General features: G+C 42.2%; 8 protein-coding genes across 14 annotated transcripts in view; 4 read left to right on the top strand and 4 right to left on the bottom strand.

Annotated features, from left to right (window-relative positions):
• Positions 1-42,087: 42,087 nt before the first annotated feature.
• LOC310957300 (phosducin-like) lies at positions 42,088-64,913 on the bottom strand (the record flags this gene model as incomplete). The annotated part of the gene is made up of 5 exons (XM_083927797.1): positions 42,088-42,276; positions 49,008-49,120; positions 49,317-49,536; positions 63,769-63,905; positions 64,865-64,913. 5 exons carry the CDS (start codon positions 64,911-64,913, stop codon positions 42,088-42,090), a joined length of 708 nt encoding a protein of 235 aa, XP_083783923.1.
• Positions 64,914-87,249: 22,336 nt separating this feature from the next.
• rab36 (RAB36, member RAS oncogene family) lies at positions 87,250-96,809 on the top strand (the record flags this gene model as incomplete). The annotated part of the gene is made up of 10 exons (XM_083928702.1): positions 87,250-87,327; positions 89,059-89,150; positions 89,255-89,329; positions 89,973-90,074; positions 90,171-90,235; positions 90,328-90,379; positions 96,187-96,268; positions 96,353-96,443; positions 96,538-96,648; positions 96,737-96,809. The coding sequence occupies 10 exons, from the start codon at positions 87,250-87,252 to the stop codon at positions 96,796-96,798; spliced, it is 810 nt and encodes a 269-aa protein (XP_083784828.1). The 3' UTR covers positions 96,799-96,809.
• Positions 96,810-98,998: 2,189 nt separating this feature from the next.
• On the top strand, positions 98,999-145,543 carry depdc5 (DEP domain containing 5, GATOR1 subcomplex subunit). Of its 5 annotated transcripts, none has more exons than XM_083929182.1 (43): positions 98,999-99,207; positions 101,133-101,200; positions 101,303-101,390; positions 101,486-101,532; positions 101,883-101,968; positions 102,226-102,309; positions 102,399-102,448; positions 102,809-102,878; positions 104,706-104,784; positions 104,896-104,957; positions 105,040-105,109; positions 105,193-105,265; positions 105,699-105,802; positions 106,021-106,095; positions 107,180-107,314; positions 107,418-107,479; positions 107,560-107,633; positions 107,739-107,808; positions 107,896-107,932; positions 111,029-111,149; positions 111,257-111,480; positions 111,574-111,774; positions 115,659-115,794; positions 116,010-116,101; positions 117,959-118,018; positions 119,199-119,355; positions 123,184-123,344; positions 124,397-124,517; positions 126,489-126,656; positions 126,828-127,050; positions 129,096-129,232; positions 129,324-129,423; positions 129,679-129,741; positions 131,147-131,262; positions 131,509-131,589; positions 132,702-132,834; positions 134,331-134,430; positions 134,543-134,782; positions 136,873-137,042; positions 139,924-140,095; positions 140,373-140,433; positions 143,853-143,935; positions 144,020-145,543. In XM_083929182.1, the coding sequence occupies exons 2-43, from the start codon at positions 101,143-101,145 to the stop codon at positions 144,316-144,318; spliced, it is 4,743 nt and encodes a 1,580-aa protein (XP_083785308.1). In that variant the 5' UTR covers positions 98,999-99,207; positions 101,133-101,142; the 3' UTR covers positions 144,319-145,543. The 5 variants fall into 5 exon arrangements, with proteins under 5 accessions (XP_083785308.1, XP_083785307.1, XP_083785309.1 ...); XM_083929181.1 differs by having other exon boundaries at positions 119,172-119,355; positions 129,099-129,232; XM_083929183.1 differs by having other exon boundaries at positions 119,172-119,355; positions 134,543-134,722.
• A 332-nt stretch (positions 145,544-145,875) lies between these two features.
• LOC310957534 (major facilitator superfamily domain-containing protein 12-like) lies at positions 145,876-162,762 on the bottom strand. The gene is made up of 11 exons (XM_083928136.1): positions 162,047-162,762; positions 161,195-161,314; positions 157,549-157,759; positions 157,125-157,254; positions 155,108-155,308; positions 154,778-154,870; positions 154,217-154,309; positions 151,603-151,773; positions 151,252-151,346; positions 149,071-149,201; positions 145,876-148,790 (listed from the first exon to the last, which is right to left on the bottom strand). Exons 1-11 carry the CDS (start codon positions 162,192-162,194, stop codon positions 148,747-148,749), a joined length of 1,437 nt encoding a protein of 478 aa, XP_083784262.1. The 5' UTR covers positions 162,195-162,762; the 3' UTR covers positions 145,876-148,746.
• A 3,015-nt stretch (positions 162,763-165,777) lies between these two features.
• Positions 165,778-183,209, bottom strand: LOC310958037 (casein kinase I-like; the record flags this gene model as incomplete). 2 transcript variants are annotated; one of them, XM_083928831.1, is made up of 10 exons in its annotated part: positions 165,778-166,905; positions 169,666-169,772; positions 178,122-178,202; positions 179,634-179,782; positions 180,098-180,182; positions 180,307-180,392; positions 180,619-180,853; positions 180,952-181,100; positions 182,548-182,617; positions 182,901-183,209. In XM_083928831.1, the coding sequence occupies 10 exons, from the start codon at positions 183,207-183,209 to the stop codon at positions 166,851-166,853; spliced, it is 1,326 nt and encodes a 441-aa protein (XP_083784957.1). In that variant the 3' UTR covers positions 165,778-166,850. The 2 variants fall into 2 exon arrangements, with proteins under 2 accessions (XP_083784957.1, XP_083784958.1); XM_083928832.1 differs by having other exon boundaries at positions 179,634-179,779; positions 182,901-183,057.
• Positions 183,210-206,600: 23,391 nt separating this feature from the next.
• On the top strand, positions 206,601-219,712 carry mrpl37 (mitochondrial ribosomal protein L37). The gene is made up of 8 exons (XM_083927935.1): positions 206,601-207,070; positions 207,443-207,626; positions 209,526-209,641; positions 211,409-211,597; positions 212,720-212,874; positions 213,017-213,148; positions 218,312-218,386; positions 219,476-219,712. The coding sequence occupies exons 1-8, from the start codon at positions 206,686-206,688 to the stop codon at positions 219,551-219,553; spliced, it is 1,314 nt and encodes a 437-aa protein (XP_083784061.1). The 5' UTR covers positions 206,601-206,685; the 3' UTR covers positions 219,554-219,712.
• A 4,176-nt stretch (positions 219,713-223,888) lies between these two features.
• On the top strand, positions 223,889-248,072 carry LOC310957389 (acyl-coenzyme A thioesterase 11-like). 2 transcript variants are annotated; one of them, XM_083927933.1, is made up of 17 exons: positions 223,889-223,916; positions 232,740-232,943; positions 233,246-233,315; positions 233,399-233,459; positions 235,717-235,821; positions 236,084-236,219; positions 237,120-237,211; positions 237,517-237,578; positions 237,687-237,806; positions 237,957-238,095; positions 239,644-239,699; positions 239,994-240,060; positions 241,486-241,569; positions 241,656-241,789; positions 246,607-246,774; positions 246,860-246,986; positions 247,073-248,072. In XM_083927933.1, exons 2-17 carry the CDS (start codon positions 232,748-232,750, stop codon positions 247,310-247,312), a joined length of 1,857 nt encoding a protein of 618 aa, XP_083784059.1. In that variant the 5' UTR covers positions 223,889-223,916; positions 232,740-232,747; the 3' UTR covers positions 247,313-248,072. The 2 variants fall into 2 exon arrangements, with proteins under 2 accessions (XP_083784059.1, XP_083784060.1); XM_083927934.1 differs by lacking the exon at positions 223,889-223,916 and adding an exon at positions 232,396-232,607.
• Positions 248,073-251,857: 3,785 nt separating this feature from the next.
• fam151a (family with sequence similarity 151 member A) overlaps positions 251,858-263,308 on the bottom strand; it is a 21,969-nt gene continuing 10,518 nt past the window's right edge. The window contains exons 9-11 of the mRNA XM_083929082.1: positions 256,508-256,611; positions 256,217-256,396; positions 251,858-253,160 (exon numbers count right to left, since the gene is read on the bottom strand). Coding sequence (XP_083785208.1) covers positions 252,858-253,160; positions 256,217-256,396; positions 256,508-256,611 — 587 coding nt within the window. The 3' untranslated portion in view covers positions 251,858-252,857. The remainder of the gene's footprint in view (positions 253,161-256,216; positions 256,397-256,507; positions 256,612-263,308) is intronic.

Here is a 263,308-nt window from a genome sequence, read left to right as displayed (position 1 = left end):
ATGGATTCTTGTTCACAGTGACTCTGACTATCATTATGGAAAATATCAAGACATTTTACTGCATGGTTTCATAATAAATTAGATTCAAAATCCCTCCCAGTGTCAAAGTGCATACTGGCAAATGGATTATTTCTGGATTTTCTAAGTTAATTAAAATTATTCCATAGGAGGTTTAAAAATATTTTCAGTGGATTCTTGTTCACAGTGACTCTGACTATCATTATGGAAAATATCAAGACATTTTACTGCATGGTTTCATAATAAATTAGATTCAAAATCCCTCCCAGTGTCAAAGTGCATACTGGCAAATGGATTATTTCTGGATTTTCTAAGTTAATTAAAATTATTCCATAGGAGGTTTAAAAATATTTTCAGTGGATTCTTGTTCACAGTGACTCTGACTATCATTACGGAAAATATCAAGACATTTTACTGCATGGTTTCATCATAAACCTAATTCAAAATCCCTCCCAGTGTCAAAGTGCATATGGTTAATTTCCTGATTTTCAAGACTTAATTAAAATGATTCCTTAAGAGGTTGTTGTCGGCTATCATTGTCTTTGAGCTTCACTGCAGCATTTTTAATTCCCTAAAGACACTCCATAGTAAACTGAAAGATTACTGGGGAGGAACTCACAGTCACTCTGTTTATAATTATTGTATTATTATAATAATAATAATAATAATAATAATAATAATAATAGGCCTTTTAATATGGTTTCAGGACTGGAACAGTGGGTGCAGCCCTTTCTGAGAATTACATTTGTTCTATAACAGCTTCTATCTCTACTTTCACAAATCTGTCTAAATGTCTGATAGTGAGAACTTCTGCGTTGCTGAGATAATCCATCCCACCTCACAGGTGTGTCACATCCAGATGCTGATCTGACGTCATGATTAGTGCACAGGTATGCCTTAGACTGTCCACAATAAAAGGCCACCCTGAAATGTACAGTACATTTTTTTGCTTTATTGGGGGTCTGGGGACTCAGAACCAGTCAGTATCTGGTGTGACCACCATTTGCCTCATGCAGTGCAACACATCTCCTTCGCATAGAGTTTATCAGATTGTCAATTGTGGCCTGTGGTATATTGGTCCACTTCTCTTCAATGGCGGTGCAAAGTTGCTGGATATTAGTGGGAACTGGTACACGCTGTCGTATACGCCGGTCAAGAGCATCCCAAACATGCTCAATGGGTGACATGTCCGGTGAGTATGCTGGCCATGCAATAACTGGGACATTTTCAGCTTCCAAGAATTGTGTACAGATCCTTGCAACATGGGGCCGTGCATTATCTTGCTGAAACATGAGGTGATGTTCATGGATGTATGGCACAACAATGGGCCTCAGGATCTCATCACGGTATCTCTGTGCATTCAGAATGCCATCAATAAAATGCACCTGTGTTCTTCGTCCATAACAGATGCCTGCCCATACCATAACCCCACCACCACCATGGGCCACTCGATCCACAACATTGACATCAGCAAAGCGCTCACCCACACAACGCCACACACGCTGTCTGCCATCTGCCCTGAACAATGTAAACCGAGATTCATCCGTGAAGAGAACACCTCTCCAACGTGCCAGACGCCATCGAATGTGAGCATTTGCCCACTCAAGTCTATTACAGCGACGAGTTGGAGTCAGGTCAAGACCCCGATGAGGACGACGAGCATGCAGTTGAGCTTCCCTGAGACGGTTTCTGACAGTTTGTGCAGAAATTGTTTGGTTATGCAAGCCAATTGTTTCAGCAGCTGTCTCAGTGGCTGGTCTCAGACGATCATGGAGGTGAACCTGCTGGATGTGGAGGTCCTGGGCTGGTGTGGTTACACCGGCCTCTGCAGTTGTGAGGCCGGTTGGATGTACTGCCATATTCTCTGAAACGCCTTTGGAGACGGCTTATGGTGGAGAAATGAACATTCAATGCACGAGCAACAGATCTGGTTGACATTCCTGCTGTCAGCATGCCAATTGCACGCTCCCTCAATGCTTGTGGCATCTGTGGCATTTTGCTGTGAGACAAAACTGCACATTTCAGGGTGGCCTTTTATTGTGGACAGTCTAAAGCACACCTGTGCACTAATCATGATGTCAGATCAGCATCTGGATGTGGCACACCTGTGAGGTGGGATGGATTATCTCAGCAAAGCAGAAGTGCTCACTATCAGACATTTAGACAGATTTGTGAACAATGTTTGAGAGAAATGGTAATATTGTGTATCCGGAATGAATTTTAGATCTTTAAGTCCATCTCATGAAAAATGGGAGCAAAAACAAAAGTGTTGCGTTTATATTTTTGTTGAGTGTATATATATAGACAGACAGATGATTGATTGATAATTTGATTTTAAGGTTCCTCTGTTATTTTCATATCAAAAGAAACATGAAGACATAAAAAATCTTCAGAGTGGTTGTTTTACATCAAAACATTATTATGACTATTCTAGATTTTCTCTTTGTGAAAGAGCAACCATAACTGCAGCATCTCCAACCACATCCAGCGTTTCAGAACATGCATTGTAATATATTCTCTATAATGTTTCTTTTTTATCATTTTATAACTTCACAAATAAGCACAGTGAAAATTGGGGTATTTTCCAGGAGCAAAATATCTGCTTCTGAAACAGGGCCATGTTGCCCTGAGGAGAAATCGTAGATTTGGTGTTGACTCACTTCTTTATTTATTATCGCTGGTTTTGTGTCTCCAAACTAATTTAAATATGTATGAGTTCAAAGGGTCAAATTGGCATCTTTCCAGGGCAGTGATTGGCTTTTTACATTATGTCAATCACTCTATTCCTACAACGGTCTGGTGGTAATTGCAGCGTCGGACTTCAGCAAATATTTATACTGTAAAGTTCATAATTTACTGAAGACAAATAAATATGTGCCCAACTTCAACGAAGGGATGAGTAATCCAAGTGATAGCTAAGATGCTAATTACCTTAAAGTTGTGTGTGTGTGTGTGTGTGTGTGTGTGTGTGTGTGTGTGTGTGTGTGTGTGTGTGTGTGTGTGTGTGTGTGTGTGTGTGTGTAGACCAGCCTTTCTATTACTGTGCTGTAACACCGGTATGAGTGTATACAGTGTCAGTGTATCAAATAAGGCTACGTTATCCATTACATCTATTTCTATCATGAAACATACATTGGGGTATTGGTTTTATAACTTTACAATTACATTTCTGCTCTAAAATACACAGCAATATATTCTGAATAACAGTAAGTGAGCGCACCAGTATAGAAAAAAATAAAATAAAATAAATAAAGCTATTCAATATAATGTAATTGAGTTAGTCCAACTAATTATTATAAAATAAATAGAGCTATTCAATATAATGATTAAAAAAACAAAACGTTTTTTAATCCAATTATTAGTATTATATATATATATTATTATATATTTGATGGAAATGTTTTACTTTAAATGTCTAACCACTCTAAGAAGGGTTTGAATCATACCTAACTATATATGTGTTTTTTTCCCAGATTCTGCACCTTCACCACATTTGTAAAGTATTTCACTTAACTCACAACTTTGAAAAATAAGGGTCTTCACTCTTGTAATGACTATTCAATTACACAATAATGTGTTTGATATAATACAATTTGTTATTGTGATCCTATTGAAATGTATATATATTATACGGTGGCCCTGAGGGGCAAATCACTACAGCAAATAGAAAACACAACGCCAAATCCCAAACCACAACGACAAATCCCAAACCACGACGACAAATCCCAAAACCACAACGACAAATCCCAAACCACAACGACAAATCGGAAAACAAAACAACATTAACTTCTACCGGAAAGGGTAGGTCTCTCTGATCAGAGGATGGACCCTCCTGATTGGACAGACGGACTGTCTGAAGGAAGGAGCGATGGAAACCTGCTGCAGCTCTACATGGCCGTGTAACGTTAGGGCGCTCTGATTTTCCCGGTGATATGACAGGTTCAGAGTGAGATATTGAAGCCGACACCGACACACATGTGAGGCAGACAGCTGCTGCACCTCCTTCAGTGCAGCAGCTTCGTCACCCTCCGATGCTGTCGACGCCCCGGTGGGAGGGATGGCAATGGCCGTGAAGATTCAGCTGGGCTTAAACATGAACTGTGCATCGTAAGCTTAATTTCTTTATGTTTGTCAGCGTCCACATAAACCAGCACAAGTTTTTCAGTCATAAGAACTGATGTGTGGTTAGTACTCTCACTGTAAAGCAGCCTAAACACACCAGCTAACAAGCTAACGCTATTGTTAGCCCGCATTAGCAGTTAGCATCCGATTTTATCAAACCTAACGTTACAGGTTAACCTGGCGAGTTCAGTTCGCTAATGTTAAAACCCCCAAGTGTAGTTACAGAGCGTTAGTTTGAGAGTATGTTTGCACAGCTAATATATTTATAATTTACGGTTGTAAGGACTGTTATTGCCTGGGCCCAGACAGCCCACGGACAGTTAAACGGAGCTATCAGGCACGTAACGTTAACAGCGATGTTGGTGTGTTAGCGTCAGTTTCTAAGTTTAGTGGAGAGACTGTCGGTAACGTTAATGTAGGGACAGATGCACCTACAGTTACAGAGCTGTTAGTGTTGTAGATTCAGAAAAAAAACATGTGCATTTACTCTGCTATCAAGCATGAACTGTTGACTGTACATGTTGTATAGTAAACAGATGTATCCACTCCAATGACATGATGCTGTGTAAAATAACACCACTGAGTATAACGCAGTCAGACACAACTCTACTAGTCCCTCTGACCTCAATGATAATATTATATGATAATCTTAATGACATAATGTGATGACCTCATCTCAGTAAAGCTGGACTTATAAACACCTCAAATACGATTCAACTGCAGACTCATAAAAAACAATAAAGTTAAATCATCTCTATAACAGTTTGAACAAACACATTATAAACGTCATGCATATTGAATTCATTGCAGGGCCCTTGTGTTTGACTACATTATTTATTTATTGTCAGTGTTTAATACAACAGTTTTATCAGAGTGGTAGTGATCCATTAATCAGAATCAGAAAACCTTTAATGTCCCGCAGACGGGGAAATGCGTTTGTCACAGCAGCAACAGAATATTACAAGAAGAAACATAATACAAAATAAGATAAAAGATAAAAAATAGCAAAAATAACCAATAAAGTTAAATTTAAAAAGGGAAGAAATATAAATAGACATATATACATATTCACATGATATAGTGCAGTTGTTCTTGTTTTGTTTGTTTTGTAATAATATAGTATTGAATAAATAAATATGAGTAAATATGACCAAATAGTGCAAAACAGAAGTGACCTTAAAAAAATGTGTTTTGTTCTACATACTAGATTTTATTTGTATACTATATTTTCTCTACTTGTGTATTTCTTCACAAATGATCACATTGTGAACTGCATTATGTGCTTTTTCTCCAGGCTTCTCTTTGCAGTCCTGCTTTTAAACCATGATGGCAGCTGAGAGGTTGATGGACCAGTGATGGTGACGTCTGATCACCCTATCAAGGAGACGCTGAATCACTGAATGTGATCTAAAAGCATGTGTTTGCTTCCTCAGCCTTCACGTCGGCCCTAACAGAGTCACAGAAAGGTCTACATCACATCATCACCTCATCAAAGACCGCTGTACCAGAGAGCCGTGCTGCCTGCCCTTTCCACATCCTGCCAGAACATCACCGGGGACAGCTGGACAGCCTGTCTCTCACACAACATTTGTGGTTTAACACAGGACATCAGTGTGAAAGTTTTAAGCTTAAGATTATTATTCATCAAGAAAAAGTCAGACCAGTCTAAAATTCATATGAATAAAAAAAATAAATTTACTAAAACATTGCAAGATGTTTGTTTTTACCTTTGTCACTATTCACGTTTGCATATTTTACTACGTTGAGAAAAAAATGTTCCATATAACTCATGATTGTCTATGTATTTTGATCAATTAAAACATTTTTATAATAACAAAATAGTTAATTTAGGATCGTACAAATCTAATGAGTGCTTTCTAGTTTTAAATGGATACGTCTTTTTTCTTTTTTTTCTTTTTTTTTTCTTTTGACCATTTGGCACATCCACATTCATATTTCAAAAATATCCAGTCTTGTGTTTTAAGTTTTGCTGGTGCAGTTATACTTATTTTACCTTTGTATTGCAGAATGTTTCTTATTGTTTTAACTGTAGTTCCTGAATATAAAAGTACATGAATAGTTTGGGGATGTTGGTAAATAGTTTCACTTCTGTGTGCAGACCTAACATTACTGCTGTAACTGATCTTAACTGCATAAAATATTTTTATACAGTATGAAACACTTTTAGTATTTTTGTAGACTGTCACCTTAACGGGACATTTCATAATCTAAAGTCCTTCTCCTTCTGGAAACTGTCTCCTGATGATGGACCTAGTGAAGGTAAGGGCTTTCTGTGCCGGCCACAGGACGAGAAGACGACCTGCATCTTAGCTGTGTTATAATACTGCCTGGTTATATGGACGCAATATCTACAGTTAATGAGAGAAACATTCCAAAGGTAGATATAGGTAATGATGATCTCATACTTAACAAAATATACAGAAACTAACCCAGATTCAGTTTTAAAATGGTCTGAAATTTACTGGTTTATTTATAGGATACCCTTTTTAGTTGTATTTGCAAGTTCAGAGATAAGTCAACATTTCATATAAAACACGAGGTTTGTTACAAAACCTCGGTTTAAAAGCTGCTGGACACTCAGCATCAGTGTTTGTTAGATTCACTTGGTCTAGAAAATGTGATAAAGTAAAAATAATAAATGAGTTCTCTCTCTGTCCTCGCTCTCCTGCGGTTCGTTACAGCCCCATACACGTAGTGTAGCAGTAAATAATGAAAGTCACGTTTGAGAGAAGCAGGGTTGTACAGAAGAAAACTGTTCACATCCAGATGAGGTGAGACGTGCCGTCCTCACGGAGCTGCGTGGACCAGGGCAGCTACTCGGCTATCTGCCGTTAGCAAAGGTTGCGTTTAACACGCAGCTAGTGTTTTTGCTGAAGCATTTCCCACATAGTCCGATATACTCATCCTGATGTTGGTTGACAACATATCATCTGTCATGCCGTATGGATGCCCTGCATCAAAAATAATCCTTAATAATAGCGAAAGTATCTTCGGAAATACTCTTGCTTTGAAAATAGGCTCTTTTCCGGGTTTTCAGACAGTCCGTCTGTCCAATCAGGAGGGTCCATCCTCTGATCAGAGAAACCTACCCTTTCAGGTAGAAGTTAATGTTGTTGTGTTTTCCGATTTGTCGCTGTGGTTTTGGATTTGTCGTTGTGGTTTGGGATTTGTCGTTGTGGTTTGGGATTTGTCGTTGTGGTTTGGGATTTGTCGTTGTGGTTTGGGATTTGTCGTTGTGGTTTGGGATTTGTCGTTGTGTTTTTCTATTTGCTGTAGTGATTTGCCCCTCAGGGCCACTGTAATATCATTTTCAAGAGACGGAGAACTACCAAAAGCCTGGAACAAATACTGAAAAGTATTGAAGAATTGTCACAACCTGGTACCAATATAAAGGTTTGCAGTTATTACTGTCACGCGTGAGATCTGTCCTGTCTTTGGGTTTCTGTCTTGTGAATTTCCGGTTTTATTTTTAAAGATAACTCTCCTCTCGTTCCAGGTCACTTGCCCTTCCTCTTGTGTCACCGGTTTGACGTCATCCCCTGATCCTTCATCGTTTCCACCTGTGGTTCCCCTCCCTTCATGTGTATAAAGTCTGTGTCATTTCCCCTGTCCCGTTGCCAGATTATTTCGTACTTTACGTTGAATGTTTCCAGCACTACTTCACAGCCTTCTTCATGTCTTAGAGATCTTAGTATCCTCGCTCAGGTGTTTGTATTCCCTGTTTCTTATAGTAAGTTTAACCTTTTTTTGAATTCTCTTTTTCCCATTGTTTTTTTCCTCCTGGTCGGAGCGACTTTGTTTTTGTTTCTTATTTTGTTCACTTTAAATATTGTTATTCCTTCTGGACGGTGCGACTTAGTTTAGCATTTAATTTGTTAACTTTGCATTTTGTTTTTTCCTTCTGGAAGGAGTGATTTTGTTTTGTACTTTGTTCTTTAACATCGCTTATTGTTTGTTCCTCCAGTACGGAGTGATTTTTTGTTTGTGGCTTTTTGGCTCTGTGCCACGTTCTTGACTCAAAGAATAAATTTCAGTTTTGATCTGCGAACCTCCGCATCTGAGTCCTCATTCTTGCCCCGGCCTGACAATTACAATGCTGATGGCCTTTGGGGAGATGTCTGCAAAGCCTGGAAGTGCCCAATACATCAGTGATCCGGCAAAAACTTTATAAGGCTGCTGCACATCTTTGGAAGGTATTTAGTTTAAATTATCAGTGTGTTAATGTTATTTTGAAAATGTTAATATAGGCTACAATTGATAATAGGATAGAGAAATGAATATGAAAACATTGTGAGATTTTTATAGGACACCTCAGGGATAGAGAGCCACTTAAAAGTGACAGATTCTGAGGAGAGGGAACACATCGCCTCCTTGGTAAATTCTCCAATGTTACAGTCAAAACATTCTATGATTGTTACCCATGCCATTACTTTTGTCGTATACAATTTGAAGGAATACAAATTATTGTTCGAGTGGCCACTGTACAGTGAGTCAGGCACTATTTGATTATTGATATTTATCTTTGGTGTTACACCAATGTGATACTGAAATGTTTAGTTACAGATGTCAGATCCAGTGCTGTCATTGTAAGATATTAGCAGAACAATAAGTGGATATATTGCTGTTCATAACGTGAAATTATGTTTTCAGTTCCTACTACTTCAGAAAATGTAACTATTAATGTAGTAATTGACACTTTGCCGTGTCAATTTAATGTTAATTTACGGTGACCTGAATAATCTTGTGTCTGATTGCATTATATATACGTTGTTGGGCTATAAATTAAAATTATTTTCTGTGCCTTTTTAACTACAAAGGATGACAGTGATGTTAGAGACATTCATCTGTCTCCACCTTTAGAACAATAGGATTCAATTCAAATTCAATTCAAAAAACTTTATTTGTCCCCGGGGGGCAATTCAGGGCACACAGAGCAGCAAATAACGACAGTGCAACTATACAAAAACATTTTAACCTAACACAAGAATACAGTGTAAGAGAAGAGTAAGTGTCAGGATGTTAGTGTGTTAGTACAGGTTAGATACATAGAACATCGTCGGCGTGAGATGTAGAAAGACATGTGTGTATCAGATGTAAGCAGAAATGTGAACAGGTGTATAAGGTGTAAACACGCAGTAGACTGTTGAAAACAGGTATAAACAGAACTGTAGTGCAGAAAAGATATAAGTGGACAGTGATCGGATTCAGATGGGGTCAGACATGATACATGTGTGTAATGAGCACACGTAAACAGAACTATAGTGCAGTAATAGAGTATAAATATAATATATAACTATAAGCTAAATAATAAAGTGATAGTGGTGCATGGCAGGAAAACAGCAGTCTAAGTATATGCTAGCTCTGTGTAACAGATGAATACTGAAAAATAAAGTGACCATAGTGCTGTGATTGATACAATATAAGACCTGATAGACAGAATAAAGTGGAGTAGTGCATTAATACCATAATTTAAAATAACTAACAGAATCAAGGAGACCAGTAAGAACATAATAACAGAATAAATAAGTAAGCGGAGTAGTGCAACAGACCGAAGTAACATTATAAACAGAATAAATAAGTGGCGTAGTGCAACAGACCAGTAACATTATAAACAGAGTGAACAGAATAAGTGGAATTGTGCATCAAACCTGTAGTTCACAGCTTTGAGGACAGGAGTGGAGGTAGATAGCCAGTTCACGTGTCCAGGGGGGAGTGGTGGTGTCCAGGGGGTGAGGGTGTCCAGGGAAGGTGTCAGGGGTGGGAAGGGGGGGTGATGGTGTCCAGGGAGGGTGTCTGGAGAGGGGGGGAGGAGGAGGGGTGAAGGGGGGGGGGGGGTGTCCGGGGGGGTGAGGTGTTCAGGGAGGGTGTCTGGAGTGGGGGGGGGGGGGGTGAAGTGTCCAGGGGAGGGTGTCAAGAGTGGGGAGGGGGATGGTCAGAGGGGTCAGGAGTTGAGGAGCTGGACAGCCCTGGGGATGAAGGTTGCTCTTCTCCTCTGTGCCCTGCAGCAGGGACAGCGAAGACGGCGTCCTGAGGGGAGCCACTTAAACGCTGAGAAGAGAGCATGAGAGGGGTCCTGCACGATCCGACCAGCTAACCTGAGTGTCTGCTGCTCGTGGATGGTCGACAGAGTTCTAACAGGAAGTCCAATGATCTTAAAGCAGACCATGGCTATGCTCTGCAGGCGGTTTCTGTTCTGGAGGCTGGTGGAGTAGAACCAGCATGTGATGGAGAATGTGATGATGCTCTCGATGAAGGAGTAGTAAAAGGTCAGGAGGATGTTCTTGCTGACTCCAAAGGAATTGAGCTTCCTAAGGAGGTATTTCCGCTGCTGACATTTCCTGAGAATCCCTCTGTGTTGGAGGAGAATTTCAGCAGGCTGTCGAAGATGGTGCCCAGGTACCTGTACTCCTCAACTGCTTCAACAGGCTTCCCGTGGATCACGGTGTTTGCTGATGCAGCCAGTTCCCTCTGCTTGTTGGAAAAGGTCACCACCATGTCTTTGGTTTTGTTGACATTCAGCTCCAGGCAGGAGCTGTCACACCACTCCACAAACTCCTGAAGAGCTGGTCCGTGGTGCAGAGATGGGCCTGACAGCAGAGACAGGAGGACGGTGTCGTCAGCGTACTTCACCAGATGACAGTTAGGCTGTGTGGTTCTGCAGTCATTGGTGTAGAGCAGGGGTGTCAAACTCATTTCACATCGCGGGCCACATATGACCCCTAGGTAGACCTTGTGGGCCGGACCATTAAAATTATAGCATACTTAGCTATAAATAACCAAAATATCATGTCTTCCCTTTGTTTTGGTGTAAAGAACCACAAGGACATTGTGAAATTTGAAATTTAACTTAAAATTTATTGAACAACACCTTTAAAAAACATTTCACAAAATTGCACAAACTTTAAATAACTGGTGTTGAAAATTATTGTAATGAACTTTAAGATTACATGAGACTTATAAAGAAAGACTAACATTACATTGCACATTGTTTAAATCACCACAGTAAGTATTCATTTTCACAGAGCTGTATTCTTTTAATGGAAACAGTATCTGCAAATTCAAAATGCAAGGCAGCATTTTAAAGACGTTAGTCTAGTCTGGACTTGTTTTTGTTCCTGAAACTTGGCATCTTTTGGCCTGCACAAGTGCATCAACATCAGGTGTCATGTCCTGACTAGCTGTCACTTTCAGAATGTCATTTAAGTGCTTGTGTGTGAGCCTTGAACGCATTTTTGTTTTATTGATAATCATTATTGAGAAAATTTGTTCACAAAGGTAGGTTGTCCCAAACATGCACAAAATTTTAGCAGCCAGGGCTGTTAATTTGGGGTACCCTGGTAGTAGATACTGATAAAATGTGTCCAGACCTACGGAGGCAAATTTGCCCTTCAAATCTGCGTCACATTGCAAATCAATTATCTCTAGCTGGATGTCGACCGGCAGATCAGAAGCTTTAACTGTGAAAGGTGAGCGAAAAACTGAAAATTCTGTCTCAAGTTCACCAAATACCTGAAATCGTTTCTTAAACTCCCACAGTAATCCTGCAATCTTGTCTTTGTACCGTTTCACGTCCGCATCAGGTGTGGTCACACGCACATCTCTCAGACAGGGGAAATGAGCAGGGTCGCCACTTGCCAGTTGCGTCTCCCACAAAGCCAGCTTCAACTTGAATGCATGTATTTTGTCAGAAAACTGTGTGACAACTTTTTTGCGGCCTTGCAACATTTTGTTCAGACTGTTCAAGTGTCAGTAATATCAACCAAAACCGCAAGGTCCTGCAGCCATTCCTGGGATTGTAATTCTGACTCCGGTTTTCCTTTTTTCTCCATGAACTGTCTGATTTCCTCTCGTAGTTCAAAGAAATGCATCAGCACAGCGCCTCGGCTTAACCATCTCACTTCACTGTGGTATGGCAGGCTGTGTGTAATGTTGCTGTCGCTTAGAAGGGTTTGAAACTGACGATGGTTTAGCCCTCTGGCTCGGATGAAATTTACAGTGCGAACAACCACCCCCATGACGTGGTCCATTTTCAAGGACTTACAACACAATGCCTCCTGGTGCAAAATACAGTGAAATGTCCAGAAACGATCTCCTCCATTAAGGGCTTGCACTTTCTCTCTGAACTTTGTCACGACACCTGCTTTCTTTCCGATCATGGATGGTGCGCCGTCTGTAGCCATGCTGACAGCGTGGGACCAGTCCACTCCAACTCTGTCCAGTGCAGCAACGACAGACCCGAAAATGTCCTCGGCTGTTGTTGTGTCCATCATAGGCACCAACTCAACAAACTCTTCAGTAACAGTCAATGTCTCATCAACTCCACGAATAAATATCGCCAGTTGAGCCACGTCCGTGATGTCAGTGCTCTCGTCAATTGCAACGGAAAATGCAATAAATGACCTGACTCTCTGTTTCAATTGGCTGTCTAAATCTGCCGATAGTTCCGAAATCCTCTCTGCTATAATGTTCCTGGTCAGGCTAATATTAGCAAAAGCTTGTCGCTTCTCGGGACATACGAGTTCAGTCGCCTTCATCATGCATCTTTTAACAAAGTCACCGTCGGAATACGGCTTTGATGCTAATGCTATTTCATTCGCAATTAGGTAGCTGGCTTTTACCGCAGCTTCACTGACTTCTCGGCTCCGGGTGAAAGTTGACTGCTGTTTCCTCAGACCCGCCAGAAATTCGTTGACCTTATCTGTTCTCAATTGTCCTTGTACGCTGTCATATTTTGCGCTGTGGTGAGTCTCGTAGTGGCGCCGAATATTATATTCCTTAAGTACTGAAACTTGTTGCAAACACACCAAGCACAGAGGTTTACCCTGCGTTTCCGTAAATAAATACGACGTGGTCCATTTTTCTTGGAAAATTCTACACTCTTTATCCACTTTTCTCTTTTTTGATAACGCCATTTTTGCTAATGAGGGTTTCGCGGGCAGGTAGAGAACAGCATAGACATATAAAGAGTAGACGCCGCATCGAACGTTCGATGCGGTGTCTACTCTCTTTATATGTCTATGGAGAACAGGGTATAAACAAGTCATAACAAGCAGCAGATGTTGCAAAACAGTGCGCCCCTAGCGGATAATTCATGAATTGCATTTAATTAAAAAAATTAAATCCGTGTCTTTTATGCATTTTTTCCACTTTCAAATTATCCTGCGGGCCTGATCGAACCTCCTTGCGGGCCGGTTCCGGCCCACGGGCCGTATGTTTGACACCCCTGGTGTAGAGGATGAAGAGCAGAGGTGAGAGCACACAGCCCTGAGGGGAGCCGGTTGAGGTGTGTTGGAGGTCGGAGAAGGTGCTGTTGACCAGGACTCTCTGTGAACGGTTGGTCAGGAAGTCCAGTATCCACAGGATTAGCTGTTAGTCCAGATGAAAGAGGGCTGAGAGTTTGTCAGCCAGGATGTGGGTCTGCATGGTGTTAAATGCAGAAGAGAAGTCTGCAAACAGAAGTCTGCAAAAAGGAGTCTGCCTGCGGTGTTGGGGCGCTCCAGGTGTTTGTGAACAGTGTCTATTATGAATGTTTTTGCATCATCGACGCCCCTGCCAGCTCGATAAGCGAATTGGAGCGGGTCCATCTGGGAGTGGGTTTCCCTGATGATGTGTTGTTTTATGATCCTCTCCATGGCCTTCATCACAAGAGAGGTGAGGGCCACCAGCCGGAGGTCATTCAGACATTTGATGGCGCTCTTCTTGGGGATGGGGATAACTGTAGAGTGTTTCCATTGCTGGGGGACTATGCTGCTGTCCATGGATCTTCGGAACAGGGTCTGAAACACGCCCCCTAGCTGCTCAGCACAGTGCTTCAGGACGCGGCCGCTGATGTTGTCTGGGCCAGGGGAGCTGTTCTCCCTTGTCTTCCTGAGGGCTTTCACCACGTCTTCTTCACTGAAGGTGAAGGCTGCTGAGTCACTGGGCTTGAGCTTGGACATCGCTTCTTCCAGCTGGGTGGTGTTGTCCTGCTCGAACCTTGTGTAGAAAGAGTTAAGGTCGTTGGGGAGAGATGAAGAGCTGCTGCCTGAAACCTGGATGGTTTTTGTGTTGCTGGCAGCAGTGTTCACAGCAGCCATGTTCTTGAGTCCCTGCCAGGCTTAGCGGAGGTTACCCTGCGTGTGTGTGTGTGTGTGTGTGTGTGTGTGTGTGTGTGTGTGTGTGTGTGTGTGTGTGTGTGTGTGTGTGTGTGTGTGTGTGTGTGTGTGTCAGACATCCCTCCATATTATCTTAAGTCAATACCAAAAATCCAGTCCGGTTTATATTGAAACACTCATCCACTCCCCCATCACAATGACCGGTCACCACACACACAATTTCACCCTTTTTCTGGCCAGTATTCTTTTTTGTATTATAGCTGTTCAGCTTCGAATGAACCTCAAAAACGCTACCCTGAGTCGAGGCTGAGCCTCAACAGGCATACAACCTCGAGATAGGATAAAAGTTCCTACCTTTTTGGCACCTTCTGCAAACCCCCTGCAATGGTGAGCTCAGCCATCGTCCTAGCGAGCAGGTCCAAACCGATCGAACGTCCGGGGTCACCAATTTATGGTAGAACAATGTATTATAAAAATAGAAAGGTCTACAAGAAGGAGTCAGAAGAGAGGTCTCACAGCCATCGAGGGGAATTTATTGAATCAAATTTTAAAACACATCAGAGTTCCAAGATACAAAATTCCTAAATTCCAACTGTCTCTTAACAGAACTTCCCGTCTTATACTGATGTTCGTGTGCTGACAACCTTTACATGCCCCATCAAGTCTTTCCAATACACACTACATACATTTACAATCAGTAGAGTCTACTTTGTGTCCAGACGTCCAAATACAGTTCTATTATTTTCTAAACAGAATGTGTGCTTATCAAGCCTATGTCCCAAGTACACGGTGACCTCGTCCTGTTTTTCACTTTCTCAATCATGTTTTCTTCCACAAGAGGAGGAGACTTCTTTGGACCACATCCTACCTCCCTCCTGCGTGGTGGCCACCCTCACCTGGGAGTTAGAAACAACAGTGAGACAAGCACTACGCACTGACCCTGACCCTGACCCTGGTGGTGTTCACTCCCAGGTGCTCCAGTGGGGACACTCCACTCGTCTTGCCTGCCATCCTGGAGACACCAGGACGCTCCCCCTTCTTTACCGTCACTTCTGGTGGAAGTCTATGACTAAGGACACCTGGGAGTTTGTCCAGGCCTGTACCGTCTGCGCTAGAGGCAAGGCCTCTCATCGTCCACCAGCGGGTCTTCTCCGTCCTCTTCCCGTGCCTGGTCGTCCTTGGTCGCACATCACTTTGGACTTTGTTACCAGTCTGCCAGCCTCCCAAGGTAAAGACACCAATATGACTATCGTTGACCGCTTTTCTAAGATGGTCCACTTTGTCTCCCATCCTAAACTGCCGTCTGCTATGGAGACGACAACCCTCCTGGTGGACCATGTCTTTCGTCTCCATGGTATTACTCTGGACATCGTCTTGGACCGGGTTCCTCAGTTCACGTCCCGGGTCTAGAGGGTCTTCTGCCAGGCTTTGGGGGCCAGTGTCAGCCTGTCCTCGGGTTACTACCCGAAGACGGAGAGGGCCAACCAGGATTTATAGACTTGTAGGTACTTTAGGTCAATTGGATCAAAAGTGTGACTATCAAATGAAATATTTGATAAAGAAAACTAATAAAGAAAAATTACTAAAAATTAATCACTTTAATTTATTAAAACTTCACACGGAGAACCAATTAAATGTAAGTACCTACATTGGTGCCCATGTGAGGGTTAGTTATGTTGGCTGTTGGCAATAATTCATAATTGTGTGATATTTATATATGCATATTTTTGGACATTTGGATTTTTCATCCAAAATTTCCAAAGTCGTTCCATTGAACCCCACTTGTCTTCCACAGGAGGAGACATCCAGCTGTACTTACAAACAAGTATAAAGTGGTGTTATTTGATTATTTCTCCAAATTTAGCTAAGCGATTTGAGAATATTGATAACCTCTGTAAGCCTGATAGTTACCCTTAAGATTTTGCTATTGCGGCTAGCTATTCAAGTTTGGTTTAGCATTTGAATATCACATATTCAATGCAATCTAATGAGTCTTGTCATAAGTTGTTGTTAAATTAAGTGCTCCTTCCCCTTAACTCATAGCCTGACTCCGGCCCTATGAACCAGAGAGCTTGAACTGTTGGAACTGCCTTGCATTTCAACCTGAGTGGAGATAGAGCCACAGTGTGCTACCAGCCCTGTGAAATAGTTACATGCCCAGCTGTTTCTTCCATTTGTCTCAGCTTGCGTAGTACTTTACAGATATAATTCCATGACTGACTGCCCTGCATCTCAGTTAGTGTAAATTCTAGTCCCAGAATCACATGGTGCTGTAGTTGCCCCTCCCCGTGCAGCAAGCAAGCTACCCACATAGTGTAGACCAGAGGAACTGTTTTCGGCTAGTGTACTGCCCAAGTCACATCACAAGGTGTCTGCCAAGCAACACCAGAGCCAAAACAATTGCATTGTTGTACTAGACAACAAGTTTTAATCTTACTTTCCATTTTAAAACAATGGAGAACCCACGTATAGAGAATTTAGTTTCTTCCCTAGCACAGAGCCTTAAACCTGGCTACCCTGAGTTCATTAACAGATTGAACTTAAGTGAGTGCAGTAAAGAAATAGAATCACTTCTCAGCGACACATCTAAAGGGTCAGTGTTGAGATGTTTGCTCCTGAACTTTCACCGGCAAACTAACATTGTCTGTCAGAGCAAAACAGCATTAGAAAAGGAGATAGAATCCCTTAAGGCTAAAATGCTAGTCTCATTAGTGGAGTTCAGATAGCAAATCAAAGCCCTGCGTTATTTAGAAGATTTGCACTCAGCAGTGTCACAGCTCTTCTCCCACAAAAAGGAATTGTTAGGGCTTAGATCGGAAGCTCTTGCCCCCCAAAGTCATTCAGCTTTGCTAATTCTGGCTTTTCTAAATTCAAATTTCTCCCTCAATGAGAGATTAACGCCCTCTCCAGAGGAGACCAGGGAAGTTCAGTCCTGCTCTACCTCCTCACTGAATCACTTTGAGAGTGATGACAGAGCTAGCATAGTCTTGCCTTCATAAACGGTGACCTCACAATGGCCCTCATTTATCAAACGAACGTACGGCAGAAAAACGTGCGTACGACCATTTCCTGGCAAACTTCTGCATTTACCAATTTGGACGTGAGCGGGATCAAATCTCATGTCTGGTCTGAGGTCGTGTACGCAAATTTCAGCCTGTGTATTTGCGGTGCAGCACAGCAAAATCTGGCTGAAAATAATTAACAAACCTCAGCTGTCATTAAGCATAAGCAGTCACATATTAAGAACAGATCAAAACGGATTCTTAAAACGAATAAAAAAAATAAAAATTGTGGTTGGAGCGATTGATTGTACTCGTGCGTCTGAAGGCACCATCCATGAATGATTACGCATTCATCAATCGCCAAAACTACCACTCGATAAATGTACAGGTAATTTGTGATGCCAAGCTATCGCTTTTAAACGTGGTGGCCGGGGGGACACACGCACGCACGATTCTTTTATATTTCACAACAGCTCGGCTCAAGCCCCCCGCGACCCAGACAGGGAGCCCCCCCCGCTTGTCTGCAGCCATATTTACAAAATTAAATAAATGGATCTTTTCAGCAAGTTGAATGTATTTGACTTAGCGTTTCCTACATATAATACCAGTTTTTCTTGCAATTAATAGGTTCAAAAGTGTGTGCTTTTAATGTGGTTACCTGTATATAAGCTACTCCTATAGGTGCAAACTTCTGATCCAGAATATAAGCTATAATGCGAGGGGGTGCATTTCACGGCAGGGATGCTGAATACGGCACAACACCTGTCCAACAGTGCGCACACGTGCACACAGGTCTCAGTGGAGCGCTGCTTCGGGTTGACTGCCTCCGTTATTCTTTTCCATACAGCGTTTTTATGGGCCCCTTTTATTCCACTCTTAAGACTGCCAAAAAGCACATCTTTATTTTGCTCCATCTAGGTGTCGGAAAAGTTTCTTTTCTTACAAGTGTTTCGTCTCTCAGTGGGCGAGGCCTCCGAACCAGGATTAATTAAGGGCGTAACATGTTAATGACAATCGAATTGATCCGCCGCATTTATCAAGGCCCGCTCATCCGTACGCTGAGATTGGTCGGATACAAATGTTTCATAAATCACACGTGGGTCCTGTCATACGAACAATTCTGCGCTCAGATCTGCGCCCGTTTTCAGGCAAGATTGATAAATGAGGCCCATTGTCCCCGCCTTGAAGAGCTTGAGCTTCTAGCTAAAGATATGGACATGTTTGATCCAGACAACTGCGATCATAACATTGAGGACCATTTTAGGGAATTAGATGAAAATCTAATTGACCTGCCCAATGCAACACAGAGAGAAAAAGTTAAACTTGTGTGGAAAACCAGCTCAAAAGCTGTCCACAAAGTTATACAGTCTCAACCTGCCAGAGTCAGAAATGACTACAATGAGCTCCGTCATGCACTGACAGGAGAATTCGCTTCTACTGCAGACGAAATCACTTCTTTGGTTGCAGCTAGTCAAATTAAACATTCCCATCAAGAGAGTCCCAGAGACTACTATAGACGTTTGAGACACGTATACTTTCAAGGAAAGAATGCACCAGGCTTAGAAGTGAACCCAACTTTTAAGTCCCTGTACTTGCATAATCTTCATCCTTGTATACGTATGCACGTTATTCTTGAGACAAGAAAAGTTAACCTCTCTTAACGAGGTTAGGAAAATAGCAAAGGGGGCTTGGGAAACTGTTGTCAATTGCAAAGCAAGTGGAACAACATCTGCTTCCAGCAGCTCAAACACCATGAGGTCGCACAGACCTTCTGTCTCAGAACCCCACCCTCAGAACAGATCGAAAGGGGGGGGACAAAAGACAGCATAGGGACGCAGAGCGTAAACGCGATGTCCGCCAGCTGCCACAGGATAGTCATGCCCACAGCAGGAGCTGTAGAAGGCCATATTCTGAGATTCTGGCACAGCATAATGACCTGCCAAACCACTGCTCAGATGATGCCCACAGCATCTCTGATCGCAGCTCAGAATCCGACAGTGACAGCGCCTCTGAGTGTCTTTCTGTACACAGCTACAGGCAGTGTTACTGCCCTGAGCCACAAGTGAAGAAGAACTTCAAACAACAGAGCTCCAGAGTCCGCTCCTCTCGGTTCTGTAGGTAACAGTCCGTCTGTACTGATAGTAAGATTAATGCAAGCTCAGAGGCCTTATCTTTCTAACAGTTAAATTGGTAAACTTTGATTTGTTAGCATCCGCAGCAAACTCAATAAGACCCAAATTGTAATTGGACTTAACACCTTGTACAAACTTTGCAAATACTCTTGGATCAGGTCCTTGTATTTTGTAATAAGCTCACTGGTAAACACTAGTTTAGGACACATCTCATGATTGACAGACCAGTCATACGCCTGTCCTCATGCAACTGACAGCTGCATCAGATCTGTATCTCACCCTAAGACATTTACATAACTTACACTTCTGTTCTCACTTACCTGAAGAGTAGCTGAGAAACAATGTTTATTATGTATTTCGTATAGTGCCATTGTCATGTTTAGACTCTTGATCTTGCCTAGCCGAGATATTAGTAGTCTTTAGTCGATTCCCAGTTGGTGAAATAACTGCCCAAAATGTTGCAGACACTAAATGAACTGACAAATGAACTATGTACATCTATGGACTGTGGAAGATGACCTTAAAACCGCACATCGGGTGCAGTCTCAAAGAGATCGAGGGGATATGTAGGTGCAACCGGCACCCCAAAGATGATTGTTCATTTCTGGATTAACTCGAACTTTCAGTTTGATTTTGAGAACTAGGCCCAAAGCCTGTCGCTGAGGCATGGTCACAAACAAAGGCCTCAGCGACCTTCCCCCACAACAGGTCACACCCAGGTGTGAATTATTCAAGGGACCCCCAAACTGTTCATTGGCTGACCTGACCTCTGGTGATGACATCACCAGTGTCTATGAAACTGTAGGACACTCCCTGCACTTTCTCTCTCTCCCGGATCTCTCTCTTTGAATCTCCACTCAATTCCACGCGCACCTGCTGGATCCAGGGACTAGCTGCTCGCCGTCCCTCGGCTATGAAAATGGCCTGTATTGAGTAGGATCACTGGAAAAGGTTAAACAACCGGTTATCCACTCAACTGAGCAGAACAAAGAGCGATCTGAGTCCTCTTTTGCCTAAGAGCAACAACTAAGACAAGATACTTTCTTCAACCAGCTTCCTTTCTTCAACCAGCAACTGGCATCAAGCAACGCAAAACATCTCTCATCTCATGGACTGGTAACTAATCAGTAACTGGGCATTACTACATGTTATAAGACTGTATGAACGGCTAGATAGAACTGTAAGTTTGTCATAACCTGAATAAGAACTGAGATTTCAGCCCGCTGGCCTGTGTGTAACGTAAATGTTCACACCTTCTCCCTCTCCTCTTTGTTTCACACACACACACACACACACACACACACACACACACACACACACACACACACACACACACACACACACACACACACACACACACATTTGCTGTTAGCTTTAGTTAGTTTATTGTGTGTTTTGTTTGTTGCATTTATATTAATGTGTTAAGTGTTTGTTTACCATATGTCTGTTTATTTAATATTACACAAAGATGAATGAGCCAGCCTCTACTAAAAAATAGGGTGGCCCAAGTAATCGGCACCCTCCACCTCCTGCCTTCTCCCAGGCAGTGCTCCACCAGGGAAAACGGAGCGGCAGCCCCGGGTCTGGTGAGCTCAACTCCACTCAAGCCGAGAGAACCCTGGTCAAGGGTGAACAGGGGAACTGGGGCTCGCCCATCTCTCCCTCCTCCGCCTCCGGATCTACCACTGGATAACAGGTTTGACGTCCTTAACCTGCAGGATTTTCCCCCGCTCGGTGCACGCTCCAGCTCGTCTCCGGGATCCGCCCACAGAGTCGGTCGTGGCTCTCGCCGACCCAGGAGCCGGGGTCCGCTCGCCCAAACCAACCCCCTGCTCCGCCCCGGTTAGGAGCAGCCACGAGGCAGCGCATTCCCCCGTGCTGGTTGTCGGAACCTCGATGGTCAGGCACGTGAGGGTGCGCTGCGGGCCAGACTTTCTGCTACCCTGGAGCCCGCGTCAGGGATGTTGAGTGCTCCGCCCTCCAGCTGTGTTCACAACACAGGTCGGCCTCCACGCTGGTGCTGCAAGCCGGCACCACCGACTTAAAGAAACGCCAGTCCGAGGTCCTCAAGCAGGACTTCAGGTCCATGGTGGACCACCTGCTAAACATAGGGAAGCGTGTGATCATCTCCGGCCCGCTTCCCCTGCCCCGTTTTGGTGACGTCATGTACAGCCAGCTGCACCTGTGGCTTAAAGGATAATGCCTGGGGAAGAGCATTCCATTTGTGGACAACTTCACGACTTTTTTTAGAAGACCCAAGCTTTTTAGACACGACGGCCTGCACCCTAACCAGGAAGGTTCAAGACTTTTATCCGCAAACATTGACCTGACTATCGAGTCCTGCACCTCCACCACCTCCTGACAAAAACCCAGTGTTGGGATCAGGATTCAGAGTCAAAGTTTAATACACCTCTCTGTGCTGCCCTTACCACAAGCACACAGCAAGCATAGCTGCAGTCTTACACAACTCTCCGCGCGCTCTGTGGATCACTTTACAGCTCAGTATCCCATACAAACGCTGTGTGCCCCACGATCATCTACATTAATTAAATAAAAAATGAACAGAAAAGGAGCTATACAGAAAAACTTGATACAAATCAACACCAAATCTGCGATAATGCAACAAAATCAGAAAATAAAATGTGGACTTTTAAACTGCTGTATTAATAAATGATTTGTTATCAGATAACCATATTGATGTTCTCTGTCTGACTGAAACCTGGCTGTGTCCTGAAGAATATGTTAGCCTAAATGAATCCACTCCTCCCAGTCATATTAATACTCATATTCCTCGAGGCAGTGGTCGAGGAGGAGGCGTTGCAGCTATTTATGACTCAGGCCTATTAATAAACCCTAAAACTAAACTAGTTATAATTCATTTGAAAGTCCTGTTCTTTCACATTCAACCTGGAAAACTGTGCAGCCAATTATACTTGTTATAGTGTATTGGGCTCCTGGTCCTTACTCTGAATTTCTAACTGAATTCTCAGAGTTTCTGTCAAATTTAGTCCTTAAAACTGATAAAGTAATTATTGTTGGAGATTTTAATATTCATGTGGACGTTTAATAATAGCCTTAGTATTGCGTTTATCTCTCTATTAGATTCGATTGGTTTTAGTCAGAGTGTACATAAACCTTGTGCCTGTTTTAATCACACCCTCAACCTTGTTTTGGCTTATGGTGTGGAAATCAATGACTTAATAGTCTTTTCACAGAATCCTATTTTATCAGACCATTATTTAATAACTTTTGAATTCATATTACAGGACTACTCACCTCTGGGCAAAAGTTTCTACACTAGATGTTTATCTGATAGTGCTGTAACTAAATTTAAGGAAGCGATTCCATCTGCATTTACTTTAATGCCTTATCCTAATATTCCAGATTCCTACACCAATGTTTGTCTCTCTGAAAATGATCATTTTGTTGACAGTGTTGCAGGCTCACTATGAATAACACTCTGTTGCTCCGTTAAAAAAGAAGATAATGAAACAGAGGAAGTTAGCTCCGTGGTATAACTCACAAACCCGTGAACTAAAACAAATATCTGCTTTTCTACAGTCAACCTTAACAAATTAACCTCTACTATTTCAGCATCAAAGCCTTCAACTTGTCTCCTAGACTCTATTCCAACTAGGTAACTTAAAGAAGTGTTACCTTTAATTAGCACTCCTGTACTAGATATGATTAACATGTCTTTATCAGCAGGTTATGTACCACAGTCTTTTAAAGTAGCTGTAATTAAACCTGTTCTTAAAAAGCCCCCATCTTGATCCTGAGGTACTAGCCAATTATAGACCTATATCTAACCTTCCTTTTCTCTCTAAGATCCTTGAGAAATTAGTCGCCAATCAGTTGTGCGACTTTTTACATAATGAGTTACTTGAGGACTTCCAGTCAGGATTTTGAGTGAATCATAGCACTGAGACAGCACTGGTAAAAATGACTAACGACCTTCTAATAGCTTCAGACAAAAGACTTGTCTCTGTGCTTGTTTTACTAGATCTTAGTGCTGCCTTCGACACTATTGACCATCACATCCTGCTACAGAGACTGGACCATCTGATCTGCATTAAAGGAACCGCACTGAGCTGGTTTAAGTCTTATTTATCAGATAGATCTCAGTTTGTACATGTTAACGACAAATCCTCCATGCACACTAAAGTTAGTCACGGAGTCCCACAGGGTTCTGTCCTTGGACCGATTCTATTCTCCTTATATATGCTTCCCTTAGGAAGTATTATAGGGAAGCACTCCATAAATTTTCATTGTTATGCTGATGATACACAATTATATTTATCGATCAAACCAGAAGACACTGATCAGTTAGATAAACTTCAAATGTGCATTAAGGAAATAAAAAGCTGGATGACCTGCAATTTTCTGATGTTAAACTCAGATAAAACTGTCATCGTACTTGGCCCCGAAGGCCTCCGAAACTCAATAACTAAAGATATTGTTACTCTGGATGATGTTATGTTGTCCTCCAGCACCACAGTAAGGAATCTGGGTGTTATTTTTGATCAGGATATGTCCTTCGGAACATTAGGAACATTTTGTATAACTAGTCCATGCATTTGTTACTTCTAGGCTGGACTACTGCAACTCCTTATTATCAGGCTGCTCCAATAAGTCTGTTAAGAGTCTCCAGTTGGTCCAAAATGCTGCAGCTTGTGTACTAACAAAAACAAATCGAAGATAACATATTTTTCCAGTATTAGCCTCTTTGCACTGGCTACCTGTAAAATCTAGAATAGAATTTTAAATCCTTCTCCTTACCTATAAAGCTCTTATTGGTCAGGCTCCGTCGTATCTTAAAGAGCTCATAGTACCGTATCACCCGACTAGATCTCTGCGCTCTAAGAATGCAGGGCTACTTGTTGTTCCTAGAGTCTCCAAAAATAGAAGGGGAGGCAGAGCCTTCAGCTACCAAGCTCCTCTCTTGTGGAACAAACTCCCAAGTGTTATTCGGGAGGCAGACACTGTCCCCATATTTAAGAGTAAACTTAAAACTTTCCTTTTTGATAAAGCTTACAGCTAGGGCTTACGCGCCCTCAGCTATGTTGCTATTGTTATTCTTAAAGCTGCGTTTGTTCAGCTTAATGATGCTCCTATAAGCCTAGTCTGCCGGGGGATATTACTTTTCCTAACACTCTGAGCTTCTCTCCTCTCTGTCTATGTCATTCATGTCTCATCAATGCATGATATTAATTCAACTTCTTCCCCGGAGTTGTTTGTGCTTTTGTCATCTCGCAGGTCTCTGCTGATCGTGGTGGTGCCTGCTGCCGTGGTCCTGCATGACGCTTCCTTCTACTTCAATAACTATTAGTCATTTATTCTGTCACTAGTCTTATAAATTATAAAATTTGTAGCCATAAAAACACCATCAGTGGTATGTCTCGCTGTATCGTAGCTGCTATTGCCCCTACTCATCATTGATCATGTTTGACATAATTATTATCATTTTCATGTTCTGTCACCCTGGTTGTGCGTGTTCCTGCTGTTCTGCTGTGCAGACTGCCATAACATGTGGGTCATGTTCACATTACTATAGATATTGTTATAGTTACTGTTACTCGCTCGCTGCTTGCAAATCTGGAAGTGTGTCAGTCTCTCTGTCTTTTGTCTATCTTGTTTTGTGTATCTGTTTCTCTCTTTCTCTCTCCTTTTCTTTCTCCCCAACCGGTCAAGACAGATGGCCGTCCTCCACAGAGCTGGGTCTGTCCGACATTCCTGCCTGTTATAGGGAAGGTTTTCGTTGCCACCGTACTCTATGGGGGAATTGTTGGGTCTATGCCTACTCTGTAAAGTGTCCTGAGATAACTTTTGTTATGATTTGGCAATATAAATAAAATTGAATTGAATTGAATTGAGACAATGTCTCAAAGCACTACAGCAACCTCCAAGTCCTTATGCAGCAAATGTGAACATTTGAAGTTCGAGAAGAAAGAATTGTTGCTGAGTAGTACATGGTAATTTACAAAATTCTACTTCTAGTCATAGTGCACACTGTTGACAGCATGGATTTCATGGACAATAATGACCTTGGTGTTTACATGAATATATTTAATTAATTGTATGAAATTGCAATAATTTACTTTTTTTCAGTGTGATGTCATTGCCAAACCTATCCAGAATTACTTCCAACAAATAATTGACAGGGCAACTCTTGACCATGATGGTGAAGAAAACAACTGTCATGCACCAACTTGTATTGCCTGGTTGGCTAAATACTTCCTGCCGCATGCCACTCTGTGGTCTGGTCTGATGCTAGGTAGTTCTTACGAGTTCTGTTTTAAAAGTGTTGTAATTTATAAAAACAACATATTAATAATATATTAAATGTCATTGTCGTCTTCTTTTACGCTCTCATTATATTTACAGGGGGTCTTGGCCGTCATGATACAGGCCCAGCATACCAGCATTTTAGCAAGATCCACAAAGAAGTCAGTCAGTCCATAAACAGGTAAATAAAGTTTAACATTTTGTTTATCAATAGCTGCAATTAAAAAAAAAAAGTTTCCTTAAAATGACAATGAAAAATGAAAAATATAAAATAATTTTCAGAACTTTACAAGACAATTATGGAGAAAAGTCAGTGGGACCTCAAGAGAAGAAGATTCCAGAGAAGGCGACTCACACGACTTGATGATTTTGTGCAGACATACCAAAAAATGCATGATGCACTGATCATTGAATTCCAAGACAGAGAAAGAACCAGAAAGAAAGTAAGGAGTATTTTGTGTTTTTGAACATTCTAAGATGTGAGAAGCAAGGTATCCTTTAAGGTTTTAATAATACCCATTATCTTATTAAAATGTCAAAGAATTTGCTAAATGTATGAGTATAAGTTTTTAAATTATTATCATTTATATATTTTTTTGGTCAGAAGTCTCCAAAGGCTGCCACCAATGAACCCAAAGAAAAACCAGAAGCTGTGATCTCAACACAGGTTGTTTTTTTATATCATTCATTAATAACATTCTATTCTCAGTTTATAAATGGAACATTGATATTACAATATACTGTGTGAATACAATTAGTAGTTTTAAGCTATATTCATAAAATCAAATTATTAGGCTAGGGGTTAGATACCAAATTAACTGTGAAACCTGGCTATTAATTGGCAGGAATCTGAGACAAGAGACTATACTTGTTAAGTTGGTTGGCAGGCAATAAATCAAATTAAATTATAAATGAAAGCATACTACATAAAACAAAACAAAAGTTTGTACTGGTACAATCTTGTGAGGTTGTGAGAATACTAGGAATAATGACAGCTACAGAACAATACATGAGTGGAGGGCTGATCTATTGATGGTGAAGGCAAGAAAGCTCAGCAGTGAGAGCAGCTGGCTGGGCGGAGAACTGCAATCTATCTGGAAAGACAAATAGTGCAAAAATATTGTGGTAACAGAGGAAGAAGTCAGAATAGACAAAGTAGAGTCAAAGGACACCTGACATACTGTACAGTGCATAATTATATGCATACTGACCTCTTGTGATCATATCAGCAGTGTATCCTATCAAGACAGTCATCCAGTGGCACAAAGATTAAAATGTCTGTTAAATAAATTCATCCTTGTTGCAATTACACTTTGTTGAGTTTAGATCCGGTGACTTTGAGTTGAATAATTCTGTATCTTTGTGTCGAGAAGCTCTCGTGTTGCTTTTGCAGTAGGTTTTGGGTCATTATCTTACCCCTTACCTGTAATGTGAAGCACCATCCTATCAGTTCCACAGCATTTGGCTGAATCTGAGCAGATAGCATCGAACTATATACTTTAGAACTCATCCTGCTGCTTCTATCAGCAGTCATGTCATACACAAGGCAAATTTGTAGAATGAGGACTTATAGCAATTCTTTTCTTCCAGGATGATTTGGAAGCTGCAGACAATGCCACCAAATCAGAAAGATTGTTTTTGAAGTTTTCCAAAGGTCTCACAGTTTCAGTTATCAAAGCTGATCTGACTACTTTCAAGTCCGACGCAGTGGTAAATGCGTCAAATATGCAGCTTCAGCATCATGGTGGACTTGCAAAAGCATTATGTGATGCGGGTGGTCCACAGGTACAGGCAGCAAGTGACCATCATTCTGCAAAACATGGCCGATTACAAACGGGAGAAGCTGTTGTTACCGACTCAGGAAACCTGCCATGCTCCAAAATCATTCATACAGTGGGGCCATGCCTAAGGAGTCACCCAACACCACAAATGATTTATGTTGCAAAGCCAATGCTGGAAAAGGTAATCTGGAGTGTACTGGAGAAGGCAGAAGAACAAAATCTATTTTCTGTCACCATTCCAGCTATTAGCACTGGAATTTTCAATTTTCCTCTGCCACTATGTGTAGATATAATAGCCACCACCATCAAACAGTACATTTTCAAAAAGGAAACATGTTCACCCTTCAAAATTAATCTTGTAAATAATGATGAAAAAACAACAAAAGCAATGGAAAGGGCCTGCAAGCTAATACCGAGTAGTCCACCAGTAGACAAGGAGAAAAACTAGAAGAAAGCAGAAAAGGCAACGACAGCCATGGTCAACCCTCAGGTGACATTTATTTCTCTCTCTCATATCCCATGAAACCGACACTTAATACACTAAAATATCACACAAAATTAAAGAACAGTAACATTTTGTGGTTATGTCGTAATAGCCTGCAGTATAAGTAATACATTGTGTTGTCTATATTCACAGAAAGCAGCAGTGCAGCATCTAAAAAGGAGAAAATCCAATGTTGAAGGGCCTATTTGGAAAAACTCCAGGGCTACGGGAAAAATAATTCCAAGAAGGCTCTCATGACCAGTAAAGATAAATACACTGCAATAAATCCTTCACCATGATGACTGGTTGACCAATGATGCCATGGATCAAGCCAGCTACCTCATGGCCAAGGATCATGACCACCTTGACGGATTTCAATCTGTTGTACCGTTTAGCGCAATTGGACAAGGAGGGATTGTGGGGACTCCTGAAAAGAAATTTGTTCAGATGTTAAACATCAGACAGAGCCACTGGATAACAGTCAGCAATGTGTTTTGCAGTGACACTCAACTATGACAGCCAACGTAGCCCTCTGGACCCAAGTTCACTGCAGGCACTGTCCTGGCTGCTAAGGCCACAGGCTGACACTTTTATAGTTTTGCAACCAGCAGTGCAGCAGCAAACACATTTCAGTAACTGTGGGGTGTTTGCAATAGCCTGGGCATATGCATTATGCATTATGCATCAACCAGAACAGTGCATATTCAATGAAAGCAGGATGAGGGCACAGCTGAACAAGTCATTTACAAGAAACATCATCACATTTGGAATGAATGTCGAAGACAGAGAAGCTCAGTCAAAGATCACAAAAACTACAGTACCAGTACCCTGTGTTTGCAGAAAAGCTCATTACAAAGAGCTGATGGTTCAGTGTTCACTGTGCAAAAGAGTGGTATCATCCCACATGAGCTGTGATCGGGAATGATGAGATCTGGCAGTGTTCTAAATGTGAACAAACCAATAGCACTTGAGGTGAAACATTTTATTCATGGAGACCACGTTGTTGAAGCACAAAGTGCTCAAAAGTGAATTACACGCCAACACTTTTACTCTTGTCAGATCTTACAACTTACCTATTTTCAAACATTATTTATCACATTTTTGTCTTTCTTGAGAGTTTTTACTATTGGAAATGTATCTATGTCCAAACCAAAAGAAAAAAAAAACATTTAAAGTTGACACTTTGCCAGTTACTGTAAAAAATTGCAATTCTTGTTTTGATTTGATACTATTTTATTTGGCCTTTGACATTGTTTAGAAATATATATATGTAAATTTGATTTGAAAGTTGGATTTTATTTTTTGACTACTAAAGACTTTCTTGGGGGTTTCAATAAAGAAACCAAATGAGCAAACCTCTGTCTTAAATCATGAGGAAAGCATCCAGCCAGTATTCACTTTGACACTGGGAGATTAGTTTTGAATCTAATTTATTATGAAACCATGCAGTAAAATGTCTTGATATTTTCCATTATGATAGTCAGAGTCACTGTGAACAAGAATCCATTGAAAATATTTTCAAACCTCCTATGGAATAATTTTAATTAACTTAGAAAATCCGGAAAGTATCCATTCGCGTGGGAGGGATTTTGAATTAAGTTGATTATGAAACCATACAGTAAAATGTCTTGATATTTTCCACAATGATAGTCAGGATCACTGTGAACAAGAATCAATTTAAAATATTAGCAAACCTATAATTTCCCTCATGTTTTACCATTGTACAGGGGAAAAATCCTTTCCCATCCACTTTGGCCAAGTCGGGCACCCGCGCCGTAAGTGCAGTAATAGATGCACAACAGACACTAAGCGGCGGCTGGCTTGACGGGGCTTTTTCAATCGGCGTGACGTGACTGCAGGTTGCAGCAGCAGACAGGCACACGCTGCTTGAAAGCCTAAACTCGGGGAGAATTTTTAGTTCAGTCATTTTATGAAAAAAGGTTGAACAAATTGTAACAGAAGCAAACTCAGCTAATTTTGTATGCTTAATATGTGCTGAGTAAGGGAAAGAAAAGCCTGAAGAATCACATTAGGAGAAAGTTTCTAAAAAGACCCAAATATTCACTATGATTCAACTATTCTTTATTTTTCTCACGTGAATAGTGAAAAAATAACCTTCAGATATCACCATGAAAATGACTGAGTTGATTACTTACATCAATTGTTTGTTCACATGGGGCATAATATAATTACATTTGTGCTAATTTTCATAAATACCAACAGATGTAAACATTGGGTATATACAGGTGAAATGTCTGGTTGAATCTTGTTGACATTAAACAGTAAAAGACTTAATGTTCAGGTGTGAATGAACCCATTTAGTCGACCCATGAACAACAATACATGGAGCAGGAAGAAGGAGTTTAAAGCAGGGACTTGGGTCACTGCTGAATGGATTTCACTCCTGTACATGACTGAGAACTAGAAATGGATCCTGCACCAGATACAGAATTACACAATAAACATAGAAATGATTTTAGCTCCTTTTGTTTCCTGTTCTTTCCTCTCTGCAATAATCATTCAGAAAGGCTGCTTTAAACTCCTTCTCACTGGGAGACTGGACCCAAATGCAGACACGGACAAAGGGTAAAAGTACAAACAAAACGTGAAACAACTACAGGGTAACAGAAATACTAAGACTAGACGGTCGAAGGTAAACAGGAACAGGGAAACGACGGACAATGAGGGAACAGGACAAGGAAACAGGAACACGGGATACTACGGAAAGAAACAAAGAAAACAACGATTAATATAACAAACAACGAGAAGCGTAAAACCAACAAATGAGTAACAGGAGCCAATTCGACAAAGAGTTTACCAGGGGAAGGATAACAACGGTCCGGCGCTGCATGCCTGTCAGCTCAGGGTCTGTATAGTTGTACATGAGATTAGCGTAACAGGCTGCAGCTGAGGTCTACACGCCTACACATGCAGGGAGAAACAGACAGAGGGACACAAACTCATACAAAAGGGAGAGAGGAGGGCACTGACAGAACCAACTCTTGACAGTATCCCCACCTCAACGAGCACCTCCAGGCGCTCCACCGGGCCTCCCTGGGTGAGCCCGGTAGAAGTCCCGGATAAGGGACGGGTCCAGGATAAGGGATCTAGACACCCAGCTCCGTTCCTCAGGACCATATCCCTCCCAGTCCACCAGGTACTGGAAACCACGCCCTCTGTGTTGCACGTCCAAAATGGAACTCACGGTGAACGCCGGATGGCCGTCAACGGTACAGGGGCTGGTGGGGCGATGGCAGGCGGGCACAACGTGCTGGTGGATACTGGCTTCAACTGGGAGATGTGAAAGGTTGGATGGATCCTGAGGGACACTGGGAGCTTCAGGCAGACAGCATTGGGGTTGATAATGGCCTTCACCTCGAAGGGGCCAATAAAGCGAGGAGTGAGTTTCCTGGATGCGACATTCAGGGGGATGTCATGCAAGTTCAACCAGACCTTCTGACCTGGTCTGTACTTGGGCGCAGGGATGTGATGGCGATCCGCCATCCTGCGGTTCTGCTCCATCGTCCGTAACAAGGCCCCTCGGATCTCTCTCTATATAGATGGTGTTGGACGGACGGAACAGCAATCTCTGATTCCTGGGCCAGAAAGAGAGGATTTAAGTAGCCCAATGAAGCCTCGAAGGGAGACATACCTGTAGCGGTGCAGGTAAGGGAGTTGTGGTTGTATTCCACCCAGGAAAGCTGAGAAGACCACAACGAGGGGTTGCGGGCACAGATACAATGAAGAGCGGTCTCCAGGTCCTGTTTAGCTCTCTCCGTCTGCCCATTGGACTGAGGATGGAAGCCTGAGGATAAGCTGACCTTGGCTCCCAAGGCCTGGCAGAAGGCTCTCCAGACCCGGGAGTTGAACTGGGGAACCCGGTCTGACACGATGTCAGCAGGTATCCCGTGGAGGCAAAAGACATGGTCCACCAGGCTTGATGCCGTCTCCATGGCAGAAGGCAGCTTAGGCAGGGGAACAAAGTGAACCATCTTCGAGAAACGGTCAACAACTGTAACAATAGTGTCGTTACTTTGGGAGACGGGAAGTCCAGTAACAAAATCCAAGGCGATGCGGGACCAAGGCCGCCCGGGTACTGGGAGAGGGCGGAGAAGACCTGCTGGAGGGCGATTGGACGCCTTTCCCTGGGCGCAGACGGTGCAGGCCAGAACAAACCCCCGGGTATCCGTACCCATGGTCTTCCGCCAGAAGTGACGACGAAGAAGTGATAGGGTCCTGGTGATTCCGGGATGACAGGAGAGACGAGAAGAGTGCCCCCACTGGAGCACCTGGGAGCAAACACTGGCAGGAACAAACAGACACCCCGGTGGACCACCACCAGGGTCGGGCTCGGTTTATTGAGCCTGTCTGACAGTCGACTCGAACTCCCAGGTTAATGCCGCCATCACACAAGATGCGGGAACGATGTGATCCGAACCAGTCTCTTCCTCCTCGGCAGGTCCAAACTGACGAGAGAGAGCATCTGGCTTAATGTTCTTGTTGCCAGGAATGTAGGTTAATGTGAAGTTAAAGCGGCCAAAAAACAAGGCCCACTGACGGGAATTAAGTCTCTTTGCAGTCTGGATATAAGCCAAGTTCTTGTGGTCAGTCCAGACCATGAACGGAATTTCTGCCCCCTCTAACTAGTGTCGCTAGCAGTTCACGGTTCCCAACGTCGTAGTTCCTCTCAGCGGGGGACAGCTTCTTGGAAAAGAACGCGCATGGGTGAACCTTGTTATCCGAAACTGCCCGCTGGGAAAGAACCGCCCCCACACCCAGATCCGAGGCATCCACCTCCACAATGAACTGGAGAGTGGAATCTGGCTGAACCAACACAGGAGCTGACGAGAACCGTTTCTTTAGAGCCAGAAAAGAGTCGTTGGCGGCTGAAGACCAGACAAAGGGAGTTGTGGGGGACGTCAACCTGGTCATAGGCGACACTACCTGACTGTAGTTTCGGATGAAGCGATGGTAAAAGTTGGCGAAACCCCAAAAAACGCTGTAGTTGCTTCCTGGAGGTAGGCGTTGGCCACTCATGGAGACGCTGGAGAATCTGACGGACGTGCACCACATGTTCCGTCTTGAGAAAAAATCAGGATTTCATCCAGGTACACAAAGGCCGAAACGATTCAGCATATCACAGAGCATGTCGTTAACTAACGCCTGGAAAACCTCTGCAACGTGTATCATCTTGTGAGGGTGAGGGAGAGGGGCCAATGGAAGACAGCTTTCAACACTCCACTCGGACACTTCGAGTACGTCATGCCGTTTGGGTTAACTAATGCCACAGCGGTGACCGAATGGCCGACGCCCACCTCCAGGAAGCAACTACAGCGATTTTCGGGTTTCACCAACTTTTACCTCCGTTTCATCCGAAACAACAGTCAGGTAGTCTCACCAATGTCCAGGTTGACGCCCCTCTCTACTCCCTTTGCCTGATCTCCTGCCGCCAACGGCGCTTCTCTGACCCTGAAAAAGCGTTTCTCGTCTGCACCCGTGTCCAGCCAGATAATGCCCTTCAGTTTATTGTTGAGGTGGATGCCTCGGATCTGGGAGTGGGGACAGTTCTGTCCCAGCGGGCAGTGTCTGACAACAAGGTTCACCCATGCGCATTCTTCTCCAAGAAACTGTCTCCCGCTGAGAGGAACTACGACGTTGGGAACCGTGAACTGCTAGCAGTTAAATTAGCGTTAGAGGAGTGGCGACACTGGTTAGAGTGGGCAGAGGTTCCGTTCGTGGTCTGGACTGACCACAAGAACTTAGCGTATATCCGGAATGAAAAGAGACTTAATTCCCTTCAAACCCGGTGGGCCTTGTTTTTTGGTCGCTTTAACTTCACCTTAACCTACATTCCTGGCAGCAAGAACATTAAGCCAGATGCCCTTTCTCGTCAGTTTGGACCTGCCGAGGAGGAAGAGACCGGTGTGGATCAAATCGTTCCCGCATCTTGTGTGATGGCATTATTAACCTGGGAGATCAAGTCGACTGTCAGACAGGCTCAACGCGCTAACCCCGACCCTGGTGGTGGTCCACCAGGACGTCTGTTTGTTCCTGCCTGTGTTCGCTCCCAGGTGCTCCAGTGGGGGCACTCTTCTCGTCTCTCCTGTCATCCCGGAATCACCAGGACCCTATCACTCCTTCGTCGTCACTTCTGGTGGAAGACCATGGGTACGGATACCCGGGAGTTTGTGTTTGTTGTGTAAACACATTGACTCATGTTTAATTACTTAATTTTTAAATTATTATTTCTCAAGCGACGATGAACCAGGAGAGGGCTCCTCTCTCTGCACCTCGCACCCTGGCGTCTCCACTGGCTCCTCCAGCACCACGCGCCCCCGGCGACTCCACGCCAGCTGCTGACGTCCGCCCGACTGGCCGCGTCCTTTCACAAGCTGTGCTGGAATCACAGGAGGAAATAGTGAGAGCAATCCGTGGCGTCAGTGATCGTCTAGATCAAATTGTCAATGCACTGGGAGATATTTGTCACGCAATAAATGCACTTAAAAAGTAAATTGTGTCCTTGCCTCTTTACATCGTTGAAATCAGATGCTGCCGGGCCCGTATCGCTTCGAGGGGTGGGTCGAGGTTGACGGGTCCAGCATCCGGTTCCTCTGGTGGGGGGATGTGCTCTGGCAGTGGTATGCCATGGCGGTGTGCCAAGTTGTGCAGGACACCACAGGCCAGCACGATGCGGCACACCTTCTCAGGTGTGTACAGCAGCACCCCGCCCAACCTGTCTAGACAGCGCCAACGCCCCTTCAATAGGCCAATTGCCCTCTCCACCACTGCCCGACTTCGGGAATGGCGGTCATTGTACCTCCCCTCTTGGTCGATGCCAGGGTTAGTGAGAGGGGTCAAAAGCCACGTTCTCAGGGGGTAACCACTGTCCCCTGGACTCAAATAAAGGAAGAATACAACATGTGAAATAGATTTAATTTCCTTTGTTCATGCACCACTTGTTTAAATCACTTACTTTTCTAAAGATATATATATATATATATATATATATATATATATATATATATATATATATATATATATATATAATCACACTACTGGTCGTGGGGAAACAAACAGGACAAAACAACTTCATTACAAGGATTGACAAGACTGATCACACTTATATTAATGACTGCAGAGGTGCGCCGTGGCTACTGCAGTGTGACATTTCCAACTTTACGCATGTGTTTATTGAGAAAAATACTGAACACAAGGTGACAAAAAAAGGCTTACTAGATAGCTCTGCCACTCTATTTTCACCAGGGAAAAAACAAATACACATATTTGAATGCACATGCCCGAACGCGCATTGTGCTGGTTTAAATTCGGGGCGCAATTAAATGGATAAATTATTTACTCACCGAGAAGCCACCCACCGCACACCGTGCCAGCCTCCAACCTTCTACCAACCATGCTATTGGTTAGAATGAACGAGTCATGCGTTGAACCAGGCCACCTTGCCAAGATGTTGGTGAGCTGCATTTGCGCATCACATATTATTTGAACATTTATTGAATGAAAACAAAAACACAAAAACAAATTCATCCTGTGATGGTGCTTTTATAGTAACATGTGTGCAGTCAATAGCTCCGATTACATTAGGGAAACCGGCTCTAGCTGCAAATTGCGCTTTCATGTTGGCCTGCTCAACAGCATTGTATGGGAATTTGATGTACCTGGATGACATTCTTATGATCCCGTCCCACACAGCTGGCATGACTCGGCTCAGAGTGGACTGGCACACTCCTGACCGGTCGGCCAGTTCCCTCTGGAAGGCTCCTGTTGCCAGAAACCCCATAGTGGTCAACACATGTGTGGGAACAGACAACCCCTGGCTCCTGGCTGTGTCGTTCTAGGGCTGGCCGCAGCTCTGCGCACACCTCCAGTAATACTGGCCTCGGCAACCTGAAACGACTCATGAGCCAGTTGTCGTCATTTGCCAACAGATCTTCCGGGTCTCTTAACACCCTCTCACGTCTGATATAACAATTTGCGATGTCTTCTAACAAGGCCAAGGTTGCCAATGTTAATGCCATTTTTTCATGACTTTGCGCATGCTTTTATATCCATCCATATGATTGCAAACATGTGTGTGTTAATTGATGTGCACATTATACTGAGGATGAATTGTTTTCACATAATTAACAGTTTCCCAGCATCACCTCTAAGTGTCGCCAAAGAAACAATAGCTGTAGAAACGTGCGTACGCCAGCCATGAAGCTTGCGTGGCGCACCGCACATTTCCACGGTCATTTCACTTTTGATACATCTGAACGTTGGCGAGGAAAATGGCGTATGCCACGTTCTTGTGCATACGCAGCATTGATACATGAGGCCCCAGGGCAAAAAGTCTGGTTGAACTCTCACGACATCCCCCTGAATGTCGCATCCAAGAAACTCGCTCCCCGCTTTATTGGCCCTTCGAGTTGGAGGCCATTATCAACCCCAGTGCTGTCCACCTGAAGCTCCCTGCGTCCCTCAGGATCCATCCAACCTTTCATGTTTCCCAGTTGAAGCCAGTATCCACCAGCACGTTGTGCCCGCCTGCCGTCGCCCCACCACCCCCTGTACCGTTGACGGCCATCCGGCGTTCACAGTCAGCTCGATTTTGGATGTGCGACGCAGAGGGCGTGGTTTCCAGTACCTGGTGGACTGGGAGGGATACAGTCCAGAGGAACGGAGCTGGGTCTCTAGATCCCTTATCCTGGACCCGTCCCTGATCCGGGATTTCTACCGGGCTCACCCAGGGAGACCCAGTGGAGCGCCAGGAGGTGCTCGTTGAGGGGGGGGGGGGGGGTACTGTCAAGAGTCGGTTCTGTCAGTATCCTCCACTCTCCCTTTTGTCTCCCTCTGTCTGTCTTTCCCTGCATGTGTCTCCCTCTTTTTTTTTGTCGTCTAGATCCGGTAGGCGTGTTACACTAATCACCTGAAGGAGTACTTAAACCCTGAGCTGACAGGCATGCAGCACCGGACCGTTGTTATCCTTCCCTTGGTAAACTGTTTCCCCCGGATTGGCTCCCGTTACTCGTTTGTGGTTTTGCGCTCCTCGTTGGTAATGGTATTAATCGTTGTTGTCTTTTGTTTCACCGTAGTATCCAGTGATCCTGTTTCCTCGATCATCTCGTTCCTAGTATTCCTGTTACCCTGTAGTGTTTAACGTTTTTGTTTGTCATTTATATTAAACGTTTGTTTGTACTTTTATCCTGTGTCCGTGTCTGCATTTGGGTTCAGTCTCTTTGTGTTATATCCCCGTACCGTTCCTGACATACTCACTATTTTAACATAGTCCTTCAGCAGATCAATACTGGCAGTAGTTATATGTGGCAATATGTGTACTTACTATAATAGTTCATGGTGTATGTGAAGCTTTATTTAATCATGGAGAAGAGCGTATCCACCAGGCCGACTTTTCTATTAAGCTTTAATCACCATCCAGTGCTGTGCTGGTTTTGCTGATTCTGTCTTATATGTGAAGCACTTCTGTGTTTTAAAAAACATTGAAAAAAACAAGTGATATATACAGTAAATATTATTACTATCATCATCATTATTATTATTGTAATAATATATGACTTAAATCTGTAAACGTTAATGAAGACAACGGGGTCATCATTCAGTTGGCTCATATTTCTACTAAGCAAAACAGAGTCATGTTCCTCAGGTTCTATGTTGCCCGCTTAAGGAACATTGGACCCTTTTTCCCCAAAAGGGTCCAAGGTTCCTTCACTGATTTAATTCAGCATTTTGTTAGGGTTAGGGGTTAAGGTCAGGGTTAGGGTGTAGTGAAAGGGTCTACATAAGCCTATTTGCAGGGAACTGATTGTTGAAAAAATAACAGACCGGAGAAAAGAGGACCCTTTCTGTGACAAGCAGGTAAAACGTGTTCATAAAAGAGGGTCCTAAGTTTTAATTACATATCAATGATGGTACCTGTGACAAGTCCTGCTGGGAACTTTAAGCAGTTTAATCAGATAATTAAGGACTATCTATGGAATGGAAAGAAACCTAGAATCACCATGCAAAAGCTTTATGACTCAAGGAGAAAAGGAGGCCTAGCGTTACACAATGTGGAACTTTATAATATAGCATTTGAGATGGTGAAGTTGGCCTAACATTAGGCCAGCTATGGCTCACACCTTGGGTGGACACAAATAGAGAAGGAAATCACAGCCCCATTCAAACCAATTGAAACCCTATCACAAAATGTTGTGGGTAATCTGACTGGTAGTGAGGGCAACCCAATCCTGCACCATTCCAGAGTAGTGTGGGCAAAGCTACACAAGATGCTTAGGATATCCCAATACAGACAAGAGTATGCCTCTATCTGGAATAATCCATCTATAAAAATAGACAGGAAACCTTTTCTGTGGATGTCCTGACTGGAGGGGAACCTGAACAAGATTGGAGACCTATACAAAGATGGGGTGTTTCTCTCATTTCAGGAAACCAGTACACATTTCCCCCGGAAAGAGAAAGGTGACTTTGGGCGATACATCCAGTTAAGAAGCAGTAATAGAACCTCAGGTATTAAACATGGCAAAGGGGAAATCTGATCAGACACTATTTTGAGCTGCCCAGTTCTGCTCACTCGGCCTCAGTTCTCTATAATATGGTTGTGGACGCCCAATGTGGGAAATATAATAATCTAAGACTAATTTGGCAAAGAGATCTAAATTGTGACATTGAGGAAGATGCATGGGAAAACATAATAGTAAACACAGGCTGGTCTATCAGGGACGTCCGAGGCAAATTAACTCATTATAAAATCATTCACAGGTATTATTACACGGCAGTAAGGCTCCATAAAATGTGCTTAATACAGAATAATGTTTGTTGGAAGTGTAATGCACAGGCAGGGACCTTCTTACACTCACTGTGGGAGGGCTCTTCTGTTTTTCCGTTCTGGAAAGAGGTTATAGGAAAACGGGGTGAATGGCTTGGAAAACCCCTACCAGAAGTTGGTGTCAAGAGTTGGTTCTGTCAGTACCCTCCTCTCTCCCTTTTGTGTGAGTTTGTCCCCCTCTGTCTGTTTTTCCCTGCATGTGTCTCCCCCTTGTGTTTTGTTGTCCAGGTCCGGTAGGCGCGTTCCCCCCAGCTGCAGCCTGTTACGCTAATCACCTGTACAACTATAAAGACCCTGAGCTGACAGGCATGCAGCGCTGGACCGTTGTTATCCTTCCCCTGATAAACTCTTTGTCGAATTGGCTCCCGTTACTCGTTCATTGGTTTTGCGCTTCTCGTTGTTTGTTATATTAATCGTTGTTTTCTTTATTTCTTTCCGTAATATCCCACGTTCCTGTTTCCTCATCCTGATCCCTGATCGCCCGTCGTTTCCCCGTTCCTGTTAACCCTTGACCGTCTAGTCTTAGTATTTCTGTTACCCTGTAGTTGTTTCACGTTTTGTTTGTCGTTTTATTAAACGTTTTGTTTGTACTTTTACCCTGTGTCCGTGACTGCATTTGGGTCCAGTCTCCCAGTGTTATTTCCAATTGCTGCTCCAACTCACAACCCTGCCAGATAACCAGTCAAAAAATCGGGTTGTGAGTGATAATAACTTAACAAAGCCACTTTAAACCTAAAAAAGCCACTTTAAAACTCTTGTGCAATAATAACATGTTCCACCCTAAATATACATATTTTATTTTAGTATAGTTTCTGTTCTCCACCCATCTGTTTATACTGTTCCCCATCTGTCTATACCGTTCACATTATTATATTGTTTATACTATATTGTGTATTTATTGCCTATATTATACTTTACTTTATTGTTTTATTATATATTATTTTTCTAAAAATGTACCAAGGGGGAGTAGCACTCGAATTTCGTTGTATGCAAATGCAATGACAATAAAGGCTATTCTATTCTATAAGCCAGGGAAGACCAAGAACCACGGGAGCATTAGTGGATGGCATGATGTGAAAGGCAATTGACTTGGAGTGGTTACCAGCAAGAGACATAGTCAGTGGTAAAGTCTCCGCGGAGATCTGTGCAAGTTCACACCCACTGAGACTATTCACCATCAACGGAGTCTCAAGTTGATTAATAGGGATCAAACTGGTCTCCACAAACTCCGAGTCAATTATGTTGGTGTCAGCCCCTGAGTCAATTAGAGCTTGGAGGGAGAAATCACAGCTCAACACAATATCTAAGTTAACACGTTTACGGGGAATTGCAGGAACAACAGAACGACTCACCAGAACCCCGTCTGCGACTGGAGAGTCTGATCGTTTAACCGGAGCAGACAGTTGGCTAACTGGTGATTGGGAGCTCCACAGTAAATACTTAACCTACCCCTTAAGCGCCACTGACGTTCAGCTGGAGTGAAACGGCTACGACCTAACTGAATGGGTTCCTCCTGGTCTGGGGTGTGAGACAGGGGAACCCGGTTGCTGGAGTGGACTCAGTGAGAGGACATGGCGTAACTAGGGTGAATGACTGCCTCTCACGGCGCCTCTCACGTAGACGGTTGTCTATCTTAATGGCAAGGCTAATAAGCTCCTGAAGGTTAGCAGTCTCAGATCTACCCACTAAACTGTCCTTAACCTCATCGTTAAGCCCCTTAAAAAATATACTCTGGAGAGCCCGGTCATCCCAACTTAATTCAGCCGCTAAAGTGCGAAACTCTACGGAGTAATCTGCAGGACAGGCGGAACCCTGGCGTAGATCCAGCAACCAATTGCTGGAATCGCAATTAGATACAGGATGATCAAACACTGACAAAATCTCACTGGAGAACTGTTGGAAAGTGGCCTGCCGAGTCAGGGGATTATTCCAAAACGCAGCTCCCCAGACTCGAGCCCTACCGGACAACAAGCCTAGCACATAGGCTATCTTGGTGCTATCATTATCGTATGTGAGAGGCTGCTGACCGAACACCAGAGAGCATTGGAACAGGAAAATCCTGCATTCACCCAGTTTACCACAATCACGCTCGGGTGCCGGAACATAGGGCTCACAAGGGAGGAGAGTACTCACGGTAGTAGCGGGTGACTCGGCATTCACAGGTGCAGCAAGGAGAGGTCCTACCTGTCTTCCCTCCAAACGAGATACGCAGGTAGTCAGTTGACTCAGACTCTCCAGGATTCCTTGCAGCATCTGCGAATGCTTACCGAGTAGTACTCCCTGGGAGGTAACCGCGTGACGAACGGAAAAACCCGGGGGATCGATTTCCATGTCCGCGGGGTCCATGTTATGGCCGGACCGTTCTGTCATGAACGGTACGGGGATATAACACAAAGAGACTGAACCCAAATGCAGACACGGACACGGGATAAAAGTAGAAACAAACATTTAATATAAACGACAAACAAAAACGTTAAACAGTACAGGGTAACAGGACTACTAGGGACGAGACGATCGAGGAAACAGGAACGAGGAAACGACGGACGATCAGAGAACAGGACGAGGAAACAGGAACACAGGAAACTACGTAGAAAACAAAGACAACAACGATTAATACAATTACCAACGAGGAGTGCAAAAACCACAAATGAGTAACGGGAGCCAATCCGGGGGAAACAGTTTACCAAGGGAAGGATATCAACGGTCCAGCGCTGCATGCCTGTCAGCTCAAGGTTTAAGTACTCCTTCAGGTGATTAGTGTAACAGGCTGCAGCTGGGGGGGGACACGCCTACCGGACCTAGACGCAAAGAACAAGAGGGAGACACAAGCAGGGAAAGACAGACAGAGGGAGACAAACTCACACAAAGGGGAGAGAGGGGGATACTGACAGAACCGACTCTTGACAGAGTATGATCATAGAATCAGATATGTACCATGCTGTTTTTGCAGCATAATGTTACACAGACAGACACAGACAGAGGACATTTTGGTAAAGACATATTTTATTGGAGAACTATGACATGACTGCAAAACAGTATTTCGGCGCAGACGCTCTCACACCATGTGATTTACAACTGCTTCTAAACATAATCAGCATTCAGTATGTGCTGGATGTCTACTATTGTGTTTATGGAAACATGCAATGTACATACTTGTTTTCTAGACTCATGACTGCAACACTGTCCCCATTTCTTCCTTGTAAAACCCCTCTTGTCTCCTCTTTCTCTGCCTTTATCCACTCCACTGCAATTCATCCTTTTCCCTCCTTCTGTCACTGATCATCCTTTTCTCTTTCCATCTCTTACTATTCCACTTCCCCTTCCTCATCCTCATCCTCAACACATGCTGTGAACTCCTTCTCAGGTAACAGGCCATATCCATTGAGAAACCCCTCCACATCTGTTGCGAAGAAGTCTTCATTGAAGTGTTTGTTAACAGCCAGGAAATTACCCAGTAACTCACCAGCTTTGTACACCAGCAGGGCAGGAAGAACCTGGAGGGATATTAATAGGAATCAGAATGTATCTGTAGGCTCTCTTAGTTTGACCATTTAATAGTGACAGTGACTTTATTATAGCCAGTACTAAACATCTTGTAAAAATTAGAGAGGGGTGTTTTTAGTCATTTCAATATTCGAATACTTGCAATACCTGACAAACAAGTAATCAATTACTCTTAGTAAAAAAAAACAAAGACAACTGGAGGTCAGCTTTCCCTCTCTGTAACTTACACTAGGATAAATTAAACAAGCACTTTTCTATAGCATCTGCTGAAAAATAAATGTATGGTTACAGGCCAATTAATTTGGATAAGTTGGACTCACATTTAACCCGTTCTTTTACAGCACTGTGATCTATTTTTCGAATTGATCAGAAGTCCTCTTTTCCTAATTCTCTTCCGTTGAGCGATTATTATTACTCTCATCTACCCGCTGGACAATTGGAGGGGCTTGGTGTTTCGAGTCATGCATTGGTTCCATGCCTTTAAAGTTGCAGTCCGTAAGATTTCCATCTATTTAATTGCCTATAAAGTTCATTACTATCACAGAGTGAGTTAAAACAATGTTGACTGATCATGTGACCCACTAATGAAAGACCTTGCTGCCTTTTTGCTGAGTATTCCAATATCTGTGTCTGTGGAGACGTTCCCTCCCTAGATGTAAATAAGTCTTCATATTAGTGACTCTGCTGACAGAGGTTGGTCTGTGGGCCCAGATCGAACGGTAATGCTACGTTCACTTGTAATAGGAAATTCCAATATCTGAGTCAGGCTTGTAGTAAGGGCAGATGTGTAATAGGAACATGTGTTTGTGTGTGTGTGTGTGCATGTGTGTGTGTGTGTGTGTATGTGTGGATTTAAGAGGGGAACATATAGGGTACAGACTGGAAGTAGAGAGGTGAATGTGTTTCAATAAAGTTTACAAAAGAACAAAAAATAAAAATAAATAGTCAACACACATAGTGACTGTGAACGTGACAAGATGGAGGCTCTGAAAGAACAGGCTCACCTGCAGTTACCTCTTACTGCCACAGAGGAGGCTAGAAACGAGGGATCTCAAATCTGATGAGTACAACTTTGAAGCACTTTCAAGTGTGTTGCGGGGAGCGAGCGGGGAGGAGCAACACATGGTCTCTCACAGCGCATCAGTTATGTGCGAAGATGAGAGAGGACACTGTCTGCCTCTACAGCCAGGAATTAACCTTCTTTTTTTTCTTTTTACATACAAAGGGTCAGTATGTTGCTGTTACCCTTTGGTCGCTACTTGAATAGGGATGCCTTAAATAAAGAGAAGAAAAATTTAGACTATCATGATCCTCATGCAACTATAATAATTTAACTTGCCTGGTGCAAAAAAAAAAAGCGTGTATATGCGACCAGAGCACTGAAGAGGCTATTACTATTATATTTTAACATTCATATTGAAAATATAGCTGGAAATGGAAACAAAGTGCACATTCAAATTCCTTTATTGAGAGAGAATGTCACTGTTGCTGAGCAACAGCAGTGCCTCACCACTGTGTGGCGAATGTATTCAAAAAAATTGAATGGTGTTTTTCACGTGTCTCATGTATAGGGAGCTTCACTCTATTATAGCCTACGCAGCGCGAATAGTGAACCGCTACTTGAAGAGTGGCACCAACAACGATCACTCTGAATATTCCTGAAATCTTGCCCATCCCTAATAACACTCATAATAAACTATTTGTAAAAACAAGTTTAAGTCAATGCTACTACAATTACTATTACAATTGCTTACCAACAATTTCTTATTTTTGTTTTTGCAGCCTCTGATATGATATAATGATAACAGTGTCAGATGTACTATTTGATATTTATATAAATCTAACTATAAAGCTAGGAATCTGTGTTTGTGTGTGTATGTGTGTGTGTGTGTGTGTGTGTGTGTGTCTGACTGTCTGCCCTTCGCATATCTCAAGCAATGTTCATCCAATCTACCTTACACTTGGTGAGCTGTGTCAAATTTGGTGCAATTTGGCCAGGTGGTGGCGCTATACTTTCAAACCGTAATTGTCAGAAATTCTTATGCATATATGGCAGTCCTTTGCTTATCACAAAAAAAAACTTTTTCCAATGGACTTGACACTTCTCAAGGGAGTAGCCTCATGAGACCATCCTGATCTCTGAGCTCCATGTATTTTACTCTCAGATCAGTCTGGTAACTGAAAATTTGGAGAAATTTGCCAAGTGTCCAAACCAATCATCGTTGGTTTTGAGGCGGATTTAAGTGTGACGAAACAAGAAGCAACTGTTCAGTGTAAACAACATGGAGGCTTCCACGGATGAGATGAGCAGCTATGGAGCAAGCCGCTCACTAACCTTTTTTTTCTCTGGATCCTTCTGTTGAATATGGACCAGACACCTGAAATTAGGCCTTTGATCCTTAAATTCACGTTCACACAACGGAAAATATCCTTTAACCACATATTTTTTACTTTCTGAGCTTTGCCTCAACGCTGTTAGTATGTCATATGCTTTGTTGATCTGATTGGTTGATTTGGCCCGTATGTTGGTGATTGGTTTATCCAATCAGCGACCAGTATTTTCGCCCCTTCCCGAAAGATCTCCAAACCAGAATTCCCAGATGGATATGCTGAGACAATGAGAATCAATCTATCTGGAAGAGCCAGGTTACCAAGGGAGTGCACTGTTGAGTGTGAAATCGATTGGATGAGTGGCTCTTAAGATCGCTGCATGCGTTTCTGGGGGCCATTCTGCATGTGCTCCAAAGAGGCTCGCTCCAAACGGGAATGCACTAGTCTTTTGAAGAAAAAAAAAGGGGTCTTGATTTTACACAGAAGTAGACAAGAGCAGGCATTTCAGTTTTAACCAGCAACCTTCAGAGTTGCCAAATGAAATGACTGTTGCTGTTGCTGTCAGCCGATGTTGATTCATCGGCTGACAGGTGGTGCAGAACTTATGTTATAGTTGGCCATAATGTAGTTTTTGCAGTGTTCAGGTGCCACTTTTTGGGAGAGGCATAGGCAACGCAAGAGTCAGACTTCGCCATCAGTTATTTGAAGTCGGATTGGTGTGTTTCTGCCTTTACACTTCTACTCTTTGCTTCTGGTTTTGAAAAGGCAAAAAACTTTTTTCAAACTCTCATAACCTCACAGTTCTTCATAGCAGAGTGACAACTATAGTGTATACGATTTCTCTTCAGTGTTTTCATGTGTGACTTAATGTAACAATATAATTGGCTATGCTTCAACACTGCAAACTTGATTATCATAACTGGAATTATACTGTCTGCTAATAATTCAATTCAATTCAATTTTATTTATAGTGCCAAATCATAAAAGTTCTCTCAGGACACTTTACAGAGTAGGTATAGACCACACTCTATGACTTATTTATGATTTACATAAATCTTACACAGCAATCTTGTCGGGTAATACGGTACTATGAGCTCTTTAAGATACGTCAGAGCCTGACCAATAAGTAATTAGGAGAAGGATTTTAAATTCTATTCTAGATTTTACAGGTAGCCAGAGCAAAGAAGCTAATACAGGAGAAATATGTTCTCTTCGATTTGTTTTAGTTAGTACTCAAGCTGCAGCATTTTGGACCAACTGGAGACACTTAACAGACTTATTGGAGCAGCCTGATAATAAGGAGCTGCAGTAGTCCAGCCTAGAAGTAACAAATGCATGGACTAGTTTTTCTGCATCTTTGTGAGATACAACGTTCCTAATTTTCACAATATTACACAGGTGAAAATATGCAGTCTTTGTCATTAGTTTTATGTGAGAATCGAAGGACATATCCTGATCAAAAATAACACCCAGATTCCTTACTGTGGTGCTGGAGGACAACACATCACCTAGAGTAACAATATCTTTAGCTATTGAGTTTCGGAGGCCTTTGGGGCAAAGTACAATGACTTCAGTTTTTCCTGAGTTTAACATCAGATTGTGGTCAGGGACGGAAGGCTAAGGTGATTTCCAGGAGATCGGTCAGGCAGGATAGTCGGAGGCAGGCTGGGTCGAAACCGGGAGATCAGGCAGAGTAACGCTGGAGAGTCTGGTGCAAGCATCGAGAACAATCTGGCAATGAGTGAGTGTGGAGTTGGGGTTTAAATGCAGCCAGAGCAGAGAGCACAGGTGAGTGGAGTTGGCTTGATGAGAGGGGTGTGTCTGATTGAAGCAGGTGCAGAGTGTGAGGCAGAGATGAGCTGTGACACATTTGAAGTTTATCTAACTGATCGGTTTCTTCTGGTTCGATCGAAAAATATAATTGTGTATCATGAGCATAACAATGAAAATCTATGGAGTCCCTCCTTATAATATTTCCTAAGGGAAGCATATATAAGGTGAAAAGAATCGGTCCAAAGGCAGAACCCTGTGGGACTATGTGACTGACTTGTCATTAACATTTAGAAACTGAGGTCTATCTGATAAATAAGACTTAAACCAGCTCAGTGCGGTTCCTTTAATGCCAATAAGATGCTCCAGTCTCTGTAGCAGGATGCGATGGTCAATAGTGTCGAAGGCAGCACTAAGATCTAGTAAAACAAGTACAGAGACAAGTCCTTTGTCTGAAGCTATTAGAAGGTCGTTAGTAATTTTTACCAGTGCTGTCTCAGAGCTATGATTAATTCTAAATCCTGACTGGATGTTTAACATACATACATACATTATTTACATAATGACTCATTATTATGTAAAAAGTCACACAGCTGATTGGCGACTAATTTCTCTCTAGGCTAGAACCTCTGGATCAAGACTGGGCTTTTTAAGAAGAGGTTTAATTACAGCTACTTTAACAGACTGTGGTACATAACCTGCTGATAAAGACATGTTAATCATATCTAATACAGGAGTGCTAACTAAAGGTAACACTTCTTTAAGTAACCTAGTTGGAATAGAGTCTAGGAGACAAGTAGAAGGCTTTGATGCGTAAATAGTAGAGGTTAATTTGTAAGGTCAACTGTAGAAAAGCAGTCCAAGAATATATCAGGTCGTACAGTTGTTTCTAAGGTTCCTGGTTTTGAAGAAAAATTGGTGGCAAGCGAGTTGATTTTGTCTCTAATAGTTATAATGTTGTCATTAAAGAAGGTCATGAAGTCGTTACTACTGAGGGTTATAGGAATACATGGCTTAATAGAGCTGTGGCTCTCTTCAGCCTGGCTACAGTGCTGAAAAGACATCTAGGATTGTTCTTATTCTGCTCTATTAAAGATGAGTAATAGGCTGCTCTGGCATTACCGAGGGCCTTCCTATATGTTTTTAGACTTTCTTTCTAAACTAAGTGAGATCCCTTCAATTTAGTAGAGCGCCATTTACTTTCTAATTTTTGCGATACTTGTTTTAATTCACGGGTTTGTGAGTTATACCAAGGAGCTAACTTCCTCTGTTTCATTATCTTCTTTTTTAAAGGAGCAACAGAGTCGAGTGTTGTTCGTAGTGAGCCTGCAGCACTGTCAACAAGGTGATTCATTTCCGAGAAACTAACGTTAGTACAGGAATCTTGAATATTAGGATAAGGCATTAAAGTGAATGCAGATGGAATTGATTCCTTAAATTTAGTTACAGCACTATCAGATAAACATCTAGTGTAGAAACTTTTGCCCTGAGGTGAGTAGTCCTGTAATATGAATTCAAAAGTTATTAAATAGTGGTCTGATAAAGTAGTATTCTGTGGAAAGACTATTAAGTCATTGATTTCCACACCATAAGCCAAAACAAGGTCGAGGGTGTGATTAAAACAGTGAGCATGTACATTGACTAAAACCAATAGAATCTAATAGAGAGATAAACGCAATACTAAGACTATTATTGTCAACGTCCACATGAAAATCTCCTACAATGATTACTTTATCAGTTTTAAGGACTAAATTTGACAGAAACTCTGAGAATTCAGATAGAAATTCAGAGTACGGACCAGGAGCACGGTACACTATAACAAGTTTAATTGGCTGTACAGTTTTCCAGGTTGAATGTGAAAGACAAAGAACAAGACTTTCAAATGAATTATAATTTAGTTTAGGTTTAGGGTTTATTAATAGGCCTGAGTCATAAATAGCTGCGACGTCTCCTCCCCGACCACTGCCTCGAGGAATATGAGTATTGATATAACTGGGAGGAGTGGATTCATTTAGGCTAACATATTCTTCAGGACACAGCCAGGTTTCAGTCAGACAGAGTAATATATGATTATCTGATATCAGATCGTTAACTAATACAGCTTTAGATGACAGAGATCTGATGTTTAAAAGTCCACATTTTATTTTACAATTTTGTTGCATTATCGCAGATTTGGTGTTGATTTGTATCAAGTTTTTCTGTATAGCTTCTCTTGAGTTTGATTTAATTAATTTAGATGATCGCGGGGCATACAGCGTTTGTAAAGGATACTGAGCTGGGAAGTGCTTCACAGGGAGCACGGAGAGGTGTGTAAGACTGCAACTCTGCTTCCTGTGCGTCTGTGGTAACGGCAGCGCAGAGAGGTGTATTAAACTGTGACTCTGCATTCTGATCCCAACACTGGGTTCCCAACCCAACACTGGGTTAAGCCACAGCTGGCGAAGGCGGCTGTACATGACGTCACCAAAACGCGGCAGGGGAAGCGGGCCGGAAATAATACTACAGTCCAATGTCCCAATGGGGAATATTGTTATTTGATCAATTATTAGTCTAGTCTATTATACATAAATAAAATTACCATTATCATTTTCTTTGCCTATTTTCCAAACAGTTTACTAACCTCAGAGGAGAAGCGTTCAGCAGCACCTGTTGCCACGGCATCAATGCGACAAAATTTCACGCTTGAGTACTCTGAAGCCAGACAGTCCATGCATGAGTTCAACTGTTCACAGCCTGACAAAGGACAAATAATACATTTATAACTATTACTGAACAGCACTGTAGTGAACCACCCCATGAGAATAGACATTTTTGGAGTATATGCTTTAGCAATCTAGTTGATTAATGAGACTGTACCGTACAGTAGCTGTAACACAAGTCAATGAGCTAAAACTTTAATAGAAGTTTTAATTTGATACAAAAAACCAACCTTTAACGCCATGCTGGTAGATGTGGACTACCACTAGGGTCAACCGATGTTCCTTCTCTATGACTTCCAGGAAGGCTTCACCACTCTCAAGTTCATAGACTTCTTCAAATGTAGGACCAAAGCTAAGACGCTCATGCATTTCCTGCATACACTGTTTTCTGTAGCGTTTCAGGCAATGTTCATCTTCTTCTTGGATCATTTCGTACTCCTGAACACTCATCTACAGGTGAGAAAATATTTGTCACTGCTTTGCTTTTTTTATTACATTTTAATGTACTCTTTTGGCAGACATTTTTTTCCAAGGCAATAAACAAGTGAGGTACAATCCAAGTCAGACTGGATTGTTATTGTGTGTACCATATGTTTTTGTCTGTAAGTGAGTGTATGGATGCCCCAGTCTGTGATTTTAATTTTCTTCCTCTGTTTTTGTTGGCACATAAAGTGATGTGAGAAAGTATTTGCCCCCTTACAGATTTCTTCTGTTCTTGCTTATTTGTCACACTTACATGCTTCAGATCCTCGAACACATTTTAATATCGGACAAACATAACCTGAGTAAATACAACATGCAATTTTTAAATTGATGACTTCATTTAATAAGGGAAAAAGCTATCAAACCAACCCTAAATGAAAACAATTCTGACACAAGTTTGAACCAAAATTCCTCCACAGTGATGTGAAAAACTCATTGCCAGTTATCACAAACGCTTGACTGCAGTTGTTGCAATTATTAGGTTTAGGGGGCAATTATTATAAACATATGTTTATGTGTTTTAAGCATATGAACTGTATCTTCACTGACTGATCAGATCAGTCTGTTTATGTGTTTTAAATATAATGAAACATATCTACACTGACTGATAAGATCAGTCTGTTTATGTGTTTTTAAACATATTATGAACCGTATCTACATTGACGGGCGGGGGACTGCACTTGATAACTGTAGACGATGACTGTAGACTGTAGACTGTAGACGCTGTTGACATGATTGAAGGAAAATACACCCTCCGACCACAAAGTGGGTTGCAATGACAGATTGGCGCTGTCCGTATTTCTACATGTTGACTCCTCAGGAACCAAGCAGCTGAAGAAGTAACGTGACACTGACAGCTACAGCAAAGAGGCTACAGTTAGCTCTAAACAATATCTGAAATTTGAGATAACCGTGTCTTGCCATGTTTCTGGTGAATAAAAATCACAGGACTTGATGTTAACTGGTGGACTGATATTCATTTTATTTATTCAGTCAGTTCTCCGCTGTAGGAAACATTGCCCTTATATCCTCAAAGCAATTTCAGTCAAAAACAACTGGACTGGTTGTTTGTCTAGGAAGACGTTTCACCTCTCATCCAAGAGGCTTCATCAGTTCATGTACGCATCTGACCAGGCTGGGACTGGTCCAACTAACTGGTGTGGAGATCCAGGTATTTAACCTCTCACAAGGCCGATGATGTCACTGACACCCTTTGTGCTCCAAATGCCCACGCCCGTCGTTAGAGTGACAGTCGTTGGTGGGCAGTTTGTTTCGACTTCGTTAGTGCTCTATTGAGTCTGAACGACAGTCGTTGGGGTCAACCGGGCCATGTGTGAACAGTTGTCCTTTGAGGTTAGATTGTTGAATCTCCTGGGAAGGGATGAAAAGGCAGCATTGTAAATTGGAGATAAGTGGTGTCTCAGACCTCCTCCTCTGTTTAGCGATGGTTGCTCCACTTTAACATAGATGGCTTCTTTTACTCCTCTTTCAAACCATCTGTCCTCTCTGTCCAAGATTTGGACATTGCTGTCATCAAAGGAGTGGGCTTTCTCCTTGAGGTGTAAGTGGACAGCTGAGTCCAGGCCTGAGGAGTTAGCTCTCCTGTGTTGGGCCATGCGTTTATGCAGTGGTTGTTTTGTTTCTCCAATGTAAAGATCTTTGCATTCCTCGTTGCATTGGACAGCATAAACCAGGTTGCTTTTGTGGTGGTGTGGTGTTCTGTCCTTCGGATGTACTAGTCTCTGTCTGAGTGTGTTACCGGGTTTGAAATACACAGGAAAGCAGTGTTTGTTGAAAATCCTCCTGAGTTTCTCCAATACCCCAGCCACATATGGGATGACAATGTTGTTTCTCCTGTTATCTTTTTCTTTCTCAACCACTTTGGTTTTCTTTCTGGAGGCAGCTGCCATTTTAACAAAGTGCCAGCTGGGGTAGCCACAAGTTGTGAGGGCGCCTCTCAGGTGCTTGCGTTCTTCCCCTTGAGCCTGTGAGCTAGTGGGTACGTTATCAGCTCTATGCTGCAGTGTTCTGATAACGCCAAGCTTGTGTTCCAAAGGGTGGTGAGAGTCAAAAAGTAGATATTGATCTGTGTGAGTGGGTTTTCTGTATACCCCTATGTGGAGGCTCCTGTCATTCTCCATATGGACGTCACAGTCCAAGAAGGGCAAGCTGTTGTCCTTAACTTCCTCTCTGGTGAATTTGATGTTTCTGTCCACTGAATTGATATGTTCAGTAAAAGTTTGCACCTCTTCAGATTTGATCTTAACCCATGTGTCGTCCACATATCTGAACCAATGGCTTGGGGTTACTCCTTTGAAGGAGTTCAAAGCCTTGCCCTCTACCTCCTCCATGTACAGATTTGCCACAATAGGGGATACTGGTGAACCCATGGCACAGCCGTGTTTCTGTCTGTAAAAATGCCATTAAACTGGAAATATGTGGTATTCAGGCACAAATCCAGAAGTTGGCAAATGTGGTCTGGTTTGAGATTTGTTCGGTTTTGTAAGGAATTGTCCTGTGTGAGCCGCTCTCTTACCATGGCCAAGGCCTCCATGGTTGGAATACAGGTGAACAAGGAAGTCACATCGTAGGACACCATGGTTTCATCTGGATCCATTATTAGGTCTCAGACTTTGTTCACAAAGTCCATGGAGTTTTGGATGTGGCGTGGGGTGTTTCCCACCAGTGGTGCCAGAATATCTCCCCCAGCTGGACCTTTGTTAAAACGGCAGCTGCCTCCAGAAAGAAAACCAAAGTGGTTGAGAAAGAAAAAGATAACAGGAGAAACAACATAGTCATCCCATATGTGGCTGGGGTATCGGAGAAACTCAGGAGGATTTTCAACAAACACTGCATCCCTGTGTATTTCAAACCCGGTAACACACTCAGACAGAGACTAGTACATCCGAAGGACAGAACACCACACACCCACAAAAGCAACCTGGTTTATGCTGTCCAATGCAACGAGGAATGCAAAGATCTTTACATTGGAGAAGCAAAACAACCACTGCATAAACGCATGGCCCAACACAGGAGAGCTAACTCCTCAGGCCTGGACTCGGCTGTCCACTTACACCTCAAGGAGAAAGCCCACTCCTTTGATGACAGCAATGTCCAAATCTTGGACAGAGAGGACAGATGGTTTGAAAGAGGAGTAAAAGAAGCCATCTATGTTAAAGTGGAGCAACCATCGCTAAACAGAGGAGGAGGTCTGAGACACCACTTATCTCCAATTTACAATGCTGCCCTTTCATCCCTTCCCAGGAGATTCAACAATCTAACCTCAAAGGACAACTGTTCACACATGGCCCGGGTGACCCCAACGACTGTCGTTCAGACTCAATAGAGCACTAACGAAGTCGAAACCAACTGCCCACCAACGACTGTCACTCTAACGACGGGCGTGGGCATTTGGAGCACAAAGGGTGTCAGTGACATCATCGGCCTTGTGAGAGGTTAAATACCTGGATGTCCACACCAGTTAGTTGGACCAGTCCCAGCCTGGTCAGATGCGTACATGAACTGATGAAGCCTCTTGGATGAGAGGTGAAACGTCTTCCTAGACAAACAACCAGTCCAGTTGTTTTTGACTGAAATTGCTTTGAGGATAACGATGACCTGGACGAATGAGAACATTCACAGGCTTATCAGAATCAGAATCAGAATCAGAATCAGGTTTATTGCTAAGTATGTTGGACATACAGAGAATTTGACTCCGGCTTATGCTTTGCTCACAGTTTCCAAACATTTAACAGGACAAACCTAAATATAACAATAACAATAACATTTACAGAACAATAACAGACCAATAACAGAACAACACAGAACAATAATTTAAGATAAAAAATAGAGGTAATATTAAAAATAGGTTAACAGAAGCCCTTATTGCCCTTATATGTCATCATCAAAGAATGGGGACACAATTTGTGATGACGCCCCTAGATGACAGTCTGATCGGAAATCCCTGATGCCTTATCAGAACTGGACATGTGTTTTGAACTCGACTCCCCTTCCCTGCTCTACTCTCAGGATCCTTTGATCTTTTAGATGAACCTGGAACGCATTAAAGAGTTAAGAAAATTACGTCAAGGTCATTAAATGAAGAACCATGTAAGACTAATTTATGTTAGACCAACAGACACTGTCAAAAAGTGAAATTTGTCTGTTAACTAATGGAGAAAACTTTCCCAAGAGAACTTTTATTGCACCTCGACTCTTCAACTCAACTCCCCCAAAACATTCCACAGAAAACCTGTGACACTTTTTATGACTCTAAGCAACCCACAGACCTCCTTATCAGATAAGAAGGAGAAGAGACTCACATTTTTAATATGTTCTTAAAGAAAACTATTATAGGAAGTATAAACTGTTATAATGTGTATTTTATTCATTTGTAAAGAAATTAGTGTTGTTTGGAACAACTCTGGTCGTTCTATGGTCAAGATTGCCTAAGTTACAGAAATGTGGTGATATTAAACAGGATCATGTAAGTATTGACATTAAGAAATCAACTAAGGATTATATTTTAAGTTTGTCCCAGTCTGTATGCATGTATCATTCAATCATACCGTATATTATTATTGAGGATTTTATTTTAACACATTATCAAAATATATTTAGACTACTATCACAGAATAATTATTTTAACATATGAATATGTTATTATTTGATATTATTGCATCACTGACAACATTCCCACAGGATTATTAGGTAAGAGAAAGCAAACATTATGTGTTACTGTGTTCATTCACTGTTCAAATTCATACATTTGGTCTTTTGGTATGTTTATGAAAACCGATCCTTGTCTTCTTTTGAAACAAAGGAGAGGGTGTTACCCCAGAAAGACTTTTGGCGTTAAGCTGAAGATTTAGGGTTCAAAACGAAAGTGACCCTCTGACGCTAAATATCTGTTGCCAAGGTGAAGCATCCCCTATGGACAGACTGTTGTGTGCTGCCCTGTTGGACAGCCCGTCCACTCCTCTGCCTCTGACGACCTGGTTCTGCCAGCCCTGCACCTCAGGATAGACTGTAAATACACGTCCTTCCTCTTTGATCCCCCCTCTACAAAGCTGAGTTGTTGAGATGACGTTGTACGTACTTTAATGAGCAAATCTGGTGACCACTGGCTATTTGATATTAAACTTTACTTTCCAAAGTACATACATTTCCATATCATAGCTTTTACAATGCCCATCTATTTTCTGTTATTCTCATGTGTGTCATTTCATGTTATAATCTATCATGCATATTATGTATATAAATATATTCATATTTTTGTAGTAAGACCCCCAAAACCCCAGATGTTGTCTGTGAGCTTTCATTCTGTTTTGCAAAGTTTTGAGGTCACTGTTTTACGAGAACAAACGTTTCCAGATTGAGATTGATAGGAATGAATTGATAAATTTAATTGATAAGAGAAACTGATAGAAAAGTATTCATTTAATTCTTGCAGGTGACTAGGTTTTCTTCGGGCTTAGTCTGGTGCCCCCTTTTAAAATAAGGAATAATTAATTAGCCTAATTAATACTTAATAAGGTGATTAATTAATTTATTAAAATACATGTAGACACCACTGTGCAGCCGAGTCAATGGTAAGACTGGACCTGACTGTCCGTTATTTGTTAGTTTCTTCATTGTTTACATTTACATGTGTTTTTAAATCAATCAGTTTGTCCACCAAAATGGGCACTTTGGCTAACGTTTATGTGGCAGAGTATATTTTTATGCATTGCTCAGCTCTTTTTCTTTATACAATATAGTATATGTCCAGATACAAAAATATATCTTCATGTATTTGCTGAGTAGTCTTTTAATAGTACACGTTTAATTTTCATAAGTATAGGTAACCCCAATTGAATTTATTTCTAATTTAAGGATACATGCGCAATAACATCTATATAAGCCGTTGGTTTGTGCTGCGTTCTTCAGTTGGCCGTTGGTATTGAACAGCCTGATTAAAACCGGATATCGTTTATAAAGACGCCATTTTCCATGTGCTGAGAGTCATTGTTCAGTCATGCACGTTACACAGAATTACATCTGCCCTTTTTTAAGCTTAAAACACATGTAATCTCAGTTTAAATAGTGAAAATTGTGAAAAAACAAATATCTTTTATATCTTTTGTATCTTTTGTCTATTTTGTCTTTTCTTTTTCTTTCTTTTCCCATTTAATACTGTAGGTCTGTGGTTTAACCTGTCTATCTGCCCTGACGACGTGAAGCCACAGAATCAGAGGAACTCAGCCGTTGATTTTTTCCTTTAATGATGACACAGTCATCGTTGGATGTAACAGTGGTGACAGAGAGGAGGAGTCTGGTGGGGGACTCTCTGGTGCCACACTCACCACCTACAGCTCAACACCTCCAAGACGAAGGAGCTGGTCATTGATTTTGGGAAGTCCAGACCAAGACCTGTGGACTCGACTGGACATGGAATATACTGGACTGGACAACACACACCAGCCACCTGTACACGAAGACCCAAAGCAGGTTGTACTTCCTGAGGAGACTGCAGTCCTTCAACCTCTGCAGCAAACTAGCCCCACTTGGGAGTTGATGGCGCTGTCATCTACCTGCTGCAACAAGCCCATTCGCACCTGGATGGTGGAGGAGGTACTGTGAGAATCACATTCTTTGATTTCTCTACTGCTTTTAACACCATTCAGCCACTGCTACTGGGGGAGAAGCTGCAGGTGATGGGAGTAGACGACACAATGATCTCCTGGACTACCGACTACCTGACAGGCAGGCCACAGTTTGTCCGTATAGGCAGTGTACTGTCTGATGTGGTGGTTAGTGATACAGGAGCTCCACAGGGGACTGTACTGTCTCCTTTCCTGTTCACCTTATACACCACTGACTTTCAGTACAACACCGGGTCGTGTCACCTGCAAAAGTTTTCTGACGACTCGGCTGTTGTTGGGTGTATAAGTGAGGGACAGGAGAATGAGTACAGGGCACTGGTAGACAACTTTGTGAAGTGGACTGGACAGAATCACCTGCGGCTGAACATCAGCAAGACCAGAGAGATGGTGATAGATTTCAGGAAGAAGAGGAAGACGGCTTTCCAACCTCTGTGCATACTGGGAAAGGATGTGGAGGCGGTGGAGGATTACAAATACCTGGGTGTTACCATCAACCACAGACTGGACTGGAGATCTAACACTGAAGCTGTTTACAAGAAGGGGATGAGCAGACTTTACTTCCTGAGGAAGCTGAGATCCTTCAACCTGTGCAGCAAGATGTTGGAGATCTTTTATCAGTCTGTGGTGGCCAGTGTACTTTTCTTTACTGTGGTTTGTTGGGGAAACAGCATTGGAGACAGCGACACCAAAACCTCATCAAACTGATCAGGAAGGCTGTCTCTGTGATTGGCTGCAAACAGGACACTCTGGAGGCTGTGGTGGAGAGGAGGACACTGAAAAACTGTTATCCATCATGGATAATCCTCTCCACCCTCTCCAACTCTATTCTCCTCTCTAATTCTATTCTATTCTATTCTAAACCGCTGTGGATGTTTAACCAGTATGTGGTCACCAGTGTCCTCTTCTACACTGTGGTGTGCTGGGGGGGCAGCATATCCAAGAAGGACACCTCCAGACTTGATCAAGGGATCAGGTGGGCCGGCTCTGTGGTCGGCATGAAACTGGACTCGCTGGTGACGGTGGAAGAGGAGGAGGACACTGGACAAACTGCTGGACATTATGGACAATGCCAGCCACCCCCTGCACACCGTCATCAGCACCCAGAGGAGTCTGTTCAGTGGAAGGCTGCTCCTGCCCAAGTGTAGGACCAACAGGCTCAAGAACTCCTTTGTCCCTCAGGTCATCATCCTCTACAACTCCTCACTCGGGGGGAGGAGGAAATAAAGAGGACAGAAGGGAAGGAGTGGGAGCCACTCACTGTGCAATTAATAATCTACTCTTACATACCTGGAAACTTTTTCTTTGTTTGTGCAATAACTTTATCCACCACTTAGTGCAATAATTTAATCTAGCTGCTCATTTCTGTCATATACAGTCACACATATTTTTATCTTATAGATTTTCTCTACATTTAACTTATCTGATTTCATATTCCGTGAATTTTATTTTACGTGTATTCTTACATCTACCTCATATATATTTGACGTTTATTAAGAGTTTATTGTTTACTGTATATATACTTTCTTTATTTATCTAGCTAAGAGTTTATTGGTTATCCTATACTGTAAGCTGCTGGAAATTCAATTTCCTTGCAGGAGTCATCCCAAAGGGATCAATAAAGAGAAGTCTAAGTCTAAGTCTAATGAGTTCCGGAGAACTGTTACAGTGCTACTGTTGATAGCCTACTGTAGGTGTGTGGGGGTTGTTGACACAAACCTTATGGTAAAAGCCCATCAGTCCGAACAAAAGGATCAAGAAACTCTGGAGCAGTGTTGGGCAAACTACTTTTTCTACATGAAATTAAGTTCTCATGGATATCATAGCTTAAAACTGGCATTTTTATGTTTCTCTTGTAAAGCACGCTGTTGCTTAGAAAATGAAATATAATGAAAATGGCAACATAAATAAAGATTATTGTTCTCTATTATTGTTATTCTTGTTCATATTATTTTATTGCAACCACATGTATTTGTATTTGTAATACAGCCCACTGGAGCCCACCTTTATTATAGCAGCATTAGAGGTAAAGTGTTTATTTTCAAAAGAAAATAAAGCATTTGACAAAAACATTCACAGTGTTCCTGTAATGACCTGATGCAGACAGCCGGTGCTACAGTAACTGACGGTGGCTCAGTGGTTAAACCAAGCGCCCATGTACAGAGGCTTAAACTCCTCTCCTCAGCAGCCGAAGTTTGATTCTGACTGCTTCTCTGTGTTGCATTTTGTTCTCGCTCCACTTGAAATGTCCAACTGTGAAGAATTTACGAGTTCCCGATTGAAATGAAACGCATCTTAAGCCAGTTTTAGGGATGAGCGAGTAGAGCATTATCTGTATCTGTTTACCATATGAATTATCCGTATCCATATCCATACTCAGAGTGGGAGGGGCCTAACCCAGAAGTGGGTCGAGTTGTCTTGAAATGGCCAGGGCTTTAACCAGTATGTTATTTTAAGCATGCAATTGATATGGTTGATCAGAAATAATTCTATTTTTTGCTGATTAGAAAACTATTTCCAGGACAGCATCAGCATTGAGCTTCAGTTCAATGGTTTCGATCACGACAGCAAACAAACTATTTACACAAGTTTACAACAATGAATACAACATATGAATGTAATGAACAAGAGTTGACATGCTCAACATAAATAAATTTTTTTAACTTAATTTTTTTTATGATCAGTGCGATTTTTAAATGTGTGTGAGAGAGAGAGAGAGAGAACAGCTGGCGGTTTAAAAATAAAATAAAATAAAACAAATCTCCAACAGGCAGAAATGCAACGCAAGTTCCATTCTACCAAGCAGCACATCTGAACAGACCCAAGCAGGCCCGGAGTGGCTAATCGGGAGGACCGGGACAATTCCCGGTGGGCCGGTCTGACTTTTGGGCCGCGAGGGCCGGTGTTCAATTATTATTTTTATTTATTTTGTGCCGGTGTTCAGTCATGGCACTGAGTGGAGTGGGTATCACGTGTATGCTGTTACCGCTGTCGCTAGTCATATCAGGGAGCTGGCGGTCTGTTAGATCATGCCAATGAAACTGGGACGCGGACGCAGGTTAAGGGCACGCCTACCAACAAGACGCAGACGCAGCCTGATGTAACGTACGTGTAGTGCACTAGTCCGCACACTTCAGTGGTGTTTGCCTAGCTCCAACCACAGATGTACAAGGAAAATAAAAACCCAAAATGGAAAATAAAAAGAGCAAGGGTGGCGCAGAAAAAGCGAGGATTAAAAAGAGAAAAGCCCTGGAGACAGATGCAGCCAAATGTGCAAAAATCGGCAACTCTCCTCTCACACTCGGTCACAGCGTCTGGCAGCGCGCAAATTCACGGTGACAGCGTCTTCTAACGATCATATAATAGTATAATATAATTTTATATATAATATCACGGCCAAAAGCTCTGTGCGCCTCCGGATGGCCGTAGCACGAGGAGCTCTCGTAGGGATTGGGCTTCGCGGGGTTTGTTTACCGGCGCTGATGTGTGGAACTGGTCTTCCGCGTTCCACACAAGACCGGATTTTTTTTTTTATTACTGGAAAAATAAATAAATAAATAACTCGGTGTTGGCCTCAACCACTGGTAATACCGCATACCACGGCAACCCTGAATGTTACTAATAATTGGCATTATAATTTCTTTCGGTGTTTCGGTTTTCGTACTTGGTTTCCTCATTTTCGGTTTCGGCCAAGAATTTTCATTTCGGTGTATCCCTTGTTGTAACATATAGCCTGTCTAACCTAACGATACGTAATTTAAATAATATTATGATGCAACGCCACATAACTGGCCACAAACTTTGATTTGTAGCCCCTCAGATACAAGATGCATCACCAAGCACCAGCCATCAGCCCACAGGTCCAGAGTGTGCAGGTAGGATTGCTCATTAAGTGAATATTATTAGAATTAATATAATGAAGAGTATGGTGTAGACCTAGCCTGGTCCTACCAGACTCGTACTTCATTTCATTTGCACAGAGAGTCTGGACCTACTCAATTGATAAACGTTAACTCACTTGGAAGGCAGGTGTCTGTTGAAATTTAAAACTATTGGATCTGCCCAGTGCCACTCTGGATCTGCCATAACCAATCGCTAACGTTTGGCCGGGAATCACGTTGCACGCAGGCTGTAAACAAACCAAACACTGCATGAAGATGTAAACGAGAGCTGATTGGACCCAGATTGCAATTGATGATGATAGAGGATTCAGCACTACAATAATGAAACTGACTTGAATTTTTGACTTGAAAAAGGGGAGATTTGTGACGAGATTTATGAACATTTTTATGATTTAGAGTCAGAGGCAGAGCCAGGAGCCAGTGGTGAGGAAGAAACAGATGAGCTAGTGTGTGAACAAGCAAGCATCAGTTCCAATAAAACCACTTTCTATGCCCTAATGATAGTAGTGGCCCGTTATACTTTTGATCATTAGTAATAGTAAGAATTACAGTAGGAATTACAAGGCTTTAGAGAACAGTGCGCTATTGTATGCTTAACATGTAAAGTTATAATTACATTATTTTAATATAATAGGTCGTGATCTAAAGTGGGCCGGTCTGAGGTATGAAACTCCAGGGCTGAAAATGAGTCCCACTTCGGCCCTGGACCCAAGTTTACAGAACTCTGCTGTTAATAAGTGAGTACAAACCGAAGTAAAAACAAACCTGAAGCTGAAGAAACTTCAAAGTTAAAGGAAAAGACCCACGAGTCTGAGTCAGGGAGAGACAGAGCGTGTGTGTGTGTGTGTGTGTGTGTAGTGGAGGGGGACACAGCAGCTGAGTGGCGCTGTGACAAACACATCACGGAACGCAGACACAGTCAGCTAATGAGGATTTTCATTCAATCCAAGCACGGATATTGAAGCGTATTACTCGTATATTACTCAAAAAGTGCATTATCCGTACCAGACACTTGTTCCAGCAAATCTTGGACAGAGAGGACAGATGGTTTGAAAGAGGAGTAAAAGAAGCCATCTATGTAAAAGTGGAGAAACCATCGCTAAACAGAGGAGGGGGTCTGAGACACCACTTATCTCCAATTTACAATGCTGCCCTTTCATCCCTTCCCAGGAGATTCAACAATCTAACCTCAAAGGACAACTGTTCACACATGGCCCGGGTGACCCCAACGACTGTCGTTCAGACTCAATAGAGCACTAACGAAGTCGAAACCAACTGCCCACCAACGACTGTCACTCTAACAACGGGCGTGGGCACTTGGAGCACAAAGGGTGTCAGTGACATCATCGGCCTTGTGAGAGGTTAAATACCTGGATCTCCACACCAGTTAGTTGGACCAGTCCCAGCCTGGTCAGATGCGTACATGAACTGATGAAGCCTCTTGGATGAGAGGTGAAACGTCTTCCTAGACAAACAACCAGTCCAGTTGTTTTTGACTGAAATTGCTTTGAGGATAACGATGACCTGGACGAATGAGAACATTCACAGGCTTGTTCCAGCAGAGTATCCGGAACATCTCTAGCCAGGGTCAAGGAGCAGTGCTGCTGTATGTTGAACGCAATGCCAATGCAATTCGGCTTCAGAGCCAATTATTCAACTGAAACAGCCAACTGTTTTGTAACAGAAAAAATCAAATCTCTACTGGATAAAGGTGGTGTTGTTGGAGCTGTGCTCCTTGACCTCAAGAAGGCATTTGATACTGTTAATCATAGAATTCTTATGTCAAAGTTAGCTAGTTTTATTTTTTGTTCAGATACACTAAAGTGGATTGAATCATATTTGTCAAATCGATCTCAGTCAGTTCAGGTAAAGAATCATCAATCAGCTGCTCTTCATCTATCCACAGGAGTCCAACAAGGATCCATACTGGGCCCTTTGCTAATTACATTATATATCAATGACTTACCATATGTATATCCAGATGCCAACATCCAAATGTATGCTGACGACACAGTAATTTATGTACATGGTAGCAGCATGACACAGGTTGCTGATAAACTTACAAACTCCATGACTCATGTAACAGCATGGTTAAAGCAATGCTGTTTGCAGCTGAATGTGTCTAAAACAGTATGTATGTTTTTCACCAAGAAGAACAGTTGTATCTGAATACAAGTACCTTGGTGTTTTGGTTGACTCTAAACTTTCTTTCAAGGCTCAGTTGAAAAAAGTCTGTAACCGGGTCAAATTCAATCTCTCAAATTTCAGGTTCATTCGAGATTATATGTCAACAGATGCGAAGATGTATATGCATTCTATTTTTTTTTCCCACATCATCTACTGTTTAACTATATGGTCACAGGCTAGTAACACTTCTCTAAAACTGGCGCATTTACAGTAATGTTATTAATGTGCACAGTGCCCTGTTTTCAAATAAACTAAACTTCAAACGCTAATTCACTACAGAGGGTAACTTTGATGTTTTTTAACCAGCTGACTCGAGTCAGCCGACATGCTTTTGTCGGCGGGTGAGAGGCGCGTTCTGGTTGTTCACCTGCAGTGACACACAAACCCTGTAACTCGTGCTAACTACTGTAGCTTGGTTAGCAAAGTGCAACCAAACGCTGTATTTCCAGTGGTCAAAATGTTTCAGTGAAGTGTGATGGTGAGAGGGTTAAAGTCCTGAGACTTTAACACAGACAACACCCGAAGACAAGTCATTTTAACATCCACAGTGACGTGACTACAAATACAACTGTTTACACATATCCTGATTGACAGGTGGCTGTGCAGCCCCGCCTTAAAGCATCCGATGCTTTATGATCTATTTTTACCCTAAATGGGATCATAAGTTACTAAATGAATGGCATACTTATTGAAGAAGACTTGAAACTAGAGATTAAGACCATAAACTGTATGAATGAAGGTTGACAGCACACTTTTTTTTATACATCTATGGTCATAACACATAACATAACATGTCCACTTTGACATTGAGACTCTGTAATGTAATGTGTAAGTTTACTGTAACAGTCCAGCAGATAATTTTTACCCAAAATGTTTTAATCTGGTTTCTTCCACCAGGTGTGCACTGCAGCGACTGCAGCCAGAGAAATAACATAGGAATAAATCATATTAGACCCGCCTTAATGATGCTACTGCATTTATGCAGAGCTCAGGTCAAATAAAAGAGGAAACATCTGTATCTGCACTATTGCACCCTCTGCACAGTCCCATTATGTTTAACAGACATTCGTAGCTCACTAATAACGTAAAACATATTGTTTATTCTATTTTATATTTTGATGAACTTTCACTTCCCTTTGTATCTAGCTTCAGGTACGGCTTTTAATACAGACTAATTAAGCCTCAAAGTTTAAAACTTAGGTTTTTGCCAACAATGCCCGAAAAAAAAAAAGAAATTGCCTTTCAGGACTTCCATACTAGATATTTTTTTCCTTGATATGTAATCATCATTGTCTGATTAAAATTTGTTTGATAATCTGCAGCATGTAAGTGTGACAAAAAAGCATAAATCTTTAAGGGGGCAAATACTTTTTCTGTATCTTCTGTGCAATGGTCAAGGGTGTAATCAATGGTAAAATCTGTCAAAGATATGTTTTCCTGTGTGAGGTTCAGTAAGTGTTTCCAGTCACCTTTCTGTTGAGTCTGTCCTTGTCATCGTCTCGTGGACTGGACATTTGTCTGAGCAGCTCTCTCTTGCCTTGAGGGACTGTCTCGCCAACACTGTCCAACTTAAACCTTCGCCAGTCATTAATTACACCTTTTGGACCTGCGGATATGGTACATCTGTTGTGATTATTTACAAAAACAACACTATACTGAGTGAGTAGAGACTGCAATTTTGTCAATGCATGTGTACTAAACAGACTGTATGTGAGAGATAGACGTAGCTACCGTGACGGCACCCATTGGTTTGTAGACTCCCATTCCAAAGCCAGGAGATTTTGGCTGTTGCCATTTTGTTTTTTTGAAACCAGATGTGACCAAATTTGGATATGATGCGGAGCTGGAGAGGAGCGCTAAACAGCTCCAGGCTGTTTATATCATATTTTATATATTTCGTTATATGGCACTGCTAAGCTAAACGCTAAAGAGGGAAACAGCCGGTGGCTGAACTGAGAGCTCATGTTTGAAAATTGCCAGTTTCCCTTAAGTTACCAGCTAATGCTAGTGCTAGCTAGCTAACATAAGCTTTATTAGAAATGTGAAAACTTCATTTTCAGGTGACCACAATATTACAATTAAATAAAATTAGGTAAAAACACTATGAAAGTATCAAAGTCCTCCGAATGTAACAGACAACACCCAAAAACAAGTTCATGGCTATTTTAATCTACACAGTGCCATTATTAGCACAGTCAATCGCAAGGTAGACGCACCTTAAAGCATACTCTGCTTTATTGTTTGACTCTAAATGGAACCATAATTTACTAAACGAACATCATGCTGTATTGGAGAAAATTTGAAACTAGTGATTGAGAGCATAAACTCCTATAGGAAAATGTTTACTGAGGTAATACATCAAGGGAGGAGAAGGCTCATTTTCTCATTGACTTCTATAGAAACAGACTTCTTTTCGCAAACCAGTGGAGTAGCCCACTAATGGACATTAGAAAGAATACAGGCTTAAGGCCCTTCACCATTGGTTTCATTTTTCAAACCTGGAAGCTATGTCCATCTTTACTATACAGTCTATGGTACAACATCTGTCTGCCTTATGTCTCTGACCTGTATGATTGGAAGGCAACTCTTCTTCTTCCTGGGTAGAGCCAGACATACTGCTAGCAGTCTGCAATACAGAGAACACACAAAGTAGATAACCTTACCAGTGCTGTACAGAGAACAGATGAGGTGATGTGTCCTCTGAAATCCATGTTAAGTCTATCTCATATGGATGGTTGGTTAATGGCCAGAGTTTGTTCTTTGGTAGATTGTGTGCTCAGAGTGTGTGGAGTTCATCACTTTTTTACTTGATCTCATTCCCCTAAGCTATCCTACAGGTCTTTTATGTTCCCCCTGGTATAACTGTGCAAAATAAAAGGTGACTAAAATCAAATCCTGTTGTTTCCCTTTGATGTGTTTGATGTTAATTTTTTCCTTCTCTGGACAAGTCATAGAGTGTGGTCTTTACCTACTCTGTAAATTGTCCTGAGATAACTTTTGTTATGATTTGACACTCATACACAAATACAAAATAAAATTGAATTGATTTGAATTGAATTGAAGTCTACATACTGAATTGCCAAAGTAAAAATAAACCACCAGACAACAAAATCCAGGAACGCACCTGGGTGAGAAAACACTAAAGGCAAAAAATAGTGATGAAATATTTATATTATTTTTATGAACATGGTCGTAACAGCAATAGTCAATACTGTGACACATCCAAAACTTACTATTTGCAACATTTCCTATGCAATGCAACATATTGTTATCACAACCACTTACTCTGAACAAGGTTGACGTTTACTAATCAGATTATACTGAGATTACCAAGAGTCTGACATGTGCAAATCCCTAGGACATCTTATTATGTACAGTATGTGCGTGTGTGATATGACACCGTGTGCTAGCTTGAAAGCTAGATACAGCTGAGGTGTCAATGACAACAGGGCCCTAATCAACACTACGTCAGTCGTGAAACTGATAATGCACTTAAGTCTGAGGTAGTTAATTCCTTCATGTTGTCAGAGGAATGTATTTCTAGCATGGCTGGTTTGAATTAACTCAAATGTAGTTCAGCAATACTTTTAAATATGGCATAACATGACTTGAAAAGTAAAAGCACTTCATAATACTGCATTAACAAATAATTTGACTAAAGCAATGGTTATGTAAGCATACACAAATGGATGTAAGCATATATCATGATGTGCTGCTTAGAAAAAACATTCCTGAACAAAGTAACAACTGCTTGACAGTGACCTGTAGCACAAAGTATTTTAGTATGGAGAAACTTACCTTTGCCTCTTGAGTGAGAACCGATGTCTGTCAGGTCTTTTTTACAGCTTATTCTGTCGGAAGAGATGGGAACACAAGAGACAAGACAGGAGAGAGGGGAACCTACGTTTAGAAAAGGGTGGGGACAGAGATGAGGGAATAAGCTTTATCACTCACTGTAATATGATGTTGTCTCATATGATTAGGTGTGATACCAGGCTTAGTGTTATGGATTAATGATGGAAAAGTAGACCCAAGTATTTTCTTTCTTCAAATTTACAATCATAAATATTGGTTAAATAATTATCTTATCTGACATTTCTTCAGTCACCTTCCTTACATTTGTATGCTTGAGGAATATGTGGACACTTGCACACCCAACAATGGAAGATGAGGTCAATTGATGCCATCCATACATTAATTTCCATACATTACTTTTTAAGGTCTGAGTGATGGTAAGGGAGAAGCTAATAAATATGGTCTTGTCTTGGCAACCACATCATCCCCCATATACTCTCTGTTTCCTGCCCATTCCAACTGTCTCATTTGGTGATTAGTCCTGTCTTGATATATACCCTTTTCCCATTTTGTTCATTGTTAATTTCTCCTGTAGTGATGTTTTTGTTTCATTTTAGTTCTTTTCCTATGTTTTTTTTTACTGTGCTTGGTGGGATTCCGTGTTTTTGGACATTAACCATCATGACATTTTTGCAAATTCTTCCTCTTCATCTGGCCATCATTTTGGCTGTGTATGGCATATGGCAATTTTTTTTGTAACAGTCTCTCTCTTGACAAATTTTGAGATTTAAATTTTTCTAATAGATCGATAGAACACAATGAAACTAATTTACCACCATCTTCAGTCACTAAGGACAAAAATGTCCACTTTCCGAAGTATGCTATAAAATCTATGTTTTTCTGCATACATCTCTTTTGAAAAACTTCAGCCCTGTTTAAAACTACCAAACATCCAATCATTTTGGGGATTTAACCCTTTAAATGCCAGTTTAATTACTAGATAACTGTTCTTGCTTATGGAAAACACAAAATTTGAGTTAAATTCCATAACACAAATGTTGGGTGGCTGGGAGATTTTCTTTTTAAATCAGTCTTGGTTGATGCCAGTCTTTTTCTCTACTGCTTTACTGGCAGGTATGGAGAGCCTTGATTGACTAACCACACTTTCTTTATGTGGGACCTCTAGAAGGCATAAGAAGCCTGCCAGCTGGGAGCTCACTCCCTGACTCAGGCCTGCTGCAGGAGCAGCACCACCAGTTTCGCCTTTGCTTGGTTTGATGTATGTGTGTGGCCTCCTTTTTGGTTTCCATCTTTGAGCCAAAATATTGACTTTGATGCATCATTAGTTTTTGTTTAGCATCAGATTTGAAAACGTACTACCCTCTTGAGTCATTAAGGACAAAAATGTCCACTTCCAAAAACTACTATAAAAATTGTATAGTTACATTTTTTTTTTGATTCTTTGGGTTAAATCTTTTGATCCATCAAAACTATCAAATATTGAATAATTATCAGGATTTAAACCCTTTAAATGCCAGTTTGATTTCACAATGCCAGTATTTTTTTTAATGGAAAAACACACAAAAACCTAGTTATTTTCAATATAACAAATGTTGGGTGGCTAGGGGATTTATTTTCAGTCTTTGATATGTCAAAGATTATTCAAAATATTGACTTTGATGCATTATAAGTTTTTGTGTAGCATCAGATTTAAAATGTACTACTCTCTTAAGTCACTTGAGGTCAAAAATGTCAACAGACAAGCAGGTGGACACAGAAAGACACAAAGACTGTCTCAGGGATGCAAGAAACCACAGAATTGCAATTGGCTGTAAAAATATCTATAAGAATGTGAATATGACTAATAAGTTACGGCAGTTAATATACTAGAATGATATCAATAGTGGTAAAAATGGCAGTTAAGGTGATAGAAATATGAATAAGAATAATTATGGGGGTGAATATGATAGAATGATATGAATATTAGCAATAATAGCTGTAATATTACTAAAAATAGGAGTAACAATATTATTATGGAAGTGAATATAATGCTATTTAATAGGTAATTCAAAAATATTTATTAATAATAACAGTAATAGTAGCAGGAAGTGTCAAGCAGGACCATGGCATCAGGCACCACCACGATCAGCAGACCTGTGAGACGAGAAAGCAAAAAACAAATCCGGCGAATAAGTGAAGTTAGTATCATGCCTGTTAAGTTACTAACAATCAAAAAGTGAGTTAAAACAATGGCTATTGATCATATGTGGCATCATTCCATCCCTGAATGCAAATATGCCGCCATGTTAGTTGTTTTTTTTATATCTCAATTTACTATATGATTTCCAACACATAGAGAAACAGCAGACTGGCAGAAGGATGTAACTAACACATTAATGAAAAGACAGAAAAAATAGATGTGGGTGTGGGAGGGTATGGGGGTTACAGTGATTCACAATTTCATGCCTGTGTTTCTGTCTGACAATGTGTGTGAGCCCAGGAACATACGCATGACAGTGATCTTACATGAAAGTGTAATTCTGGCAAAAAATCCTCCCATGGTCTTTATCTGCACTATTTTACATAAAAAAACATCAAGACAATTTTTTTGTTGATCAACTATTAATGGAGAAATGCTAACAGCCAGACGTGGCTAACACTGATTAGCCCAGGATGTTAAATGGTAAATGGACTGACTGCTCAAGGCGCTTTCACAGTGTTTGTCACATTCACCCATTCACACTGATTGCAGTGGACATCTACATACCATCTAATCTAACCATTCACACCACATTTACACAAGCAATTTTGGGTTCTTGCCCAAGGACACTTTGACAAGTTGACCGGGGGAGGTGTGGATCAAACCGCCAATCTCTCGAGTGGAGGACGATACACTCTTCCACTGAGCCACAGTCACCCTCCCCCAAGGACACTGCGGTGAATGCATAAACATAAACAGGTTTTTTAGCCAATAATATTGCTCAGAATAACACCAAACCTCTGCAGTAGCAATAAGTCCCTTCACAGTAAAAGAAAGAAAGAACCAACAACATACTTAGCGAACCCGGAGTTTATAAAAGAGTATTTTAAAGACTTACCTACTGACCTCTGTACCAGCTCCTCTCATTGTAAAGTCCATTCAAGCGGATTACCAAAGTCAATCTAAAAGGAAGAATCTTGAGGGGGTGAAGTATACTCTGTAGTCTACTATACTTTTTTCAGTTGTATTCCTCTATAAGAGAAGAGAGAACTACACGTATTCTAATAAATTAATTAATCACCTTATTAGGTATTAATTAGGCTACTTAATTATTCCTTGTTAAAAAGGGGCACCACCACCGTACAGACGGGTAATGTGGACTAAGCCCGAAGAAAACCTAGTCACCTGTAAGAATTAAAAGAATACTTTCTATCATTTTCTCTTATAAATTAAATGTATCAGTTGATTTTATCAATTCATTTCCTTCAATCTTAATCCGAAAACTTTTGTTCTCGTAAAACAGTGACCTCAAAACTTTTCAAAACAGAATGAAAGCTCACAGACAACAGCTCGGGGTTTTGGGGGTTTTACTACAAAATACATTATAGATTATAACATGAAATGGCACACATGCGAATAACAGAAAATGAATGGGCATGGTAAAAGCGGGAAAGTAAAGTTTAATATTAAATAGCCGCTCATTAAAGTACCAACAACGTCATCTCAAGAGGAAGAGGAAGGAGGTGTATTCACAGCTCCAGAGTAGTTTCCAGACGGGAAGAACACCGGGTCTCTCCCGAGGTGCAGGGCTGGCAGAACCAGGTCGTCAGAGGATTCATCAGAGGCCAAGGAGTTGATGGGCTGTCCAACAGGGCGGCATGTGATAGGGAACACACCGTGGCAAGAGATATTCCGCGTCAAGGGTCACTTTCTTTGGGAACCCTAAATCTTTAGCTTTACGCCAAAAAGAGTCTTTCTAGATTCTTCAGCTTCGCCAGCTTTGAATTAGGTTAATGAGAGAGTCAGTTGGTCACTTTCAAGCTCCTGGTGAATACTGGATTTTGATATAACCTTAAAGGGTAACTAGACTAAAGACTGGATTTAACTAAAGCTTAATTCCTCTGGCCGGAATAAAAATAAGCATGTTCTCAAAGACATGAGCATTAACTTAAAACGATGTTTGACTGATTAATAAAATGTTATTAATCAAAGAAAGTTACTTACTTACTTAGTTACAATTAAGACAAAAATAAACTAGATCGATGTTACAAAATAAAAGAAAGTACAATAGAAAAGACTAAGAGTCTAAAGACGAAGAAACTCCCTCTTCCTTTGTTCCAAAAGAAGAGGATCGATTTGCATAGACATACCAAAAGACTAATTTGAACAGTGAATGAAAACATGTAAGCATCTTAGCTTTCTCTTAGTTAATAATCCAGTGGGAATGTTGTCAGTGATGCAAAAAAGTTCAAATAATAACATATTCATGTGTTTAAAAAAATCCTTAATGATAATGTACGGTATGATTGAATGATACAGATGGATCCTTAGTGGAGTTCTTTAGTTTATATACAGTACTTACATGGTCAGGTTTAATATCCCAACAACTCAAAGATCATCCAAGATGGCGGCATGTTAGGTTGCGTGTGTGTTTGTCTCTCTGTCTTTTTGCATCTTTGTTCCTCTTTGGAGTCAGTTCCTGCATTATCTACTGAGCGCACTGGATTCATTTGGATGAATTATTTTTATTTTTAGCTGATTTTGGAAAACTTGGACATTATTTGGGCATTGAAAAGCTGAAACCAAGACAGGTTTTATTAATTAGTATTATTATTATTTTGAGCCAGAATAGAGTGATGCAAAGCACATGACATGCCTGAGGGTTGTAGAGGGTTGTAGAGCGTGCCAGTGCGCCGAGATGTTAATGCACAAAAAGAGTGGAGCGGAGCTTTGTTGCAAGTCTCCAAGCACGCCATTATTTGACAGACTGTGTTGCACGGAGATGCGAGAGAGTACAGTAGTAAACATCAGCCACTACGGCCAGGAATTACTTTTTTACATAGGCTGCTCTTCAACGAGCCAGTAAAATATTCCCTTCGCAGGGCGGATGCTTGTTTTCTGTGTAGGGACTCTTCTCATGCTAATGCAGAGGTTTGGTGTTATTTTGAGCAGTATTAGTGGTTAAAAAAGATGTTTTGATGCCTTCACCGCAATGCCCCGAGCTAATCAGTCTACCAGTTTTCTCTGTAAATACTTCATACACGAAAAAAAACTGTCTTGGCTTATTTGATGTATGTAAATGCTAAAGAAGACTATGGGATGATTTTGCGCTGGAATTACACTTTAAAGAGGGTCAGTCATGATTTATTCAGGTGTTAGTTTCAGTGGCTGCAGTAGCTGCAGTGCACACCAGGTGGCAAATGTGAGCAGTCCAGATTCAGTCCAGAGTACAGAGATATGGTACAAACGAGTAATGGGAGAAACAAGATGAAAACATTCCAGGAATGAATCACAGCACTTCATTAAATTTCCTGCCACACTTTTACAGTATAGTTACACATTACAGAGTCTTAATTTCATAGTGGACATTATTTTACAGGGTTTTTCCTTTATTATATATTTTGAGGTGGCCGCCTCGCTGAAATTGTCTGCAGCTGCGCTGGAATCTTGATTGAAAATCAATATAGTCCTCCCTCTCACCAACAGTTCTCCCGAATTAAAAATTCATTAAAAATATTCCCACAATTTATAAATTTCCTATCAATATTTTGGTAAAACGATTTCGACACATGTAGGCTATTAGGTGTATTTTGGATTTGAATTGAATTATTTTGAGGCCTAATCAACACAGGTTCACAGAAGTTCCGTTGTCAACGTCAGGCAGGCTACTGGACGCTGAGTAAAGAGGTTCCCTGCTCGTTCCATCAGCAAACATCCATAGCAGCAGCAGACTAGTAAATGCACATTGTCTAATGACAGAAGAGGAAGAAATGTGGCACTGAAACGCATTTTGGATTGTGTGTCTTTTGAAGACACGGGTATGCAGCACCATGACCCAGAAAAGACTCACACACCTTTCGCTGATGCATGCCCACACAGACATTCTCAACTCTGGACATTCGTCCAGAGTGACCTGCCTGTAGCTTAAAATAAGTGCATGGTGCCGCTGCTCTCACTTTTGTACAGTATCTATTCATGCAGTTTAACATCACACCGTAGTATTTTTGCAAGGCGGGGGATGGAAAGTGTTCTTTTGATCGTGTGTTTATTGCGTAATGGATGTGGAGAACTGTTCAATAACGGGCTTAAATAGTTGGAGATTATTTCTTTGTGGTTTGCGTAAAAAGGCTGGAGATGAGACAGAAAGAGTTTTTTGTGTGCCCATTTAGCTAGACAAACAGACTGATTTAAAAAAAAAAAATGAAATTGACAGACAACAGGACAGTCATGTGCCGTCTTACCATTGATGAAGTCCTGTGAGTTTCATTCACCAGAAACATGACAAGACACGGTTATCTCCGCTTTCGGGTATTGTTTTCAGCTGACTGTAGCTGTCTGTCATGTTACTTCTTCAGCTGCTTGGTTCCTGTGGAGTCAACATGCAGAAATAAGGACAGCGCCACTCTGTCATTGCACCCCACTTTGTGGTCGGAGGGTGTATTTTCCTTCAATCCTGTCAGTAGATTTCAAGCATACTGCTGCCCACTGGTGTCTACAGTTAACAAGAGCAGTCCCCCGACTTACTGCCGTGATGCACTGCCGTAGAGCGGCAGGGGGGCGGTCGGCAGTATAGTATGTATATATTAAAGTATAATTTTATATATACAGTAATAATACAGTAAGTCTAGTGTAGAATGTAGTATGGTATGAAACAAAAAGTAAATCAAGCATAATGTATAAATAATAGCAAATATATAATGTAAGTCACTGAGGGGGAGAGATGAGAGTCACACCGGTGTGACCACCTGATGGCACACGTTTTCTGCCAGTTGGCATCATCTGGTTCCTCTCCACAGCTACTGTAAGTACAATATATGGTTAAACTTGTCAATGAGTTACTGACTTCACTATATGCACCCGTTAATGACCATTTCTATTTCTAACTATTCGAACGGTACTCAGGAGAAATATGAAAGCAGAGCATTTAGTAACTCACCATTCAGTGACCGGCTGAGATGAATGATTTACATCCGCTAGGGTTTCTGCTTCATCCTCGGATTCCTAATCAGATCGCTCAAACATGTAACGTTAGGGCTCGATTACGCTGCTGTTAACTAACGTAACTGTATCACCAGTCGGATGCCGTCCACTGGTTTAATCCCTGTCCGGACGGATCCGGTCTGCCGCAGTTTCTAGTCTTTTTGTGGTGCTTTTACTGTGTGAGCTCCACTGAAGTGAGGCGCCAGGTGTAACGGCCCTCGTCGAGGCTGGTACTGTATCCCACCAAGATGTGCCGCAGTGTTGCCGGACTTGGACATAGGGGGAACGTGAGGTCTTCGCCATACCATTGGCTTAGGTTTGCAGGAGGGGGCAATACATCATAGGCAGCCCTGATGGTAGAGGTTGCCCTGAATGTCTCCGTCTCACACAGATCTTTCCAGGAGATCTTCCTCTTTTCTACTCCTTCCCATGCCATCCACTGCCCTTGCTTTGCCTGCATCACAGCTTGTGCGCGCCTTCCTGCTTCCTCTTCCCGCCGTACCTCCTGGACAACCAGCATGCGTCTCTCAGCCGGATTGGCCTTACTCTAGGCCGGTGTGCTGGCCACGAGACCAAGACTACTCCTCCCTTCCTGAACTCGGCCCACGATGTCCCTGTGCCTGAGTGCTGCCTCTGCCTGCTCAGTTGCAGCGAACGGGGTCCACTTCCTTACGGTGGCCACCTGGGATGGCCAAGCCATTTCCTTGCATATGAGTTAACCAGTCTCTCCAGGTTTTCCACCTTTGAGATTGGAACTTCATAGAGGGTTAGTGGCCACAGCAGACGTGGGAGTAGTCCAAACTGCATGCACCCGAGCTTCAGCTTGCCCAGAAGCAGGGTTCTGTCGATGTTCTCCAGACCACTGGCTAACTCCTTCCTGAGCTGCTCCACCTGCTCGTTGTCTCTGAGGGACGCATCATACCAGCGACCTAGGCTCTTCACAGGTTTCTCGGAGACAGTTGGAATGGGTTTCTCGCCAATGTGGAAGCGGTGGTCTGACAGTTTCCTCTTGACAATGGAGATGCTCCTGGACTTGCTCCGCTTGATCTTCATGCGAGCCAACTCGATGTTGTCCTGGAGTTTTCCTAGCAGCCGTACTGTGCAAGCCTTGGTCGTGGTCAATGCCGTGAGTTCATCCATATAGGCTATGACTGGCGGCAGCCTCAGCCCAGATCCATTTTGCTGTCCGTCAACCACCCATCGAGAGGCCCGTATGATGACCTCCATGGCTAAGGTGAAGGCCAGCGGGGAGATGGTGCAGCCGGCCATGATTCCCAATTGCAGATGTTGCCACGCTGTGGTGTACTCTGATGTTGTCACGCAGAGCTGGATATCCTGGAAGTAGGCCTTGACCAGGATTGTAAGAGCTGAGGGGACTCTGAAGTGGTCAAAGGCTGTCCACAGGAGGTTGTGAGGGACTGAGCCAAAGGCATTCGAAAGATCCAGGAACACCATCTGGAGATCTTTCCCCTCCTTCTTGGCAACCAGAATCTGATGCCAGATGACACTACATCCTGAGAAGCCGGAAATGCCTGCTTTCTGAGATGTAAGAGGACAGCAGATTCCAGGCCTGAGGAGTTAGCTCTCCTGTGTTGGTTGTTTTGTTTCTCCAATGTAAAGATCTTTGCATTCCTCAGTGCATTGGAAAGCATAAACCAGATTGCTTTTGTGGGTGTGTGGTGTTTTGTCCTTGGATACTCCTCTCTGTCTGAGTGTCTTACTGGGTTTGAAATACACAGGGATGCATTGTTTGTTGAAGATCCTCCTGAGTTTCTCTGATACCCCAGCCACATACAGGATGACTATGTTGTTTGACCATTACAAGTACCCATCCTTGAGTGGTCTCGAACCATATATACTCCTATATGTTCCTCTCCTCTTCACCCATCAGACATTAGGGAATTAAAACAAAGTATATCTCAAATGGGAAAAACAGATACTCGTCCCTGGGTGGGCTTGAACCACCAACCTTTCAGTTAACAGCCGAACGCGCTAACCAATTGCGCCACAGAGACTGGGACGCAACACACACACGTATAGAAATACCGTCGCGGGTCCGAGCCCCTTGTTGACAGACACATTTTTCTCTTGTGTTTGAAGTAGAAAGCAGAATTCCTACCTGATTCTGGAATTTTCTATCAATATTTTAAAGTTAACAGACAGGCACTAGATAAGATTAAACTCTTAAGTTGCAATGATACAAAAAGTTTTGATTTAGAAGCACGCTCATTCATGTGGTAACAACAAGGATACCATCCCCCCCACACTGCTGGCATCGACCTGAATGTTAGACAGGTACACAGTCACACCCCTCCCCCGCTATGACTCAGACTTTACACAGCCAAGTGCAAGCCCCCCTTCATAACATGCACCTGCACAAAAGGGACCTGATGGCCGTGGAGGCTTTTGATTTCACTACGGACAAGTCACTGTCATGTTATCTGGATAACCGTGAGTTGATGTGGTGCTAATTGTATAGCTGTGCTCTAACAGCCCCGGACTGGCCGGAGTTTATGTTTAGACCGCAGCCTTAACAGTTAAAGTCCTGAATGGCGGCTGATATTCTGTCTGTTAAAAGAGTTTTGCATAGAAATCGCTAAATGGACATTTTAACACAGTGTGTGACTCGAGATCCAGTGTTTTCTGACTTCACTATATGCACCTGTTAATGACCATTTCCACATATGACAAAGCATCTGCTTTGTTCCGAGCAAGCTAGCGGACCTCGAGGACCCTCTGCCCCACCACTATGACAAAGTTACTTTGCGATAAACTCAAAAATGATTAATGGTAAAATATTATTATGGAACTAGCTAACACTGTGCAGCCATTCATTTAACATTGCATTCATAGTTCTGAGAGCTTTGAGATCAAATGGGGGTATCTGACCTTAATAAGCTTACGTTGCATGTGTATGCTAACTATTCTAACGGTACTCAGGAGAAATATGAAAGCAGAGCATTTAGTAACTCACCATTCAGTGACCGGCTGAGATGAATGATTTTCATCCGATAGCGCTTCTGCTTCATCCTCTGATTCCTATTCAGATGGCTCGCACATGTAACTTTAGGGCTTGATTATACTCTTGTTTACTGACGTAAATGTGTCACCAGTCGGACGCCGTCCACTGGTTTAATCCCTGTTTGGACGGATCCGGTCTGCCGCAGTTTCCAGGCTTTTTGTGGTGCTTTTACTGTGTGAGCTCCACAGAAGTGAGAGTAGAATTAATTAACACACTTCTACAAGTGAAATTTCATATTTGTACATGGGCATTTGCATGTCAGATTAGTAAACGAAAGTGACTTTAATGAGAGAAAGCTGTCAAAACATTGTTGCAACGCCCAGAGGGTGGCTTACAGAGGGTGGCTTACATTAAAAATGGAAATCAAGACTTTACGGTATATTTTTGAGCTGTTAAAGCATGTAATTTTATTGTGAAGGACTGAAATATGGTCCCAGATGTTTTGACAGCATTGATTTTAATTTGGACGACCAGTGTTTGCGGCTAGGAGATCGGGTAGGCAGAGAAGAACACATGGCAAATTTACCTGTGTTAGGGTCCCTTTGACAACTTCCGTAAACACAAAGCTAAATTAGGCCGTTAAAACGATATATGGTTACAAAGATCTTAGAAGTTAGACTTTAGTTTAACTCCATAAAATTAATTTAAAACATTACACCATCATTTATACTTGTATCATCCCTATTAAACATGTTTCAGGATAGTTTTGGGAAGATGCTTAAAATGTTTTGAGCCTTGTACTATTACTACTATTATACCTTATATAAAATACTATTATGAGAGTTTAGATTGGGCCCAGCATGAGCCCCAGACCCCCAGACGCCGAATTTAAAGCATTTCTGTCTGAGACATGCTGTCTACATGTTTAGACAGGGAGTTAGACATGGTAAGGCTTATAAAGTCAGTGACAATCACTCTGTGTAAACAAAAAAAACTTAAAACTAAAGTGCATTCTCTCTTCCTTTGACTGCCCACAACTATATAAAAACCACCAGCTGTAAGGGACCTGAAGGTCCAACGAGCACGCCGCAAAATGCAGACCTCTACTTTGATCTCCATATTCGCTGGTCAGAAACCTCATAAATCCATTTGAGTTTGATTGTGCTTAAATATTAATAATAACGATATCTACGAATATATCCCCATATATAAAGACACAATACTAACTTCGATGACACACATTTAATTTTTTAAAATATAGGTTTTTTTTATTGCTGAAAAAATTACCATTTTGGACATACGAGGTTTCTGCCGACAGCAACATTATATAACATTTCTGATTATCACAAAGCTTTCTCCCCACCCAATTATAAGTATGCTAATAAAATAAGAATTAACATTTGAAAAAAACTAAAAAAATTAACAGACATTATTAAGAGCCCGGTCCGAGGGTAGTGGTGGGAAATATCGTCCCGACCTAGTCTGATTCTCATACAGAGAATCTAAACTCTACCTTAGGCTACTATAAGCAATTCCCCAAAATCCCTCAATCATCTGTGTTTTTTTATTCATAATATATTAGACTATAATGGATTTATAGAATAACTTAAAAAAACCAATCAGCTTCCTATATTAGCCACTGACTGCCCTAATTTCTAAAGATCTGCATCGCCCATAGAAAAACCCATGTCGATCGACCTCTAGTAAAATGTAACAGAAATTAACATAAAACTTTACTTCCGAGGGATCACTCACACTGTAGATGCTTGCATTTGGCTGGAGTACTCTTGGAACTTTCACCCCTCACTGGGTTCAGCAAACACATGCTAGCTTGGAAAATACACATTCATGTTAGTGTCCAGTTACAGACAGTGATACCCAACATTCACAATCAATAACAAATACAATACTTTTCATAAGTAATTTTCATAAATAGACTGAAAATTGAATTAGGGCTGCAACAACTTGAAATAATAGATTAAAATCAATTACACAAAGTCAACGAATTTCATCATCGATAAGTTTGGTCTCTGTTATGTTGCACGGCATGTCATGCAGTGTCTATGAAAAGCAGTCGCAAGGGCGGCCAGATAATACCCACCACAGCCAATCAGTAACGGAGTCCTGTGACTCTTGTGATAAGTTAACCTATGTTTCAACATACAAACCTGATTGATCATGAAGCAACGTATGCAATTATCAGTATTAGTAATGTTCAGTGTTTCCCATACATAGACTGTGTGCCACTGCACCACAGAATCAACAGAGCGCCACAAATTGATTTAGTTTTTCTTTTATATAAACACGATTTTAAAACATAAATATCGTTTATCCATCTCCGCCTAGCACTCAATCTCCCTGTCATTCACACACACACACACACAAACACACACACACAGAGAGAAGCTTAACCCACCACCTCCGCTTGTGTGCGTGCAGTTTTCTCAAACTTCTAGGGATGTAAAGCAAGGGATGTAAAGATGCATCTTGAGACAGTTAAAATCGATTATGTGTGAGACGATTCAAGTAGGTTGGAATGAAAAATGAATAGGATGGAGCTATCTACTTTTGACTTTGTTTGTTGACGTCTCATTAGACAGGGATGCAAAGATGGCGGGGGTCGCTCCAGTCTGTTTCATCGGAGGTTCTAACTCAGTTTTGTCTTTTGGAAGTGAAAGAAGTTGTGTATCTTCATCCACTGATTTCCTGTCCTATGCACTGTTAATAACACAGGCTGGTGGTGGTGCAGGGGAAGTTATTACGTTGGTCATTTCAGGAATGCCTCAGTATTCTACGGAGGCTAGTCTGTGTGTGTGCAGGAGAAGAGAGACGGATGAACTCAGAGCAGACAGAAGCAGAGAAGACATTAGCAGTTAAATTGTTAAGTTTTAGTAAATGTTTCATTTTTCCTGCCCCTGGTTTGTTTCTGTAAACAGTGCCTCTGCAAACAGAATGGTATTCATCATGTGTACGAGAAATATGAATAACCTGAGTTCTCTGTGCTCATGTAAACAACATATCCTTTTTGTGTGTACTGCAATGTCCCAGCTCGGACTGTAACCTGCTACGCCAACAACAACCCCTCTGGAGGATCACCAAGGACATTAAGGCCATCCTGAATGAAAAGAAGAAAGTGTTGAGAGATGAAGAGTGAAGAGGTGAGGAGAGTGCAAGGGGTACTAAAACTGAAAATCAGGGGGGCTAAAGACAATTATAGGAGAAAGCTGAAGAACAAACTCCAGTGTAACGACATGCGGAATGTGTGGAGTGGCATGAGAACCATCACCAGGTTTCAGAAAACTGGTAGCACAGGGTTGGAGGACCGTGTGGACCAGGCCAACGAACTGAACCTATTTTTCAATAGGTGTGATACTGCGGGCCATCCCCCACATGACACTGCTGCTGGCTCCTCTTCAACTAATGCCACTTTACCTCCCCCTATTCCTCCTCCTTAGAGACCGCTTGTCTGCCCCTCACCACCTCACTTTACATCTACCTATTCCACTCCTCCCCCCTGCTCTACATCATGTACTCCACAACCTGATGACCTCAGCCCTCCCCCAGCGGACACCTCTACAGTGTCAGAGAAAATACTTTCAGGACTCCACCCTGGCAGAGCGGCAGGCCCCGACGGCGTATTTCCCTGGGTGCTTAAAGCCTGTGCCCCCCAGCTGTACTGAGTCAAGTCTTCAGTCTGAGCCTGCACCTCCAGAGGGTCCCTGTGCTTTTGAAGACGTCCTACCTCGTGCCTGTGCCAAAGACGCCGGTCCCAGTGGCCCTGACGTCCCACATCATGAAGACCTTGGAGAGACTTGTCCGGGAGCTGCTAAGGCCTATGGTCAGGCCCTTCACTGATCCACTACAGTTCGCCTACCAGCCCCAATTGGAAGTTGAGGACTGCATCCCCTACCTCCTGGACAGAGTCTACAGTCATCAGGACAAGCCTGCGAGCACTGTGAGAGTCATGTTCTTTGACTTCTCCAGTGCATTCAACACCACCCGTCCGGCTCTACTGGGTGAGAAGCTGTCTGCGATGCAGGTGGAGGCCCCCAATCGTGTCCAGGGTTGTGGATTACCTGATGGGCAGACCACAGTATGTACACCTACAGAACTGTGTGTCTGCCTGTGGTCATTAAACTATACAATGCATCCCTAGGAGAGTCTGTCACCCCTTCTCTGTAATATGAACTCAATCATAAACAATCTGTTCTTTGCACATTATTACAGTACTTATGATCTGTATATATTATCATTGTAAATTTGATATATGTATATATATATATATATATATATGTAGCTATATACAGTATAAATACTGTTTTATATTTCTGTTTTTACAAATACGTTATCTGTATAATGTTGTTGTTGTTAAATATGTTGTTTGTATAGCTGGAGTTTGAAACAAAAAATATTTCCCCCTGGGTTTATTAATATATGTCTGATTCTGATATCCTGAATATGATCATACACCTCATAAACTGGATATTCACGTCCATGTAAAGCCACTCATCTATGAATGTGCAGAAATGTCTGCTTCTCAAAATATAAATATGCTGATGTAACTTGAAAAAAAATGTCAATTTCAAACTACAAAAAAATGCAAATTACGCTGCAAAGTATGCAGTACATGTTGGTTTGGTCAAGATGTGAGCGATATGAAATATATATTGAAATATTTCCCTTACATTACAATTAGCTAACGGTATAGCATCCTGTGGTTTCAAGGCCGCCGGTGGACTGCGTCCGAACTGGTAAAAAAAAAAAAAAAAAAAAGACAGAATTCGAATTTGGAGGACGGCTTTTCGTGATGAGTTTGCCAATTTTAGATAAGTTCACTTAATTAGTAAAGCTTCTTAACATTATGGCAGGCAAAGCTATTAAAACACGTCGTCTGTTAGCTAGCGTTAGCACGACATAGTTTGCTAGTGATCATTAACGTCAGCTAGCTAGCTTTGAGTCAGATAACATTACCTGTGTTCTCTTCGTCCCAAACTCGACAGACGTCCCAAACCCAAATACATTGGTGAAAGGTGTTCTTATTAACACCGCTTATTGGGATATAATACTAGCACACGGTCTAAAACCAGTTCATACAAATAAAGTTTCGATTGATTCGATTCCCGAAAGGCGACCTCATCGCGCTGCTTGACCGCCCGTGTGCTTGAGCCGCTCTAAACTCCCAGCATCCGCCCATCCGACACATGCCGTGAGGTGCGTTCAGGTACTATCGTCACACCAAACTAAATGCCACTGTCCTCGTTAGTTATATGCTATCCACCAACTTTGTCACTAGTCAGAGGTGTTAATCCCACACCTATTTCGTTGTCAACGGGATTTAAAGGATGTTTGGAAACTATAAAAGCACAAATAACTACATAATGGTGATGGCAATATGTTTTAATGTGAGAAATTATACAACTTAGTTTAGTTTAGTTTTTAGTTTAGATAGTTTATTTCGAATATGTGAAAAAAATGTATCATACATTAATGGGCAATCATAAAGAAAAGGAAAATAAACAGAGAGAAAAATAAATGTACAGTAAACTGAAGTATAAACTTATTTAATTCCACCCCTTTTTAATAAATATTACTGAAATAACACGTACTGAAATATTTGCCTTCTAACTATATAGTAATAATAACAATATTAATAACTTCCATTTGTCATTCTTCAATTATCCTTGTTCTATATCTAATAAAGCATCATTATATTACAAAGATATTTATCTTAATAAAATATTATATTATTCTTTATATTATTATAATATATAACATACACACGGACGTACACACACACACACATATATATATACACATATACATACATACATATTACATACACACACACATACTGAAGATAACACATAAATAACAAAGTAAATAAACAATATACACACAGTAATAATCATACACCCTCCTCATTTCTGTACCTTGTAAAAATCATCTCCTTATATATATTTTTTAACTGCTTTATGTTTGGACATTCCCTAAGCGTCCCCTCCAGACTGTTCCATAATTTAACCCCACATATTGAAATACAAAAAGTTTTTCTTGTTGTGCGTGCCTTCAGTGTTTTGAATTTAAATGTTCCCCTTAGATTATAACCCCCGGTAGTAGATTATTTTTTGCTTTAAATAGTATTTGTGCTGTATAAAAATCCACCATAACTTTGAATTTTATTAGTTTTGAATGTAAGAATAGTAGAATAATAGTTTGTGTGATCCTTGTATCCAACCCCATGAATGATCCGTATTGCTTTCTTTTGTAAAATTAAAAGTGGATGTATTGTAGTCATATAGTTGTTAACTTAAGGTTAAAGATAGATTGTTAACTTACAAATAATAACTAAAAATGTAATGAATGTATTGTAACTAGATGATTTAACTAGGACTTATCCCGACTGCAATGCCACAATATGGTGTAAATAACTTGTGTGTTAAGTAAGGACGCCACAAATGATGCTGTCAGTGTAAAACTGGAGGGACACTGGACAGGAGAGATGAGTGTAGATTCATGCGACTTAACAGTTTGTTTCAACAGTAGGGTCCGTGTAATTATATTGTTCATTACAGGTTATCATGTAGTTATAGAATAATAATTATAGAATAAAAATAATGGAACCCCCCACCCCCGTCACGTGACATAGGCGCGACAGTATGGTTGTCTTGGGAACGAGCTCCTCATCAAACAGCGTCTGGCTTTGCAAACTGCAGAAAGTGGCGCGGTCACAGTAGCGTTAATAGAGGAGATATTTGCCGATATTTCATCTGTGGTGAGTACAAACCAACCGTGATTAGAACCACAATGTAACAAAGCGCCATTTTGAGAGTAAAAAAGTCGACACCTCTAAAAACATAGCTCGTAGAGTTGGTTGTGGTATCTGTCTGTTGCCGTCACAGTAAGCTCACTAAACAAAATGTGATTTCCGTGCTGGACCTTCAAACTAAAAGCGTTAATCCTTGTTTACATTGTTTAGTTTGTGCCGTTTTGGGGACAGAAAACCAGTACAAAACACAACATAACTAGGAAAAAAGAATGCACTTATAGAGGAAGAATGCTTTCATCATTTTGATTCAGAGTGCTTTTATTTTAAAGGCAAAGTCATTTTACTTCCGGCCTTGTATAGGATAACTTCACTATGCAGCATCATCAGTTTCATATTCTATTCGGCTAATAATTATGAGAACCTCTTTAATTACAATATAACAGCCTTCTGAGACAACTAGCTGCTAGAGTAGGGCCATACGGCCTTATACCTAATGTAGTGATAACAAGCGACGATGCCCATTCAATCGTTTGACAATGGGCGAATTGGCTGTCCTAAGTGTATGCATATTAAGCTGAATTTGCTGTCAGCAGGTGAGTAGCTCAATTCAACAGTGTCAGTAACATCAAACAGATATCTGCATCATTAGACACGACTGGCACAACAGACCAAATAGATGACTTCAAATCAATAATTACAGACACAACAATACAGATGAACTAAATTAAAGGAAAGGCAGAGGGTTCTTCAGATATGAGAAACATTGCCATTATATTATATTATAATATATATAATATTATAATAATAAATTACTATTAAATATGATAAACAGCATCATGACTGATAGTTGTACAAGTATCAATCTTTCTATCTCTCTCTCTCTCTATATATATATATATATATATATATATATATATATATCATCTATATATCTGTCTATCTATCCGTCTGTCCATCTATCTATCTATCCATCCATCCATCTATCTATCTTTAAATTTGTGTTGACATTGCACTGTCTGATGGCAAAGTGATAGTACCTTTATTTTGAAGAGTACAGCACAAATATAGCCAATCAGAAGCAAGCGGGCACAAAAGACCCACCCACCAATCAAAAAGAAAGATTGGGTGTTAGATTTGTTTGTCAGTAAGAACTGTGAAACAAGAAATCAAGCCTGTGAATGTTCTCATTTTTCCAGGTCATCTTTATCCCCAAAGTAATTTCAGTCAAAAGCAACTGGACTCTATTATTTCTCTAGGTAGACGCTTCACCTCTCATCCAAGAGGCTTCATCAGTTCATGTACGCATCTGACCAGGCTGTTACTGGTCCAACTAACTGGTGTGGAGATCCTGGTAGTTAACCTTTCACAAGGCCGATGATGTCACTGGAACCCTTTGTGCTCCAAGTGCCAATGACCGTTGTTAGAGTGGCAGTCGTTGGTGGGAAGTTGGTTTGGACTTTGTTAGTGCTCTGTTGAGTCTTAACCACCGTCATTGGAGTCACAGGAGGCCATTTGTGAACAGTTGTTCTTTGAGGTTAGATTGTTGAATCTCCTGGCAAGGGATGAAAGGGCAGTATTGTAAATTGGAGATGAGTGGTGTCTCAGACCTCCTCCTCTGTTTAGCGATGGTTTCTCTACTTCTGCATTGATGGCTTTTTTTACTCCTCTTTCAAACCATCTGTCCTCTCTGTCCAGGATGTGGACATTGTTGTCATCAAAGCAGTGGGCTTTCTCCTTGAGATGTAAGTGGACAGCGGAGTCCAGGCCTGAGGAGTTAGCTCTCCTGTGTTGGGCCATTCGTTTATGCAGTGGTGGTTTTGTTTCTCCAATGTAGAGATCCTTGCATTCCTCGTTGCATTGGACAGCATAAACCAGATTGCTTTTGTGGGTGTGTGGTGTTCTGTCCTTGGGATGTACTAGTCTCTGTCTGAGTGTGTTACTGGGTTTGAAATACACAGGGATGCAGTGTTTGTTGAAGATCCTCCTGAGTTTCTCTGATACCCCAGCCACATACGGAATGACTATGTTGTTTCTCTTGTTTTCTTTTTCTGTCTCAACCACTTTGGTTTTCTTTCTGGAAGCAGCTGCCATTTTTTTACAAAAGTCCAGCTGGGGTAGCCACAAGTTGTGAGGGCGCCTCTTAGGTGTTTGTGTTCTTCCCCTTGGGCCTGTGAGCTGGAGTGTATGTTATCAGCTCTGTGTTGCAGTGTTCTGATAACGCCAAGCTTGTGTTCCAAAGGGTGGTGAGAGTCAAACAGTAGATATTGATCTGTGTGAGTGGGTTTTCTGTATACCCCAATGTGGAGGCTCCTGTCATTCTCCATATGGACGTCACAGTCTAAGAAAGGCAAACTATTGTCCTTGACTTCTTCTCTGGTGAACTTGATGTTTCTGTCCACAGAGTTTATATGTTCGGTAAAAGTTTGGACCTCTTTGGATTTTAACCCATGTGTCGTCCACATATCTGAACCAATGGCTCTGTGTTATTCCTTTGAAGGAGTTCAAAGCCTTCTCCCTTACCTCCTCTATCTATAGATTTGTCACAATAGGCGTACTGGTGAACCCATGGCACAGCCGTTTCTGTCTGTAAAAAGTGCCATTAACCTGGAAATATGTGGTGTTCAGGCACAAATCTAGAAGTTGGCAAATATGGTCTGGTTTGAGATTTGTTCGGTTGTGTAAGGAATTGTCCAGTATGAGCCGCTCTTACTGTGGCCAAAGCCTCCATGGTTGGAATACAGGTGAACAAGTCACGTCGTAGGATACCATGGTTTTATCTGTGTCCATTTTTAAGTCTTGCACTTTGTTCACATAGTCTATGGAGTTTTTGTTTGGTGTGGGGTGTTGCCCACCAGTGGTGCCAGGATATTGGCCATGTGCTTGGCAATGCTGTATGTGACCGAGTTTATGCTGCTGACAATGGGCCAACACCACACACCCACAAAAGCAATCTGGTTTATGCTGTCCAATGCAACAAGGAATGCAAAGATCTCTACATTGGAGAACACAGGAGAACTCCTCAGGCCTGGACTCTGCTGTCAACTTACATCTCAAGGAGAAAGCCCACTCCTTTGATGACAACAATGTCCACATCCTGGACAGAGAGGACAGATGGTTTGAAAGAGGAGTAAAAGAAGCCATCTATGTAAAAGTAGAGAAACCATCACTAAACAGAGGAGGAGGTCTGAGACACCACTTATCTCCAATTTACAATGCGGCCCTTTCATCCCTTCCCAGGAGATTCAACAATCTAACCTCAAAGAACAACTGTTCAGTAAGGGCCTCCTGTGACTCCAACGACTGTCGTTAAGACTCAATAGAGCACTAACGAAGTCCAAACCAACTTCCCACCAACAACTGTCACTCTAACGACGGTCGTTGGCACTTGGAGCACAAAGGGTTCCACTGACATCATCAGCCTTGTGAGAAGTTAAATACCAGGATCTCCACACCAGTTAGTTGGACCAGTCCCAGCCTGGTCAGATGCGTACATGAACTGATGAAGCCTCTTGAACGTCTTCCTAGACAAATAACCAAGTCCAGTTGCTTTTGACTGAAATTGCTTTGGTGATAAGAAATCAAGCTGAATTTTTGTTTTTGTTTTTCTTTCTTTGTTTTTTAAAAATTTAAGAAAAAATCAAGCTGAATTTATCTTTTTTGATTGTTTGGCCAAAATTGAAAAAACAAAAAACCAAAAAAGGACCCATTTCTGTTTTCTGCCTTTGTCAGTTGTATCAGAAAAACAAACGATTAAAACATACCTTGGTCTGACTCAACACCGGTAAATGTAAATATCCAAATATCACACAACAAAAACAAACAAACACTATTTTTCCTTGGTTTTCTGTTCTGATTTTAAAACAGAAAAAACATGCATGTTGATTGTTTTTCCAATTTGGTTTTGAAATGGAATAACCAAAGAACGAACCACACAAAGATTCTGAATAATAGTGTTTTTAATCTTCTTACCAGTCTATAACACACACACATATGTTATATATGGATAATGTCAGTAATGAACATTTGCCGCCTTTGTTTGTCTGCCACACACATTGTACTGGTAATAGATGAATCTGGGTCCAAATGCTCTAATCTAAATACTGTATTTGGTTCATAGAACATATCCTATGACCTTTGTAAGAATGCACACACATACACACACACACACACACACACACACTGCAGGAGTGCTTGGTATTAGAATCAATTAGATAAAACTCCTGATACACATTTCTTCACAGGTTGTCATGCAGGATAACAGGAACGGTATGATCCCATTCCCACCACCCATCAGCAGAGACAGGGTCATCTTGGAATTTCCAAAGGTACACCCTTTTTTGACGTAGTGTTTTTACCAATATGCTCTGCTCCAAGTGTAATCTAGGTAGAAGAAAACCTGTCCTTTACTGTGAGATCACTGTGGTGAAAATGGTAGGGGCAACAGTCTAGAAGATGCTAATGTTCTCAGGGTAATTGTCCTGTTGCAGTCAGCTACCCAATCACAGACTCAACATATCCTTCAGCCCTCTGAATCTTCTCGAAATAATACATTAAGGCACTTTATTAAGAATATCAGATGTTTGATCATTTCCTCTCAGGGGGTCAGCTCACATATTCTCTCTGCAACTGTTATTTGCTTGAGAACACTGCTAGAGGTTCTATCCTATAGAATACATGGCAGTACAAGAACTTTTAAAGAACAGTGATGCGTACACTACGTTGCTTCTGAGGGGAACTATTTTCTGCAGCAGTGACGTCTGGGGAGCTACTTCAGTGTGACACACAACAAATCACTGATTTAGCGCTTAAGTTTGCTACCATCATCATTTATCATTTTATAGCTACTACAATGTTTTTCTATATCAAGCATAATGTATTGCACGAGCACGACCGTCGGGCATTTAGCCGCCCCAGGGGAATATTTTAGTCGCATTTGGCGAGTGGCAACTTTTAGTTTACAGCCTTGAACGCAAGTCCTTAAAAACATTGTAGCTTCTTGATTTTTGCTGTTCTTTTGTAGTGTTCTGGTAGTGTCAGATTGCTGTTTTTTCCTTTTGTTGGAACTTAATTGTATCTTCATCCAAACTGGCGTCTTCAAGTCTTAAATCAAAGATCAGAATCTTGAAAGCACAAGGTTTTAATCATATAACATTGAAGTGCTGACATAGCACAAACGCAAAATAATAGCTGTACCCTAACCCTACACACCTGTAATATTTCATGACTGAATCTTACTTCGCAATTGTATTCCAGTGACAGAATCTGTCTACAGATAGACAGATAGTAATATAAACACCTGGCAAAATACCTAAAACCACTTCTGTAGTTCCTGCTACAGTAGGTTTCTCCAGGACTACACACACACACGCACACAGACTCACAAGGTGAAAACAATACCAGCATTGCTATCGCGGTTGGTAAGTATATGTTCATTGTCCCCAGAAGACAGAAGTCCGACTGAATTTGGCGATGACTCACCAAACTTTTGTGTAGCGTCACCATGAGGCTGACAACTCTTACTTTTAGTGGAATGTCAACTATCACATGAATTGCGAAATTTGGTACAATTGGCACAAAATATGGTAAACATTTATGGATTCCAGAAGATCATAAAGACTTTGGTGTTCCTCTAGTGCCACCAGTAGGTTGACATTCGTTGTTTTGAGTGTCTCAACAACAAATGGGTGGATTGCAATGAAATTTGGTAAAAGCATTCATGTCCCCCTCAAAATGAAATTAATTTTTAATGACTTTGGTGACCCCTTATTTTTCAGCTAGCACTATCATTAGGTCCAATGTTTAGTGCAAAACGAACATCCCATGAGCCTCAGCTATACTTTTTGTACATTGTTAATAAGTAAATGTTAGCGTTCTGACCACTAAACATGGTAAACATAGCTGCTTAACATCTGCATCTTAGCATTGGCATTGTGAGCATGTTAGCATTGATCTCAAAGCTCTGCTATGTTTAAATCCTCACAGAACCTCTAGCATGGCTGTATTAACTTACTTTGTGCAGAATAAATGTCAGTAATATATGGTCCTGTTCTTTCCAGTGCTACACACCTAATGCCTCTCTGCAGCTGAAGAAAGACTGGGACATTCAGGCTAAAGCTGCCTGTAAAGACGGAGTCAACAGACATCAGCCGTGAGTCTCCAGCTTAAGGGTTGATGCACCAATCTTAGCTTCACTTGAACATCTCAGAAAGAGCATTTGCATCTCATGTTAAAAATCTGTTGTTTTCTTTAAAGGTGGGACCGACAGAAAATGTCAAAAGTGGTGGTTGTTGGCGACCTTAATGTGGGGAAGACCTGCCTCATAAATAGGTACTTTATCAACTATTACCCAGTTAAGACATAACCCATATAACTGAGGCTGTGAATGTTCTCATTTGTTTCCCATATAACTGAGGTCACAATGTCAAAATCAGATCTGTTTTACTTCAAAGAAGTTGTACAGGAAAGTGGATTTGTGGACCAACCTTTCATATCTTCTTGTGATCCTTAATCACAATATGTCTATGGGTAGTGTCCAGTAAAAAGTATTTTTTTCTTCTCAGATTGTTTATTTGAATACTAACCTGTTAATATGAACAAGTTATATAAAGAGTAAAGGGCAAAGACCAGAAACAAGTCTCACTAATGTACAAGTTGTTTTTGTTTTTTTGCTTCACTGTCCTTTTAATCATCTTATAAACAATTAGATCTATCGTATGACTTGTTTGGAGAGTCTCAATAAAATTGGAAGGGCTGAAAACTCCTGTTACAGCCTTTATGAGGACATTTCAGAAAATGTCTCTGGCCTATATGAACACAGTTCTCTGTTGGAACTGACTGATTGTGCCTATCCTAAGCCAGCACTTAACATTATTACTGTAACAGAATTACAGAACATCTGGGACTGTTTTATTGAGTTCTGAACACCATAGACAAAAATATAAATTACGTGATTTGTTAATGCTGTTTTCAGGTTTTGTAAAGATGTATTTGAGAGAGACTACAAGGCCACAATAGGTGTAGACTTTGAGATTGAGAGGTTTGAGATATCTGGAGTACCTTTCTCCCTTCAGATGTGAGTAGTTTGATTTTTAAATACATAATTCTGCATACATAAAACTTCTGAGGGCTTTCTGTTTTTGCCATTTATGCCTCCTTTTTTTCTGTATAGCTGGGATACTGCTGGGCAGGAAAAGTTCAAATGCATCGCCTCTGCGTACTACAGAGGTGCTCAGGGTAAGAAGTAATTGTAAAAAATTCTAGGTGACACCAGTATACATATCTGTAGTGTAACTGATAATTCTCAAACTTTTGTTCATCTTTTCCAGTTATTATCACAGTCTTTGACATGGCAGACATTAAGTCCCTAGACCATACACGGTAGGTCTGATTATAACATTATCGGGCTAATTGGGCTTATTCTACACTTGTGAAGTCTACAATAGAAACATTAATGCATTGTGTTTGGGAATATTTTACTGTTCCAGCAGTGTGGGATCCCCCTGTTTAGACTGATATTACACATCCAGACTACAGACTGCAACATCACATGTACAGGTTGAGTTCACTCTTATCAGTATTTATTTAGCACCCATATCTGAGCTGTGACATCACATCTTTTTCCAGGACTGATGTAAGACAATTTCACTGAATGAAAGCTAATGTAACAGGATAAGTCACGGAAAGTCAGCAGATAGATGGATGGAATTAGTGTCTTGCAAAATCTTAAAGCAGATATAATAGATATTTTTATATAAACAATAAACTACAATCTACTTTGGGTGGTTGAAGGGATGAACCAACAGATCATTATCATTCAAGATTCAAGATTCAAGATTCAAGAAGCTTTATTTATCCCGAGGGAAATTATTGTGCAACAGTTTCGATACAAAGGCGGAAAAGGATCAGAGTAACAATAAGCATAAACATAAATCAAATCAAAATAAAGCTAACGTCAGATAAATCAAGCAATGAACCAAGTGTGACAGAGTGCAACAGACGTCGTGGTTAAGCGTAGGTATATACAATATACAACAATATGCAGCGTGCAGTTTAGCAGCAGATTGAAATAAAATAAGTACAAACTAGATAAGTGAGAAGGAGCGATAAGTTATAAGTGTTAAAAATGTTAAAAATGTAGCAGCATGTCCTACAGAACTAAGTGACAGTATGGCACAGTGGAGTGTAGCAGCATTTCGTACTTCAGTCAGTTACAGTAAACCACAGTGAAATGTAGAAGCATGTCCTAAAGCACAGTAAGTGTATCAGCAGATAGTTACAGTAAACCATTAATAAATAAATAAAGTGATGTAGTGGTGATATAAAGTGACAGTGTAGTATAGCAGCATTACTTACTGAAGTAAGTGACAGTACAACTGAATAAAGTACAACTGAATAAAGTGGTGCAGTGATGGTATAAAGTGACAAAGTGACATTTGCAGGATACAGTGTCTCCACTGTTCCTTACCTGACCGGGGGGAGATGAATTATAAAGTTTGATGGCCGCCGGAAGAAAAGACTTCCTCCGGCGTTCAGTGTTACACCGTGGGAGAATGAGTCTATGGCTGAATGTGCTTCTGCTGGAGGTCAGCAGCTGGTGGAGAGGGTGAGAGTTATTGTCAAGGATCCTGTGCAGTTTAGACAGCATCCGCCTCTCAGACACCGCCACCAAAGAGTCCAGTTTGACCCCCAGGACGGAGCCAGCCTTCCTGATGATCTTACTGATCCTCTTTGCGTCTGCTGCCCTCAGTCTGCTGCCCCAGCACACAACAGCAAAGAAGATGGGGCAGCAGACTGGGGGCAGCAGACTGAGGGCAGCAGACGCAAAGAGGATCAGTAAGATCATTAAGCTTTACAGAGCTTTATAGCAGCTTTTACACATTCTTTTTTGCCTTGCAACTGAACTGTTTTGGTTCACTCTCACTGCTCTCATCAGCCGTAATAGGCAGCTTATTAACCCACTGTACACTACCTGCCCAGGACTAAACAACAGACACATTTGGAGACTAGCTGGTGAACATAAAGCATTTAGGAGCTTAAGAGACAGACCTTATAGGACAGTGAATATTGGACTTCAGGACTCCAAATAAATGCTGATTGTTGCTCCGTATCTGCTTTATGTGTAAATAGGCAAATGCTTGCTGACAAGACAACAGGTGATAATAATAATAATAATAATAATAATAATAATAATAATAATAGATTAAAAAAAAGTCCCTTTGTTTTCCTCCTTTTCGGAGTGACTTTCTTTTGTGTTTTTACTAGCTCAGTGCAGCTCAAGTTTGGTTTCAGAATGAAAGCCAGCATAACCTATTCACCTCCGCATCTGAGTCCTCATTCCGGCCCAGGCCAGACAGTGACAAGTAGTGTGAAAGCGCCTTGAGTAGTAGTAGTCCATTTACCATTCAACAATCTCAAAGTGCAGCAGAATAGAAACAACATAAAAATGAAAAATAAGTTAAAAGGAGAACATTTAAAAGACATTTAGCAAAATGTTTTTGTGAACAGGAAGCTTTTAAGGTCTTTTTTAAAAGCATCTGTAGTCTGTGGTGTAGTCAGGTGGTCTATCTGATAGATAATAGGTCAGTGGCCAAAATCAGTTTTTGGAGGATTAAAGCTATACTCCTTATGATTTACATCGATTTAATTGTCTTTTAAGTTCCTATCTATCACAGAGTGAGTTAAAACAATGGTGATTTATCATGTGACCCACTTATGAAAGCACGTGTTGCCTTTTTGCTGAGTATTTCAATATCTGTGTCTGTGGAGACATTCCCTCTCTAGATGTAAATAAGTCTCCATGTTAGTGACTCTGCTGACAGAGGTTGGTCTAAGGGCCCAGATTGTCACCAACGGTTATGCTCATACGGAGAGTTTGAGCAGGTTTTTCGCCGAAAGAGTAACACCGCTGCAGCAGCTAAAGAGAGGGAGACGGTCAGTGGGTAAGTTTAAATGTAGTCCTTTGCAATCACAGTAATATCACAGGGGGAACTGCTTGAGTGGAAGCCTATTATAATTTATTTAGTTTAGGTGCTTCACACGGGGGAGAAGCGCACTTGGCAGCAGCTTAAGATGAAACATAAAAACATTGTTCAAACAGGTAAAACATCGGCACAATCTCATGGTGACGCCTCATTTTGAGCAGGTTTTACATGGTAAAGTAAATATTACCGTAAGTGGCTGTTTTATATGTTGTATAAAAAACTCCCATTTGTAAAAAACGCAGCGCAACACACAATATCTGCTGTGATAAGAAACGGTTCCGCTCAAAAAGAGAGTTGCCTGGAAATGCAAGAACATCTATAATCAATAGTTTGATAATCATCTCCCGACGAATATTTAATTCTCTGTGCAGTAATGCTGCACCTTCATCCACGGGATCATTATCAAAAAGACATGCCATGGTAGTGAAATAGTTGCCACCTAATATAACTTCTAATGTAGGCCTACTTGCTGATATTTGCAATGAAAATAAAAAACTGACGACAGAACTACGCTACGCCAAAACTCGCGTGCTGACTGAATGAATGAGGAAATCAAACACCGTGTGTGGCTGAAAGAGGGCGGAGACAGAGAGAAACTCAAGGTTTTCTGAGAAAAACCTGGTCCCGACCAGGTTAGTTTCAGAGAGCAGGTTACCATGGTAACTGACCGAGAGGTTAAGTTACCTCTCTTTGTGAAACAGGCTAGAGTTACCCCTTTGTCTCTGGTTTGAGTTACCTCCCTTTGTGAAACGGAAAACTCAGAGTTTCCCTCATTTCAGGGTTAACAGACTCAGAGTTTTCACTAAACCTGCTTTGTGAAACGGACCCCTGCAGTTACATCTTACTGATAAAGAGGACGCTAGAAACAATGATCTTAAATATTATGGAGTACAACTTTAAATAAGCATGAAAAAAATGAATAGTGTTATCCAATTCATTACTCCCAAAATGAAGTGAATGAAATGGGAAAATACTTTGAGCAGTTTCTTCATTATATTTTTAAACATTAAATAATAAATGGCATTCTTGCTATTCAGAACGCACACAGTACTAATTCATTGTAAAGATGTCTGTCTCATCTGAACTCAAAGGTCCACTTATTATCTTTCAACTTCATGACTTGACATGGTGACAATCAAGCCAGCGAATGGTGCCGCCAAACACAGTGATGTAGTAATGTTGCTACTTAGAGTAAGGGTGTAACAGAAAAAGATGCAGTGAAGATGTATCATCACGCTACAGTAAATCCTATAATAATGATACCAATCTGTCATTCACCTATTTTATTTTCCTGAATAAAGCATCTGGGTATAATATCTTGTATAAGTCAGAAGTATTTAGCCTGATAATGAGAGTGAACTGGTGTTCTTCTTGATTCATATTCCAATCGCTGAACAAACTGGAGGTGTGGGTGGTGATTCAGAGGTTGTGAAAACAGGCTAAAAGTCTGAGCAGATAGCCAAGACATCTTTGAGCAGTTGGTCTTGATCACCCTCTGCAACCGTTGATATCAGGGTATCAGTGATTTTAACTGAATAGCAGATCATCTTCTGTAGAGAAGGTATATATATATATATATATATATATATATATATATATATATATATATATACTGTATAAACTAGAGGTCAGGCACGTCGCTAGCTCGTGAAAACATCCAGGGCTGTAGACCAGAAATCTGAGTCCTTTTCATCCGGGGGTTTGTCCCCCGAGAATTGTGACGTAGTTTGAGAAGGACATGGTCATGTGTGACTCCCGTCAGGGCTGTTTAACGTTATGTTAAGGATAGGAAAGGTCAGCACACACCCCAGCAGTAGAATGAGACATTAGAACAGCCTACAGACATGCACCGACCTGATGTCAAGTGGACCGGGCTGAATCCACTGCAGGTCTCCTGAAACTAAAGTTATCAAGTCAGTCTGCTTTAAGTTTGATTCTGAAGTTATCAAGTCAGTCTGCTTTAAGTTTGATTCTGAAGTTATCAAGTCAGTCTGCTTTAAGTGTGATTCTGAAGTTATCAAGTCAGTCTCTTTTAAGTTTGATTCTGAAGTTATCAAGTCAGTCTGCTTTAAGTTTGATTCTGAAGTTATCAAGTCAGTCTGCTTTAAGTTTGATTCTGAAGTTATCAAGTCAGTCTGCTTTAAGTTTGATTCTGAAGTTATCAAGTCAGTCTGCTTTAAGTGTGATTCTGAAGTTATCAAGTCAGTCTCTTTTAAGTTTGATTCTGAAGTTATCAAGTCAGTCTGCTTTAAGTTTGATTCTTAAGTTATCACTTGTCAGTCTGCTTTAAGTTTGATTCTTAAGTTATCACTTGTCAGTCTGCTTTAAGTTGGATTGTTGTCGGTGTGGACACGTCAGACTTCTTTGTGGTTTTCTCTGCTACAATGTTGCATCTGTGGCTGCTGGTAATTCAGCCACATAAAAGTCTTTTGTACTGGGCTATTTTCATCATCATTATGTTTTTTTATTTTATTTATTAGACGGCACAGAGCCCCGAATGCCCAGGTCTAACAACGCGCCTGCTAGAGGTCGATCGATTAATCGGCGCCGATAGGACGTTTTACAAACTATCGGAATTGGCGGAAGTCCCATGCAGGAGCTCTCAGGGTCTTTGGGGGACGCAGCCTCAGAGTACCCCTAAGGAAGAGAGACACCAATCTGTGGCAACCCACTGTGGCACCATTGACCATTTCATGTTGGAAAGAAATAGCAGCCACATAGACTCTCAAAGTTGAATGAGAGCGACCACCATCCAGCAGGGACTGCAGAAACTCAAGAACAGTTGCCACAGAGCAACACACTGGGTCTACTGCCTTATCCCTACACCAGTCATAGAACAGCTTCCACCTGTTTTCATACTGAAACCCAGTAGATGGCGCCCTGGCATTCAGAACCGTACTCCTAACTCCCGTTGTGCATACCCTCAGTAGAGGGTCGGGGCCCTGAAGCGGCCAAACCCAGCTGGAGGCAATGAGGATCTTCCCAAATTGCTACGTTTCTCCTTGATTGCTAAGATCACTTTCATCTTTACTTAGCTGGGATGGCGGTAACTGTCAGTCAAACTCCTCTAATACTTGTTTTTATGGTGAGATTTTCCGGAGTGAATGGGTTCAAACAGGCTCAAACAGTCTCCTATTCTAAAGTATCTATCTACTCCTATGTAGCACTGTAAGATAATGTGAGAACTTTGTTTTGTTTTCCTAGCCAATGGTTGGAGGAGGCCATGAGAGAAAATGAGCCTGACTCCTGTTTCATCTTCTTGGTTGGCACTAAGAGTGACCTGCTGGTGAATATATTTTATATTATGTGTGTTTTGCAGATTTTTACAAAACACATTTTTCTCCAAATACCCAACTGTCTTGTTCTTTAGTCATCTGAAGAAAGACAGAGGACAGAAAAAGATGCCATCAAGATAGCAACAGAAATGGATGCAGAGTTTTGGGTTGTTTCAGCTAAAACAGGTAAAACAGTGCTGTATGGTACATTAGGCAACATAAATACAATGATTCTGGGCAATGCAGACTGTAAGAAATGTTTAATATGATTGATTTTCAGGGGAGAATGTGCAGGGGTTTTTCTTCAGGGTGGCAGCTTTGGCCTTTGAGAAGTGCGTACTGAAGGACTTGGAGAATGGGGTCCCTGCTAGCATCGGAGGTGGAGTTATCAGTAAGTAATAACTCAACTCCCAACAAGATATGTTGATAATAGTAGCATTGAGTGCATACAAATCTACCCTCAATCTTTGTCTTGACAGAATCAGATCGTGCCAACCTGGAGGAGGCCGTGCCCCAAGACATGAAGAGAAGCTGCTGCTGATGAAAAGAGGAACTCTCAAAGTGAGCTGCAGCTCAAGCGACAGCGTTGTGTCCGAATGCAGAAATGACAGTGACTGACTATCTTCCACTGGTCTGAAATGAGCCTTTGGACATGTTCCATTTGGTTCCTTCATTTATCAAAACTGCCATGTATTCTGACATTCGTAAAGGGTTGAACCAGAATGCGATTGAAGTTCACAATAATGGACTAGTTTTGCTGGTACTAAATCTCATGAATTTGACATTTTTTATGGGATGGTTGTCAGTATTTTATTCAGTATATTATTTAGACCATGGTAAACCCAGAATAAAATACTTAACTATGGCAATAACAAATCTGACAAATCAGCGTGTCTCATTCACATCAGTTCAGTTTATGTTCCTCTTATGTAGTATTGGTCAATTCTGCAATATCCAGAAAATACAGGCTCTATTATATCCATCATTTCAGGTGGACTGTAGTGTCTGGACCAGACTCATTTGGGACAGGCCACTATTGCCCCTGGTGAAAGCCTTGTATGGATGCTTTAGATTTTCTTCGCTACGTCATAGTGTTTGTTTTTTTTCATACAGTATTGTTGTGGATGATAACGGTTTATTGAAAAGTTTATAGGCTGGGATTCGGGCAAAGGGAAACCAAATGTTGATGTTTACTTTCAAGTAATGAAAGTGTACATGACTCTACTCTTAAATCAACGTATATAATGTTCAAGAAATATATTTCTTAAAATGAATATCTTGATTCATTGGATCAATAGCTGACAATAGCAGCTGTGCATTTATGAAACCAGTATTGTTGTCAACGGCTATCATTAATTAATAAAGTGGTTTATAAGCTGTTTGAACTGTTTTGTCGTGTTAATATTTAAGATTATGAGGTATGGCTATGCTAGATTCACAAGCAATATACCTAGATATCCAGATATCTAAAGAAAGATGAATGAAATATGCATTTACATTGCATCATGGTTGTAGTTGTAGTAGTAGTTGTGGTTGGAATTTGGAGGAAGGTTCTGGGTTATACAGAAGAAACGTGCTAGTCCAGTCATTTATGAAAAAAGGTTGAACAAATTGTAACAAGAAAAATTACTGATTTTGTATCCTTAATATGTGCTGAGTAAGGGAAAGAAACGACTGAGGTTCCACAATAGGGGAACGTTCCTAAAAAGACCCAAATATTCACTATGATTCAACTATTCTTTATTTTTCTAAAGTGAATAGTGAAAAAATAATCTTCAGATATCACCATGAAAATGGTTGATTATTTACATCAGGAAAAAAAAAAAACATGTGGGTTTTTTTTAATTGTTTGTTCACGTGGGGCATAATGTAATTACATTTGTGCTAATTTAATAAATACCAACAGATGTAAACATTGGGTATATACAGGTAAAATGTCTGGTTGAATCTTGTTGACATTTAACAGTAAATGAATGGATTTCACTCCTGTACATGACTGAGAACTAGAAATGGATCCTGCACCAGATACAGAATTACAAAATAAACATAGAAATGATTTTAGCTCCTTTTGTTTCCTGTTCTTCCTTCTCTGCAATAATCATTCAGAAAGGCTGCTTTAAACTCCTTCTTCCTGCTCCATGTATTGATGCTCATGGGTCGACTAAATGGGTTCATTCACACCTAAACATTAAGTCTTTCACTGTTAAATGTCAACAAGATTCAACCAGACATATATACCCAATGTTTACATCTGTTGGTATTTATTAAATTAGCACAAATGTAATTACATTATGCCCCACGTGAACAGACAATTTAAAAAAACGTGTTTGTCTTGATGTAAGTAATCAACTCAGTCATTTTCATGGTGACATCTGAAGGTTATTTTTTCACTATTCGCGTGAGAAAAATAATGAATAGTTGAATCATAGTGAATATTTGGATCAGATTGTGGAACCTCAGGCTTTTCTTTCCCTTACTCAGCACATATTGAGGATACAAAATCAGTTGAGTTTGCTTCTGTTACAATTTGTTCAACGGTGATCCGTTTGGCTTTAAATGACTGGACTATGCGTATTCCAAAAAAAGCGAAGATGGAAATGAGCGGAGTGAGTCCTCTCGCTTCGCTGAGATACTCTCTGACGCGCCGCGGACGAATCACATCACACATCTCCATGTTTTGGAGGAAGTACTTCCAGTCTGAGCTAGTTAGCTAGCAAACCTACTTCTGTTTCCATCTTAAAACAGTAGCTCTAACTTAGCCACATGCATGTATTCCCATACAATGCCAGTAGTTATTGTGACGTTGGGGCTAGTGTTTGTTTAATTTAGTACAGTAAGTTAGCCGCCAATGATCTCAAATTAGACACATGCTAGGCTAGCATATGTTAACCAACATCCCAGGGCAGTTTCAGCTGCAAGGAGTTTGAGTTGTTGAGGAGAGACTGCTCAGGTACCGCTATTATTCTGTGTGTTCACTTGTTCTAACCGACCTGCCTTAATGTTGTATTGAATACTACAATAAGTTAGCATAATAAACACGTACTTCTTGAATTTACTGTAGGTCTGTCTGTTAAATAGAACGTCCATTAATGTTACTTTAAGGCAACGTTAACGTTACTCCTTTCATTATGGGTCATCAGGAAACTATAGTATACAGTCAAAACGCAATCTTTGGGAGTATTTGCCTAGCTAACCACTCTCTACACAGACTTCTAACGTTCCCTACATCACTGTGTAGATTGCGTGATCGATTGATTTAATTGTGTCATTCATAATAAATATGCCCAGCCCACAGGGGCTTACAACACACCATTATTAAACAAAGACAGACCAGAATCCAAAATGATGCTTAACACTACTAATACTGACAAAATAAACCATCCTGACGTTTCTTCTAGGCTTTTGCGACAAACGAGGAAAATGTATCAACATTGCGAGGGAACAACCATTCCATAATGTCATCATCAGTGCTCCAGATCATTCCATAATTTTGGACAAACATTTCATTGACTTAATGTTCAGGTGTGAATGAACCAATTTAGTCGACCCATGAGCATCAATACATTGAGCAGGAAGAAGGAGTTTAAAGCAGCCTTTCTGAATGTTGTGAATGTCTCTATGTTTATTCTGTAATTCTGTATCTGGTGCAGGATCCATTTCCAGTTCTCAGTCATGTACAGGAGTGAAATCCATTCAGCAGTGACCCAAGTCCCTGCTTTAAACTCCTTCTTCCTGCTCCATGTATCGTTGTTCATGGGTCGACTAAATGGGTTCATTCACACCTGAACATTAAGTCTTTTACTGTTAAATATCAACAAGATTCAACCAGATATTTCACCTGTATATACCCAATGTTTACATCTGTTGGTATTTATGAACATTAGCACATATGTTAATAGATTATGCCCTGTTTGCCCACGTCAACAAACAACCAAAAAAAAATTGTTTGTCTTGATGTAAGTTATCAACCATTTTCATGGTGATATCTGAAGGTTATTTTTTTCCCTTATTAATGTGAGAAAAATAAAGAATAGCTGAATCATAGTGAATATTTGGGTCTTTTTAGAAACTTCCCCCTGTTGGGATTCTTCAGGCTTTTCTTTCCCTTACTCAGCACATATTATGGATACAAAATCAGTTGAGTTTGCTTCTGTTACAATTTGTTCAACCTTTTTTCATAAAATGACTTGACTAATTCGCAGCTCATCATAAAAGGGACAGTATAAAATAAAATGAGATTCATTTTCTACCTGTCTGAAGTCACAAAGTTCACAAAGTATGTGTTCCTCTGGGATGTTTTTAAATCTGGAACCTTCAAGGGCCAGAGGAAGGATTCCTGTTCTTAGCTGAGCAACCAAAGATCTCTGATTTCTCCCTAACCATAATAATGCTTAATTTGAACACATGTCAGCAATATTGGTTTTAACGAGATGTTATTTAGCCACTGTTCTTCAAATCCAAAAATATATTATTTTAATCGTGTTCACATTGCATGATAAATTATTCTATAGATAGACTGTAGCTCTGCTTCTCCGAAGACAGCATGAAGCTCTGTAGCCTATGGTCCATTTTGAACTGAAGAAAAACCTTCTTGAAATGAACCTTTCTTTAAATCCCCATATCCCAGCAGCAGAATTCAAAATAGGAGAAACACATGCATCATACAGTTGAGAGTAAGTAGAATATCCAAGGTATTTACATATTTCAGAAGACTACTACTACTATTAAATGAATCAAGTGCATCGCAGTTTTATAATTGTATACGTAGTAATTGAGTTTAGGAATGGTACACATAGGCCTACGTACCAAAGCTCATTTGTTAGTTTGCTTGCAGCTTTGAGAATTCACAAATTAACTAAAGATTTTGATCCCCAGCTGTTTCATTATGAAGACCAATAAATCCTACAAGCTTGTGCTGCACAAGAAAGGCTTTGGTGGAAGTGGTAAGCAGGAACTTGCAATCTGTGCAGTCTAAATTAATGTTTCTTTTAAGAAAGATTGTATTTCTATGATATCGTTTTACAAATGAACTTTTCTTTGAGCAGATGATGAGTTGGTTGTAAACCCAAAAGTTTTCCCTCAAGTCAGTCTAAGGGATATAATCGAGATCGCACACCCCACGGATGAATACAGGTGAGTTTGCATAATGACAGGATCACTATTGTACATTTACACATTGTTACACTACTGAGCCAATAATCTGATACTGTCTCTTTAAAAATTCCCAGTCCTCTCCTGCTGCAAGTAAAGAGCCTAAAAGAGGACCTTCAGAAAGGTAAAGTAATTATGATAAAACACTGTATGAACTGCATGTTTGCTATATTTCAAAAATTCCGTTAGGCAAGCTCAAATTCATTCAATGGTATCAATGAATTATGAATAGTAATAAAAATAGTGGAGAATAGGGGTGAGGCAATAAGCTGATTAATCAAATTGATTTGCAGAAAATGTAGCGTACATTTTTTGATTAGCAATAGAGTCATTTTAAAGTGGAAATACCAATCTAGCTTGCTTTTTGGTTAATGTTCTGTTATTATATACGGTCCATACACTATATAATACGAAAGCTTGTGATGGTTGCCTTTCCTTTTCACTACCCATGATGGATATTTTGTTCTTATCTAGAGACGATCAGTGTGGACCAGACTGTAGCACAGGCCTTTAAGCTACGTGCTTACCAGGATGTCATTGTTAACATTGTCGACCCAAAGGTATGTTCGCTGTGACCCGTCTTCATAGTTTTGTATGCCTCCACTCTGGCAATTGTATAGATCCTCTCTTCTCCCGGCTTGAAGATGTGTGTGAATCATCCCTATTTCACCAAAAACACCTTACCTTACCATACCTTATTATTAAATTCCTTCAAAGTCTTCACTACATATATTACATACGACTGGACCATTTGGATGTAAACTGTAAACCTAATTGGTTGGCGGAGGAATATGTACAACCATTTTTTTCCTCGCAGGATGTCACACTGGACCTTGTGGAGCTGACGTTCAAGGACCAGTACATCGGGAGAGGAGACATGTGGAGACTAAAGAAGAGTCTGGTGGGACATGTTAAAGTTTATGTGTCTGGGTATAATGTTTAATAGCACAGGTATGTGAGGATTTAACTGTTCAACAATCATCCTTCCAGGTGAGCACATGTGCGTATGTGACGCAGAAAGTGGAGTTTGCAGGAATCAGGTATTAAGCATACCTTTTCATTCTCTTCTCTCCATTAGCAGTTACAAAATAATTTCCCAGTCTGGGATCATTAAAGTAATTCTATTCTATTCTTTTCTATTCTATTCTATTCTATTCTATAGAGAGTAGACTTGAATGTGGGATAAATCATCATGTATGTACACTTGATGATTGAGCAGAGCCACAAGCAACAAGCATACAGTATGTGTAAAGGTTAAGAGAAAAGGCAAAAGGACCACTTATGTTGCTGGAACTTTCTTACAGTTAGAAGAAAGTGGACATTTTTAATATTATTATGATATCTTTATTTAACCTTTATAACAGGTAATCTCATTGATGCTCATGTTTTTCATTCTCCAGAGCCCAGGCCAGTGAACTATGGGTCAAGGGGGAGAAAGTGACCTGTGGGTACATCAGTGAAGACACCAGGGTAAGAGCAGATGCACCGAACGTACAACAATACATGTAATAAAAGTTTTCCAGTTCACCACAGAATTGTATTGTTAGTTAGTGTACTCTGAAGTTGTGTCACTCTGACAAAGATGTCACATTTAAACCCCAAATTCTTTTTTAGTTTAGCAAGTTTGAAACCACCATACCTATGTCATGACAAAGAAACAAAACTTACAAATGTAACTACGGTTCTATGAATCCTGGAGGACTGCCAGGATGGCCATCTGCCCTGTATGCATAGGGCTATGACGTCCACAATCCAGTGGAACAGGCGCTGTTTTGACATAGCACGGCCCCTCCTAGGTTCACCATAACCCACAAAGAGCTGGTCGGACTGCCTTATGTCTGCAGTAGTACCTAAAGAGGCTTTAAGGGTCTGCACCGGGCATAACAGCCCCGAGTTCCGGCCCCCTCTTCTTATGGACGGTCAAACCGTGCCAGTTGGATAGGCTGATTGAGGTGTGAGCATGCCAGCACCTTAGTTAGAAAAAACATATTTGGCCATAGAGTAATATCTGAGCCAAGCATGAATTGCTCACAGACAAGACGTGCAGTTCACCTACACACTTTACTAAGGTGATGGCAAGGAGAAATGTAATTTCAACAGACAACCACCTCAGCTCTGCCTGCCCAAGGATGTTAGGCACAGAGCAATGTACTAGATCAGCATTTTCAACTGTACACCAGTCAGAAGCAGTTTCTACCTGTTCCCATTATGCAGATGGGTAAAGGGTGCTCTGGCACTGAAAGTAGTTTGATCAAATCTATGCAATAGCTCAGCAGTGGGTTGAGCATTGAGATTGGAGGCATTTTATTCAAAAATTCCACAGTGGGCCTGGTTGAAAGTATTATGAGGCTGCTTTCGGTCATGTGGTGGAAACACTTTGAACATCCAAAAGTCATGTCACATGGACAACTTATTCAATGATTCTTGATTTCAGGTGGTTATGCACGAATGAAAACATAGTTATGATCCCAGAAAATCCTACACTGCTGCTAACTGTTGTAGTTTTTTAATAGGTTTACAGATTAATGTTGCTTTCTTCCCAGCTTGTTTTAAACAGTTTATTGGTTAGCATGTTTGGTTCAGTTGTTAAAGTTGATCTGCTTATTGGCTTGTTTTGCCTGCAAAGGTTTAAGATTTGTGATTTAACTCTGGCCAGGAGCAGTGGTTTCAAATGTGTGTTGGGCATTGTTGAAAGAGTCGGATAAAACATGGGAAGCCAGGGTCAAAACAATGTATGTAAGCCCAGCTGTATGGGAGTCAAACAAAGGCTAAATTATGTCTAATGTTACTTTTTTACTGTTGAAGTTTGCAGTTCAGAGATATAGTCCCAAAGATCTACATAAATATAATGCATATATAGATATATCAGTGTGTTCTGTGATTCCTGTCTACCATACCAGCAAGATCATCACTGAAAATGTCCTGGAAATTGATCTTAAGAAAAGACTGGGAACACTGAAGAAATAAAACAAGAGATGTTAAACATATGTATGAATGGTACTAATCTAGACAAGGAGTATTAATCTTTTTTGTCTATATAGTGTAGTGCACCACAACTTATGTTGCATTCAACACATCATGTGTGTCTGGGCACTAGTGGTGGGGTGGTGTTTGTTTGAACTGCATATTTCCTTTTTACCACCAGTACATCCAAAAAGTTTTCATTGCTCACCGATATTACTGGATCATATAACAGTCATGTGGTCCTGACTCCCTTTAAATCTTGCAATAAAATAGTATTTATTCATGTTATTCATTCTTCATTTCTCTTAAATGTCTTGTGACCTTGTGACACAGGTGGTGTTCAGATCTACATCTGCAATGGTGTACATTTTTATCCAGATGAGTTGTGAGATGTGGGACTTTGACATCTACGGTGAGTTGGACATCTCTGATTTGTTACTCACACTGAGCAGGTTTTATGTGTTTTCAGTTACATAAAGGTTCTTGTGGAGGGGAATGTCTTATTTGAATGTTTTGCTCTCAGGGGATCTCTACTTTGAAAAGGCTGTAAATGGCTTCCTGTCCGACCTTTTTGCCAAGTGGAAGGTTTGTGTTTTTTTTGGTCTACCTTTGTTGTAACATTTTTGTTTCCTAACTTTAAAATCTGATGTTGTTGATGTTGAAACAGGAGAAAAATTGCAGCCATGAGGTGACAGTTGTGCTTTTCTCACGTACATTCTACAGTGCCAAAACTATTGGTGAGTCTATTTCCTATGTTGTCACAGTGAGTTATGATGCATGTTGACACATTTATTATGAATACAAATATAATTTTCCTTAGATGAATTTCCTGAGATCTTGAGAGGATCCATCAGACAAGATCATGAGGGACGTTTTTATGAAGACTTTTACAGGTAACTATAGTTACTGTGCAGAGTTTCAATACCTTACTTAAAGTGAAATTCTGGCGTAAAATCATCCTATGGTCTTTTTTTGATACTTGCACACATCAAATGAGCCATCAAGACAGTTTTTTAAGGACTCTTCTCATGCTTCTGCAGAGGTTTGCTGTTATTTTGAGCCGTATTAGGGGTTAAAAAAGACGTTTGAATGCCTTCACCATACTGCCCCGAGGAAATCACTGTTAGCCACGTCAGACTGTTAGCGACTCTACTGGATTTCTCCGTTAATAGTTGTTACATGAAAAAAAACTGTCTTGATGGCTTATTTGATGTACGTAGGTTCCAAAAAAGACCAGTGGATGATTTTACGCCGGAATTACACTTTAAAATTCATCTAAATTACCTACGTGAGGGCTTAACTGGTGCTTAACTGTTTTGTGATCAGGGTCGTGGCTCAGAATGAGAGACGGGATGAATGGACATCATTACTGGTCACCATCAAGAAGCTCTTCATTCAGTATCCTGTCCTAGTGCGGCTGAAAGAAGCAGGTAGTAAATGAGTCGAGGCCAGCCAAAAGTTGAGTCCTTCGCTGTCTCAAATTTTTCTGCACCCTTCTGCAGCTTCCAAAGACGAGCCCCATTCAAAATGGATGGGAGGACTTGTGCTTTTGCCTGACTTCCCAAAAGTGGTCTGAATGAGGCCTAATGGATTTTTAGAATAGGTGCCTTTGTGACTAACATCTTGTGTTGTGTGTCTTTAATGCCAGATGGTTTTCCTGTTGGTTACAACTCAACTGCTGCTCAAGGAAACTACCTGGAGGCCATTAACCTATCCTTCAATGGTAAGAAGTCTAAAACCAGAATAGAATTGCGCTCAGAAATAGAAGAATTTATTTTAGAGCGAGAAAGAGAAAGCAGCGGTGGTTGAGCGAGCTAGTGGGTGAATAAAGAGAGGGAGCAGCGCCAGCGAGAAAACAACCCAGTGAATCAGATATGACATAGGTATATAAAAAAACGGTATTTTTTAATTTCCTGATTCTTGCATTGTTGCCCTGTGAAAAGGAATCTCGCGAATCACTTTGTTTGCTTGTGTGTGTGCTGTGAAATTTCCTCTTTCAAGTCCCGTAACACGTGTGTGTGTGAGAGTCGTGCCACTCACCTGCAGCTCTGGCATTCCAGCCTTATATCCACCAAAAAAGCACCTTAAATCTGCAGTGTGGGAGTATTTTGTATATCTCCTAAAAGAGCAGGGAATTGTTGTAAAAGATGGATATTCAATTTACAAAGTGTGGCATTAGAAAGTGACTGCAAAGGGTCTAGCACTTTGAATATGTTCCAACATTTTTGAGATAATTATCCACCCATTTTTTTAAGTCAAGGTAAAAAAAAAAACATTACTAAGTTACATTAAAAAAAGTTTAAACTGGACTGGAGGAGTTCACAACGTTTTCCTGTTTACTTTCTGAATCTTACACGGATGTGTACTAGTTACATGGATGTAACTCCAGTTCTGCGAGGACCTGCTGAACCCTCTGTTTTTAATAGAAACAGGCTGACATGTGTTATGTGCAGGACCAGAAGAATGCTTGTGTCTTTTATCTTCCATAATGTCCAATAATAAATTCACTCATTAATGATTGTGAAAACTGTGATATTTCCTTTGACAATAATTGTGATGTCAGAATCTCATATCAGCGCGGCCATCAATAATAATAATGATAAATAATAAGTAAACAGAAAAGGCAGAGAGCAGGGTCTCTTCAGATACAGACACCACCACACACTTCTAGTGGATCAGAAGTGATGATCAAGAGAGATTATATATATTTCTTTAGGATAATCCTACATGAGTGGACTACTGTCTTTTACAGGTTACTAACTATAAAAGACAAGAAGAAAATCTGACAATCACTATGTCGCCCACAGTGTTTGACAAGCACTACATCAACCGGAACTTTGACCGCACGGGCCAGATGTCGGTGGTCATCACCCCTGGGGTGGGAGTGTTTGAAGTCGACCGTCTGCTTATGATTCTGACCAAACAGCGTATGATTGACAACGGTGAATGTGACAACACAAACACACTTCAAACACATGGAACTTCAAACTAATTCATTCATTCATTGCATATGATGTTAGTGACTGTATGCTTTTCCCTCTTTAGGTATTGGGGTAGACTTGGTGTGTATGGGGGAGCAGCCATTGCACGCAGTGCCATTATTCAAGGTAACAAATTGAGAGAGTAAGTCTCTGTAGGTGCATTAGACCATATTCATGTTGGTTTCTGATAGTCATTCTCTCTGCAGCTGCACAACAGGACAACACCTGGAGACTCTCGTGTGGGAGATGACTATAACCTTCCTCACTGGATCAACCACAGGTAAAACAACATGACAATAATAAATTAAGATGCATTCAAATTCTGTGCAAAAGTGGAACTGATTTATTTATATTTTGCTTGCATCTTTTTCTTCCACGCCTGCAGCTTCTACACCTCCCAAAGTCAGAACTCTTGTAGCTCCTTCACCCCTCGAATCAAACTGGCTGGACGCAAGGTGCATTCAAATTTTTTGCAGCACTGTTGTTTGACTCAAGGATATTTTATATGTTTTAAAATCTCTTTAAATTTAACTGTCTTCTAGCTTCATGCTGAGAAATTCAGGAGCAGCAAGGACCATAGTAAGTTGTGACCCTTTTTGTGTACTCACTTCCGCCTTTTTGTTGCGTTCAGTTTACTACTAAAATACAACAAATTGCTTGTTGAATTAAAAAAAAAAAAAGAAAGGAAATTATTTCCAACATTATTTTATTGAATATATTGAACATTGAACTAAAATCTAAAGGCTCCATGAAAAAAGGATTGTAACAATCTAAAATGCAGTTTTCTACTGATTGCCTAAGCTGATGCAAAGATTTATTGTCCATATTAAACTGTCTGTCGGTCTGTCTGTCGGTCATTTCACTACTTTGGTCCAAACAGAAACATCAAAGCAAATACTAGATTTAGTTAAATAATTTAAAATTTTGGAAAAGTCATGGATTTTTGTTATTTTTATGAAATCCATTGTTACAGTAATATTCTGAGTATAGCCTTCCACCTATTGTAACATAACACTGAAGTTATATTGTGTAGCTGGAAAGTAGCTCTATTACAAGTGACATTGTTTTGTTCACATTTCACATTTCTTTATTTTCTCCATGTATCCATTAAATACACAGACAGAATAATTGTTCTGTTTCCCCTCATACATAACCAACTGTTAGGGCGCACTCACACTGTCTTTCTGTCCCGGGACAAAACCGTTTTTTTTCAGCTAAAGCCTAGTACGTTTAAGCAGTGTGAGTGCACCCGTTCCGCGCATAACAGCTGACAGCGGGCCGCCCATAGCCCGCTTGAAAGAGGTGGGCTTTAGCGGAGCCGCTTGCACATGTACGAGCACGAGCGTGCGCACGTGTACGAGCACGAGCCCTACGGCGGTAGCGTTATGTGCGCCTGTTCGGACTTCGAAAATAGAAGGACGGACCATGCGCGGATATTAACAACAACAACAATGGCGGTGAAAGGTTCACGTTGATGTGATGCGGAGGTGGAGTGTTTACTGCAGATTTGGTCGGATGAAAATATTCAAAAACAGTCGACAAGATGCACAAAAACTCAGAGGTCTACGGAAAGATTTGTAAACAAAGCCACACACACGCGATCAATGCGTGTGACATATTACCGCGTGATGGCGTATGGACAGCAAGAAGTATTGGCCGAGGCCCAGGCAGTGTGAGTACAAACGGGGCTGGGGGGAGAGGGAGGGGGGACAAGTACCCTAAAGCCAGGGTCGCGGTGCGGAAGGACAGTGTGAGTGCGCCCTTAGTGTCTGAAAAAAGTTATAAGTAACTGATAACTAACATGTTTGTGTTATAAATTGTGAATGGTCTTGGAAATTGTATTGTGGGTCCTTGGAAAGTCATGGAAAAGTTTTGAGATTGTGTCCATGAAAATGTGTGGGGATGTTCTATGAATCCCATTGACTTGGATGAGCCCACGGCGGGTAGTTTCAGATCTTGGCAGCAAAGGTGGAAGTAGGAGGTCTTCACAATGACGCTGACGTGGGGATCAAAGGAGAGGGTGGGGTCCAGGATAACGCCAAAGTTGCATTCCAGGGCGGAGAGAGTGATAGTCGAGGTGTGAGTGAGATGGGTCCAGGTTTGTTGAGGCTGGATTTTGTGCCAATGAGAAGGAGCTCTGTTTTGTCGCTGTTGAGTTTGAGGAAGTTGTGGGTCAGCCGTGTTTTTATTGTAGAGATGCAGGTTTCGACGTGGGTGAGGGCAGGGTTTTGGGTGGGTTTGGTGCTGATGTAGATCTGGGTGTCGTCGGCGTAGCAGTGGAATTCCAGGTTGAGTTGCCGAGGACTGAGCCCTGAGGGGACCCCTGGGTAACAGGAGAGAGCGTGAATGTTTGAGGGATATTAACTGTTGCCTGTCGGTGAGATAGGAGGTGATCCAGTCCAGTGCAGTGCCCTTAACACCCTGTTGGCACAGGCCAGAGGAAAGAGCCTTGAGTAGCAGGAGTGATAGTCCGAGGTTGAGATGAGACAGGACAGCAGATGAAAGAAGGCTGGGCAGTAAATTTGAAGTGGCTAGTAGCTGATTAGCTAGAAGCTGGCAGGCAGTGAGTTGTGCTGAAACAGCAGTGGACCGGGTGTCGTAGTTGGTGAAGTGAGTGGTGTTGGTTGCCCCAGACGGTACCCGCGGGGCAGGCAAGCCCCACCATGCCATGGCGGCACTCAGCTGGGCTTTAGGCAACGAGCTGGTGGGGAGTGCAGTGGAGGTATTGCATGTTGCTGAAGGAGGTTCACATAAACATTTGCATTCACCCTGCCGTGTACAGTAGCTGTACAAGAAGCCCAACTCTTGCTGCAGAAAAAATCCCCCAAACCATGACACTTCCTCCTCCAAATTTATCTGACTTCTTTACAAACTTAGGGTTCAGTCTTTCCCCAGTACTACACCCAACTTAATGTGTCCCATCAGACCCAAATTAATAGAACGTCCTCTCATTACTTAAGTCACTCTGGACCAGTTCTCCTCTGTCCACACAACATGCACCTCAGTGCAAATTGTCTTAAATGAGACAGATCCTTGCCCTGTTCAGCCCTGAACTGGAGACCAACTCCAGCTGCATTGTGGAACTGATTCCCCATTGAGTCTTCTCATAATCCTGTCTTCTCTTGCACTTGTTTTACTTGGACAACCGGCCTTTTTGAGGGACTTAAATGATTCTGTGTCTCTGTAAAGTTTCAATATTCTTGAAATGACAGACTGTGAACACCCAACCTCTCTCTGATGGCTGAGAGGGTCAACCCTTTGGCCTTCATCTGGACAACCTGCTGTAGCAGGGTTTCAGTCACCTTAGAGCAGCTTGCCATCTTGCAAAGTAACCAGGAGAGCTGCCAAATGAAAAGGCTGTGTCAACAATGAAGTCAATTGTCACCAGGTGCCAGATTAACACCAATAACTGGGAGGGATCTGAAAGTGTTCTCTAATTTTGATCACTTTTTCACAGAATAGAGGTTTCTGTTAAAGTGCCTTGGTTATTTTAAAAAAACATGCTAGTACAGCAGTGGTATAGACACAGCTGATATGCTATTCAATTCTGAACAATACAAATTAACAGTATTTCAGAATAAATCAAGTATTTATACTTTGTTCTCTAATTTTCATCTCCACTGTATATTCACGGAGCTCAAATGACAAGTCTTAAAGATCCATATCCTCTTCCAGCTCTTTGTGCTCAAAAGGACTCAGAAAACAGCCTGCCTATCCAGGTGGACTACGACGCCTATGATGCTCAAGTGTTCAGACTTCCTGGTCCTTCACGAATTCAGAGGAGCAGCAACTTCAGGTATCTTATTGCTTGCATAACATTTAACTATGCTCCATTAAACACAGAAAGAGTAATCCTTTCTAGTAAACCTTGGTTTAGAACAGTAGTGATTGTGTGTCTTTCAGGATCGGTCGAGACAAAGAGACAAGTGGGAGGAAGAGCTGGGGTTCTGTAGACGTCAATGCAGGCATTGGCACATCCCCTCCTGTCCGCTCTGGAGGTCCGGAGGAACAGCGTAGCCTGGCGTCTGATGATAGTCTGGGCCCTGTGTCCAACATGCTGCTCATACCCTGTGTGCCTCCCGCCCAGTATGAAGTCAGCAGCTCTCTGGGATACACCAGCACCAGAGGTACCTCCTCACGATCTGAAGGGAATACATTTAACAAAGAATGTGATATGTGTGCTCCTTCTTTTTTCTCATTCTTGTTTTTCTGTTGTTCAGAGCTGTTGGAGAAGATGATGGACTCTCAGCGGGACTCCAGCGCTCCTGGCAGGTTCACAGTGGGAAGCGCTGAGTCCACCCTGCACATCCGTCCAGGAGGTTACACCCCTCAGAGAGCACTCATTAACCCCTTCACCCCATCCAGGATGCCCATGAAGCTCACCTCCAACCGGCGGCGGTGGATGCACACCTTCCCTGTTGGTGAGGGAACACACAGCCTTGTGAAAACACACACACAGTCAGCAATTTATCAGACCTAGTTAAGATGTGAGTTGGTAATCCTGTATGTATAATCATTTTGGACAATGTAGTACAACCCTAATTCACTTGAAGTTGCGGAGTTGTGTAAAATGTAAATAAAAACAGAATACAATGATTTTCAAATCTCTTTCAACCTATATTCAATTGAATACACTACAAAGAAAACATACTTAAGTCATAATCCGTAAGATTTTGAGGTACCTTGTGTTGTACTTTGAGAGCCAGGAATTGGTCCATCTCAGCTTCTGGGGGGGCGGTTCGGAAAATGTGGGAATTGCTTTTGGACAAATTAGGCAGGCTGTGTTTGTCTGACATAAGTGCAAAGGACAAAAAAAACCCATCGTCATACAGGTCATTAAGTGTTTTGAGGCCCTTCCCGGGTCAGTGCAGGAAGGGAGAAATGCACAGTTATTCAAAACTGGGGCAAGGATCGCAGCCCTTTGCAAGCCATACTGCTTCCTTAACTGGATCCAAATTTTAATGGTATTGATGACAACCGGATTAGGTGAGACCTTATGGGCAGTGTAGGGGAGTGAGCCTACATTTATTATGGCTAGAATATATTAGTCGGCGAATTAAATATAAACTCGTTAAAATTTAGGATTTAATTTACCTCGAAGTAGGGCACCAAACCAAAGACAGGGTGTTTATTAAACTTTGGTGAAGGTTTAATACCTGTTAGCAATTAAAGTAATTGATTGTTTAAATTTCATCAGTCTCGTCTCGAACGCGTTAGTCCGTACCACAGCCTTATCAGGGGCCGTCACTTTCTGTACAGAACGGAAGACTCTCACAACGACGTAAAGTTATAAACATTTATTTGACTACCTAGCAAGGAGAATACACGATAGTGCAACACTGAATAGAGGAGTGAAAAAGGGTTAAATGTGGATATGAAAAAGTTTAAGACCAGAGTGATTCAGACCTACGGGGCTGGTTTATAATATTACTGGCGGACTTAAACTGGCTCTAATTAGCCGGTCAACAGAACTCAGATCAGACTTTAATTAACACCAACGTTTTCAACCAGGAGTTGTATTAAAAGGCCAACCTTACTTTTCCGTTGATATTACAGTCGCCCTGGCGTCTTACAGTACCGATGCAGGTTCCGTAGGTCCGAGTCCCAGGGTTTGGCGGACCTGAGTTCTGGTCTGTAGACTGGATCAGCTGCACAGTTGGATCGGCGGGGCTTGTCTGCTCCAGTCCCGGCTTGGATTCAGCTCTTCAGGTGGCTGTGGCTCTGCACGTGGCTTGCCTCTGGAGGTTGTTACTGGGTTGACAAAAATTCTGACCGGTTCTGAACTAGAGTTTGATGCAATTTGTCGGCCGGACAAAAAGGCAAAGACAGCACGAGGGGTTTACTATACTTATAAAAGATGAAAACTTGGCGTATAAAACTTATAAAGTTGCTCGATAAAAATAGATTCAAACAAAAATATTTTAACAAGAAAACAATTAAAAATTAACGTCTCTTGCGAGCTTTTGGATAACAAAAGTTGAACAAAAGAAACAAAAGAAAACAAAACACAGGAAGCGCAGGAGAGGAGAGAAGAGAGAAGAGTTGAAGTAAAAGAAAAGTGAAGCAGAGAGTGAAGAGAGAGAGAGACAGCTCTGTCTCTTCCTTATCTACCGGAGGAGTGAGAAGGGGGGCTCTTGGCCTAACCCAACCCTCTGGTTCTGAGCGAATTAACTGCTTTATATTCCAGAATTATAACAGGGAAGATTAAACTATCTAACTAAACGTTTTTCCATTATTAACCTTTCTGATATCCAATTTAACCAAAATCTTTAGGCAGGCAGTTTTAACAGATACCCCTACTGAGTGAAGGGAAGTATTATTAAAACGCAGAATATTTCAGGAATTAGACAAAGACTTTGCACTTCTGAAACTACATAAACATAATCACAACAAGATACAAATAATGCATACACAGTTACACATTTGCAAGAATGTCTTTTAACAGCCAGTCGCGATGAAACATCGAACTTTAACTGTTATTCAAACTTTCAAACAAAGTCCTGTTGTTTCGTCCTTATCACTGAAAGTCCCTCTGTCTCAAAAACAGAGACCGACCCTCCAGTTCGAATTGCGGTGAGATTTGACGTTGATTTAGGATAAATTTGAATTACCCTAGGAGGGTTTGAGGTTGTAAAACACACCTTATCTCATATTGAAAGAAGTTTAAAAACGTCTTATCTCCCACTTCCTTCCTGTGAAGCTGAGCAGAAAAGCAGACACAGAGGACTCACAAAAGAGCACTTCCTATCGGGTCCTACAGCAGTTATGGGGAGCTATGAGCAAATCCTAGAGTGCAAAGAGCAGGAAGAAGATGTTATCTCGGTATGAGACCAGGGCGGGCAGGCGTCTGCAACTTCACCACGGAGCCAATATAAAAGTTTATTTCTGTTGCAAGCCCAGAAGTAGTGGCGGAAATTAGGGAGTGCTAGTCCCCCTTCAGGTTTAGGGAGTTGAAGAATATGTTTTTGATGCGGACTGGTTTATTCTGCCAAATAAAAGCGTCAAGTTGTTGGTCTAGATTAGTAAAAAATGATTTGTTAAGACTAATTGGGAGGTGTTGAAAAAGATACAGAAACTTTGGTAAAATAATCCTCTTAATAAGATTAAACCAGCCTGCAAGGGAAAGAGGGAGGCCCGCCCATCTAGACAAGTCCGACTTGCATTTATCTAATAGTGGCTGGAAGTTCTTTTGAAAAAGGTCCCCGAAGGAGCTGGTGATAAACACCCCCAAATATTTGAACCCCTTACCAGCTGTTTTTAAGGGGAATATGGATTGTGAGAGTTATCTCGCCAAGTTGTTAAAAATAACTTACTTTTCTGAATATTCAACTTATACCTCGATAGGTGCCCAAACTGATCAAGAATTTGTAAAACTGGGGGGAGGGAGGATGTGGGGTTTTAAATAAATAAGAAAGTCATCAGCATATAAGGAAAGTTTGTGGACTAGACCAAAACGAGTAATGCCTTCAAACTCATTCTGGTTGCTAAGCCAGATGGCTAATGGCTCGATGGCTATCTTGAACAACAAGGGTGAAAGCAGAAAGCCCTGCCGAGTCCCACGTTTGAGAGGGAAATATGCTGAGCAGACACTGTTAGTGTTTACAGATGGAGAGGGGGTTACATACAGAAGCTTAACCCAAGAACTCAAATTAGAATCAAAGCCAAATTTTCCAAAATGAAAAATACAAAGCCCCACTCTACCCGATCAAAGGCTTTTTCCGCATCTAGCGCCACTACGACCTCAGGAGTGTCCGACCCAGGTGAGAATATGATGTTGAGCAGCCTTCTGGTGTTGAAGAATGGATGTCTCCCTAATGTGAAACCTGTCTGGTCTAGTGAAATTATTGATGAGATGACACTTTTGAGGCGGAGAGTGAGGACCTTAGCAAGGATCTTACAATCCATGTTTAAAAGTGAGACAGGTCTGTAGCTTCCACATGAAGTAGGATCCATGTCTTTCTTTAGGAGCAATCAAAACTGATGCCTCGTACAAGGCTGGCAGTGTGCCTTCAGTAAAGGAGTCATTGAACATTCTCACAAGGATGGGGGCTAATAGCATTGAGTACGCCTTAACTCATCTGTAAAACCATCGGGACCAGGAGATTTCCTGTTTTGCATAGACCCCATCACTTCATGCACCTCCAACAGAGAGATGGGTCTACCGAGTTCCCTAGAGATATTTAATTAATTCCTCTGCAATTTCCAACTTTTTAAGAACAGCGGAGAAAAAAAGTTATTTTTGATCGCGTGGACGTACCCTAAGAGTTGAATGAAAAGTGACTCTTTGTGCACTGTTGTTCTTCAGGTCCTTCTGGAGAGGCTATCCAGATCCATCACCAGACCAGACAGAACATGGCTGAACTGCAGGGCAGCCAGCAGAGAGATCCGGCCCACACCTCCGCTGAGCTGCTTGAGCTAGCCTATCACGAGGCCACTGGAAGGTTAGACACGCCTACCACAAGGAAAAAACATTTCCTTTGTAGAGAAGGGCAACAGAAGAAAAAAGTAACAAATGTTATGCTTGGCAATTGTAGGGGAAGTCTACCTGAAATGAGCTGCGTTTTGATAATATAAGATGTAGTGTGTAAAATAAATAGAAATTTAGCTTGAAGCTCAGACAGTGAGATGAATGCTTGTTATTTATCTTTTCTTTAAGGCGAACTGTCTCGAGGCATGCAGGAGAGAACAGCCTTTACGTTGGTGGAGGGATGGAAGAGTTGACTGGAAGTCCAGGGAGCAGCAACAGTGGTGATAAACCTACTCAAAAACATTGTTCTCCTGAACCATACCCAAGCTGCTTTAAAAAACGGGACTCACAAAAGACTCAGTCACTAGGGCAATTTAAAAACCCTGACATATCAATTAAACTGCCTCCAAATCTTTTATTTTGGATTTAAAAGCATTTAGCGGGATTAAGTCTTTGAACTTCAAGCCATTCTGCAACATATACCATGCAGAGGGCACAGAATACACAAATGCCTCCTTTCCAATTTTAGCAGGTTCCAGCTTCTCTAATGTGAGGATTTGCTGTTTTTCTTTCTTCTAAATTAAATGTCTTTGGGTTGACTTGTCTAGATGGGCGGGTTTGGCATTTGGGTATAATGGACGTTTTTGCCTAATACTACCAAAAATAAGCTGCCTATTGAGCCTTTAAGTGATAATTGAGAAAATAAACCCCTGATCAAACGACAACGAAAAGGCTTGTTAATTGCACCTGTAGGTACTTTGGGTTTAATTGGATCAATAGTGACTATCAAATGAAATATTTGATAAGGAAAATTAATAAAGAAAAATTACTAAAAATTAATAACTTCAATTTATTAAAAACGTCACACGGAGAACCAATCAAATATAGTGCCTTGACTCACGTTCAGATTATGAGATTGAGTATTCTCAATAAACTTACCGTTAATCAAGGAAATATTAGTTATCACCAATAATTATCAAAGATAATAATAAAAATGACTCTAGTCAAACCAGAGTTCCTCGGGGCACCACCGTCATAGACGGAGTGATAACTAATATTAAAGTCTCATGTAATATATTAAACTACTTATTAAGGGTTGAACACCGATAAATATAATAGTTTAATTAGTTGAAGGATTTAAGAAGTTCTTTTCTTAGTAGAAGCTGGCTCATTCATCTTTGTGTAATATTAAATAATCAGACATATGGTAAACACAAACATTTATTAACAAATTAATAAATGCAACAAACAAAACACAATAAACTAACTAAAGCTAACAACAAACGTATGTTTGTGTGTAAGTGTGTGTGTATGTGCGTGTGTGTGTGTGTGTGTGTGAGAGAGAGAGAGAGACAAAGAGAAGAGGTGGGGGCTCGGAGAAGGTGTGAACATTCTCTTTGTTACACAAAGGCCGGAAGCCTGATCTCTCAGTTCTTATGACAAAGTTACAATGGTATCTAGCCGTTCATACAGTCCTATAACATGTAGTAATGCCCAGTTGGTGATTAGTTACCAGTCCATGAGATAGGAGATGTTGCGCATTGCTTGATGCCAGTGGTTGGGTGAAGAAAGGAAGCTCCGTGGTAGTTCTTGTCTGATTGTGGCTCTTAGGCAAAAGAGGAAACAGATCGCTCTATGCTGTGCTCAGTTGAGGATAACCGGTTGGTTAACCTTCGTGGTGATCCCACGCCATAGGCCAGGTCCAGGGCCGAGGGGACAGCTGGAAGCTGGTCTCCTGGAGTTGAGTGATCAGGGAGAGATGGAGAAGAGTAGGAGGATCATCCGGTAGAAAAGATCCAGTAGAAAGATTCAGTAGAAAGAGAGCGAGAGATGGGGGGCTCCACTTTATATGGGCTCAGGTGATGTCATAGTCCGGGGGTCAATTCAGCCAATGAACAGTTTGGGTGCCTTGGAGGATTCACACCTGGGTGTGAGCTGCTGTGGGGGGAGACGGCATGGAAGCCAAGGCTTTCGAGGTCTTTGTTCCAGCATGCTGTGGGTTCTACGTTTAATCAAACTGACAGTTCGAGTTAATCCAGAAAATGAACAATCATCTTTTGGCGCCGGTTGCACCTACACACCCCTTTAAAACCTAACTGTGCTGCTCTTGCTTTGCCTTAATTGTGATCTCTGTACAGGAACTGTAACCAACCGCGGCTCCACGTTTGAAGACCTTTCCCTCAGCGGTGCCGATCCAAGTGAGTCCGTCGTGGCCCTACGAAAACAAAATCATTTCAATTCATAAGTCTCAATCATTGTCATGTAGCCATACTTCAGGATCAGGCTGATATTCTTAATCACCAAACTGATGATGACAATAAATCTTCAGTGGTGTCTATAACTTGTGAGGGCTTATTCAGCTTTGGCAGACAGGTTTCTCTTGGCGTGTGTCTCCAGGGGTCACAGGTATAAACGACTCTTACAGGTCATGTGGTTCGGGGTTACCCCTCCTCCTCCCTCTATATTCTCACTTTCTCTGTCCGTCTCTTTTCTTTTTCTTTCTCTGGGCCTTTTGTTGATCTTAATTCTCACTATTCAAATATGACCAGGTCTTAAAATCCTAATTAATTAGCCCTCACATAATTTTCCTTCATCATGACCTGTTTGCATTCAACATGCCTTTTGTTTTCAATTAATTTCTGCATGGCGGTGTACTCATAGTATATTTTTCTTGGTTGAGTATATTTTTGTGCTTTGTCAAACAAATCTCTTTTGCACACAATATTTAAATGTTTGCTCACGCTCTGTTTGCATGATGTGATTTCTCTGCTCAAATCCACTCAGTCACTTTACAGTTCACACCTGTGCTCAGCTCAGACTGTCACAGTGGTACAATCTGCATGCTTGATCACTGCACAGCAACTACAGGCCCCTCAGGAATCACCAGCAGGGGCGACAAGGCCAGTAAAAGTAACACATTCTGTTTTTTCTTCCCCTCTCTTCTGTTTTCCTTTTTGTTTGTATCCTCATCTTCAACTCTTTCTTTTCCATCTTCGTGTCTTCATCCTCTCTCCTCCTTTCCTTACTTATCACCCCACTGTGCTTCCCCCTTCCTCTCTGTATCCATCCCCAACCCCCACACACATGTACCTCTCCAATCTGGGTACATGCATTTGTCTTTGCTGTGTGTGTGTGTGTGTGTGTGTGTGTGTGTGTGTGTGTGTGTGTGTGTGTGTGTGTGTGTGTGTGTGTGTGTGTGTGTGTGTGTGTGTGTGTGTGTGTGTGTGTGTGTGTGTGTGTGTGTGTGTGTGTGTGTGTGTGTGTGTGTGTGTGTGTGTGTGTGTGTGTTTGTATGTGTATGTGTGTGTGTGTGTGTTGTTGTTGTTGTTGATGGTGTGGGTGCTCCTGAAGCCCTGCTGCTGTCTGCGCCCCCGACAGTGCCCAGCTTCTGCTGCACAGTGGGGGTGGACTGGAAGTCTTTGACCACACCGGCCTGTCTGCCCCTCACCACCGATTACTTCCCCGACCGCCAGGCGCTACAGAACGACTACACTGAAGGCTGCTATGACCTGCTGCCCCACAGTGACCTGGAGAGGTAGGTAACATTCTGTCTTTACAGTAGAACTGTCTATAACTAATCACTTTGCAGCTGGCTAAGACATCAACAACTGTCTCTAAATTAGGGCGTAATTTCCACTAGGGATCTTGAAGACATGTCAAAAACTTTTATAAGTTATGATTGATTTTCCTTCTAAAATTCTAAACAAAGCATAATAATCTTGTTTAAAGAGAAACTTTGATCAAAGAGAGACACTCAACAATAGAAGACAGCAGGCCTGAAATAAACACCCTTACTCAAAACTGGCTATGATATACCATTGTCACAGTGATGCTTGTAACCCTTGTAAGCAGTCCCCAGCCAACTCTGCTCTTTTTGGGCTCCCTCTGTCCAAAAATCTGCCCATTATTACACTATGTGTCGTGGCCTTTACCACCCTGCTCACGAGACGTAACATTCTCCTTAAATGGAAACAGGTTTCTCTACCGTCTCATAATAGTTACGTGAAATTTTATAATGTCTAAGTTTAGAGAAGTTAAGGTTTTCACAGAGGGGATCTTTGACAGCATTTCACAAAACTTGGGACCCACTGCTGGCTCTTATTAGTAATAGTCTTACTGTTACTCTTGATGATGCTGAGGATGCTTCCTAGTGCTTTGCAGAAGAGCCCTTAAGTACTCTTACTTACTTTAATTAATTTATTTTTGCTATTAGCTATAGTTTTTACTCTATTTGGTTTCATTGTACCTTACTTATCTACTTACGTTATATTTTATTCAGTTACTTAGTTGGTTACCGTGACCACGTCTGACATGGGCTGTTGGGTGGGATAGTAGGATTTATGTTGAGTTTTTTTTTTCTGTCTCTGTTTTTCACTTTAAAGCAGACGGGTTGACACGTTGTAAACTCTTGTTTACTTGTCTGCAAAACTCAATATAAGAATATGGAACAAAAAAAAAAAGGTGCCGTACTGACTAAACATAGGACATGTTTTATAAGACAGTGCGCACACAATTCCTATGCTGATTTCCCTTTATAAATCTCAATCAACTCTAAATGTGGAGCAGCTTTTGCGGATTCATGTAACCCCCATAGTTGCCTATAAATATTCAATGAAAAACGCAGAGAGGAAAACAAAAAAATGACATAACAATAAATGTGAAGGTGATGTTCTTGTTTGAGAGTTGGGAAAAAAGAAAAACATGTTTGGCGGGCACAGTGTGGCCATTAGTGATTAGAAAACAGCTGTAGAGTGGCAGAATGTTGTGGTTAATGCAGCCACAGAAGGTTAAACTGTGGGCGACATGAAATAGAGATGAATGAAAGCATTTTTATTCTCACTCGGTGGTCTTATTTACTTATTCGAATACAGTCAACAGCACCGATTACATTCGAGAAACCGGACATTGCTGCAACTTCTACCTTTTTATTTCCCTGTTCCCAGAGATCCAAACAAACCATGAGAACAGTACACGGCAGTTGGAGCAGTCTCATAAGCTGCTCATCCTCATCTGTCAGTAAATCGGCAAGTGTGCATCATTACACATTGTGATGTCACGCCTTTTTAGACCTATCTATTTGATTTGATTGATCTAAAACACTACAGGTGTTTGGATTACTCTAATCTAATTTCTGATATAAACAAACAGATTGAAAACAAAAATAAAAGGAATTAAATCCATAAAATAGCAAAAGATTGTATTAATCAGAATCAGAAATACTTTAATAATCCCAGGGGGAAATTGTTAACTAATGTGATAAATGATAACCATATTAAAACTGCTCTCCTATCTGCCAGACAGAGCCATCGATAACAGCATCAGTGTGTAAACATTATTTGTCCTGTTCACCGTATTATTTATTACTATAAACTCCATAACATATATATAATACATAACAAATATTTTTTAATAACTACAGAACATATTTATGAGTAATGAGGTTTTTTTTTAAAGATATCTTTATTTGAATTCACAATCCTCCATCTTGTTGCTGTTTTTTGGAGAGAATCAATCAAACAGCTGTTTGTATTAATTGTAAGAATGGCTTTTGTGAATTCTTCATATGATAAATGAGAGGGAATATTTGATTTATTTTACGGTCTCAGTTTCACAGTTTCTCTCATCCTTCTGCCGTCGATGTCGCCGTTTCTCATTTCTCCCGTTTCTTTGCTTACACCTGGGTCAGAGTGTGCGTGGAGGACCGCACATTCTCCCATCAAGTTTGCTTTTTATAAATCCAAAAGTTTGCTTAGAAAGGGCTGTGCGCCCTCTTCTGTGCGTACCCCACCTTTATACACTCAACAAAAATATAAACGCAACACTTTTGTTTTTGCTCCCATTTTTCATGAGATGGACTTAAAGATCTAAAATTCATACCAGATACACAATATGACCATTTCTCTCAAACATTGTTCACAAATCTGTCTAAATGTGTGATAGTGAGCACTTCTGCTTTGCTGAGATAATCCATCCCACCTCACAGGTGTGTCACATCCAGATGCTGATCTGACGTCATGATTAGTGCACAGGTGTGCCTTAGACTGTCCACAATAAAAGGCCACCCTGAAATGTACAGTACATTTTTTTGCTTTATTGGGGGTCTGGGGACTCAGAAACGCCTTTGGAGACGGCTTATGGTGGAGAAATGAACATTCAATGCACGAGCAACAGATCTGGTTGACATTCCTGCTGTCAGCATGCCAATTGCACGCTCCCTCAATGCTTGTGGCATCTGTGGCATTTTGCTGTGAGACAAAACTGCACATTTCAGGGTGGCCTTTTATTGTGGACAGTCGAAGGCACACCTGTGCACTAATCATGATGTCAGATCAGCATCTGGATGTGGCACACCTGTGAGGTGGGATGGTCTCTATTAAGGTAGCTCAACATAGTGTAGAGATAACAGGTAGATGGAATCACCTGCTAGGCATTGCTGCTCCCTTAATCCTGGAACATCTCCTGGGACGTCTCCCTGCCACCCCCTGCAGCTGATAGGTGTCCTTAACAAGAGTCAAATGCTTCCTTTCTCAGCCTCCTCTGCCAGCTCTTTGGTCGCCTTCTTCAGGCTGCCTCTTGTCACTCCCGCGTCCCTCAGAAGGCGTGTGGTTGACTGCCCCACATAGCCTCGGCATCTAACTTCCACTGGATAGATGGTGGTCTTCCAGCCCGCCATCCGGCACTCAGCAGCCAACTCTGAGTACTCAGCCTTTTTCCGTTCGTAGGCGGCCTTGATCCCCTCCTCAGCTGGTATCATGAGCTCAGTGAGGAGCAGGGATTTGGCCTTAGAGGACCATGCCACTACCTGGGAGTTTGCCAGGCCTTCTGAGAGCTGTTTGAACACGGTTCTCCCTATCTATTTGTCCGAAAAGTTCTGCCGTGTACTGTCTCCCGAGGCTTTTTATAGGTTGCTCAGAAAGGAGTGGGATTTTTTCTCCCCCTACGATGAAGGTGGTGCTGTCGGTTCTGACTCCTCTTCTGAGAGACAGGCTCCATTATTTTGAGGGCTTGATCCTCATTCGACCCTACGACATCAGCTCGTCCATCCTTTTCAGCAGTATTCATCAGTGTATTATTAATACAGCATTTCTAATTGTGTTTATATCCTGTTTGTTATAGGACCATTGCTACAGAAAGCACAATAACTAACATATAACACCTACATTTAAGAAGACTAACTTTATTAACCCGCAGGGGAAATTCTACTTGTTTCTCTCCACAGGGCACATAGACATGCAGTTGGAGATGTGAAACCAAGCAAACACATCACATTACAAACTCCTTTGAATATTAGTTTTCCTGACCAGCATTAGTCAAGTGAAAGGATCAGACTATATGCTTCTGTTTTCATGTGTCTCTTTCTCAGGCGAGAAGATGAAGCTCCAGTGATGAGTGCGTCTCAGGTATTTGAGGAGTTTATCTGTCAGAGATTGATGCAGGGCTACCAGATCATCGTCCAACCCAATAACAGGAAACCAAAGCCATCTGTGGCCACACCGCTTGGTAGCAGTCCCCTTTACTCTAGAGGTAAATTAAGGTTTTATGGAATTTCTTTTGTTTGTGTTCCTTGACATCCTGGACATTTTCAGATTTGTCTGTATTCTTGCTCCAAAATGTAACTATAATTATTTCTAGGAGTTAGTTTGTGATTATTAAAGGTTGAATATGGAGAACGAGCAGAACACCTCCATCTAGTGTCTCAAGATCGATTGACGCAACAACAAAATATAATTCTAGCAGTCAGGTGTCTACGTTTGTGTTGCAGGGCTGAGTTGGGTCTTTGAGAACTCTGACACTAATGAGGCGGCTTAGAAACTATTTAAAAGGGGGGATTGTGTGCTTGTAAATGTACGAAACCTCTCAAGCTTCTAACGTTAATTGAGACCGGCTTCAATCCTGGAGAGAGACCCGGCCAAGTAGCCTACAGGAGACTGGAGTCTGTTTGAGCCTGTTTGAACCCATCCCCTCCAGCAAATCGCACCATAAAAACGAAGCTCCGAAGCAGCTGCAGGATTTATTAGCAAACTCCATTTCACCCAGTGCCAGCCTACAGTAGCTACACCCAACAACAGACAACTCTGAGCAACCAGCGACGCCCAACGCTATTGGCTGCTCGAATGAAGACAGAACGGGACAGAAAGTCATTGTCAAACCCGTCAAACCATTTTGAAAATATTAATTCAGACTAAATATTTTTTTTTTATGAAAAAGCAATACTGTCATTATGTACCCCTCAAAACGCCCTGTGGGTGTGTTATTTTTCTTAAAATATATAGCTTTTAATAAAGATTCTACATATTCAACCTTTAAGTATGACTCCTTGTCTCAGTTCGAACTTCTTAGGTTTTTTGGTTTCCCATAATGCTTTTCAGCATTACCATAAAGCATTTCAGCTGTATGTGTTTGAAGTAAGCTTGATATGAGTTATTCACTGTATAACTTTTCCCACCTTTACTAACAAACTAAATTACAAAAATGACTTGAATATGTTTTGAGATGCCGCAATACTTGAGAAATGTGTCTCAGAGTCTTTTAAAATACATAGTGACTTTATGTGTACTCTTTGTTCTCTCTTTCAGGTCTGGTCTCTCTGCGCAGAGCAGAGGAGGAGGAAACAGTCTACTGGCTCAGTATGGGCCGGACCTTCCATAAAGTTTGCCTCAAAGACAAGATCATCACTGTCACTCGCTACCTGCCCAAGTGAGTACGCCTGGCTACCCCTTACACAGAAAGAACAAATTCTGTATTTTTTTTACCACTCAAAGTGATACAGATATCTCAAGAGAAGTTACAGGTGTAAACTGCGAGTGTCCCATAAAGTATGAAAATGCACAAAAATCTGTTCACTTTAAAGTGAAAACAAGAAGTTTACTTAATTATGCTGTTTGGAGGCCGATGAAGAGGAACATTGGGATTCCGTCCTGCATGTGGAACAACTGACCAGCTCTTCACTCTCGCAAGGATAACTCTCGTATGCCCATCTGATCTATATGTGCTTTGTTGATCTGGAGAAGGCATATGACCGGGTCCCCTGGGAGATACCGTGAGAGGTGCTGCGGGAGTATGGGGTGAGGGGGTCGCTTCTGTGGGCCATCCAATCTCTGTACACTCAAAGTGAAAGCTGTGACCGGATCCTGGGCAGTAAGTTGGATTAGTTCCTGGTAGGGGGTTGGTCTCCTCCAGAGGTGCGCTTTGTCACCAATCCTGTTCATGGACAGGGTATCGAGGCGTAGTCGTGGTGGGGAGAGGTTGCAGTTCGGTGGGCTAAGGATATCGTCTCTGCTTTCTGCAGATGACGTGGTCCTAAAAGTATCGTCAGTCAGTGACCTTCAGCACTCACTGGATCGGTTCGCAGCCGAGTGTGAAACTGCTGGGATGAGGATCAGCACCTCTAAATCTGAGGCCATGGCTCTCAGCAGGAAACCAGTGGATTGCTTACTTACGGATAGGGACAGAGTTCAAGTACCTCTGGATCTCGTTCATGAGTGAGGGGACTATGGAGCGTGAGTTTGGCCGGAGAATCGGAGCAGCAGGGGCGGTATTGCAGTCGCTTTAGAAAAGAGAGCTGAGCCAGAAGGCAAAGCTCTCGATCTACCGGTCACTCTTCGTTCCTACCCTCACCCATGGTCATGAAAGCTGGGTCAAGACCGAAAGAACGAGGTTGCGGGTGCATGCGGCCGAAATGGGTTTTCTCAGGAGGGTGGCTGGAGTCTCCCTTAGAGATAGGGTGAGAAGTTCAGCCATCCGTGAGGAACTCGGAGTAGAGCCGCTGCTCCTTTGCGTTGAAAGGAGCCAGTTGAGGTGGTTCGGGCATCTCAGGATGCTCCCTGGGCACCTCCCAGCTGTGAGGAGGCCTCAGGGAAGACCCAGGAACAGGTGGAGAGATTATATCTCCACACTGGCCTGGGAATGCCTTGGGATCCCCCAGTTAGAGCTGGTTAATGTGGCCCTGTAAATTGAAGTTTGGGGTCCTCAGCTGGAGCTGCTGCCCTCACAACCCGACCCCGGATAAGAGGTTGAAGATGAGAGAGAGAGTGGAGGCTGACTTTTAAAGGAGCTCTACTAGAAATATTAAAAAAAAATTCCGTTGGGAGTGCCTCCACACAGCTCTCAACCTAATACGTGAAATACAGACGTTTTTTCACGGCCACACACACTTACATGCACTCACAGCCGGACTCTTTCACAACAAACAACAGAGAAACTCAGACTACACCACAGAGGGAGAGTGATTTTATTCTCTGCTCTGGGTGCCATTTCCCCTTTACATAGCAAATCGTTGATGGCTGCTTTATTAATGTTCTGATTATCAAGTACAGTGCTTTTAGGTCTCAGGTGTTTCATTTTCTAATCAGAAAACATCACAGACTCAAACATGAAAGCTGCTGCTGCTGTTACTCAGTTGGAGCTGCTTAAACCTCAGTCTGCTGTACTGTCATTACCGAGATGAGAAAATGCCAAAAAGGCAGGCTTAAAGCTGGCTGTGTGTGTGTGTGTGTGTGTGTGTGTGTGTGTGTGTGTGTGTGTGTGTGTGTGTGTGTGTGTGTGTGTGTGTGTGTGTGTGTGTGTGTGTGTGTGTGTGTGTGTGTGTGTGTGTGTCTGTGTCTGTGTGTCTGTGTCTGTGTCTGTGTCTGTCTGTCTGTCTGTCTGTGGGTCCGTGTGTTTTTTTAGATACCCGTACGAATCAGCACAGATCCAGTATAGCTACAGCCTGTGTCCTCCACATTCTGATGCTCAGTTTGTGTCCTGCTGGGTTGAGTTTGGCCATGAGAGACTGGAGGAATACAAGTGGAATTACCTGGACCAGTACATCTGCTCTGCCGGCTCTGAGGACTTCAGGTACACACAAATCCTCAAACACACAGTCACATTATGTTTATTTTGATTTCTTTCTGATTTCAGAGCATAACATATGTATAAATGTTTTGTTTATGGTCAAATCAAAGCCAAATCTGTTGGAACCAGTGTCATTATCAGACACCAAGCTCTGCCTTTCTTCTGACCCCGTAGTTTGATCGACTCTCTGAAGTTTTGGAGAACTCGCTTCCTCCTGCTGCCAGCTGGAGGAGCTAGGCGGGTGGCAGACGGGGAGGGGCACTGGGACGTTTATGGAGAGGGAGCAGGTGCCGGGATGGGTGGCAGCGGCGACTGGGTCCTGCTAGATGGCTTCATCCGCTTCCTGGAGGGTCTCAATCGTATTCGGCGCCGCCATCGCTCCGACAGGATCATCAGAGTGAGACTCTCCTACTTTATATCACGCTTGTACATTGAACTTTGTTGCTGTTCTCCCTCTAACTGATTGCTGTTGGAATTTACATGTCAACGCTTTCAGGCTGCATATACCTGGGCGGTAGTTAACTATTTTTCAAATTTAATACATTTTCGTTTTAAAGCTGAAGTCAGCAACTTTCTGTAAAAAATACTTTGTTTTATTTTTGCTTAGACTGTCACTATATCCCGACAGCACATTGAGACAGATGATCTGTCAAAATAGTCACTCTACCGTTCTGTCAACTCCTAATGTCATCTGCTAGATCCACTGCAACCGACCGACAACCAATCAGAGCAGAGGAGTCTCTGACACAGTGTCACTGACAGCTCATGAACTATGATCGAACTGTGAAACTAGGCAGAGCTGATCAAATGTGAATTAAGAACTGTACTGCATATTTCTCACAAAGTATTTTCAGAAGCATATGTTAGTGTACTGTTTAGCTGTAAAAGGAGAATGTTTGTCCAGTTGGGGGAGCTTGGCTTGGCTTGGTTTTGGCTCAACTTGGCGATAAACATTCTCATTTTACAGCTAAACGGTACTCTAACATAAGTTTCTGAAAGATATACTTTCAGTTTCAGCAAATATTAAGAAAACATATTTTTCATAGAAAATTACCAACTTCAGCTTAAATGGTGTCGATTTGGCATTTACTTTGCACATTATGATTTTAGAAACCTATAAAGTGCATATAAAGTATTGTATTATTGCAAAGTTAGTTTTACTACCTAACAGAATATGTCTCCACCTTGGAAACCTATACATTAATATTAAAATGTAATAGTAATAACAACCCTATAATATAACATAGTAATATACACTAAGCCATCTTGCAAAATGAGTACCTTTTCAATACTGTAAGTACATTTTGTTGTATTTAAATGAAATCGGATTTACATTTTTACATCACGGCATTGATACTTTTTCTTAAGTGAAATTCCGCCGTAAAATCTTCCCAGGGTCTTTTTTCGGAAAATACGCTAATCAAATAAGCCATTGAGACAATTTAAGACTATTAACGGAGAATATCCCAGGGAATCACTAACAGCCGAATGCAGCTAACACTGATTAGCTCGGGGTGAATGCATTTAAACGGCTTTTTTAACCACTAATACTGCTGAAAATAACAGCAAACCTCTGCAGCAGCATGAGAAGAGTCCCTACACAGAAAACAAAGTACCAACAACGTAGTTAGAGAACCCAGAGTTTATTAAAAGAGTGTTTTAAAGACTTACCTACTGGCCCCTGTACCAGCTCCTCTCATAGTAAAGTCCAAGTGGATTACCAAAGTCAATCCAAAAAGATGGAGCCCATTGCTGCTTTGTTTTCTGTGTAGGGACTCATCATGCTAGTGAACAATTGGCTTAGGGCGCACTCACGCGCAAATGCTTCTTGCCTGTCCATACGTCATCACACCGTAACACGTCACACGCATTGACTGACTGTCGCTTTGTTTACAAATCTTGCCATAGACCTCAGAGTTTTTGTGCATCTTGTCCAACTGTTTCTGAATATTTTCATCGACCAAATCTGCAGTAAACACTCCACCTCTGCATCACACCAACGTGAACCTTTCGCCGCCATTGTGGTTGTTGTTAAATGTCCGCGCGTGGTCCGTCTTTTTTTTTTGGTTTGTTTGTTTCTATGTCCAAACAGGCGCACATAAAATGCTGCAGAGCCGGCGTAGACCTTGTGCTCGCGCACGTGCGCACGCTCGTGCTCGTACATGTGCGCGGTACGGTTGCACTCACACTGGTCAAACGAACTAGGCTTTACCTGTAAAACCTGTTTGGGCACAGTACGGATGGACAGTGTGAGTGCGACCTTACAGTCATTAAATTCAGCATTTTTCTAGGACATTAATAACTTAATTTGTGAGGTGTTGTAGCTGCCATTGAACAAAGGGAAATCATTTGTTAACATTTGCTCTGTCAACATTTGTATTTGCTGTATCATCAGGTGCTGAAATGAACACTTCTGTTTCTTTCACTCTGTTCTTCACATAGCAGAAGGGCACACCAATGAAAGGACTGCAGGTTAACAGTCCTGTGCCCTCGTATCCTCCAGAGCCAGTGGTGCCCCCACAAGGCAAGAAAGGCACATCTGCTTTATCAGCCTTACTGGAGATGGAGCAAAACCAGAAGTGAGTATCTCCTGGTACTGCAGGCCGACATGTTGTTTCCATTGGAGCCATGAATCTCAGTTTTAATTGCATTCTTTCTACTTCCTCTCAGGAGCCTGGAGGAGCAGCAGCAGCAGGCAAAGCCCTCAGCAGTCAGTGGTGACCCCTCAAGCGTTGCCACAGCTTCCACATATGTAGACAGTCCCCGTAAGGTGAGCTTCTCTCACGTCATGTGTGTGGGTCAGAATCAAATGTTTGGCTTTAGGCAGATAGCTTTTGCTGACACATTTGAATGTATTTTAATCAGCAACAAATACTTTTGAGATCTTCTTTTCTGGGGCTTTGGTGTGGGTCTTTTCTTCTCGTTTCTCTCCTTCCATCTACATTTCCCCCCATGCTCTGTTCTGTTCCTGTTGCTGGGCTTTGGGTGTTTGATCCTGGGTTATGTTCTTCCTGTGTGCTGACAGGACACTGCCTTTATTTTGGATTTTATACGTAGCCCTCGCTCCTCCTACATCTATCACTCTCAGGTCAGTAACGAGGTGTGTGTGTGTGTGTGTGTGTGTGTGTGTGTGTGTGTGTGTGTGTGTGTGTGTGTGTGTGTGTGTGTGTGTGTGTGTGTGTGTGTGTGTGTGTGTGTGTGTGTGTGTGTGTGTGTGTGTGTGTGTGTGTGTGTGTGTGTGTGTGTGTGTGTGTGTGTGTGTGTGTGTGTGTGTGCGCGTGCGTGTGCATGTGAAAGCGCACGCTAGCTAGCTCCTTTCACTCACTCTGAATTACTACACGCGCATGCTATGCAGGAGTCACCTAATGTTTGACCTGCAGTGCCTCATCAGCTTCCAGTCTTCACTTTTATGGTGTTTGTACTTTGTACCCTGTATTGTCAACTCTCACACCAGGATCACATTTAATCTGTATTTGTGATGATACAAGTTGTTCAGGCAGTTCCACATTGCTGGAATTTTAAACACTCGTGGAGATTGTTTTCGTAGTAGATGTAGCCTAGATCCTAAAACTAGTGCTCTCCACCTCCTGAGAGTAATGCATGTAGTGTGATCCTGGTGTAACTAACATGGACTGTATCACAACTGGACCAAGATAAACTTCTCAGGCCTACTCCTGCTTCCACGCATGACATCAGGACTGGGCTGGTAAAAGGTCTGTTCACTCCGATAAAACAAAACAAAAACAGACAGATTTTCTTCGCTTCCCTCTACTGTTATTCAATTCAATTTTTAATTCAATTCAATTCTATCCACCCAGGTAGTTTTGTTTTTATTTATCCTGGTTGTGAGATATCAGTTTCTGAGGTTTCTGCTTCCACAAGACAGAGGAAGTGAATGGGATTTTGTTTGTAGTGCTCACATTATTTAAAAATTTAATTTTAAGATTTCGTCAGCAATATGTGCCAATGTAACACAAACAAATGTTTCAATGCCAGCTGTGATCGGAGGCATTATGTTTTCCAGTTGTCCGTACATACATCCCGATCTTGTGAACGTGCCCCAGGAACTCCTGGAGGGATTTGGCACAAATATCCACAAACTAATTCTATTTTTGAGGTCAAATGTCAAAGTCACTGTGACCTCTGTGTTGTGGTCCATAACTGAAGAAGTCCTACGCTAATTATGACATTTCACACAAATGTCTAATACGATAAAATGATCAAGTGATGACATATCCAAATAATTCAGTTCACCTCCACAGTACTGGTGCCGCGGTAAAAATCTCAAAGTCTGATCTCTCAACCCTGGACAAATACAACCATCTGCATGGCTAGACAACACATTACACAAGTTAGAAAATGTGCTTTTTGGTGATCTTTGGCAAAGTAAGCTCTTGTTTTCCATGCCGATAAAACCCCCTTGAATTGAATTGAAACCTTCACAACATATATAATAAAACAATCAATTTAGCAAAGTACTTTGAACTGTGTAGTTACCTGCTGAAGCCAGCGAGGCTGCAGATAAAGGAGTCCAGCCAGCAGTGACAACTGGAGCAGCAGCACAGCCGGCAGGAGAGACTGCAGCCAATAGCAGCACCACAGACACCAGGTAACCTGTTACTTTGTGTACTGCAGAGATACTCAGACAGCTGTAGAAAACACATACCTTAAACATCAAATGATAATAAAGGGAATATAAAAAGTATCTATTAAATGTTTTCCTCAGTAAAAATGTACCAGTAAATATGCTGAAATTGAGAAACAGTAATGATAACTGATAACTTGCTGATACATTTAGGATAGTCTGCCTTAGCAGTAACCTGTGGTTTAGCACTGATTAGTGATCTGTTCACAGTGGGCAGTCTGCAGCTGCAGCCCTTTCTCTGTCCTCTTCCTCAACACTCATGGAGATCCTGGAGGCCATCAAACATCCCACGTGAGATTTGTTGTTGTATGTTTTTGGGTCTCAATGTGTTGGCAGTAAGTTGTGTCGAGCAGAGTTGCAGTTGGTCAGGAGAAATCTAAACATCTTCTGAAATAGTCCCCCTTGTGATTTAACACCTGTAAAGAAAACTACTTACCACTATGACTCAGGGCCTGTGCACAAGGAGACGCATTTTCCTGTAACTGCACAACTTTAGCATCGTTTTGGCCGACCATCAACACGCAGCCGGCGTTATCGGAGCCTGAAACTGTCCCGGAGTGGGAAGATTTGAAAATGCCCCCCATGGTGTTGTCGTCTGGACGGTGAAACCACATACTTTGTTAAACGATGGTGTCATGGCCCCACCTCCGACCTCGAACCCTGCAGCGTCACATTACAACAACAGTGCTGCTGCGTGAGAAGACAGAGACGGACCCATAGACTGTTTACTGAACTAGACTCTGAGCCACATGCATGGGAATGAATGAGGCCCAGCACAGATTTCTCCCTTTTCCCTGATGCTCTGAATAAGGAGCTAAACTGCTCTCTAGTCTCTGTTTCTAAATCCAGTTCTAAGAAGGTGTGAAAAGTCTCTAAATGTGGTGAGAAAGTGGCGCCTGTGAGTGCTTTGGGACGGGGAAGGGGCTCCCAGCAGCACCCTCTGCTTGCTTAGGGAAACTAACTGCAGAGTGATTGGTGCATCAGAGTCCAAAACAGCACAAAAGTCTCTACTAACACCAGAAACAGGGACACATTTCTCTCTAGGATGAAGGAGGATTTGGGAAGTCTCCAGATTTGGAGAGAAACTCTCCGGTGTTTGTATTCGCCACAGCGTCTCCCCGTCTCTTCTTCTCTGTTGTTTGGTGTATTTCTGTGGCAGTTACAGCGCCACATCCAGGTCTGGCATGTGTACTACAGCGTTTTTAGCCTGTTTCACTGGTTTGTGGAAGCAGAGATTTCTTGAGGTGTGGACGTAGAACGGAGGGGAAAAAAGGTTGTTTCCGATCGTGTGGACGTACCCTAATATCTCCAACACTGGGCAACTCACACCAGACAGATAGCACAACAGGTAAGAGGAAAAAATATACTCTCAATTATATATTCTGTATTTCCTGGTATCACAGGACAGGTGTACAGCTGCTGCCAGAGCAGAAAGGCCTGCCACTCAACTGCTTTATTAGTGCAGAGGTCGTTCATTGGCTGGTCAACAATGTGGAGGGCGTGGCCACGCAGGGGATGGCTGTGGATGTCATGCAGGTATGTCCCAACTTTCCTCTAAGTTAGTGAAAGATGTCTTGTGAGTGTCAAGAAAAGATGTGAGGACGCTTCTAAAGTAGATAAAGGGTTTGTTAAAACCTGTGCTAATATACAATAACATTGTCAGGGTTTTTTCTGGGCAAAATTTGGGCTAAGGCTGTCAGGGGGGCGAAAATTTTGCGGTACATGCGCATGCACAAGAGCTGAAACATGCACGCTCGTCAAGTAACATGTGCATGAAGTGCCCAGCCACTGAATACTGAACTAACGTTATGTGCACAAAACCAGGTCCACCTGACCTTTCTCATTCATACAACTGTGTCACCCACAGCCAAAGAACCAAAACAGCTCCCTACAAAATATCACTCACTCTTTACATTATTGTTATTATTTACACCCTTATTATTTGTGAGCAGTAAGTGTGCTAGGGCTGACGGCAAAACCTGTAGGTTTAGCATCGCACTGGTTCACAAAATTCATAAGGGATTATGTCAGAAAATAAGATCTGTGACTCACGTTTATGCTACTTACACGTTCTGTTCATTCAATCTAAATACACCAATCAAAATTACACCTCATAGCCTACGTGTGTCAAAATAATTTTCCAAAATATTCAAAGGAAATTTATAAATTGTGCAAAATGTATTTAGTACATTTTTTTAAAATCTCCCAATTCAATCAAGATTCCAGCGAGGTGGCCACCTCAAAATTTATAATGCAGAAAAAACCCTGACGTTATTGTTAACGTCACTGAGGAAGAAGTGCAACAGGGCCAGAAACATGAGTGTTCAGATTCTAACATGTGGCTTAGTGAGCTTTAGAGGTGCTGGTAAGCAGACCTTTGAACAGAGTAGCTGTTTCCTCTTGTTTCTGGTCTTCATATAAGACTAAGCTAACCAGCTCATTGCTGTACTCCATATTGAATGGACAGATATCATTAAGAATAACCTAAAGAATAATGTGTGTGGTTTGGTTAAAACCACAGGTTAGAGATACAGTCGTCTTGGTAAATTTTACTGTTTAACTTTCCAAGAGTCAGAAATGAATGAATGCCTGAGGACAGACCTTTTCTTGTCTGAAACAGCAATATTAGGCTATCTTGGCTCAACTGGTGAGTGTCTATGGGATCAAATAACATATTCATGATCCCATAGGCATCCAGAAATTGAGAGGAAGAAAGCAAGTTAACTAAAAGGGGGTGAGGGGTTACCTTTTTTCCAGGCTATTGTCTGAGGGAAGGCCCACGGTCAGACTTTGAAAACCCTTACTGTAAACGATGCTTGATTTAAAATACTTTTAAAAAATGGGTTTTGCAAATATTTTATGAGGAAGGAATTGCATTTGTTAGAGCTCAAGGACACAATGTGTTTGAGGTGAGTAACACTGAATGTAGAATAACTAATGTTTGTTCACAAGAAAACTCCACAGGGCACTTTTTGTCACGCTAAATGTGTCGGCTCACCTGTGCACTCTTTCTGTCTGTTTGGTTTGTGTAGAAAATGCTGGATGAAGGTGTGGTGGCCCACGCTTCTGGAGACGCCATGCGCACCTTTGTCTACGGATTCTACTTCTACAGGATAGTAGGAGACAAGGATGGTGAATAGATTTAAAATGCGCTCAAAGACCAGAGGGGTCACAGCTTTTATCTCAATATAAAGTTCTGCTCGACTCGTACTTGTATACATCTTGACGGTCCTGTCCCCTGCAGGCTCAGCCTCCCAGCTTCCCTCCACGGCAGCTGGAGGCTGGTCTGCTGCAGCCCTGGAGGACTTTGGTCTGTTCCAGAGGAAGTGGTTTGAAGTAGCCTTTGTGCTGGAGGAGCAGCGACCCTGCGACCTCCCGGCCTTCCTCCTGCCCTGGCTGCCCAGCCGGCCCGCCTCCTACGCAAGTAGGCACAGCTCCTTCAGTCGCAGCTTTGGAGGACGCAGCCAGGCCGCCGCACTGCTAGGTACTCCCAGCCCAATCCTCTTGGCCCAGCCCACACCGCAGAGGAGCCACAGTCTCCTCCATCATCAATGCAGGTCTCCTTCAGAGAGTTGGGTCCAGTATTTAAGTCACACAGGGCACACAGGGTGCATTTATTAAGGGCTCTTGGTCGGGTGGTGTCATAAAACCCAAAATTACAAACTTTCCAATCCTATTTGGCTTTTTTTTTCTGCTGCTGATTGTTTATGCATATATTATGACACAACAGTTGGCCCTGCCCAATATCCAGCCTTCACATGACACAGGAAAGTACTGAGCACCCTCAAACAGCCTTCATCCACATCTACCTGAGGCTCTTGTTTTTGGTTATAAAGGCTTAGTAGTAAAAAGGCTAAATTACTGGAATCATTTGTTATATTTAAAATGGGCTGAACGCTGCCTTAAATCGCCACTGGTTTCCTGAATTGATTCGATTTCAGTTCGATTTCATTCAATATCAATTTGATAAAATATATTTCATTTATAATAACAATTTTACTTGGACATGAAATATATTCTCAGAGAAGTAATGCATCCTCCCCAACCGGTGCAGACAGATGTCCGTCCTCCACAGAGCTGGGTCTGTCTGACGTTCCTGTCTGTTAAAGGGAAGGTTTTCTTTGCCACCGTACTCTACAGAGGAATTGTTTGGGTCTATGTAAATCATAAATAAGTCATTGAGTGTGGTCTTTACCTACTCTGTAAAGTGTCCTGAGATAACTTTTGTTATGATTTGGCGCTATAAATAAAATTGAATTGAATTGAAATTGTAAATTGTACTAGGAATCCTCTACCCTGGTGCATTATTGAAAATATGAATGTTTACATCAAGAATCAACCCTTCATGGCAGTTGTAACCCTCACCAAAATGTAGCATATGAGGGTTTTAATGATAATTGAGGCTGAAAGTGGCACTTTCATGCCCCTGGTTCACAGTAAACAGGATTTTGTTATGACAAGCGCAGCTTAGACAATGCTTTCAACTAATATAAATTATAAGTAAAAAAATATATACGTTTACATTCCAAAGAAATGGAAAATGATGTTTTTTAAAACCTTGTTTATTTAAATGTTCAAAATGAACACCAATAAATTCCCAGATTTAAAAAAAAGGCAAAAAAAACATAAAAAAATGAGCACTACCTGACTAACCACCACATACATACCTACATACAAACATACAGTACATACGTACCACTCACCATTCCAACTTTAATTACAATAAATGCATCATCTTTCCATCACCACAGAACTGCTTTCATGACATCATATCTGTCAGCGTCCATCATCATCATCATCATCATTATCATTATCATCTCTTTGTTGTGTGACAGAGATACTGGACTGGCTCTCCTGACGGTGGACTGTAGAGCTGTACTGTGTTGAACGTTAGTGCTACACTAACGTTAGGTGATCAAATTGTGTGATGTGATCAAATTCTCCACCTTCACCATCCAATCAGTGCATGATGTGTGGTTAGTGTGTAGCAGATCCAGGAGCAGTAATAGGTGGTGTGGTGTTTCAGTGCATGCTGTGGTGTTAGTGGCTGTGGTTCAGTGGTGCAGTAGTGCTGCGGTGTGCGATGTCCTCGCCTGTCGCTCTCCTGGCTTTTCAACATGAAGAACAATCACAATGCCCTACGTCGTGACACTGTTTCTGCTGCGGCTCCATTCTTGCTTCATGCGACCGCTCAAAGTTTCATTTGTCACCTTTAACCTCAGCGCAAACGCTTGCATCTTTAAACCAACAACTTTACAGAATGAATACTTTTCCAGTTTGCTTTCTGACACCTTGGACTTGTTTCCTGGAATATTATTATTTTGAAGCTGAAATCATTCATTAGACACTGACTGCATTCAAAGCTTATTTGTTGTTTTGACAGGAAATGTCTCTTTGAAATAAATAATGCTGTTTTAACTTCATGTAGGATTGAAGATAATTTAGTCTCAATCTATGCACACCACCTGCTCTCACTCCTCCTCCTGCCTGCCCATCATGCATCTATCCACCCTTTTTCTGCTTCCTTTGCCTCCTGTCTTCCTGTCTCTCCACCTCCCTCTGTCTGTCTGCCAGCTGCTACAGTCCCAGAGCAGAAGACGGTAACTCTGGATGTGGACGTTAACAACCGCAGCGACCGAACCGAATGGTGCAGCTGTTTTTACCACGGAAACTTTTCTCTCAACGCTGCCTTTGAGATCAAGCTGCACTGGATGGCTGTAACTGCTGCAGTGCTCTTTGAGATGGTAACTAGGCTTTCTGCTTAATTTTGGTCATACCCAAAGACTGTTTAAAATGTGGACATAGTTTCTGGTTTCTGAAAATGAAGCTCCCAGTGGCTCTGGCCGTCGCCATCATGGGTCAAAAAGATTTCACCTCCCCTATAGTTGTCGCGAATAGTGAAATTATCGATAGGGACAAAGAGTATTTTTTGTAACAGGCTGTAAACATGTTTATTTATGCTGTAAAGTCGGCCATTTTAACATGGGGAGTCTATGGGGATTTGCTCTGTTTTGGAGCCAGCCTCAAGTGGTCACAAGATGAACTACACACGGTGTCCAAAGGGTCTGAAAAAGTATTACAAATCTTTTTAAAGTTTATAAATTAATTGAGGAACAATTAAGGCCTTTAAAAAGTAAAAAGCCTTAAACACCATTTTAAGGTATTGTGTTTTGTAGCATTAATAGGTATATTTGTCCAAAGAGGTTAAAGCTAATGTTGGCATGAAATGAATCACTACATGGGCGTGTTGTGCTATTCTGTGTAGGTTTTTTTCATGAAATCCTGCCAGATTGGACACCATCTGAAAAGACAACAGACACGGACCCACTGACTGACTGTTGCATGATAACGCCTAGGTGTTAAGCTCAAGCCCCCACCACAGCGACTTCCTGGTTGATCCAATCATGAAGCTCCAGAAACTGCAGTTCTCTGAGTGTCCGCTAGGGGTTTCTCATTGACCCCCATGTTAAACAGGCCGTCTTCACAGCATCATTAAACCTGTTTACGGCCTCGGACAAAAAAACATTCTAGTCTGTATGTTTAGGTCATATCGCCATGACAACACTGAGGGGGGTGAATGTTTTTGTACCAGGCTAGTTTTTATTTTATTGGAGGTTCAAGTTTATGAATAATAAAGGGCGTTGCCTCTTGAGTGACAGCTAGCCTCTGGCCCTCACTTCCTCGGAGGTAAACGTCAGCCAGATGGATGTATGTATGTGGTGCAGCACAGCAAAATCTGGCTGAAAATAATGAACAAACCTCAGCTGTCATTAAGCATAAGCAGTCACATATTAGGAACAGATCAAAACGGATTCTTAAAACTAATAAAAAAAATAAAAATTGTGGTTGGAGCAATTTATTGTACTCATGTGCGTCTGAAGGCACCATCCATGAATGATTACGCATTCATCAATCGCAAAAACTACCACTCGATAAATGTACAGGGGGTTTGTGATGCCAAGCTGTCGCTTTTAAACGTGGTGGCCAGGGGGGGACACACGATTCTTTTATATTTCAAAACAGCTTGGCTCCAGCCCCCCGCGACCCCAACAGGGACAAGCGGTTGAAGATGAATTAATGAATGAATGAATGTGTTGGCACGCGGCTGTAGGAATGCGCACTGCAAAGCCAAAGTCATCTCCTCGGTAAGGGGCTATCCTCGATAAATTGCATTAAATCAAACAAGGTATCAGATGGTGACAAAGGTTATCCCCTAACGGAATACCTAATAACCCCGCTGGCAAACCCTGCTACAGAGCAGGAGCGCAGGTTCAGCAGTGCGCACACACGCACACGGGTCACAGTGGAGCGCTGCTTCGGGTTGACTGCCTCTGTTTTTCTTTTCCATACAGCGTTTTTATGGGCCCCTTTTATTCCACTCTTAAGACTGCCAAAAAGCACATCTTTGTTTTGCTCCATCTCGGATGTCAGGATGCCAATCTCTGTGTCAGAAAAGTGTCTTTTCTTCCCAGCGTTTCTCCTCTGCATGTTTGACCTCAGTGGGCGAGGCCTCCAAACCAGGAATTTTTAAGGGCGTAACATGTTAATGACGATCCAATTCAGCCGCTGCATTTATCAAGGCCTGCTCATTCGTACGCAGAGATTGGTCATGTACAAATGTTTCATAAATCACACGTGGGTCCTTTCCTACAACCAATTCTGCATTCAGAGCTGCGCCCGTTTTCACGCAAGATTGATAAATAAGGGCCAATGTGTGCAGAGACAGATCCTTGCCCTGTTCAGCACTGAACTGGAGACCAACTCCAGCTGCAGTTTTAAACTGATTCCCCATTGAGAGTCTTCTCATAATCCTGTCCTCCCGTGCACTTGTTTTACGGGGACGACTGCCCTTTTTGAAATGAATCTGTGTCCTTGTAAAGTTTCAGTATTCTTGAAATCTTGACTGTGAATGCCCAACCTCTCTCTGATGGCTGAGAGGGTCATCCCTTTGGCCTTCATCTGGACAACCTGCTGTCTCAGGGTTTCAGTCACCTTAGAGCAGCTCGCCATCTTGCAAAGTAACCAGGAGAGCTGCAGATAAATAGGGTGATGTCAACTGTCACCAGGTGCAGATTAACATCAATAACTGGGAGGGATCTGAAAGTGTTCTCTAATTTAGATCCCTGCTTTTTTTATTAATAGCCTTGGTTATTTACAAAAACATGCTAGTACAGCAGTGGAATAGACACAGCTGATATTCTATCAAATTATGAACAGTAAAAAATAATGTTAATTCAGAATAAATCAAGTGTTCTCTAATTTTAATCTCCAGTCCAAATCGCCCAGCTCTAGCAGCAGTGATTATTACCTCAGCTTGCACAAGCAAAAAGTTACATCTTGGAGCAGAAAATAAGTTTTCAAAGGAGATAACTCTTTTGAGTGAAAGAGCAAAAAAAATACAATTACTTAATTAATTAGAATGTTATACGCTATTTCTGGGTGTAGATGTAACAGAGAAGCACAACTTATCCCAGAGTGTAAACATGACGGAGGAGTTTGACGTTTGGTGAACAGAATAAGGAGGACCACTGTGTGACCTTTGTCACCTTGTGGCATTAAAAGTATAAGGAAGAGATCGATCAACAGGGATGTCAGCTTTAACACTGAGCTGTTATTATCCGTCAGGTTCAAGGGTGGCACAGGAAAGCAGCCTCCTGTGGCTTCCTGTTGGTGCCGGTGCTGGAGGTTCCTTTTGCACTGACGTCTTATCTCTACGGAGATCCACTGAGAGCCCAACTCTTCATCCCTCTGAACATCCACTGTCTGCTGAAGAACGGCAGTGACAACCTGTTCGAAGGTATGAAGTCTGTCTGCCTGTCTGACGGACTGACTGACGGACTGCTGTGTGTGTGTGTGTGTGTGTGTGTGTGTGTGTGTGTGTGTGTGTGTGTGTGTGTGTGTGTGTGTGTGTGTGTGTGTGTGTGTGTGTGTGTGTGTGTGTGTGTGTGTGTGTGTGTGTGTGTGTGTGTGTGTGTGTGTGTGTGTGTGTGTGTGTGTGTGTGTGTGTGTGTGTGTGTGTGAGATGTGTACAGTCGCCCAGTCACAACATCTGTCCATTTAAATTTGTTAAACAGGGTTTGAACCAGAGACTTACTGGGACAGGATGCAGCTCTTTCAGGAGGCCATACTGTACAGGTTGTTGTTTTTTAATATTTGAATTTGTTATATTTGTGCCTCAATCCCAATCTGAATTATGGGACAGTTTCAGCACAGGAATTTATTTTAGCATGTTATTATATTTGGAGAGAAAATATCGCTCAAAAAATGATTAAACAGAGCAAACAAAAGTCTCTTTTCTTATGTTTAAATTAATTTGTGTGTTTGCTCCAAGCCTCACCCACAGCGACTTCCTGGTTGATCCAATCAGAAAGCTCAAAAAACGTCAGTTCTCTGAGTGTCCACTAGGGGCAGGTTTCATAACAGAGCAGTTTCTCATTGACCCCCATGTTAAAGAGGCCGTTTTCACAGCATCATTAAACCTGTTTAAGGCCTGGTACAAAAAAACATTCTAGTCTGTATGTTTAGGTCATATCTCCATGACAACACTGAGGGGGGTGAATTTCTTTTATACCAGGCTAGTTTTGATTTTATTGGAGGTTAAAGTGTATGAATAATCAGGGGCGTGGCCTCTTGAGTGACAGCTAGCCTCTGGCCCTCACTTCTACTCGGAGGTAAACGTCAGCCAGATGGACGTATCTCCCACCCCCCAGCATCACATACATGTCCTTTTTTGGTAAGAGGAAATGAGGCGGAGTCAAAGTCTGACAAGATGGAGACTCCCGTAGATGAGGACGATTGGATCAGGTTGAGGGAATGGACCTCTACGGAGACGCTACATCCATTTTTTATACAGTCTATGGTTAAACTACCTAGCTATGTGCTATCCTGCCATTAATGTATAGTAAATGTAAGTTAGTAAGCAAGTGTCTTGCTGCAGTAACCGGTTAGAGCTTGAAGTGATGATGAGGTCTTAAAGACCAGCATGTTTTTGTAAATAACCAAGGCACTTCAACAAAAACCTTTCTTTTGTGAAAAAACAGTGAGCAAAATTAGAGAACAGTAACCACTGTGAGCGTCAGTTAGCCTCTGGCCGTCACTTCACCTCAGAGACTAGTTGTCAGGATTAGCATCATTAGCATGCTAACTCCGTCATCTGGACCGTGACTGTGGTCATTCGTGTGGGGGTGTTTCCATAAGTAACAAGATGGTTTGCTCTTCGATCAACCGTACAAACAGATGGTTTAGGAACACACTGTGTTAGCGTTAGCTCTGTTATGCTACTTAAGTAGCCGCACTTCCACAATGATTTGCAATACAGCCTACGATTGATGGCACATGTGCCATCTGTGTATACATACACAGATGCTAATCTGGAGCAGTGGGAGGATTCGGTCCGTGAGGGACGATGTTTTACAGTCTATGAGCATGGTGATGAAAATCAGTTGAAATCAGAGATCAGAAATGTTGCCTGCACTTCACTCCCGGGGCCGGTGTGTTTTCCACTAGAGACACTGGAAATAAAAAAAGGACTCACTCCGCTACACAGTCAAGGCATTTTAATAAAATTATTGTTACTAATTCCATTTAATTTTACACAGGCCATGTGACTAGCTCGGCCTAGCTCGCTGGCTTGTAAAAAAACCCAACAACAACAACTCTCTAGCTTGTTGTGCAAACCTCAGTATATGTTGCTAACAATGTACTGTACAGCTTAAAGTTTCCAACGGAGTCCTAACTAAAAGTTAGCTCAAAATAAAGCAAATTCTGCTATCAAATCAAGATGTAATTGTGAATGTAGCTCTCGAATGCATATTGTAGTCCTTTTGGTCTACCTACCACTGATATTTAGAGCCAAAGCACGAAAGTGCCAGGGGCCGAAATGGCCCTGGGGGCTTAGGATGCATGAAGGCTTACAGTAATTGGCACACAGGTCAGAAGTGGCAAAAATTGCAAAGTTCTGCACGCCATTGTTGGGATATAGTTCCTTTGATTTTCATGAAATTTGGTGGGATCATTCCTGTCATCTTAAAGAGCACATGTACATTTTTTTTTTAAAAATTTCGCCAGACAGGAAGTCGTCCATATTGGATTTTGTGCATCAATTTTAATTTTACGAACACGTTTGAGGACTGTAGGATGCACATTTCACCCATGTTCAAACTAGTAATTATTACGATTTGATGCCACAGTTGGGCGTGGCACGTCGGCTCTATAGCACCCCCTAATTACTTTTAGCATTTTTGAGGTGCTAATCGTGCTCTTAAGCGCACAAAAAGTGGCACATGCATCATTAGTGTCTAAACGTAATACCTGATATGGGTCTTGGGGTTGTGTGTGTTGAATTGGCTCAAGGGCGCCCCCTAGAATATTTCAAAGTCACTGCCCCCACCTTTAAATTTGATGTAGACGAATGAAATTTGGTAGCCACATGTAAAGTATGGAGACTTTAAAAAAAAGCCTCTTGGAGCGCTACCCTAAGTCCAACAGGAAGTCGGCCATTTTGGATTTACTGTGGCATTTTTTCAAGTGAAGCCAGTCGGATGTCGGATGTGTTGTACTTTAACAAACTCCTCCTAGAGAATTAACCCGAGTGACTTAAAATCTGGTAGGTTGCATCTAAAGACCTTGATGATGCTAAATTGCGAAGCTTTTGAGGATTCATGGAATGTCCTTGATGTGGCGTGGCGGTAAATTTTGCCCAAAACAAGAAAAAGTAGGTTGTCGTAACTCGACTTTACATTTTCCACTCTGCCCCAAATTTCACCTGCTGGATAACAGTCCAGGCCTGAAGAAAGCTACATGCTGAAATTGAGTTATAGTCACAGCGTCACCTACTGACAACAGGAAGTCAGCTTTATGTGTCAAATATCATCACATTTTGAGGGTCTTGGAATTCTCAAAAACTCATTTAAACTGGCTTTGGACAAAAATTGCAAAGTTCTGCAGGAATTAGGCACGGGTGTGGCCAGCGGGTTGCATTAAATGTTTTTGCCTGACTGAAAATGGTTTGAGGCCTTTAGGATGCACAAAAACGCACATAACTGTGGACGCATGTTCAAACAAGTTATGTTTTTGATTTGATGTTATAATTTGACTTGGGTGTGAAACCAATAATTTGCGGTTCCCAGCAGCTGATGCAGAAAATAATGTCTCGGCTCATACATACAGTGTGTGATGGTTGCAGGAATGTATAATTCCAGAACTGTGCTGTTCTTTCCTTTGGAATATTATTCACAATGCCAGGTAGGAAAGCATGACAGGCCTAGCAACAGTATTGCCTTAGCTGTGTAGCTGGAATCATCAAGTTAGCCAACTAATTAAATTAACTTGTCTATAAACCTTAAAGAAACAATGCATTATCTATAAAATACTTATGATTTATGTCCATGCAAAAAAACAATTTCTCTTCTTAAAATTGTGTGACCAGAAATGAGGCACCAATAAAACATTTACATTTAGAATTACAGGGAGCTATACTGTAAAGTTCTGTGTCCTGACCAAATATTTCTTTACATTAAGAAATTTTTTTATAAATGTTGTTCTCTTTCTACCAGATTTGGCTTTGTGCACGACAAGATTTCTGCGTCTGCTTTTAATTTCCCCTCTGAGAACAAGCCCCAGTACATCCACGTAACAGGTTTGTCACATCAGAACATTAAAACACACCCAAACGTGTGTTTCCTGGAACCTGACAAGCTTCCATCTGCTTCTTTTCTGTCAGGCACCGTGTTCCTGCAGCTTCCATACTCCAAGAGGAAGTACTCGAGCGGGCAGCAGCGCAGGCGCAGAAACTCTACCACCTCCAACAGCCAGGGGCTGTTTGGCGGCGAGGAGCGGGTGGGTTACTACTGGGCTTACAACACCATGCTGACCAAGGCCTGGAGAACGGGCGTGCTGGGTGATGAGAGGCTCGCCGACCGCCTCCTCAGAGATTTCACAGACTTCTGTGCCAACAAAGACAACAGACTGCTCTACCTGTGGGACAGCTGCCAGGAGAAAATGAACGCCAGCGCCCCCTGACAGGAGAGACGACTGCAGGAAAACAACTTGAAAACTTTATTTATCAAATAAAGCGTTGGCCTCAGAGATACGCTCTGTCCTGTGTTCAGGTGTGCTGCTCCGACTGACCCCTGATGAGAATAATAAACCACTGATCCCTGTGGATGTTTACAGTATTAAATACTCAACCATTTAAATACCCAATTCATGCCTTAAGAGCAGATATGCTGCTAAAATAAAGAACTCAACTTGCCTATTAAGCACTAGACGATTTTAGACTCGCACTGTTTTTTTATGTCACATCCTGCTTTTTGTGTTGCATCCAATAAACAATCACTTCCTGTCATTTTCAGCCGGCAGAGTTATTTTGGGATGTGACACATCTGCAGCTGAACCATTTGGTTGGACAAAGCAGATCTGACTAGATTGTTGAAAGTGCCATGGCGAAACGACGTTCAGTCTAAACACTGACTTTAGACTGTTGGTTGTTGGCTGTCAGTTGGTGTGCGTTTTACCAACACACGCACACACAGGTTGAAGCTCTGAATTCACTCATAATCTGACAGTGCAGCAGCTTCCAGCAGGGCTGTATGGAGTTGTGTGTTGATTTGTGCTTTGAATGTAACGATCAGAAAATACTGTTTTATTCCTCTGATTCACTTTGTCCTTAATGAACGGAGGTTGCTCTCTTCATTCACTCTCCAGCTCGCACCATTATTATTGTTTCTCTCTCTCTCTGTGATGCTCTTTAGTTGCAGTAAGCGACACTTCCTACATTCTACCTTTCAGGACTTCTCGTCCATGTTTATTTAACTCGTGTCTCTAGGTACATTCTTGGCTTTTTTGAAGTTCTCGATCATTTTAGCTGTGCCAATGCATATGGCATACATGTAATAAGTTCAATTCAATTCAATTTCATTTTATTTTATTTATTTAATCATGACCAACGTTATCTCAGGAAATTATACAGAGTAGGTAAAGACCACACCCTTCAGTTAATAATAAACTGTTGGCCACAATACAGACACTCTGACCTTTAAGTACAAAAATGTCCGATTGAAAGTCATTAAAACCACAATTTTTAATTATGTATTTTATTATATCAGAGCCCTGGTTTCACAATTATAGTTTGAACTATTTACCATCAGAATGATCCACTTTCTGATGTTTGCCCTGTGCGACAATTACATGCTATTTAACTGGTTTCCACTCAGGTTACCGAGTGTTGTTGCTAATTATGGACTTATACCACTGTAAAAGAAAAAACATATATACCATATATATATATACCTTATATACATATACATGGTATATGTATATATGGTATATATATACACATCATATCTGATGTATATATATGATGTATATATACATCATATATATACATACCATATATATGGTATATACAGTATATATGATGTATATATATACCATATATATGGTATATGTATCTGATGTATATATATATATATATGATGTATATATATATATATGATGTGTATATATATACACCGTATATACAGATACTTAGGCAGTCAGAGCACCTTTTTTAAGTAGAGGTTAAATTCATTTCACCCCCTAAATTTGAGTTCCCTTTATTTCTCATATGACCACCTGGTTACGTGCTACACTTTTCTATAAAGCAGAGTGACTAACTTGAATTCAGAATTGAAGTCAAACACAGACTACTTCCACCTTATAAAACTTGTTTAATGAGCATCGCCACTGACACACAGAAGTCCCTGGGGCAACAAAGACATAGAAAGAAAGTTGTAAAAATGGAGCTGAGATGTTCCCACAGGTCTCAGAGAGCTTTGGCACATTACTGGTGGAACATGACAAAGTCCTTTTCTATTGTATTCCACAATTTTTCCCTCAGCTCCGAGTCAAACGTCACTGCCTGTTCTTATCATTTACCAGCATGGTTCCCTTATATTGGTATGAACACATATGAATACATGTATTACACAATTGATCCCTTTAAAGTCATTTTATATCAAATAGAATTCTGCTATTCAAGTTTCTTTTGATTGTAAAACAATTATACTACTCCATATTCCATTTGGTCTGTGATAATAAAGAGGTAACACAATGTACAAAGACAAATGATTGAAATAGAAATATGATTATATAATAATGGGTTGTTCCATGAGAGAAACAAATCAAAAATGGAGTGCTTTATCTAAATCATTAAAAGGTGTCATCCCAGTGTCTCGTATGCCCACTGTATTCCAGTACAGGTGTTAAAAGAACACCACTGAACACTGGAGCTCATCGCAGTGAAAACTCACTGGGATTTAAGCTGTGCCTGATGTCACATGACTCAACAAAAGGTCAACTTGCTGATTTTACAGGGTTTTTTTCTGCTGCAGTAACATTCGAGTGAAGTTATAACTTTTTAAGTGCCGCTCATGCGTTGCAGCAGGGCCTTGATTCTCTTCCCCATGACAATCTGGATTATAGAGTCACTTCCATGTGTCCAGCAACAGTCTGTGTGAACGTAGTGGCTAATCAATACAGGAAAAGATATTGTAATGACCCTTTAATGAAGCGTTCCTCTTGGAATGTAGCTGTTAGCAGCACTAGCTAACATTGCCCAGTGCTGACGGGACACCAGCTGTTAGGATGCTGCACTGATAGTGGTCCCTTCTTTAGGTTTTCTGAGCTCGATGATTTGTTTCCCTTCAGCATCCTTTTTTCCTTTCTATCTGATGGCAGTTCCCTTTTAAAGTGCTCCATTTCAGCCAAAGCCTACGGTCAGGTGAGGTGCCATGAACATGTCAGCGTGTTCCCACTCTTTCCAACCATGCCCTGTATCGTCTAGTACAGCAGACATGCAATGAAATAAAATTCAAGTAAAACAAGCGTGACCTGAACCCTGTTTGCTCATCATTTCCCAGAGTTCTCTATCATGTTTACAGGCTGGAGCTGATGTCACAGCCATGGAAAAGAGCCTCCACAGCAGCTCTGAGCACGTTGGGTCACAGCCCTGCAGGATATGAGCACTCTACTGCATATTGATCATCTGAGTTTGTCTCAGTCCTTTTTGACGCTTATGAATGTACCCAGAGCAGACAGAACTGTCAAATTAGAATTCTACTATTGAATATGCAAGAACAAAATGTGTAAAATACTGAATGTCTATCAACATACTGTAAGTCACATTTACATTAGCTGCTATCAGCTGCTTCATTCATATTTCATAATCACCAGTAGTTTTGCAACTAACTATTATCTTCATTATCAATATGTTGATTATTTTCTTGATAAATGGATTCATTTTTTGGGCTATAAAATGGTGATCAATGTTTCCCAAAGTCCAAGACGACGTCCTCAAACCTCTTTTACAGGAGAGAAAACAGATCATATTAACATTTAAGAAGCTGACTTCAGACTGAAAATGATTGATTTTCAATAGAGTAGGCGATTCATTATTAATTAATAGTTGACAACTAATTGATTAATCGACTAATGGTTGCAGCTCTAATGAGCAGTTACTGGGCCCATCTCTGATAAATAATCAGATTCTTGCAGGTGTACAGCATGGTCATTCAAATGTGGCCTTTGGCACCATCGTTGCTGATAAGCTCATGTCACTGCTCATGTGTGTTTGTTACTTAGAGTTCAACAGAGCCACAGTAATGTTTCTAGCAAGCCCCGTCCACAGCGACTTCCTGGTTGATCCAATCAGGAAGTGCCAAAAACTGCACTTCTCTGGGTGTCCACTAGGGGCAGGTTTCACAATAGAGCAGTTTCTCATTGACCCCCATGTTAAACAGGCTGTTTACACAGCATCATTAAACCTGTTTAAGGCCTGGGACAAAAGAACATTCTAGTCTAGATGTTTAGGTCATATCTCCATGACAACACTGAGGGGGGTGAATTTTTTTGTACCAGGCTAGTTTTTATTTTATTCGAGGTTAAAGTTTATGAATAATTAGGGGCGTGGTCTCTTGAGTGACAGCTAGCCTCTAGCCCTCACCTCTCCTCTGACGTAAACGTCAGCCAGGGGGACGTATGTCCCTCCCCCCAACGTCACATACATGACCTTTTTTGGTAAGAGGAAATCTCGACGGAGACACTACGTCCATTTTTATACAGTCTATGGTTTCTACAGCCATCTTAACAAACACAAACACAGTGCATTAAACTGTGGAAGATATTTGCCTTCAATAAGTGTTGATGACCCTTTAATAAAGTGCTACTACTACTACTGCCTGTTGAATTACTCATCCCATCACTGCGATGGAATTAACCTGTGTTGATTGTTTGGGGAAATGATGGGAAAACAAGATTGCGGTTGAGAATGGCTTGAACTGTCAGTTTAGCATAAAATGTCTCTTCCCAGTTCCTCTAGTGTCCCGGCTCACTCCTTTATGAGAAGTTCTAAGAGGCCAGAGTTTGCTTCTCTTCTTGTACGGCTGGAGGGGCAGAGTGTAGGGGTGGCTGTTAGTTGACACTGGCGGCATTATCAGAAATGACTGGCAGACCACCTACACACACACACACACACACACACACACACACACACACACACACACACACACACACACACACACACACACACACACACACACACACACACACACACACACACACACACACACACACACACACACACACACACACACACACACACACACACACACACACACACACACACACACACACACACAGTAAGTAAAGACATGAAGGAATAGCTATGAGTGAGGCAAACATCTCTGCAGATGTACTGTACATACTACACAATACATCAGTGGCTGTGTGACTCACGTGGTCTGATCCTGATTGGCCAGATGAGGATGGAGCATAGAGCCAAGGCTGCGACAGCTGCCACGCCTCCCGTCACTATGACCATGATGTAATGATAGAACCACACGCAGGCCGGACAGCACACCACTGTACTGAGAGAGGACAGAAGACAACAACACCTGAGAGCACGTCACAGTTTGAGGAAGAACTGAGCTCCTTTCAAAATCACTTGTTTTCAGTGTCGTCTGTGTCCTGATATGTGCCCATATGAAAAGCTTTTCTTACAGAGTTCTTTATTTAAACGATCGGGGAATAGACTGTTTTCAGTTCATTTTTGTTGATTCTTGAATCAAAAATCAATCAGTGATGCCCGGATTAGTTATGTCTGCAGGCACTGTGGATAATCCATCGATCGGGAGGGCGGCTTCATAAAAAATAACATTCTGATAAAGAGTGGATGGGTTGTGGGTGGGTGAAATAATCAGCTGATGCTTTCTCATCAGGTGTGTGTGTGAGTGTGTGTGTGTGTGTGTGTGTGTTTGTGTCCCCATTAAGAGAGACGGTGTGTGCATTTACACACCAGAAACACCATCTTTCATGGATGAGTTTAGAAACTTAATGTTTAGTTCTGCTGCCTCTGTCCGTCACTCTGTCAAGTTTATAACTACACATTTGAGTTGACCTCTGCTGTCGGAGATGAACGGTGAGTTTTCACATGAACAGATAAACCATGTCTGGCTTCCTTCCTGCTAGTCACAGACTGTATAAAAATGGATGTAGCATACCCATCAAGGTCCGTTCTCTAAACTTGATCCAATCGTCCTCGCCTACGGGAATCTCCATCTTGTCAGACTTTGACTCCGCCTCATTTCCTCTTACCAAAAAAGGGCAGGTATGTGGGGGGAGGGGCGTACGTCAGTCTGGCTGATGTTTACCTCTGAGGAGAAGTGAGGGCCAGAGGCTAGCTGTCACTCAAGAGGCCACGCCCCCAATTATTCATAAACTTTAACCTCCGATAAAATAAAAACTAGCCTGTTACAAAAAAATTCAGTCCCCTCAGTGTTGTCATGGAGATATGACCTAAACATACAGACTAGAATGTTTTTTTGGCCCAGGCCTTAAACAGGTTTAATTATGCTGTGAAAACGGCTTGTTTAACATGGGGGTCAATGAGAAACTGCTCTGTTGTGAAACCTGCTCCTACTGGACTCTCAGAGAACTGCAGTTTTTGGCACTTCCTGATTGGATCAACCAGGAAGTAGCTGTGGTGGGGGTTTGGTGCAGGCTTGAAGCAGGAAAAACTCATACATTACAACAGAGTGCTGCAGGGATGACCAATGGTATTTTTCCATTGGATTACTGTAGAAAATTAACTCTCTGGTGAAAAATGGTTTATGATTATTGAAGCTAAATGCAATCACCAGAAGTAAAAAGCTAAATTTGGCTGTGAACTACAGCCGCCAATAGCTTTCCACTGAATTCCCTTGTACGCTGTTATAACGTCTGTCTTCTCATTTAGCCACTTGCTAGTAACCGTCGTTTGACCGAAAGTTCTTAGTCATAATTATTGTCAATGAAACAGACATTAGGGTTGCAAAGGGGCGGACAATTTCCGGCAAATTTCCGGAAACTTCCCAGAAACTTTCCGTGGTAGGTTAAGCTGGGGAAATTTGGAAATATTCCAAATCGTCAGCGTGCCGTCAGCACCATAACACAAACACACAGGCCCCACAGCTTCTTTAACATCAGGCTACAAGTTAAAGCCACAGCGTTGGCACCTGACGAACCCGAAGCCTCCGTATTTGATGAGTCGAGAGAAGGCGTCGGTCTCTGCCATCTGTCAGCAGCTCCTGAGTGACAGCTGCTGGTTAAGCAGTCTTCCCCAGCTGACTGACAGACATTTACTAAACCAAAATAGTTTTTATGTCAGCTCCATGGGAAGAAATTAACAGTGTTTAACTGATTCATTGACTTTATTTCTCCCCCCAGCGCAGCGAGTGAAACAGGTGACAGAGACACACAGACTGAGCTGATCAGTCAGTGTAGATACGGTTCGTATGTTCAAATCACAAATAGGCCTATGGCTGGAGAAAACGCGAGTGTGGGTCCATAATAACATGGAAATGTGAGATGTGACGGCCGTCACAACACTTCTGTATTTAACAATAAACTGAGTTATTGTGTGTGTGTGTGTGTACTAACTGGCAAGGATGCAGGATCTGAATGATCATCACAGCCACTCCATTGGCCACCTTATCAGTGAAACTCATGGCTCCATACACAAAGGCTCCACTTTGCTGCAGAGAGATGAAGATGTTGGATGTAAAGACACATCACACACAAACACACACACACACACACACACACACACACACACACACACACACACACACACACACACACACACACACACACACACACACACACACACACACACACACACACACACACACACACACACACACACACACACACACACACACACACACACACACACACACACACACACACACACACACACACACACACACACACACACACACACACACTTACAGTCTGATCACTGATGAGCTCAGCGGTCATAGAGAGCGATATGACCAGGATGGTGGCTGACCCTGCCCCCAGAAGCACAGCGGCCCCGTACACCTGCTGACCCATCCTGTCCTCCAACAGCACCCAGTAGGAGAAGGCCATAATGAGCAGCAGGCCCACGAAGTAGGTGAGCTGGAACAATCAGAGGACACACACAGTGTATGAGTCAACACTTAGATCTGGCTTAAACACTTGCTCTTCGATCCTCTCGTATTGTTTCCTGTAGATTCTGATGAGGAAATGCTGAACTGATGAAGTGAAACAACAGAGAACCAGTCCATCAACTCTTTGGCTCTGCTCAGAGCTCTCAACTCAGGTATTAACCCGTGATCACAGAGGGAGTGAGTGTGTGAGTGTACAGGACTGCGTCACACTGAAAACGGTTTCTAATCTTTGAATCATGATGAACGGACAAGACCTGAGTTAGGACTGAGCTTTTAACAACTTCTCTTGTTTACCTCTTTTTACCCCTTTTATCCACTGACACGTCATTTCAAAATGTAGGTATTTCTTTGTAAGATTACACGTTCTTCACTAAATAATGAAAAACATCCTTAGGTATTTTTCATGAAGAGTTTAAAGTTCTACTCTGGAAGATTTCCATCTATTCAATTGCCTTTAAGTTCCTCTCTATCACAGAGTAAATTAAAACAATGGTGACTGATCAAATGACTCACTAATGACAGCATTTGTGTGTGTGTGTGTGTGTGTGTGTGTGTGTGTGTGTGTGTGTGTGTGTGTGTGTGTGTGTGTGTGTGTGTGTGTGTGTGTGTGTGTGTGTGTGTGTGTGTGTGTGTGTGTGTGTGTGTGTGTGTGTGTGTGCTCGTCACAGCTGGTTATGCTGCGTTCATCTATAATTGGAAATCGTGAACTTCCAACTTCTGACAAGTAAAGTGCAATGAAAGGGAACGTTCAAGTCTGAATTCTGAGTCAGGCTCAAGTGTCTCGCCTGCAGTTACATCTTTCTGCCAAAAAGGCCCTGGAAACAATTATCTCACTTCTAAGGGATTACGACTTTAACACTCAAAAACTCTGCTTCATCAGGACTGTGTGGGTGTGGTTTGATCAGATTTGACTGACAGCAGCAGACATGATTTGTCTGTCCAACACATAGCAAGAAGAGTCCGACCGATACCTTCAACTTTACTTTAATCAATTTTGAATACATACTTGTGCATACTTTGTGTTTATTATCCACACCAAGTTACTGTAGTAACCAGTTGGAGACTCCTTAAACAGAAAGACAGCAAATGCTTTTTGCTATGTGATTTTGCCCATAAAATGTTGTTGTTGTTTTAAAAAAATTGGGAATAAATGCAACCATGAGAGGTCCTTAAGCATACAGTCATGAATGTGCAGTAAAAAATCAGACTGAGGGGTCCAGGAGTAGGGCTGGGCGATATATAGAGTTTTTCAAATATATCGATATGTTTCCAAACACGATATAGGATAAGACAATATCAAAGTTGTGTTGTGTTTAAAATAACGTTGTACGTTTCTTATGTGGAGCCAGCAGTTCGCCTGTCTCTCCTAATTCTCCTCACCTTGCCCTGCCTATCTTCCCTTCTGAGCGAAACCAATACCAGCCCCTTCCCTACCGCTCACTCACACACAAGTCCTGAATGCAGCACCAATGAGAGCAGCTGAAGACCAGTTGGTTAGTAAATTAATTTCAAATAATGGCTTGATCATTTGGATTCAAAGTTTGAAATGAGCAGCAGAATACTGTATTCTGCAGAGATTGTCGCAAACAATTGCAATTAAAAAATGGAGCACAATGAATCTCTACCACCATTTACAACAGCGCCATAAAGTGCAATAAGGGGTTAAACTTGGTGCTGCAACCCAGAACCCTTTTTTATTATATACAGTATGTGTGTGTGTGTGTGTAACTAAGAAATGGCTTATAAATGTATAACTTGTTATATTATATATTAAATATATTATAAGTTATAAATATTTATAAGCAATTTTGTATTTGTTCTATTTAAGGAACATTTTTATTTTATGTATTGTTATCCAACAAGCCAGTAGTTTATTTTTGTGTCAATTTCATGTACATGTTGATATTGTGCAGATGGTTATTTAAAGTGTCTGTGTGACATTTAGCACATGTTGCTTTGACAAGAACTGACTTTGTTTTTGTTATTTCTTTATGGGAAAAAATATTGAGCTTTATATCGAGTATCGCCATTCAGTTAAAAAATATGCAGATCTGAGTTTTGGTCCATATCGCCCAGCCCTATCCAGGACTATGTGAGTTTAGCTGCAGACAGATAGAAACGCACACAGGCACACGACTGAACCGTGATCCCGTCGAGGCTTACACCTGGCGGACATATTCAATACATCCCAGTGGAGCAGACTTAGGAATCTTCTGCAACTACATTTGTACACCAAGCAGCCGAACATGGGTGCCCGACCAAATGATGACAAAGTGACCACCAAGTACCTTAACCATGACCGGATTATTATAGTGACTGACAGCCATTCTGAATTGGATGTCAGTGTATCCTGATAATCAGACACATTTTTAGGAACCCCCCCCCCGCCAAGGGGTTGAGGTTTAACTTACACTTTTTCCAATGAGTTTACTGACAGGTTTCATGATGAAGGAGGACAGGAAGCCACTCAGGTACATCACTAATGGGATTGTTGCAATGAACTTCTGTTGGAGGGAGAAAGAGAATAAAGAAAGACTGGTGCATGTAGCTATGACACAGGATAGCATTAGTGAGATGTATACACTGGAGATCAATATTAGAGAACAATCTCTGGAAAATCCTTGGTGACAAAGTAATGTTTAAGAAACCCACTCCAGTTACTGGACTGTGGAAGAGAGTGAGTCAGAATGGACCCAGATCAAAGCAGAGCAGTGTGAGAAACTAGTGATGTCCTGTGGGCGCAGATGTGCTGAAGTTTGTTGAAGTGCCTTGGTTATTTACAAAAACATGTTAGTACAGCAGTGGTATAGACACAGAGGATATTCTATCAGATTATTGGCATTACAAAATAACAGTATTTCAGAATAAATCAAGTGTTAATAACTTGTTCTCTAATTTTGATCTCCACTGTATATATACAGTATATATGTATATATATATGAAAAAGAATGATGCAGGTCATTTTGTGTTACCTTGGGCAGCCCCAGAGTGTTGATGAGATACATTGAGATGTAAGTCTGAGACAGATTGACTATTAACCTGGTAGACATGTAGAGTAAGGCCACCTACAGTGATACACAGTAACACAGACTGTCAGTCAGGCAGTGAAAGACTTATAACAACAGAAAACATGTGGCAACTGTCAAGCTGCTGAAATAACACCTGCTAATTGCAAAAAAGCTTTTTCTGTCTCAATCTGTCAGTGGAAACACAGAACATCAACTAGCTGAGGAGCTTCAGGGGGGGTGAGCTCAGGCTTTAGTGTGTTTGTTCTGATGAGTTTACTTGTAGAATCTTCCTACCTGGTAAAAAGAAGGCTGCTGCAGCCAACATTTCCACTGCAGAAGAGACAAAGTGGTCTGAGGGCGAGGAAGCAGCGGCCTGCGCTCCCCCTCCTCCTCTCCCCCAGCCTCCCCTCCAGCTCCAGGACTTTTCTCTGTGATTCCCAGGTGGAAGAAGAGAGAGAAGAGAGCGCCGATGCCCAGCACAATCAAGGCCAGATTCTGTAATCAATCAACAACATAGCACAAGTCAAGGTTTCTAACACGCTGGTTTCACTTCCCCCAAACTGTGTGAACACAGGCTGTTTGATATGAGCTTTTACCAAATACAGTGACAAAAAAATAAGAAAAACAAACATGACAACAAAAGCATCTTTGAGGGAGTTTGATGGAAGGTGCCATTATCTTGGATAAATAACTTCACAACCTGTGTCTCATAACCGAAAACCTGTGTCTGGGACAGGCGGAGCCCAAAAGTGTCAATGATATAGCAGCTCAATTTTAGCGTGGCTTTGGCTTCAGACACCTCCTCGTCCAGTCTGGGTGCCTTATCTAATAACGGTAAAAATGAATGTGTACTTTTTACTCAGCGTTGTCTTTTAATGTAAAGTGGTGCCGTCCTGCTTTGTCCAACTGAGACCATTAACAAGATCAGTCCATTCCATTCTCACATCTACAGAAGGCTCAGCTGTGCAGACTCACAAGCCTCTTTGAAATCTCTTCTGAACACTCATTTCCAACTTTGCATTTTCTTTACTGAGTTGTTGTGTTTTTCCTTAAAGTTGTAATCTGGAAGATTTCCATCTATTTAAATGTCTTTTGAGTTCCTCTCTATCACAGAGTGAGTTAAAACAATGGTGACTGATCATGTGACCCACTAATGAAAGACCTTGTTGCCTTTTTGCTGAGTATTTCAATATCCGTGTCTGTGGAGACATTCCCTCTCTAGATGTAAATAAGTCTCCATGTTAGTGACTCTGCTGACAGAGGTTGGTGATGATCTGGGCCAGCAGACCAACGGTTATGCTGCGTTCACTTGTCATCGGATATCTGGAACTTCCATCTTCTGAGCTAAGCATATAGTAAGGACAGAAGTGTAATGAGTGTGTGAGTGTGTGTGTGTGTGAGTGAGTGAGTGAGTGAGTGAGTGAGTGAGTGAGTGAGTGAGTGAGTGAGTGAGTGAGTGAGTGAGTGAGTGAGTGAGTGAGTGAGTGAGTGAGTGAGTGAGTGAGTGAGTGAGTGAGTGAGTGAGTGAGTGAGTGAGTGAGTGTGTGTGTGTGTGTGTGTGTGTGTGTGTGTGTGTGTGTGGATTTAAGAGGGTAATATATAGGGGACAGACTGGAAGTAGAGAGGTGAATGTGTTTCAATAAAGTTTACAAAAGAACAAAAAATGAAAAATAAATAGTCAACACACACAGTGACCATGAAAGTGACAAGATGGAGGCTCTGAAAGAACAGGCTCACCTGGAGTTACACCTTTGTTTTTGAAAGGTACTATATAAATAAAGTTAGAATCATCACCATTATTACTATCATTAATTTATATTATCATTATCATAATTATTATTATTATTATAATTAGTATTATTATTTAATGAACTAACAGAAATTCTTATTTCTTTTAAAAAGAATATTTAGTGTACACAAACAATCAACTGTATGTTGGTATGTTTCAGTGATTTTCTACTACTATTATATCAAAGTTTATAATGGTATCGTCGTGACCAACTAAAGTAAACGAAATTGCCTTGCATTTGCGATAGGAAGTGGTCTGAGCAGGCAAAAACACATGCACAATTTCATGTCATTATGAGAACCAAAGTGTTGCTGCATGATCTCAGCCTCAGCTGTGCCTCTTCTCCCACCTCAGAACAAGCTGCTTGTTTTAGAGCCAGGGAACTACAAAAGACGCACAAATTAGGGCCCTTAGTGTTCCGATCACAGGGCCCTGGTAATGTAGATTGGAAGTGTCTCGTGGTCATCTTCAGTAGCCCCACCCACTCTTGAACACTGTAAAGTGTCATGAACTCTTCCTCACCCTGAAGACGGGGATATCTTCTGGTCCAAGCACATCACTGAGCGGGTCGTCGTCCTCTCCCGCCTGGAAGTGGAACAGCAGGTAAGCCGCTGCATACACTGTGATGTTGGCTATCACTGTGAACGCATACCTACACACACACACACACACACACACACACACACACACACACACACACACACACACACACACACACACACACACACACACACACACACACACACACACACACACACACACACACACACACACACACACACACACACACACACACACACACACACACACACACACACACACACACACACACACACACACACACACACACACACACACACACACACACACACAGTGTATTGAGGATCTATAGATGTAGCATGTTGTGTATACTGCTGGTTGCACTATGGCTGTGAATAAAATGTACCTGTATGCAGTGAGTTCTACTTTAGCGTGCTCACAGGTGACCAGCTCTGGAATGAGGGAAAGGTGGGAGATCTGGGTGGCGGCCCAGCCGAACTGAAAGACGATTATGAACGGGATGAAGTAGGTCAAACTGGCCCACTGAGGGGTGAGGGAGTCACAGCCCAGACACTGGTTGAAGATGAAGGCAAAGGACAGCACCACGCTCAGTGTACCTGACACACACACACACACACACACACACACACACACACACACACACACACACACACACACACACACACACACACACACACACACACACACACACACACACACACACACACACACACACACACACACACACACACACACACACACACACACACACACACACACACACACACACACACACACACACACACATTGTTTCTCCTATCAGATGATCTCAATTATATCCAAACACTTGAAAGTGATTAATGAAAATTTTTTGCTCCTAAACAAATGTGGAACACACTACCTCTTCACCACATAAAGTGATACTTTACTGATTTTAAATCAGCTCTGTATCATGGCAAACTGTGCAGCGTGTGTAGATGAATGGTATACAATGATACAAAACAAATGTGCACACACTTCCAAAATGGCCATATCGCAGAGCTGGGTTTAGATCAGTAAATATCTTGAGCAGGTTCTCCAGCCGGATGTAGCAGCCCCAAAAGGCCACTGGGAAGACTTTTGCACCTCATGTCAGTCTGGCAGATCGAGTAGAATCAGTAGTCAAATTTTGAATGTTTACCACTCTCACGCCCCTCCCCCTCTACCATGGAGTTCCTCTGCTCCCTCCCATCGAGTTCTCGTCAGTGCGTGTGCACCAGATTCCTGTGAATGCGCCCGTGTCTTCTCTTATCGATAAATCATGGAGTACACGCTACTAGGGGTGGAACGGTTTATGAAAAAAATCCGTCCCGTTCGGTAGGCATGTCACGGTCCGCTGTCCTCTCTTGTATCTCACTGCTACGTCTCAGCGCGTCAAATCCCAGCATGCTGGGAGAATTGCTCCACATGCTACCTGTAGGCACACGGCCACAACGCCACGCACGCTACCGCTACGCACGTCCCCGCAACGCGCGCCTCGCTACGCTCTCAGTCCAGTTTTTGATGATTAAACTAATGTTTCATATGAACTTGTAAGCCTGGTAAAGTAACTAGTAACTGAAGTAATAGTAAAAAAGTAGAGTATTTCCACTGATTTGTAGAGGAGTAGAAGTATGAAGTAGCATGTAAATAAAATACTCAAGTAAAGGACAAGAGCCTCAAACTTTACTTTAGTCCAATAATTGAGTGAAAACCTCTGGTTCACAGGTTTGTTCATTTAAGGATTGTTTTTGAGAAGCTTGTTGCACTTTGAGGCCTATGACTAATATTTACATTGATAAAATAAAGACAATATATGTACTATATTGGATTATGTACAATATCCATTAATGTGATGCTCATATTTTTACGGCCCCTCATTTTGGATCATTTTCGTCAACCGGCCTCAATTCCAAATTAATTGAATAACCCTGATGTAGCCTTTATTCAGTCATTTCAGTGATTGCTGTTTGTGCGTATTTTAGTGAAAGAAAACCTATTTTCTTCATTTTTTCTAAGATTTGATAATGTAAAAGTGTTTATATTCTTACCTAGAAGGCAAACAATTGTTTACCTTTTTGCCAACGAAATATATAAATCCGTAAATGCAACAATGTGTCTCCTACTGTTTCAAAATCTCTATCTGATTAATAAAATAATCTAATTATTAGGCTACAGATCTGATACATCGTATTTTAAGAATCTAAAAGAAATAGAAAAAAAACAACCGAACCGCACAGAAAAACCGTGACCCCAAAACCGTGATATGAACCGAACACTGAATTTTGTGAACCGTTCCACCCCTACAGGCTAAATGGAGGTAGGCTGGCTAACTTACTCATAGATAGCAACTGCTAACGTCATTCAGCGTATGCTAGCTTGAGGCGTGTGCCTGTGATATTTTGAGGGGGCAGGGGGGATCTGTGGCGTGTGCACGAACTGTGAACTGTGCTGAGTGGACAGAATAATACGGGTGCCGTTGATTTTTGCTAAACAAACAACAGGCTCTAGGTGCACGTTTTTTTTTCTAAAACCGGATGATTTATGTTGTTCGATCAGAGCAGAGTGTCGGTTTCAGTGAATATGATCAAACAAATGTTGCCGACTGGGACTTTAATTAGGTAAATATTAAAGTTTTCCTTTTGTTACTTAACAAGTATGTGCAAGTATTGTTTGGACAGTCATTTGCTGATGAGGGAAAATTTCTCCGTGCTCTATATGTCTCATATATCACAACTAGTTTGGAGCCAAGCACGGTCCAGTATGCACCTTACACAAGTGTGATGTGGAAACTTGAAACCTCCAGGTCACATGGACTGAGATTGGACTTCACACTGAAGTAGGAGTCAACCTGTGTCCAGCAGCTCAACGAAAAAAAAAGATGTTTGCCATATTAACAGCAGACTGGTCTTTCCAATGAGGGAGAACATGTGCTTTTCAGTGTTTTTAACTACGTTATTTCACTTTTTAGTGTAAAAAACATTTTAGCCAATAGAATGTATGGCCTCAGTAGAATACAAGAACAAATTTGCAATAGCTCCAACAACATACATGCCACACACCCTTTTTACCCATTGGCATGAACAGTTTATTATCTCTCCTTTGGCTCATGGTCAATCTTTCCACAAAATCTTGCAAGTTTGCAAATCCATTTGGAAGTTATGTGCCTTTTTACAATAGGCAAATCAAATTGACTCAGCCTCTTTTAGCCAACTGTGTGATCGCAAACACACACACTTGACCTCCATGACGAATTTCAGTCGCCTAGGGTACCAAAGGGTGGGACTATTTTTGTGGACCGATCAACCAACAGAGCAAGCTACAGAGCTGCTGGTGGCAACTAAAAAATAGATTTCTGTATTTTACGACGATAGATGGTAGATCTAAAGTCTACTTTTATGCTCCTCTGTCTGTATTTTTTCAGCTCAGCAATGTTTGGCTGCTTTGCTACCCTTTTCACAAAGCACTGTTAGACCAGATAGACGTTATTGTGTCACCAGGATTCTTGAACCAAGTGGACAGATAAACTCATGGTCACATTGTATCCCCCTGTGACGGCTGTCATTACAGAGTCTTGTAAAACACGATCTGAACTGAACTGGATCAATAAAATTTATGCTTAGTGTTCCATATGGGAGCATAGTCCAAACAGGAGTTTTCATAAAAGTTATGCATCCTATATGGGAGCATGTACATAACAGCTGAGCTGACAGACAGAGGACTGGACATCAGGGCTGCTTTCTTCCATCTGCAGGATACTAGCACTATGTAGAACATTCAGCTCCTTTTAAAAGTAGCTGAATGTTCTACATAGTGCTAGTACACAAACACAAACAAAATCGTGGCAATATGACGAAATCAAAAGTGTGTTTTCTCCCTACAGAAAGTTGATGAAAAACAGCTCTATGTTTATTACAAATTCTGTGAGGATGATTTTTTACTGTTAACTGTTTAAGGGTAAATCATTTCTGAGTCTTGTGGGGCAGTAAAGAGAAGCCACAGTGTGGGTCTGTGTCTACGTTTATCTGACTTACCAACTAAATGCCATGTCTTCCTCTTGCCATAGTTGCCACAGCCAGGGGTTCGGTCAGACTCGTAGCCAATGAGAGGTGTGCAGATACCATCAGCTATCTGGCCGACCAGCAGCAACACACCTACACCGTGGGGAAACAGTTCCAATTCATGTGTAACAACAGACACAGGAGATGCATGACAACAGTAGAGAGTCCTTGTATAAATTCAGGATAAATATATAAAGAAACAAACATACTCCTGGGTTTAAAAGACTGAAATACATAAATAAATACTCTTATTTTAAAAAACAAAAAGCTATAGTTTAATCAACATCCCCATGTTGCAGTATATAAAAAGAATAGATCATTAAAAAAAGACCTCATCAGAGTCACAAATAGTTAATACAGGGTTCTTGTGTGTTCTTGTGCATACACTGTGCATATGTCAGTGTGTGGACCATGAATGGAGCGTGGACTGGTGGCTGGAGAGGTGCCGGTTCATCTCCTGGGTACTGCATGTATATAGGTCCTGTCTGTGCATGTGTGTGTATTTCGGACCTGTGTGTGTGTAAAATGAAAAAAAAATAGAGTGAAAATTGAATTTCCCCATCGCGGGACAAATAAAGAAATTCTTCTTCTTCTTCTTCTTCTATCACTTAGAACCTGTGTGTGACTGTAGAGAACCCATGTATTCATTCAACATAGATACAGATACAGAGGTAGACACAGGCAGACAGACAGACAGACAGACAGGCAGACAGACAGAGAGAGAGACAAACAATTCAAATCCTATTTTATTGTTCCAAATCATAACAAAAGTTATCTCAGGACAATTTACAGACAAACAGACAGAAAGACAGGCAGACAGGTTACCTGCATTTGTGTTATTGAAGCCCAGTACTGAGTGGTAGAACACCAGTAGATATGTGAACCACATAGAAGCACACAGGTCGTTGAGAAAGTGTCCCACAGCATAGCTGATCCTCCTGAGGCCCGACAGAGACCTCTCTGTGTCCGACATGATGGCTCCAGGGATTTGAACACTCCAGAGGGAATTGTCACCACGCGCCTTCAGCGGCTACATGGACAGGACTCAGTCTAATAAGACAGCTACAGCCAGAGGAACCCTCCCACGGCAGACTGACGGCAGTCCAACTCTCGGTTCCCTTTTCCACGGTACTTTTCTTTAAGTTACTCGCATATACCTATCCGCTCAGAAAGTTGTCCGACAGCTCTTCCTTCTCTCTGTGTGTCAATCCTCAGGTGACAGTGGAGCGCTGTGTCAGAGCCAGGAGGAGCATCCGAGGAGGAGTGAAAACCGAAACAACTGGGGCTTTCGTCGCCGCATTCCTCCCGACATCACATTACGAAACCTAACTAGCTAAAAACATGAAACGTTGCGTCTCAGCTTCCTGTCAGGTCTAACTCGACTAACGTTACGTTTAAAATGATAACTTCTCATTGATAGTAACCGCAAAATAGACCGACCCCCCTCGAGCTCTGATCTTCGTACATTTGGACGTTACAGACACGAAAGTGCTTCGCCATTAACGAGCCTTCAGTTTACCAACTACAAAAGTACCGCACATCTGGCGATACCAACACAAGCAGATGTAAACAACAGTGCCGCGCGGTATTGATGATGTAAGCATAAAAAGCCAGAGGAATGGACCAATAGGAAACCACTCTTGCTCCTCCCAGCCAATAGCGAAAGCCTCAAGGGTCAACATCCTCACGTGACGGCAGACAGACAAAGATCGTGTATGTGACAGGATGGGAGCGATATCCCCACGTCACTTTCGCCGTTGTACATTAAACTAAAGATGTAACATATCAAACGTTTCAAAGCTATAAATCAGTGTCAGTGTGGTCACTATAAGGGAATGTTAGAAGAGATAGTGCTGTACTAGTATTCCTCACACCAGTCATTACTCAATAATCCTCAAAATTCGGGTTTCAAATACAACTGAGCCCCAAATATACACAATGGCATGGTCACTGTATAGAAATATAGCATGTTTTCTGTATTTAAAAAATAAATACACAGTCTATATAAAATAACAACATGGTCAAGCATATATTTGTATACTCCCATGTGAATCAAATACCTGACAAAAACATACTGAGTATTTTCTAATTATTATTATTATAGCCTTGGAGAAATATTCAATAATGTTTGTGACGTCCTTAAATATAATAAAGCTCTGTGCAGTCATACCACAGACAAAGGAAATTATCATTATGTGTAACAAAAATACCATGCCGTCCCTACATTAGAGATACAACATGGGTAAATAAGAGAAAATCAAACAAGAAAGTATATATCAACTATACATGCATTATTCTAATCTGCTGCATTCAGTCACAACCAACACTAACCTACAGATATTTATCCACTGGGAACATTAAAAACATTGTGGATTATGCAGATATGTGAGGAGGAAGAGGTCAGACAGTCATCTGTTTTGGTATTGTAAGGAAATTGCATTCTTTTTGGATTAGTAGTTGAAAAGTGGACCTCTGTACACAACTCACGTTAATATGGTTGGCCTTTAACCATACTGTTTGTTGATTTAAGAGATGACTCAACAACATCATTATTATGGGAAAAGAATATATATATATATATATATATATATATATATATATATATATATATATATATATATATATATATATTTAATAATTAAATATTGAATGTTTCCAAATATTTTTCAAAGATCAGTTGATTCAGCCCTTCATCTTTCTCTGTGGGCAAATGCTAATATTATTGCACTTTTATTATTTATATATAATATATTTAAATTCCTTGTATGTCTTGTTGATGTGAAGAATTGACAATAAAGCTGACTGACTTTGACTAATGTATTAAAGATGGATGTAGTCCCTACGTCTAACTACATATTGCAAGCACTGGTGCTGTTTTTCCTCAGGCTTAATCAGCTGTGCAGCCTCTTTCTTTGGAATGATAAACGAGCTAGGGTGAGCCTTAAAAATAGCATTATGCCTTTTACCTATACGACACTTGACACAGTGGTACCACTCTCCATAGTGGGCACCCCCTTGGTTCAGTGCAGAAACACACTCTTCCCTCGGCTGCATCTCTCTGCCCCCAAGTGCTCAGTCCCATCCTGTGCTGCTACGCCTTAAAGTGTAATTCCAGCGTAAAATCACCCCATGGTCTAGACTGGAGAGTGGCTAACAGTCTGACGTGGCTAACACTGATTAGCTCGGGGCAGCACGGTGAAGGCATTAAAACGTCTTCTTTAACCACTAATACTGCTGAAAATAACCTCTGCAGTAGCATTAGAAGAGTCCCTACACAGAAAACAAAGCACCAATGGGCTCCTTCCTTTGGGATTGACTTTGGTAATCCACTTGAATGGATTTACTATGAGAGGAGCTGGTACAGGGGCCAGTAGGTAAGTCTTTAAAACACTCTTAATAAACTCTGGCTTCACTAACTACGCTGTTGCGGCTTCATCCGTTAATAGTTCATACACAAAACAAACTGTCTCGATAGCTAATTTAATGAGTGCAAGGGTCGAAAAAGACCATGGGATGGTTTTATGCCGGAATTTCACCTTACTCTAAGTTCACATTAACCATCGACATCCAGTAGTTGCAAAATGTGGCTGCCAGAAAAACAAAGATGACAGAAAAGAAGCATTTACTGTTGCTTTTCCCTCTTTGGATTGGATGCCCATTGATGTAACTGGTAATTTTGCAATGTTTTATAATGTTTTTGTATTAATACCTCTTATTTCCAAGTTGTCCAGAGCGTACAGTGGGATCAGGACTGGATTTGGACACGCATTACACAATTTAGAAGCTCTACCTGTGGAGATAAGACCAGGATCTCCAGCATATTCCACATCTCCTCATATAGGACTATGGAAAGAAAATAGTCTTGGTGTTATTTACGTGTACAATGTTTTCACACTTTATCAAACCTTATTTACCGTTGCAAATCTTATAAATCACACATATTTTATAAATATTTAGACTTCGTAGAGGACACGTAGACAAACAGCCAGCCTTTTTGCAGCTTGTGTTGTTTTCAGTCCCAGCAGATGCAGAGCTCTAGGGACGACGGTATCAGTCAGCAATGCTTTGTTTTACCTAATACCTGCAAAACTAAAACACTAACAACTAACTAAACCACAGTCCAGTCACCAGAAAAAATAATGTTGGTATTGTGCGCTTCTACAAACCATAGAAACGTTGAGATGAAATGTATTTGGCGAACATACTGGGCTTTCAGCTAACTGAAATGTACAACCATCCACGTCAATATTACAGCAAAGAGCAAGTGTTCTGGAAATCGTCATAGTAACAAGCCTGTTAGATCTATACCCAATTTTATCCTGTACTATGGTTATTTCTAGTGAAAAAAGCGCCATCAAAGGATACGGACAAAGTTTCTGACGAAGCTAAAGACTCATGCCTCAGCTCAGATTCTGCAGACCCACGTTCCGACCTGCCAGTAGGATCTGCATCATCACAGTTCAATGACACCCCCCCAACATCGCCCTCAAACACTGAAAAAATGGTTGATGATTCCCTTAAATAAAGATCATCTTTTATTTAGTTTGGTTGTTTTTTAATGGAGTTATCCAACTTTCCATCCTCCAACCCAGAGAGAAAGAGGGGGAAAAAAACAAAAACAAAAAAAAAACTGAAAATGAAAAATACAAGTTATTAAAAAAAGTTGAGGAACACACTCCAAGCTACAAAACACAAACTTTTTGAACTCAAAAAGACAGAAAAAAACATATTATTTTAGTTACAAATTAAAACAGGAAAAAGCATAGTTTTCACTTAAACATCTTTTGAAACTTTTGATTCTGGTGATTGTGAGGTTTTCCTCTGAGGGTGAATGTGTCTGAGAAGATCACTGAGCCCAATCCGTTGCAGGAAATAGACCAAGTCGCTCACCGTGTACTTCCTTTGACCCTAGGGAATAAAAACTTTATAGACTATGTGCGAGAGCAACATCTTTTTGTCCATGAAGTCTCTTTATGATGAGCTCAAAAAAGTGGGCAGCGTGTTTATACGTGTGTGTGTGTGTGTGTGTGTGTGTGTGTGTGTGTGTACGTGTGGTCCGACAGTCTCATTGCTTCCCATCCTTTTGTGGTCCTCTCTTCTGTATCTCCTCAGAAATACACTTCTCTCTCCTCTGAACCAGTCAGTAAGGAAGAAAAAAAATTATAAACAAAAAAATAGAGAAGTAGCCAGTCTGCCAGTAAATCAGCTGAATCCAGTCTATCAGCTCGTCTTTTACAGTCTATCAACTGTTAGCCTGTGGTCACTTGTTTCCCCCAGCAGTTTGTGTTGATCCACTTTCAGATCCGTTTGTGACCATAAATACATCAAGTGTCCACCGCTGGTAATGCTAGTCCACGATTAAACCTCCGAGGTGGAACAGCAAACATGTTACTCCGTCTGTCTGGTCATTCCAGAGCAGTAGAAACCAGTAGATCAGCTGAGTAAACACACTCTGCCGCCCAGTGGTCCAGCCAGTCCAGCCGACCCAAGGTAAACTACAGGACCTCCAACAGCAGAGAAGGAGGGGGACTGAGAGGGGGAGAAAGAGAAGGTTATATGTAGAGGGCTAGAGAAAGAGCCAGAGAGAGAAAACACCAAGAGAGCAGGGTTTCGCTCTCGTCTCTCCTTTTCATTTGTGTCTCTGGAGAGCTTTCCTCTTCCTCCTCTTGAAGAAGCAGCAGCACCTGCAACACACAGAACATCATAAACACACTTCAAAAATCCCTTTTCTCTTTCATTTATATGTATTCATATTCATTTTAAGTAACAGCAAACTTGAATGAATCATATAAACCCTACAATTGCAGTAGTTCTACGCTAAAGTCTTTCCATGAGATGTTGGGGTCTATACACTATGGGTGATGAACTCTTACATGAACAGAATCAATTCTGCCAAAGCTAGAATACCCTGGAGATCAAAATTAGACAAATTATCAATGCTTGATTGATTCTAAAATATTATTTTTTTATTCGGAATCTGATAGAATATCCTCTGTGTCTATACCACTGCTGTACCAGCATGTTTTTGTAAATAACCAAGGCACTTCAACAAAACCTTTATTTAGTGAAAAAAACAGTGATCAAAATTAGAGAACATTAACTATTGTGTCAGAAAAGAAGATTTCAACAATGTTTTCTTCTCTAGGATTCAAAAATGAACAGGAAGTGTAGAGGCCACAGCTTTGAATGACTTCAGCACATCTGCTCCCACAGGACATCACTAGTTTCTCACACTGCTCTGGTTTGATCTTGGTCCATTCTGACTCAGTCTCTACCACAGTCCACTAACTGCACGTTGCCAAGGATTTTCCAGAGATTCTCTATGGGTTTAGATCTGGACTCTGTTCTGGCCATTTCATTGTTTCAATATTCTTAGCTTCAGTGAACTGCTTCACCTGTTTTGCAGTGTGACCGGGGACATTGTCTTCATGAAAATTATAGATTGTACAAAAATGGACGTAGCGTCTCCCTAGAGGTTCGTTCTCTCAACTTGATCCAATCGTCCTCATCTACGGGAGTCCCCATCTTGTCAGACTTTGACTCCGCCTCATTTCCTCTTACCAAAAAAGGGCATGTATGTGACGCTGGGGGGAGGGAGATACGTCCATCTGGCTGACGTTTACCTCCAAGGAAGTGAGGGCCAGAGGCTAGCTGTCACTCAAGAGGCCACGCCCCCAATTATTCATAAACGTTAACATCCAATAAAATAAAAACTAGCCTGGTACAAAAAAATTCATCCCCCTCAGTGTTGTCATGGAGATATGACCTAAACATACAGACTAGAATGTTCTTTTGTCCCAGGCCTTAAACAGGTTTAATGATGCTGTGTAAACGGCCTGTTTAACATGGGGGTCAATGAGAAACTGCTCTGTTATGAAACCTGCCCCTAGTGGACACTCAGAGAACTGACGTTTTTGGAGCTTTCTGATTGGATCAACCAGGAAGTAGCTGTGGTGGGGGCTTGGCTAGTACAGCAGTGGTATAGCCACAACTGACATTTTATAAAATTCTTGTTGCGTCTTTGTAAATCATAAATAAGTCATAGAGTGTGTTCTTTACCTAGTTTGTAAAGTGTCCTGAGATAACTTTTGTTATGATTTGGCACTATGAATAAAATTGATTTGAATTGAACAATAGGTGCGGCCGGTAGAACAGTGGTTATAGCAGTCGTCCCATGTTAAGAGGTTGAAGGTCCTCGAGGCAGCGGCCGCGGGTTCGACTCCAACCTGAGGCCCTTTGCTGCATGCCCCCCCCCCCTCTCTCACCCCATTTCCTGCCTGTTCTATCGAATAAAAAGGCTTGAAAACTGCCAAAAAAATTAATTGATTCTGAATACTAAAAAATAACAATATTTCAGAATAAATCAAGTATTAACAATTTGTGGCTTCATTAGAAAAATGTGATATCAGATACAAACATCGTTCAGCAATACTTGAATCAAAATATGATGGTCATTTTGGTGTCCTTTTATGGTTGGAATCAATGTATTTCCTCAAATAAAGGCTGGGTCTTGGATAATTACCAGGGGCCTTATTTCAGTCACTGCAAGTGTTTGTGTGGCAATGCCTCGGCCAAACTGTATTTTGCAGTAACGTTCAAGATGGCAGTAAACTATACAAAAAGATGTTCTCCATTTCCCCCACTTTATAAAGTGAAACCAAAATATCCCAGACAGCGACACTGCCATACTGTTAAAAACTAGAGTTTGTGTAGTAATGAGGGATTGGTATCAAAGTCCCACCTGTACAGCCACCCACCTTAGTCAATCCCAGCTGTTTGTTTAAAACCAAACTTATCAAAAAAATGAACACCTGGGCAAACATCAGCGTGATAAAAACTACCTCAAAATGACAGAAACCATCTTGTGAAAACTGTATTTAAGGTGTAATTTGACTATTAAGTTTGGCCCATGTCCTATATGCAAACATGGAGGGGGTAAAGATCATGTCCTCTCCTGCAGCTGGCCACTAGGAGGGCGATCAAGGTGTTTTGGCTGTCAAGCCGTACATCTTTATATACAGTTTATAATATTAAGTGACGTATGGGAACCTTGCAAGTCAATGGGTGTTCCACACCTTCCTGCAAATGTTTCACAATAAAAGCCTTGCTAAGAAATGAAAGGTTTCTGTCCACTGAAATGCTAGAGGTCTTTTAATGGATAGAGGAAGTATCTAGCTTGTATTAACAGGGTAATGCAGTAACTTTAACAGGGCAAACAGGAGCAGATGAAAACATTAAATAATACAATATGACTTATCGTATAAAACAGAGGACATTAGTAATAAAGCCCTGCTTTTAATATAAGTCTGCTTCAAATAAAGGCCTGTTACCTTCTGCAGTCGAGGTAAATAAAGGCCCCAGTGACTCAATCAAATCTGATCGAACACACCCACACACTGATAAGAGGAGGAGCAGATTAGCAGAGTTTCTGACTGTCTCCTTACTTGGTATCATCAGCCACTTCCACCTCTGCATTGGCTGTGATTGGTGCATTGGAGTGTCCCGCAGTGGGGTCGTCTGTATTCAGCTCCCCATTGGTGGAACTCATCACCTGGAGGGGAGAAATGGAAGAGAGAGGGATGAGGGCAGGTGTACCCAGGGCAGATCTTGGACAAAATCAAAGACTTGTATTGCATCCACACTAAGGCAGATAAATATGAAAACGCTTTTTATGTATGAAAACAAAATGCTTCCACACTAGTGTTCTCAGGTCAGTTTTTTCAAAAGTTATTTTTCTACAACAACCGAAAAGCAACTAAGTCATCATCTTCTTCCTTTCACTTGGTATTAATGTGCCTTACAGCCAAAGAGACAGACGGATGTTTAGCGAGCTGAGACTCAGCAGAGTAACTGGACTCCATCTGTGTCCAGCTCTCCATCATCACAAAGGAAAAGACTGTTTTCAAACGTAGCCGGCTTAATGTGGACGTGGCCGCTCCAAAGGGGCACACCTCTAGAGATACAGACACTGTTAACATTAAATTTGCTGCCATGCAAAATAGCAACACTTCTGCTTAATGACTTATAACAAAAAGTATGAGTACTTTGTGGCCTTGACAGCAGCTGACATCACATACATGCTCGCACTCTCATGTAGCTGTTTTTAGTTCCTTTGAGCATTTTACCCATTTAATACATTTTCCTTTGCTTTTTAGATTTCTCATTCTTCCAGTGTCCCTGCCATGCCTAAATGTGTGTTCTCCAATTTGGCTCACTGTTTTTTTTCAATAAAATAAAGTTTGTTGAAGTACCTTAGTTATTTTAAAAAACATGCTAGTACAGAAGTGGTATGGACACAGCTGATATTCTATTAAATTATGAAGAATAAAAAGTAACAGTATATCAGAACAAATCAAGAATTATTACATTTTTATGACAAGCATGGCTGATTTTATAAAGTTGCCACCCACCTGGCTACTTGAAAAGAAATAAATATAAAAAAGAGCCAGGAAGGAATGGAGCCGGCTCCCTTCAAAGAGCCGTAAATCCCATCTTTACTTCACACCGATATACACTCCTTCACAGTGACAGTTATAAACAAACACTTCTCTGTCCATTCGCTGATGAATTGTCGGTTTTCTGTGTCAACCTTTCGTTCTTTCAAAGTAGAAAGAAACATTGTGGTGGTGATTTAACCATGGATTTAACCAGACTGAAACGACTGCAAAAACAACAACAGGCGCAAAGCAAGCTGTTATTGAGAGAAGCGATGCAGAAGCACACAAAGAAGAGCATAGCAGGCCTACAGGGAGTGTGTGGAGCAAGTCTCCCAGTGTGCAAGTATATGACACGCTGAAACAGTTGCTCTGAGAAGCAGTCAACATCGGCCACTACGGCCATCAATTACTTTTTCACATAGGCTTCTACTCAAAGGGCCAGGAAATATTCCCTCGCAGTCTGGATCCGCACACAATGTGTGATGACGTCTGAGCTGCTCTGCTGGTTACAAGGTAGAGTCAAAATCCATGCCATAGCCAAATTCCTACCAGTGTACTTTCTATACCGTACACCCCTGTACAGTAAATACATTAAAATAAACACGTTTTCATACTGCTATCAAATGATTTTCATCTGTATGCTGGGGTGAAGTGGAATACAGGGTGGCATATTTAACATGGCTGGAGCTGCTCTCCATACTCAGGTTTCACCTGTCGTGGTTGATAATAACAATAAAGTAAATCATATTCATGTCAATTTAGTTTATTGTTTACATTCCATTTTCTAGACAAAAACTATGTGGAGAGACCATAAATTAAGCATGACGGTACTTCTGGCAAAGTGGGCCATATGTGCTTTTACCTAGTGTAGTTAATGGCAAATATGGCAAATATTAGTGCATCAAAATGCATTGAGTCCTCATACACAGCATACAATTCTTTTCCACGACTCTCCAGACCCAATTTGCTCAAATTCAAGGACCTAACATGGTGTGAGACACAAATCAAGTTCCATTGCTGTTACAAAACTCAGCATTTTAAAAAGAGAACTAGCAGGCTTTATATTACAGAAGCTTCTCATGGTCTCTTGCCTTCTCTAACAGAGTAGCAAAACAATATACTGTGTAAGTAAGTTGAGCGATAGAGACTGACAGACCGTAGCCTATTTACTCGCGCTGTAAGTACAAAATTATATATTAAAATAACTTCTATTTCTATAATATAAATTCAATGACTCATCTATTTGTCTATAATGCCTTGATTTTATTCCCTCAAACTCACAATCTTTCAAGGATTTGAAGGACCCGTGGGAACCAAACTAATGTGTTTTCACATGAATTATGTCACATGTAAATTCTCAATAAACAACTTTGCAACATCCCATTTACCTCTGCACTCGTGACCACTAGTTGAGAGCAATGGCATGTACATTTTCTACATTTGGAGACCTGGCTCTAGAGTTAATGGTGCAACGCTGCATTTATCAAATTGAAAGGCCAAATGTGAGTTGAAATTTTTTTTCTTACCAAACTCCTACGTCACACACAAGACTGTACAAAAGAGATGGGCGTAGCTTCTAATTCTGAAAAATTAAGTAAATGGTGAAGTGCCTTAAACCTGTATTCTTTCTAAGAATCACCGGGGGGCGACTCCACTGGTTGCAAAAAGAGGTCCCAATTGTATAGAAGTCAATGAGAAAATGTCATTAAAGTCGTGAGCCAATGTTAGCTTGTACATACCCCGCCAGATGACTTGAGTCAGTCGGTTGAAAATCGTCAGTTTCCATCTTTAGCGTTTAGCTTAGCGTCATTGAAACACTGGCTTAGTGCTCAGCTTGGCCCTCTCGTCCAAATATGGTCATGTCTGGTTTAAAAAAACCAAGATGGTGACGCCCAAAATGTTAAACTCAAAATGGTAGTTCACAAACCAAAAGGTGACACTGCAGTATCTTCATCCATCTCTTTTACACAGTCTATGACCCACACAGAGGTTATATGTAAAATGGCTATTATAAACTGCCCCGTCACAGTCAGTGTGCAGAAAGCTGAAGTCTAGTCAACTTTATTCAAAAATTCAGACCAGCAAAGGCACCACAACCCCCCTCCAAACTCACCGCAACAATCCCCTCACGCACTATGTGACTGCTTCTCCTGCTCCCCATAGGAAATGAATAAAAAAGCGTCAAGGAGCCCTTTGATAGCAGCTCTTGTGGAAATGCCCCTTAAACTAGTTGTTACAGCAAACACTGTATGGAACCCAGCCTCTTACAAAGCAGCCTAGATCATGTGGTCTCTGCACTCTCTGCTCTGTCATTAGAGAAGCCAGGCCACAGCTTTCTGTCCCACTGTAGAAAGTCCATATTATTATAATGTGGAAAAGGTGCAACATTGCCTAACATATTTTGTGCAAAACTAACATGATACATTAAAATCCTAATTTAGAATTTCTATTACAATGGTCCCATTAGAGGGCATTATTGAGGTTGGGAGGAAACAGACTTGAGGTCAGCCCTGCTGCAGAGACAGAGGAGGTCATGCAGGCAGACAGATAGACAGGTAGGCAGACAGACAAGAAGCCAGCAGAGCTAACCCTTCCTCTCAGTACCTGGACGGACCCGCCCAGCCTATCAGCAGTGAGATGGGAGCCCAGCAGCTCTCGATTGGTCACTGGAGTGGGCTGCGACTCACTGCCTTTCCCCTCTGGAGACTAGAGGAGACAGGAAGCCGATCGCAGGAGAAACAATAAGGGGGGGAGGAGGAAGAGGTGGTGGTGGAGAAGAGAGGTGGAGAGGACAGTTAAGATGGAAGAGAGTGAAAAGAAGGGGAAGCAATAAGGCGAGGGAGAGAGGGATGACAAGCAGATGGAAGAGAGGAATGGCGGGGTGAGGGAAAGTAAGGGGAGGAGAAAAAAATGAACGAGGAATGAGTGAAAAAGAAAAGAGAAAAGAAATAGTGAGTTCAGAGTCAGTAATTGGTAGAGAGGCAACAGGAGGGTGAGAACTCAAGTGTTCAGTAGTACAGTGAAGCGTGCACAGCAAACTGCGCACATGTGGAAGCCCCATGCAAAGGGGGAAGGAGGTGGTCTCTTTTCTGCGTTGCCTCAACCTCACCTGTCTCAAATGTGTTTTTTTGGAATTAAGACCCAAATAGGCCCGCAGCCTAACTCCTGGCGCCTTTGTAAACCTGGACTGATGTGCATCCGTGTATGTGAATGTAAAAGAAGGGGTGGGCTGTATAGCCAGTAGAAACCACTTACCATAAAATATGCAAAGATATTGATTAGGAAACATAATTTGTTCTGGTATAGAATAGATTAGAATTGTCAGGTTACATGAAGTATCATATATAAAATATACATAATTGAATGCTAAGAATAGTATTAGGGCTATCCCTGAATCAGGATCTAAGACTTCATTATCATGTGCTTGTGGTTCATTGACTCATGCTTTTTCTCATTTATAAGATTTTACAAACACTCAACTGTATCACTGATGTGTTTTCTTCAATACACTTTACCTACTAAAATGAGAAACAGAAAATATTACTTAATCCCCTGCCCATTTTTCGTCAGTCAGTCACCACCTGCAGAGCAGCCACCGTACCCTAAACTCCCATATGAGCCTGCATTCATGTTTTACCCATTTTTAGTAGCCTGGCATCACCAGACTAATTTGCAAATGTGTATTGGTCTGGCACCTCTCAGTGGATTTTGGATTTCTAAGAGGTGTTGCAGACCAAAATGCCCTTGGACAGACCTAAAACCAATCAGAGCAATGAAACAATGTAGTGCTGAGTGACACATGCAAGCTGAGGCGGTGCTTGGTCTGTTTAGAAGCAGGAAAATACAGTAACAATAATTGCTTGCCTTGTGGGTTCACATCGTTGACAAAACCTGCTGTTCATGTGCTAGCCTAATGACGTAAACACTAGCCCATTATTGGGACCCAGAATCTCCAAGTAACCAGGGTTTAGCTCATAATTTTATTATTTTAATTCCATTATTACCCTAATAAACAAAAAAAATAGTGGCAAGGTCAGAAACCTTTTCAAATAAGAGAAACAGGCAACACAGTAACAGAATCTTTAATCATATTTGATCAGCGCTGCCTACTTTCAGTTTGATCTGAGGTTAGTGAGCCTGCTGCTGCGCCAGACATAGAACGCCAGTTACATTAGTAACCATTGCTCCCCAGACCGTCACCATATTAAACCAATCCTGCATGAGATCAACAGTTTTGATAGGACAGGTGTATCAGAAAGAGCAAATGAAAGATGAGCTTGAACCTTTTTGTGCATTTGTTCATTATTTGCACACAGACAGAAAGTGTTTGTCCTGGTCGTAGTTCAGTAATAAAATCCTTGCTCACCAAGTCTCTCTCCTACTGACAGCCCTGTCAGCTGAACACTTCAAAAGACAGTCAGCCTCAGAGCCGAGAGCATTGTTGCAGCCAAAGGACACAAGTCGAGCTTCTCCCAGTTTCACACTTCTCTACTTCCAGTAGGGTTAAGTTTTGGGATGAGGTCATTTGTTGAGTCTTGATTTGTTTACAACTTGCCCTGCTGTTGCTCCTGTACTGATCTGTGTACAATAGCACAGCTACAAGAAAATAGTGCAGTGATTTGACTGACAACTCCAGTCTTCTCAATAGATAATTCAAATAATTGACTTTTAGCCGGCAGCCCTACATAATATACAGTAGAAGTATATACATTTTAGATTATGCCGATGTGTAATGTGGGTTGTTTGTATGAATTGGTATATGGACTGGTGTTGTCATGGTTCTGCAGCTGGAATTATATCAACATATGAACACAGCACTTACACTGTAGTATTTTCCTGTCCCATGAGTTTCTCTGTTTTGTGAAACAACATTAAATCACAGACACACTAACTAGGTTTTTTAACACTGGTCAACAGAAAAAAATCTACACAAACTCATCTAAATTAAAGCATAACGGCAGGATTATATTATACAATATCAGCCCATGAAGGCACAGTCAGACAGACATGGGGCTTTGGGATGAATATGAACATCAGCCACAATCCTGTCTAGATTTGTATTTCCTTCTCTCATCTAGTTGATAATGTCTACTATCAGGTGGTGATGTCTTCAATGGTGTGTGTGGGTATACTGTTGTATAATATTGCAGTACCGCAGTATTGCTACTGTTATTTAAGTAAAGTTACTGATCAACACTAAATTGTTGATGGCAGTGCGAGGAGAGGAGAGAAAAGCGACTGTAAAGACTCTGACACTGATCTGAAATGGAAACACTGTGCTGCGACACGTGTCTTTCAGTTTAATTATAGCCATTGTTTTTTAAGGATTCTGTAATTACAGTTGGGGAAAAAACAACCCAAAAAACGAATATCCGAATCCAAAAATCTAATGAACAAATGTCCGAAAGGTCCAATATTCTGGTCCAGCCCTATAACCCTTGATGGAATCATTGTTTTTGCAGATTTGTTTCTCTCATTTATGAAATTCAACAATGTGTTCAACTCATGTTAGCAGTATGCAGTGTGTTCTTAATTCAAATGTATTAACTATACTCCATTTTCATTTATTTTACTTAACCCTTCCATGAAGCTTGTGAGTTATGGCAAGATAGCAAGGGAAAATACAATTGTTTCCAGTGTTTGCCACCACTTCTCCCCAGTCTGGTGCTGTTCTACAGGGGCACTTACGTTGCCTGGGAGGAGGCGACACAAGTGCACAGAAAACACTACAGATTGCTTGAAAGACTAACATAATTGCCTACAGCGTTGCTCCACAAATTGGACAGTGACAGTGTTTTTGGTGGGTATACAGTAAACCCCACACCCAGAGGTGGGAATATGCTGTATACTGTATACCATGTGCTAAGAGATTATTCAGGTGCTGTGGAAACGGAATCCTCTATAACTGCTGTGGATCCAGTCTCACTACAGCTGCTACACTCCCAGAAGAAGCAAAGCAAGCAGATTTGAGATCCCTTATTTCTAGCGTCCTCTGTGGCAGTCAGATGTAACTTCAGGTGAGCCTGTTCTTTCAGAGCCTCCATCTTGTCACGTTCACTATGTGTGTTGACTATTTTTTGCTCTTTTGTAAAATCTATTGAAACACATTCGCCTCTCTTCTTCCAATCCGCCCCCTATATGTTCCACGAACGTAAGCACGCACGCACGCAGCAAACATACTTTTCACAGCCACCAGTTGACCCTCCAAGGGGCAACACTCGGGGGCAAATTCCCAACAGGCTTAAGCCACTTTTGCTTTCGTTAAACTTGCACAAATAAAACAGAAAGAAACTGTAGAATTCTTAAAGCACATGCAAAAGCCCGACTGTGCTACAAAGCAAACAGCATCTTGGTGCTCATGTGCTATTTGCATGTATTTAAATGAGGTAATATGCACACATTGGCCACTTTCTATACAAATGAGCCTCATGGTAAAAACAGTGCAATTTACAAAGATCAGTGCTAACAGCCACACACAGTTACAGTGAAATTATTAGCATCTTCTGAGAGTTGGTTGCAATGAAGCACATTTTTAAAGGGTGTCCTCCGCTTGAAATTATGCCATCTTCTTTTAGTCTGAAGGTGTGTTTGAACACACCAAAAGCACTGACAGACTGGATATTAAATCTCTCTGTCACATTTAAATTCATTGCTTACCAGGACATGTAGGTCTCAGCCATTGCTCTACACAATAAGTGTTCTTGGAGGTACTTCTACACATGGTTAGTTGCAGTAAGAAACAAAAAGACAAACTGCACTCTGAATCAACTGAATCAGACCTTGAGATTGGGCAGAAAGCAACTTGTGCAATTCATGATGCTACACAATCCACAATCTCCTCAGCGTGATCAAGCTTCTCTGTTGATCACTGTGAAAACACATCTAGTATCTACTGTGACTCAACAGGCAATATAACTTTACTGTTACCTATCGCAGTGGAACAAAAAACATTTCACCTAACAATGACCTCTTTATTCTAGTCAGTTAACGTTTGGTGTTAACACAAACACTTTGGATCGATGAGCCCTATTTGCTGCTATCTTTAGTGTTGATTCTCTTTTATTAAGCGATGAAGAAACTCTGAAACACAGATAACCAGCTTTTTTAAATGAAGCAAAAGTGATGAGAGCTGAGGGAGAATGGAGGGAATGAGAAGCAGCTGCTTCATATGGCCAGCTCTGTGTGTGTGTGTGTATGTGTGTGTGTGTGTGTGTGTGTGTGTGTGTGTGTGTGTGTGTGTGTGTGTGTGTGTGTGTGTGTGCGTGCGTGCGTGCGTGCGTGCGTGCGTGCGTGCGTGCATGTGATGTGCATTGAGGACAACTGCTTTTTCACTAGTTTTTTTAAGCTGGTATTGACAGTTTGGCAAATATGTATGGAATCTGTTCCAAATATTCATACTCTACTAAAATCATGTGAATGGCGAGAGTAAAATGACCATGTTGCATCAGAATGAGTCTGTGTACCTGGTTTTTGGTCTGCGGTGCCTTCTCTCGGTTGCTTGTTTGAAGTGGAGTCTCACTGGCCACTGGACCAATAGGAGTGGGCTAAACACACAGAGGGGGTCAAAATGGGATCAGAGTAGAAAATAGACATTAAGTTAGATGATGGATTACACTGTTATACTGCTGGGGGTATTTCCATTCTAATTCAAAAATCAATCAAAATCAAAAGCAGGATCAGCAATTCCCCCATTCATTTTTTTCTCCCCCACACCCATCCACCCCGTGCCTACTCGTGTGCGTCTGCAGAAAAACACTTCCTGGAGTAACACAACACAAAGAGGACACGGTGCAGCTTACTGCTAGCTTGCAGCATCAGAAAGAGCAGTTGCTTCCCTGAGGTGACCAGTGTGGCAACATTTTGCCTGCCCCATGGGTTATTTAAAGTTGTACTCCATCAGATTTGAGATCCCTTGTTTCTAGCGTCCGCTGTGTCAGTAAGATGTAACTTCAGGGGAGCTTGTTCTTTCAGTGCCTCCATCTTGTCACGTTCACTATGTGTGTCGACTATTTTTTGCTCTTTTGTAAAATCTATTGAAACACATTTGCCTCTCTTCTTCCAATCCGTCCCCTATATGTTCCACGCATGCACGCACGCACGCACGAGCGAAAAGGCAACAAGTTCTTTCATTAGTGGGGCACACGATCAGTCACCATTGTTTTAACTCTCTCTATGATAGATATTACCTAAAAAGACAATTCAATAGATGGAAATCTTACAGAATACAACTTTAAACAACTAACCGTCATTGCCAGAAAAACTACAGTTTGTAGGCCATACGCCACCTCAGGCAACACAATATATATGGCAGGACAAATTCACAGGCACCATAAACAATATTATAATTATTATTATTATTATTATTATTATTATTATTATTATTATTATTATTTGACCGGGAAAAGAACATTGGCGAAAGTAAAATACCCTTCTGTCATCTAGTGGCTCTTTGAATGTTTTTGTGTTTTACAGCTTGTTCCTAATTGAGTGAAGCGTTGCAGCATTGTGTGCGTTTTAAAAACTTCACCGCTGAACTCAAAGCTCACATTATCTGAACTTTAACATTGTTTTCTGCTGACCTTGAGTCTATTCAGATTACAAAGACGCTCAAAGAAGGAAGTGTCACTGACTTTCTGGAGAGAAGAGAAATGACTACCATGATGACTTTATCAGTTCCTGTTTCTACAGTAGATTAGCCATATGATTATTTAAATCCAGACGCTTCCACCCTCTGTTTTTCTATTAATGTGATGTTCTGTTGGTCTAGTGTTGTTTAACGTGCTTCCAGTTTGATTGTGTATTTCATTTATGTTATGTGTAAAGTTTCTCTGACTACTGAGAAAAGCGCTATATAAAATTGATCTATTATTATCTGTTGAACTGACCTCTCAGCATCAACCCTGCTCTAAACCCAGCAGCATTTTCAGCTCTGAGAGTGTATGTGTACGGTTGTGTGTGTGTGTGTTCACACTAACCAGTGGCTTTCCAGTCCAGTCGTACTGGTAGTCAAAGATGTATCCGTTTCTGTCAAAGAGGTCCGTAAACAGTTTCCTCAGATAGTCATAATCTGGCTTCTCGAAGAAGTCTAGCCGACGAACATACCGCAGGTAGGTGGCCATCTCTTCTGTTACATACACGCAGGCACACACACACACACACACACACACACACACACACACACACACACACACACACACACACACACACACACACACACACACACACACACACACACACACACACACACACACACACACACACACACACACACACACACACACACACACACACACACACACACACACACACACACACACACACACACACACACACACACACACACACACACACGAGAGAGAGAGAGAGACAAGATTCGATCAACATATGCTAACCTGATTATATATGCATTGGTGGGTTTTTTGTGTGTGTGTATACAAACCTGGGAAGTTTTCACAGAGGACCTCTATTGGTGTGTCTCTCTTTGTGTCTCCTATCTTCTGATAACGTTCTTTCAGAGTGTCAGCCTAATGACGACAAAGACATGGAGAATAGAATATGTATTTATGGGTTATTGGTAAACGCTGGATGCAAGGCGGCTCAAGACAGAGGTGATGAACACACTGGATGGCTGGTCAACTGCCTTCTCACCTTGAGTCCCTGCCAGGGTAGGCTGCCTCGCAGGAAGTACATGAACATGTGGCCTAGAGCTTCCAGGTCATCCCGCCGGCTTTGCTCTGAAACACAGAACAACAAAAGGGTTAAATTTCTCTTGATCATGACAAGTGCAAGTTGTCATGCCTACGTTTTATTTAAACCTGGCAGATTGCTCACATACACACAGCTGTTACAAGGCCTTAGGGCCCACACAGAGACGCAATTTGTTGTAACTGCAAATGTTTTGTATCGTTTTGGCCGATGGATGAGACGTCCCCAGATGTGGGTAAATCTCTGAATGCTTACCTTTCCCCAGATGTGTATTGATGCTCATATATCTAGCAGTTCCTGTCAGACTCTTGTGTTCTCTGTATGGGATGTGTTTCTTGGTCTCTTGGTCTATGTATTCTTTCGCCAGGCCAAAGTCGATGATGTGGATGGTGTGTTGCCGTTTGGAGCCAGGCCGGCCCACCAGGAAGTTCTCAGGCTTCACATCCCGATAGATCAGGCTTCTGGTGTGGACAAACTCCATACGGGTTATCTAAGGGAAATGACAGAGTAAAAAAAAACAGAGAATAGTAATCCAACAATAAACTCCAGGTGTTTTACAGATGATTTTTTTCCGTGTGTTTGTCTTACCAGTTGTATGGCTATCATGAGTACAGTCTTTAGAGAGAAGGTCCGGTCACAGAGATCAAACAGATCTTCTAAGCTGGGTCCCAGTAGCTCCAGAACCATAGCGTTGTATTTACCGCATGGTCCAAAGTAAAACACCTGAGGTACACCCTCTGAAAGGACAGTCAGAACGTGAGAACAGGACTGGGACACAGGCACATTTATGTATTACCATTGTACCTGTTGGTGCTGTTGACACGAACAAATCCTCAGTCCCACATAACCCTAATTATTGCCTCCCTTCACTGAATTCAGGAAAAGCACAGAATTCACTTCAAAAATTAATAAAAGGAGGTACAACAAATAATCGTTGTAGTTCGATGATTTAATTTAATTAATTTTATTACGATATTACTCCAGGAAGGCTGCTTACATGTGCAAATAATCGGGGTACTGAAGGAGTTCTCTAGGTCTGTTAACCGGGGTATAAAAACTTTTATAGAATGCCCTTAACCCGAATATAATCAGGTTTTTAAACTGCATGTAAATGCACTTGCGCGTATGAGAGTATTAACTTGGCAAACTTAACAAAAAAATTAGAAATAATATCTGGGGCTCTATGAATGAATACCAAGTGTAACATTCTTATAAATGAAAAGCTGTTTCACCAGGTTTGTTTGTAAGATTTTAAATGTATTACATTGATCTTGAACCTTATACAGTATAAATAATTACATAATTATTAAATAAATACAGTTTGAAACAGAAATAATAAGGGCTGTCCTTTAAGGTGGACCATTTACTCATTTTAGTGACAAGCTGCTCCTCCAAGTTTTGCTCTGCACCCCTGCCCCTGAATTTCTGTTTTTCTTTGTCTTTCTTCGTTTATGGTCTTTCAACTATTTATACATTCACAACATCACTGTAGCATACATGTTCTAACAGCGCAGTTTGTCCTAAAAAAAAAAAAGGATGTATATAGCATACCACGCATTCCAAGAGACATTTGGTAAGTAACAGAAGTTACAGTTGATAGATTATTTCACTGTCAAAATAGTCGTTAGTGTGAAGTGTTGTCAGGATTTGTGTTAGGGCCAAAAATGTGAGGTCACAGGGACCTTGACTTTTTACTTCCAAAATCCAGTTCAGTTCATCCTTGAAAACAGAAAAGTGGACGTTTGTGCCAATTTGAAGAAATTCCCTCCAGGTGTTCCTGAGCTATAGTGTTTACAAGAATGGGACAAAAAAACACAGGTGGGGCGGCCGGTGGCTGAGTGGTTAGAGCAGTCGCCCCATGTAAAGAGGCTCATGGTCGTCTGGGCTGCAGCCGTGGGTTTGACTCCGACCTGCGGTCCTTTGCTGCATGCCCCCCCCCCCTCTCTCTCACCCCATTTCCTGTCTATCTATATAATGAAGGCTTGAAAAACTGTTGAAAAAAAAACATGACTAAAAAAGTATTTTATTATTATTATTAGTATTTTAATTTTGCTGGTTGGGATTCGTGTTTATGGTACAAGCTAGCATTAACCATGCTATTGTTTGTCACAAGCAAACTCCTCCATTGAAACTGGTCTGATCGTCACAGTAGAAAACCTGAGGAAAGAGACAGTGGCTTCCTACCTGAACTCCCCAGCTGTTTGTAGAAGCGGTATTCTAGGTGGAGTTGCGGCGCCCGTGACTTGATGGGCTCCTACAAAGGAGGATTACATTTCAATTCAAATAATTTTGTCACACAAAAAGGTGGTTAAATTCATAAAATACCACAATGCACATTTTTCTAGCAATAAGGCCATAATCAAGGCAATTCAACAGAAAGTTAATGTTCCAGGTATATAATGGTTTAAGTACAAGTTGAAACAGTCATCTGTTACTTTCAAGTTCAAATGGTTCTATTCTGAAATATGGATTAATAAATATCCTATTATATTACACAGATTAAGTGCTTTACAGTACTAGAAACTTTATATTTTTACCAGTTTGATAGCCACATATTCATTGGTGTACAGGTTCTTTCCAAGCCGCAGCTCTCCAAAGTTCCCACAGCCAATCTTCTTTCCGACACGGAAGTTCGGTCCGACCATCAGAACCCCAGAGTTGGAGCTGGCACCCCGGCCCCCGTGCCCTGATCGACTCCCCGTCTTCCCAGGCATCCTCTTCCCCTCCTCTGTCTCCCCCTTACCTCCACCTCCACCAACGCCGCCGCCGCCGCCGCCTCCTCCTCCTCCTCCACCACCACCTCCCCCTCCTCCTCCTCCCCCTACTCCTCTCTTGTCAAAGTCCATCAGTTTGTGGTAGCCTGGCCTCTCCACGGTTAAGCCGATTCCATGCAACCAAAACAACTACCAAAACAACTGCCTAGTGGCTTGACTGTCAGACTTTAGGGTGGTCTGGGTCAAAATGTCAATTAAACTGAGTTTGCATATAAAGAGGGCAAGGACTGATCCGTGCTAACTTAAGCTGAACTGGGACACTTAAGATGAATTCAAAGAAGTCGCTATAGTAGGAGACGTAGTTAGGCAGAACCAAAGAGTGCTTACTACTACAAAAACGTGTTGGGGGCTGATGAGAGTGAAAGAAAGCAGACGCTGAGGATTTTTAGGTGGATTGGATAGAAGACTAAATCAAAGAGAAATAAAAAGATGACAGGGTAAGGGGGAACCACTCCCAACCAGTTTATACCCCCTTGTAGGGGCCAGAGATGGTGATGGAGGGGAAGAGGATAATGGCCCGATCAGTCACCATACGTGGCTAGCCATATGCTAACATGCTATATGAAACTGCGAAGCTGTGCTAGCTTCAGGCTCAGACATACCAGTCCACCATGACAACAGCCTGCTGTCAGCACAACTCCCATGCACCGAACCCCAGAGCAAACTTTGACAGCAGGAATGTGTTGAGTTTATCAAAAACTAGTTCAGAGGTTCCCCTTTTCTTCTGATATTCGGGTATGAGTTGATATTTTAGGCATGTGGTTTATTGCCATAAGTGTTAGTTAGCTGGTTTTAGTGCATGTGGTCTTAAAAATGCTGGGCCTCTGTACTTGTCCACCGTCACACAGAGGCTGATAATCTGTCCCACAACTGCTTGGTCCTGTTGAACAACAGCTAATGCCGGGGCCCCTGGGTGTGAGGAATGCTGCGTGCCGAAGTTCCAATGTACCACCTGAAAGACATACAGAAAAAAAGATTGGAATCAAAAGATTTGATGAAAGCTGAAACATATTTTAAATGTAATAGCACCTTACTTAACTCACACAACACAGAGATCATCATTGGACTTTTAAGAAAAGCTGTTAGATGCCTGACCAATGACCCAAGTATTATCATAAAGGGGTTGAAGAGCAGGGCAACACGTTGTAAGTGAAAGGATTCTGTAGTTTTTACAAATCTATCAAAATGTACATTTTTTGCATTTAGTAAACACTTTGGAAGTTTAAATGTAGTCATTTTAAAATATATAGCAGAAAGCAACTCACATCGTTTGGCCTTTCTAACAGAAAACCAGGCCAGATCTTCCTCCAGGAGGGCAGGACATGTTTTCTGGTGTTTCTGATTTCCTCTTCTAATAATAACACTCATCCTAGCTTCTCCCATTCCTTCCTTTTCTCCTCTCAGTTTCCCTCTGCTCTCCATTTACATCCAACATATCCCTTCTCCTTTCTCCCTATGCAATAACAAGCTGATAAATGGCAAACATGTGTTTCTATTTATTTATTTATATATTTATTTATTAGGATCTAACTATGCCGGTAGAGTATGCAGCATTATATTCTTGTTTTACAAGTCAAACTCAACCGTTCCTTTATTACAAAAGTAAGCAAACTTTGCTTTGAGCCCAGAGGTACCCTCCCATTTAGGGATCATTATTGGTTTCTAAAAATATTCTTATTGGAGTCAACCAGTAAGGTACAGTGCTGTCAAAAATGTATGTTATGTGTATATATATGTTTATGTTCCCCTCTTAAATCCATACACACACACACGTTCCTATTACACTTCTGCCCTTATTACAAGACTGACTCAGAAGTTGGAAGTTCCAATTTCCGATTACAAGTGAACACAGCATACCCGTTGGTGACAATTTGGGCCCACAGACCAACCTTTGTCAGCAGAGTAACTAACATGGAGACTTATTTACATCTAGGGAGGGAATTTCTCCACAGACACACAGATATTAGAATACTCAGCAAAAAGGCAACACGTGCTTTCATAAGCGGGTCATATCACCATTGTTTTAACTCACTCTGTGATAGATAGGAACTTAAAAGACAATTATATAGATGGAAATCTTACGGAGTACAGATAGTCACCTCTCCTCTTATTTTCATGGCATTATTGGGCTAACAATAATCAAAGACTTAATGCTACAGTAATGTATGCAAGCTCAGATTGGTCCTGGCACCATCTTTGTTTTATTCTGCAGAACCGTCAGTCAACTTCAGAGTAATAGTTCTCTGCCCATGGGGTTCATGACCACTTGTTTAGTCACGATAATAACACAGAGAGCACAGAGAGAAGGACAACAGTGAGGAGGAAGTGTCTGAGATAGTGGACAATACTGAGTATGTCGACACATCTCGTCTGATGTCATTTACAGGAATAACCTGACCAATGAGCATGTAAAACATGTCAAAGCATCTTATTTACTTTCATCTTGTAAAAGGGCACTTTAAATGACGACGTAAAAGACATAATGTGACTGTGGTCACACAAACAAGTATTTGGCTCGCAGCCTAGTCAGATATTGATGTTCTGAATTTATCAAACCAGTTTAACTAGAGGCGCCCTACACAGGATATGTGTGAATGCATGTAAAAAAGAGGGTCAGTGACGATATCATTCTATGAACACAGTGATTCAGAAGGACTTCCGAGCCATATGTGACAACACCTTCAGCTACAGTGCAACTGAGTCGACTCTTTGCCTGAGAACTTGAATTTGTTGTGTATGTGGACACCGTGCTCAGCTGAGTTTAACAAATGAGGGAATTAGATTGCTTGAGACTCAGAAAAAGGTTGGTAAGAATTGCTAAAATGAGATTCCATAATAGAATTGAACAGCATTTGGTTCTGGCTAAAGTTCGACCGATGCCGATAATTGCATTTCCTCCCAGAGAGGCTTCTGTCAGATTGAGCAACTCGCAACAAAAATCAATGCTACCAACTGTATAGGCCATATATGAGAAAGGGTTGGGCCTGTGCACAGTGAGAGGAAACATCACAACACCCACAAACTATCTTTGGCCTCAGCTAAAAGAAGAGTTTGCAAATCTTGCATGAATACAATCTAATAGATGGAGCCATTGGTAAAACATGTACTTCCTGTCCCAAAGCTGGACATTGCGCAATTGAATTTTGTCCATGCTTCCATTAAACAAACACGGGTGACAAATTATTGCCAAGTTTATCAGTGTGTTACAGTGGATGATGGTTAGCACGCCGTCGGTTTGGAGAAGCAGACAGGAGTCTGGAGACACAGAAGCTGTTGTGGACAGGGGCAGCGCCATAAACAGATTTTTAGAAACCTAAGAAAATGAGCACCTAAAAATCTATTTAAATTTAAATGTAAGCTATATTTAGAATATTTTCGCCACTTTCCCTTGTCGTCAGACAGCGCTTTACTCTAGTTTTAGAACAGAACAGACATTTCCGCTCTCTCTTTTTAGGCCTGTTCAGTCTCCCTCTGCAGAAGTTCTTCTTTAGTATACTCCGACTCATAAAGGGATCCTCTCTTATATTGACTAGTTAGCTGAATTGGATATCGGATGAATGAGGCTGAGCCAGTCATTTCTTTTTTATTAATATCATGCACAGCAAGATAATTATGCCATTGTTTGTTTTGTTTCAGGCGGCTGCTATATTTTATATTGCATTTTTAAATATCTGTTTGCAGTACATTTATATCTGTGTTAATTGGTTACCTTTTTTTAACAAGGCTAAATGTTTATGTCAAGCCTGATGCCTTCACTCACATGGCAAGGTATACACTTCATTCATTCAATAGTAGGATCAGATCGGTATCAGGTATCAGGCGATATGCTGAGAAAATTGATCATGCATCTGTTCTCTCCACAGTGAATAGCATTTCATTGTCAAAATTATAATCACTCATTTTCATTTTTCTTGTATTTGTTTATTCCATAAACCACAGAAAGTCTGACTCAGATAGTTGTGTCTGTACTCCTGTCTGCTTCTCCAAACTAACAGCATGCTAACCAGCATTGACTGTAGCTAACGCGCTGACTATGGATAAGTACCTCATACAACCACACTTCAATGCATCTGAACCATCCCTTTAATTGGGAAATATGTTCTTAAATAGTTTTGTATCAAAACTAATATATTTTAAAAGGTACACATAAATTACCGTCAGGAAGCCTTTAAACTTCTCTTTTAAAGGTATTAAACACTAAGAACATCCTTTAGTAATCCTTTGATTTACTGAAAACGACACTACTAACAAATAAATGCCTACCCAATTTGAAAATATGTAAAACAATTATAGGTATTGATAGAGGTATCCGTGAGGCACTGGTATACAATGGTATACAAAGCTGAGTCCTTGTCAGAAATGTCTTGGATGCCCTCTTGTCTGACAGCATCAAGTTGAGCAGTGAAAGTTGAGTAGTTTACTAACTAAACTGCATGTAGCTTCACACCCGATAATATCCACTGCACACCATGCCACAGGCTACAAACCTGACCTCAATTACTAAGCAACTGGGACAACAGATCCAACAGTTTCTCGACAAGCAGGAAAATCAGTCGTACAGGAATTGTTTCTTAGATATGCCAATTTAGACTACGTGTGTATCAGCACCTAATACACCATTTGTTTGGTGTACACTACTGTTCAAACATTTTAGGCAGGTGTGGAAAAAGGCTGTAAACTAAGAATGCTTTCAAAAATGGAAGCGTTAATAGTTTATTTTCATCAATTATCAACATGTAGTGACTAAACAGAAGAGAACTGTAAATCAATTCTTCTAGGTTCACTCACACAGTTTTTGAAGGAACTCTGCTCAAAGGTTGTTCCAAACATCTTGGAGAACTAACCCCAGATCTTCTGCGGATGTAGGCTTCCTCAAATCCTTCTGTCTCTTCATGTGATCCCAGACAGACTGGATGATGTTGAGGTCAGGGCTCTGGTGGGCCACACCATCACTTCATCAGGACTTCTTTTTCTTCTTTACACTGAAGAAAGTTCTTAATAACATTGGCTGTTTGTTCAGGCTTGTTGTCCTGCTGCAGAATATACTTGAGGCCAATGGATGATGGATTAGTATCTGCCGGTGTTTCTCAGCGTTGAGGACACCATTAATCCTGACCAAATCTTTAACTCCATTGAATAAATGCAGCCCCCAACTTTCATGAACCTCCACCATGCTTCACTGTTTCCTGCAGGCACTCATTATTGTAGCGCTCTCCAGCCCTTCGGTGAACAAACTGCCTTCTGCCACAGCCAACTATTTCACATTTGGACTCATCGGTCCAGAGACTTGCTGCCATTTTTCTGTACCCTAGTTCTTATGTTTTCATGCATTGTTGAGTCTCTTGGCCTTGGTTCCACATCGGAGGTTTGGCTTTTTGGCTGCAACTCTTCCATGAAGAGTCACATGACACCAACTTCTGTCCAGACTCCTCAGGACAGTAGATGGGGGGACCCGGGTCCCACTGGTTTATGTCCAGACACCTCGGGACAGTAGATGGGTAGACCTGGGTCCCACTGGTTTCTGTCCAGACTCCTCAGGACAGTAGATGGGGGGACCTGGGTCCCACTGGTTTCTGTCCACACTCCTCGGGACAGTAGATGGTAGACCCGTGTCCCACTGGTTTCTGTCCAGACTCCTCGGGACAGTAGATGGTAGACCCGTGTCCCACTGGTTTCTGTCCAGACTCCTCGGGACAGTAGATGGTAGAACCATGTCCCAATGGTTTCTGTCCAGACTCCTCAGGACAGTAGATGGGGGGACCTGGGTCCCACTGGTTTCTGTCCAGACTCCTCAGGACAGTAGATGGGGGGACCCGGGTCCCACTGGTTTCTGTCCAGACTCCGCAGGACAGTAGATGGGTGGACCTGGGTCCCACTGGTTTCTGTCCAGACTCCTCAGGACATTAGATGAATGGACCTGGGTCCAACTGGTTTCTGTCCAGACTCCTCGGGACAGTAGATGGTAGACCCGTGTCCCACTGGTTTCTGTCCAGACTCCTCGGGGACAGTAGATGGTAGACCCGTGTCCCACTGGTTTCTGTCCAGACTCCTTGGGACAGTAGATGGGTGGACCTGGGTCCCACTGGTTTCTGAAAGTTCTGAGTTGATGGCACTGCTGCACATCTTCACATTTTCTTCTGGGACCTGTGACATGAAACTGTCTTCCCCACAACTTCACCTCAGTAGCCTAAAGCTTTTGCACAGTAGTGTAAACGTTGTATTTGTAAAGATAATAAAATGGAGTTTTGTACAAAATGATCTACTGACAATGCAGTCAGGGAAAAATCAATCTGCACAGAGTGATATACTGTATATGAGGCTTACTGAGGCCCTGTCCACACAGAGACGCGTTTTCCTGTAACGGCACAACTTTAGTCTGGTTTTGGCTGACCATCCACACGCATGTAAGTAAAGTATGTGAAGTATGCAGAAGTATGGATCATTACAAATACACCTTTAAAAGTAGCACACAGCAGATGAAATTAATCATATATACATATCGATCGTATGGAAATGATAGATCATCACTTTATAATTGCATCGTATCCCTGAATCATAATCTTGAAGTACCTAGAGATTCCCTCCAACCCACAATGTCCTGCATTGATTGTAAGATATGATATCACAAAATGTTGATGGTTTGCCACTTACGCATCAATGGCACCTTCCAGTATAACCTGATAAGGAATGCACTTTTTACTGGTGACCCATGTGAAAGCCCTTAGCCCAGAATTCAGTATGTTCATTCCAAGCTCTTCTCAGCAGGCAGTAAAAGTTCTTGATGAATTATTTAAGGGAAACTCAACATTAAATGTGGCTGCACCGACATGGCCCTGTCTCACCACCCACACTCCAATGATAAACTTAGCTGCACCCCCTCTCCCTTTGCTCTAGAACCGGCTGTATGCACCTGCGAATATTTAACAGCCAACACGAGAGACTGTCAAACACTGATTTATTTCCGATCATCGCGAGTTGTCAACATTTTAACATGTAAAACACAGAGTTGTTATGAGCAAAGGAGCTAACGTTAGCTGATGCGACTGCAACAGATTTCAACACAAGGGGGGCAGTGACTGTTCAATACCATAACTATACGCCTGCAGTCTCGAGCCGAAGTTGCCTGGTAGCATTTTCAGAACAATAGAATAATGTGGTGTTTTTGCACGTCACACTTGGAATGGAGCGATGTAACGCAGGAAGTTAGGTTTAGGCCACAGGAGTTAAGTGTGTGAGTGTTGGCCTCGGTGTAGCTCCCAGTGTTAGCTTCATTGAAACACATTTGAATTAGCTGCTGGGGAGAGCGTAAGTGATGTCAGAGAAAACAGCAACAGCAACAAAAAGGAGCAGCGGTCTGTATGGTAGCTTGTAACCATATCAACAGCGTTTACTTCGTTACTGTGGTCGTAGTGAGACGTAGCCTGTCAGAAGCTAACGGTGGCTAACATGTTAGCCTACCAGCTAACTAGCCGATATTGGCTAACACTGAATTCCTGCCCGCACATACAGTCATTCATAAACATAGATAGCGCATTAAACACAAGCGTTTGTGCAAAGTTAAAAAAGGACACTACGTACCTAACAGGCGGTCTTTCTGCCGGTATTTTACTGTTTTGGAATAAAATATTCTTATTTTCTTCGTCTCGTTTTCCTGCACATCTCTTTTCTGGGGATGTTTGGCTAACCAGCTGAAAAACCTCGCCAATGCCGTAACGCAAATTGCGTAGATGAATATAACTACGACCATGACTACGACGCAGTAAACGGAAGGGGCGCGTAAAGTGCTTTGAAGAATATCGACAGAAACCCTGTGCGCGGACGTGAGAGGGGGTCACGCACGCACACGTTTGATGTGTGGAGAAAAGTGTTTTTGCTTTTCTTTTCCAATGCTGTGAGCGCTATTACAAACTATGTGAGATGCATATGCCCTAGCTTGTTAGAAGATCAAGTCATGTTCCACTGCCATTTCTCTTTGTGATAATATTCCAGTCATTTATGAAAAAAGGTTGAACAAATTGTGACAGAAGCAAACTCAACTGATTTTGTATCCTCAATATGTGCTGAGTAAGGGAAAGAAAAGCCTGAGGTTCCACAATAGGGGAACGTTCCTAAAAAGACCCAAATATTCACTATGATTCAACTATTCTTTATTTTTCTAAAGTGAATAGTGAAAAAATAACCTTCAGATATCACCATGAAAATGACTGAGTGGATTACTTACATCAAGACAAGCAAAACATGTGTTACAAGTTTTTTGAAATTCTTCCTGCTCCATGTATTATTAGTATTATCAGTGGATTTTAGTTCATTAAGTAATTAATGTCATTGTGATGACACAGCTATATTAATAAAAAAGCCCTGTCTATTTTGTTTCTATGTATGATTGCTCTTCTTTCTCACCTTATTTTTTTTGCTGTACAAAGAGAACAGCAGTAAACAGTGAACATTTAAAAAAAATAAAAACAAAAGTCACAAACAAATTATTTATGTAAAAAGCTGATTCACGATAGTGTATGGGAGAACTCACTGAATTCATACCCAGAAACTGTATTGCACATCCAGTATATTTCTGAATATACAAATTCTCATCAAATGAATGTTCCTCATGCAACCTGACTTTCATTATTAGTTGATATATAGATCTGTTTGCACATTTTTTATTCTAGTTGTGTTGTATTGTCCTGCTGAACTGTACAGCACTTTGGTCGACCGTTGGTCGTTTAAAATGTGCTCTATAAGTAAACCCCCAAAGCAATTTCAGTCAAAAGCAACTGGACTTGGTTATTCTATACCAGTTAGTTGGACCAGTACCAGCCTGGTCCTGGTCCTGGTCCTGGTCCAGTCCCAGCCTGGTCAGATGCGTACATGGACTGATGAAGCCTCTTGGATGAGAGGTGAAATGTCTTCCTAGACAAATAACCAAGTCCAGTTGCTTTTGACTGAAACTGCTTTGAGGGTAACGATGACCTGGACACATGAGAACATTCACAAACCTCTATAAATAAAGTTTGATTTGATTGGATATGATTTTATTTGATTTACAATTATATGCCTATTGTACACAAAAATATATTTTTATAACAGGTGTGTACTGCATACATTAGGCATCCAAAGATATATGTGATATGTATATGTAGCCTGTTTATGTTTTGACATTACCTAAATAATTCCATATCTTCATGGACCCTTTTACAGGAGTTGTGGTCCCACTGTTGTGGATAAATGGCACAGATGAAGAGAACAGAGACATTGTAATGTTAATGTTAATTAGTAACACCTGTGCTTTTCTTACTATGACAGTCAAAATGTCCACTGTGAGAAAGACCTTCTGGAACCTTCATAAAATGTTTGTCATTGCTAAAACTCTCTATTATCAGAGCGTGTGATGTATTTTATCTCATTATTCGTTTTTATGAAATTATCTTTGGGCTCATTAATTGAAGTAACTAAAAATGATTTCATGTACTTACAAAATATATCCAACTGTTGGTAACCTGACTGCTGCTGTTCAACAGTGTCTTTTGGCTGATCTAAGCTCAGAATCACGAGATAAACTATTGTGGCTCTTCCTCAGTGGCAGCCAGCCTTGCATACTTAAATTGAGCTTTGTTATCTTGACATATAACAAGGTCATTAAATCCTTAAAGAGATATTTCACCCATTTTAATCCAGGCCATCGTGTTCAGATGAACTGTGTTTGGCCAAATCTTAAATTTTAAGAGGTACATAAACTAAAAATAGAATAAGGTACAAGAGTATTTGGAGATAAATGTGTCATTTATCACAAGAAAGCAAAGAGGTCACTTCTTCTTCTTACTGCTAAAGTTGATCAGAGCTGAGAACTGCCATGCTGTAATGCGCTGTGGTCAAATAGGCCGTACTTCACCGTGACTCAAATCAGCTGGAGCTACAACTGTGCAGCCAAATATACTGATTTATGTTAAATGCATTCAAATGCAAAAGAAAGAGGAAGAATAATTAACATTCTAATAATTACAAGTTAATTATCTTGTTACAACAAAGCTTGTTTACAGGATTAAATAATTACCGTGTGATCTTAAAATAACGCCATTAAAGGTTGAATCTGTAGAATCTTTATTTAAAGCTATATTTAAAAAAATATATATATATACACCCACGTGGCGTTTTGAGGGGTACAGAAGTATTGCTTTTCCTTAAAAAATATAATAAGTCTGAATTAATATTTAAAAAACGTTTTGACAGGTTTGACAATGACTCTCTGTCAGTTCTGTTTCCATTGTAGCAGCCAATAGCGTTCAGCATTGCTGGTTGCCAGGGTTGTCTGTTGTTGCTACAGAAACAAGAATCATGTTCAGTTGAGAGCTAGCTAATGGATTCCACAGCACTCACAGAAAGACTTCCAGGTGAAGACTGGCTAACGTTAAATACTGTTGTAAATGAAGTGATGAGTCCAAATGAGTGGTTCCCCTGTTTGATTCATCACTGACATGGAGCAGGCTGATCACTGACACACTCTGCAACAAACCTGGCAACCCGACTGCTGGAATTATTTTTTGTTGTTGCGACTACAATTTGAGACAATAGACGACGGAGTTCTGCTCAGTCTCCAGATTCAACCTTTAATTATTGCAAGGATGGCCATTCTCAGCTTCTGTACAAATGAGACAAAGGAGGAGGAATTGTTGGGTCTATGTAAATCCTAAATAAGTCATAGAGTGTGGTCTATACCTACTCTGTAAAGTGTCCTGAGATAACTTTTGTTATGATTTGGCACTATAATTAAAACTGAATTGAGACCAAAGTAAAAATTCGAAGTGGCTCTAGAAACGAGATTGTTTTTGAGCCTTACATTTTGTTAATAAAGGAATTTTATCGTTTTGTCTGCTTTCTTTCACTCTCAGGTGGCTGCAGTGAAACCAAGCCTATTGTGAGTATTTCTGGAGATGATAGGAAACTTTCAACGGGAGAGGGCTTCAATCTGAGCTGTGACTTTTCATGTTTAAGAGCTTATGATGTTGCACAGCTGTGGAGGAGCAGCCCACAGGTAATTCAAATAGTTAAAGATTTTCAGACATTGCATTTAATCCAGCATCTTTCATATGGGCACTGAAACTCAGTGTACTCTTGCAACGTTTTAAATGCTGCAACAAGTAAAGCTCTCTTGTTAAGGATGATGATGATGATGATGATGATGATGATGATGATGATGATGATGATGATGATTATTAGTTGCATGATGGATTTTGACTTTGGTGGATCCAGTCTTCAGTCTGACGCAATTCACTACGAACAGACAAAAACTGAAAATGAAAATTAATGAATGCGTGTGACACCGAGTCAACCCCTTTATAAAAAAAAAAATGTTTAAAGAAAAATGGTGGTGATGTATGGAGTCACTTTCAGCACAGAACAAATGGAGATAGTTCAACAGTTTAGTGAAGCTCAGGCAGACAAGCAAACAGTACAACAACGCAGTGGCAGGGGGCTCGGTCAAGGCAGGCAGAAGTTCGGTACCAGGGAGACGACAGCACAGGCAGAGAATCCGAAGAGGAGCAGGCAGCAGGAACCATATAACCAGGAGAGCAGTCAGAAACAGGCAAACAGGAACCAGGAGAGCAGAGGCTGAAATCTTGGTCCGTGACAGGGACGGTTGGTACCAGGAAGTCAGGCAGGACACCGCTGGGGAATCTCAGTGTCCAGAGGTGACATCCCCACACATTTATTCTACCTCACTGAATCAGCAGGTAATGCAGAACTATGACCACCATCCCTTTCTCTGTCCTTAACATTCTGTGGTTTTAGTTTAGCTCTGTGAAAGAAAACAAACAGCCAAGGCTTTGTCCACCTGAGGTTAAATGATCTCTCTCTCTCTGACACACACACACTCACACTCACACTGCATCTTTTTGACAGCATTCTAACAATAAACATGGAAATATTACTTGTATTTCCTCAAATATAATCCAAGTTATTTTTCCACAATCAGTGCCGAATTCCACAGCAAACAGGCCTCTGTAGACCCTAACCCTACCCCCTAACCCTAACAAAATGTTGAATTTAATCAGCAAAGGCAGAGGCTTATGCGACCAGGGAACAGAGGACCCTTTTCGGGATGACCCCCTACCTACCTAGCTGGCTAACTAGACCAGCATGAACTTGGGTTGTTACTTGAAATGAAGAGCCCATGTTAGCAGAGTTAGCTAGGCTCCAGTTGTCTTGGGTAACTAGCCTATAGAAAAGCTCTGTATTTTTGCTCTTCACCAAGTTGTGTGTCTTTCTCCGAGGGATATCTTAAGAATCAATCGCAGTGGAGGTAACTCTGAATAAATCTGACGAGCGATTTAGCAAGCTAAGTAGGTAGCATATGCAGCCTTGATAAGCCAAAAAAATAAAATAATATACTAATATATGTATAGTGTACTGTATTTATTTCCCGCAGCAGCCTCTAGTTGGTCAAATAAGAATTAGCCTATATTGACATTGTTTTATAAAGCAAGAATTAAATTTATACACAAGCAAGAACCTAAAAGTGAAGCAAGCTAACCCCATTTGACCAGCTTACTGGCTAAATCTGGTAGCAGATGTGTTATAATGATATGAGTTTTAAAAATGTCTTATGTTATTTCACAGATTAGTATTTCATGTGTTTATTCTACAAAATGTATTTATGTTTTATAATTACATTTATTCAATGTTGACCACTTTGCAGCTAATTAATTAAAACCACCACCCCTCCAGATAACCTGACAGCATCCACCCCCACAACATCCATATAACCTGACAGCATCCACCCCAACCACATCCAGATAACCTGACAGCATCCACCCCCACAACATCCATATAACCTGACAACATCCACCCCAACCACATCCAGATAACCTGACAGCATCCACCCCAACCACATCCAGATAATCTGACAGCATCCACCCCAACCACATCCAGATAACCTGACAGCATCCACCCCAACCACATCCAGATAACCTGACAGCATCCACCCCAACCACATCCAGGTAACCTGACAACATCCATCCCCCCCACATCCAGATAACCTGACAGCATCCACCCCCACCACATCCAGGTAACCTGACAACATCCACCCCAACCACATCCAGATAACCTGACAGCATCCACCCCAACCACATCCAGATAACCTGACAGCATCCACCCCAACCACATCCAGATAACCTGACAGCATCCACCCCCACAACATCCAGATAACCTGACAACATCCACCCCAACCACATCCAGATAACCTGACAGCATCCACCCCAACCACATCCAGATAATCTGACAGCATCCACCCCAACCACATCCAGATAACCTGACAGCATCCACCCCAACCACATCCAGATAACCTGACAGCATCCACCCCAACCACATCCAGGTAACCTGACAACATCCACCCCCCCCCACATCCAGATAACCTGACAGCATCCACCCCCACCACATCCAGGTAACCTGACAACATCCACCCCAACCACATCCAGATAACCTGACAGCATCCACCCCAACCACATCCAGATAACCTGACAGCATCCACCCCAACCACATCCAGATAACCTGACAGCATCCACCCCAGCCACATCCAGATAACCTGACAGCATCCACCCCAACCACATCCAGATAACCCGACAGCATCCACCCCAACCACATCCAGATAACCCGACAGCATCCACCCCAACCACATCCAGATAACCCGACAGCATCCACCCCAACCACATCCAGATAACCCGACAGCATCCACCCCAACCACATCCAGATAACCCGACAGCATCCACCCCAACCACATCCAGATAACCCGACAGCATCCACCCCAACCACATCCAGATAACCTGACAGCATCCACCCCCACCACATCCAGATAACCTGACAGCATCCACCCCAACCACATCCAGATAATCTGACAGCATCCACCCCAACCACATCCAGATAACCTGACAGCATCCACCCCAACCACATCCAGATAACCTGACAGCATCCACCCCCACCACATCCAGATAACCTGACAGCATCCACCCCAACCACATCCAGATAATCTAACAGCATCCACCCCAACCACATCCAGATAATCAGACAGCATCCACCCCAACCACATCCAGATAACCTGACAGCATCCACCCCCACCGCATCCACCCCCACCACATCCAGATAAGCTGACAGCATCCACCCCAACCACATCCAGATAACCCGACAGCATCCACCCCAACCACATCCAGATAACCCGACAGCATCCACCCCAACCACATCCAGATAACCCGACAGCATCCACCCCAACCACATCCAGATAACCCGACAGCATCCACCCCAACCACATCCAGATAACCTGACAGCATCCACCCCCACCACATCCAGATAACCTGACAGCATCCACCCCAACCACATCCAGATAATCTGACAGCATCCACCCCAACCACATCCAGATAACCTGACAGCATCCACCCCAACCACATCCAGATAACCTGACAGCATCCACCCCCACCACATCCAGATAACCTGACAGCATCCACCCCAACCACATCCAGATAATCTAACAGCATCCACCCCAACCACATCCAGATAATCTGACAGCATCCACCCCAACCACATCCAGATAACCTGACAGCATCCACCCCCACCGCATCCACCCCCACCATATCCACCCCCACCACATCCAGATAACCTGACAGCATCCACCCCAACCACATCCAGATAACCTGACAGCATCCACCCCCACCACATCCAGATAACCTGACAGCATCCACCCCAACCACATCCAGATAACCTGACAGCATCCACCCCCACCACATCCAGATAACCTGACAGCATCCACCCCCACCACATCCAGATAACCTGACAGCATCCACCCCAACCACATCCAGATAACCCGACAGCATCCACCCCAACCACATCCAGATAACCTGACAGCATCCACCCCCACCACATCCAGATAACCTGATAGCATCCAGCCCAACCACATCCAGATAACCTGACAGCATCCACCCCAACCACATCCAGCACCCCACAGTGTGGCAGCACTGAACACCACAGCAGTGCAACAGTTAGGAGCCACTAAATCTCATATTATATTCCACATCTCAAGCACATACAAATATTAATGCATCCAGATATCAAGAGTGTGGAGCCATGCTTGAAGCAAGAAACCAATTGAAAATGACTGTAGTTTGAAGAAGGTATCTAAAAGAGTAAGTTTGACTTCCTGAAAGAGGCTAAGCGACCTGGACTGCAGAGTCTAGATTGTGGAGAAACTAACAAGGTGTAACCAAGATTGTAGCTTTCCATAACATTGCAAGTAATTAGCTAAGGAAAAAGTTCCTACATGAAAGTGCTCACAAGGTCTGAGGATAAATCATTCCATTTGAGAGATCAGCGATTCGATCCCTGGCTCCTCCTGTCTACATGTCGAAGTGTCCTTGGGCAAGACATTGAACCCCAAATTGCTCCCTGTGCTGCACATGGGTGTGTTAATGTGGTGTGAATGGTTAGATCAGATGGTATGTAGATGTCCACTGCCATCAGTGTGAATGTCTGTGTGAATGGGAGAATGGGAGAAATAGTGTGAATTGCCTTGAGCAGTCAGAGGACTAGAAAGGACCTATTTAAGTACAAGTCCATCTACCATTTTAAAAAAATATTTTTATTTTGTGTGTTTTGAGATCCACAAGACAAGCGTCATCTTGTTCCATTATAGTGGAGAGAATAAGAAGAAGAAGAAGAAGAAGAATTCCTTTATTAGTCCCGCGAATGGGGAAATTCAATTTTCACTCTATTATTAGGCAGACATGTCTCTTCTGTTCAGTCACTATATGTTGATAATTGATGAAAATAAACTACGGTACTAACACTTCCATTTTTGAATGCCTGCCTAAAACGGTTGCACGGTAGTGTATATTCATTTTATGTCTGTCACATTGAGTTTTACCACATCTTTTCTTTTACTACGTCTTCACACTCTTGATCTCTGTGTATGTTCCTACAGCTTTGCTTCCAAGACACTTTATGGAACTAATGGTTCTGGATTCTGCTGGGGAAAACTGCCATCCTCCTCCTCAGTTTGACCTCTCTGGCTGTGATCCAATGCTTTGTTTCCCTAACTTTTAAAAAAACTAAATCCTGTTGATTTTCTTGCTTTCTTGTATTGTAATGCTCTTTTTATTTCTTAATTTGTGTTACATCTCAGAAATCTCCCATGTAAAAGGTCTTCATTTGTGTTAGCAGTTTCTTTTTAGTACAGATAAACGTTCTAATTCGGTAGTGGAAGTGCTTTTGTTGACCACAAAATGAATAATTTGTGTATTTTATTTAATTTTTTTACTGTATAAGGGTGTATGATCATACTAACGATAACTCAGTTCATATGCAGATGCATTAAACAGGACTTACTCAAAGTCAAATGTAAATACAAAATAATGAGAACACAATATTCTGAACTGCAATATAATAGAAGAGGAGAAGTTTTCTTTCTAAAATTACATATAAAAATACACAGGGTTGTTTTTAAAGCTTATTTTAATCATTTTTTATGGACATATAGAAAATGTCAATGTTCTTTGCAAATAAATAAAATCAGATTTGACAGAAGGCTTTGAAAAAGCAAATAGTCCATCATGGGGAGATAAATGTTACAGAAACTAAAATTCAAATAATTGAATTGGAAAATGTCAGTTTTAGTATTTCTGTTTGTTTTTAAACTATCATAATGGTGGCTAACTGAACATTTCCAAGATTTGTGTGGGGGAGTTTGGAGTGATATCAGTGATATTGAATTTCTGGCCCAAAAAAACCTGCATACAAATGATGCTGCATACAATACATAGGGACATGTAAGGAAAAAAATAAAGCACCTGTCGTTCCACCTGAAACCTCTTAGGGGCGCCGTCATAACCTGTATTTTCTTAATGTCGGTTTATTGCCAAAAAGTTACTGAATTAGTTTTCTTTCACCGCTTGGGACATTTGGTGTATGCTCCAATGCTGAGATACCCTTTTAAATGATGTGCAGACTATGCCTACTTGGCATACTTTGGCACGGAAAGGGTGCACACCCAACCTTGGATGTATTATAAGAACTGGACAAGAACAGATCCCAAGATGGAAAAATCAGATTATTGAAGTTCCCTGCGGATACATGAAAGGGTGTTGAATGGGAAAATAACGGAGTAACTCTTCCTCCGGTACAGTAGGTGGTGCTCCGACCACTTACAGCTGCTCTGAATACGGCTCTTTCTTCCGGTTCACCTTTGTCAAAATCAACTTGGAAAGTCGGGGGGAAATGGATTACTTTTTGACAGCATTAAGAGAGAAATGGGTCATGTTACTTGCCATGGCGAAGTCCTCCCTTGGTTTAAAGGTAATGTTTGTGTTATTTTTTTAGTTGTTTCAGTGCACTTGTTTTACGTGGACGTCCATTCTTCTTCAGTCACTTCCACAGTTCAGTAACTGTAGTGGGTTTCTTAGACATCACTTTGTTGCCAAGGATTTTCCAGAGATTCTCTATGGGGTTTAGATCTGGACTCTGGCCATTTCATTGTTTCAATATCAAATCAAACTTTATTTATATGGCACTTTTCATACTTTGACAGTAGCACAAAGTACCTTACTGAAAATAAAAGCGAAACAAACAAAAAAAAAAAAAACATGAACAACAAAGACACACAGAGATACACAAAGGCATACACACACCCACACACATACACTAGCTGAGGAGACATGGCTGGGCGCCGAGATCTGAGGTGAGGAAGAATCTACCTTTGCGGGCTGCACACACCAAGAGGAATCATGGTCCATGACTGCTGGGGGCGCCGCCACAGGAACCCCCCCCAGCCCAGGCAGACAGGAGGCTCCACACCACGGTGTAGAGCTATCTAACCACCCGGGCCAGGGTCGTCCACAGGACAGCACCCGCATAAGTGGACCAGAGACAACTCCCGTTATCGTCGCCCCCCCTGGAGGAAACACCGGAAAACCGAGGTATAGAAGCTAAAAACTGAGGGAATAGAAACGGTCAAAACAGAAAAATAAGATAAAAGGAATAGAAACTATGAGGGAATAAAAAGTCAAAAAAGTCAAATAAGATAAAAAAGAATAAAAACTATGAGGGAATAAAACACTCAAAACAGTAAAATTGTCAGGCCCGGGCAGGAATGAGGACTCAGATGCGGAGGTTTGCAGATCAAAACTAAAATGTATTCTTTGAGTCAAGAACGTGGCACAGAGCCAAAAAGCCACCAATAAAAAAATCACTCCGTACTGGAGGAAAAAACAAAATGCAAAGTTAACAAATTAAATGCTAAACTAAGTCGCACTGTCCAGAAAGAATAACAATATTTAAAGTGAACAAAATAAGAAACAAAAACAAAGTCGCTCCGACCAGGAGGAAAAAAACAATGGGAAAAAGAGAATTCAAAAAAAGGTTAAACTTACTATAAGAAACAGGGAATACAAACACCTGAGCGAGGATACTAAGATCTCTAAGACATGAAGAAGGCTGTGAAAAAGTGCTGGAAACATTCAACGTAAAGTACGAAATAATCTGGCAACGGGACAGGGGAAAAGACACGGACTTTATACCCATGAAGGGAGGGGAACCACAGGTGGAAACGATCAAGGATCAGGGGATGACGTCAGACCGGTGACACAAGAGGAAGAGCAAGTGACCTGAAACGAGAGGAGAGTTATCTTTAAAAATAAAACAGGAAATTCACAAGACAGAAACCCAAAGAAAGGACAGATTTCAAGCGTGACAGTACCCCTCCCTCTAGGGCCGACTCCTGACGGCCCAGGGAGTTCAGCATAAGCCTGAAAGAATTCCTCGATCAGGCTGGGGTCCATGATGTGGCGAGACGGGATCCACTGTCTCTCCTCTGGCTGACGTGGGTGACCGGAAATGTACCAACGAATCGTGGTGCCAGTCTTCTGGAGGATATTCTTATCCAGGATAGTTTGAGGCAGCTGCTGGGGCTTGGACAGGTAGGCGGGCTTTGATAGATAGGTGGCTTGCTGGGGCTTGGACGGGTAGGCCGGCTGCTGGGGCTACTGTAGTTGCTGTGGTTGCTGTGGTTACTGTGGTTGCTGCGGTTACTGTAGTTGCTGTGGTTACTGTGGTTACTACGGTTACTGCGGTTACCGTGGTGGTCATGGCGGTCATGGTCATGGCGGCCGTGGTCATGGCGGCCCCGATTGTCGTGGTAGGGGCCTTGGTCGTCAATGGTAGGGGCCTTGGTTGTCGTGGTAGGGGCCTTGGTTTGCGTGGTAGGGAGTAAGGACCGAGCTCAGGTCCGGGTACTCACAGTCTGTGGCAGGAATAGCTGAAAAGAGGTTAATGGAGGTAACATCTGTCGGATGGCTTGACACGGCACAGTCTTTGACGCAACCCTTCTCCCATCTAATGATGTTTCCGGTCTTCCAGTCTACGTGTGGGTTGTGACGTACAAGCCATGGTTGTCCTAAAATCAGTGAGTGCAGAGGGGACGTGAATAAATAAAAACGGATGTGTTCCTCCTGGTTGTCAATCCGCATCTAACAGGTTCGCTGATGTGAGTAATAGCGAATAGTTCCTTGCAATTAAGTGACCTGGCCCGGATAGGTTTAGCTAATTGTTCTGAGCTGATGCCCAGCTGCTTCGCTAAACCCCAGTTCATCAGGCTCTCGTCAGCTCCTGATTCAATGAATGCCTTCTGTTTGGAGACGTTGTGATGTAGAATCATGACGTTAGTCAGAATACAAGGTACGTGGTGGGACGCTGTGACATGACTCACCGCCTGGGATCCCTTGGCTGGACACGAGCCGACAAGGTGAACGATTTCTCCACAGTAGAAACACCAGCTGCAGCTTTCGTCGCTCCTCCGGTGTCAGCCAAGCTCTCCCCAGCTGCATGGGCTCCTCCTCGTGATCGGCGCTGAGGTGAGGTTGTGGCTCCGGCGGCGAACGACGGTAAGTTTGTCCACTTGGAGGAAGAGGACGTGAGTGTTGCTCCGTCGCCACTGGTCCACGTCCTGCTGTTGTCTGAGCCGGACGCACCGGTAATCTGTCTGGATGGCGAGCGTGATGAGGGCGTTTACATCGGTGGGCAGGTTTCAGAGGTACAAAGAGGTCTTAAATTTGGGCTGCGAGTCCTTTCAAAAACACATTGTATAGAGCTGTGGCGTTCCACCGCCAGAGTGCGGAAACGGATGGCATAGTCGTATACTGACCTAAGCGCAGCCTAGATATCAGGAAGACAGCTACAGACGGAAGAGCCCTGACTCCATTCAGCTGCCGCCCAGGCTTTGGCCCTGCCAGACAGATGTGATATCATAAAAGCAATCTTGGACCGGTCCATGGGGAATTTATGGGGTAAGAATTCAAAATGGAGAGAGCAGTCTATTAAAAATATCTTGCAGGTCCCGGGATTCCCCGAATACTGAGCGGGGGAAGCCAACCTACAACTTGCCTCTCTGGCTGGCGAGGTGGGAGCTGATGTGGCGTCCACGGTCTCAGACGGGGCTGTGGTCACAGGTCGAGTGAGTTGCCCTAGTAGGTCCTAAAGCTGAGAGGAGAGATGGCCCATGTGGGTGGCCATTGCCGTCTGGAACTCCTCCTAAGCGTTCAGCCTCCGCTGGGTCCATGTCTGGGCAGATTACATTGTCAGGCACAGGCAGGAATGAGGACTCAGATGCGGAGGTTCGCAGATCAAAACTGAAATTTATTCTTTGATTCTTTGGAAACAGGAAATTCACAAGACAAAAACCGGAAGAATCGGAGAAATGGGTTTTCTCAGGAGGGTGGCTGGAGAGAAGTTCAGCGAGAGTGGAGATCCCCGGGGATTTGAAATACACATGCAGTGTTTGTTGAAGATCCTCCTGAGTTTCTCTGATACCCCAGCCACACAATGGCTATGTTGTTTCTCTTGTGTTGTTTTTCTTTTTCAACCACTTTGGTTTTCCTTCTTGAAGCAGCTGCCAATTTCACAAAGGTCCAGCTGGGGTAACCACAAGTCGTGAGGCCGCCTCTCAGGTGCTTGCGTTCTTCCCCTTGGGCCTGTGAGCTGTGGTTCATGCTGTCCAATGCAAAGATCTCTACATTTGAGAAACAAAACAACCACTCAAAATTCATGGCCGAACACAGGAGAGCTAACTCCTCAGGCCTGGACTCTGCTGTCCACTTACATCTCAAGGAGAAAGCCCACTCCTTTGATGACAACAATGTCCAAATCCTGGACAGAGAGGACAGATGGTAGGAAAGAGGAGTAAAAGAAGCCATCTATGCAAAAGTAGAGAAACCATCGCTAAACAGAGCAGGAGGTCTGAGACACCACTCATCTCCAATTTACAATGCGGCCCTTTCAATGCTTCCCAGGAGATTTAACAATCTAACCTCAGAGAACAACTGTTCACAAAAGGCCTCCTGTGAATTCAACTGACTCGGCTGTCGTTAAGACACAATAGAGCACTAACAAAGTGGAAACCAACTTTCCACCAATGACTGTCATTTCATACAGCGCTTGGAGCACAAAGGGTTCCAGTGACATCTGTGAAAGAAATTCTCTAGAGTCCTCAGTGTTGGTTCCCGGTCTGTCCAGGTGGGCGCAGGCACGGTGGAGCAGGAAGATGATAGCGTCCTCCACACCTAGTCTCGGCTGGTAGGCAAACCAGCCTCTCCAGGGACTTCATCAGGTGGAAGGACTCAGAGAGGAGCTGAAAGTCTGAGGTGTACAGGGTGAACAGAAAGGGGGAAAGAACAGTTCCATGCGGAGCTCCAGTGCTGCTGACCACAGTGTCAGACACTCCGTCCTGCAGTCTGACACACTGTGGTTGACCCGTCAAGTAATCCAGGAAACCAGGGGAGGGTCCACCTCCATCGCTGTCAGCTTACTTCCCAGTAGAGCAGGCCGGATGGTATTGAACGCACTGGAAAAGTCCATGAACAAGATTCTCACAGTGGTTCCCGGTCTGTCCAGGTGGGCGCAGGCACGGTGGAGTAGGAAGATGATAGCGTCCTCCACACCTAGTCTCGGCTGGTAGGCAAACCAGCCTCTTCAGGGACTTCATCAGGTGCGACGTCAGCACCACCGGTCTGTAGTCTTCTGAGGTGCTGGGACGCACCTTCTTCAGTACTGGTACCAGGCAGGATGTCTTCCACAGCACAGGGACCTTCTCTAGACTCAGACTGAAGAAATGAAGAAATGAAATCAGGTTGAAGAAATGGGAGTTATATTTGAGATAGTCCACAATGGCATGTTTCTTTTATAAGAAAGAATCAATGTTGCTTTCAATAACTTGAATTTTGTCTTATGTGAGCCAAAAAAAGATTTTCTCTGATCATAGTAATCAAAAATGTAACTTTCTGGAAACGATCAACCCTCACTGCAAAACCATAACCTCCCCTATTGACACCAATACTTATTCTTAATAAATGTTCCTATATGTATATGCAGGTGTATGTATGTGTTGAACATTAACATACTGTTCATTATAAGTTCACCTAACGGTGTCATCTAGTGTGGATGTTTTTATCTTTAATTTCTTATTTGTGATTTTCAAATGCTCTGACCTTCCTCCGCTGTCTGTATGGCCTGTTTACGGGAAACATGAAAACCCCAGCCAGAAACACACAACCACGACTCCTCTGGATCTTGTCCCAGTCTCCTTCTTTCTCTCCTTCTGCTGTTGTCTTGATGAGGCCATCTTTGGCAACCATCTCACATGGGGGTTGCAGATTGTGACAATTGGTGGCCGTAAAGCATTCATAACATCACTATGTAAAATTGATTTATCACACATCATCTGCCTTGTGAGAGGTTAAATACCTGGATCTCCACACCAGTCAGTTGGACCAGTCCCTGCCTGGTCCTTGTCCTGGTCCAGTCCCAGCCTGGTCAGATGCGTACATGAACTGATGAAGCCTCTTGGATGAGAGGTGAAATGTCTTCATAGACAAATAACCAAGTCCAGTTGCTTTTGACTGAAACTGCTTTGGGGATATATAACTTACCCCCCCCCCCCCTTTTTTTTTTTTTTGATTTATGATTTTATGATTTTATTTATTTAACTATTTATTTGATTTAATCTTTCTTTTGATGTAAAAAGACATAGATGGTAGTGTTCCATACTCCGATACAGTTGGTGGCGGTATGCACCAAAGGAAGAATAATAGTAATAATAATAATAATAATAATAATAATAATAATAAGAAGAAGAAGAAGAAGAAGAAGAAGAAGAAGAAGAAGAAGAAGAAGAAGAAGAAGAAGAAGAAGAAGAAGAAGAAGAAGAAGAAGAAGAAGAAGAAGAAGAAGAAGAAGAAGAAGAAGAAGAAGAAGAAGAAGAAGAAGAAGAAGAAGAACCACCCATAGACATAATATATGTCTATGTCTTTATATGTCTATGGAACCACCTCCTTCCCTCCTCCTCCTCTGATCCCCTCTCCGAGGCAGAGGGGGGCAGCAATTCACCAGCTGGTTGCCAACCGACATAAAATCCAAAAAGAAGAAGAAGAAGACCAACATGGCGGCGCACTGCAGCAGCATTTACTGAAAGGCAATGACTTAGGTCATGGTTAACAGCTTATATTGAAGTACTAAACTAGGAGCTAACATGTTTCCAGAAAGTGCTCAGTGTCTTAAGAAGGCGGCTCCGTTGCTTTCTCAAAGCGTTTTCTTGAAGGGTTTGAGACGGTTGTCCACACATGGAGGAGCCGGACACCTCCAGGCCCGGAGACACTTCGGTGTCAGCCGCTGTCTGACTAACAAGGTTCCCCGTGCGCGCAAATTCACGGCGAGAGTGGAGATCCCCGGGCTGGAGATGGTCACCTACGGGGAAAGAATGCACTACGTGCCGGGGCTGTCAAAGCCCGTTAACAAAGACTGGGAGAGGGACTACAAGGACCCGAGACACTACAGGTCTCCTCCGACTCACGAGATGCCGCTGTTCAAAGAGAAACCGTGTTATGTGTACAACCAGAGGACCAGCCCCCTGGAAGGTAACAGGTCACTCACCACTAACGTTACCCCTGGACAACATCTGTGGGTGGAGGCTCAAAAACAAGCAGCAGCAATATAATGGTTACCCTCATGGGACTCATCACTTTCATACCCTGCTATTCTAGTTTTTCATTTTTTATTCATTTTCAGAAAATTTGAAAGAACTGTTTCACTGGAATGTTGTAAGGCAAAATGTGTAAATTACACTGGAAAAATATCTTCATTTAAAAGTATTATCATTTCAGGCTGTAGAACAAAAAAAGTGACTCATTTGTCTCATAAGTGCTGTCTATAGTAAGGATCCACCTGCATGTGAGGGGAAGTGACCTCAAAGTTTCAATAGTTTTCATCTTCATCTCTCTGTGGCTCAGGTGTGCGTCAGGCTCTTTGGTTGACCAAAACCAAACTGATCTCTGGTCTGCCACCTCAGCTCCTCTCTCTGACAGAGAATCCTGCCAATCGGATTCCAGATCAGGACGAACGTGTGCAGAACGCCATCAAACATGCCCGCTTCTGGGACACGACAGAAGAACGACCAGGCAAAGACAAGTACAGGTGTGTGTCGCCACAAAGTACATTTAGCTTATTACCCCAAGTACATTTTCTTTTTGTGGACAGTGGGACTGATAAAACTTTTTTAAAGTCATTGCATTGGATTGCTAAACAACTAGGACTGCAACTAACAGATATTATCATTATCAATGAATCGGTTAATCATTATCTCAGTTAATCAACACGTTTTTTGGTCCATAAAATATCGAAATGGTGAAATATGTGGATCATTCGTTCCCAAAGATGACGTCCAAAACTCCTTGTTTTGTCCATAACTCAAAGGTATTCAGTTTACTGTCAAAGAGGAGGAAATAAAGCAGAAAGATCAACATTTAAAAAGGTGCACATTTGTTCTTTTTACTCAAAACAATTAATGGCTTGTCAAAATAGGTGGCGATTAAATTAATAGTCGCCAACTAAACTATATTAATCGACTAATTGTTGCAGCTATAAAAACAACAACAAAAAGGTTGCAAGTTGCATTAAAAAGTTTCAGAAAATCTGCTGCAATTTCAGGCTTTCTGTGTAAAAATCTCCCAAACTGGATCGTCCCAAAGTGTTTATGAGCCCACATTTAAATTCACTATGAGAACAGAAGTAATGTTTAAACTGCAACAGTGCCACTTTCAGTGTGAAAGTGTGGAATTTGCCTACAAGAAGGGTAAACTACGAAGCGCGCTGAACATCCCCAGGGTTTCTCTGGATAACCGGGATCAACAAATATGAAACTGGCAATCAGAGTTAAACGGTGCAACAAAGCTCACTTAAGGGTCAATTTGTCAAGCCAGGGTTTCTGCTTTAGTTTCAATGCACATTCTCATAAAAAGGGTGCTTATGTCGTCATTTGACTCCCCCTTTGGATAGATCAAGGACTGCATGTTTCACTAAAGAGGAGCAGATCATTATAATGAACTCCTATGTGCAGTTCAAGAGTATAATAGCAGCAAGGGGCTACACAGTTGCACATAATAAGGCTAGGCAGGAGTGCTGGAAAAGAAATCATGAAAATTCTTCAGTGAAAAGATTCTCCATATCTTCTAAAAATAACAATGCAAAATGCAGAAATGTTCGGCATTAATCCCAATAGAGTGATGATGATTTTAGAATGCTAAAGCAACGTCCAACCTGCTTTATTTGCTCTGAAACTTTACTAATATATTGAGCGATGAACTGAGTGCAGCTACAACCTTGCGGATAGCACTATACACTGAATTTTTGCTCAGATTTTTGGCATCACCAAATGCATGCAGATATGTACCCGTGACAAAGAATTGCAGTGAAACACAGACACAAGAGCAACAGTAAGTGCACGGCTTCTTTGTGTAACATTGCCAACATAAGGTCCAACAGGGACGATCAAACAGAGAACACCCTTTGATGAAAACCTGTATCTCTTATAAAAGGAAGGCTAGGAAGCTGTGCTTAGCTTTAAGAAGCCGAACTTACCCAAAAGTCTAGGTCTTAGCTCTGAGTCTTAGCTGAAAACCTCCTCCAGACCAGGTTTGGTTGAAAGCACAAGTTACCATGGTGATACAGTGACGCTAAAAGAGAGCGACTTTCATTTCACAGCTGACCCAGGCTTTGAGCGCAACATACCTTGCTAACCCACTAATCCAGCTTCGTAGTACATCCAGTAGGTCCAGCCAAGTAAAGGGAGTTTGGCCCTCTCGACACAATCAGAAGAATGAGCTGCACTCCACACAAGGTGGGGAACAGCAACAGAGTGGTGTGTAGCATGGGTTTATGACACCAAGAGCCCCAGGTAGCAAGAGAGCAACTGGGATTTGAAAATCAAAGTAACTTGACTAGTAAAGACTGCTTATGAATTATCTATTTAACACAAAATAAGGCCAGTGTGAAGTGTGCATTTCTCCTCTCTCACTGTGTGTTTTCCTTTTCCAGCAACACTTTGCTCTTGAACCTGCTCCATCTGTGTGCAACTCTGCAGTCCAGCCACCCGGCAATTGGAAGGAGGATCTTTGCTGAGAAATACTCACTGGGCGCCACATGGACAAGAGGTAATACGTCCCTTGGATTACCTGGTGTGAAGGGCGCGTCCATTATTTTTTTCGGTAGCTTTTCCTACTTGACCTGACATAGGTTTTATGTATGATCTGTATGCTTCAGTACAGTTCAGTAACGTAGATAGAGGTCTGCACAGCCCCAGTTTGGAGCAGCAGACAGGAGTGCTGGTTCAGCCACTAAGCAATGTACTGCTGTGGACAGGGCAGCAGCACATTGTATTTAAGCTGCCTAAAAAATGGACCACTTAAAAAGGTCACTATCAGTTTAAATGTACACTATATTTAGATCATTTTCACCACCTTACCTTGCTGTCTGACAGCCCTTTCTGACAGAGAACTGAAGCCTCTAAGGCCTAGTCCACACAAGGTATTTTTTAAACCAAAAAAAAAATTCCTGTCCACACCACCGGTGTGATAAAAATATCTTTGTCCATGTGAAACCGCAAAATCCACCTTAAACAGTGTCATGCAAATGCCAAAGCAGTAGTTGGCAATAGCACTCCTAACAGGAAGGCCATTTTAGCCGATCACAAGGCTGGAAAAATAATTATTCAAAATAATGATTGTTATTATCTTAATAGATCATGCTGACGCCTCTGTTGCTGGATGTGGTTGAGTAGTAGTACAGACAGGCACAAAGTGCTGATAAGTTGCTAAATAGCAGCAGTAATTGGGCTCGGTATTCCACAACAGCAACTCCGTCAGCTGCTCATGTCTAGAGCGCTCCACACGTCTCCATGGATACAACTTACTGTTTACCGTCGCGCAGTGTGACGTCAAACAATGTCAACAAGAAATTGCAATTTTCCTCTGTTTTCCTGTCCACACATGACTGCTGGACCTTGACTTTTCCAGAAAGTTCACCAAGGACTCACACGGTTTCAGAAATACCTGCATGTGATAGAGGGCCCCTTAATAGTTCTCTCTTCAAATCCTCCAGACTGCACTTACAAAAACAATCACTTTACCTCTACTTAGTCTACTGCTGCCGAACGTGGCGTCCAGCAGTAATGTTAGATTATTATTATTATTGTTATTATTAATCATTATTTCCAAACTTAGCACAGCTAACATTGACTCAGCTAGTGCATTATTCTTAACGTTATTGATACGCTTACTGTGGTAACCTGCGTGACTGCTTCTTGCTAAGGCTGAGTTGGCATTTCCATTTGAACAGCCAGGAAAAGAACACCGATGAAGTCAGCCTTTTAAAGGCACCCTGTGGAGGTTCTGACTACTACTAGTGATTTTGGAGCAATGTTCAAGTGGTTCCTGCAGGTGGCACAATACACATTCCTGCTGATGATTTCCCGCTGTTCCACTGATCGTAGTTGGCAGCAATATGAAGCAACAAAGAAGAAGAATACATACTGTGCAGATGGTATGTAAACAATTCACAATTTAAAACCCTTCACAAGATGAAATATTTTTCACAGGATGAGTAAAACACTGGTCTGCTGGTTGTGCCAGAGGAAAAGTCAGCGGAGCACTGTCTTTGTGGTCATTCTCTGTGGACCATGAGTGTCTGCACAAACTTTTATGGCAATCAATTAGCCGTGATTAGCATCAATTAGTTGTTGAGATGAGTCAGTCTGGAACAAAAAGGTGGACCGACTGAAAGATAGAGCAACACTGCCGTCCCTAGAGACAATAAACAGGTCTTGAAAATGGATCAATGCTGCCTGAAATAAGAATAATAAATCTGAACGCACCTAATGCATTCTAACAGACTTTAATTGTCATTCCATGTTTTAACACCAGGTGAGGACCTGTTCCAGATTAGAGGTCAGAATGGTTTACTGCATAACTGCATGGATCCTCTCCCAGAGGTTTCTGGGAAACAGGAAGTGCACGACACAGCAGAGCATGTCCTGGAAACTTTCTATCCCGTCTCCCCCACCATCGACCTGCAGAAAGTACATGTGTACAAGGAGGACGTGGCCTGCTCAGGTGAGACCACCCCTAGTCCTATGTCACAGAAATCCCAATCTGATTGTACTGTGCTGTGTCCAGGTAAAACACACGGGGTACATCTAGGGGTGGGCGACATGGCAAAAAAAAACATATCACAATTATTTTTTTACAGTAAAAGCATGATTTTATCACGCTTTTTCTTCATTGATATTTAATTATTTTGCTGAACATATAAAAAACGTTACTGAACAGTGCAACCGAAGTATTTCCATATGTAAAAAGAAGAGAAAGAAATATATATAAAAAAGCATTTAGGCCAAAGAGCCTTAATGAACAGATATGAATCAGTTTTTGCAATTTTGCCAACTTGTGCCAATGGACATTTAACAAACAGCTGACTAGAGCTTCCTGTTTCCTCTGCTGCTGTGGTGTGGCTGGTTTCCTCGCCGTTTACTGTTTAGGTGCTGTCTCTTTAGGTGGTTGAAAAGGTTTGTTGTGTTTCCATCCATGTGCGCACCTTGTGTGACTGTGTGGGCAGCTTTCGGCAGAAGGCGGCTTCTGACTCCTTGTTAAACACAGTAGTAGTCCGCTAGAGCTCGGGACATTTATCTGTTTTAGGCGCATATTTTATTGCCTGCATATTGCCATTGCCTGTAGTTTGCTATGATTGGTTGATTGGCGTGTCTTTACGGCGGTCATGAGACGGACCAGCGAGGATACACGAGAGCAGCCTTCATGGAAGTCTTTTCCTGGCCAACATGCCCCCTTGCTGGATATCACTTATTTAATTACACGCTGCACCTGATCAGAATGCAAGACATATAATCTGGGTTATTTAATTACAAATTCACCATCAGTATATCAATAAACACAGACTCAAATCATTGCGTCGTTCATGTACATACATCTAATGTGCTGCGGCTGCCATCAAACACGGACGTCACTTTGTGTGACGCTTCAGAAGAAAGGACGTCTCAAATCCTATTTCCTTGTTTCTTCACTCCTCTGGTGGTTTCCTCCATCTCTTTATGCATCCCTGGTAGGAAGGACTAAGATGCATGTCAGGGAAACGTGGATGCAATGAGGAGACTTGCACCCAGAGTGTGAGTTTGTCCAGTGCTCAGGCCTAATTAAGTGACGTCTCTGTTATCCAATCAGGTTTCAAGGATGGATACCCTTATCCTCATGCACACACAGTTTACTTTCTGGAGGGATCTGGTACTCAATATAAACTCCGGCCAGAACAGTTCAGAGCCAAGATGTTCATGTTCACCTTTGGAAACGCTCTGGTCCGCGCACACAAACTGTATGGGGTAAGGACACACACATCACCGAACAGGGTGCCATTATTATACACTGCAAATCTGTTAACACTGTATTACCAGTTGTTCATCCACATTCACAAACTCTATAATCATCCTCCTCTCTGTCTCTCTCTCTTTCCACCTGTGTCAGCCCCAGCCCCAGCGTGCATTAGATCGTCCTATAACAGTACAGGCAGTGGGGACCAACGGGAGAATTTTCCAGTTCATGGTTTTCCAGCTCAACACCACAGATCTCTCAGGAGATGATGGCATCAAGAACCAGGTGCTTCATATTTTTTATTAAGAGCTGTATGTGGTGCTTTGTGAGAAAGTTCAAGTGGCCAGACTTCAGTATATTACTTACTTACTATAATGAATAAATAAGTAAGTATAAATAAAAAATATTAAAAGGATGAAATGAATAAACAGATACAATTTAATAATAATAATAAATACAAATAAAAAATTAAAGCTACAAGCAGCATTGAACGGGCCCTCACATCCCATGTGCGTGGGGGCGGGGGTGGGGCATCACTCACTGCATGAGTGACCCAAGACATTTTTTTCTGCATCGGCCATTGGGCACTGCAAATTATGGATTTATATTTTCTCTTCCGATGTCCACTATGTGGCACCAGAGAACATACACTAATGATACACCATGTTGCTGTATATCAGATGTAGGCCACACCATCTACATTTCATTTAAATCAGACTATGAGGAGTATACCAAGAAAATATGAAATTAATCTGATAATCTCTCTTAGAGAAGTTTGAAAAAGTTTGCCTAAAATGCATGCATTAAAGGTGGGGGCAGTGACTTTGAAATATTCTAGGGGGCGCCCTCGAGCCAATTCAACACGCACAAGCCCAAGACCCATATCAGGTATTACGTTTAGACACTAATGATGCATGTGCAACTAACTAACATTAATAGATCAAAAACATACACACAATGACTACAAACACCCAGAAGCACGCAGAATGACTAAAATAGATGCAAAACAATCACAGAGATGCAAAACAACGTTAAAAACAACCACAAAATGACTACAAGTAGGTGCAAAACAACTAAAAATAGATGCAAAACACCACAAAAAGATGATGAAACTTCTGAAAAGGGATGTAAAATGACTTCAATCAGACTTGAGTTTGGGTGTCTAGTTCAGGATCAAGGGCCTCTACCTGTCTACTGAATGCTTAGGGGCTAGGGGTATGTGATAATGACAAAAATCAATATCCTAATTTCTTTTAGGAGTTTGCCGATAACGATAATTGACGATATTTTGCATCCCTCATAAATGTGTTTGTAAAAGCATCAAAGGCCTGTGGTCAAGTCCCTGGAAAAGACGCCTAGTTGGTACGACAAGGTCACAGATCATTTTCTTGAAAAGGAACGAAGGGTAGAATTTACATGTAAATAAACAAACATATTTATGATGTAGGCCGGGAAAATTAGCTTCCCCTCCTTGAAAGACCAGCAGCTACCACTGATACATATATCAGATGTTAATGCTAATTAGGGATGGGCATTTGATTAAATTATCTTAGTCGATCGTCGGGAGAATTAACAATTGATTTTCGATTAATCATTAATATTTTTTAATTAAAATTAACTACATTCAAAATGCAATGAAAACACAAAACAGTGTTTTTTCCACATTTAGATCTTTATTATTAGATGAAAAATTCATGTGGAAGTTCCTGATGCAACGGTCACACTTGATATGCGCTACTGTGCTCTAAAGCAGCTAACCTGCTGGTGCTCATAAACAAAACAGACCCTCGTTTTTTCCCCAAAATAATAATAATAATAATAATAATATAAATAAAAATACTAATATTAATACAAACAAACAATCATGTTATAACTTAACCAAAAATATATCCAAGCCTACTTAGTTTGGACAGATTTTGACAAACTTAACTCAAAAATGACCAAAGGCACACAGTCGAGAAAGAGGGTGATTGTTACAATGAATTAGGCTTATTAACAAAGCTGCAGAAAAAAAGAACCAGTAACGCACATACATCTTCAGCACCAGTCTACTGATTTTTGTTGAGAAAGATGAGCATGTTAACATGCTCCGGAGTCAGATGTGACCGCAGCCTGGTGACCGTCAGTCCAGCCGCTGAAAACACCCGCTCTGAGGGGACCGACGTTGCTGTGATGCACAGATACCTCCGTGCTAATTTGGCAGGCCGAGGGAACCTTATTCCATTCACTTTCCACCAGCTTGTAGGGGTGCAATCCAGGGGTGGGGGGGCCTCCCTCAGAAAGTTCTGAAGTTCTGCTTTGATGCCAGACTGGCATTGAGTGGTATAGTGCTCCCCAAGGAGTTGTGTCATAGCGGAGACCTGGGACTGAGAGGCCGCTACTCCAGTGTTTGCGCTCCCCTCGTCCGTGTCGGACAACCCAAGCTTCCCGTCTCCCCCAGCCTCTGGGATAGCCACCCTACCGATCTCCACTGCCTTTCCCAGCTCAATCAGTTTTACATTAGCAGCCATTTTCTGTGTTGACCTAAGAAAGCTCAGGTGCTTGTGACGAGGGTCCAGCATTCATGAGATCATTGGGGCAGATGACACAAACTCATCAGACTGAACCTGTAAATATATAATAGGGGAATCAATAAAAAAGAAAGCTATACCTAAAAAGGCAACACAAAGCAGGTGGGAGGCACGTATGAGTGTAATTAGGCCTAACCCAATTCGCTATTTATTACGGAAATAGTTTAAGCTAAAATAAAAAAAGTGTAACTTACATTCATTCGCTTGATGATGGAGGACCTCACATTTTTGCTTTGAATTCGGTGAGTCTGGGCCCGTCTTCTTCACTGTGCATGAGCTGGATATTGATGAGGCCGAAAGTAACGGGATAAGTGTTCGAGATGGAAACATCTTTCTCTGCAGACATAACCGTGGTGGCACATTTGAGTGCTGACAGCACAGGCTGTGTGTCTTCCATCATCTGCCAGTACTCATCCTTCAATTCCAGGATCCTGGCATCTTGAAGCTTATTCACGGTTCGGTCCGAGAGCACAGCAGCAACCGCCCATCGCTGCTCCACCAGCCGATCAAACATCTCGCACACGGAGTTCTACTGTGTTTGGGCCTTGCCGGTGGGTTGCAAGGCCCATTTGCTCCTGTTTCATTTGCAATGCATTGGTTACTGCGGTGCTGTGATGGAAGTGGCTTACAAGTTTACTAGCCGCTGATATTACCCGATGCAGATACAGTGCAAATCCGTTGTTTATGGCCAACTGGAGTTTGTGTGCAAAGCAGTCAACAGAAATCCAGTTCACTCTGGTGGGACTGTTAGCAGCCACAATATTGGCCCCAATATTGGCCCCATTGCTCTACAGCTTCATTCATTTTCTCCGCGAGGTTGTCAGCTGTATGCCGTCCTGGCAGGCTGTCAGTGAGAAGGACCGCTGAGTTCATTTGTCAGTCATCACTGATGTAGCGGCAGGTGATGGTGATGTAGCTCTCATCTGTTAACGCGGTCCAACAGTCTGTTGTTAGAGCGACTTTTTCAGTTGTGCTCAATTCATTTAACAGCTCTTGCTTCCGTTCTTCGTAGTGAGTCTCTATCAGTCGGGTGATGGTACGTCGAGACGGAATGTGATATGCTGGTTCCAATAAGTTTATCAGTTTTGTAAAACCTTCGTCCTCGACAATACTTAACGGCAGCATATCCATCTCAATGAACTTGCAGATCCGTTCGTTGTGCATCGCAGCTCCTCCGTGGCCGTGCTAACATCGATGCTAGGTTGAGACTGAGCGTGGGATCCACCGCTACTAACCAGGGTCAGATGCGTGTTGTTCAAGTGGTACATCATTTGAGTCGTGGCCGTGTTGTACTTATACACAGCTTCGCAGTGTTTGCAGTGAACTAAGTCATTTTTTAAATCAAAATGATCCCACGCCACACTTCGCCGTGACCTCATCCTCTTCATGAATACTTTTGAAGTAGATAGAAACTCAGGAGGGCCGAGATCCTCCCAGTGGCTTTTTTTCAAACATTGCCCCCGTGTGGTAAAATGTTTAATTGCTTACACATAATGAAATTCATTTCATTCCTCATGACCCACACTACGCAACAGAACCTGCATTAGATTTATCGATGAAAAATTAATGTCATCAACGAAATCCTTAATAATAAATTAATCTATCGTCGAGTAATCATGACCACCCCTAATGCTAATATTGACAAACACAACTTGTTCAAGAAAAACAGCTCTTATTTATTAACAATACTCACTATATTTGAACTACAAGGCATGAACATTAAAATGCAGAAGCACATTTAGCTGCTGTGCTAACCGACCGAGGGTTCCAGTGGTCAATGGAGCACATTGAACCCCGCTACAACCTGCCAAGTCGTTTCCCTCCCTGCTTTGCACGAAGTCGTGGCCCCGCATATCCTCAAATTGTTGGACAATGTAACTGACATTAGCTTCACTACGGATATATGGAGTTCGGACGCAAGTCAGATGAGTATGTTGAGCCTTACTGCTCAGTAGATTGATGACAATATTGAGATGAAGAGAGCTGTTTTGCACGCACAAGAGTTTGCAGGCTCGCCAACGGGGGCTGCCATAGCTGGTGCATTTGACTGTATGCAGAGGGCAATGGACGGGCGCGGCGTTAAAAGCCTGGGCTGCATGGCTCATACTCTGCAGCTAGCGGCGCATGATGGAGTGTTAAGCCAGCCACGCATCTCTGACTGTGTGGCAATTGGAAGGAAAATAGTCTGACATTTTCGCCATTCTCAACTTACCACCTCTCGGCTGAGAGACATACACAGTTAGGTGTGACAACAAAGATGCCACAACAAGAGGTTACTACCAGATTATTTGGAGATAAAACATGTTTAAAAATAAAAAAATTTCAGCTTGCATGGTTTTCAGTCCATACAAAATGTTATCATCTTAGAAACTATTTTTAACATATAATGATATGAATGATGAAAATATCGGTCATTGGCCATAACAGCAATATTAATATCGGATATCGGTATCGACCAAAATGTCCATATTGGTGCGTCCCTAGTTGTGACTCCAGGTTGCCGTTGGAATTGATTGTAATTGCTGTGAATTCAAGACTACAGGTGGCACCTTCCTAATAAGAGCAAGCTACAACTTCTTCACAAGCCCCAACCACAGCGATTTTGTGCTTGATCCAATAAGGAAGAGCCGAAAACTTCAGTTGGCAGAGTGGCCACTAGGGACAGGGTTCATAGTAGAGCACTCGCGTTGATTTAAACTCTTTATTTGGATATGGAAACCTATATGAAGACCCAGGACATCAAATCACAGTTTAATGAAACATGACAAGTCAGTTTATCAGTTTCCCATATCAATCAGAATTCCCTTCAATGTAATGACGTAAGAATATGTTTGTTGCTTCCTTGTGCGTTCTCTGAAATGCTTTGTGCTCCATGCAGGTGTGGCTGGATGAAGATGTTGAGCTCTATGATTTTGCAAAGGTCCGACCACTCATCAAGAAGAAGATGGTGAAGGTATGAATTCTGTCTGTTGATATCTGTGACTCACTGCCAAGCTCAGTGTGACGTTCTGTCATCGACACTGCTGCCTCCTCAGCAAATCACAATATTACATACTATTACACCTTTACAGTCATTTAGTGGGTGATGTGCAGTCTTTCACCATCTTTTATAGGGGTGGGAAAAAATATTGATATGGCTATAAATTGTATTACTTTCTCATGTGATACATTATCGATATTATTGATTGATCACTAATGAAAGCACATTCCCTCCCTAGTAATGCTGCGTTCACTTGTAATCGGAAATTCCAACATCTGAGTCAGGCTTGTAGTAAGGGCAGAAGTGTAATAGGAACGTGTGTGTGTAGGTGTGTATAGGTGTGTATAGGTGTGTGTAGGTGTGTGTGTAGGTGTGTAGGTGCTCTGAAAGAACAGGCTCACCTGCAGTTACATCTTACTGCCAAAGAGGTCGCTAGAAACAAGGGATCCTACTATTGCAACTCAGTACAACTTAATATATCGGGTGCCTTTTTTGGATTAATTTGCGTGTAAATATAATTTTTGTTATTTTTGTACAACACAGAGTACTTTCACGCAGAACGAAGAATGTTTATAATGTGCAGCAATAAAGCGACTTTTCCTGGAATGAGGTCGATCGTCTGAGATTTCACAACGCACATAAAAGGCAGGAGGATTCTAAAACAACACAGAAGCTCTGTAGTCCCAATTTAAGAGGTCAAACTTGACTCCTTTCAACCTTCAAACCACACATACCAGATCCATTCCTTCTGTTCTTATCTTCCACAATAAAAGCCCTAGACTGTGCTACTGACTGCATTGCCGGTACGAATATTTCACATAATCGGGTCGTTTATCTGTCACACCCATGGTGTGTAAAGGCCTTTACTCTGGGATTCTTCCCACTAACCTAAAGAACAGGCAGTGGAGCAAGGAAGCTTGGCAGGACCAAACCTCTTTACTCCATAAATGCACCTAATATGTATGTTCTGCTAACCATGATAGGACGACAGCGAAAATGAACGGAAAGAGCAGCAGAGTAAAGTTGAGTGATTCTGATTGGTTCCTGTGTGTCTCCCTGCAGGTACCAGCTGGTTTGGCAGGATACAAGCCCGAAACGTTCAACAAGTTCCTGGCCCTGTACCTGCATGGGGCTGTGTAGGACCATGTGTGTGTGTGTATATGTTTCTCAGGTCCAAAACAATATCTTACTACAAAAATCCTCCTTTCCTTTCAAACAGTCAGTGACCTGGTGATATCATGTTACATTGTCTGGATTATTTCAACAGCAACTCCAAAACTTTTTTTTAACACACCGACTCCACCCTCTGTTTGTCCTTGCAACTGCGAGAGCTCACTCAATAAAAAACTGTCTTTCTGAACTTTACTGAGTTTCTTTCCCTTACTGGGGGGTAAGTTCTCACAAATGTTCATCTTTAAAACGGAAACTATTCCCACATACTAGTGCTCATGAAGAGACAGCAGTAATCTGAGCCAAAATACATAGAAGTGCTTTAAATATCAGCATGTCTAAACATCCTACTAGAAAGAATACTTCAACACTCTACACACAACACTATAGCATGATAGGGCTTTTCTCACAGACATTTTGACTTCTTATAGCAGGAAAAGCACTAGTGGAACTAATTGTAGGAGCCATCGACCTGGATTACTGAAAAACTCCAGTCAGCATTAATGTGACACCTGTGCTTTTACTGCTATCAAGGTGTCACTTTTATAACACTGCCGGATTTACAAAGTACAGTTTGAATTAATGATCAATCAGAACCGGAGTTATCGTATCTGTTTCACACATTCTTCCTTGTCAAAACCCGGCTCCTACAATACCCACAATGCAACACCACCAACAACAGTTCAGTCAAAGATGTGGGCGTGTTAAGGCCCCTACCATGATCCGTAGTAAAAACGCCTTGCTCTGGCCGTTCCGTTTATTTCCTATGGAGGTTGCCTCTGCCACTACTTTGACCTAATTTCCGCTGACCTTTTAAAAGCCAATGAGATAGAGGCTTTGAGCGGGACGTTAACATTTCCTAGGCAACCAGAGAGCGACATCAAGCCGGTTAGAAAGATTGAGGAAAAGCGTATTGTTTGTGTCTGAGCTTCTTGAACTATTTAACGTTACTTTAAAGTCGTATCACGATCTCAGAAAAAAACCATAATGGAGGTTTATAAGCATCACACCAGGTTTGTGAAGAGGCAGTTTACCAGCTAGCGGTTGTTTTAATACTATTTATATTTACTACTATATGGCTGATTTAGCCGTTTACTGGGTCCCTGCGCCCAACCTCGCGGTGAGCGCAGTGCAAAAAGCTTATTATGTGAAGGCCCCTTTATGCTAGTAGCAGCTAATGTAGCCTCTAGCCTGAAGCAGCAGATTGCCAGTTACTCAAGTGACATCACTTAAAGACATTTATCATACACATTTTTTCCCAAAACACTGGTGCTCCCTGCAGTGGCGCTTCCAGACATTTCTGCCTGAGGTAGCCCATCAGAGATCAAGGGACCCCATACCAGTTTTCCCTTGCCTAAACGGAGACTAGCATTGGAGCATTATTTAGCCCCCTTACTGACAAGCTAGCATGACATGTTGGTACCAATGGATTCAGGTCTTCTATGATACCAACGTTTCCATCTATGTTTTAAAACAGCCCACCACAGCCTCTTACTGACAGTAATGTTAGCTGGGATTGGTCATTGGCAGTCCAACAGGTCTCTTACCAGGCCACCCTGTGGAAACACCCCTGACTCCCTGACCTAGAAACTCACATTGAAGTATAAAATCAGTGGAGATCACCGTCCATCTAAATGAAATGTAATTATTATTAATGTTATTAATCTGCTGTAAAACTCTTTGCTGGCACACTGAATGGCACTGAGCGATTGTTAATGTTAGGATTTCCACATCTAATCCAGTAGTTACCAAAGCTGCAGGTCCTCTCAAGCCAGATTAATTTAGGATGAAACAATTTTCTGTTGTGTCCCTGTTGACCCAATATCTCCCGCCCTCTGTATATTTTGCTCGTAAATATGAATTTAGATACAAGGCCTTGCAAGTGTGCTTTAGGTATTGTATGTACTTGACTGGTCAAAAACGAATCTTTGGGGCCCAGGGGTCTGGGCGCAGTTGGAAATTCAGCCTTTGGTCCACTGGATGGTGACCCCAAGATCAGTGTTCCCTCTGACATTTAATAAAATAATATACAGTGCAAGAGACCATCCTGTGATGGGATCACACCAGCTATGATGCCAAATTGGAACGGGTGTAAAGTGGGGGGCAATGGCAATACTTCCTACCTCCTACTTCTGGCGCTCTTGCTCAGACCACACCCATCTTTGAACTCAACCTTCATATTGATCTCAACTACACACCTGTAAAGTTTTTTTTGTCAGCACACAAGTAGGTCTATTGATCGTGAGGAGATATTCACTGATTTTGACAACAAGCTTAAAGGATAGCAAGAATATAAATGAATGTAGCTTAGGTTATCATACAAGCAGTCTTTTTGAAAATGTTCTTGAACATCCTACTGAAAACAGGCAGCACTCTTACTCTGGTGTTGGGAGGTTAAGCAGTGTGTCCTGTCGTTTTTATCACTTTTTCTTACCTGTAAAAAAAAAGAATACAAGGAAACATAACTGTCAACTGTTAATTTCTCTGTCAAGTGATTGGTTTCCCAATAAATATATTTGAAACACATGAGACGAAGCAGCAACAACATAGTTAGTGAACCCAGAGTTTATTAAAAGAGTGTTTTAAAGACTTACCTAATGGCCCCTGTACCAGCTCCTCTCATAGTAAAGTCCATTCAAGTGGATTACCTCCCTAGGGAGGTGTTCCAGGCACGTCCAGCTGGGAGGAGGCCTCGGGGAAGACCCAGGACCAGGTGCAGAGATTATATCTCCACACTGCCCTGGGAACGCCTCGGGATCCCCCAGTTAGAGCTGGTTAATGTGGCCCGGGAAAGGGAAGTTTGGGGTCCCCTGCTAAAGCTGCTGCCCCTCTGATCCAACCCCGGATAAGCGGTTGAAGATGAGATGAGATGAAGTGCCGAAAAAGACCATGGGATGATTTTGCGTCGAAATTACGCTTTAATAGGCACTAATAATGAAAAAGAAAGAGGCTATAGCCTAGGGCCCCCTGAGCCCTTGGGCCCCTGGTCCAGGGCCCGGTAGGCCCGTTCGGTGATCCATCCCTGCTCACAATGTGAAAACAATATCAGCATGACCGTGGCAGCTGGTAATAACATACTGTTGATTGATTGCCACAGGATTCCATCTTGTCACATGAAATAGGCCCTTTCAAAAATACTAAGTGGGAAGCCCTGCTGTGCCAGCTGACAGATAATGTGCAAATGCAAGCATATTTTGTAAACCACACCAGGCACAAACAGATCCACTGTATGTGCCGTGAGAGGCAGCCTGGTCCCTCTGACAGGAAGGGCCAGCACGAAAGAGTGAAAACACCTAGAGCACATACAGGTGCTGCTCAGAGGGAAAACCAGACACGATCTGTGCTGTAATGGAAGGACTTCGCTTTGGTTGTCCACACTGCAGCTACAGACCTACTGTACATTGAGTTATGTCAAGTTACACAACGATACACACGCAAATACCGGAAGTCACTGGAGTCCCTGGTACACTAGTTTTTCACGTTAACTCTGGGTTTAAATCTATTCTCGTATGCTATGTAGCAAAAGACGTCATGACCCGCTAAGACATATATCCATGAAGCGAAATTCTCCAAATCTCCACCAAACTTTAATCCCTTCAAATTTGAATTCCGTAACTTTTTGGAGTCTATCCAGATTATTAATAATAAGAAATGTAATTATACCACAGATAAGTTACAGGACTTTTTAAAGATGTATAACAGTATAGCCCGCGTCTTAATTGAAGTCATTTACATGTATCTATTCTACTTTATTTATTGTCTTTTTTCCCGATGCCTTTGTATATTATTAAGTATTCTTATGTAATGTCATTATAATGTAACGTGTATTGTTTTCTGTAAGGAGAACTGACTGTCTTTACACACACTTCTATCTTTGTCAAGCATGATGCCACGCTGTTCTGTTTGTACGATATTTGTTCAAATTGCAAATGAAGACTATTTAAAAAAACAACAACAGTATGCTGTGTTAATCCGTGTGTGTTTGTGTTTGTTGGCAGTGTACGTTACTCAGGCTACATTTGAGGAGCTAAACGTCAGACTGCAGTCATTTTGAGAAGCCCAGCATAAATCCCGCTGCTTCATAATTATTCACTTCGCTTCAATGAGAAACATTAGTGAAATATTGTTTTCTGAATGAAATCTTAGAGGGTAACGTTAATAAACGCGAACACTAAACGCATTTGAAAACGTATCGTCGTGATAAGGCTTTATTTTGAAATCTCTCACCGGAACACCTGTCCTGACAGAAACGTCTTCGCTAACATCCCGCTTCACTTGCTGGGGTTCAACCGTACGGTTTAAGTGACAGGCTACTTCCACAGGGCGCTGTCAGGTTAGTGACTAACGTTACACAGTCAAGTGAACTGACATGTTGTTGCACGTTTGGGTTGTTCAACTGTCATTTTAATCCGTGGTTACTCAGCAGCTAGTAAACGTGTCGTTTTACATAAGCTAACTCAAGGTGTGGGATGTTTTTGACTTTTGCTGAAGACTCATTGTTTTTATGTGTGCACAAACGTTATGCGATAGCTTCTGTTAGCTCTACATATAGACACGCAAATGTTTGGGTTTTACAGAATAAAAGTGGTTTAAAGTAACGCTAGTCTTCCATAACGTAACTTTGTCAAGTTTAGGCTGTGTGTTTTCCTTTCTTCTGTCATGTAACGTTACAGTTTAAGACAAAATACACACTTCTCAGACTACTGGTCAAACTAGTTACCTTCCATTTTAAACGATGTTCAAATCAGTGTGGCGGATATAAAGACGGACTGTAGAGACTTCACCGAGCTAAAGAGAAGAGAAAAGAGAAAAAAGAGAAGAGAAGAGAAGGGTAACGGGTGCATTTGGGATCCACTGAGCAGCAACATTCATGTTATACATGTCAGTCATGTCATCTTCAAACCACCAGACTAGAAGCCTGTGGCCTCATACAGTGAGCTCTCAGCACACATTCACAGCATTGTTTGGCTTTCTAGGTCTGACAAAGTGATTGTGACGAAAACTGAATCCCTTTACAGGAAGCTGTTGCAGTAAACAGCATGTCGCCATCACTGGCTCATGTATAGCCTAGTAATCATCATGTGTCACAGTGTGTCCTGATGTGTCATTTATTGAGGACATTGCCATGAAAAGTTAGAGGCTGAATATGTAGAATCTTTATGAAAAGCTTTATTTAAAAAGAATAATGCACCTACGGGGTGTTTTAGGTTTGACGATGAGTGTTTGTGTTTCCATGGTAGCAGCCAATAGCGTTGGGCGTTGCTGGTTGCCAGGGTTGTCTGTTGTTGGGTGCAGCTACTGTAGGCTGGCACTGGCTGAAATGGAGTTTGCAAACCCTGCAGCTGCTTCGGAGCCTCAGTGAAGGGGGCGTTATTTGTCCCAGCAGCTGAGTGAGCGGAGACGGGCAAAAACCAGAGTCAATATAGGCCGATTCACCATGAATTCAATATTCGTTCTTCCAGGTGGCAAAAACGGAAGCGTTCTCCGATGGCACTACTAGTAAACAAGCCCATCCGTGTCATTTAACCAGAGTAAATGGCTTGAATCAGTATCAGAAATACTTTAATAATCCCAGGGGGAAATTATTTTCATTACAAAACTCCAGATATACAAACAACAAATATTAAACAGACTATATATATTAGAAAAACAGAATATACTAGAATAACTATATATATGAAATATCAAATTTAAATTTACAGAAATGAATATTTACAGCAGTGAAATATATACGATCTATAAGATATATAAGATCAAAAATACCAGACTAATGTGCAAAAGAACAGACTATCTGTGGTTGAGTCTGAATCACAGAGAGGCTGGAAAGATTTCCTGTGGCTCTCTGTGGTGCATCTGGGTGCGAGGAGTCTTCTGCTGAAGGTGCTCCTCTGCTGGGCCATTGTGTCGTAGAGAGGGTGGGAGACATTGTCCAGGATGGACCGGAGCCTGGACAGCATCCTCCTCTCTGCCACGGTCCGCAGGGTGTCCAGCTCCTCCCCCACGACATCACCGGCCCTCCTGATCAGTTTGTTCAGTCTGTAGGTATCTGCGACCTTCAGCCCACTGCCCCAGCGAATGTGACAGCAAAGAAGATCGCACTGGCCACAACAGACTCATAAAACATCCTCTTCTACTCCTCTACAGTGTCCACAGGGACCCCCTGGATGGAGACAGGGGTCACAGGTGTTTTCACCCTCCTCACTATGAGCTCCTTTGTTTTAGTCACGTTGAGCTGCAGATAATTCAGCTCCAGGTGACAAATTGTCCAGAACAGTCCTGTATTCACTTTCATCCCCCTTTCCAATGCAGCCAACTATTGCAGAGTTATCAGAAAACTTCTGAAGGTGGCAGGACTCAGGAGGCAGGAAGAGGGTGAAGAGAAAGGGGGAGAGGACAGTCCCCAGTGGGGCCCCAGCGTTGCTGACCACCCTGTCAGACACACAGTTCTGTAGGTGTACATACTGTGGTCTGCCCATCAGGTAATCCACAATCCAGGACACGATGGGGGCCTCCACCTGCATCGCAGACATCTTCTCACCCAGTAGAGCCGGACGGATGGTGTTGAATGGACTGGAGAAGTCAAAGAATATGACTCTCACAGTGCTCGCAGGCTTGTCCGGATGGCTTTAGACTCTGTTCAGCAGGTAGCTGATGCAGTCCTCAACTCCCAGGCGGGGCTGGTAGGCGAACTGCAGTGGATCAGTGAAGGGCCTGACCATAGGCCTTAGCTTCTCCAGGGCGAGTCTCTCCATGGTCTTCATGATGTGGGACGTCAGGGCCACGGTCTGTAGTCCTGAGGGCCACTGGGACACGGCGTCTTTGGCACAGGCACGAGGCAGGACGTCTACCACAGCCCAGGGACCCTCTGGAGGTGGAGGCTCAGGCTGAAGACTTGACTCAGTACAGCTGGGGGGCACAGGCTTTAAGCACTCTGGGAAATACACCGTCTGGGCCTGCCGCTCTGCCAGGGTGGAGTCTTGACAGTAGTCTTCTCACCAGGTCAAGGATGAAGGACACTGTAGAGGTGTCCGCTGGGGGAGGGCCGGGGTCATCAGGTTGTGGAGGACATGATGTAGAGCAGGGGGGAGTAGTGGAATAGGTAGATGTGAAGTGAGGTGGTGAGGGGCAGACAAGGGGTCTGTAGGGAGGAGGAGTAGGGGGAGGTAAAGTGGCATTAGTTGAAGAGGAGCCAGCAGCAGTGTCATGTGGGGGATGGGCCGCAGTATCAAACCTATTGAAAAATAGGTTCAGTTCGTTGGCCTGGTCCACACGGTCCTCCAACCCTGTGCTACCAGTCTTCTGGAACCCAGTGATGGTTCTCATGCCACTCCACACGTCCCTATAATCGTCTTTAGCCCCCCTGATTTTCAGTTTCAGTGCCCCCTGCACTCTCCTCACCTCATCACTGTTGCCATCTCTGAACGCTCTCCTCTTTTCATTCAGGATGGCCTTAATGTCCTTGGTGATCCAGGGTTTGTTGTTTGTGTAGCAGGTTACAGTCCGAGCTGGGACATTGCAAAAATTGATGTAGTCTGTGATGCACTCAGTGAGCCCATCGATGTCCTCCCTGTGCGGCTCATTAAGTGCAGGCCAGTCAGTCACTTCAAAGCAGCCCTGCAGTGTCTCATAAGCCTCCTCCGACCACCTCCTCACATTCCTTGTGGTCGTATGCTTCCTCTTTTGAGGTGAACCAGGTCATGATCTGACCTGCCTAGAGGAGGGAGGGAAAAGGAGATGTATGCATCCTTAATGTTAGCATAAATCAGGTCCAGAGTCCTCTCCTTTCTGGTAGGACAGTTCGCGTACTGTTGGAAGGTCGGCAGAACTCTATCCAAGGTGACGTGGTTAAAGTCTCCCGACATGATGATGAGGGCACTGGGGTGTTGAGTCTGGAGATGGTGGTGTATATGATGCTGCAGGCAGATGCTGGGTTTGCGGAGGGAGGGATGTACAGAACAACAGTGATGACATGTGGGATCTCTCCAGGCAGATGGTATGGACGTATTTCAACGGCCAGCAGTTTAGCATCTGGGCTACAGAGCTGTTCTTTAACTGTGATATGACCAGGATTACACTGCTGTTTACAAGAATGGAAAGCCCCCCTCCTTTCCGCTTACCGCTCTTGGTGCAATCCCGGTCAGCCCTAATGGTGTGGAGGCCATCCACTGTGATGTTCTGGTCCGTGATGTCCCTGTGCAGCCATGTCCATGAAACACATCAGACTGCATGCACGGTACTGCGGGTGGCTTTGCGTTAGTGCCGTCAGTTCATCCATTTTGTTGTACAGAGACCGTATATTTCCCATAACAGCAGAGGCGAGACACGGCTTAAATCTTCTCCTCTCCATAAGCCAGTCCTGTCTCGACCCTCCTCTATTGCCCTGACGTTGCTTCCCACCTCTGTGTCCCCGGTGTGTTTTTCTCCAGAGTTCGGATGGAATATCAGCTGCTCTGGCCGCTATGTCGGCCAGCATTAGGGCGATCAGCTGTTCTCCGTAATAAACAAAGGCAGCGTGTCCCAGTGGAAGCGGCACTGATAAAAGACTGCACGAAGAAAAACACGAAAACAATCAAAAGTAACCTTATTGTAGAGGGCAGAACTTCACAGAAGTTAGGGTGCAGAAACAGAGCAAACTAAAAAGTTAAGAAAGAAAAAAAAGCAAATACAAAGGCTAGAGCAGTAAGAAGCAGCATGCAACTTTTTGCGCATGCGCACTACATTAGAATTACTGGGTAATCTGCACTGAAGGGGAGGTAGAATTTATTTAAACACTTCTAAGAATCTACAAGTTAAGTTTCATATTTGTACATAGGCATTTACAAATTAGTACACGAAAGTGACTTTAATGAGAGAACGCTATCAAACATTTGGGCGACACTCAGCCTGAGCGGCTCAGGTAGTGGTTTACATTAAAAATGACTTTAAGACTTTACAGTATATTTTGGAGCTGTTAAAGCATGTCCTTTTATTGTGAAGGACTGAAATATGGTCCTGATGTTTTGACAGCATTGATGTTAATGTGGACGATCACCAGCTCCCAGTATTTATTATGGCAAGAGATTGGGGTGTCCGACTAATTCACCTGTGTTAGCGTCCTTTTGACCACACAAAGATAAATCAGGCCGTTAAAACCATATTTTGTTACAAAGATAAGAAGTTAAACTTTAGTACAACACCATTATATTAACTCTAAACATTACACCATCATTTATATTTGTAGGTTCAACAGAAAGTTTGATAGAATTTAGCCAGAAACTGTCTGACTGGTGACAAATATCTCTTCTCTGTGAGAAAATGTCTCCACAAACACAATGATGGAGGTTTGGTTCCCAGTCTGCCCCGTTAGAAGAGGCTCCTCCTCGACCAGGCGGTGGAGGCCTTCTCTGTAGCACCAGTACTTTTGATCACGTCCACTCGCTTTAACCACAGGTCCAGCTAGATAAATTTAGTATTTTCTGAAGGAAATCGATAAAACCCTTCACCTTTCTTCAGGTCAGGGAAGCTGCTCACGTTCTGCCACCAGGAAGTGTCATGACGCCTGTAGTTTACAAACATTCTGAAATGCCCTATCGGCCAAGCATTCACTCTATGGACTGAGACAAAGGAGTTCAACGGCATTAAAGCACACGCCCAAATGGCTACGTTTCTCTTTGATCGATAAAATCTTGCTAACTGCTAACGCTAACTCCTCTGTAACACTTGTTTTTATGGTGTGATTTGCTGGAGGGGATGGGTTCAAACAGGCTCAAACAGAGTCCGGTCTCCTACTGGGCTGGAATTTTTTTTTTGTTACGACTACAATCTTGAGACACTAGATGGTGGTGTTCTGCTCATTCTCCATAGTCAACCTTTAAGATCACATAGCTGTAGTACTGCAGTCCAGTCTTGGTCTCCAGACTTCTTTGAAGTCTTGTACTTGGTCTGGTGTCTTGTTGGACTCAGAATTGTCTTGGACTTGGCTATTGAGAACTGGTGAAGTTGTTCCTGGCTGCTGATTCGGAATCAGTTTTACAGAATGTTGCCTAAATTCTCGATCTGTCCTTCTTTCCTCTCTTTCTCTCTTCTTTTCTTCCGCTCCAACCGGTTAAAACAGTTGTCCTTCTTCCATAGAGCTGGGTCTGTCCCACGTTCCTGCCTGTTGTAGGGAAGGTTTTCGTTGCCACCGTACTCTACGGGTAATTGTTTGGAATATGTAAATCATAAATAAGTCATGGAGTGTGGTCTATACCTACTCTAAAGTGTCCTTTTACACAGTAGGTTTTGTTATGATTTTGTTATGATTTGGCACTATAAATAAAATTGAATTGAAATGAATTGAAGTGAATTCTATGAATTTGATGTTAGAAGATCAATCTTGTTTACAGATCCATCCTAACTCTTTAGTCACTACATTATCATTGTGAAGTCACTATTGCCTATTATGATCTTGAACAGGATTGATTTGCTTGGGACTCAGTCTTGACTTTGTCTCGACTGGACCCGGTCTTGGACTTTATTAAGTTGGTATGGGCTACTACTACTGATTATTATTGATTAATCTGTCAATTATTTTCTCGATTTCTTGATTCGAGTTGTTTGGGATATGAAATGTGAGAAAATGGTGAAAGCGAATCAGTGTTTCCTACAGCCCAAGATGACTCAAATGTCTTTTTTGTCCACAACTGAACCTTGTTTCATTTACTGTTAAAAGATGGAAAGAAACAAGAAAAAAACTCACATTTGAGAAGCTGAAATCAGAGAATTTTGAATTATTTTCTTAAAGAATTACTCAAACAGGTAAAGTGATTGTAAAAATAGTTGGCGATTAATTGAATAGTTGACATATAATTGATTAATCAATTAATTGTAGCAGCTCTAGTCTTGACCACAGCTGGGACAGGTCTTCAGGGCATCAGCCCAGGAGAGAGGGGCTGTAAGCTTTGTTTAAAATGTAATCCTCATTTCTTATTGGAAAGTCAAATTATCCAGTCAAAACAAGAGATGCCATCAAATGTTAACTATCTGCAAATATCTAGAAGTTTATTATATGTTTTCACAATTCATTCATTCAGCCAGTTAGTTAGTTATCGCTATACAGTACAATGTGCCTAAAGTTGGGTACCTTTTTCTATGGAAGCCCTGTGTTCATGGTCTAATTTAGTTCAAGCTGCCTTCATCTCCTACCATCAAACAGGCAGAGGGCAGACTCTCTGCAGCTTGACCCGGCCTTATTTAGAAACTTTTTTTGGATCGCAATTTGAGTTTTAATTTTAACACAGAGGACACCTTTAGGAGGTGAATTGCCAAGTTCACTGGTTATAGATACAATAAGTAAGATTATACAAAGAAAATTTAGTCCTAGTGTGTCTATGACATTCAATTCTGATGACATCAACACATTATCAATTAATTTCAATTCAATTTTATTTACAGTGCCAAATCATAAAAAAAGTTATCTCTATAACCTTTTAATGGTTTACACAGTCCCAACAATTCCTCCATAGAGTACACAGTGGCAACGAAAACCTTCCCTATAACAGGCAGGAATGTGGGACATACCCAGCTCTGTGGAGGACGGACATCTGTCTGCACCGGTTGGGGAGGAAGAAAAGGAGAGAGAAAGAGAGAAAAGACAGACAGATGGACAGAGAGAGACAAAGACAGACAGACAGACACTTCCAGAGATGAAGCAACCACAAAAGTAACAATAACTATAATAATATCTATAGTAATGTGAATATGACTTATATGTTATAGCAGTTAATACAGCAGAATAGTAGAAACAGGCACAGCTAAGGTGATAGAATATGACAATGATAATAATTATGGTGGTAAATATGATCAGTGATGAGTAGTGGTAATAACAGCTGTGATACAGTGAGATATATTACTGATGATGTTTTTATGGCTACAAATTTTATCATTTATAAGACCAATGATAGTTTATATGACTAATAGTTATAATAGCAGCAGGAAGCTTCATGCAGGACCACGGCAGCAGGCACCACCACGATCAGCAGAGACCTGCGAGACGACAAAGCACAAACAACTCCGGGGAAGAAGTTGAAATAGTAACATGCATTTATGTGACATAAATGATACAAACAGTAATGAGAGAAGCTCAGAGGATAAGGTAAAGGCAACAATGTTAATGTCTTAATATCCATTATTTGGCAGCGTAAGATTTATCTTTGGTAGAAACGGCCCCAGAACCAGCTCTGAGGTGGTTAAAAACTGACCAAGACGACCGACCTAAGACTGAAATGAATCTCACATTAAAGGTTGAATATGGAGAATGTGCAGAACACCGCCATCTAGTGTCTCAATATCGTAGTCGCAACAACAAAAAATAATTCCAGCAGTCAGGTTGCCAGGTTTGGAGTGTGTCAGTGATCAGTCTGCTCCATGTCAGTGATGAATCAAACAGGGGAACCACTCATTTGGTCTCATCAATTCATTTGACATCAGTATTTAACGTTAGCCATTCTTCACCTGGAAGTCTTTCTGTGAGTGCTGTGGAATCCATTAGCTAGCTTTCAACTCAAAGTGACTTCAAACCTGGAGACAGACCCGACCCAGTAGCCTACAGGAGACCAGAGTTTGTGTCTGTTTGAGCCTGTTTGAACCCGTCCCCTCCAGCAAATCACACCATTAAAAACAAGTATTACAGAGGAGTTTGACTGACAGTTAACGTTAGTCGTTAGCTGTTATTTGTTAGCTGTTCCAGCTAAGTAAAGATGAAAGTGAAGTTAGCAATCAAGGAGAACCGTAGCCATGTGGGCGTGTGTTTGAATGGCGTTTCTCTCCTTTCTCTCAGTCCATGGAGTGCATGCTCGGCCTATAGTGACTCTGGTTTTTGCCCGTCTCCGCTCACTCAGCTGCTGGGACAAATAACGCCCCCTTCACTGAGGCTCCGAAGCAGCTGCAGGATTGGCAAACTCCATTTCACCCAGTGCCAGCCTACAGTAGCTGCACCCAACAACAGACAACCCTGGCAACCAGCAACGCTATTGGCTGCTACCATGGAAACACAACGGGACAGAAAGTCATTGTCAAACCCGTTAAAAAAATGTTTTAAATATTAATTCAGACTAAATACGTATACAAAATAATTGAAAAATATAGCTTTTAATGAAGATTATAAATATTAACCTTTAAGATACTCTTCCACTCTCAGCTTTGAAGATGAGTTCCAGACTGTCAGGTGATCCGGAGAAAGAGGAGGAGGAAGATGAGGAGGAGGAGGGGGAAGAAGAAGAGAGTGTTAACCCGACAGAGGTGAAAATGAGTCAGATAGTGATGCCCTGTCACAGCAACCATCGACAGGAGCTGAGCGTGGGACAGCTGCTCAAATGGATAGACTGCACTGCCTGCCTCTCTGGTACTGTGTGTGTGTGTGTGTGTGTGTGTGTGTGTGTGTGTGTGTGTGTGTGTGTGTGTGTGTGTGTGTGTGTGTGTGTGTGTGTGTGTGTGTGTGTGTGTGTGTGTGTGTGTGTGTGTGTGTGTGTGTGTGTGTGTGTGTGTGTGTGTGTGTGTGTGTGTGTGTGTGTGTGTGTGTCTGTGTGGCTGTGTGTGTGTGTGTGTGTGTGTGTGAGATTTAGTGAATATTTTCTGTTGTGTGTTGAGTGTCCGCAGTATGTTGTAACCAGCACCTGATGATATTTTTGTGTTTTATATGGGCAGCTGAGAGGCATGCTGGGAGTCCCTGTGTCACTGCCTCCATGGATGACATCCACTTTGGACACACCATCAGGTAACAGGAAGTGAGTGTACCTTCTGGAGTACGTGTGTGTGTGTGCGTATATACTCACTCTTCCTTTATGTCTCTCTGTTCAGTGTGGGTCAGGTGGTGAACATCAAGGCAAAGGTCAACAGAGCCTTTAACACCAGCATGGAGGTCAGATATGTTTGGATTGTGTTCTTTCAGTAAATCACTTATGTTACATCCAAGCTTTTCTACAACCACAGAACATATTCCCAGTAGTAGCCTTTAATTACATTGGAGGCAGAGAGAGTCATGAAAGAAATATGGGGCTTTTATTAGAGACAGAGACATGCCTTTAATTGTCATGCCTTAATTTTCTCTTTGTCCCCCAAAACATGCAAACTCCAAACTGTTTATCTCTTGTCTTCACAAATTCAGCATAATGTCCATTTATCAGAGCTAATTCCATCAGTACAGCAACATCCATGTCAGGCGTTCCACTTTGCTTTTTTTTTTACCTGAATGATACCTTGTAATCCCGGTGCAAAATCATCTTGTGGTCTTTTTCAGCGCTCACATACATCAAATAAGCCATCGAGAGAGTTTTTTGTGTAACAACTATTAACCAAGGAAACCAGGAGAGTCGCTAACAGCCGGACGTGTCTCAGACCCATCGCAAGACCTCAGTCTTAAGGGGGCATATGAAATGCATGGGGGGGCACAATAATTATTAGCCTACAGTGCGTATACTTTTAAGATTCCTATACTCTATTCACGCAGCAAATAAGCATCACGTTAAATATAACCAACATCAGTCCTAATCATTCAAAGCAAAATATTAAGCAATATTATGAATATCCATAAAACTATACAACATATTAGATGTAACACCAGAAGCATCTCTCAAACATTGCATTTTAAAGCAGTCAACAGCGGGATATGCAAGACACACACACATGCACGTACATACACACTAAAGCAGTCAACAGCGGGATATGCAAGACACACACACATGCACGTACATACACACGCACAGAACCGACTTTGAACCTCCCGGTAGTGGAGACAGCGCTGTCTTCCCTCCAGTCCCTCTTGTCAGTACACTGGGAGGCTGCGTTTCTCCGAGCATGAAAATGATCGTTCTTTTCAACCAATCATTTTGACTGGATATTTCTTCAACACAACCTGTGTGGGTTTGTCTGTGCTGTGGTCACTCACACCCACTGATCCAACAGGCAGTTGTGGTCCAAATACTCCTCCGGTCGCGGCTGCACTTGACCCGCTGGTAAGCCTCCGCTCCGTGGCCTCTCTTCTCCAACGTCAAAATCAGGAGGCTGTTGGTGGGCTTTTCAACCACTTACGAATATCCATGATGAACTAGAAAATGAAATAGTAAGCCGGCGAAAACTCACATTTCTAGGAGTTGCCTCTGCAGTAGCATGATGAGTCCCTACACAGAAAATAAAGCACCAATGGGCTCCTTCCTTTTGGATTGACTTTAATCCACTTGAATGGACTTTACTATGAGAGGAGCTGGTACAGGGGCCAGTAGGTAAGTCTTTAAAACACTCTTTTAATAAACTCTGGGTTCACTAACTACGTTGTTGCTGCTTTGTTTTCTGTGTAGGGACTCTTCTCATGCTGCTGCAGAGGTTTGCTGTTATTTTCAGCAGTATTAGTCGTTAAAAAAGACGTTTGAATGCCTTCACCGTACTGCCCCGAGCTAATCAGTGTTAGCCACGTCCAGCTGTTAGCGACTCTACCGGATACCGGCTAATAGTTGATACACAGAAAAACTCTCGATGGCCTATTCAATGAGTGTAAGTGCCGAAATAGACCAAGGGAGGATTTTGCGCTGGAATTTCACTTTAAGGTTCAAGGTGGATACTGAAGCCCCTTTCACTCAGGCACTCCAAACCTGAAATTATGTAGACATTACCTGGCAGATTTTAACATGCCAGCTCTCTACTACAAAGACTGTTAAATCTCTGAGTGAGCCACAGCTACTGATTGTGTGGAGAAAAGCGAGTGGGCGTGTTGATGTTATCGATGGACAATGAGATTCAGGAACATCTGCTTTTAAGGACCAACATTAAAAAAAACAGACAAATTCAAAGACTGGCAAGAGACTTGGTTGTTTATGACCAAATGAGACAACCCAAAAGTGAATTAATGCACCTGTCCCACCGCAGCCATGGCAACTGGCTGTAAAATGTAAACATTACCACACATTTTCATTTATCTGTGTGGAATTACTCTGTATATGATGTAAATAAAATCTTCAACTGGAAACCTTATCTAAATGAATCACTGATTTCAACTGTTACTTTGCTGTAAGAAGTATATCAATCTTTTAGTGCTCGCACCTCGATTACATTTAAAGATGTTATTACCTCAGTAATGGGATAGGAGTTTGACCATAGATGATCCCCGATGTATTCCATCCCAGGTGGGCATACAGGTGAGCTGTGAGGACCTGTTCTCTGATCGTCACTGGAGGGTTTGTCATGCATACGCCACCTTTGTTACCCAGCGCACAAACACAGGAATAAAGGTAAGGGATGTGTTGTGTGGAATACCAAATGATTTTTTAATGACCCTTTTGACTTTCGAGAATGTGTGTCATGTGACCACTGGCAACTTACAATACTGAATGGACAGCTAAATTGAAATTATTATTGGAAAGCAAAATGCAAAGCAAATAAATATAAAAACAGAGTGTTGTGCGTGTGCGTGTGTGCCTGTTTGTGTGTGCGTGTGTGTGTTGTTAAAGGCTTCTTGACAGTAAGTACACATTTACTGTCATTACCTCACAGGTGACCTTAAAGCCCATTGTACCGCACACTGAGAAAGAGCAGGTTGAATACAGTGTGGCAGCTGAGAGACGGAGGGTCCGGATGTTACATGATGACATCATCAAAGATCTGCTCTCCCATGGGTCCATCCTGCAGGGTAGCTTTGATGCACACTGCTACATCACAGCATATAGAAGACCACATAAAATGTTGCTGGGTAGCCTGATAAAGTAGAGACTGGCGTCTTGTTGGATGTAACAAATATCCGAGAGAAATGACAAAATATTATGAGAGAGCATAAGAAATATTTTCAGAGAACACAAAAAAGTATTTCAAGAGAACATTAAAAATATTACGAGAAAAATGAAAAAATATTACGAGAGAACATTAAAAACATTACGAAAGATCACCAAAAATATTACGAGAGAACACCAAAAATATTACGAAAGATCACCAAAAATATTACGAAAGATCACCAAAAATATTACGAAAGATCACCAAAGATATTACGAGAGAACACAAAAGTATTTCAAGTGAACACAAAAAATATTACAAGAGAACACCAAAAATATTACGAGAGAACACAAAAAAAATTGTGATAGAACGCAAAAAATTTCATGAGAACACGAAAAAAAATAATATAGCGAGAGAACGCAAAAAAAATGAGGATAGAACACATAAAATATTACAAGAGAATCCCATTCTAAGGAACCAATGCTGGGGCATTCCATAGCGTAACTCTGGCAGTGGTGGTGGAGGGAGATTGAGAATTTATTAAGCATTTGCAGAGTATTTTTACATACTTTCAAACATTTCTGGGCGAGGACTTTTCATGAACTTTTAAATTTGTGTGTGTGTGTGTGTGTGTGTGTGTGTGTGTGTGTGTGTGTGTGTGTGTGTGTGTGTGTGTGTGTGTGTGTGTGTGTGTGTGTGTGTGTGTGTGTGTGTGTGTGTGTGTGTGTGTGTGTGTGTGTGTGTGTGTGTGTGTGTGTGTGTGTGTGTGTGTGTGTGTGTGTGTGTGTGTGTGTGTGTGTGTGTGTGTGTGTGTGTGTGTCAGGTGAGACCGTGGCAGTAGGCCGTGCAGTGGCAGCAGAGAAGACCAAGGTGGAGAGTGTTGAACTGGTTCTACCTCCACACGCTAACCATCAGGTTATACATTTGTTTATGCATCTTTCTGTCTGCTTCTGTCTTTTTAGCTCAGGAAAAGGAGGAATCTGCAGTTATTTTCTCCTCTGTTAATTTATGGTAATAATTAGTGCTATGCTTGGTACTACTATTCTTAGATCCTCTGTGTAATATTGAGATTTTTAGTCGATTAACTTAACTGCAACATTGTATAAAAATCCATAACAAATTCAGATATTTAATGAATTCACTGGCTTCTACTGTTCATGCCCTCTCTTTCTTTGGGGGTAAGTTGACTGGATCATTATCTCTGTGTATCTAAATACCAGGTGAATACATTTGGAGGACAGATCATGGCCTGGATGGTGAATGTAGCTACAATCGCTGCCAGGTACGATCACCCACACATCTTAAATGTTTAATTTGAACGCATCAGGGCTGCGGACGTAATTATCTCTTGTTTAGTTTCTTATTTTATAATCTCTCTTTCTCTATGCAGTCGTTTGTGTCAGGCTCACCCGACTCTGCGGACCATCGACATGTTCACCTTCAGAGGACCTTCTCAGGTCGGAGACAGGCTGCTGCTGAGGGCTATAGTCAACAACGCCTTCAAAAACAGGCATGTCGAGAATCACTCATAAAGATACCGAAGATAAGATAACACAGGTCATAAGAACGGCGCAGTATGAAAAGGGTACATTGGAGAAAAATCGGTACGGTACTAAGTAAGTAAATAAGAATGGATAAAATAAGTGATTTTGTGCTGCAGCATGGAGGTGGGTGTGCGAGCAGAAGCCTACCAGGAGGAAGGGCCTAACCGACATATCAACTCTGCCTTCATGACCTTTGAGGTGCTCGACGACCACAGGAAGCCATGCACTCTACCTCGGATTCGACCCGAACCCCTGGTGAGTTTCATGTTGAGATAAGTGATCTTTGTCTTAGAAAATAAGCAATTATATATATATATATATAAAGTTTGCTCTGGCTCTAATATATAGTAGCTGTTGGACAGTATGGAATATTACTGAAAACAGAGGAGAAGACGAGGTCAGTCTTTTGTAACTCATAAACTGATAAAAGATGGAATATGTCAGTCAACACCTTCTTCAAAGACATACATAGCTAATTATTTAGCAGTTATACTGGATTTGAGTAACCTGCATGTAGGCATGGATCGGCCTTGTGTTCTTTGAAGCAGCTCTTATCACAGTGTCCTCCTCCTACATGTATGAGTCACAGAAGAGTTCAGTTGCAAGGTGAAAAGGGTTTTCTGGGTAAACATTAATTGTGAGATAGTAATACCAGCATAAACAAATGGAACCAACCCAGACAACAGCAGAAGGTCTCCAGGTCTCTACCGCTGCCTCTGCTGCTTTAAAGGTCTATAGAAAATCCTGATTGGCTGAAATTCTAGCTACTCTTCAACCAATCGATCGATCGGTCAGTTAGAAAAAAAAATCTCCACATTATTTGTAGATGAACTATGTCTGTCCTGAGGGTAGTGTAGTGTAAAGGGCACTCCTTTTTTTTTTTTTAAGGGAGTGCCGTGAATTTACACTGTGCTACAGCAGCAGCAATCATGAGGTGCACTCATCACTGTGGCTGTATTTACCCAGCCCTGTCATTACAGTAGAGGAGGGACAGGACAAATGCCTTTAAAGACCCACCGTCAGAAATAAAACTGCGCTCTGCCGCTCTCTTCTGGGCATTTTCAGAAGAGTGCCTGTTATTTTCAGCTGGGATAAAACGCTTTATTGAACACACAGTCTGTATCAAAACTATCAAGCCACAGAGAAATGCACACAGCTCGTTTTTTAAAAACTGTGTCTTTAAATGAGCCGTCAGGATTTGGGTAGAAAGTGCTGCTACAGTGCAGTCATTCCCCGGCTGCAGTGACTCGGAAACAATGACAGATTAAAAACAGGTGTATTCAGACAGACAGTATGAGAAAAATGTTTCTTTTTCAAACATTATTTTTTTAAGCCTTTATTTTATAGCACAGACAGGAAATGGGGTGAGAGAGAAGGGGAGACATGCAGCAAAGGGCCTCAGGGCGGAGTCGAACCTCGAGGACCTTCAGCCTCTTTACACAGGCCGACTGCTCTAACCACTGAGCCACCGGCCACCCAATTATGTATTGCTTGAACATTAAAGCATGTCTAGTAGAAACCCCCCAAAACATGTTAGAACTTGAAAATGAGCATACCTTTAATTCTGGCCATTGTTTTTTAATATGTATCTTGAGTCCCCCAACTTCATTGACTATATTGTTGCAGTGTCCATTTTTGATGATAATTTAAGAATGTCTGAAATGATACACACATCTTTGATAGAATTTAATATTAATAGAAACAATGTTCTTGAATGAGCTCCTGACCACCGACCCTGATGAGAGGATGTAGAATATGGATAGTTGAACTGAGGTATTTTCATTTATCTTCTTTCACTTACAGGAAGGAGGGAGGAGGTTTCAAGAGGCCATAGCTAGGAAGAAAATCAGACTGGACAGGTAACTTTTCTGTCTGTTCCCGTGAAGAGAATGTCCATTCTTAACTTTAAAATCTGTGTTTCACAAGTGATACAGTTTGAGTGATATTTTCAGTTAACTTACTTCAGTCACTAAAAATAAGAGGGATTGGACTCAGGAAAGAAAAAATGGTCTACAGTACCACTAGTGGTCAAAATCACCAGAGGATACCTCAGTTCCAGAATCTGAGCCCATTGTAGACAGTAGTTCAGTAGATTTAGATCAACAGATTAACCGTCAAAAATGCTTCTAATTGCTCTCCATTTGTTGCTTCAGAAAGTACATCATTTCCCACAAGCAGGGTGAGGTCCCGCTGTCTGTACCCTGGGACCCCAGAAACCAGGTGAGGAAACAGTTCTGGAATCACCCAGTAACAACTATATGTGCTGTGATCAATAACGTATTCAATTACAGCTCATTCCTGCAGCCATTCCTCAACATGTAAACACATGGAGAAGAATGGATGCAGAGAGAGAGAGACAGAAAACAGCACATGCTAGTCTGCTGGATGAACGTGGAGAATTTTAGCACAGCCTTGTTTATTGACCTCCATTGAACTGGTCAACAATGTCACTAGTGTTGGGTCACTAGTATGGTGCTGGATCCCATATGTCTGATGAAGGCTAGATTCCAACGCTTCAGGACCCGAGCTGCCAGCTGACATCAGGTGCTCTCTGCTACTTTAGACACCAAGACAAGACTTGTGTTGTGTGTTTGGTTATATTTACTCTCAATTAGAGAGCAGGACATGACAGAGGGATAGCTTCTTAACGATGCTACAGGCTACATGCCCAAAACAGATGGAGCTCATAACTCAAGAATTCTCTACGCTAATTAAGACAACATTTCACACGAATGTCTTAAGCCCAATTCAGACGGAAGATTGGCAACGAGACGAGTTGAAACCTGGTTGAAACTTACAACTTCTTGCAACGTGCAGGTCTGCAACGTTCTGAAACCTGTCAGTTCAAAGTAGCTGGACATAATGTGTAGCATCATAAAATATAAATGACATAGGCAGTGAGATACTTGCTGCAGCTGCATTTCTAGTTGTGATGAAACAGAGAAAATACCGCTTTATTTCCCTGATTCACTGCTTTGTTCTGGATTACGCGCTCCCTCTCCTTATTCATTGTATTGCTCGCTCAACCCTCTCTTTCTCTCTGTCTCTTTTCTCTCTCTCTCCGTCTCTTTTTCTCTCTCTTACACGCTCGTTGAGCCTCCGTCCATGACGGCCTTTCGACCAGCTGACAGTTTGTCAGTGACTTGACCAGCGGACTTTGCTCAGACCTGATTGGCTGTTGAAACAGGTGACGTGTGTTATCTTCTAAAACCAGCTGCTGGAGATTTGACAAGTTGAATCCCAGGTGATGACATCGGCCGTTAGATTCACAATGAGATGGGTCAGTTTACATCGCTGCAACTCTCACCTGTGACGTTCCAAAACAGTTTTGTTGCGAATCTTTGGTCTGAACTGGGCTTAAAATGATAAAGTAATGACATTTTCTTTCCAAAAGGTCAAAGGTCAACTTCACTGTGACATCATAATGTTTCATAACTCAGGAACAGGCAATTGATCAGATACTAAATTTGTGATATTAATCCTCAGACTGTGCTGATTGTTTAGATCTGTGAAGCTGTGTTTCACCAAAAAATACACACAAAATTTCATTGAATTCCTTTAAAGTTATTTCTCCCTCTCTCTCTCTCTCTCTCTCTCTCTCTCTCTAGTTTTGCTAATGCATATGTATGTTGTATGTGTTCCCAGGTGTATCTGAGCTATAACAATGTTTCAGCTCTGAAGATGTTGGCTGCTAGAAACAACTGGCGCCTCAGCTCTGAGAAAGACAAGGTATCTGATGGGAATTTTTGTGTTTTCGTCATAGACTTCCCCCCCCCCCCCCCTATTCCCCGTCTGATGTAATTCTTTGTTCCCAGGTTCAGCTTTACACCCTGGAACAGAAGTCCATGCTGAGTTTCAGGGTGGAATCAGAGGTGGATGTTCCTGCTCACAGAGCTTTTGGTCTGCTGGCTGAGCTGAGCAACAGACCGAGCTGGGACACACATTATCAGTAATACACACACACACACACACACACACACACACACACACACACACACACACACACACACACACACACACACACACACACACACACACACACACACACACACACACACACACACACACACACACACACACACACACACACACACACACACACACACACACACACACACACACACACACACATTACATTTTCATGTAAGTATAAAATCTCCATGAGGATTTCCTTGTGGATGTTTTAAAGGAACATCCTTTGATCTCTATTCATGAAGAATAAAACACACTTCATTCAAACTGAACAGAAACAAAGTAAAACTCACCAAATAGGTCTTAGCAAGTGTTTCCAATTCAATTCAATTTTATTTACAGAGCCAAATCATAACAAAAGACACTTTACATATGGAGTAGGTAAAGACCACACTCTGTGAATTATTCAGGATCCTTCCTCCTTGAACAGCAACAAGCCGCACTATCATTAATAAAAGCAATAACAATTATTATAGTTATAATATACAGTATTAATCCATAATAGTAATTATTATAATTATATATATATATATATATATATATTTATATATATATATATATATATATATATATATAAATATATGTAGGTACTCTAGCTTAACTGGATCAAAGGTGTGACTATCAAATGAAATATTTGAAAAAGAAAATTAATAAAGAAAAATTACTAAAAATGAATAACTTTAATTTATTAAAAACTTCACACGGAGAACCAATCAAATGTAGGGCCTTGACTCAGGTTCAGATTATGAGATTGAGTATTCTCAAATGTATCGTTAATCAAGTAAATATTAGTTAACACCAATAATTATCAAAGATAATAATAAAAATTACTCTAGTCAAACCAGAGTTCCTCGGGGCACCAAAGTTGCCCTTATATTAAAGTCTCATTAAATATATTAAACTACTAATTAAGGGTTGAACACCGATAAATGTAATAGTTTACTCAGTTGAAGGATTTAAAAGTTATTTTCTTAGTAGAGGCTGGCTCATTCATCTTTGTGTAATATTAAATAAACAGAGATATGGTAAACACAAACACTTATTAACACATTAATAAATGCAACAAACAAAACAAACAAACTACCTAAAGCTGTGTGTGTGTGTGTGAAGGTCTAAATTCAGGTTACGTGCGTGTGGTCTGTTCAGATACAGCTATAGTTAACAATAATAACTGTGCAGCATTGCTAACAAACCTCCTCCACTTGGGGCGGCCGGTGGCTGAGTGGTTAAAGCAGTGGCCTTGTGTAAAGAGGCTGAAGGTCCTCGAGACAGAGACAGTGGGTTTGACTCCGACCTGCGGCCCTTTGCTGCATGTCTCCCCTCTCACCCCATTGGGGCGGTAGTAGCTCAGTCCATAGGTGACTGGGCTGGGAACTGGAGGGTTGCTGGTTCAAGTCCCTGTGATGACTATGAATGGAGTGTGGACTGGTGGCTGGAGAGATGCCAGTTCATCTCCTGTTGAGCAAGGCACCGAACCCCCAACTGCTCGGGGCGCCGGTCACTGGCAGCCCCCTCACTCTAACATCTCTCCATTGGTTGCATGTATATAGGTCCTGTCTGAGCATGTGTGTGTGTAAAATGAAAAAAACATAATAGAGTGAAAATTGAATTTCCCCATTCGCAGGACTAATAAAGGAATTCTTCTTCCTGTCTATCTATATAATAAAAGGCTTGAAAAACTGCCAAAAAAGAATCTCAAAACCAAAATAAAAACAACTTCTTTTCTTCAACTTAACTGAATCAACACAGTCACACATAATCATCATTAAACATCAGTCAAAACAAAGTTACAGTTCTATGCTTAGCCGTTCATAAAGTCTCATAACATGTAATAATGCCCAGTTGGTGTTTAGTTACCAGTCCGTAGAAAGACGAAGTTGCGTTGTGGTTGTTCTTGAGACAAGTTTTTCAGAAAGTCTTGCACTCGCATCTCTGCTGGTCTGTTGTTTCGTCAGGCGGCTCCGCTCTGTGCTCTGCTCTGTGCTCTGCCCTGTGCAGGCGGCTCTGCCCTGTGCAGGCGGCTCCGCCCTGTGCAGGCGGCTCTGCCCTGTGCAGGCGGCTCTGGCCTGTGCAGGCGGCTCCGCTCTGTGCAGGCGGCTCTGCTCTGTGCTCTGCCCTGTGCAGGCGGCTCTGACTTGTGCAGTCGGCTCTGCCCTGTGCAGGCGGCTCCGCTCTGTGCAGGTGGCTCTGCTCTGTGCTCTGCCCTGTGCAGGCGGCTCTGCCCTGTGCAGGCGGCTCCGCTCTGTGCAGGCGGCTCTGCCCTGTGCAGGCGGCTCTAGCCTGTGCAGGCGGCTCTGCCTTGTGCAGTCGGCTCTGCCCTGTGCAGGCGGCTCTGCCCTGTGCAGGCCACTGAGGCTCCAGGATTCAGGAAGGCCGGGGAGCCGGTCAAAAAGAGACTGAAGACGAGATCAAAGTAAGCAGCAAATAAAACACTTTATACATAACATAAATAGAATCCAATATATACATAGTGTATATATACAGTGCACAGTGTGCTATAAACAATAAACAATAATAATATATACAACAAAATATGCTAAATATACTATAACAATAATAATATATACAACAAAATATGCTAAATATACTATAACAATAATAATATATACAAAAAAAAAAAACAGTAGAGAGCAGAGTTCTCTGTCAGGCAGAGGTGAGAGAGTTATTATAAAAAGTGATGGATTGTGGCAGGAAAGATTTCCTGTATCTGTTGCTATGACAGTGAAGCTGAAGCAGCCATCTGGAGAAGGTGCTCCGCTGTCTGACCAGTATGAGTTGGAGAGGGTGGAGAGGATTATACGTGATGGATAACAGTTTTTTCAGTGTCCTCCTCTCCACCACAGCCTCCAGAGTGTCCTGTTTGCAGCCAATCACAGAGCCAGCCTTCCTGATCAGTTTGTTGAGTCTGTTGGTGTCCCTGGCTCCAATGCTGTTTCCCCAACAAACCACAGTAAAGAAAAGTACACTGGCCACCACAGACTGATAAAAGATCTCCAACATCTTGCTGCACACGTTGAAGGATCTCAGCTTCCTCAGGAAGTAAAGTCTGTTCATCCCCTTCTTGTAAACGGCTTCAGTGTTAGATCTCCAGTCTGTGGTTGATGGTAACACCCAGGTACCTGTAATCCTCCACCGCCTCCACATCCTTTCCCAGAATGCACAGAGGTTGGAAAGCCGTCTTCCTCTTCTTCCTGAAATCTATCACCATCTCTCTGGTCTTGCTGATGTTCAGCCGCAGGTGATTCTGTCCAGTCCACTTCACAAAGTTGTCTACCAGTGCCCTGTACTCCTCCTCATGTCCCTCAGTTCTACAACCAACAACAGCTGAGTCCTCAGAAAACTTTTGCAGGTGACACGACCCAGTGTTGTACTGAAAGTCAGTGGTGTATACGGTGAACAGGAAAGGAGACAGTACAGTCCCCTGTGGAGCTCCTGTATCACTAACCACCACATCAGACAGAACACTGCCCATACGGACAAACTGTGGCCTGCCTGTCAGGTAGTCAGTAATCCAGGAGATCATTGTGTCGTCTACTCCCATCACCTGCAGCTTCTCCCCCAGTAGCAGTGGCTGAATGGTGTTAAAAGCACTAGAGAAATCAAAGAATGTGATTCTCACAGTACCTCCTCCACCATACAGGTGCAAATGGGCTCGTTGCAGCAGGTAGATGACAGCGTCATCAACTCCCAAGTGAGGCATGTAAGCCAATTGCAGAGGGTCTAGCAGGGCTCTCACCTTCAGCCTCAGGTTGACCAAAACCTGTCTCTCCAGCCCCTTCATGACGTAAGATGTGAGGGCCACTGGTCGATAGTCATTGAGGTCTGATGGTGTCGACTTCTTTGGAACAGGAATCAGGCAGGAAGTCTTCCAAAGCACTGGTATTCTCTCCTGACCAAGGCTCAGGTTGTAGAGGTGTTGTAGGACAGGAGACATCTGGCTGGCACATGTCTTCCCATTTCCTCTCTCTCTTCTTCTGAAGATGAAGAAGAGAGAGAGGAAATGGTTGTCCTCCAGTTTTATAGACATGTTGATGTCATCAGCCTGAAGGTCAGGTCAGCCCATGGACTAGCAACATTAAATTCCACTGCTCTTTTAAGGGTAACTGTTCACCTATCCATTTATGAAAATGATGTGACACAGATGAAAGGTGTATATTTTTGAACACTTGTGCGTTCAGTCGGTCCGATATTGCCCGTCACCCCTTTTCTTGTTGTTTAATAATAGCGACCGGATTTCCATTTTTACTGATGTCATGCTTCACGTCCTCCTTAGTTTCCATTGGTTCTTGCTGTTTGGACGCAGAGAAGAACACTGAACGTGTCTTTTTTGTGTCCGCATCAGTGAATCTGTGCTCGACCTTGTGGTCTCTCTTTGAAATCTGTGAACCTGGTAGGACTTCTCATCCTTGGCGTAACTGCAACTAATTAATTCAGAATGATCGATCCAGGGTAGTTTAAGGTTGGCTTTTTCTTTCATCACGGATTTCTAAATTCTTCTTTCGTGCAATACCCACCTGGTGGGTGGGTTTTGTTTCCTTTGGATAGAGCCAGGCTAGCTGTTTCCCCCCATTTCCAGTCTTTATGCCAAGCTAAGCTAACCAGACATGAGAGTGATGATATCATCATCATCATCATCATCATCATCATCATCATCATCATCATCATCATCATCATCATCATCATCATCATCATCATCATCATCATCATCATCATCATCATCACCATCACCATCACCACCATCACCATCACCATCACCATCATCATCATCATCTCTGTGTCCTTTCCTCAAATCAGGAAATGTGAGCTGATTTACCAGGTGGACGAAGATGACTTCCTGTATCGAGTGGTGACCCCATCAGTGCCTCACAGGGGAGTAGGTGCCCCGACTTCAGCCCGTCAGGGGGACGGGATTCTCCAGGACTTCATCTTGTTGGCCTCCAAGAGGAAGCCGTGTGGCAGCGGGTCAGTAGAATGACAGGTCAAAGGTCATATACCTCTAGCCTTCAAGATTTACTGTCAGTTATTCCTTTTGTTTTTTCCTTCTCAGAGATCCATACGTCATCGCACTGCGTTCAGTGTCCCTGCCCACTCAGCCTCCCACTGAAGGGTATAACAGAGGAGAGGTTCTGTGTGCTGGATTCACCATACTGGAGACCAAGAACAACATGTCACTGGTGATGCAAACAGTCATTTGAGCTGATTTAACAGGTGTATATTAACATAGAATCTTAACAAACTTCACCATTCTTATTTTTTGCAGATCAGTTACTATAACCAGGCATCTCCAGAGGTTCTCCCCTACATCTCCACAGATATTGCCGGCCTCTCCTCCTCTTTCTACCACACCTTCTGCTCCTGCAGCCAATACCTGACAAAGAACAGACTGCAGTCCACCTCTGAGGTGCAAACCGGCCAATACCAGGCCATGAATTCAGACAGTCCCGCCTGTAATACTGAAGCTGACACCCTGTCATTATCCCTCAACAGAACCCAGCTGTAGACAGTCAGTGGTACTTTCAGGGCCAGTTTAGAGTGAGGTCAAGCTGTTATTTATACATCATGATACTTTTATAGGTACTATCATAGGACTTTGTCCAGTGAACAAAAAGTGATATCTACACATTTTAAACTGTTTTAATGTTTCTTAAAGACGGGCATTAGAAAAGAAGCTCTAAAGATCATAATACAGTGACTAAAGAAAGAACAATGTCTTCTCAATGGGCACTGTAATATTCAATCAGTCTGATGTGAAACACAGACCTGATTTCAAAATGAATTTTTATTGCATTTATATTCCTTATTGCATTTTGACAAATGAAACAGTGTAATCTGTCAGAAAAAACTTTTGTGGGGCTCTTTTACCTTTATCGTAGCGCAGCAGATGATTGACAGGAAACAGGGGAGAGAGTGGGGATGGGGATGTTGGAGTGGAACCCGTGCCACTGCTTCACAAACTTCCTGCCTCTGTGGGGCACCTGATCTAACTGCTGAGTCACCGGGCGCTGCCCCTGATAATACTTTTTATGTTTGCAAATCAAACGCAAAAGTTAATTTCATTGTGTATCTAACCAGGCGTGGGCTTTATAGGAAATGCAGGTCTAGTTTTTGAAACACTAAGGTTAGCGTTGAGTGGTGGGAGAATTGTCTTGCTGACTGCACTTGGCACAAGGTAACATCTGTTCTTTGTTAAAAACATGGATTTGAAATGTTTGTCATAGGACTTTCAATAAAAAAATAACAGAATATCTTTGCGCCGTGTCCTTTCACTCCAAGTTCAACTGTAAACTACTCAAGATATAATTACACAACTGCATTTAATCTTTAATATAATTTGATGCTGGTGTTACAGACTCATTTGGTCTAAGGGGTTCAGAGGTATGGCTCTATCACTAGTCCTTACCTAATAACACAAGGAGAAAACAAGGGAACTGTTTTCAACAACCAGAGAGCAGCAGAGGTGGGTTAGCTTACTCGCGTAGCGGTGCACAAATATCTTCAACCGCTTTTCCCTATCAGGCTTGAGGCGGTGTCCACCCTGGACAGGACGCCAGTTTACAGAGACACTCACACTCACACCTATGGGCAATTCAGAGTCATCAATGAACCTAACACCTGCATGTCTTTGGACTGTGGGAGGAAACCGGAGAACCTGGAGAAAACCCACGCAGACACGGGGAGTCCACACAGAAGGGCCCCAGCCGGGATTTGAACCATAAATAAAATGTTAAGTGATTTATTAAAACTGTGCCTGTGCAGCATAAAATCATATATATACCCAGGCTAAAAGGTAAAAAAAAAGTGCTTGGGAAGGGTTTGTTAAACATAGGACCCTTTTTCTGAAAAATGTGAGCGGGGAACAGGACCTGGGGAACATGTACGCTCCCTCTTTAGCACACACAGTGTAACCACACCCCGAACCATCAATCAAATGAAAACCAGCCCAAAGAGAAAAGTAAAGAAAAAAATAAACAGGAAGTCGAACCTCTAACTGCTAAACTGGTCACATAGTATCCTGTAACAAGGCCACAGCAAGCACTGAGGCTGTACTGACGCACAGCAGTGCTTTGAAATACATGCTAACATACCGATTTGTACCAGTATGTCTTATGTTTACCATCTTAGTTTAGCATGTATGCATGCTAACATGCAAATTAGCAATAAACACAGTACAGCTGAGACTGATGGCTATTTGGTCATGAAGCAAAGTTTTAAACTAATATTACTAACTAATAATACTAATTTTCAACCTAAAGTTGTCAAGACATTTCACGATATGTTCTCAGCTGACTTTGCTCTGCTTAATGATGCTGCTATAGGCCCAGTCTGTAATCCTGTTCCTGATCCTCTGAGCTTCTCTCCTCTCTGTTTGTATCATTCATGTCTCATCAACATGTTACTAATTCAACTTCTTCCCTGGAGTTGTTTGTGCTTTGTCGTCTCTCAGGTCTCTGCTGATCGTGGTGGTGCCTGCTGCCGTGGTCCTGCATGACGCTTCCTGCTGCTATTATAACTATTAGTCATATAAACTATCATTAGTCTTATAAATGATAAAATTTGTAGCCATAAAAACATCATCAGTGGTATATCTCACTGTATCACAGCTGTTATTACCGCTACTCATCACTGATCATATTTACCACCATAATTATTATCATTTTCATATTCTGTCACCTTAGCTGTGCCTGTTTCTACTTTTCTTCTGTATAAACTGCCATAACATAGAAGTCATATTCTCATTACTATAGATATTATTATAGTCACTGTTTGGTTGCTTGCATCTCTGGAAGTGTCTGTCTGTCTGTCTTTGTCTTTCTCTGTCCATCGGTGTGTCTTTTCTCTCTTTCTCTCTTCTTTTCTTCCTCCCCAACCGGTGCAGACAGATGTCCGTCCTCCACAGAGCTGGGTCTGTCTGACGTTCCTGCCTGTTAAAGGGAAGGTGTTCGTTGCCACGGTACTCTACAGAGGAATTGTTGGGTCTATGTAAATCATAAATAAGTCATAGAGTGTGGTCTTTACCTATTCTGTAAAGTGTCCTGAGATAACTTTGGTTATGATTTGGCACTATAAATAAAATTGAATTGAATTGAATTGAAAAGCCAAAATGATCAACTCTAGTGGTGCTAGAGGAAAAGTCAGTCATGAGGATCCATCCTCTTGGGGACCACTATTAGCATGGCTAAACCAGTGACGTGCAGTGAGGGTTGGGGTTGGGGAGGCACTGACTCACAAGTCAGATTTACAAATATACAGTAGGATGCCAATAGGATAGGATGAGAGAATAGGAGCCAATAGGATGCTGAAAACCATTTTAAAACACCAGAGCCACTGTATATTGCAGTATATCTTACCTTTACTTGTAAATTACTTCTTGCTTTGACTGAAAGTCCAGCTTTGAAAAATGTCTTAGTTTAGAAATCAAATCCACCATTTTCAGGGCGAGAAATGACAGCTTGTCGCTAAGCTCTACAGAGTCGCACAGCACACTTCTGTGTTTACTTTTTGCACACAGGTCAGAGTTCACCGTTATCTGGCTGCTGGCTATCAGGCTGCTCACTATCGCCGCCTGCCTTGAGGCAGAGGTACTGCCTGCCTCAAGCCAGGCATTTCCCCTGTGGATTTATGTCACATATAAATCACATATACGTAAAATACATTACTGAACACCATGGAAAAGAAGACGTATGCTTTTATTTCATAAAAGTGTCCTCAACCATCATATTGGAAACATACGCGCCATTTGCACGCGCTCAATCCAGTTTGTGAGTGATTGCGCAATCTGGAGGGAGGCACGGCTGTCCGTGCCTCACCTCTCGTCTCCGAAGACTCCGTTAATTTAAGCAGGAAATACAGACTTTCCTGCCGTTTTTACTATAAAAATGGTCAAAATACATTAAGACCCACACCAAAAACATAGTCCAGAGGACAAATATTAATATTGTGTTATTTTATTATTTCGTTTCTTTTTCCTCTCATGATGACAGGGGAGGCACAGCCTCACCTGCCTCCCCTGACCGCAATTAGCCCAGTGACGACTGGGCTAAACATGTCTAGTGTGATTATGTAATTTCTTCCAGTACCATAATTCATTCAGTATTTAAAAGAATGAACCTTGTATATTTTAGTCAGTCTGTTGCTGTTTTCCAGCAAAAAAATGAACAATACCACTGAAAACGGCTTCAAATCTCAAGTATTTCTTTTAAAAATCAGCAGGATACATGGAACGGCTTTCAGTGTGGACCTGGTGTACTGACCGACTGACTCTAAAAACTGCCCAGAGGGTTGTGTCCCAGTGGATGTCTTTGGTAAGGTGATTCATCAGGATTTAGTCTCTTATGAGAAACAAAGAGTTAAGGGATGGTGGTGAAGGCAGAAATATCCATCAATATGTCCCGAAGCCCCTTGTGAGATATTGTATTATATTATCACAAAGTGATGACAGTTCCTCCCGAAGGAAGGGATCATAAATGTCTTCAGTGGCAATTCATTCAGTTGAGAGGTCACCGAAATAGTCCTGTCAGCCTCCTGTTGGAGGAGAAGCTGGAGGGAAATGAACAAACTATAAAATGTCAAAACTAAAATAACCTGCAGCACTCTTTTTTTTCTAAATTGAAAGGTATGAAAGACACATGTACAAGTGGTATCCTACATTCAATTTTAGAAGACAACGCAAGCACTCTTTATGGCATTATGTCCAATCTTTCCACCCACATCTGCCACCGTATACACAGAGCGAGCTGTACAGAGGCAGCTGATCACATTAGACCTCAGATAGATCAGTCAGGTTTGGATTAACATGGATGTTGCAGTGCAGTATCACTCATGCTTACCATTAAATGAAGAGGTATGACACAGATACAATTTAAATGTAGCTTAGCCAAAGTTCAGACATCTCACATCTCTCTTTCGCTCTGTCACTCTTCATCCAGAGACATTACCAGTCAGCTAATTGTGGGCGGGTCACCACTTCTCTCTAACCTATCACGCATCTCCTTGTTGTCCTCAGCCAATCAGACCGTAGCTGTCAAAAGTTTAAATATGGTGCTGTCAGCTGTCATTCCAGGATGTCATGTTATGGCAAACACCCCCCTCCACCCCAAGTCCCTCCATCATCTGGACTCCTTCTCCGCTGCATCCATCACAGTCATCTCCTCGCCACCACCAAGTGTCTAGACTCCATCGGGGGAGGGGGTTTCCTGCTCTACCTTCGGCTTCACTCCCCTCTTTAACATGAAGTCTCCATGGAGTCTAATCGCCAAAGACTCTCATTAAGATTAAGATAATTTTTTTGGCAGTTTTTCAAGCCTTTATTATATAGGACAGACAGGAAATGGGGTGAGAGAGAGGGGGAGACATGCAGCAAAGGGCCGCAGGTTGGAGTCAAACCCATGGCCCCTGCCTCGAGGACTTTCAGCCTCTTTACATGGGGCGGCTGATCTAACCACTGTCACAGGCCGCCCATGTCATGCATTTTTAATGAATTCTTACTTTCACATCTAAAACTGGAATCATTAAAGGTTGAATCTGTAGAAACTTTATTAAAAGCTATATTTGAAAAATATATACATACACCCACGTGGTGTTTTGAGGGGTACAGAATGAAAGTATTGCTTTTCCATAAAAATATATATTTAGTCTGAATTAATATTTTAAAAAATTTTTTGACAGGTGTGACAATGACAATGATGTCACGATCTGTTTCCATGGTAGCAGCCAATAGCGCTGGGCGTTGCTGGTTGCCAGGGTTGTCTGTTGTTGCTACAGAAACAAGAATCATGTTGAGTTGAGAGCTAGCTAATGGATTCCACAGCACTCACAGAAAGACTTCCAGGTGAAGACTGCTAACGTTAAATACTGATGTCAAATGAATTGATGAGTCCAAATGAGTGGTTCCCCTGTTTGATTCATCACTGACATGGAGCAGGCTGATCACTGACACACTCTGCAACAAACCTGGCAACCGGACTGCTGGAATTATTTTGTGTTGTTGTGACTACGATCTTGAGACACTACATGGCGGAGTTCTGCTCATTCTCCATATTCAACCTTTAAGTCTCCCTGACATACAGGTTTGCTCTCCCTGTGTGCTGGCTTAGAAGTCCTTTGAAGGCTGCCAAAGCCCCAGCACTGCTTTTTGTGTCCTCCTTCACTAAAAGGTCATATGTATCCATCATTCCAATTAGAGAGCTGAGCGCCTCCTGTCCTTCTGGCAGTGATGCTGCATTCAGACCCAGAGCCACCCTCTGAGACAAGCCTGCCACTGGGATCAGAGGAGGCCAGCTCTGCTGGCTGTCTACTGTCAGGACCAAGGTGACGTAAGGGAACAGCCTCTCTACTGTGGATACAAACTCCTGGAAGAGAGACGGGGAAGTTACTGCACTGTATGTAGTGGAACACATGCACAATTACAAGCATCTCAATGGCTGTGACACTTCCGTACCCTGATAACAGAAGACATTAGTTTGGATATATATTGGTCTCATAGTTGGCAGCCATTGGTTTCCATTTCCCTCCTGTACAGAAGTCCTTATTAGGTTATTAGGTGTGTTTCCATTAGGGTGTGGCCGCTCTGAAAGTATCAGTCCACGCCCTCTCTAATGGCCGTTCACTTTCCGTGTTTCCATCACACAAAAATGCCCCAGAGGGATTTAGGAGACTCTGGAGGTGATATACCACTCTGAATGGGTTTAGATCGCCGGTGAACATCTGATCAGTGATACAGTGGCGCGAAGCTCTCTCAAAAGTGAGTACAGAACAGTTGTAGTTTGATTTAAAGTGACCTGTATGATTCACAACGTCAACTTATGTACAAGTAACATGAAGGAAAACATTGGGTGCCTTTAAAGTGTGCTGATAGTGTGTGTGTGTGTGTGTGTGTCTGTTTTTGTGTGTGTGTGTGTGAGGTTCCTGATTACGGATACAAGTGAACGCAGCATAACCGTTAGTGAGGATCTGGGCCCACAGACCAACCTCTGTCAGTAGAGTCACTAACATGGAGACTTATTTACATCTAGGGAGGGAATTTCTCCACAGACACAGATATTAGAATACTCAGCAAAAAGGCAACACATGCTTTCATTAGTGGGTCACATGATCAGTCACCATTGTTTTAACTCACTCTGTGATAGAGAGAAACTAAAAAGACAATTAAATCGATGGAAATCTTACGGTTTACAACCTCAGGTGTGATGGATAACAGAAGTCGGCTAATTGATTTAACCATTATATGGGAAATGTGTGACAACCAATGTCTGCATTCTATAATAATAATATCTTTATTTATATAGCACTTTTCATACGCAAAACGCAGCTCGTCAATACATTCTAAAAGTAATGTAGATTTAAAAGACTGCAGAACATTAATTTACTTTAAAACTGTTCTCAAGAGGAACATTATTCAAACATATGTTGATTGTGTTTCGCTGACAGCAGCAATAAATTAATTATTAGACATTTTCTTTTTGACCTGTGTGTAGCTGCTACCTAAGTTTATGTGTTTTAAAGGGTAGGCGTTATAAGCTTTAGCTTCTGCCTATTCCCTTTTTTCAGACCTTATACATTTATTTTTTGTGTTTGTTACGAAATGTGTTTGTCTGAAATGTCTGAAAATAAACTGAACTGAAAAAAAAAAAAAAAAAAATGTAGTCAAGTCAAATAAAACTATATATATATATATATATATATATATATACACAAATACTTATTTTCTTCACTGTATATATATATATATATATACAGTGAAGAAAATAAGTATTTGAACACTGCTATTTTGCAAGTTCTCCCACTTAGAAATCATGGAGGGGTCTGAAATTCACTCACTGTGTGAGAGATAATCTAAAAAAAAACAACCAGAAATCACAATCTATGATTTTCTAACAATTTATTCGTGTTATACAGCTGAAAATAAGTATTTGAACACCAACGTTAATATTTGGTAGAGTAGCCTTTGTTTGCAATTACAGAGGTCAAACGTTTCCTGTAGTTCTTCACCAGGTTTGTACAGACTGCAGGAGGGATTTTGGCCCACTCCTCCACACAGATCTTCTCTAGATCAGTCAGGTTTCTGGGCTGTCGCTGAGAAACACGGAGTTTCAGCTCCCTCCAAAGATTTTCAATTGGATTTAGGTCTGGAGACTGGCTAGGCCACTCCAGAACCTTGATATGCTTCTTACAAAGCCACTCCTTGGTTTTCCTGGCTGTGTGCTTTGGGTCATTGTCATGTTGGAAGATCCAGCCACGACTCATCTTCAATGATCTGACTGAGGGAAAGAGGTTGTTCCCCAAAATCTCACAATACATGGCTGCAGTCATCCTCTCCTTAATACAGTACAGTCGTCCTGTCCCATGAGCAGAAAAACACCCCCAAAGCATGATGCTACCACCCCCATGCTTCACAGTAGGGATGGTGTTCTTGGGATGGTACGCATCATTCTTCTTCCTCCAAACACGCTTAGTGGAATTATGACCAAAAAGGTCCATTTTGGTCTCATCTGACCACAAAACTTTCTCCCATGACTCCTCTGGATCATCCAAATGGTCATTGGCAAACTTAAGACGGGCCTTAACATGTGCTGGTTTAAGCAGGGGAACCTTCCGTGCCATGCATGATTTCAAACCATGACGTCTTAGTGTATTACCAACAGTGACCATGGAAACGGTGGTCCCAGCTCTTTTCAGGTCATTGACCAAGTCCTGCTGTGTAGTTCTGGGCTGATTCCTCACCTTTCTTAGCATCATTGAGACCCCACGAGGTGATATGTTGCATGGGGCTCCACTCCGATTGAGATTGACCGTCATGTTTAGCTTCTTCCATTTTCTAATGATTGCTCCAACAGTGGACCTTTTTTCACCAAGCTGCTTGGCAATTTCTCCGTAGCCCTTTCCAGCCTTGTGGAGTTGTACAATTTTGTCTCTGGTGTCTTTGGACAGCTCTTTGCTCTTAGCCATGCTGAATGTTTGGGTCTTACTGATTGTATGGGGTGGACAGGTGTCTTTATGCAGCTAACGACCTCACACAGGTGCATCTGATTCAGGATAATACAGTGGAGTGGAGGAGGACTTTTAAAGGCGGACTAACAGGTCTTTGAAGGTCAAAATTCTAGCTGATAGACAGGTGTTCAAATACTTATTTTCAGCTGTATAACACAAATAAATTGTTAAAAAATCATAGATTGTGATTTCTGGATTTTTTTTTTAGATTATCTCTCACACAGTGGACATGGACCTACCATGGAAATTTCAGACCCCTCCATGATTTCTAAGTGGGAGAACTTGCAAAATAGCAGAGTGTTCAAATACTTATTTTCTTCACTGTATATGTATATATATATTAGCGATTGAACATCATCTAAGTGAAGCCCAGTTAAACCCATGTTGGTGTCTAACCGTACAGCAGGACGCTACATACCTTTGTGTTGCCAGTGCTCTGCAAACCCTCCATGCTGATCCACACAGGCCTGTAGAGCTCCTCTCTGCTGTAGGCTGAGTGGAGCAGTTTGAGAGACGCTTCCAGAAGCTGCTGGGTGTGGATCAGCAAGTGAACTCCCCAGGGGACATCAGCTCTCTGCCCAAGCAGCTGCAGCATGTCCTGCAAACATATACGCATTTCAGACGACGATGCCATCTGCTATGTCTCAGTTTCAAAAAGAGGAAGAAAATAAGAAACAGAAGAGGGTTTCCCCAGTTCCCATGAATATACCTGCAGTGTGAAGGCCTCTGAGCTCTTTCCAGAACCTTCTACCTCAGGGACTCCAGTGTTGGCGTCAGAGGCCACCTGGACCAGCAACATACCACCATCCCCATCTGGACACACACACACACGTTATAAACAGGACAGAGTTTGTTTCATTAGCGTCACAGCAACCAACAGGTTTGCACTTACACCATCAAGACATCCTGACTGATCCCACTGCAAGGGTTCAATCATCTAGTGGCCTAGACAACACTTCTACTGGTCCTGATTCAAATGTCTCATATGTTTATATACACAACCAAAGGAGAATTTTGGAAATTCTCCAAATTGATTGGGTAAAAGTGCTTGATTTTGAGTCTGTACATACGTAGCTGTCCTTTATTGAAATGTAGTCATTGTCTGGATGTTTTTTCCTGCAATCCAAAATCAATTTCCATTCCGGTTTAGTGGGATTTCTTCATTTATAAAGGGACACAGGTAACGGTGTTTTATACAGCCTGTGAATATAATCAAGTTAATCTTATTTACAGATGTACAACCCCAATTCACATGAAGTTGGGATGTTGTGTAAAACGTTAATAAAAACAGAATACAATGATTTGCAAATCCTTTTCAACCTATATTCAATTGAATCTACTACAAGGACATGATATTTAATCTTCAAACTGATAAACTTTATTGTTTTTTTGGGTAAATATTCAATCATTTTGAATTTGATGGCTGCAACAGGTTCCAAAAAAATCTGGGACAGGGGAAACAAAAGACTGGGAAAGTTGAGGAATGTTCAAAAGTTGAACAGGAAACAGGTGAGTGCCTTGATTGGGTATAAAAGGAGCATCCTAGAAAGGCTCAGTCGTTCACAAGCAAGGATGGGGTGAGGTTCAACCCTTTGAGAACAACTGTGTGAGCAAATAGTCCAACAGTTTAAGAACAATGTTTCTCAACGTAAAACTGCAATCTCTGCATGTAAGCAGCAAGGCTAAAAAATCAACACTGAATGGCTGTGACCTTTGATCCCTCAGACAACACTGCATTAAAAACTGACATCATTCTGTAAAGGATGTTACCACGTGGGCTCAGCAACACTTCAGAAAACCACTGTCAGTTAACGGAGTGGAGTGAAGTCTCAGAGAGCAGAGCAGTGTATTAATATTTCGATGGGGTGTACTGGCCCGATCTGTTACTGGTTGATTTACTGGCCCTGTGGATTTTAACCCCAAGTTCCCACATGTTATTTATCATGATTAGAGTATAGCTCTTTAGATTATTAATTTTATTATATAGGACAGATATGAAATGGGGTGAGAGAGAGAAGGAGACATGCAGCAAAGGGCCGCTGTCTCGAGGACCTTCAGCCTCTTTACATGGGGCCACTGCTCTAACCACTCAGCCACCTGCCGCCCCAGGCCCTATTCCTTTTCATTATTTCGCTGATGATGTACAAATATATTTGTAAATCTAAAGGGCTAGTGCCACTTTATTATTTATAACTCTCACATCTGCACACTTCAGTTAGAGCACTGAGGTCGCCTAATCAGATACTCCCGGATGTTCCCAGAACCAGACACATAAACAGCGGTGATTGAGCTTCTGTGGTAGCTGCCCCGAAGCTCTGGAACAATTTACATGTTCATATAGACCTTTTTAATGGAATTCCATTACTAGGCAACCGCCTTGGTCCTTGTTAACTTCCTTTCAGCTGATTTCATTCACATTCAGTGCAACAGTAATCCAACTTGGACGCATCTAGAATGTTTATGCTTACAACTTTGAAAAGGTCTATAAAACCTTTAAGTCACTGCTGAAGACACACCTCTTCTCAGTCCAGTTGAGTTGAACTTGATAGCCTGACTTCATCTTTTTATGTACTGCAATTCTTTGACCAATCATACATTCATGGTTTCCTTCTGTTCACACTGTATTTTGTGTCTGTTAAGCACTTTGGCCAACTGCAGTTGTTTTAAAATTGCTATACAAGTGAAGTTTGACTTGACATTGCCTCAAGGGATTGAAATCACACAAACATAGTGGCTTTAAAGTATAGAGTTACTGATGACAGCCTACTATAAGTACATCAGTTATTCATTGGGTGAAAACAGATTGAGAGAAGTGAATGTCTGTGTGGCAGTGGGGTGTGGTTAAGGTGTCGACTGCTGGAGGAGAGGGAGGAGTGGCTCGGCCAGTGATCAGACAGCTGGACAGAATCAGGTAATCAGTCAGCTATATAAGCACGTTTGTGACCTGGTTCTGTCTCTTGCAGTAGACTGGGTCCTATGAGAGGACCAGAGCGGGGACCAAGTAAGAGGCAGCAGACGCCGGACCACGGCCGTCAGAGGGACGGCTGCTCGTCCGTACAGCTTTGTATTAATTTGAGTCACGTTTGGGGGGGAGAAGAAGCCTGGAATAAACGGTTAACCGCTGACAACGCTGTCTCTCTCATTTACCGTCTGTCCTGTGAGCAGGGAGGCTCACATCTGGCGCCTTAACAGGGACAATGTCGGAAGCCCAAAGTCCGCTGGCGCTGGCCCTCCAGCACCTCGCCGCGATGCAGGAGAGCACTACCGCTCTCCAGCAGCAGCAGTCCCGTGCCCTGGCCGACATCGCGGCGGCCCAGAGGGAAGATCGTGCTCTCCTGCAGGGGCTGCTGCAGCGCCCGGCCACCCAGCCCGACCCAGAGCCCAGTCGCGGCCGGCCTCCGCCTGTTGCCCTTCAACGGATGACAGCAGAGGATGATCCCGAGGCGTTTCTGGACATCTTCGAGGGCACGGCGGAGGCGTGCGGGTGGTCGGAGGAGGAGAGGGCGGTCCGGCTTCTCCCCCTGCTTACCGGCGTGGCGCAGCTGGCCGCACACAGCCTGCCGGCGGCCTCTCGCCACGACTTTACCCACCTGAAGAGAGCCATCCTGGACCGGCTGGGCAGTACGCCAGAGGGACACCGGCGGCGGTTCAGGGGGCTCTCTTTTGAGGAAGCCGGCCGCCCCTTCGCCTTCGCGCAGCGGCTCCTCGACGCAGCGAGGCGCTGGCTCCAGCCGGGGACCCACTCCGCCGAGGACGTCGTTGGACAGGTGGCGCTGGAGCAGTTTATCGCCGGCTTACCCTCGTCCACCGCCAACTGGGTCCAGTGCCACCGTCCCCCCACCATCGAGGCAGCGATCGCCCTCGCGGAGGACCATCTCTCCCTTCCCCGGCGGAGCATGAGGGAGGAGGCCAGGCCAGCGGCGATCCCTGCGGGCCGTCCCACCCCGGCCCCGAGGAGGAGATTCCCGGCGGCCTCTCGCCACGACTTTACCCACCTGAAGAGAGCCATCCTGGACCGGCTGGGCAGTACGCCAGAGGGACACCGGCGGCGGTTCAGGGGGCTCTCTTTTGAGGAAGCCGGCCGCCCCTTCGCCTTCGCGCAGCGGCTCCTCGACGCAGCGAGGCGCTGGCTCCAGCCGGGGACCCACTCCGCCGAGGACGTCGTTGGACAGGTGGCGCTGGAGCAGTTTATCGCCGGCTTACCCTCGTCCACCGCCAACTGGGTCCAGTGCCACCGTCCCCCCACCATCGAGGCAGCGATCGCCCTCGCGGAGGACCATCTCTCCCTTCCCCGGCGGAGCATGAGGGAGGAGGCCAGGCCAGCGGCGATCCCTGCGGGCCGTCCCACCCCGGCCCCGGGGAGGAGATTCCCGGCGGCTGCTGCACCGCACCCTGCCCCGCACACCCCCACACACCCGGAGCCCGCCCCGCTCTGGTCCGCTAGTAACGCACTGCCTTCTGTTCCGCAGGGCCCAGCCTACGTGTCTGATCGACCGGCACCCCGGGGGGCTCCTCAGACGCCAGGGCAGGGGTGCTGGCGGTGTGGGCAGCCCGGCCATCTCCGGGCGGAGTGCCCCCTCATGGAGGTGGGGCAAGTGGTGCGGGTTGCGGGACCGCCAGCTCCCTCCCCCGGTCCGGAAGGGACGTACCGTATACCGGTATGTATACAGGGGGGTACACACCAAGCTCTGCTGGACTCTGGTTGTGAACAGACCATGATCCACCAGCGCTTGGTTCGACCGGGGGCTTTGCTAGAGGCATCGTGGGTGAAGGTGAGGTGTGTGCATGGGGATATTCACGATTATCCGGTGGTGGCTCTAGAAATTCTTTTTAAAGGGAAAAAGCATAGAGTTAGGGCTGGAACTATAAAATTTGTAGCTGTATCGTAGCTGCTATTGCCACTACTCATTGATCATGTTTGCCACCATAATTATTATCATTTTCATATTCTGTCACCTTAGCTGTGCTTGTTTCTACTATTCTGTTGTATTAACTGCCTTAACATATACGTTATATTGACATTACTATAAATATTATAGTTACTGTTAGGCTTTGCTTGCATCTCTGGAAGTGTGTCTGTCTGTCTCTCTCTGTCCATCTGTGTGTCTTTTCTCTCTTTCTCTCTCCTTTTCTTCCTCCCCAACCGGTCAAGACAGATGGCCGTCCTCCACAGAGCTGGGTCTGTCTGACGTTCCTGCCTGTTATAGGGAAGGTTTTCGTTGCCACTGTACTCTACAGAGGAATTGTTGGGTCTATGTAAATCATAAATAAGTCATTGAGTGTGGTCTTTACCTACTCTGTAAAGTGTCCTGAGATAACTTTTGTTATGATTCGACACTATAAATAAAATTGAATTGAATTGAGTTAGTACTCGCCTCACGCACCCTCTAATCTTGGGCACGAATTGGCCGGGGTTTGCTAGCCTAGCGGGGTAAACTATGAGGGTGCGGTCACGTACGTCAGGGGAATGCGAGTGGTGTGCCGTGCTTAGTGGTGAGACGGGGGTGCCGCATCCCGACGCCGTCGGGGAGGGCGTGGGGCCGGCGGGGCCAGCACGGCTGGCTCCGGGGGCCCTGCAGATAGCCCCCATGGAAGATTTTCCACTTGAGCAGTCTCGGGATGAGACCCTCCGTCATGCCTTTAACCAAGTGATGAAAATTGATGGGTGCCAAGTCCACCCTAACACAGCACTCACTCACCCATATTTTGTTGTCATTAGGGACAGGTTATACAGAGCGAGTCGTGACGCTCGGACAGGCGAAGAACTCACCCAGCTGTTGGTGCCCAAAAGCCGTCGGGAAACAATTTTCCAGGCGGCTCATCATAACCCCATGGCGGGCCACCTAGGCTATGACAAAACACTGAACCGGATCATGGCCCGATTTTATTGGCCGGGCATTCGCGCAGATGTAAGTCGGTGGTGTGCATCCTGCCGCGAATGTCAGTTAGTCAATCCGCCGGCCACCCCAAAAGCGTCGTTGCGCCCACTACCACTAATGGAGGTCCCATTTGATAGAATTGCCATGGACCTCATCGGGCCATTAGACCGGAGTGCACGGGGATATCGCTTTGTGTTAGTCCTAGTGGACTATGCAACCCGATATCCCGAGGCGGTGCCTCTGCGCAATATCTCTGCAAAGAGTGTTTGCACAGGCACTGTTTCAAGTTATCTCCCGAGTTGGGATCCCGAAAGAGATCCTGACTGATCCGGGCACATCCTTTATGTCACGTACACTACGCGAACTATAGGAATTACTGGGCATCCGTTCAATCCGGACTAGTGTGTACCATCCCCAGACCGACGGCCTGGTGGAGCGGTTTAACAAAACGCTAAAGAACATGATTCGTAAGTTCGTGCACAAGGATAGCCGTAATTGGGATAAATGGTTGGACCCTCTGTTGTTTGCAGTGCAGGAGGTTCCCCAGGCCTCCACGGGATTTTCTCCCATGGAACTCCTGTTCGGCCGAAAACCGCGGGGTGTCTTGGACCTGGTCAAGGAAAACTGGGAGGCGGGTCCAAGCACCAGCAAGAGCGAGGTGCAGCACGTCCTGGACCTGCGAGCAAAACTCCACTCACTGGGTCAGTTATCACGGGAGAATTTGCTCAGGCCCAGGAACGTCAGCAGCGTCTGTACAACAGAGGGGCAAAACTTAGACAGTTTTCACCGGGAGATAAAGTGCTTGTATTGCTACCATCATCTAGCTCCAAATTGCTCGCCAAGTGGCAAGGGCCCTTTGTGGTCACACGAGTGGGGGATGTTGACTATGAGGTTGTGCGTTCAGACAGGGGCGGAGCCACACAGGTTTACCACCTCAACCTCCTTAAAGCCTGGAGGGAGGTGACTGCTGTTTCTCTGGCTACTACGGTGATCGAGAGGGATGAGTTGGAGCCGGAGGTGGCAAAATCGAACTATTCAGCACCGGTCCCCTTGATGACCATCTCTCACCGAGCCAGATAGCAGATGTGGCCTCGTTGCAGCAGCGTTTTGCGGATGTGTTCTCGCCCCTGCCAGGACGCACAAGCCTCATACACCACCACATAGAAACACCCCCAGGTGTGACCGTGCGTTCACGACCCTATCGGACTGCCAGAACACAAGAGAAAAATGGTTCTGGCAGAGCTTCAGGCCATGTTGGAGATGGGGGTAATAGAAGAGTCCAACAGTGACTGGTGTTGCCCCATTGTGCTGGTTCGCAAGTCTGATGGGTCAATACGGTTCTGTGTGGACTATCGCAGGGTCAATGAGGTGTCCAAATTCGATGCCTACCCAATGCCCCGGGTCGACGAACTCCTGGATCGGCTGGGCACAGCTCGCTTTTTCACGACACTGGATCTGACCAAGGGCTACTGGCAGATTCCCCTGTCGCCGGAGTCCAGGGAAAAGACGGCCTTCTCCACTCCGTACGGTTTGTACCAGTTTGTCACACTTCCGTTCGGGCTGTTCGGGGCCCCAGCTACTTTCCAGCGCCTCATGGACCGGGTACTGCGGCCTCACTCTGCATATGCTGC

Source organism: Echiichthys vipera (genome assembly GCF_963691815.1).
Source record: "Echiichthys vipera genome assembly, chromosome: 15".
In the NCBI taxonomy this organism is placed as follows: domain Eukaryota; kingdom Metazoa; phylum Chordata; class Actinopteri; order Perciformes; family Trachinidae; genus Echiichthys; species Echiichthys vipera.
Note: the sequence above shows the minus strand (reverse complement) of the source record. Positions and strands in the feature narration are given on the sequence as shown.

Excerpts from the sequence above, each read along its gene's own strand:
- depdc5 (XM_083929180.1), top strand. The coding sequence starts at position 101,143 with ATGAAGACCAATAAATCCTACAAGCTTGTGCTGCACAAGAAAGGCTTT. Across the intron at positions 107,315-107,417 it reads ACAGCGTATGATTGACAACG|GTATTGGGGTAGACTTGGTG; the intron begins GTGAATGTGACA and ends TTCCCTCTTTAG. Across the intron at positions 107,933-111,028 it reads CAGGAGCAGCAAGGACCATA|CTCTTTGTGCTCAAAAGGAC; the intron begins GTAAGTTGTGAC and ends ATCCTCTTCCAG.
- LOC310957534 (XM_083928136.1), bottom strand. The coding sequence starts at position 162,194 with ATGTCGGACACAGAGAGGTCTCTGTCGGGCCTCAGGAGGATCAGCTAT. Across the intron at positions 161,315-162,046 it reads CTTCAATAACACAAATGCAG|GTGTGTTGCTGCTGGTCGGC; the intron begins GTAACCTGTCTG and ends CCCACGGTGTAG. Across the intron at positions 154,871-155,107 it reads AGCAGCCTTCTTTTTACCAG|GTGGCCTTACTCTACATGTC; the intron begins GTAGGAAGATTC and ends GTATCACTGTAG.
- mrpl37 (XM_083927935.1), top strand. The coding sequence starts at position 206,686 with ATGTTTCCAGAAAGTGCTCAGTGTCTTAAGAAGGCGGCTCCGTTGCTT. Across the intron at positions 211,598-212,719 it reads GGAGGACGTGGCCTGCTCAG|GTTTCAAGGATGGATACCCT; the intron begins GTGAGACCACCC and ends TTATCCAATCAG. Across the intron at positions 212,875-213,016 it reads GCGCACACAAACTGTATGGG|CCCCAGCCCCAGCGTGCATT; the intron begins GTAAGGACACAC and ends CACCTGTGTCAG.
- LOC310957389 (XM_083927933.1), top strand. The coding sequence starts at position 232,748 with ATGAGTTCCAGACTGTCAGGTGATCCGGAGAAAGAGGAGGAGGAAGAT. Across the intron at positions 237,212-237,516 it reads CTCCACACGCTAACCATCAG|GTGAATACATTTGGAGGACA; the intron begins GTTATACATTTG and ends TCTAAATACCAG. Across the intron at positions 237,807-237,956 it reads AACAACGCCTTCAAAAACAG|CATGGAGGTGGGTGTGCGAG; the intron begins GCATGTCGAGAA and ends TTTGTGCTGCAG.